Below are 288,358 nucleotides of genomic sequence, written 5' to 3' on the forward strand. Positions count from 1 at the left end.
TCCCCATTAGTAATTGTCAGCTTGTTATGACTGGGCATCAGGCTCAAGTTCAGGGTTAGGCAGGAATAATATTTCCACTTAGACACTTTTAAGGTAACAATAGTAGGGGCTTAGGGTTTCTGGTGAATGGCAGGTCATAAATATGTGGCCACTTTGCTTTCAATAGGTTCATGTAGGCGGTAGGCATGCCTTGGTCTTATTTGATCCATACTGATTCTTAACTTGCTCACATTGATTTGATCTGAGCAGCTCGGGTTTTCCAGTGACAGGGGAGGGACCAGGGAGAATTGTGGCATGTCTCAGGAAAGGGCACTTTCCCATGTTTGTCCAGAAGGGAACTGAACCACTACGGAAAGGTCAGCGGAGACTGCTCCAGGCACAGGGTAGAGCCCGGGTTAAGTGATCAGGGGCTGCAGCCTCTGGGTACCAAATTTTCTCTTGGAAGTTGTATGTCTCATTAACAGAAGAAAATGTAAAACCAGGGAGAAGCCTTTCTGGGTACAGACAGCTAATCCTTGAAGTTAAAGCCCAGAAAGATCAGTTAAGGCTGCCGACGCCAACATTTACCTTTTAATTGCACATTTAGCTTCCGGACTCCCTGCCACAATTTTACAGGGACCATTGTGAAACAGACATGGGCATGTACCGGAAAGGAGGGGCCCAGAGACAGTGACAGAAGTCACAGAAGCAGAGCCAGGCTGAGCATCCGAAACACTGATGCTTCTATCTGGAGCATCAAGCTTGTGGGTAAGAGGCAAGGTGGCTTTCGATGACTACTTGTTTGTCTCCGATGTGCCCTTTTGTCAAGGCGGCAATGAGCTGTGGAGAGAGGCCCTAACTGGGCATCTCTCTGGAAAATTGGCCACCAACCATCCAATTTATTAGCACCATTATATAATTGTAATTCATCAAGTAATTGCTGAGATCATTCACTATGGCCAATGAGGTGTGTCCCCCAAACAAGCCACTGCAAAAAACCAAACAACAAAACAAAACTGTTACCCTCCCAAGGATATACTTCTGTAGCAGAGCGCTGACTAGCATGTGCAAGGCCCTGGCCTCCCACCCAGGCACCACATACACCCTGTCTCAAAAAGCCCGGAGCCATGTGACTCATCCCTAGCACTGAAAGAAAACAAAAAGCTAAAGGATTGTAAAAGTTGTAAAATTTTAAAATTTATCACTTTGCTAGGTATTTGCCAAACACATATTGTATAAAAAATTGTATTGTGTCATAATAAACTATGTACTACTTGTGTGCAGACAGTATATATTTTTGTCTTACATAAATGAGAAAAATTTTTTATATATTTGCTGTAAATTTTTCTTTTATTTATTACTATGTTTTAGAGAGCTTTTCATATAGGACATATATATCTGCCACCATTTTCAACTGGGCAAAAGGTAACATATTTCATTTAATATTTCTCTTTTTTTAAAGTTTTTATTAGCATATATTAACTGTATTTAAAAATGGGCTTCATTGTGGCGTCTTTATATGTGAGTATAATTCAAATTGATAATATTCACTCCCATTACCCCTTCTTTTCCTACTCACACTCCTAATGATCCCCTTCCCAACTAGTCTTCTTCTGTTATCTTGGGGGGGGTGTGGGGTCACTAGTGAGTTTCAATATGGTTGTTTATAGGAACATGAGTGAAGGGTTATTTATAGGAACATGGGGGCCTTGTGCCACTAAAGAAATGTGTCTCTTTTGCCTAGAAACCGTCAGCTGCCTGTAGACTGTCAGGGAGGTGTGGGGTCTTGTAAGCTTCCTCCTTCCATGACAGGATGCTGATGGGCCCAATCTTGTGTATGTCTTCTACACGGAATTGCAGCTGCTGTGAGCTCCGGAATGTAATGGCCAAATCATGCTCAGACGTATCCCACGATATTCTGTTCCTTCTTTAGGCCCTTACATTCTTTGTGCCCCCCCCCCCTCCACGATGTTCTCTGAGACTTGGAGGGGAATCATCTAAGCATCCCATTTTGGGCTGAGTGCTTACCTATCACTTCTCAGAACCTTGACAAGTTATGAGTAACCCTTCTCTTACCCACCCATGCACATTTAACCTGTTGCCAATATGTTTTGACAAAAGCATAATTAAACATAATTTTAATTGCTGTAACAAATGTAAGTATATATAAATTACAAATATGAGACAATTTCGATTTAGAGATGTAGCTATGCTTTTAATTAGTAAAAATAAAATTCCATAAGTTCATTCCTCAGAATAGAGTTAGTCCAACATCATAAGAGGTCCACTTTTTACCAGGTGAATGAATAGCAGCCACATTAAAAAAATACTCAACTATTTTTCCTCTTTGTAAGCTGAATAGATTCAAACTCAGCAGAATCTCTATGACATCTGAGACAAAGCACATACTATGCATATTAATTTATCCTAATCCAATTAGAGGAAAGCAGATTGTTTAATGAACATTTTCCAGGTTTCATGCAGCTGTTAATTCTTGTGTGCATTAGACATTTGATTTTTTTTCAGTAAATCATTCATTTATTCCCTTTGTTCAATTTCAGTGGAATTGTTTTTCCTTTTCCTTTGAATACAAGCTATTAAATGTATACATACATTTAATTGTACCCATCCATCTATCCGTATATCATGTGTGCCCGTGTGTGTGCCGGTGTGTGTGTGTGTGTGTGTGTGTGTGTGTGTGTGTGTGTGTGTGTACACGGTCCGGTCTGAAAATAACAAGAGTGGTCCTCAGTGTTCCATCCAGCAACTGTAGCTTGTACTCGCTTCATCTAGATATCCTCTAATACACCATGCTAAAGTCTGTTCAGCTCTTTCCTAACATGATGACTATAGTCTAGACACCTGCTCTGGAGAAGCAGTTCCCGAATTTCACTGGCCATGAGAACTATCTGGATTCTGGTGATAACTGGGTCCTGTTCCCAAGGTTACCCATCCCGTAGGTGTGGAGTGAAACCCAGTATTCTGCATTGGTGGCAGGTGCCTGGGGGACAAGGACTCTGCTTTGCCGGCCATTGACCTAACATCCATAAACATCTCCCACTTAGGCCAGGCTGGCTCTTTCTTCCCCAGTGTCCGAGTGCCAGATGTTGCAAGGGCTGCTCAGTCCTGTGAAGCTGTCTCTGGCCTTATCATGAAGGAAATGTGAGGTAGAGAGCGCCTGTTAGTCTCTTCATTGTTAGCCAATGGAAAGTCCATTTGGGCCTTCTTAATATTCTGGAGAGATTATCAGCAGAAATGAGGCAAACACTAAGTGGCAAAATGGATCACCTTCCTACAGCCCTGCTACCACACTGACGACAGTTCAGCCACATGAAAGGACATTCTGCTATTATTCCCTCTCACTCTGTAAACTGAATATATTCAAAGTCAGCAGATCTGTAAGATATTCGAGACACAGCATCCCTAGCAAAGAGTTAAGATCTAAATGCAACAATTCAAAAGCCAGGAGAGAGACCGAGAAGCACATGATAGCTTTATTATTCTAAATTGCCCATTTTAGCCCAGATTCTAAAATTGGAATAGAGCAAATTCTGCCTCTGTCTGTATCAAAATGGTTCTCACTGCCCTCCAGCTCTCCAGCTCGGCAGATTGGAGGTAGAAATGAGCTAATGGGTCATTCTGTACATGTGCTCAGGTGAGCCTTTGTGTGTCCTTTCTTTCGGGAAAATGCCCTCAGCTGTCAGCCCTACAGCCGGGGGGTTTTGTAGGTTGAGCCTCCTCGGCAAAGAGCTCACTCTCAGTCCACGCTTGGTCAGCGATTCTTTCCATTGTCATAGTTAAGGATGGCAGCGAAAAGCCAGGAGCCATCCCATGACTCTTAGTGACTGGTTTGTCTTTCTTTCTTATTTCTTTTAAATGGTAGGATGAACATAGACAAATTCAGCTGTAGATTAATCTCTGGTGCCTGGTAAAAACTCGTATCAAGTTATTTCATAGTTAAATGCTCTGTTGCCGAGAACCTGGTAACAGTCAGAGCATCATCCTCGGTCCTAATTAGATTCTTAAAACTCCAAATTTGGGGAGGGAAGTCAGCCTCCTCAGATGACAATCTTTAAAAAAATAATGCGTTTGTCACTAGTGTGTTGAAATTCCTGGACATTTAAAGGCATTGCTCTTCCTGTAACTGCACTTTCCAGGAGTGTGAGGCTAAAGGGTTATTCTTCCTCTCCTAGTGATATCTCAGTCAGAAGCCACCACTTCCGGTCACCTTCAGTCTTTTGCAAAATGCCAGGCTCTTCTCCCCAATACACAGGAAGCCTTGGGGAGGGACATGGTTTGTGGGACGTGGGGCAGGGTGTTTTGATTTTTCGTTCTTTGTTTCACCCTAGTGTGCTGGGTTTGGTTAGAAGCACAGTCACTGCCCCAATTCATGGGTCCAGGACAGAGTGGGGGAAGGGACAGAGAAGCAGCTGCCCCACCCTGTGTAATACTGTTGCTCTGGTTTGGATGTACTTTGTCCTCTGAGGATTGTAGACTGAACCGAGATGGGTCCTTTAAGATGTGAGAGGCGGTTAGGTCTTTGGGAACACTGTCATCAGAAGGGATTAAGTAGTTACCACAGAGTCCTAATTAGGTCTCCTAAGGTTGTTATGAAAAATCTAAGATAGCCTCTCCCACTCTCCTGCTTCCCCCGCCCCTCTCTCTTTCTCTAAATCTAAAGGAAGATTTCTCTTTTCACACACTGTCCCACGGTGAAGCCATCCTCCATGACCTGGTGATTGTAAGGGGTCCTTGCCAATGCCATACTGCTTGGACTTTCAACCTTCCAAACTGTGAATTACATAGAACTCTTCTTTATGAGGTACCCAACCTTGGGCATTTTGTTAAAGCTATGGAAAGGGAACAAATCTAACTACCTATTGTTGGGATGGGTGGAACTGACCTTAGCTTTAGAGAATTAAGCATGAAACCCTCTGGCATGCCTTGGCTTGCTCTAGCACTGGTGACCTAGTCTGACATTTTAGACTTGACGTGGTAGACTGTACCTTTTCCTGCTGTCATTTAGCATTAGGCCAGTCTGTCAGCAGAGATGACTCCTAGACCAACAAGCCCACACTGCCGACTGTTTCTTGAAACAAACAGCACATCTCATTCGCTTGATGGCCTGTGGGTAACCTCAGAGCTCCTACCTTCCTCTCAGATCCACACTCCCTCACGTGGGCCCATGGAAATAATAAGATAGGCCTTTCTCCTCTCCGAAGAACACACAAAAGTTGGTTGGGGCAGAGGTGTATCTTTCTTACTCATGTTACTTACTTGCTCACTGTTCAAGACTCTCTTGATCAGAGGATTGCACTGGACCCTCCTTCTTCAGAATGCTCTAGACCAAAGAGAAGCAATGGCCTCCACATGCTTAGTACCCCTGACTCTAGAGAATTCAAATTAGTTGTTCTAGATGGTTCTCTCACCGCATTTTAGTCTGTCTGACTTGTTAAACTTCTAACAAAGACATCATACACATGCCTTTTGGCAGGCACGTCCAATCTCTATATCACAATTTTCTTTGAGAAAAGGGGGAAATAAAGTTTAAAATATATGAGATGCATGTGTAAAAACATAACAACAAAACCCGTCATTTTGTATGACGGAGTTAATCGATGAGCATGTAGATAAGGAAGGCGGAGTTTACTAAGTCCTTTCTGACACACCTTCCACCTGATTAAGAAGTCTTCAGGAAGTGAACCTGAATATTGTTTCATTTTTTTCTGGCACATGTTTCCTGCCTCAAACTTCACCTAGAAAATGGACCAAAAGGAAGGTTAGGTACTTATTTTCTTTTCAGTGGAGCTTTCAGAAAGATTAGTTCTCAGAAAGTTGACAGGAAGATGAGAAAGAACCGCCGTTCTGTGTGCCCTTCCAGACTTCCATTGGTCGTCATGTGAGCTCTGTGACTTTGTCTTCCGTTGTCTGGGAGCCACAGTACCTCTCAGCTTTACAAAAGAAAGCTCCTCAGACATCATGTGGTACAATACAGGAAGCTAACACCTCCTGGACCAAAGAGAAACTTCATCTGTCTTGACTTGTCAGGGCTTTATGTGTTAGGATTGATGGAGAATTCCTCAGGGGCAAGCTAATGAATATGCATGCATAATGGAGACACTTCATTAATGGCTTATGTAGGGGTGAATTGTTTTACTAATTTAGTTTGCTCAATGACACAGGTCTAGTGAGGAAGGAAACCACAGAACCTTTCCCTGAAGAGATGCCCTAACAAACTCCAGTCAATGCGGTATAATGCACTTGCGTCAACTATTGAATACAACATAGCATACCCAGCATGGTGGTGCATGCCTGTAATCCCAGCTACTTGGAAGGCTGAGGCAGGTGGAGCAGCCTGTGCAACAAAGACAGAGACACTCTGTCTTAAACGATTAAAATAAAATATATTGAAAATCCCTTGGTACTTACCCAGTACGAGTCAATAATTCTGCTGATGTCATTGATCCACTTCCATATTCTTACAGATGTGGACTTCTTATTCTTGAATATAAAAAGTGCTGAGGGCCAGGGAGATAGCTGGTAGAGAAGCATTCCCATAAGCCTGACAAAGAAGTTTGAGTCCGTGACCTACACAGTGGGAGGAGAGAACTAACTCTCGCCAGTGGTCTTTGAGCTCCATACATGAACTGTGGTGTGTATGTAAGCATCCACATATATGCATGCACAAGCAAATAAAACTTGTGAAAAAATACTGAAGACTAAACGTTAGCCATACTTTTAGTGAATGGAAGTACTAATCAGTATACTGCCATTTAGACAGTGATCAAACACTAATTCCTGTGGCATTTGTATGTGTGACTGCTTTTGGAAACAATTCTCCTCAGATATCCATCTGAAGGACCAAAATCCTTTGTTAATATTTAATGTGACAAACCTGCAAAAAAAAAAATGGATTGAAACTTAGATGTGACCACATTTCATATCTTTTTCTCTCTTGTTTTGGTGTGTTGCTGAGGAGACATGCCAGTCCCATGGACACAAGATGAGTGATGTGCTGCTGACTTACACCCCAGCCTTTTTTATTTGATAGTTAGATTGAATCTTCCTGTATAGCGCAGGCTGACCTTGAACTCACGAGTCTCCCCTCTCAGTTTCCTGAGCAGCTGACATTAAGTGGTATGCCACCATGCATAGCTTCTTGTTTTATTATCATACTAGATTAAAGTACAATGGTTGAATTCTGCCAAAACTACACCGAACTTGGCAGCAAGAAATTCTGATTCACAAGAAGCAGCTTCCAGCACACTTCTACCCAGACGTGAGCTTGTACAATAAACTGGACATTTTTAATGATGTGGGTTTTATCTAAATGACAATAAAAATAGTTTCCATGCTGCAATGGCTAATCTTGGTTGTCATCTTGGTTAGATCTGGGATCAACCAAGGGACTTGTCCAGGTGGATCTATCTATTTGGTGTTTCCAAAGGATTAACCAAAGGAAGAAGGTTTTCCCCAAAGTAGGCAGCATCTTCCAATGGCAGCTTAGATATAAAGAAGCATGGGGAAAAAGCAATGCTGCTTTTGCCTACCGGCCTTTACTCCTTACTTCTGACTGCATCCACCCTGATGCTGCTGCAGCCATCCTTCATTGACTTTGGAGTTCAGTTTCCAACGTGGACTGAAAGACCAGCACTAATAAATCCCCCTTTAATACATATTCATTCCACGGGTTCTGTTCTTCCAAAGAACCCTGACTAATATCCACACCTCTGGGATTTCATGAGGTTTTCCCTACTGCCTTTCTAATGCTCTTCCATGCCTTAAACTTAACTTTTCCAAGACCTTTTTCAAACTTCTCTTTCAAACCACAGCTAAAAGTTCAGAATTAGGCCAGGCGGTGGTGGTGCACGCCTTTAATCCCAGCACTTGGGAGGCAGAGGCAGGTGGATCTCTGTGAGTTCGAGGCCAGCCTGGTCTACAAAGCGAGTTCCAGGAAAGGCACAAAGCTACACAGAGAAACCCCATCTGGAAAAACCAAAACAAACAAAAAACAGACAAAAAGTTCAGAATTAGGAGCTATAATAATCACAGTTATGACAAAAAAATTATTCACAACTAAACAGTAACCTCAGAATAATATAGGTCAGAGGGTAGGGCTGAGGTGAAGACCTGAAGTGGACTGGATTTAAGGAACTCCACTCTGAGTGAAAACCAAGCAGTCTACTAAGTGAGAGTAAGTGCTCAGCACTGGAATGGCGACTGGCTTGGTCTTATACAGGTCTTGTGCAGGCAGCCACAGTTACTGCGGGTTCGTGAGTTCAGCAGTTCCCGTGAGTATGTGAGCAGCACAAGTTGGGTTTGGTTGGTTATTGAAAATAAAAACAAACAAACAAAAAAGAGGAGATGCAAGTGGGAAGGCTGGAGAGGTGAAGGGTAGATCTGGGAACAACTGGGTGGAGGAACGGGGTGAATATGATCAGAGTATATTGTACAAAATTCTCAAAGAATTAGTAAAAACATCATGTTATAAGCAAAGGATATAGGATATGGAGTCTATTGGACTATGAGATTTTGAACCCTTCCACAACTGGCTGTAGAATGCAAGACAAGTCATTTGTCTCTCTGACTGTCAAATTCCATCATGGAAAGAAGGGCACTATGTTTACTAATTTTCTGTCGCTACAATAGAAACCTGAAATATCCAGCTCATAAAGAGAAAAGATATTTAGGCTCACGGTTTCAAGGGTCCCAGTCTATGTGTTATTGGCCCTATGGGTTTTGGTATGTGGTAAGATAGCACATTATGACAAAAGCATCGGGCATAGCAAAACCATTGATTTCATGCTCAGCTTGCAAAAGAACCAAAGAAGAAGAGGCCATGGTCTCAGGACCTGTCCCCAATGACTAGGAGACCTCTCAGTAGGTTCTAGTTCTTAAAAGTTCTGCCACCCAGATGCAGAGATCCACGGCCAGGCACCAGGATGAGCTCTGGAAATCCAATCGATGAGAAAGAGGGGGGATTCTGCAGGTGGGGGATGTCGAGATCATGATGGGAGGACGTGCAGAGATGACCGGCCACACTAGTGGAAGGCCATGAACTGTGGACTAGTGGCTGTGGAGCCCCCATGGGACTGGGCTAGGCCCTCTGGATATGGAAGACAGTTGTTTGACTAGAACTGTTTGGGGGACACCCAGGTAGGGGGATCGGGATCCGTCCCTGATGCATGGGCAGGCTTTTGGGAGCCCGGTGCCTGTGGTGTGACACCTTGCATAGCTTTGGTGCAGTGGGGAGGGGCTTGGACCTGCCTAGGCTCAGTGTGCTGGGCTCTGCTGACTCCCCATGGGAGACCTTGATTTGGGGCATGTGGGGATGTGGGGTGGCTTGGGAGAGAGGGCTGGGGGGTGGGAGGAGGGAGGAGGTGGGATCTGAGGGTGGTATGTAGAGTAAGTAGAAAACTTCTTAATAAAGAAAATTGAAAAAAAAAAAAAAAGTTCTGCCACCTCCCAAAACACCGAACCAAGGATACAACTTTCAGCACATGGGCCTGTGGGAGATACTCCAGAATCCAATCTATTTGCAGACACTAATGTCTATTTTCAACTGAAGATAAATTTCAACCCCTGCTGCATGCTTAGGAGCTTAAATAAGATCTAGGATGTACAGGGGTCAGGAGAGGGCTCAGAATTCCAGGAATGTTGGATGCTTGGTCTTATTTATTGCTTTCTCGCACTGCTCCCCACCCCCTGCACTCTTCACTGTTTGCTTTGCTGCTCCATCTTTGAATGCTTCCCCCCAGCTTCACAGTGTATCCAGCTCTTTCGATGCCTCCCTCAAGCTCATTATTTGTATAAAACCATCTGATTTCCCCAACTTAGATTTTCTTCATGTGGCGTTACATTTTGACTACCTAAGTTTTTTAGACCCATCATGAAGACAGAAGTCATGTCATAGTCTTGCTTTATGATCTTTCAAAACTAATTTAATATTTATAAATGTAGTATTTATTATCTCAAGTCACTGAAGACTTAGAAGTTACAGTGTTGGGATTTACAGAAGGGAGACACATTCATGTTTTTTTTCTTTTTAAAAATTGTGAATATGATGATGGTGTATGTGTATGTGAGTGTGTGTGTGTGTGTGTGTGTGTGTGTGTGTGTGTGTGTGTGTGGTGTTGTTGTTGTTGTTGTTGTGGGAGGGCCATGCATGTCATGGTGCATGAGGGGAGATCAGAGAACCCTGTGGAATCCATTTCTCTGCCCTTACCTGAGCCTGAGCTCCAGGGATTGAACTCAGGTCATCAGGCTTGTGTGACAAGCACTGTACGTGCTCAGCCGCCTCACTAACAGAAAGGGTAAAGTTCTATAAAATTATAAATAATAAAGAATCAAGTAGCAAGTGTTGGTATTCGAGTGACGAATACTTATTTACAAATGCAAGAAAATAGGTGAGGCGCTGAGTTGCTAATTGCAGGATCCACAGGAACTCAGCCTGGAGAGAAATGGTGTGTGGGATTCAGCTTTTCAGTTTATGAGTCAGGCATCTAGAAGCCCAGGCAGATCTAGGTAAGGAAAAGAAGCTAAAATGTAATCAAGGCAGCCCGTCATGCCCTGCTTAGTCAGCTGTTGAGACCAACAGTGAACTGGATACTTTTAAGTAAAATGCACGCATCCATTATAACATAAAAGGAATATTTTTAATTAAAGCCAGCTTTTAAAGTAATATACTGCACATTAACAAATGGAATGTATAGATATAATTGAGACAAAATGGATATGACCCTTTTAGTCATCCCTAGTTCTCTTCTGCCCTCCTACAGTGCTCTGTGGCTCACAACGCTTTTTACACAGGGCCATCTCTTATCAAGCAGGGACACTAGAAGTGGGTCCTTTTTTTTCCCAATTATTACTTATCTATTTAGTATGTGTGACTTATTTATAACGATAGAACTTTATGCTTTCAATTAGGGCCAGTGAGATAGCTCAGCATCACACACGCGCGTACACACACACACACACACACACACACACACACACACACACGGTATGCCACAGAGCACATGCGGAGGTGGTTAACAGACATCTTTCAGGAGTCGGCCCTCTCCTCTTCCCTTGCAGACACAGGGTCTCTCTTGTTTCTGCGGCTGCTCCCTGCACTGCCTGTCAGGTGGCCTGTGAGCTTTCACGCTCCTGTCTGCCGCCCCTTTTACCTGTAGGAGTGCTGGGATTGCAGATTCATGTCGCTCTCTCTGGGGTCTATGTGAGTTCCTGAGATTGAACTTGGATCTTCAGGCTTGCACAATTAGTGTCTTCACCCAATGAGTCGTGTCTGCAGTTTGAGGCAGGTATCTTTTGCTTAGTGAAGCCTTATGAACACATACTGGGGGATGAGGGTGTGACTCTTGTGTACTGAGGCTGTAGGGGAACACAGGGACAGTATCAGCCTTTATAACCTTCACTTGACAATTTCAAATGAGGAGGTTGAATCTGATGGCTGTTGGAGTGTTTTCTTCTCTGCCTTGTACAGACTTGGAGGGGGAAAGTCCTGTCACCATGTCTGATCGGTTCTTGATTGGGATGTTATTACAGAGTCCTTAAAAGGTAGTCATTGCACACGCCTGTGGAATGATGGATTGACTGATGCCTGTCTTGGTGGGTGTAGGTATGGTTGAGAGTCGAGTTTCACTTTAATCACTCCTAAAGTTGCTTTTATAGACTGTAACCATCCTGCTATGCATTGGAGAACAGGATGGTCTGATTTAGAGAAGGCATCCAAAGAAAGCATCTCTGGGGAAGCCAGAGAGCTTAAGTAGGAATTTCTTGGTCTTGTCTGGGAAAGAGGCAGGCTTCCGAGAACACTTTTGAATGAAGTACTGGAGCAAAAGCACAGAGATGGAAGAAAGATAGGTGTGTTGTATGCCAACTGTGTTTAGTGGGGCTTTATGACCTAGATGGTAGCATGCTTCCTAGATGTAAATTCCTCTTTGCCTCTTCATGAGTTAAATGTTACTATCTGCAGAGCCACTGTGATATCAAAAACATTTCTGTGGTTACCAGAATTCTGATCTGCATGCAAGCAAGCACAGAGTCAGCCTAATAAGGAAGTTACAAAGATGAGCTAGATATCCAAGAGGCTGAGGCAGGACTAAAAGATGGAAAACACTTTCACTCTCACCTTAGAAAAGTGAATGAACAAATATAATTCAAGTCATAGAAAAGGGGGAATAGGCAAGGGAAAAAATGACTGAAAATTTGAAACTTGTAAAAACATTTCAACCCATAGATTCAGAAATTAGAACAAGTTTCAAGCAAGATAAATATTATAACAGCCATATCAGGGCACATCATGGTTAAAATGTTCAAAACCAAACATTAGTATGATGATTACTCTTGACTTCTCATAAAACACAGTACAAGCCAGAAATCAATGGAAGGATATGTTTAAAGTGCTACTGAGCAAGGGAAAAAGGAAGTGGACCTAGAATTCTCTAACTGGTAGAAATACCTGTCAAAAATGAAGGATAAAAATAGAGAAGATGGGGAACCCTCCTAGATGTCCAGCAGCAGATGAACAGATAAACAAAGCATGGTGATATATATGACTGAGTTTTCTTCAGCTGTAAAGAAGAGTGGAATGTTATCAGGGGAAGGGGGATCATCACATTAAGTGCAATAAGCCAGACAGGACACGTTTTCTCACATATGTAGAATCCGGACTTGAGCATGGGTACATGTGTTTCTTGTTGTTGATCATGCCTCCTTGCAGGTTTATTGACAGCTGGAAGCACAAATAAAACTGCATTTCAGGGTTGCCGTCCATGCTGAGGTAAGGCGTGCAGCACCATTAGCTCAAAGACAGGAATCTGCCCAGCCGAAGGGCCTCGCTGAGGATTTTCTGTGGGGAGAGGGTAACAGGGTGTGATCAGTTATGGATGTTGTGGCAATCACTAGGGCGACTGTTAAAAAAATGAAAATTTAAAAAGTCAATTGAGGGAGAAAACGGAATACTAAAGCCACCAAAATTTAATCCAAATTAAAAAACATAAATAAAAGAATGAGAAACGAAAACCAGATGGGACAAACGGAAGTGAAACAGAAAATAATCTCCTGAGCCAAGTGTCATGGTTCCTGAGGGGATTGGCTTCCTGCAGAAAAAGTCCTAACAAATACTGTTAAATCCACTAAATTACATTATTGCAGCTCCACACAGACTCAATCGTCATATATATGATAATGCATACAGATTAAATTAGTCTGAATGGGTTATTAATAATTTCCATCTACCATGTTGTACTCAAGAGGACATTTTTGGCGTTTTTTGCCCAGCAGTTTCAACAAGAGGCCTGGAGGTTCTGCCTCGCCACAGATAAAACACACCTTTAAGGCTAGGCATTCTTTCCCGAATCACTGAAGTGATTCCGATTCTGTGGGTGGAGTTTTACTTTGCTTGAGACGGGACGCTCCGGGTTTGTCACTTGTTTATACTCTCTTGTGCACGGCTTCTGACTATGGGTGCCCTTGTCTCCCGATGGGCAGTGGAAGAGCTTAAACACCAGACAGAGCTGCGGATCCTTTACTTGAACTCTGAGGTCATCCAAAAAAATCACAACTGAAAGTCAGGTGCAAATTCCTCAATGAGTGTGGGAGAGCAGTCTGAAGGGTGACAGGGTGACAGGCGGAAGGACTGAGAAACTGTCGTGGGTGCTGCAGACACAAGTAACCTCATCCTCAAAGCAGAGTTTTGTCTGGGATCGAATGGAATCCTGGGAGACACCCTAGGAGGAGTCCCACGGGAGGGAGCAACGGGGGAGTGGCGCCGGGTTAGACACTGGTGGAGGAGGGTTGATCCTGCTCACTTGGATTTTACGTTTGCATTTTCTCACAGTCTTTAGGAATTATCCATTCTCTCGGGCTGTGCTAAGTGGAACACACTAAGTGTGTTCTGGACAGCAGAACAAGACACTTGTCACCAGTTCCTCCGAAGAGAATGGCGTCAGCCCGTGGGGCAGATCGGAGAGCCGGTGTGGACACCTTCTCCAGTTCTGGGGTGTCAGTTTGAGAGCTGTTACCTGCAGAACACAGTTGGTGGGCTCAGAGGCTCCTTGTGTGGAGATGGAGACTTTCTTTAGAAATACCATCTCAAGTGTGTTTCTGTGGCGGGTGGTGTTACAAGAACACGGGCAACTCCGCCTCTCTGTGGTTGTTTTTCTCTATCTGTAAACCGCGGAACGTGGTATTTACAATATGCCCGGCTGATGGGGAGTCTCATAAAATAAAGTAATTACAAAGACTTTTATGTTATGTGTGTGATAAAATAAAATTGACTCCGTTTCTCCAGCCTTTAAAACAACGCACAATGACGTCAATGTGCCATTTTACAATGACAAACGAAACCTAATTTAAATACCAACTTTAATCACTTGTAAAATTGAAAAGAAAAAGAAAATATCCAGGACTTACCCTCTTTGACATAACTGAAAACAAATACATCCTGTTTTCTTGTCCTCTAATGACCTTTCGATAGGTCACAAAAGCCAAGATATACCTACATCAAAACTGTAAGTGTGTTGTAGTTCTCAGAGGTGATTTTTTAAAATCTCCCATGTTGATAATATTTCTGAAGAGACATTAAATTCAAAGGATAGACTCTCATCCATCTGTTCATAATATCAGTTTTCTTCTTTTCCAGTGGAATTCTGACCATAACCATCAGATGACAGAAAAAAAAAAACCTCTCAGTTCTGATTTTACCCCCCTGAGGTGTAAATGACAGTTTTGTGACTTGCTGAAGGCAGTGTCCACGTGGCGGGAGGGTCCCAATGTCCACTGTCCTCCCTTCCTGTTGGCTTCAGAGCAGAAGCCAATCAAGCCAGCGAAGGAGAAGTCAGTTATTTGATTATTTCCTGAGCCTAGCGTTGGAGAGCTATATCTTACTTTGAAATGTGGCCAGCTCCCAATGCCTCTGAGCAACATTAAAACAAACACACCCACTGATGCAGGTCAGCAGCAATCCTAGGGCTCCACTCACAAGCCACACAGAGCAATCAGACCGTAACTGACTACATGGCAGCGGCCCTCGTAGAAAGAGATGCACAAAGCGTTTGAGGTCAAGAAACCCAAGGCTATGGAATAATTTGCTCTTAGGTTTTCCACCACGGTTCTGATTTTTAAAGACATGGGGATTCCCCCTTGCCTGTAGCTCATTAATCACAGTAGCTTTTGATTATGAAAAGTGCAGTTCCAAAGACAGTACTCCAGGACTTGGCAGGGAGATTCTCTGCCTGTCCTTTGAATGTGCCAGAACCCCCTGAACCCTGCCAACTCTGATTGCACTTAGTATTAATTGAAGATGCCGAGGAATAGAAGCCTTTCTGAGTTTAGCCACCTGGAGCAGATTAAAACCTTTGTCCTGCTGGTAAAGTGGTCCAGGGATTGGGAATATGGGGCTGTTTTAATCTTTTCCAAGTCAGGCTGTTTAGAAATACCCATACATCAAATGTTCATGGGTCTCATACATTTTCCTTCTCAGGGGAGAATTCAATTACCAGTAACACGAAGTGGGATTAACTTGTCGTGGTGAGCCATCTGGAGTAGGAAGGCCCACTAGTCCTGTAAATATGTTCAGAGATTTGCACGATACTTGTGAAGTTGCTGAAGGCACTCCAAGCTGCAAATGATGTGTTTTCTCAAAGACATTTCAGTTAACCTGGTGAAAACAAAATGCTACTAGAGTGGATTCTAGCCTCCCTGTGTGCTGAAGTTCTCCTGGGCCACATGACGGGCTCAAAGACCACCTTGAAAGTTCTTTTAGAGACAAAGAACCACTGAGAGAGCCTGGAGCTGCACTATAAACATTAACGGAAAGGTTGGTGAGATTGTAAATAGGCAGAGACTAAAATGGACACTAGTGAGTTGGGATTCAGCTTTGTAGATCTATTCTGGAGTGCTGGCTTCTTTGAAGAATAAAGAAAAGAAGAAAACAAAACAAAACAAAACAAAACAAAAAACAAAAAACTAGAGCACTTCATAGGCTAAGGCAGGAGGATCCAAGCTCAAAGTCTGCCTGGGCTATAGCCCTACAACCCACCTAAAAGGAAAAAAAGAAAAGAAGGAAATTGAGATTAACTTCAGAAAAGAGAAGTCAAATGAATATCTTCATTGCTCCATGAAAGAAGACCAAGTCGTGAAGTTCAGCGGGGGAGATACGACGTGACCCCAGAGATCAACAGTCGAGCCGGGGTAACCTGGAAAGAGCCATGTCCTCCTAACATGTAGCCAGCCTTCAGAGCCATCAAGATGGCAGTCCTCTGGCGGCAAAGCTAACCTATACCAAAAAGCAAGTGCCACTTGACAATTCAGTTGGGAAAGTGCCATGATGAAGGGAAAGGACAAGTCAGGAGGATGAAGAACAGACAGAATGATTAGAAATGATGGTTTATTTAAAATTGGTTTTGTTAACTCTTCAATGTCGTTACAATCAAAATCACCAACAACCTGTACAAAAACCATCTTCTTTAATTTGCAAATAAATTGCAATACATTCAAACAAAACTTAGATTGCCAAATTATGAGACATAGCCACATTGATTTTAAACAATATGCATAAGGCTTCTAGGCACATTTGATGAGGCTAACATAAAATTGATGTGAAAACCAGGCAATGGCATTATGAGACAGGACAATTTCCAACTCAGCTCAGTTTTGAGCATAAATGTAAAACTCCTGCCCCCCAAAAGATATTAGCAAACTAAATCTAAAAATGTATAGAACCAATCCATACATAATGCCCCAAAAGTGTTCATCTCAAGATTGAATGGGAGTTTAACATTAGCAGAAAATCTAGATTTGACACAATCAAGAGTTATCTGAAAGGAGAGAACTTCAATGAAAAAATACCTCTATAAGTTCCAGTTGTAGGGCATTTTCTTAATTAGTGATTGATGGGGGAGGACCCAGCCCATTGTGGGTGGTGCCGTCCCTGACTGGTGGCCCTGGGTTCTACAACAAAGCAGGCTGAGCAAGCCACAGGGAGCAAGCCAGTAAGCAGCACTCCTCCATGGCCTCTGCATCAGCTCTTGTCTCCAGGTTCCTGCCTTGCTTGAGTTCCTCTCCCCACTGTTTTTGGTGATGAACTGTTATATGGAGCTGAGAGTGAAATAAACCATTTCCTCCCCAAGATGCTTTGAGTCATGGTGTTTCATCACAGCAAAAGTATCCCTAGTGAAGACAATACTCATTCAGGACAAAAGCCCAAAATTCTTCTCTACCAGTTTTTACAGTCAACCTGACACAAACCAGAGTGACCTGGGAAGAGGGAACCTTAGTTAAGGAATTGCCTGAGTCAGACTGGCCCACAGGCATGCCTGTGGGGAATTAGCTTTATTACTGCTTGGAACTATTCCTCAGGCAGGTGGTCCTGGGCTAACTGGGGACGAGGAGAAGCAAGACAGTAAGGAGCATTCCTTTGTGGTCTCTGCTTCAGTTCCTGTGAGCAAGTCCATGCCATGGCTTCCTTCCCTAGAGGGTAGATTGGAGTCTATAGGCCCAACAAAGCCTTTCCTCCCTTAAGTTGCTTGTGGTCATGGCGTTTATCACAGCAACAGAAAGCCAAGCAGGACACCTAGCAAGAAATTCTTAGCAAAACCATGTAGCTCAGTTGGTAGGCGCTTGTCATGAAAGCATGAGCACCAGAGTCCAACCCCAGAATCTCCATGAAGAGCCTGCTGCAGCCTGGGAGGTAGAGATAAGAGGGTCCCAGGATAGTCACCAAGTGTAATTTAATTTGCAAGCCTCAGGCCAGTGAAAGATCCTATCTCAAAAAGCAAGGTAGATGATACCTGAGGAATTAGGACACTTGAAGTTGATCCCCGGCCACGCTTGTGCATGTTTCTAATGTCACCATTTGGGATCAGAAGGTCTTAAGGACAAGGCCAGCTTATGGTACATAGTAAGAGTCTACAGTGGTGCACACCTTTAATCTCAGCACTTGAGAGGCAGAGACAGGCAGATCTCTGGGTTCGAGGCCAGTCTGGTCTACAGAGTGAGTTACAGGACAACCAGGGCTGCAAAGAGGAACCCTTTCTCAAAAAACCAAACCAAACTGAAAAAAAAAAAAACCAACTTACCAACCAACCAACCAACCAATCAACCAACCAACCAACACCAACCCTAAAGGCTAGGATTGGAGAGCTCAGTAGTTGCCTGGAATGGGCTTTATCTCTAATATTGAAAAAAGCAAGAAGAAAAAAAACCCTACAACCAATACACAAGCTAGGCAGTTGTTAAAAGCGTTCCCCTCCTGTCAGGTTCAGAAGCAAGGGAGCCTGCCATCACTCTTTCTAGTCACTTTTATTGCATGTCTATGTCAGTACAGTAAGAAGTTAAAGGCAGTGGCCAGGAAAGGAAATAAGGTAATGTGACGATAATATTATTTTTAGAGAAAATTGAAGAAATGCTTTAAGACAAACTGTTGCATGTAAGGAGAGGGATTGGTGAGGCTACTGGAGAAAATACCAATATGCCTAAGTTACATAGAAACAGCAGAGGGTAAACTGGAACACACGAATAAACTCACGCAACAGCAACACAACTTACAAGGCCAATCAACCTAACAGAAGAGTTCTGAATCCTTTCTGGCTGATAGCTGAAATATAGAGAACATATAAACGAATGTGAGACTACAGTACTCCATTCTGCACTAGTGTACCATTTTGATAATAAAAGTTGTTTAAAACAGCAATGCTCTATCCATTAATATCAAAATTCAGTGCAATTTCAGACAACATCTCGTTATTTCATGCTACTAAATTTTACATAGAAAACAACTCTATGCTTAATTGGGTGAATCAAGAACTAATACATTTTTGAAAAAGTGAGAATCATGTTTAGCAAATCCTAGAGCTTCAATGAAATTATAGGACTGAAACAGTGTGGCATCAAGGCAGTGACAGACGTTGGGCAATACAACGGAAGAGACATTTTCATGAACGGTTAATAGACGAATATGTAGTAAATAGTTCTAAAAACATGGTCTCCAGTTAGAAAAGGGCAAAATCATTTCCTATCTCACTCTACACATGCAAATCAATTTTTGTGTAGAATAAAAGTTTTAATCTCTGAATACAAAATAAGAGGAAAACCATTATTATATTAAAATAGATTTGAAAATCCATAAATACAATTTGTTTTTGTTTCTGTTTTTGTTTTCTTTGTTTTTCCAGACAGGGTTTCTCTGTATAGCATAAATACAAAATTTTTAAATAAAATGTTGAGTTAGGAAAGTAAGTTGGAGTCCAGTGGTGGTACACGTGTTTAATCCCAGCACTCCAGAGGCAGAGGCAGGCACATCTCTGTGAGTTCAAGGCCAGCCTGGTCTACAGAGTAAGTGCCAGGATAGCCAAGGCTATACAGAGAAACCCTGTCTTGAAAAAGCAGCTGTGGGGGACCCACTCCCACCTTTTCACAGGGTACTCTTGATGAGTGAGGGGTAAGAGATTTAGATAGAAGGACAGAGGGGAGAGAAACAGAAACACAGGATAGCCTGAGAGGGCCTGGATCCTTATCTACAGGACCCTTCTGGCTCTTTTAAAAGGTTTTTTAAAGGAATGACAAGGAGCAGAGCAAAAGACCTCCCCTTGCTAGATCAAAGCATACCACACATCTGAGTGCAGACCCTTCCAAACACCTGGTAACCACACATGTGGTCAAGGAATCCTCTAATGCAGCTCTGCTGGGTAAAGCAAGCTCAGATCTCACTAGGAAACCTCTGTGGCCTCCACAACCAACCAACCAACCAACCAACCAACCAAACAAACAAACAAACAAATAAAAAAGTAAGCTGGGGGTGGGAGAGATAGCTTACTGGATAAAACACTCACTGCACACCTGTGTGGACGTGAATTTGATGCTAGCAACCACGTTAAAATCTGGACATTGTGGCCTGTGCTCCTGATCCCAGCACTGAGGAGGTCTAGACAAGAGGACCTCCTGAGGGCTGGCTGGCCAGTCACCCTAGCCCAACGAGCAAGCTCCAGATCAGAGTGAGAGCCCTTGACCTGGTATCCCACTTTGGTGGTCAGTCCATCTTATTCCTTTGTGGATTTAATTATCATTTTGGTGGACACTCCGTCTTATTCTTTTAGGGACTTAATTAGCTTTAGTTTTTTTCCTTGTGGATATAGTTTGCAGAGCAGTGTGTGAGATATACGGAGAGCCGATGTTGTAGAGCTTAGCCTTTATTGGAAATTTCTCACAACCACACCCAGGTCGCCAGCAGAGTGCATGTATCGTCCTCACGAAAACACAATTACAGTTTAAACAAAACATGGATTTGTTTGCCTCTCATACAATGGGAAATTTTAGTACATACAACTCAGGGCTTGACTACTGCCTCCCCTGCTCATGAAACCCAGACTCCATGTGTCTCCTATTTAACATCAGGGTGTAAGTCTTAACTTTATACATACCAGAAAACTGTTACAACTAAGTAACTACTAACTAGCTAACTAACTAACTAACAACTAACAACCGTTACAACTAACTCCTGAGCAGAGAGCAAAGGAAAGGCAAAAATAGTGCAGAGTCAGCGCCTCCCAACCAGCTTTCCTAGCAGCTTCCAGTAGTGTTTGCTTCTATCTTTTCCCCAGAAACATGTCACGTGATTACCATGAGCAAAAAAGTGAGTACAGTGTGACTCTCAACAAAACTAAAAAATCTATTTAAAATAAAACAGGAAAAGCATGGCTGGTCAGGCATTTAAGAGTCTAGGCCATCTAGTACACAAAATCAAGGGTAAGTATTAAGTGAGTTTTGTTCAGGTTAAGACCGTATGGCTGGGAATATGAAATTAGCCCATGGTCTTTCTTGACGGTGAGTTGAACTTAGGCAAATGGTGGTGAGGAGGACAGAAAGGCCTGCTCAGAGGTGAGGTGACAGTTTTCAAAGCAGTGGAGAGAGGACACAGGGAGGGAAGGAGAGAGGGAACCTTCCCTCTGTGGTTTCTGGAGTGTGAAGAAAGCTAGCTGATTCCACTTCCGGAAATGCAGATGTTAAAGTATTGGTGTAAACACATTGACATGTTGATTAACAGGAAAGAACAGAAAGTCCAGAAACAGACCCTTACACTGATTAAAAAATAAAACAAAACAAAACCCACTGATTTTTCTCTCCAGTGGTTGTGTGGGAACCCGAGGCTTCACACAGGCTAGACAATTGTTCTACCACTGAGCTGCATCCCCAGCCAAACACTGATTTTGATAAGGATTCAAAGGCAGGCAGTGGAGATCAAAAAGTGTTGCCCTATTAAAACAAAGCAAAACCTAACTCAGATGGGTAATAGACCAAAATGTAAAACTCAAAACTACAAAATTAACAGAATAAAACACAAAAAAACATTTGTAGTCTTGGACTAGCAACCATTTCTTAAATATGATACCTCCAAGGCCCCACAGACTATAAAAAAATGACAAAATGAATTTCAACAAAATTAAAAGCTTCTCATCCCAAGGTACAATTAGGAAATAGAAAACAGGACTCCCAGATTGGAGAAGGGGAAATTTGTAAGGAAAATATTTGATAAAGGATTTCTGCCCAGAGAATATATAAAGAACCTTGAAAACGACATAACAAGTAATCTAACAATAAGTGGACAAAACAAAGTGTATAGATAATTTTCCAAGGAGAGTTTGTGGTCCGCTGTTTAAGTACACAAAAAATAATTGGGTAATGCTAACCATCAGACACTGAAAAATAACAGCACACAAGAAACACCTATTACTGTGAGTAGTTTAAGTCTAACTGTGTGGTGGTGCACTCCTATAAACTCAGTTCTGAGGCAGGAAGACCCTCAAAAACAAAAACAAACACAACAACAACCAAAGAAAAGGCCTGGGTAATCAACTGTCTGCAAGGGATGAGCGAACAGGATCTTATACTCAACTGGTGAAGCAGCTGCTGCCCTTGAGATCCGGCCATTCCCTTCCCAGGTGTCCACACAAGAGACAACACCTTCATCCGCCCAAAGACATGTACAGGAATGCTCCTGGCAGCTTTGATTTTGATGTGAAAAGTCTAGAAACAGCCTAAAGTAATGGGTAACTGGCTGAATACAGTTTAGTACAATGGAATACTACTCGGAACAAAAAAGAATTTGTGCGCAATTGGTAACACGAAAGGCCAAGCAGTCAAGTCCAAATAATTATGCTGAGTGAAGGAAGCCAGATAAAACCAACTGTCATTGGTACGACTGGGCTTTCACACACTCTGGAAAACGTAAACAAACTGAAACCCAACAGGTTTTAGGCCAGGAATGATCCCAATCGGAGGGAGGTCCCCCGCGGGAGGAGGCAAGAGTTGGAGGAGGCGGCGAGGGGTTGGAACCGGGTGTTCGGAGGCGGATCCGGAAACGCAGCGAAGGTCAAGGGCAAGTGGGTGCGAAGAAGTTAGGCAGTGGGGGTGGGGTGACGCACCAGCCAGAAGGGAGAGCCGGGAGCAGGAGAGGGAACCTGGGCGGAGGGGAGGGACCCGGCGGAGGGGAGGGAGGGGGTAGGGTGGGGTAGTGTGGGGAGGGAACCCGTTGGTGGCAGCGTCATGGCGCGCCTGCTGCGAGCATTGCGGGGCCTGCCCTTGCTGGAGGTGCCTGGGCGGCCCGCTCGGGCTTGTGCGGGGTCGGGACACGGGGACTCAGGTAGGTCTTCTGTCGCCGCCGCCGCCTCGTGGCTTTCGGTTTCACCGCCCTGGCTGACCCGGGGCCGCCTCCGGTGAGGCCATGAGAACCTGGTCCCCGTGGCCCCGCTGCCCCTTGCAGCCTGAGTGGTCGAGCACCGTGGTGGCTGAAGTTGGTGTGTTGGGGGAGCACTGATCCCGGAGAGAATCCTGGGAGGGTACGAATTCACTTCCCACGCTTGCACACAGTGCGTTTTTGATATGTTACGTTTTAGTTCGTGCACAAAATCGTCAGTGGCAGGAGCCATAGTCGGGGGACCCAGTGGCGGCCAACAGCTGTCCCTCGCGCGCCCTCCCCCGAGCAGGAGTTGGTCCTTTGCCCTGCACACCCCCTTTCCGAGGACTGCCAGCGGCCTCCTGTCCTGGGTGAGCGGCCCACTGGCCCACTGGCCCACTGAAGTCTCGTGGGTGCTTGCTGCCGTGCATGCTGCATCGGTCTGTGTGGATCTAGGACCTGAGACGTGTGCTAATCATTCTCGTGTTCCCACAGTCATTGTTAGTGGAGGAGAGACAGAACGGGGGTGGGGTGGGGTGGGGTGGTAAGTGCTTTTGATCCCCATTTGTGAGTTGAAGCAGTTTTCCATCTTACCGGGGAGGAAGGAGTAAGAGTCATCAATTTCGTGCCCCTGTGGTTTGGCACTGGGCAGCTGCTCTCTTTGACTTCCTTTCCCACCCCCTCCTTTCCAACCCAGTTTTATATCTTATGCTGCTGAAGGGTACCGATTCTTGTAGAAGTCTTTTTAGACCCTTGCTACTTTAAAAATTTAGTGTTCAATAAATATATGCCCTGAGATTGTGGACTGTTAACGGATCCAACACGACTTCCGGTTAGAGCTTTCCTCACTCCTTTGGTATCTCAGTGAGACCCTTTGCAAGCCTAGCCCGCTGGAGCTGTGCTAGTCCTCAGAGCTGAGTGACTTTAGCGGAAACTTCACGGAGCTGGCGCTGTCAAAAGCAGCCTGATGAATAGCCCTGGGAGCTGAGAGTCTTCAGCCACGTTAAAGTTGGCTAGACACCAGTACATAGCAGGAGCTGTGTAACTTACCAGACAGCCGCTCCAGGGAGTTTATTCTACGGAAATAATTCAAAAGAACAAAGCTGTACACGCAAAGACCTTCTTAACAGCATTACTCTCAGGAAGGGAAACTGGCCTCAACCCAAACAGTTAAGGGCTACTTAAGTAAAGCATGGAGGTCCAGGTCAACAAACTGCATCCATTAAGAATGAGAAGCATGGTTCTGTGGTTACAGGCTTGGTTGTTCCAGCCTCAGCTCTCTGCCCCTTACTGCCTTTGATGTGTGTGTGAGTGGGGGCATCCATAACAAATACTAAGTCAGGGGCATAAACAACATGTATTCCTTACAGTTTGGGAGGCTGAGAGGTCAAAGGTCAAGGAGACGGATTTGGTTGCCAGTGGGGCCCCACTGTCTGACTTGGAGATGTCCATCTGTCCTGTGTGTGTTCATATGGGCTTACTGTAGGGCCAGTGGAGACAGAAACTCACAGAGCGGAACCCCCTTTCCTTTCCTTCCCTTTTGTTTCCCTCTACACCTCTTCCAGTGTTGGAGATGAAGATATGACGGTCTTTAATGTGTATGAACTTCACAACAGAGCATCAGAACTGTGTCGTGAAAACAGGTGCAGGGAGACAAAAGACGAACCCGCCATCACGGCGGAGTGCACATTGCCGGTGGTGGTTATAAATGGAGGCGGCACAGCAGGCCTACCTGTGTGGAGGGGAATCAAAGTTTGGGAGTCTGCATCATGGGCTGGGATTTGGAGATGTTGAGGGCAACATGGAGGCAGAAAGGAAGCCTAGGGCAGGACCCCTCCTCCCCGCAGGCAGGTTTAGTAATCGTGTGAGTCTGTCTTTTCTTATTTGTATGCTAAAGTGCTGAACGAGGATAAACTTCTAGTGTTGAACAGTGAAAACGTTTATTGTCAGAATTAGGCTTTTGGTCCGGGTTGGGTTTTGTTTGTTTAGTTGTTGTTATTACTGTTAACTTGACCCAAGCTAGAGTTATTTGAGAAGAGGACCCTCAGTTGAAAAAATGCCATGAGAGACCACCTGTAGGCAAATCTGTCAGGGCATTTTCTTGGTTGATGATTGCTGTGGCAGGGCCCAGTCCTCCGTGGGCCATGCCATTTTGGGGCAGGTGGTTCTGGGGTGGATAAGAAAGCAAGCTGAGCAAGCTAGGAAGAGCAAGTCAGTAAGCAGCACTCCTCAGTCATCTCTGCTCCAGTCCTGCCTCCAGCTCCCGACTTCCCTCAGGGATGGAGGGGGACCTGAGTCGTGAGATGAAATAAGCCCTTCATTCCCTACTTGCTTTTGATCATGGTGTTTTATCACCGCAAGAGAAACCCTAACTAAGACAGCTTTATACCCACCTTAACTAAATGTAGTCTTGTCCTAGATGCTTTGTGTATGTGTGTCCATATAAATATAATAGGACAGAAGTAATAAGGAGCAGGAGAAAGAGGAACAAAGGATGGACAGAAATCATGAAGCACAGTAATAGACTGAGGTTGAGCAGAAGTATCTGGAGGTCAAGGCCAGTCTGGACTACATAGTGGGTGTGGCAGCCTGAACTGTCCAAGACCTTATCTTAGAACAGACGTAAGCAAACTGATAATAGACAGATTCACTTTGGGGATGATACAATATGGATCTCTATGCAAGAGAATTTTTAAAAATACAGACCCCTCTGGCAGACAAAATTAAAGATACCTTTACAAGTAGCTAGGGAAGGAGTTTAATAACTCTTCCCTCAAAGACCATCTCTATCCAATCCCTCACTGCTCTCAGCTGGGTCCTGATGGAAACCACTTTTCAGAACTAGCATGTGGCCCATCTGCACCACCCCTGGGCACATATCTAAAGGATTCGAAGTCCTACCTCAGGGATATTTGCATATTCATGTCTACTGCTGCACTATTCACAATAGCTAAGAAATGGAAGAGCCTAGATGTCCAGCAACTGAATGGATAAGGAAATTATGGTATTGTTGTGGAGTTCAAAGCCACCTGGAAAAGACCACCAAATTCAATTCAGATGGAAAAGACCACCAGACTCAATTCAAATAATAATTAGCCAAATTGATTAAAACTGCTAGCAGGGCCACAGTCTCTAAGTGCCATCTAGAGGTAAGTGAAGGAAACCTTTGGCTTTTAAAGATAGGTCCTTGAATATCTACAAAAGCGAGTTAGGGAGGCCAATGAGCTATACTACTCTGCCAAGATTAGGTTGTCAAGGTGACCTCAAAGTAGTCCTTGAATACCTGCATAAGCAAGTTACAAAAGCCAGAATCAGGAATTACTCATATCATTGCAAGCAGATGGTCACCGCTGTACGGTTTTGAGGGGTGGGCAAGAAATCCAGAGCTTTGAGGAACTTGAGTCAGAGACAGACAGCTATTAGATACCAAGGTGGATGCCTATCATAAATGGAGTTTCTTTAGCCATCACAGTACACACACACACACACACACACACACACACACACACACACACGAACTTTATTCAACTCTAAAGAAAATGAAATCATGGTATTTGCCAGAAAATCAATGGAACTTGAAATCATTATGTTAAGCAAAGCATCCCAGACCAGGAAAGACAACTGCCTCACACTTGCTTTCATATGTAGATCCTCTATTTTAATTATATATTTTAATATATTTGTGTGTGTGGGGTCAAGATACAGGTCATAAAGGTAGACAGAAGATGTGGAGTTGAGGAGAGGTCTTAGAAGGTTGTGTTGGGAAGGGTAACAGAATGTGTGTACAAGCAGAAGGAGGGTAGGGAACAGAGAGATGGGATGGGGAGGAGAATTCGAGGGGCAGTAACAAAGACAGCATATGTGTAGAAATGCCTTAAGGAAATCCATGACTCTGCGTGATAATTTCTTTAAGTAAAATTTTTAAATTGCAAAAATGAAATGGAGGCACGAAAGGCTTTTCAAAGTCATGTGACTAATCAGCAGATCCCAGAAGGGTCAGGAAGGGTCAGGACGGCCAGAAAGACTGATGTGCCGACTGCAAAGGGGTTATTATAGGCTCTCTAAGGAAAACTAAACCAAAAAAGACTTGAAATTGTTTAATGCAGAAAAGGGGGGTAGGGAGAATCCACTCCCACTGTGAGGTACCTTGGAGAATTTGTTTGGTAGTATTTCCTACCGGAGCCACTTCTTTGGGGTCTGTGCCCCAGGAGGAGCAGACAGGCACTGGCTCCCTGCTCATCACAGTTCTTGTTAATGAAATGGGTGAGGAGGCATCTTGGGCCTGAGCCGCAGCGGAGAGAGCAGCTCATTCCTCGGGGTGACAGAGCGAGCCAACATGGGGACGGACAGCGCTTTATTTCAATAAAAACAATTCCCTCCTTAACAATGCAGGGTCCCTTACAAAGTCCAAGCTCTCTCTCAGCAAGACTGACTGGCAGAGGAAACTGACCCCCGAGCAGTTCTATGTCACCAGAGAGAAGGGAACTGAAGCGGTAAGCGGGATGACGTGCAGTGTTCTGATAAGATGTTCTGGGGGCGAGGGGTTGGAGTAGAGGTGCCTACAACACTTCGTGTGCACTGTGAGGATCTGGTCAGCCTCCAGCAGCCTCTGTATTAGACCTACAGTTTCCACCCACCTGAAGAAACGAGAATCCTTCTCCACCCTTTAGTGCCACGCATGCGCTCCGCTGCCCGATCCTTGCTGGCCGGGCCAACATTCTCAATCCACCTCCTTCTTTCTCCTCCTTTCTTCTTCCTGCTTTCTCTCTCCCCTCCCAAAGGAGTCTTTTGAGAAGAAAGTGGACCATGCTACTTCTCAGCTCATAATCACTTGGAAGCTTACCATGGCTCTGAAAGTAAATACACAGTACTTAAATACTAACTGGGCCCTCCCAGCAGTGGTCCCTACCTGAACCCCTGCCTCGGATGCAGCCATGTTTCCTCTGGCTCCCTGAATTATGGCCACATTGTCCTCACAGCAAGCAAATGCTCTGCTTTCTTCTTTTCAAGGCCCCTGTGTCTTGGGTTTCTTTCCCTCAGCCATTTGTCCTGATAATTAATTCAGACCCTCCTTTTAAGATTTATTATTATATATGGAATATATATATATTCCATATATGTGTGTGTGTGTGTGTGTGTGTGTGTGTGTGTGTGTGTGTGTGTGTGTGTGTACCTGTGTGTGGCCTCAGGGTCCTGAAAAGGCATGGGAATCCCTGGAACTGGAGTTACAGACTATTGTAAGCTGCCACTGATGTGGGTTGTGGGAACCAAACTTGGGTCCTCTGGAAGAGCAAGCAAGTGCTCTTAAGAGCTGAGCGCTTCCCCACCCCCAGACCCAACTCAACCCAGATCACTTGCCCTTTTCTCAACCCCTGCCTAGGTTGCTTCTTCCGCGTTTTCTCTCACAGCAGTTGCCCCGTGTTTTGTTTCCTGGTACTTGCTCTGGTTCCTGGCTAGAGGAGGCATTCAAAACAGGGATGCTGGTGAATGTTGTGTGTCAGAGGTGGACACACCCACCTGCACTGGTTAGTCTCAGCCTCTGTTCATTTCCACAGGCCACAGCATTGTGCTGGCACTGTGGCTCACCACAGGTGATGCCAGGGATGAAGACAACCACTGGGGTTTTACTATTGAGCTGTTCCCGTGAGATGCTTTCACTTTTGAAGTAGATCCCATGGGGAGACCCCTGCGTAGCGGTTCTTCAGTGTTGTGTGACCAGCCTGTTGGTACCCATGCAAAGTACCGGCAGCTTTGGTCCTTTAAACATGACCACGGGCTCAGTTTCTCTGATGCCACAGACACCAGACAAGCTGGCAGGTCCTTACAGATTCTTGTGAAATATTTTTTTGAAGTTATATTTCTTCCTGTGGGTGGGAATGAGACTGTTTTTCTCACTGTTGTAAACAGCACAAGGGAAGCACACGCTATGCTATGAGAGGTTGGGGGTAACCCCAGCATGTCCTAAGACGAGCCTAATTCCCAGGTAACCAGCCAGGCGGGGTTTGGTGTGTACAGGGAGCCCGGAGACAGTCTGCCAGATGTTTAGGAGAATAAATCTGTGGGCTTCTGAAGCAGATGGTGCAATATCCTTCGCACTTGGCCCTTTTACAAAATGAGCATCATCCATTATTTTAACTAATGTTGTAAATCCCTTCCAGTTGCTCCATTTCCACATTTAACTTTAGTATTGTGCAGAGCTGGAAGCATCAGCCAGCTTCGTTAGTCCAAGGGAAGAGAGACTCCCAACGCCTCCTGATTGGTGACTCCTAATTAAAATTCAGTTGCATGTGTGTGTGTGTGTGTGTGTGTGTGTGTGTGTGTGTGTGTGTGTGTGTGTTAATCAGGCAGTGGTGGTGTGTTAGCGGTGCTTGCAACCAGTGAAAGAATTTGCACCCTGGCTGAGTGATAACCAAGAGTCAGGTATCAACAGGAGAGGAGTTAGTTTCTCAGGTCCTTCTCTGCCCTCTAGGTCTGGTCTCCCTGCTTTGAACCCCATGAGGAGGACCAGCTTTCTTGCCCTGTGGCTTCTGATTGACATGAGGCTCCAGGAGATGCCATGAGCCTCAGAGAGCAGGGTAGAGAAATCAGTCAGGACCCAGCATCCTCTCTATGAGGCAGCCCACATGTGCATTCCTGGCAGCCACAGCCTCACCAAAATCTGGTGATTGTCTCTTCCCTTGCCCTATAGGCCTACTGGGGATTGTGTCCTCACAGCCACCAATCCAGGGGCTCCTCACCTCTTTCATTGTTTTCCATTTGCTCTGACCCCTCCTCTTGAATAAGATTACCTTCATGCAGTCATCCTTTCCAACATGTCCTCTGCCTCTAGCATGGGAGAACAAACAGAATCAAAGGAGAGGGAGCTGTCACTGGTCCAGACATACTTGAAATTGCAGGGTGATGTTGACATTCATTCTCTTCCTGACCCTTCCCCTGTGCAGCCAGTCATTTCAACTCTGGCTTCTGAATCCTTCCTTCCTTCCTTCCTTCCTTCCTTCCTTCCTTCCTTCCTTCCTTCCTTCCTTCCTTCTTCCCTCCCTCCCTCCCTCCCTCCCTTCCTTCCTTCCTTCCTTCCTTCTTCCCTCCCTCCCTCCCTCCCTCCCTCCCTCCCTCCCTCCCCCCTCCCTCCTTCCTTTTTCAGTTTCCAACCAGAGTAACAGCACCACCCAGGCCTGGACTAATGATTGACACCCCTAACCTTCTCTTGCCTCGGATATCTCTTTACCCTTCCAGTCATTTTTGTTTTTGATTGTGTATGGTTGTTTTCCCTCCCTCCTCCACCCTTCCCTCCTTCTTTTCCTCCTCCTCTCTTTCCCTCAGTGCTAAGAGTGGGCACAACAGCTCTGACCATGAGCACAGCCAGTGAACAAGTTCAAAGTGTGCCCCTCCAACCCCTGTGTTCAGCAGGAGCAGGTCTCCATTCTTCATCACAGTCCACTCACAGCCCAGTGTGGTCTGGCTTCTCCTACCTTCCCACGTCATCGATATTTGCATGTCCTCCCTGTCTGAAACACTCCATTTCTCATCTGCTCCGTTCTTACTCATTCTTCAAAGCTCAACTCAGTAGTGCTTGGCATTTTTCTATAACCAGCATCTATCAGCTACACACATTAATAAGGAAAGGTTAAAAGAATAAAGATACCCGCCCTCCAGTCTCAGACACAATCTGCTCAGAAAGCTTCATGGACGCTGCTTCCAGGGGAGGGTCCTTTGTTAGTTCTCTCTTGTGGCTATCATCATAAAGTATGACTGTCTTCTCACAGGGTCTTGTCATCAGGGCAGTACAAGAAACTTTGGTTTTAATTTGGGGAAGGTAATTAACTTTTGAGTCAGTTTTTCCCATCTGCAACATTAGCACCCAATCCAGCACTGATTATGTTCAGATTATCAGTAAGTACTAGGACAAACAGATAAAATAGAAGCTGTTCTGTTCCTAATATATAAAAGGACTTCAAGGAGTTGATGAGGAGACATTAGGAGTCAGGCAGGGGGTAGCAGATAGGCATCATGGCAGGACATAGGTTAAGTAATAGTTCCTGTTCATTTGGATTATTCAGTTTATTTACTGTTACAACAACCCCCTGACTTTTTGTTGTTTGTTTTTTGTTTTTCGAGACAGGGTTTCTCTGTGTAGTTTTGGTGCCTATCCTGGGTCTCACTCTGTAGACCAGGCTGGCCTCAAACTCACAGAGATCCGCCTGGCTCTGCCTCCCGAGTGCTGGGATTAAAGGCGTGTGCCACCACCGCCCGGCCACCCCCTGACTCTTATATTAATGAAATTGTGTTTTTAATTTTGTAGGCTGCTTGGTTTCTGAGGACAGGGCTTTGCAGATCAGCTTCCATGGCAGGGATGTCCATAGTGCTCAAGTCAGGTGTCACTGTGAATGAACAACTCACTAGACTCATTCAGACTTTGGTGGCTAAATGTTCTGTCTCTTTCTTTCTTCTTTCTTTCTTTCTTTCTTTCTTTCTTTCTTTCTTTCTTTCTTTCTTTCTTTCTTTCTTAATTTCTTTCTTTCTTCCTTCCTTCTTTCCTCCTTCTCTTCCTTCCTTCCTTCCTTCCTTGCTTTTTAGACAGGGTTTGGTTATGTAGTTCAAGCTGGTCTTGAACTCATGATCCTACTGCCTCAGCATCACCAGTGCTATGATGGCAGCCGTGTGCCACCAAGCCAGACTTTTAGAGAGTAAGCGCATCCAAGTGTGTCTTATCTGGTAGACTCACCAAGTGGATTTGAACATCCCCCAGGAAGCTTTTTTAAACAATGCAGTTAGCTCTATGGGGAGTTTTTTAAGTTGGCGAGTCTAGAGAGACAGGAGGGCTGATTCCCTGGCGGCTCTGCCACTCAGCCAGCATGCCGTGCTTTGAATCCTGTCATCTGTGTGGTGGGGTAATGCTTGCCACCAGGACATGGCTTTAGCTTGTGCAAATCTCTTTGTAATTTTGTTGACTGAGGGGATGAAAAAGCGATTTGACAAAATTTTTTAAAGAGTATTTATTTTATTTGTGTGTGTGTGTGTGTGTGTGTGTGTGTGTGTGTGTGTATGTGTGTGAATTTATGTGTACCATGTGTGTGCAGGTGCCCAAGGAGGCCAGAAGAGGGCACCAGGTATGGCCTGCACTCATTCATTGCTCTAATTCCCCTCATACCCCCTTCAGCTGTTCAAAGCCTACACCTTCTTTGAATCCTGTGGATGTAGTGCTTTCATCTACATGATGACCAAGCACTGGGGCCCTGGCTCATCATTTAACCCCGACTGACTCTACACAGTGTTGACGCTGCATGATGTGTGTTAACGGCACAACCCTAAATTCACTGAACAGTGCTTTTGATGTATTTGTGTTTTCTCTTCCCTTCTCTCTCTCCCTCACCCTCTCCCTCCACCCCTCCTATCAGGGATCCATCTCTGGGTCTCTGCATACAAGTGAAGTACTCTACCACTGAGCCCTTTATATTCCATCTTTAATTAGAGAGTTCAAAGTGTCCTAGACGAGTGTTTAGACTCCTGTTGCTTTAGCCCTTTTGAGATGAGAGAGTGAAATCTTCCAGGATGGCAGAGGATGGGACTGGTGTTCATGCTTTTTCACGGACTTTGATGTTCTTGGATGAAAGGTGGTACATAAATACAAAGCATTATTAATGTCACAATTTGAATATTTGGCATGATAAAGGCCAGGCTGTGAAGAAGCTTGCAGGCTGCTTCCTTGGCTGACTGCGGTTTTCCTCTGCTGACACTTGCACGTTGTCAAATGAGTGCAATTCCTTGACTGGAGATTTATTGTTTGTTTCTTGGTTGATTTTTTTTTTTTCAGTGGTGGCAATTGAGCTTAAGGCCTCTCGAAAGCTGGGCAAACACTTTAGTACTGGGCCAGCACACCCTCAGTCTGCCTCTTGGGTTTGTCTGCTTTATTGCCCGAGTGTGATGATGTTCCTTGCTCCTTGACTTTCAGCCTTTCAGTGGGATGTACTTGAACAACAAGGAGACAGGGATGTACCATTGTGTGTGCTGTGATAGCCCACTCTTCAGGTAAGATGATGAATGTGAAGAGATCTTAAATAAATAATACTTAATAAATAATACTCCCAAGTTTCTTATTTTTTGGTGCTGAAGACTGAATCCAAGGACCCCCTGTGTGCTTCCAGCCCTCAGGATCCATTGATCGCCTTTGTCCTCTCTTATTACCGCTGGAAGGAATGCTGCTCATGCAGGATATCTGTCTGTCTTGATTTTTTTCTGATATCTCATGTAGCTGACAGGGCTTCCCAGCTCATGTTCTTCCTTTATGTATCTCTGAGAGAGAACAAAGTTCTGATGGGGACTTCATGATAAAGCCATTAGGATTTTTTAGAGGGGAAAGTATGTAAAGAAATCTAAACCCTAATAGTATTTGCGTGGCCATATGATTAAAACTATACCTCTCCCAGGGAAAATGGGTTTATAATTTAATTTAGCAAGCGCAGACTTTTATGAGGCTTGATTCCCCACAGTGCCCGACAGAAGCGAATACCGTGCCCTCGTCTACAGAGCTAAAAGTAAATTTAATTGTCCCTTGATTTCAAAGCCTCTTTTAAGTCAATCAGCATCTCAAATCTTTCAACAAAGGCTTTTTTTGTTTAGATATGCAGGAAATAGTCTTTAAAAAAAGTAGATTCAAGGAAGAAGAAAGGAAACATCTTTGAAGTCTTGTTTTTCAGAACTTCAAAGATGTTTTCCTTTCTTTTGCATCAACCTTAAATTGGTTTAGAATAAAATATAAATCAAGCCAGCCCTGTGAATCTTCCATTAGGCAGACCCTCCTTCTGTCCTCTGGGCTTTCAGCAGCCTGGCTTCTTGGCCAGCCGGCTGCTAATGCGCGCTGCATTAGGAAGGCAGACCCTTCCTGCAAGGACGGGCGTGATTAGGATCGATTTTCCCTCATGCTCAGGAGGCCAGGCCATGGCCCAGGCATACCGGTGCTGGTGAGGAGCTACCTGGAAGAGCCCACTACCAGTCACCAGCCCCCAGCTCAGGAGCACCAGGGAAGACCAGAATGAAGTAAGTTCTCACACCGTAGTGTTGGAAGAACACGTGATTTTACCTTGTCAGATCACAGCCGTCAACACAGGCTTCTGTGATCCCAAGAGGTCTTTTTTTTTTTTAATTCACTTTATTTTTAATTGTGTGTGTATGTGCATGCATGCGCACATGTGTGTGCATGTGTACACAGGTGCCCTCAGAAAACAGAAATGGCCCTGCATCTGGAGTTACAGTTGTTGTGGGCTGTCTGACGAGAGTGCCGCCAACCACACCTATCATCTACAAGCACATCACGTGCACGTGCTCTTAACCACCGAGCCACCCCTGTACCCCTGACATCAAAAATTGGGAGGCCTTTTGTCCTCCAGCAAACAGTCAGCTCTCCAGCAGATGCAGGCTGAGGGCATCCTTCAATTTAGTTCAGACCTGACCTTGTCGACTTGGAGACAGTGTCAGATCCCGGGGGCACAGTTCAGTCCCCATGTCCTGTGCTCTACTTGTGATGCCCAGCATACTCACCTGGTTGTGACCTGTGCTCCTGACCAACCAGCTCTCAGCCAGGCTTCCGGCACTCTCCCGTGTTCCCTGTTTCTCTTGAGTAGTACCCGGGACTCAGGAAAGCACTTACATTTACCACTGCATTGGAAAGGGTATCACCATTATGAAAGATACAGCTGAAGAGATAAGTAGAATGGGTGTCGGGGAAGGATACTGGGTTCCATGTCCTCTCTAGGAAAATTCTCTAGACGCTTCCATGAGTTCAGTTACCCAGAAACTCACCAGACCCTGTCCTTTTGGGTCTTATGGAGGCTTCATTCCAAAATCATGGTCATGAGTGATCAGTTCCCTTCCCTGCATGTTGGGGGTGGGGCTGAAAGGCCCAATACTCTAATCATGCCTTGGTGATGAGTCCCCATCCTGCATCCATCCATTAAGCTATTAGACTATAAAAAGATACTGTCACTTTGAGGATTATGAGAATTTTAGGAGTTTTATAATGCTAGAAAATGACAGAAAGAATCAAATATACAGTTCACAGAATGACAGCAGTAAAGCTCGAGGCTAAGGTTTCAGAAAAATTGCCTTTTCCTTCATCATCATTTCTGTCAAAAGGAGAAGTCAAAGGTTAGGATGACTAGCTTCCTTTCAGCTGGGGACCTTGTAAAAGTCTAAGACTACGTTCTTACTATTTAGCTGCTGGAGAGGTGTCCTGTTTCTCAATTTGGAAGATGAGAAGTCATCCTTGTAAGAATGCACTCTTACTGTCCAATCTCCAAGGTCCTGGTGACTCCGTTGGTGTCCTCGTTTCTGTTTATTTCCAGAGGAGGACTTCCTACTATCCAATGGCTCCTCTCCTCTCACCATCTGGGGTCAGTCACAGCATCGAAAAATAGGGGAGCAGAGAGAGAGCAGATGTGGGAGCCCTCAAAGATTCCAACTTGTGGTTTGACTCAAAGTCAGAGCGTCAGAGTTTACGTTGCTCTCCAAGGCTGTGTAATAGGGTGCAAAGGCATGGTTACCAGTGTCTTATACTTCAAGGCCTAATCACAAGATGCTTTGCCATGGGGCGTGGTTACAGGTGTTTTGAAGGGTCTACACTTGGTTGTATGTTGTATGCCCTCCCAAAGCTGTCCTGTGTCTCTATCTTTTTTCTTAATCTACTTCTATATTTCCTATCTAGCATTTCTCAAATTCCTCACTTCCCCCTTCAAGGGACTCTTCAATAGGTTGGGGCTGAACCCCAACGCTGAACCCCGACAAGCAGAGTGAAGGGCTCTGGCCAGCAGGGCTTGCTATGGTGAAGGACACACTCTGTGTCTGCACTACAGATCTGCTCTCTATAGAAGCCTCAGGTTCCATGTGGCTGTTGAGCATCCAAAGTATAGCCAGTGTGGCCGAGAAGCTGGGCTTGTTAGGATATTTAGCAAATTTAAGCTTAAGAGGCCACATGTAGCTGGTAGCTATGGTGTTAGCACAATGCTAGTTAAATTAAGAAAGTTATGTGGCCAACTCTGAGTCATAGTGAAACAGTCCACATCCAGAAGAAATCCAATCAATGCTCTGGAAGCCTGTTTACCAAGTAGCCAGTTCGCTGACCCGGCAGTTAGTTCACGAACCTCCATTGTTTCTTTTCAGTCATTTTGGTTTTAAAGGCAAAGTATCCCCTCCCTGCTTTTTAAAAGAACTTCTGAGGTTTTGTTTCATTTTCTTGCTGATACTGAAGCTAAAAATAAAGAAAATAAGAATATATCCATCTTGCTTCCTGTTACTAAAGTAAGAATATAGAGGTCTAGCTTCTTGTTACTATAAGAACATATCCATCTAGCTTCCTGTTATTATAAGAACATATCCGTCTAGTTTCTTGTTACTATAAGAACATATCCATCTAGCTTCCTGTTATTATAAGAACATATCCGTCTAGCTTCTTGTTACTATAAGAACATATCCATCTAGCTTCCTGTTATTATAAGAACATATCCATCTAGCTTCCTGTTATTATAAGAACATATCCATCTAGCTTCTTGTTATTATAAGAACATATCCATCTAGCTTCCTGTTACTATAATAAGCACAGGAGCTAACCAGCTTATAAATATTTTGGCTCACAGTCTTGGAGGTCTCATTTTTATGGCAGTAGTGTATGGTAAAGCAAAACCCCAGCTGCATGGACAGGAACAAAGGGGAGGAAGAGGAAAGAACTGGGCTTCCACAGTCCTCTTCAGGAACGTGCCCCCAGTGACCTAAAGAACTTGCACGAGGCTCCAGTAGCACCAAACCGTTAACATTTGGGCTTTAGGGGAGCGTTTGTTTGGGTGGGAGCTCCACCTCAGCCCCTGGCACCCTGGCATCTCTATACCCAAAGAGTCGGAATGTTTGGAGGGAGTCTGGTGGAAGACCCACCTCAACTCCCCTCCCCATCTCTTTCCCTAAACCTGCTCCTTCAAAGCCCGCCAAACACAGCTCCTCTCCCAGAGAGGCTCAAGACCACCCACACAGGGTATATAAGCAGCATCCCCAAAGACAGACATATGGTTCTTCCAGTCTGGCATCCCTGTCTCCTCTCTGTGGGCCGGGGAATCACCCGGGAGCACTTTACCCATTAAACTCGGGCTTTCCAATTCGGTCTGATTCGGTTTGCTGTATCAGCAGAGAGGCCTTCAGGAGGTCTAAAACTTACCAGCGTTTAGCACCAAAATCAAACAAATCATAATAATCAGTTCCATTCTAGACACACTCTTCTTAAAGAGCACCCATTAACAGGAGTATGGTAAAGACTGCCTAGGTGTCTGCATCAGTTCCCTTGTTGGGTAACTTTGGATAAATTTCTTAATGTATCTCTGCCTTGGTTTTCTCATTTACCTGTAAAATGAGAATAGTGCGTACCCAGTTCATAGGGTTGTTGGGAGGATTATGAGTTAATATATATAAACCTGGCAAAGCAAGGCGTAGTACATACTAAGCAATCCAGACATACTAACAATGGTGTATTATTAGAGATAAACCTTTCTCAGGGATCGACACTCAGTGTGTGTTTTATGATGAGGAATTCTGGAGACTATGTTCTAATCAGTGAAAAGATAAATGAAGACTATATTATTGAGCATTCCTTTGTTTAAAAAAATATATTTTTGAACACTTTATTTACTTACTTTTTTTTTATATGTATGGGTGTCTTGTGGGCATGTGTGTCTGTGCATGACACGTATCCAGTTCCCATGAAGACCTGGAGAGGGCATCAGATCCCCCAGGACTGGAATTCCAGATGGTTGTGAGCTGCATGTAGATGCTAGGGATTGAACCAAGGTCCTTTGGAAGAGCAGCCAGTCCTCTTACCTGATGAGCCAACTCTCCAGCCCCTCCTTGAGCATTCTTACCATTCAAGAGGATAGTGTTAGGAGTATATTGTTCTCTCTCTCCTATTAGCTCTTATTTCAAGTCTCGAGCTTCTTTCGTAGGAAGCAGGGTACACAAATGCCGTGCCTGCAAATGTTTGTGTAGAGTCATGTAGCTGAAAGATTTCCTGTGTCCCGGCCGACTGGCAGTCAGGACAAATCTCTCCCACTCGTGTCCCCCAAGTAAACACACAGAAGCTTATATTAATTAAAACTGTTCGGCCGTTAGCTCAGACCTACCACTGACCAGCTCTTGCATTTAAACTCAGCCCATTTCTGTTCATCTGTATGTTGCCACGTGTTCTGTGGCTTTACCTGTGTGTCATTGCATGCTGCTCCCTGGATGGTGGCCTGGCGTCTACTCCTCTGATTCAGCCTTCCTCTTCCCAGAATTCTCTTTGTCTCTTTATCCCACCTACACTTCCCGCCTGGCTATTGGCCAGTCAGCTTTTTATTTATCAACCAATCAGAGCAACACATTTACAGCATACAGAACATCCCACAGCTCCTCCCCTTTTCTGTCTAATCAAAAAGGAAGGGTTTAACTTTAACATAGTAAAATTGCATATAACAAACAGTTATCAAGCAAGAATTACAGTTACAATATCTAGTCTATTTGTATTTGGCAAAATTAAAGAAAATATTCTAGCTATCTTATATTTGTGAGTCTAAAGTTTTATATCTAATTTATCTTTTATCATAACCATGGAAAATTATAACTATCTAGTCTTCAACTACATCAAAGACCCCAGAAGGATATAATATTACCTAAGTAAACAGAAAGAGCATTGTAAGCAACTTCCAAAAATCTAGAATGTCAAAGACCCCAGAAGGATATAATATTACCTAAGTAAACAGAAAGAGCATTGTAAGCAACTTCCAAAAATCTAGAATGACAGAGACAACTGGCTACCTAGAAAGTCACCCAAAGTTCCTCTGCAACATTGGGGCATCCATTCTTCAGCCTACAGGCCTAAAGTCTCTCAGTCGCTTTTCTCTGTGTCTTGTAGAATATCTGGCAGTTTCTTCTGTGAAGCAGGAACCTGAAGGACAATTTTGTTGCAAAGTTCAGTGGTCACCTTCCCATGGGTCCTGCATGTCCAATTGATACAACATTTTGTCAAGCAGTCCAGGCAGTTTCTTGCCCAAATGGCTATTTTTGCCAAGAAGGAGATAAACTCCATATAGAGTGTCTTTGATGCCCATCTTTCTCTTTGAAGTAAATCAGTGCTGCCGGGAGCAGATGTGTCTCACTATCCAGAAAGTTAAGTTTTTAAAACATTTTAAATGCCATAGTCTGTAAGTCTTTGAAGTGTTTGAAGATTACCTATCTAACTGAAATATATTTATGTATACCAAGAAAATTTAACTAACATGACTGTAAGTTTGATTATCATAGATGACTAATTATTAATCTATTTCTTAATTATTCATTACAGTTTCAAATGAGCTGCACAAATGTAATACCTTAAATAAGAGTAGAAATATACATACAGTATAACAAAATTAACTTTAAATTTGTATCAATAAACTAAAATCTATACCAATGTAAAACATTTTAAACAAGTTGTTGCTGTTTAAAAGTAGGTTCAATAATCTACCCTTTCATCCTATCATATCTATACTATCCCCTTTTCTTCTTTAGAAAAAGATTGCATTTATAATCAATAACAATTTGTAACCAACAACCTAAAAAAAGACAAACATCTATAATCCATTTTTTGGGAATGTGGGTGTAGTTTTCTAGGTTACTTCCTGCTATAAAAGGCACTGTTCTTATGGGGATCCAATTAAGAATATGGCCTGGCTAGCTCAGTCAGTAGAGCATGAGACTTTTAATCTCAGGGTCATGGGTTCGAGCCCCACGTTGGGCACCAGAGTCAGAATGAAGGGAAAAGTTTGTCAACAAAAATTGAGTCAGAGAAATTAAGAGACAAATTCAGGAACCCTGGCTTCTTTCAAAAGTTGGTGGTCTTGCTGTATGTTCTTGGGATGTGCTCACGCTTACTCTGTACTGACTTAAGTTCCTTAGGGCCTGGGTTTCTCTATTAAGCCTTCTTGAGAACACACACTGCATTTGGCTTTTTTTTTTTTTCAACTCTTCTAAGTTCCTGTTACTGTGTCAGCACACAGTTCAGAGCTTAAGTGCTTCCAACTGGCCCAAACATTTTATTTAGCGAAGGAGATGAAGCTGATGGGCTGTTTGAGGCCCTTGGCCAGTTAATTTTATGTACATAATCATGGGTTGAATGTGTGTCCTGGTTAGTTTTGTTGTTGATTTAACACAACCAAGGGCCACGAGGGAAGAAGGCGTTTTAATTGCATTTGTGGAAGTTGTCTTGATTTGTGTTTGATGTGGGAGGGCCCAGCCCACTGTTGTCGGTACCAGCCTTGGGCAGGTGGTACTGGGTCGTGTTAGATTTTGAATCTGAGCACAGAGAGCACATGCAGTAAGCAACATATCTTCCTCCGTGGTTCTGGTCCTGACTTCCTTCAGTGATGGATTGTGGCCTGGGAGTTGTAAAATGAAATAAATCCTCTTACCCCTATGTTCCTTTTGGTCAGAGAGTTTTATCACAGCCTCAGAAAAGCCGGCCTGAGCACTGTGCCTCTGAGGAAGACATGCTGAAGCCTTTATCTCCAGAAGCTGTGAACATGACCTTATGTGGAAGTACAGTCACTGCAGATGAAATGTGCTGCTTTAATCCGGTGTGACTGGTGTCCTAATAAGAGGAGAGGAAACAGGACCAAAGAGGAGACTGCACATGAAATGGACACAAAGAAATGGAGCGATGCAGAGGATTGCCAGTCACTTCCAGATTCGAGGAGGAGGAACAGAGAGGGCTTCCTGGGGCCTTCTGGGGACATGGCCCTGCCGAGGTCTTGATTTCGGACTTTCAGCCTTCAGACCCATAAGCGCATCCCACCCATTTTGCTGTAGTTTGTTAACACCACCCAGGAAGCTACCGCGATGTGCTCCAAACAAGCTCCTTGGCTCATCCGTCCATAGCAGCTTCTCTGCTGCTGAGCAGCTCCAGCAATGCTGATGTCACCTGAAGACTTCAGTTATGAAGTCCCTGTGGATAAGTAACAGAAGTCATGTTTTTGAACTCTTACCTTTTTAGAAAATATCTTTATTTTTATATATTTTAAATTATCAGTATATGTATTTGTGTACACACCCGAGTACACAGAGGCCAGAAGAGTGTGTCTGAACCCCTGGAGTTCCTGCTGGTTATGAGACTCTCTGAGAAAGAAGTATGTGTTTTTAACTGCCAGCCATCTCTCCAGCTTCTTGGACACTTGTCCTAAGCATGGGGTTCAGTACAATGCAAGCTGTCACCTTTGATGAGGAGCCGCATGCGTCCATGTAATAGATGTTGTAACTGATGCTTCAAGTCTTTCAGAACTTGCTGAAGGCCCTTCTGCCAGTGTCCTTTGTGTTGCTGACACAGAACACCTGGTATTGGTTACTTTATTGAGCAGTTCATTTGGGGCCTGGGGAGACTGAGAAGTCTGAGAGGATGATGCCGTATCCCCTTGGGTTCAAAACAGAAGGCCGAGGGTTGAGCAAGCACACAGAGATAAAACACAAGAGTGGCCCTGTTTTACCAACTTGCTGTCTTGTGAACTGGCCCGAACCTGTGAGAACTTCAGTATTCCCTCTTAAGACCTAATCACCTGTCAACACTGCCACGGGGCAAGGAACTTTCAGCTTAAATTGAAGTCATGTTCAGACCCCAGGAGTCATACATCTGTTAAGTGCTGGCACTCAGCTCGTGTTCCACAGGAACTGGAAGTGTGTCCGCACCAAGGTCACCACCACCTGCCTCACAGTTTGCTGGGCACACCCTCACTTCAGCAGAGCCCTCAGCAGCTCTCGGTGGTGGTCTCTTCTCATGTGAGGAACTGAGTGAGGCCTGGCAAGGTTTAAACAGCTTACCCAGGATTCCACTGCTGCCAGCCTTCCGCTGGGCCTCACTTTATTACCCAGGTCTCTGTAAGCTGTTCAGACAATGCTTTGACTTGGTGTCTTCACCTTCTGGTGCCAGCCTTCCAAATCACAGCCACAGGTCCCTAGGGAGACACTACCAGACTCTCAAGGTACACCAGGTCAGGTTACCCCACAAGCTCGCTTTCCAGAGCCTGGTCCCCAGCCATGCCTGGCAGAGCTCCCATTATCCTTCTCAAGGGTCTGCCTTGTTGCAGTGAGTGGTGCCTATCCGTGGAGCTTTGTCTCTGCTAATCTGAGGGTTGAGCTGAGGGTTACCAAGCCGACGATACTTTGCAGCGTGTCACCGCTCTCTAGAGATCCAGAATCAGCTTGTTAACCGCAGACTCTGGTGGCACTGTTCTGTCCGCTGCCTCCTCTACCTCCCTTCTTTCCCCCATGAGCTGCTCCTGGAAGGGTTTGCTGCCAGGAGTGGTGGGGCATATCTGCAGTCCAAGTGGCCAGGAGGCTGAGGTAGGGGGATCTAAAGTTCAAGTTGCCAGACTGGGTTATACAGTGAGACCTTATCTAAAGAAAACCTATTTCAAGATTATGTATTTTATGGTTATAAATCTTCCTTAAATTAGGAGCATTTGAGGAGCCTGATACTAGTTTTCTTTATATATATATTTCACCCTGATGTCCTGCATGTCCCAAGTAGCATATATTATTGTTTAAAACTTCATGTATCCCTGCTCAGAAATGAATGGGAATGCTCCTATGGTTACATTTAGAATTATCATTGGTTACCCACTGCTTCTGCTGTTGCTTATGGGAGGAGCTAGCTATGGAATATCCAGAAACACAAAAAGCAAAGAGAGCAAACTCAAAAAGCAGATATAAAAAAAAAAGAAAGAAAGAAAAGAAAAAGAGAGAACTCTCTCAGAGTATCAGAGTATATGATCCAGAGGGGCTTCAGTTTGTGAGGAGTGAGCCATGTGACCTGCTAATCAATTAAATATGTATCGTGGACTTATTAGTTTGCCTTCATACTTACACTGTTGGTCTCTGATGATGTATCTTGGGCTTCTTATATTACTCGGTAAAAATCTCCAAGTTTCTGCCAATTCCATCAGTAAAGGTTTATTGTTTCCCATAAAGCCAGTTAATGGCTTTTTATTAGCCTTAGATTCATTTGTCGATTTTAAGAAGAGCTTTATTTCATTCATAATTCTCTATCAAAATCTCTTTAGTAGTTAGTAGTGCATATAACGCTGAGGACAGGAAGAGGCAAGAGGTGCTTAGAGTATTTTTTTTCCTAGGATGAAGTATTCAGGTGAATTTGTTCTCTCTCTTTGCCCCCTCTCTCTCCCTGTCTCTGTCTGTCTGTCTGTCTGTCTGTCTGTCTGTCTCTCTCCCTCTCTGTCTCTGTCTGTCTGTCTCCCTCCCCCATGCTAGGGATCAAACTCTACCTTGTGCACACTTGGCAGGTGTTCTAGCACTATCTATAGAAGTGATCTCAGGTGAATAATTTTACAGAGAAACCACCCCAAATGTGCAGCTGCTTCTATCTGGACTCAGGATTGCTCACATTCCATAAGCATCTGTTATTGGCAATAATAACAAAAGTTAAAATGAGTGACAGTGTGTACCATGTATCATATCAGGTCTTATTCTGAACATACTGTGTACCAAAACACCTCAGTAATTCTTCCTAGCAACCTTGTGAGACCATCATTTCACTGTTGCCCCGTGCTCCATGAGTTGGTAGCACCAGAGGATCAAATAACACTTTAAGGATACAGATGTCATGGAGTGTGGCTTCCCACCGAGACCTTTTGGAAATCAAGCTATTCCTTCAGAGATTCTCAAAAAGAAGCCCTGAGGCTTCCTGAGATATTTCTAGGGGAGCAATGAGGTGCTGAAACTTGAGGCTTGGACCTTGTATGTGCTAAGGATACCCTCTACCACTGAGCCACACCTCATTCCAGCCCCTCTTCATTCTGTGGTTTAGTTAGAACAATCTTGGGGTACAGTGAATGCAGAGTCACAGATACCGGTTTATTTAAATGTTTTTGAACCAGACAATAAAAATATTTGGAAAATTATGAAATAACACAATCATGAAGCTGTAGTTGGAAAGTTTTTCTGTGTCCCACCCAGTCCTGCAGCCGCTCAGACCCAAATAAACACAGAGGCTTATCAATTACGAATTGCATGGCCATGGCCTATGGCTCAATTTTCTTGCTAGCTAGCTAGCTCTTATAATTAGAATTAGCCCATTTCTATTAATCTATATGTCACCACATGTTCCGTGGCTTTACCTGCGTGCCATTACATGCTGCTCCCTAAATGGCCGGATGGCTTCTCCTTGTCTCTCCTTTCTCTTCCTGTCTATCTGCTTGGATTTCTACCTGTCTCTAAGCTGCCTTGCCATAGGCCAGTGCAGCTTTACTTATTAACCAATGGAACAACATATATTCACAGTGTACAGAAAGACATCCCATAGCACCTGGTTCATTCTAGAAAATATAATTGTCACAAAAATGTTCTGTTAATACATAAAGAACTTATTATGTATTAAAATGAAGTCAAGCATGGTGATATGTGCTTGTGGTCCCAGCCCTCAGGAAGCTGAGGCAAGATCATGAGTTCGAGGCCATCTTGGGCTACATAATGAAACTGTTTCAACAACAACAACAAAAAAGTCGTGTAATCCTATTTTTAATTCCAAATCATGTTTCTCACTTGCTAAATGTTGGTCAGGGACCCTTAATAATTTGGGGGCACAGAGGGGCCCTGAGACCAAATGTTTGCCTTCCTGTCATGTGGCCTTATTGCCCATGAGGCTGTGTCCAGCTGAGCTAGGCCTCAGACTCTTCATCACTCACTTGTCCAGTTTTAGGCAGGGCTTAACTTCAACTCATTTCTTTCTTAGGGAGAGATGATGGTCTCTGCTATCTGTAATTTTCTTTATGTTTCTGATGTGCTTTGCCGGCACTCTCCTGTGTGAGTTCTAAGAAAACGATAAGTCTTTTGTAATGCTGGGAGTCAAACCCAGGACCTTGTGTGCCCCAGGCAAATGCTCTGCCACTGAGCTGCAACCTGGTCCTGAGGGTGAAGTGTTCTGGGAGCAGGTCTCCCTCCACTCTTCAGCCCCTTGGCCCACTCCAGTGATTAGCATCCTTTGTCCTCAGGAGACCACCCCAAGCATCAGGCTTTGCCCAGTGATTAGTCAGAGTGCCAGGCTAATTGATTAATGACAATACTCATAATGAGAGCTCATGAGCACCTGCCACATGCCTCGTTTTCCACCTGGCGCCACCAAGGAGTCTCCTGAAATCCTCAAAGTGTCCTTGCAAGGCAGATATTACTGTCCCAGGTGAGGAACCCACGCCCACCCGAGATTGAGTAGCTGGCCTATCACACCTCTGAGAGGTGGCACGAGAGCTTTCGTTCTCCAGCACCGGCAGCACCGGCAGCACCGGCAGCACCGGCAGCATCGGCAGCACCGGCAGCACCGGCAGCCTGTGTTCTGGTAATAGAAATTTCCATTGTTACAAACGGCTGTCTCATTAGCTCTTATGCTGATGTGCCTCCGTCCTGCAGACCTGCAGACCTTCCCCACCACTGTTACTCCTTTTTCATCTCTTCCTTTCCTGCCTTTGGAACACATGGATTCGATCTGTGGTTCCTCACATGCAAACGAGCTCACACAGCCTCCGTGGTCTTAGTTCTTTTAGGTCAGATGTAGAGAAAGAAGGCAATCCCACCCAAGGAACAAGACATCCTTTCACTATACCTAGACAATGTCTTGAACAACAGAGGAGCAGCAGGAACAATTCCCTGGCACTGAGTGTTCATGAAGCCCAACTTGGGGTCTGGCAGAGGGAAGTGGGAGTCCTGTCCTGCTCAGAACAAAGGGATGAGGCCTAAGAATCTCCTGATATGCCAACAGCCATGTGTCTAATGGCTGTGTGTCTGCACTGTCCTGTGACCGCTGTGTGTCTGTCCTGTGACCGCTGTGTGTCTGTCCTGTGATCACTGTGTGTCTGTCCTGTGATCGCTGTGTGTCTGCACTGTGATCACTGTGTGTCTGTCCTGTGATCACTGTGTGTCTGTCCTGTGATTGCTTGTGTCTGTCCTGTGATCACTGTGTCTGCACTGTCCTGTGATCACTGTGTGTCTGTCCTGTGATCACTGTGTCTGCACTGTCCTGTGACCACTGTGTGTCTGTCCTGTCCTGTGATCACTGTGTGTCTGTCCTGTGATCACTATGTGTCTACACTGTCCTGTGACCACTGTGTATCTGCACTGTTCTGTGACCACTGTGTGTCTGCACTGTCCTGTGACCACTGTGTGTCTGTACTGTCTCCCACAGTTCCGAGAAGAAGTACTGCTCTGGCACTGGCTGGCCTTCGTTTTCTGAGGCTCACGGCACAACAGGCTCAGATGAAAGTCATTCAGGGATCCTGAGACGCCTGGACAGTTCCTTAGGATGTGCTCGCGTGGAGGTAGTCTGCAAGCAGGTGATGTGTTTTGCTTTCTCTGAAAGGAAAGGAGCTGTCCTTTTCTTGGTGCCTCTCTTGTTCTTCCATGGTGTACGTCGTCATCAAAATGCCCTAGACTTGTACCCCTCTCTCCCATCCCACCATGCACTGAAGATGAAGGTGGCATCTCTCCACCTCCCTCCTACTTAGCAGCATGCCACCAACAGGCGGATTCATTAGCCCCTTACTCCTTGGAGCCTGAGGAGGAGGAGCTTGGGTTCAGACAGAAAACTTGGCTAGAGTTTTATTATTGTTATAATTATTATTACTATTATTATTTGTTGTGTTTGCATTTGTGTGTGTGTGTGTGTGTGTGTGTGTGTGTGTGTGTGTGTATGTGTGTGCATGCGAGCGCAAGCTCCATGGCACATGTGAGAAGGTCAGAGGACAAATCTCAGGTGTCAGTTTCCTCCTCCTTCCCCCTGTGGGTTCTGTGGATTAAGTCAGGTTGTCAGGATCACACCTCAAGTGCTTTTATCACTGAGCCGTTTTGCCAGCCCAAGGAGACTCACTGTTATGTTCTTTAGTGCTCATGTTTTCTGTTGCATGGGTTTCATAAGACGGTAGTGGCCAGCAGATGAAAAGGACTAAGTTTTGCCTGCAGGAAGGAGAAGTGATTGTTGAGTGCTCACCCAGATTGTGTCAATCCTTACCCGACTTGTGCTGGGTTGTCTTCATAATGGCTCTGTTGTGTAGGTTATGGTTGTGATCCCCATCCGATAGATGAACAAGTCAAGACCTAAGTTAATCATTTGTCCCCATGCTCACTGGGTCAGTAGTGCTGCCTACTGCCAGAGCTCTCTGTGTATATCCATATATCCATTGTGAACCAAATTCTAACACAAAAGCCATGCTTCCCAGCTGCCAGGCTCTGGGGTGGGGTGGGCCATGTGGAGTTGTTTTCCTGAAGAGTGACAAAGGCGTCTCTCCCCTGCAGTGTGATGCTCACCTCGGTCATGTGTTTCCCGATGGACCCGAGCCCACTGGCCAAAGGTTTTGCATCAACAGTGTGGCCCTGAAGTTCAAACCAAGCAAGCACTGACCATCTCCAGGAGGCCCGTGCTTTGCCCTCCACCTTGCAGAACCTTGTTTCCGAATTCAGATGGACGCCTTGTTTCGTTCACAATACATTTAGGCTAAGGTTGTTACTGGCTGCACGGGAGCCACAGCTTCTTAGTCACCTGAACTCAACTCAACCCCAACTTCCTCTTGAGCTGTGGAATTTCACAACAACGAAAGGCAGTCCATTCTTCAACTGGCTTCCAAGGCTTCGGGTGGGACCTTTGCAGGATTTGAACAGGTTCGTGGGCTGACAAGAGTTGCCAGCACCTGAAGTGACCTGAATTGGTCGTCACAGTTAATTCCTTCTTGGACGTCTACAGGTGAGGGTTCATGGGGGAGAGAAAGGGAAGGATGGCATGGATGAGATCCCAGTGCTGAGAAGGATGACGGGAGTGGCCGAGCATGGGAATCAGGTGCAGTGGTGGGTGAGATTTGTGGTTTCCTGTCAAGAATCTCACCGACTCAAACATTCGACTTCCAACCTTCCAACCCACAAGTGGGATCCGTGTGAGTGGAGTCAACTTCAAGGAACAATGTTTTCCCTCAACTTTGTGCTACAACACTAACCTTCAAAATACTCAAATAAAATATTGAGATTGATGTTCACTTTTTGTCTCAGTCTGTTAATTTGCTCTTTTATAAACATGAATCTGAATCAAAATGACAAAAGAAAGAAATCCAGCAATTGGACACACCAGGACAGTAACCACACAGATAGTTTACAAATTGGGAATCTTGAATTATTTATAGGTAAAAAGTATTTAAATAATTCTTTTTGTGTTCTTGGAAACTTAGTTACCCTCTTTCCTTCTAATTTCCTACACATTATTTGACATTTCATTTACTATCTAACATGCAAATCATGACTTCATTTGGCTTCTAAAAGAACGCTAACTTAGATCACAGATTCTAAAAGAATGCTAACTAGAACACAGATTCCAAAACCAAATGCTGACCCAGAACACCAGTGCCATTACTTTGTGTCCTGTGGTCAAGTAACTTAATTTTCCATGTTGTGAAGGGCTAACCTCAGAGCCAAACAACCACCATCTTGGAGCACTCAGTTGTGCCCACTTGGAATAGATCATCCCAGCTGGGCCTGCTGACTATTTACATCCCTCACAGAGGCGTGGGGAGGGTCAGGAGACTCTCACCTGAGCATTCCTTCTTCCCTCCCTCCTGTGTGCCCTAACGGCATGTGACCTAGGGAGGGGCTAGAGTATATAGACCACAGAAGGAAAGGGGGTGCTCCATCTGCACTGGATAGAGACTTTGGTAAAGCCTTTTGGGGGAGAAATACACCCCTGTAAGTAACTCCTCACTTATGCTCTGTAAGGAAGCCCAATAAGCCCACTGGTTCCCCAGAGTGAATTTTGGAGGAATTGTGCCTCAGTTTGTCATTGGGACCTTGGGAGAAGGAGGAGGTATTGTTTTTGTCTCCCTCTGTGAAGGGATTTTAGCAACAACACATTTTTCTTAATTATAGTTATTTAGTGTTTGGTAAGGGTGTGGACACTCGTATGCCTTGGTGTATATACGGAGGTCAGGTGACAGCTTGCTGGAGTTGGTTCTCTCCTTCTACATGGTTCCAGGGGATCAAAATCGGGTCATCAGGCTTGACAGCAAATGACTTTGCCCATGGGGCCATCTTGTCCACCCTAATTTATCATATGTCTTAGCACTCCGTTGTTGTGAAGAGACATCATGACTTCCGCAATTCTTATAAAAGAAAGCATATAGCTTCAGAGGTTTAGTACATTCTCCTCATGGCAGAGAACATGGTGACGCACAGGCAGACATGGCAACTGCGAGTTCTATATCAGGATCTGAAGGCAGTAGGAAGAAAGAAGTCACTGAGAGTTTTACTACCTGAAGGCAGCAGGAAGAGGAAGATATTGGGCCTGGCTTGAGTATTTGAAACACCAAAGCCCACCCTAGTGACCCACTTCCTCCAACAAGGCCACACCCACTCCAACAAGGCCACACCCACTCCAACAAGGCCACACCTACTCCAACAAGGCCACACCTACTCTAACAAGGCCACACCTCCAAGGGCACACCTACTCCAACAAGGCCACACCTACTCCAACAAGGCCACACCTACTCCAACAAGGCCACACCTCCAAGGGCACACCTACTCCAACAAGGCCACACCTACTCCAACAAGGCCACACCTGCTCCAAGGGCACACCTACTCCAACAAGGCCACACCTACTCCAACAGGGTCATAAGTCCTAATCCTTTCAAATGGTCCCCCTCCTTATGAGCCTATGAGGTAGTTTTCATTCAAACAACCACATCACATGACACTGTAATTATTATTAGTGTGTAACATTATTTATATATACCTGCATATTTGCCCTGTTTATTGCTCTTTTGTTTTTTTAAATTGCGTGCTTTTTACTTTTCTTGTGTATGTATGGGGGGTATACATGCGTGTGATACACACACTCATATGTGTGCAGAAGCCAGAGGGACAGCTGGTGTCCTGCTCTATCACGTCCACCTCGTTCCTCTGAAACAATCTCCTGCTGAATGTAGAGCGAGGCTTACATTCAACAAGGCCCCCAGGTTACAGGTACACACCTGTAAAAAGCCACACACACACACACACACACACACACACAGCTCTTGATATGGCTGCTGAGATTTGTGCTCAGGTCCTCATGCCTTGTATCAAGGGCTCTTCCCACTGAGCCACGCCCCCAGCACCCAAAGTCCATGTTTCCCGGTGGGACTGGTTTTCAATTGCCCGAAGAACTTGGTTCTTCTTTCAGCTTGTGTTCCCTTAGTTTCTGTGAAGTGTATTACTCTCCTTTCTTTCTTTTACACCTTTTCACTCACCCTCCCTCCTTCTTGCCCAGCTCTTGGTTTTCAAATAAAGTTCAGCTGCTAAACTGTATGAAATATGTCATTTTCTTCTTGCTCTTTTCAGGGTTTGCTCACTCTCGCTGGGTCGTTTTCTTAATTCGCGTGTTCTGCTCTAACAAACGCCACTGGCTGAGTAATTTATAAAGAACTGCGATTTATTTTCCTACTGTCCTTGTAGAAGCGGAGAAATCCAAGCTGAAGGTCCCAGCAAGTTCCGAGTCTAGGGGATGCCTGTCCTGGATTCCAGGATGGTACCTGTGTCCTGCTGTGGCCTCTTCACAAGGTAGAAGGCAGAAGGAAGACAGAAGGGCAGAGCGGGGAATCTGGACAGCGACATGGAAGAGATTGAAGGGGACTAACCTCCATCCTTGAGTCCTTTCATGAGGGCTACCCTATCATCCCTGAGGGCTTTACTTCTTACTTAGTCACGTGTTAAAGTGTCGCCCCCTAACGTAAGCTTATTGGTAACTACTTTTCAACCTAAAAACTGGGGGCATTTGAGATGATAGCAACTTTTGGTAAGTGTGCCTTGATGTGGGTGCCTCTTTCTTCTTCTTCTTTTTTTTCTTTTTTAACTTTTTGAGGGAGGCAGATCTCAGTACAGATGGTTGTGGGCCGCCATGTGGTTGCTGGGAATTGAACTCAGGACCTCTGGAAGGACAGCCAGTGCTCTTAACCTCTGAGCCAGCTCTCCAGCCCCTTTCTTCTTTTCTTTTCTGCTTTGTATCTATAATTCTTCATCTTTTGTCCAATGTCAAAGCTTTCATTGTCTCTTGTCTTCTCTCCAGCACCCCATCTTTTCCTGACATTCTAGACACACGCCTTAGCCATTGCTGTTGTCTGTCAGCTCACCAACCTTCTGCTGCTTTATTTCACTTTTCTCAGCCCGTTTTTCCCCAACTCTCTTCTTCACCTTGGGGTGTTTCCATTAATTTACCCTCCAGTTCTCATATTCTTTCCTCTGCCATAGCTATCTGCTTTGAGGAATATCAAGTAAGTTTTATTTTAGATCCTGCATTTTCTTAGTTTTCAATTTACATTTTTGTTTTCTACACTGTTTCTATCTTTGTTGAGGCTCCCTGCTACGCTGCTGGTATTCGGAGTTATTGAAACAGGGCTTTTGTGTTATTTCGTTGAGGGCGTTAGATCAGCCAACTCAAAATCCTCATCTGTTAGGTCCAGCCCCTGGTTCATCTGGAGAGGAACCTGATTTTCTTTTCTGTTGACTATGCTTCCTGGTTATTGTTTTGTGTTGGAGTTTTTCCTTTGGGTATCATGTGATTTTTGTGTTGTTAGTTCTCTCCTTCTGTATTTTCATAGGTTCTGATGATCAAACTCAGGCCGTCAGAGTATGTCTGTCAGTGGTTCTCAACCTGTGGGTCACGACCCCTTTGGCAAACCCCTATTTTCAAATGTGTTTACATTACAATTCACAACAGTAGCAAAATTACAGTTATGAGGTAGCAACAAAAATAATTTTATGGTTGGGGTCACCACAGCATAAGGAAATGTATTGAAGAGCTGCAGCATTAGGAAGGCCGAGGACCACTGGAGCATGGCAAGTGTCTTTACCCGATCAGCCGCCTCTCCAGCCGCTCATGTAATTTTGGTTTGCTGGGTGTTACAGAGGTCAATTTGTGGAGACTGTGAATTCTTAGATTTCCCTTAAAGAATGTTGTTTCCTTTCTGTGAGCAGATAATATTCTTAGGTAGACTTGAATTGTGATAAAAAATTAAAACACCTTCAGTCTTAGTTAAAATTTTGTGGTTTTTTGCTTTTAGCTCAGCCACACTGAGCTGGCAACAAGAAGGTTAAATTTGAGGATTTTTACTTTGTCTTTTTTTCCTTGTAAGATTTCTTTTTCTCTTTGTCATGCTTCTAATTTCCTGGCTTTACTTCTCTAGTAGTCCTGATCAAACCGGTTACAGATGTTGTCACGTGTGGCCCCCATTGCCACTCTATGTATCACACAAACTTGATCAGCCTTGGTTATGGTCTGGACAGGTGAGAACAGACTGGCACTTCCCATTACCCATCCCTCAAGAGAGTGCAGACTCCTCTCTATTGCCACCTGCTCATGTTGCCCTGTGCACTGTGACAGATGACAGATGTTTTATTTCCTGTTCTGCAAAAGCACAGAAAGGCCTCAACTGCTGGTGTCAGAAGAGGAAATGGAGGACTTTCTTTTCCTGTGTGACATTCCTTCACTCACAGTGGGGTGTTTTGGTAAGCCCATCATACATTGAAGGTACCTGGGGTCAAAAAATGCCTTTAAAGACCTAACTAAATAGCTGGGCTTGATGGTCCACACCTTTAATCCCAGCACTGGAAGGCAGAGGCAGGCAGGCATATCTCTGAGGTCCAGTTTATCCTGCTCTACAAAGCAAGTTACAGGACAGCCAGGGTTATTACACAGAGAAGCCCTGTCTTGAAAAACCAAAATAAATAAATACATAAATAAATAAAAGACCTAACTGAACAAGCATCACAGCTTTCTACTCAAATGATGGCAGACACTATGAACTAAAGAAACATAGTGTAATAAAAACATGAAAGATCATGATTTCAGAGAAAACAATAAAGCCACCTAATGGTTTTAACAACAAAAATCATATAATAGAGTATAAGAATAGACGTGGAGAGTTTTAACTGTTGTTTTATGACAAAATGCCCAACGTAAGTGAATTAAGAGAAGGAAGTCTCATGGTCTCAGAGGTTTCAATCTATGGTGACAGTAGAGATGTGTGGTAGGGGCTATTGGACTCCTGGTACGCAGGAAGTAGAGAGAGCATAGGAAGGCACCACAGGAAATACAGGGACACGTTCTCAGTGTCCTACTTGCTCCAACTACATCCCACCTCCTCAAGTTCCTGCCTCCTCCAAAATAAATGTCACCAGCTGGGAACCCAGGCTTCAGCACATGATTCTGTGGGGAGCACTTTGTATTTGAAACATGCTATAATAGGGAATTTCAATTAGCATATACTCAATGGAGCTCAGTGCCAATGGTTGGAATATATGATGTTTGAAGAAAGTATTAAAATTTCTATAAAAAATATTGGGATATAACTGAGTGCTAGAGAATATGCCAAGCAAAACATGTGTGAAATCCTGGGGTCAACCCCCCAATCACACAAGGAATAATCACTGAATAGAATAGCATCCACAGAGAAACTCAAGATTTCTCGGAGTTACCTCCACCGATTGACTCCATACTGGAGACAATTTAGAATGTGTTGTTTCAAGTTTCTAGTAATCCCTTGGGGTGTGTGTATGTGTGTGCGTGTGCGTGTGCGTGTGTGTGTGTGTGTGTGTGTGTGATGTTACTGGAGTGGAGGAGGAAGAAACCAGAGTGTCTTTTCTTTTGTTTATTTTTCTTTTTTGAGATAGGATTTCACCATGTAGCTCAGGCTGGCCTTAAATGTTTGATCCTCCTGCCTCAGCCTCCCGGCCCAGTGGTGGGTGTGTTACAAAAGTAAGAGGGTTGGGTCCAAACTCCTCTAGTCAAAGAACTACCGCAGGAATTTGTGGATCACAGATGTACCCACAGGCTGACCTGGCCTAGATATCCTTCAGGCATGGCTTTTCTCTCTCCTGACTAGGCGGTGTCAAGTTAGTTAACGCTAACAAGGGCATGTGCACTTCCTCACTGGAAAGACCTCCCACAGATTCCCTGGGCAGTGGAGTTCAAGATGCTTTTGATAGGAAGGGTTAACTGGGAATTTCTAAAGCTGTGCCTCAAGGAACCGGAAGCAGTGCACCATCTCAGAGAGGATGGCAGAGATGAAGTAAATCTGTTTTTTAAAAAAGTTATTTATACTTTAAGGAAATGGAACAGTGACGCCCAGGATATACAAAGGGCCTTTCTTGTCACGTAATTCACTTTGGCTTGAAGACTGAGCTCAAAACATGGCCTGACAAGCACTCCTATGGTAAGGATGGTGGACCCTCAGTCTGCAGGACAGTCTGAGGACAGTGGCTCCTCGGGGTGTTCTTTCTGTAGGTCACAGGCATGTTGGAGGCCACCATCCATCTGAGTGATTTTAAGTAAGCCTGTCTTCTAGATGATCCCAGGGTAGCCTCACAGGTGGCCATGGCCTGACTCAGCTTTGGTGTGGGCCTTAGACAGTGTTATCATCTCCCCATGATGACCAATGATCTCAGGATTCTTAGTCTGTTCCAAGGTGACAGCCAAGCATCCCGTGAGACACCACAGAGGCTTCAGGACTCAGGAGAATGACATTTTTTAATAGCCTATATTATCTGTTCAAAGTAACAGGTTTCGTTTTGATGTTTTCATACATGCATGTATAAACTTTGGTCACATTTGTCGTATTTGTCCCCTCTTTTACCCTCTCTTGTCTTCCCTCATTTCTCTGCCAGTCCCCTCCCATGTCTCTAATAATCCTCCCAGAGACCATGTTTTAAGAGTTCGAAAGTGAGGAAATGTACAAAGAGCAAGTGGTCCGTCAGCTCATTTCCGGTCTGTCTGCTGCCATCTCATCACGCCTTAGAGGCTTCAGACCACATGAGTCCTGAGTTCTCCAGGCTCCATCCTAAGGAGCAGCAGGAGTGTGGCCTGGCCGAGGTGTTTGGTCCCAGCTGCCTCCCTGCTTCCTGGCCCTTGCTCCTCATCTCAATCTGGAGCGTCCCACCTCCTCCGGGGGGCTGTGTTGTGGTGATAGGTTTGTGTCTGTGAAGCTGTCCCAGACGGGGCCCTGGTGTCTCTGAGCGCTCGATGCCCTTCAGTCTAAACCTTCATCCTCTTCCCTCCGAGTCACGAACAAAAGAATAATTCACGTTGCATTTCGATGCTGATTGTGGGGTGTAAGAGAGGAGAGGAGAGAGGGTATTTCCAGTAATGGGAGTATTTGGCTGATTGGGAACTGTTTACAGACGTGTGTCTTTCTACGGTATACCCCTTGAAATCATTTTCTTTGTAAATGTTAAAAGCCACAAGAAAAAAACCAACAACCCTGATTGCTCTTCTTTGTGCTTCAATCAGCAGTGTGTTGCGGCTGAATGGACTCTAATTCCTTCACTGTGCCTGTCAAGGAGAACATTTAGGCCACGTTTTTTAAAAATATCTTGGTAGGGGTCTTGAGAACAATTAGCAATTAAAATAATCTATTTTCTACATTTTGCAATATAAACACGGCTGCGTGATTGATTTCACAGTCGCAGGCGCTGCTCTGCCCGGGAGCATCCTGTTCTCTCTCTGCCCAGCTCTCAGACTCATCGGTGGCGCCTTGAGTACGTATGGCAAGGCAGCTCTCAGCCATTCGTTAGGGCATCATTAACTTTAGAATACAACTTGATGCTTTCCCAGGGGAATGGGCTTCTGAACATGTCCAGTACACTCTCCACACGCCATTGCTCAGGGCTGGCATCTCAGGAAGAAGCCACCTGGCCAGAGGAAGTGGCCGATGATGATCTGGAGTGCCTGGGCATTCTTGTCACTTTTTTCATGGCTGTGGCAAATACCTGAGAGGGGCCATATTGAAGGTGGAAAGGTTTGCTTTGGCCCACGGTTTCAGAGGTCCCTGTCAATGGGAGGCAATTTCATGGATGCTGAGCCTGTGTTAAGGCAGAAGATCACGGAAGAAGGGCATGGTGGACAGATGCTCTCTGGGCAAACAGGAAATGGTGTCAGCCAGAATAGATTCTTCAAAAAAAAGGCACAGCCTCTTCACTGAGGCACAGGCCTAGTATACTCCTTTCTCCAAGAGGCCCCACCTCCCTACAGCACATTCAGTCTAAGTTCCTCAGTAGAGCAGCCCACCGATGCAGCTAGCACCTGTGTTATCTATTTTAATATGAGCACATTTCATACGTAAGTCATAACACCGGGCTGTCTCTCAGGCCCCCAATGACAATAGATGATATACTTTGCCTAATGATGTGATCCCATTTGGGCCAGAGGAACAAACTCAGAAACCACAATGTGATCCAGACAACAGGGGAGGAAGAGTCACCATGCTCAAATTCTGGACTTCAAAAGTAAGGAAACTGAATCCTAGAGAGCTCAGCCAGATGGTAACAGCCACAGCCCCAGGCTCTGGAATCCTCACACTAGCCTCTGCTCACACCATTTTTTATGGCTACAAGTTAGGAAGTTGATGTTTGGGGGAAGCAAGATGTTACATTTGCAAAAACAGTTCAGAAACGGGACGGTGTCATACAGAAGAATGGACCTGATAAGAAGAATGGTCCAAGACTCCCCGAGAGCTTCAGAAAATGAGATAATATTCCGCAGGCTACTGTCCTGCTTCACTTAATTCCCACCTACCTCCATGGAGTCCAAAGCCTGAGTATCCAGGCTGGAACCTTGTAGCAGGGTCAGGACAGGGATGAAGCAGAAAGGGCATCTTACTCTAAGATCCTTTCAGTTGGTAGCCTAGGCAACTCATTAATCTCATTCTTTTCTCTGCAGGGCTCCCAACAAACATAAGAGCGGGGAAATGAAAACGGTGAGCCTGAGGTGGCACTGGCCTGAGGAGAGTCACAAGATGGAGTGCGAAGGAGAAGATACCATCCCTGGCAAGCAGGAACGAAGCCAGCTACAACCAGATCCTGGGTCTGAGCTGTGAATAGAAAGGAAGCTCTCCGTATAGAACCACCAAAGTGGCCATTTCCATGTGGACCCAATAAGGCAGTGGTTCTCTGTCTATGGGTTGCAACCCCTTTGGGAGTTGAACAACCCTTTCATAGGGGTTGCCTAAGACCATTGGAAAACACAGATGTTTGTATTATAATTCATAACAGTAGCAAAATTACAGTTATGAAGTAGCAATGAAATAATTTTATGGTTGGGGGTCAGCACAACACGAGGAACTTAAAGGGCCACAGCATGAGGAAGGTTGAGAACCACTGACCTAAGGCATTTGCCAGTCCTGAATCTCATGTTAAAGTCAGGGGCCTCTGAGAATGCTAGCAATGGAAAATAACCCAAGGGGCTCTTGTTGCTAAGATAAACTGAGGCTATGAAATGTCTTCAGTGAGCTGGAAAAATTCAGAAGGGAACTAAGTTCAGCAACATAGAATGCTTGAGGTCACGGCACATGATTTTGCCCAGGAATCTCCATGGGTAGTTTGTATATAATGAAAGTGGTTCTGGGCTAAAGAGATGGATCATTGGGTAAAGCTTTTGTTATACCAGTGTAAAGATCTGAGTTTGAATCCTCAGCATCCATGTGGGTGTGGTAGCACACATCTGTAATCTTGGTGCTCCCATTGTGAGATGGGAGGCAGAGACAGGAAAATCCCCAGAAGACATGGGCCAGTAAAACAATAGACCCTGTCCCAAGCAAGGTTGAAGGCAAGGACTCACACCCAAGGTTGTCCTCTGACCTCAGAGCATGTGCCCTCTCCTGCCAGTGTGATGAATGAAAAGAAGGAGGTGGGGGAGGAGGAGGAGGGGGAGGAGGAGGAGGAAGAGGAAGAGGAGGAGGAGGAAGAGGAGATTCTGATTTACTCGAGAACAAACCAGTGGATGGTTTGTGACTCCAGATAACCAAATGTTGAAAAACACTGTAAAATATAAAGTTTCCAGAAACTTTTACATTTGTGTCTTTGAGCAATATTTTTAACCCACTGTAAAGTTTTTTTTTTTTTAAATATCAAGGGAAATAGTAAATTTGTATGTTACAGGGCTATTTCTAGACTTTATGTATTTCTTAGAATTTTTTTAGGCATATCTTTCCAAAATTAGTTAAAACCGTTCTGCTCTCCTTGTTTAACAGTGTTTTCCATGAATTTCATGTTTCCATCTGGTTCCTGAATAAATCTTTGAAAGAATATTTATCAAAAATGAATCTTCCAAGAGATCTGAGAGATGTCTTGGCAGGTAAAATTTTTGCCACGTAAACATGGGAACCCTAGTTCCAACTCCCAGTACCCAGGTAAAAGCCAGGTTTGGTGACACTGGCATATAATCCTAGCCCTGTGGGATGGGGACAGGAGGCTTCCTGGGCCTTGAGTAGGTCCCAGTGAGAGACTCCATCTCAAAAAATAAGGTAGCTCAGCGTGATTGAGGAAGACACCTGACGCGCATGTGCAGGCCTGTGTATTCCTGAAACAATGGGAATACCCATGCACGACACTTTAGGACACCTTCTAGTATGAGTACTCACACTCCTGTATCTGTCTGCTTCAAGGGTCCCTGTGGGGGCCAGTGCTCAGCAGCACAAGGCATGGCCTCGGCTCCCTCACTGGCCTCTCAGAAGAAACTCTTTCCACGAAATCTCTGTGAGATACCCATAAGTTGGAAAGCATAAACAGACAGAATGAGCTCTTCTGGAGACACCAAGGGGATAGACACATGCTTGGAAGGGGAGGGCAGGGGATGCGACAGCCTCGTTGAGCATACTAGCAAAGATGGTGGCTGGGATGCCGACTGTTGATGTTCTCACAGAAGTCTCTATCAGTGTGGTAGTGAGCCCCGTGGACCTATGTTAAAGATCCTGAACTGTGGGGAGTTAATGACATGGAGGAAAACATGGGTCCTGCCTCTGTGCTGACTGAAGTTGAGGGCATGTCTTTAGGGTCTTCTTCGGAGACTTCCCCAAGGAGTTATGAGACACAGGATAGATATGCCCTTCTAGGATAGTGTTCACTATAAGTAAGTCGTAGCCCTGATCCTGGATGTCTCCCTACATCCATAATGCTAAGCTAATGAGAATATCAGCTAAACAAAACTTTCCTTACCGCTTTCTTGTAGTCTCTGTGGTCAGAAAATTATTTGAATCGAGTTAGAACTTGATAGGGGTATTACTTCTTACCCACGAAACTGGCAGACGACTAAAAGAAAGACAATGGAGAAACAGATACTGGCAGGCATTGCCAGCCATGACATGAGACCGCCTGGCACAACCCCAGTGCAGAGTGATTTCACTTCTAGAAGCTGGTAAAACAGACACATTGTGAAAATAAGAAAAAGCAAGTTGAAGGCTATTTATTGCAGCCTTGACCGTAAATTCAAAAGCCTCGGGGCCATCCATGCAGTCCTGAGTAGGTGAGCCACACCACGTAGCACTGACCAATTATGGAAAGAAAAGGAGCCTAGGTCTGTGGGTCATTGTGGCATGAGTCTTCTGAGTGAAAGAAAATGGGATGGGAAGGAAAGTGTGAAGAAGAAACTGCTCTCCTCCGAGGAGGGAGCCATTCAACGGACCTCATAGATTTGTCCCTAACCATGGGACTAGTTTATGAGATTCCACAACGAAGTTAACATTTACAAAGCAATTCTCAAACTACTGGGAGGGAAGTGAAACAAGTTAACCTAACTCTATTGTTTTAGTGGAGTTACCACACTAAGGGGACTAGTTGTAAGTAGTGCTAAATCCTAGTGCTTTCCAGTAGACACACAGGTCGGGGAAATCTCAGACGGTCCCTCCCTTATATAAAGAGCAACAAGCAACCAATGGGAGCTAAGAGAGGGAGAATCAGTCGTCTCTGGAGATGAGGCCCCCAGTATGTTATTTAATTCAAGTGGTCAGCCCTAAACACACGCACATAAGAGAAACACTAAATGAACTCAGTAGGGTTGTGTGTGTGTGTGTGTGTGTGTGTGTGTGTGTGTGTGTGTGTGTGTGACAATGATAATTACAGAAGAGAAGTCCATGGCCTTGAGGTGGAGTGGAAGGGGGTGAGAGTAGTTGGGAGAGTAGAAATGATAAAAATACAGTACTCGAGTATGAAATCCTCAAAAAAAGGTGGGTCATACCTGCTCTCTGTAATCCCAGTACTCTTTAGCCTGAAGCAAGAGGGCCTTGAATTCAGGGCAAGCCTGGGCTACACAAGGAGACTCTCTGAAAAAGCAAAAAGAGGGGAAAAGAAAAACACAGTACAAATTGGCTCAAAAATATAAATACTTGGAAATGATTTTAATTTCTTCATTCAATAGCAACCTGTTTAGTGGGAAGAAGAGCTGGGATTACCAGCTGCCATCCAAACAAGCTGCCATCTAAAGCAGACCATTCTAGAGGAAAGAACAGGACAGCTGACACAGGTCGTCTGAGTCACGTGGCGAAGGTCATGCCAGCTGTGGGCATGGGGAGCATTTATTCCGCACATAAGCAGACTGCTGACTGTGGTCCACTCAGTCGGTCACCGAGTGCTGACCACCTCCTCTGGGCCAGGCGTTTGCATATCTGGGAAGTCAGCCAGCAACCAAACAGACCCGCCTGTCGGGTGACTGAGCTGCCACTACCACCAAGGGGACCAGCTCTGCCTTCATAGACCCTTAGGTGGTAATGCCTTCTTCTTCCTCTTCCTCTTCCTCCTTCTCCTCCTCCTCCTCCTTCATTTCTTTGGAATGCCTGCTAGGCAAGTGCTCTCCTATTAAACGATATCCTCAGTCCTTGTATTTCACCTTTTATTTTGAGACAGGGTCTCTTTCTGTAGCCTAGGTTGGATTTGCACTCATCATCCTCCATAGTAGCTAGGATCAGGGGCCCATGCCACAGAGGTGAGCGACATCTTGGCTACACACATAAGACCTGCCATTTATATCTGCCATTGAATCGTCCATGACCATGGAGGCCCTGAAGGATGGAGCTGAGCTGAGAGCCAAGGGGTAACAAGAGTGAGCATGGCAGAGGGAGGGAAGGACCATGCAGAGACCCTGCTGGGTTTGAGCAGGAGTCATGAGCACTCACATGTGGAAGAGCCCTTGGAGCTAGAGAATAAAGATGAGAAGAAGCCAATAAACTAGGTTTGTTCCTCTGCCGTCCTGTGTCTTTTCCCAAAGGAAACATCATATCCTGTTCATGCCGAACACATTTCACTTAGCACATCATACACAGCACCAAAGTTTTTCTAAAGGTTTTTAAGAAAAATAGTTTTGTTACATTTTGCTTCAGGGTTAGAGAAGGGCATGGCGGCCAGGAGCATACCTGGCGAGTTCTTCCCTGAGAGGGTGACAGAGAAAAAAACTTCCACTTTCGCTGGGAAACACCAGAGCGCTCTTGAGCTGTGTTTTGCGGGTCCCCTCAGGCTGAGTCCTCTCAGCTGGCAGCTGTGGTCCATCAAGGGTCCCCTGGTGCATTTTTTTTTTTTTTTTGGTTTTTCGAGACAGGGTTTCTCTGTGTAGCTTTGCGCCTTTCCTGGGACTCACTTGGTAGCCCAGGCTGGCCTCGAACTCACAGAGATCCGCCTGGCTCTGCCTCCCGAGTGCTGGGATTAAAGGCGTGCGCCACCACCGCCCGGCCCCCTGGTGCATTTTTATGAGCTTGTTAGTTTTGATATCGCCAGCTCCCTCTTGCTGCTCCTGGGTCAGGCTTAGAAATCCTGTACAGTGGGAGTGGAAATGCAGGAATTGAGTAGGGGTAGCGGCTTGATGGGACCCAGCTTGTGGAGTGGACCAGAGGGACAGAGGCACATTTGGAGCTGAGGTAAACAAGCATCTTAGCCAGGCATGGTGGTTCAGACCTGGAATATCAGCACTCAGTAGGCTGAGGCATGATTCATGACATGCATACATACACACGTGTAGCACACATACATACATGTAACCTACATTTGCACACAATGTAGAACACATATATACATGTAGCATGCATACACACATGTATACATACAAGAGCAATAGGAGTACATAAGTAATGGCTTAAACAATTTTGACACAGAAATGTGTAGCTTAAACTAACCTGTTCTAGTTACCAATAGAATTAGTAAAGAAGAAGGTACTAATATTCTCTCTCTCTCTCTCTCTCTCTCTCTCTCTAAGTTAAATTCTGCCCCTTTATTCCTCTCTGATGTTCTAATCCCTTTCTTCTTCCTCATAAGCAACCAGCACAGAACCGTGGCTGCCTTTATATTATTTACATAAACAGTAATTACTGTGCATATAGGTCTACAACTTCCTACATCCACACTGCATTTTTCATGTCTCTGCATGTTGATACATGCAGTGTAAGGCTGGAGAGGTAGCTCAGCAGTTAAGATCCAAGTTCAATTCCCAGCACCCACGTGGCATCTCACAACTATCTATAACTCCACTTCAGGGCCTCTTCTGGCCTCTGGGGGCACTGCACACATGTGATACCCAGACATGCATACAGAAATACACATTAAATTAAAAATTTTAAAGGTGTATGTGGCATTAACAGATTTGCTTAACTGGCTGGGTGGTATCTGCCAGGCCAGTATATCACATTCTATTTATTCCTCCATTGTCAAAATTCAGATCGTCTCTAATGTTTTATTGTTATAGCGAATGTAGTACAGAGACTCCTTTCTTGAGTTTCTTTGTGTGCGTCTCTCTAATCCTGGGGAATAAACCCAGGGCTTCCTGTATATAAGAGCATGCTCTACCAATGAGGCATCATCGGGGTTGCTCAAGACGTGTATTTACTGGGCTGAGGGGCACACACATTTCAAAGCTGCCAGGTTCATTTCCTCTGTACATTCCTTCCAACAGTAGATACAGCTTCCAGCCCAGCCCAGCCCAGCACACTGACATTATTAGATTATTTACACTCTTATGCTCAGCCTCAAAGGCTCCAAGTTCTGTTCACTCTTCTGCCTCATTATCAATCTCCATAGAGAGGTAAGTCTGTGGAAATGTTCGATGTTTTGAAGAGGCTTTCCACATTCACTATATCTTGAATACCTTCCACATCAGGCCTCTACCTTGTGCTCTTCGGGCACGTCACTCCGTATGGCTGTGCCATGCCAGGCTAACCAGTATTTCTTCATTAGTCACGTCCACTTCTGCTTCCAAGAGTGTGCCATTACAAACTGCACTGGAGGCTACTCCAGTACAGAGTAAGAAGATAGATTTTTTAGAGACAAACCCTGGCTTTCTCTTAAAGCCCCTACCCGCCCCTCTGCAACCCTAAACAAGTCTCTCAGAGGAAAACACAACTCTCATCCCCACACCAGGGTCTCATAGCTCCGCAGTGTGGCTGAAAATTGAACCTCTGAAGCTGCTACTGTGTGAGTCCTGCTTCACACTGAATAGCTGTGCGATCTCAGGGAGTTTTGAAAAAACTGCTCTGTACCTCAGCTTCCCAGTATGTAAAATCATGGATGCCGAAAACCAAGACTTACCTTAACGTTGCTGAATGACCGCGGTAAAATAGATGGTCCTCGCACAGTGCCTGTTACGGAATAGTAAGTCAGAGTTGCTATTTGCATGCTATTGGAGTGTAGTTGAAATAAAATTGAATTTGGGTACCAAACAGGATCTTTATAATTAATTCCAACTTGCCCAGATGGGGAAAACAAAACCCACAGGAGCTGGGATTTGGCCTGTGGTTCCCACAGCTGGTTTCTGTCAGTTTAAGGAGTAGAAATGAACCGTGGACAGCTGGTCCATAAGGGCCAGTATGTGAGTCATAAGGACCAAATAAATCGGCAGGAATGCATACCCAGAAGTACCATCCATCCGCAGGCCTCCTTCACACCCCCAGTGTGTTCCCAGCGGGACCTGGCATCATCTGTGAGCCAACAAACACTAAGCTGGATGCCGATGTGCTCAGGGCACAAGATAGGTGCTACGCCCGGTGCCCGGACTCCGCCGCCAAGCCTGGGAGCCAGTGCTGAGACGCACTGTGTTATCCTTCTGCTCCTGGTAGAAAACTGGATCCTGCTGCCAGGCCAGCCTGTCTTCAATTCCCTTTAGAGACCGTAGCCACTAATAAATCAACAGCTCTAATTGTCTGTCAGCAACTTCTCAGGGGGCGGTGGAGGGCTGATGCTCAGAAGCAGGCAACACTTTCCGACTCAGACGCCCTGTACCTAATCCTAGATATTCCTCTCACCTAGGGCAAGCCGAGGCACACCTCACCTCTAAGCCTTCGCCAGGCCCAACAGCCAGTGTCGGCAGTAAGAGGGCTCTCTGTCAGGGCCCGTCAAGAGTCCAGAAGCTTTCTCCTGATCTATTTTGGACCAGTATTTTCCAAAATATAATGAATACAGTTTTTTTTTGGGGGGGGGGTGCAAATCACCTTCATTTCCAGAAAAAACAGCCATGTTTAGTGTTCTGGTTAGTTTTATGTCAACTTACCTGAGAAGAGGTGTAGCTAGAGTTTTCCTGCCTGGCCCACAGTCAGGACAAATCTCTCTCACCTGCCAGTCCCACAACCGCTCAGACTCGACCAAGTAAACACAGAGACTTATATTGGTTTCAAACTGTATGGCCGTGGCAGGCTTCTTGCTAACTGTTCTTACAGCTTAAATTAATCCATTTCTATTAATCTATACCTTGCCACGTGACTTGTGGCTTACTGGTACTTTACATCTTCCTTGTCCTGATGGCGGGGGGCAGTGTCTCTCCTACCCAGCTTCCTGTTCTCTCAATTCTCCTCTCTCTTAATCCCGCCTATACTTCCTGCCTGGCCACTGACCAATCAGTGATTTATTCATTGACCAATCAGCAACACATTTGACATACAGACCATCCCACAGCACTTCCCCTTTTCTTTTCTTAAAAAGGAAGGTTTTAACCTTTACACATCTTCAAAGTCAGCTTGGTATATTTGGGAATTTGGGCGTAGCTTTTCTTACTACTTCCTGCTGGAGGGGGGCGCTGTATCTTATGGGGACACAAAGAATATTTTAGGGTTATGGAGTAGTCCATGAGGGTGTATCGTCTGAGCCAGTTGCCTTGAAACGGTTCTGGATGTTGGATCATCTGGGCCATGGTGTCATCAGAGACCTTTCAGGTGGTCTTGGCTGGTCAAACCTGATGTATCTTAATCTGGAACAAATCTATAGCCTCTGGCTTTCTGTGGAAACAAAAGCAGACCCTCCTTTCCAAAGCAACATATCCTTACATCCAAATTTTAAAGTCAAGGTACCTTTAAAATATACATTTTGGCATAACTCTACAGCTTTTGTAATCAAATGTTTCTCTTCAGTTATGAATATCAAAGAGAACATAATCCAGATTCTCTGTGTGGTAGCCATCTTTACGTGGCTTATTTTTTTATATTAGCTTGAGCCTATTGCTTTAAACTGTAGCCTAAGCCTGAAACGGCGCTGGCACTGTTGGCTCCGCCCACTTTAGCTTCTCAACATGGCGGTGATACATTTTCCGCCAGCTCTGGGAGCCATCAACTCTCAGAAATAGTGGGTCTATGCTTCTATCAAAGTAGCGTGTAGCCCAGAAACCTCTTTTTTTTTTTTTGTTTTGTACTAGCAAAGGCTAAATCCACCACACAGCTTAATGTGCCACTTGTAGAGGCCTCATTCCCACCATACTGTAGGTCGAGCATGCACGCACGCTAGGAACCCGCCAGTAGCTCAAACCGGCAGGCTGCCGCTAACTTGAAAGAGACAACTAGGAACTGTTTTTAGCTCCGTTTTAGAATCTTTTTTCTCAGGTTTTTAGGTGGAAACTCTTGCCACCACGTTGGACGCCATTTGTAGCTGCAGTTTTCCTGCCTGGTCCACAGTCAGGATAAATCTCTGACACCCGCCAGTCCCACAACCCAACCGCTCAGACCTGACCAAGTAAACACAGAGACTTATATTGGTTTCAAACTGTATGGCCATGGCAGGCTTCTTGCTAACTGTTCTTACAGCTTAAATTAATCCATTTCTATTAATCTATACCTTGCCACGTGGCTTGTGGCTTACTGGTACTTTACATCTTCCTTGTCCTGATGGCGGCTGGCAGTGTCTCTCCCACCCAGCTTCCTGTTCTCTCAATTCTCCTCTCTCTTAGTCCCGCCTATACTTCCTGTCTGACCACTGACCAATCAGTGATTTATTCATTGACCAATCAGCAACACATTTGACATACAGACCATCCCACAGCAAAGAGGGAACCTCAATTGAAAAAAAAATGCCTCCCTAAGATCAGGCTGCAAGCAAGCCTGTAGGGCATTTTCTTCATTTGTGATTGGTGGGGGAGGGCCCAGCACATTGTGGGAGATGCTATTCCTGGGCTGGGGGTACTGGGTTCTATAGCAAAGCAGGCTGAGCCAGCCAAGGGGAACAAGCCAGTAAGCGGCAACCCTCCATGGCCTCTGCATCAGCTCCTGCCTCCAGGTTCCTGCCCTGTTTGAGTTCCTGTCCTGACTTCCTCAATGATGGACTATGGTGTGGAAGTGTAAGTCGAATAAACCATTTCACCCCCAACTTGCTTTTGGTCATGGTGTTTTGTCACAGCAATGGTAACCCTAACTAGGACATTTAGGAATAATGGCCAATAACTGAGATCCCAGGAGCATCTTCCCAACTCTCCGCAGCGATCTGGACAATCTAGGAGAGCGTTCTAGAAAGCTATAATTATGACACATAAACCTGCCTGCACCGTCCTTTATGACATGATAGTAATAGGTCTTAGAACCCATGATGTCATACATTAAAACCTCCACAGTCTGCAGACAGCTCAGCAGGTAGAGCACTCACCGAGAATACCTGATAACCTGAGCTGACCCCAGGATCACAGGGTAGGAAGACAGCACAGACTCTCCTGTGATGTCCACATGCGTGCTCCCCCACTGTGTGTGTGTGTGTGTGTGTGTGTGTGTGTGTCAGTCTCTTTCTTGTACACACACATGTATACAACTACCCCATATAAGAATAATAATAATAATTTCTAAAGTCTCCCTTCCGAACTTTTGGTGAGATATGGATATGGATTATATGTATTATTTACTCCTTCTCACCTCCTTTTCTCCTCTCAGATCCTTCTCCCTCTCTATTGAGATCCATTTTTACAATTCAAAGTCAATCACTAAAAATACAGGAAATGAGTAAAATGCTTAATGTGTCCAATTAATTTCTTAGTTTTTTTTTTTTTTTTAAAAAAACCAACAGTTGGACTTGTATTTGTAGGGCTAGAGTGATCGCTCAGTGGTTAGAGCACTCGCTGCTCTTGTGGAGGACTGGAGTTTGGTTCCCGGCATCTATTTCAGGGCTCACAACCTCCTGTAACTCCAGCTCTAGATCTAATGCCCTCTCCCATTGGCACCTGTACACTTCACACACACACACACACACACACACACACACACACACACACACACACAAGCATACTAACTCTTTGAAAGAGAGCTGCATCTGATAAAGGGGAGAGACTGGGACTTAGGGAAGATGGGGTGTGTTTCTGGGTCTGCATGTGAGAGGCCAGAACAACGAAGGGCAGACAATGGACAGGAAACTAGCCTGGAGGGAAGAGAGACTCGGACTCACCTGAATGAAGAGAGAGGAGTAGACTGAGGTGAAGAAAGGGGAGGAGGTGAGCAGGGCAACTTGTCATCTAGTGTTTTACCCTGAGGAGACTGGGACAGACTTGTGGGGGACAGGGAGTTGTAGGAGACATGAAACTGTGGGGACATGGAACTGTGGGGACATGGAACTGTGGGGGACATGGAACTGTGGGGGACATGGAACTGTGGGGGACATGGAACTGTGGGGGACAGGGAACTGTGGGGGACAGGGAATTGTGGGGAACGGGAAGCAGGCTTGCAGCTGCTCTGTAACAAGTACAGAAAAGGAGGAAGGTGACTTGTGGACTCCTGCAAGCAGGCTTTGCCCATCAGAACACAAGTCTGGAAGAGTAACCTCACCACACAGCCCTATAATCAGCTGGGAGGGTGGATACATTAGACATGATGGTAGATTACAGCGGCCACAATTCCATTCAGAATTAGAGAGCTCAGTTCTCCTTCTAGAACCTAGGTAAGCCCAAGGGACTAGCAGAACATGGTAGAAGCCACATTCCATGGCTTGTGATGGTGCTGCGCCTGTTCTCTGGGGGAGGCCAGCTGCATGTGAAACAAGTACTACCCTGAGATGGCGAGGCTGGACTGCCATATAGGGCAATATGCTCAGCCCCTGCTCAGAGCAGCCTTATACTGCCTTGCTGAGGCACCAGATACGTGAGTGATGCTGTCTGGAGCTCTTCACCCCATGTGCCAGTTACCACTACAGTGACTGGATCCTTGCTCTGTATGGGGCTGTGGTCCTGTAATCTCAGTTTCCCCCAAGGTAAAGCAAGAGGATCACAAGTTCAGGGCCAACCCTGCCAGGAAGCAAGATTTGGTTTCAAAACAAACAAGCAAACACCATCAAAACAACAACCAAAGAGCAGTAGTCTTGGGGCTGGAGAAATGACTCACAACTAAGAAATCTGATTAGTTTTCCCGAGGATCCAGGTTCAGTTTCCAGCACCCACATGGCAGCTAACAACCACCAGTAACTCCCATTCCATAGTATCTGATGCCCTCTTCTGGCCTCTCTGGGTACTGCATGCATGTGGTGCATAGCCATAAACCCATCCATACACATGAAATCAAAGGAAGTAAAATCTCAAAAAGTATTTTTTTTTTTAAAGCAGCAGTCTTGTATCACATGGTGAGAACACCTCTGGTGAATTTGTCTGGATTGAGGCCAACGAAATAGAAATAACCAAAAGGGGGTTGCTTTAAACCACTAAATTTTGGGCTGCTTTTCTAAGTGGCAGTCCATTACTAGATCATGTCACGTCCCTGGAGCTGAAAATCCATCCCGTGTCCCGTCATTGTCACACTGAATAAATATCTCATGAAAATGTGTCTTTATGTGCCTCAGAAGACGCACGCAGAGAAGGCCAGAGGAGTGCTGCTTGAGTAAGAAGACCCATGAGAAACAAACCCAAGGCAGACAAGAGGAAGACTTCCTGCCTGCGAGACCCCACTGGGGAGAATCAGAAAGGCTGTTTATGATCTAATCATGGCAGTGCATGAACGAGGATGTCACCCACTGTCACAGACTAGTACCCACTAGAAAGAGGAGGCATCCACGGCCCACCTCCCTCCTTCCACCTCCCTGCGCCCGTGGTCGCCAGCCCTGCTCCTCACCTCACTCACGCATATTTTTACAACTATCACAGGCCTGCATTATGTTGGCACTGTGTTGGATGAAAGACAAGAGAGAAAACGGGAAGAAGGAGAGAGAATAAGAGGCACAGAGGAAGGAAGGGGCATCCTGGCTAGTCCCTGTCAGCTTGCCACAGCTGAGCAGAGGAACCTCAACCAGGTTGTCCTGTGGGCAAGTCTGGGAGGCATTTTGTTGGTGAAATGATTGGTGTGGGTTCTCAGACCACCTTGGGTAATGCCATCCCTGGGTTGGTGGTTCTGGGTTGTACAAGAAAGCCGTCTGAGCAAGCCACAAGGAGCAAGCCAGTATGCAGCACTCCTCTAAGGTCTCTGCTTCAGTTCCTGCCTCCAGATTCCTGCCTTGAGTTCCTCCCTTGGCTTCCCTCAGTGAAGGACTGAGATCCATGAGATGAAATAAACCCTTCCTCCCCAAGGTGTTTTTACTCATCCTGGTGGTTTGAATGAGAAGAGCCCCATTGACTCATATATGTGAATGCTTGGTCCTCAGTTAGTGGAACTGTTTGGGGAGGATTAGGAGGTGTGGCCTTGTTGGAAGTGTGTTGCTGGGTGTGGACTTTGAGGTTTCAGAAGCCTGTGCTAGGCCCAGACTGGCTCTCTTTGCCAGCAACTTGCAGAATCAGATGTGTGTGTGTGAGGAGAGTTCCAGCACCATGCCTGCCCACCACCACGCTCCCCACCATGACGGTCATGAACTAACCCTCTGAAACTGTCATCAAACCTCCAACTAAACACTTTCTTCTCTAAGTTGCCTTGGTCATTGTGTCTCTTCACAGCAATCGATCAGCGACGAAGACGCACATGGTGTGATCACAGCGACAGACAGCAAGCAACACAGGACAGGAGGGCACCTAGGCAACAGATCCGAGAAACAGGTAACTGCTTTACAACCTGGTGAGTCCCGTCTCCAGCGCACGCTGCTTTTGTGCAGGTCACAAAGGTTGCCTTTCTCTGGCCTCCTACCTTTTCTACACCATGGTAGAGAAAAGCCCTTGTTGACAGAGTGTTCAGGATCCAGCAAAAGATGCCTGATACATAAAGACATAAACAAAAAGGTGATTTTTTTAAAAAAAAAAGCAGTATGAGCCAAGATTTTCTTTAAACAATATAGCTAAGAAACAGGAATGAGGTCTGTGGAGCATGGACCTGGTTTTTCTGTAACTCTTTATTTTCATTTCAATACAATTTTAAGAAATAGCAAGAGGTTGAATCAAGCCAAAGAGACAAACCCCCAGAGAGGTCATTTCTGAAGCCACCTTTGAGGTGACTTTGAGCAGATGTGTATCTCCCACCTGCCTGCCTGTCGTCGGGTTGGAACCGGCCTCTTGGGTGCTGAGATGCATGAACGTGTTGAGATGTGCTGGGAGAGTGCGAGAAACCATCTGTAAAGCCGGGCTTAGTGGCACACATCTTTAATCCCGGGACTCCAGAGGCAGAGGCAGGAGGATCTCTGTGAGTTCGAGGACAGCCTGGTTAAAAGAAAGAATGAAAGGAAAGAAGGAAGGAAGGGGGAGGAAAGGGAGGGAGGGAGGGAAGGATAGAGGGAGGGGAGAAGGAGAGAGGGAAGAAAAAGAAAGCAGCTCTGATGCCTTCCCCATGGAGCGCCCCCAACCCCCCCAGGCAACCGAAGCCTGAAGTCTGAGGCAGCAAAACGTACCCTCAGATTAATGTCCCTTCCCCTGCGACCTGTGACTGCCATTACAGCGAGGAGTGAGCTCAAGGCACCATATAGCCCCATTTAATAATTAATGGTGCAGAATCATGAAAAGAAAGGCCGGAGGTGAAGAAGAATCACCAGGGCACTGGGAGCCAGCCAGCCTGTGCAGGTGAAGGGAAAAGAAACCCGCGTGGAACAATTCTGCAGTACCGGCTCTGACCTCCAGGCGGCGGGCTCCTTGGACCCCAGAGGGAAGGAGGAAGGGTTAAAATAAGCGTCAACTTAACTGTGGTTATTAATAAACCCGTTATAGATGTGTAACTAGTAACTCGTGGAGGGAGGAAGGTTTCCAACTCGAAAAGGCTGAGAAACAGCCCCTGCGTGGGCATGGCTTCCGAACAAAGGGAAGATTCACTTGTGGGACTTTATCGAAACCGATGGAGGGCGTACCTCACCTTCACAAGTCTCTTAACGCCGTGTGGGAGAGGGGATAGGGTTCCTGAAAGTTTTACTGTGTGAGGATTTTGTTTAATGCTAAGGCATAGGGAGATAGGAAGTGATAACTATCAAAGCTAGCTGGAATATTGCCAAAATGTCACATCCTTTTAGCAAAGAGCTTAGTCATTTTAATCACTTAAATTAGGTCTAACGAGGTTTATTTAAAGTCCTTAGCCATGTCTTGCATCCTTATCATACAGCAAAGGGTTCCGACTGACTAAGATTACTTTTCTGTTTTCCAAACAAAGTGAGTTCCGTGCTACCTGATTCTGGGTAATTCTGAATGAGTAATTCCGGACTACCCCACCAGAGGGAGCCAAAAGACTGCTTTAGAACGTTTCACCGGCTTTCTTAAGACCCGCCTCAAATCCATTCAGCTGCCCTCCTTCCAGCCCCATCTCCTCCCCTCCCACCCAAGACATTTGAAAATCCAGTTGGAGAAACAGCTCTAGAAATGCAAATTCCGTATTTTCTTACTTTGACCACAGACATTAACAAATAGTACTGCAATATTTAAGCGTGAATGCTGTCTTCTTAGTAGGAAATAATTAAAAAGCTCTTGCCTTTGGAACAATGTGAAATTGTAGACAAATCGTGAGGACTAAATCCAGTCAAGAAATTAGCCTGTGGTGGCTGATGTCTTTAATCCCAGCACTCAGGAGGCAGAGGCAGGCGGATCTCTGAGTTCAAGGCCCGCCTGTTCTTACAGAGAGAGTTCCAGGACAGCCAGGGCTACACAGAGAAACCCTGTCTCAAAACAAAACAAGGAAGGAAGGAAGGAAGGAAGGAAGGGAGGGAGGGAGGGAGGGAGGGAGGGAGGGAGGGAGGGAGGGAGGGAGGGAGGGAGGGAGGGAGGAAGGAAGGAAGGAAGGAAGGAAACTATCCCGAGGATGTTTCCTCACATTGTTCCTGAACAACATTCTAAATGCCAGTGTAATTTAGGGGACACTTGACTGTGGGCTTCTCTTCTTGCCATGGGATAGGACTAGCTGTGCATTTGAAGCTGTCCAAACACATCTCTCCCTTCTCATCTTACTTCAAGCACACAAGGCTGTCTGTCCTATGTCCCTGGGCACATGCTGGGGGACATTCTATGCCCAGAATCAGTTGGGGAAGTGGCATGTGAATGCAGCCGAATTCCCCAAATGTCCCCCTTGTTTATCTAACCTCAACCTGGGCAATGGAACCTTCTTGAAGACCCTTCACTCTAAGCTACTGTAGCTCCAGCTCCACTACATGACTGTTCTAACTCTGCCTTCCTTCCAAGAATTCTCACTGTTTTGTGAAAAGAATTTTGCTTTAGAACTCAAAGGGGGGGGGGGAACCACCAAAACATTAAGTAACCCAATTACTGAGATGAGTAGGTTTCTCAAATGAACAAATGGACCCTATACTCATCTGTGCTAGTCAAACTTTTACTCAGCATTTTGATGGGACACAAGTCATTTAACCATCTTATTAGAGAAACACACACTGTAGAGTAGACATGAAAATGTCTTAGAGGATCAAGGACACTTTTATTTCTTAACTCAAAATTCTAGGCAATGGTTTCTCAGAAAGGATTCCACATATATAAGCAACAAGAGAAAAACCAGGCAAAACTCAGCCACACTCAAACTGTGTGTGTTCCCAAAAAGTAAAAAAGCAAGCCGGGAGGTGGTGGCGCATGCCTTTGATCCCAGCACGTGGGAGGCAGAGGCAGGCGGATCTCTGTGAGACCAGCCTGGGCTACAGAGTGAGATCCAGGAAAGGCACCAAAGATACACAGAGAAACCTTGTCTTGAAAAACCAAAAGAAAGCAAAAAGTAAAAAAGCAAGCTGCATAAGGTGAGGGGATCTTTATATGTAAGATCAGTGGCTCACTAATACACAGCTTAATTTTCAAGTGGGTAGACTGTCCGCAACAGCTATTTCTCCCTTGCTGTGAGCAAATGCCTGCCAAGAAGCGGATTAAGGGGAGGAGGATTTACAAGAGACAACAGTCCTTCATGGCAGAGAAAACATGGTGGAGAAGGGAGTATGTGGCTGGGATGTCTCGCATCTCCTTGGGCCAGAAGACAGAGAAGGGGAATACCTGTGATGAGCGTCTCCTTTCTCCCTTTTTATTCTTTCAGAGATCCCAGCCTGGTGATGGTGCCACCCACAGTCAAGGCAGGTCTGATCCATTTGGTTAATCTGTAAAAGCCTTTGAAGGCACACCCAAAGACGTGCCCCATTCACAGCCTAGGAGTGTCCAATCAGGACGGCTATCTAAACTAATCCCTATGCTGTCTGAATAGATCTCTAAAGTTCATATTCAAATGGCCAATCGATCCAGAAGATGCTCACCATCATGAGCCATGCAGAAATGCAGATGGCCCGTTATGAGTGAACCCTTCACACCATCACAATAGGGTGGGGCCTATTAAGGAAAGAGTTAACAGGATACTGGGCTGGATAAACTCAGCGGGAGAAACACCAGCTGCACAAGTGAATTGTGATACACACCTGTGACCTCAGGACAGAGACCTGTAGATTCCTGAGGCTCACTGGCCAGCTAGTCTAGCCAATCAGAGAACTCCTGGCTCAAGGAGAGACCCTGATTCAAAAACTAAAGCAGAGAATGATAGAGGAAGGAATGTACTCAGAGTCAACCTTTGACCTGAATACAAAAGCATGCGCACGCGCGCGCGCGCAAGCACGCGCGCGCGCGCACACACACACACACACACACACACACACACACACACACACACACGATGAATAGGTGAAAAAAATAAAAAAGATTTAAACCAGGCATATTAGTGCACAGCTGTGATTCAAGTACTCTGCAGGCTCAAGGATTAGTTCAAGGCCAACCTGGACTACTCAGGAAAGCCTTGTCTCAGAAGAAGAGGAGAGAAGAGGGCAGAGGGAGAGGAGGTGGTTAGATCATAAGAAGTGCTGGATATAGAAAAACTGAAACCCCACACACTGGCGGTGAGATTCAAATGGTACTGGTCCTTAGAAAAAGTTTAACAGAGATTTATCAAGTTATATTCTTTGATTTATGCCCCCACAGAAATACATTGTGCTGGCTAGTCTTATGTCAATTTGGGGGGCAGTATGTTGTATACCCGGTGTGAGTGTAGGTTCTCAGGGATCCATGGAACCAAGAGACAGAGACAGAGATGGAGAAGGAGAGAGAGGATGAATCTTTAGCCTTTCCCTATGGATTGGTCCACTGTAGCTTAGCAAAGGGCCCTTTTTATTGTTCTCCAATTTACACCTTTTAGCAAGCTAATCTTCATCCCTCATCTAAGCTTCCCAAAGGAAAAAAGTCAAATGAAAATTGACAGCTGAAGAATACCTGTGTTGTACTGGTTCTCCTTCGGCCAAATTTGCATAGGCTTTGCATCTCCAGAGACTTCAGAGCAGGCACCAAGAGAAACAAAAGGTGGGTTAAGGCTGGGTGCTAACACTGGAGCCAGACCAGGTGGAGCTCTGGGGGAATTCTTTCCACAGATGCACAAGCTAGAGTCATCTGAAAGGAGGTACCTTAACTGAGAAAATGCCTCCATAAGATTCGGCTGCAGCAGGGCAACAGGATAGCCAAGAGGAACTCCAGAGAGAGCCCATTACTGGTGGTGTAGCAGAAGCCGATGACTTACGGTCATGAACACTTGCAAGTAAAGACGGACTAAAGGGTAAGCTGTGTGACTCAACGGGCCACACCACAGCTTCCAAGCAAGACCCTTCTCCTTTTTTGTTTTATTTGGTTTGGTTTGGTTTTTGCTCTGCATTTTGTTTTGTTGGGGGCAGAAGGTGGGGCATACAAGGGCAAAGGGCAGATATGAGGGGATGGGGAGATAGTGGGATCAGAATTCATGATGTGAAACCCACAAAGAATCAATACAAGTTAAAAAAAATTTAGGCTGTAAGGCAATTTCTTAATTAGTTAGGGGAGGACTCAGCCCATTTTGGGCGGTGCCATCCTTGGGCTGGTGGTCCTGGCTTCTATATGAAAGCAGGTTGAGCAAGTCATAGAGAGCAAGCCAGTAAGCTACACCCCTCCATGGCCTCTGCATCAGCTCCTGCCTCCAGATTCCTGCCCTGTTTGAGTTCCTGTTCTGGCTTCCTTCAATGATGAACAGTACTGTGGATGTGTAAGCCAATTAAACCTTTTCGTCTCCAACTTGCTTTCTGGTCATGGTGTTTTGTCACAGCAAAAGAAACCCTAACTAGGAGCTGGAGAGATGGCTCAGAGGTCATGAGCACTGGCTGTTCTTCCAGAGGTGGTGAGTTCAATTTCCAGCAACCACATGGTGGCTCACAGCCATCTATAAAGAGATTTGGTGCCCTCTTCTGGCATGCAGGTATACTTGGAGGCAGAATATTGTATACATAATAAATAAATAAATCTAAAAATAAAAGAAACCAACCCTAAGTTATACATGTTCACATAAAAACATATACAAACGTTTTATAGTATTATTATTTCTGTCAAAATGTAGAAACAAACTCAAATGTCCGTCAGCTTCTTGTGATATATTCATATAAAGAGATAACTTGGCAAAGAAAAAGGAATCATGTATCGATACTTGTGTGGCCGGATGAGACTAAGTGGAAGGATCCAGTCACATGGAGAGACATACCACATGGGTCGGTTGACATGAACTCCCCAGCATATATGCAGAGCAGGCAGAACCATGTTAGCCTGGAAATAGGAGTGATGGCCTCCGGGAACCGCAATCAAGAATTGCAGGGTTTTACTGGGGGTGATGAGATAGTGTAAAAAGAAAGATTGTGGATGGCTATAGTATGTAGTGAGCGTACTAAATACACCAAATGCCCTCGCCTTGCACACTTAGATGGGTCAATTATCTGGTTGGCCTCAGTCCTGTGATGTGGATGCCAGGGTATCAGGCCTGGGTGACTCCTATTCTTGGGACACCCCACATCTGTCACTAATGCCAGGTAGAGAGCTGTTGGCTGTGAAGGGGATTTGCTTTAGCAGTTAACAGCAGCTGTGTGGGCACGATACCAAGAGAGGAAGTGAGGTGGAGGCAGCCAGGGAGAAAGTGAGTTTGAGAAGCAGAGAATCCGAAAGTGCAGATACGGTGGTTCTGAGAAGCTGGTCACGGTGGTTCTCTGTCAGTCAGTCCTGCCACACCTACAAATCCCACTTTCTTTTGTCTTTTTCCTTTACAAAAATAACCTGAGGGCAGCATGAAAATCAGGGCCATGAGAGAGACTGGCTGCCTGTGCTCTTTCTCCTTGGAAGAAAGACTACAGAATGATTTAAGCAAGCATTTTATTGTTCTTTACTTCATTGCAATTAGTTAAAAGAATAGTTCAAGTTCAAAAAGGCATGAAGGATTGACTCACAGAACAGCTGAGGAATTTTCTGATATGAAGTTTTTTGCTTTAATGATAAATCGGGGAGGAAGTCAGTCCTCAACAAAGGAGGCAACGTTTTCTGCATGTATTTACAAACACTGCTCCTGTATTTCTGATCTTTGGGCAGTTTCTATCAGAGGCCCATATACATTAGAAGTCAGTTTAAATTACCTAATTTCTGATATCTCGATGACAACGACAACAACCACAGGAGTAAGCTGGCAACAGTGTATCTTCTTGCGGGGCTCATGAGATGGCATCTGAAATAAAGGAGCTGGGTGTCCGGTTTTTGGAAACTAGCTGGGAAGCAACACACGTGAAATAATTTAAGCGTGTTCAACAAACGTCAGTGTTGATGAGGAAGGCACACTTAGGGTTTCATTTTACCTTCACTGCATGAGAGTCCCAGAAGGAGAGAACCACAACTGGAAATAAAGAGTCAGAGTGACGGCCCAGAGACGACCCTTCTCAAGAATTCAGCCCAGCCTGCTTCATAAAGAGGGCACAGAGTGTACACCACCCAAGCAAGGCTGGTACGGTGCCAATGAGGCCAGAGGCAGAAGCAGCCAGGAAACTGGCCTCATTACAGGACAGCCATCCCCCACAACAGATGCAGCCCCACCCAAACAAGAGAGTTTGGGGACAAAGGAGAGCTAAATCCCTCAGCCACTCCCAACCCCCTACCCTTCCCCAGCATGGCTGGGGCCTCAAAGGGGCCAGGTGGCACCTAGGACAGTGATGCCATTGGGGTCTGGGAACGGGCATCTTCAATCTGCTCAGTCAGGAATGTGAGGACTTCTTGTTTCCTTTTGCCAGGCTTCCTTTTGGTGGGGAGAAGATGCAGACAGAACATATGCTCTGTGAGGCTTAACACAGCTGAAAGGAATGATGATCTCTGACTGGGAGACCTCCAGACCTCTGAGGTGCCTAGATCTTCTTGGCTCCCTCGTAGGTCAGCCCCGAAGGTCCATCCCATGCATCTATTCCCTTCAACTCTAAATGAGCTTAATAATAAACAGCATGGACTTTTGCTGAGTGGGTAGATGTGTGTCCAGAGCTTATTCTTGGTGTCTGGATATGGACCTGTGTTAGTAGTGATGACAATGGCCTTGCTAGTAGTGTTTCAATCCCTCCCCCTGGACTTTCTAGTCTTCCGCTCCTTGAAGCAACATCTAGGCATCTCTCTTTATGGTTTGGACCTTAGATGTCTCCCTAAGGCATGTGTGATAAAGATTTGGTCCCCAAGGAAGTACTATTGGAGACGGTGGACCCACTAAGAAATGAGGTCTAGTGAAAGGAAGTTTGGTCATTAGGGATCACTTGAACCCAGCTCCTTCTTTGGGTTTCAGCTTTCTAGCTTTCATAATTCGTAGCCACTTCCTAGCTACATGACCGTGCATGCACTGTCCCAGCAGTCAGGCAAAATAATATAGTCACCCCAGGGCCTTACATCCTGTGTAATTTGTGCACTACATGGTCAGGGTGGTCACGTAATCCATGCCATGTGCATGCGTAAACCCACATGCGCATGTGAGTGCAGGAGGGTGGGCTGGGAGAGACCTATAAAAGCAGATTCCACCCATTCAGAGCTATTCATTTTCAGTAGGCCTATTGCATGTTCCTCCTTTCCCTCCCCCAATAACACTCTTGTAGTGGGTTTCGTTGTACCTCGTATTCTCTCCTGCCCAGGAAATAGTGCTGCAAATAAATAACACTAGCCGCAGCCAGTTGAGAAGCCTCCTCTGTTGCTAATCAGCTCAACATAATATGGGGTAATGTGATTAAATTGTTAGCAATCCATGGAATCAGCTTAATGATCAAAGGAATTTATTTGGGAGTAAACTCACAACCACGGGGTATTTATCGTAGGGTCCGGGAAAGCTGAGCTATGTCCCACACTGAATGGATTGGTCCAAGATCTCAGCATTAAAATCATGAGGTAGCCAAGAGAGGAACAGCTTAAGTGCATTCTAGGTCTTAAGGTTTCTGGTGGCCACGCCCCAGGGGCAGGTACCTCAAGGTCATAGGCAGATAGATGTAACAGCTACACTGCCTCACTAGGGGTGGGGCTTCAGGGCATGGCTCAAACACCCACCCACCACAATGGTGTGTTCCTGGTTGCACTGTGCAGGGAGAGGTCTTAGAACAAGAGTAGGGAGACAGAGGAGATGTGATTGGGAAAGGTAGTCAGAGGATGTGCTGTCACTAGCTTTGGTGACAGAAGAGGGTCTATCTTAATCTCTTCCTGCCGCTGTAACAACATGCCTCAAACTGAGTAACTTATAAGAAAAAAAAAAAACCCCAATTTGTTTTTCACAATTCTGGAGGTGGAAAATTGAAGATCAAGTCACTAGCAGACTTGGATGGTCATTGGGTTTCTGAGACAATGTCATCCTGCTGTACCTTTACACAGTTGAAGAGCAGGTTCAAATGCTGCTGTCCTCATTTCCTGTCTTCCAGCCAGCGTAGCCTCTGACCCAGGAAGTGATGGCAGGGTTCACTGTGAGCTTTAGGAAGTCTAGACTTCAGTACAGAGGTTTCCTTTAGTCTTTCTTGCGGAAGGAAATGACTAAGCACAAGTGTCTTAGAAGCTCTTTCAGGGGCCTTGTGTTTCTGCTCCAAACAGAGCCCAGGCTTCCTGCTCAGGGGGAGAGTAAACCCTGGGAAATGCTGTGGGAGACACGTTGGTATTGCAACTGCTCATGTTGTAACTCAGAATTCACACTCCGAGGTCCACACTGGAAAATCTCTGCACATGCACACCCATCGACACGGACAAGAACACTCGCAGCGCCTATATCTACAGCAGTCTGAACAGGAAACATCCGTTTCCTTTCTGAGATGCCATCAGCTCCATCTGGGTCCGAAGACAGTGAAGCCCCTGACTATCACCAGGAAGTAGACCTGGGTGGACAGTTCTTGTCCTTGATAGATTGTGTCCCTCACCCAAACTTTCTCACAGTGCTGCTTACATTGAATATCAAAGAAATCTAGAAAGAATTCAAGTACTATTAAGATACTGTAAGACCGTCCTTTAGAAGCTTCCCCCACACTGCACACACACACGGTGGGGGGCGGGGAGGCGGATGGAATAGAACAAGCACGAACCCCGGGCAGGAAGGATGAGAAGGCAAAATCCCCTTGCTTTATAAAGCAGGTGGCCAACGGTTTAGAAGGACTCGGGTCCAGGAGACTTTATCTTCAGCACCAAGGCCAGCGCACCTGGCTTCCACTTTCCCCTCCTCACGCCTAGGACCTTCTACAAAGCCACGGCTTTTTGCCAAAGAAACTCATTTTCCTAGCTTACGAATCTGGCTTCATTAATTAATCTTCCCAACGTGGTCGTCGGTGCCGTGTCCTCTACGAAAGATGAAATGATCAATTTATTGGCGAGTCCCCTTGCGTGTGTGCATTCGAACACACCAAATGGGCTGTGTTGGCTGAGTTCTGCTGAGGTCACTCCTTTGGGCCAGCCCCTCTTTGCATAATGAGGCAGTTAAGAGCACTTCTTGCTTCTAGTCCTGTTAAGGAGTGATTTCCGTGTAAGAGCGAGGAAAGGAGGAACCAAAGTGTTCAGGGCTCTGATTTTCTGAGGTTTCTTTTTCCAAAGAGCTTCTCCTGAAGGTTTACATATAACTCTTGATTCTAGCAAACGGTTACGCTCTACCAAAGATGGACATTCCTAAAGAAGATAGAAAAGGTCCCATGAGGTGACAGATCAGGCATTAGTTTTCTCTTCGTAGATTCAGAAACTGGGCCCCCCAAAATTCCTGTTTGCCCCGATAATACGAGTCACTGACCATGGTAAACAGAACAGCCAGATTTCCACAGAATACCCTTCCCCCGCCCCCGCCCCCCCCCCCCCCCCCCCCCGCGCCACAATAAAACTGGTCCTTTTTCGGCAAAGTACATAGATGCACTACTGTCTCCGGGGGTCACAGTTCTTCACCCCTTGTTCCAGTCCAATTGTTGGAAAAGAGAGTTAGAAAATGGAAAATGGGATGGATATCAGCAGGGAGGTGAGGCTATGGATTGCTGCGGCGTTTGGACTTCCAGTTTTAGAAGTCGAAAGCCCACTCTGCGATCGCTGGATGACACCCCTAGCCCGCGGCACAGCTCCTGGCCTCGACGGGGGTCCATGCAATCTCAGGGCGTGCAGCTGCCCCCTTTCGTTCGAGGATCGCCAGCCGGAGAGAGCTCAGGGCCAAACTGAGAAGAACCAGGGTGGTCGCGGTGGCGGCAGCAGCACCCGCCAGAGATGCCCTGAGCGCACTGCCCAGAAAGAGGCCACTTCACTCCGGTGGGCTGCTGCTGCCAGTCCCGGCGGGGAAGCGTGGGCAGCCAGGGAGCCCTGGGGCCAGGCTCCAAGTCCAGAGCCTGGACAGTAAGTAGTACAGGGAGAGGGCCAGGGCTCCCTAACCCCTCCCGAAGCGCATCAGGGCGCGCGTCCATCTGATGAGAATGTTTCTTCCTCTGGTTAGAATGACAATAGCTTTCGAGTTATTCACTATGAGAAAAAAATTTTAGTCGTCAAAGAAAAAAAAAAGCGAGAGTCGCACTGTAATTGTGAGTGGTAACAAATGCAGACTTCGGGTGCCTTCCTCTCCAGCATGTAAGAAAGTAAAAAATGTGTCTGGTCTAAGCGAACCTCCTCCCCAAGCCCATTGTGAAGTCAATCGCTAACAAAGGGGATTTGTGAATATTCAACACCGAGGCTTTCAGTTGTATTTTTCCGGAATCGTTGACTTGACTTTTTTTTTTTTTTATTTAATGGGCAACTACCTGTTTTAAGTTTTTAAAGAACATGGCCATCGTCCGCGAGCGACCATATAATTTGATTTGCCAGGCAATCTGCAGAGCGATCGCACATCATTTATAATGTTCATTGAGCATTTTGCCTAATTGTGTCTGTCTCTGAAAGGGCAGCGCACCCCCTCCCGACCACGAGCGGCACAAGTGGCGACATTCCCATGGAGCGGCCGCGCTGCAGCTTGCCATATTCAGCCTGGGCTGCCGGGACGTGTGCTGCTGGCCCCGGCGACCGAGAGCCTGACACTAATAGCTCGCGGCTCAGGTACGTGCGGGCGCCACATTCAATTCACAACCGGCCACGCTTGCAGGTGTCGCCTTTTGAAACTGCCTTTCAGGCGGCCGCTGTTCACTTCTGGCTGCACCGCGGGTTTTGTGGCAGCACAAGAATGGGGCTGATTATTCCCGTGCCCACATGCAGTCCCCCCCCACGTCCACACCCCCGGCAGACTTCGGCCTTCCCTGAGCCAAAAAGCCATTTAATTAGTTCTGGGACAGCGGAGAGCCCGTGTGGGCGACAAAGCCCCGCTCCCCAGGTATCCCCGGTTTCCCGCGGGCCCAGGAGGGGGCGCACGACGCTAGAGCACTGGCCTGGGCCGCTCTCTCAATTCCTCCTCGCCACGGTGCCTTTGCCCTCTAGACAACTCGCTCCAGCCCATGACTCGCCCCGCCGAGCTTGGTGGTTTTAGCCTACGTCTGCCAAAAGCCCCAAAGCTGCCAGATCTCGGACGCAGTGCCTCCTTCCCACCTGCCTCTGAAGCCCGAACAGCCTGGGAGAGACAGGCTCTCGATGTTATACTTGTGACTCCTCCGTATCACATTGCCTAGAGACACTGGGACACTTTCCACTCCTCCACCTCTGCGTTTCAGCCTGTGCCTCCTCTACTATGTCCGGGGAGGCTGCTGGGCCCAATGGGTGGCCTAAGACCGACTCTCAGCCGCTTGTAACCATACCCACTTGGCAACTGTGGCTCCAGCGCCAGTGCCTGCTCAAAACACACTCATTAATTAATAGGCCGGATTAGGCAACCAGAGCCACAGGTACCGCGGATGCTTGTGCTCAGGATCCGGGCTGCCCAGAGTGGGGATCGCACCCCACCATTTGGCTGCACTGGGGTCCAGCACACCCAGGAGCTAGGGGAACAGTGGAGATGCGGCAATACTGGGCCGGATGCAGGCGATGTACCTTTCGGGGGAGGAGTGGGCGTTGGCCACCGGGCCGGGGTGAGGGTCCCGCACCGCCCGATCGCCTGATTTCCGCGAGCTTCTGAACACCGCGGCACCCCATTCGTTCCACTCGCTGCGCTCTGTGAACCGACGTCGGGCGGGCAGGAGGCCCGGCTGGGGGAGGGCCGGGTGGTCCCCACTCCCCGCCCCCGCCCCGCCGGCCTCACCCCAGCACATGTGTTGCGATTCCCACGGACTGGCGTGCTCTGCGGCTGGAGGCCCGGGTGCCCGGGGCCCCGGAGACGTGGAGGACACAGAGGGGTTTGTACACACGGTGACCTCCGCGCTCTGACTCTGAAAGGGTCTGAAAGGAGCCGTTTATGGTGCATTACCAGTCAAGGGCTCAGGTACCAGCGCCTTGTGTCGGGAAGCCCAGGCGGCCGCCTGTGCTGCAGGTGTCCGCTGTACAGTACGCTCGCCCAGGGGGTGGGGGGAGGGCTGCCCGCCTCGCCGGCCACTCGCGCTCAGGCTTCAGCATCTCCGAGGCCTGGGCTGCAGGCGGAGGCTGGGCCTAGGAGAAAAAGCACCGAGCAGTGGCAGCGGCAGCGGCCAGAAAGCAGTGGGAGGGGATTTGAGCTTCTGTCTAGCTGGGATGACAGAAGAGGGAGACCACAGGCTGGAATCTCAGGAAGGGAGTTAGTGCTGTGTTTGGGAAAGAGACACTTTTGACCTTGCTTAGACTTCCGGCTGCCTGCCTGGACTAAACTTGAACTCTTGTTCATCTTTCTCGCTGTGCTATGATGGGCCTCCGCCCCGGCGCGGCGCATTTGACAGCTGTACTTAGAGCAGTCAGGAGTCCTTCCTACGGTGTCTTTCACCATCCAGAACAAACTAAAGGAGGTTCATTAGCTATAGCAAAGGTTGTAGTGACCCATAGTGGGTCGCTCCTGTGCCCCTTGGTGACTTCAACGACCTCAGAAGCCAGGAACCCATCCCTTGGATTTGACTTCTAAAGCAAACTTCAAAAGGCTTTCTTCTCATAGCAAGGGGATTATAGATGGTGTTTATTTCCTAGGTTACAAAGCCCCCCACTCCGCCCCAAGCTTTTACGTGGTTCCACTTTTTTTTAAAATTTACACACAAAAATACTGCTGTGGCAATAAGATACCTTAATAAAAAATTGAAGTGTTTAACCACTTCTAGGGCTAGTGTGAAAAGAGGAAAAGATAAAGTAAATTTGAGGTGCCTGAAGAAAACCAACAAAGATTCTAGAAGGTTCCATACTGTGTTTGGTTTTATCTGGAGATGTCCTTTTCCTTATTGAGGTCACCACCGTCGTCCCTTTCATGTGTTTTAGGGTTGTATTCTGACTGAGTAGAACTGAGCAATTTTCTTAACACTGATGATTGTGTGTGTGGAAGGGCTGTTTGAGAGGGGAATAAAGGGATAGAGTAGAATCTCTACAGGGTGAAAGGCAGTCTTTAAAAGGGGAAGAGCAGCTACCCCTGCCTCATCACTTCCCAGCTGCTTGTCTCAAACACATTCCGGGAAGCAGCTGTTCCTCTTTGTGTCTCGCTTGGGTCCTCAGCACTACCCTGTGGCCCACAACCTCGCATTGAAACTTCGGCTAACCCCTTTCATGAGCGACTTCCTTGTCCCCAAATTCAAGCACAACTCACAAACTGTATCCTTCCTGAAATTACAGAAGCAGGTCTGCTATTCATCCCCACACGGAAGGCAGATTCTTCATTCCCATCTTCCTTATGTCTCTCATCTCCTAGTCTCACACTCAGTAAGTCACAAACTCAACTCTCCCTGCAGGAATATGGCTTCAACCTACCTGGGCACACAATCGCCCTCAGAAACACAGTCATAGTTTCTTGGCTTCTTTGATTCAGTCTCCTGATTGGCCTCCATGGTGACATCATCTTACTTCTCTTGACTCTCCACATTGCAGCCTAAGGATGCTTCCTTAATGGCAAGCTCGACCACACTGCTCTCCTCTTCGATGCTTTCTTTCCCCTGACCATTCTCTTTGGTTCGGCCACAACACTGAAGTTGGTACCCAGGGCCTCCCCCATAGTAGGCAAGCACTGTACCACTGAGTTACATCCTCAACCCGATTCCCTGGTGACTTCTACATTATGAACATGTGCTCCTTAGTGCTACTGTGCTAATGAATTACATATATCATGAAGAATGCATGAGGCATGCACATTTTAAAAGAATTGGATAAAAATATGGATGATAGATCTCATAATTTCTTCCAACTGGTGTTTATCTGCTCCAGAAATGGCTAGCTGATGTGATGTGAACCTTCATACTGCAACTCCTAAGGATTTCCTTGCCCTAGACTAAAGGTGTTCCTCCTTGCTCTCCATTTCTTAATCAAGTTCTGTCTGCCTTCAGTTGTCATGATAATCATTGCCTGTCTGTTCCAGGTTTACCTCTCCCACTGCTCTCTGTAAACTCTATGGCAAAAAGCTGCTTAGTCTATTCCTCTGTTATGGATACTCATCACAGCTGCCAACACGGAATGGTCACTCCATACACGTGTGCTGTGCTTCTCCAAGACAGCCGTGCTTCCTGTAAAAAGTAGAGAGAACTGGCTCATAGGAAAGAAACAGAATTAAAGATGTGTGAGGCAATGAGAAGCGGTATAGGTGAAGAGGAGAGTGTGGAGGCATTCTTTCAGATCATGGAATGCTAACTGGGACAGCCATGTGACTATTATATGAAACAGCTTTCTAGAAATCAAGATAGCACTGTATGTCTTAGAAAGGCTGAAAAAAACTAGATAGGGACCAGAGACTTGGAAGTTGAATGATCCTGGACACACTAGGTCCTTTTGTATAATAGTGCTCATCTGTCTTCCAGAGATGACTTCCAATAGTTGGTTCACAATGAGTGCTCCAACTCCTTCCCTTGCCTTAGCACCAACAGTGAAAACTGAGAAATAGACAACACAAGGTCAGTCCTTCTTCTTCAAAGGCTGACCCAAATGTGAACTCATATCTGCTCACAACCTCTGAGTTTTTTGGGTCCACTCTAGACTATAAGTGTGGTTTAGTAAGTGTGGTTTTTATTATGGGTGACTATGTGCTAAACTGAAACTCCAGGCTTCTATTACTGAAGGAAGGAGAGGGTGGAGACCAGGGGAGGATGTTCATTTCTGCCAAACTTGCTACCTTTTCTTTCCCAAGGCCTCCATATTCTCTACTCTGATTCTAATAGATCTGTGTCTCATGTCATAGTCTCTTTGAATATTTAAGAACTTCACATTGGTAGCCACTAGAAGAATTCAAAATAGTACACACAGGTACAGTATGTTACACAGTGACGCAGGGTAGAGAACTCCATTTGCAACACACAGGCATGCCTGGTCAGGAGATTCTGTAGTGGCTGTCCCCAAATCTCAGTGGCTTAACACAACCACAGTTGCCATATAGTCCAGGCTACCTGTTCTGTGAAATGTTGAGGGAGACCTCTGACCATCACAGTCATCTGGGGTCCCCAAACTTACAGAAATGGTTTCCACAACCATTTCAGAAGAGGGACTCAGAGGAGGCCAGCTGTGTACTGGTCCTTGAGGCTTCCTTCCTCCCAAAGGGACATGCCACTGCCCTTCATTTTAAAAATGAGTCTGAGTGGCTCATACGACTGCATCTCATCTTAAAGGAGTCAACAGAGGACATAGTCTCTTCTGGAAGAAGTTAACTCTGCCACACTGTCTTCCACAATCATGTGAAAGCAGAAGAGCTTTGGGTTAACATCTAGTCAACTTCCAGTAACTTTTCAAAGCATCCACAAAGTACTCCAAGCCTGTTCGGCTCCAGAGGGAAAGTGCTATCTACATACTGGAGATACCAAAAGCCAATGACGACATCAATCCCTCACATCTTTTTAGACTGTGGAAGGAAATCTACAGCAGATAAAGCATGTGTAAGCTTGGGCTCCATTTAGAGGGTCTTGTATCCCACTCTTTGTAGGTGTTTCTTATTCCTTCTTTGATTTTTACAGTGCGTTTGTATTCAGGTATGGGCGATGCCAGACTTCTGAAGGAAAAAAAAAATCCCAAGGATTAAGAGCATGTAAGAATACAAAAAGACCCACTTCTCTGTTATTTTTTTTCCCTTGTCTTGCAGTGTTGCCCAGTCTAGCTTCAAACTCATGATCCTCCTGCCTCAGTCTCCCAAGATCTGGGATTACTGGCATGTGTCTCAGAAATATCTTTTCCTGTGAGGTAATTCTAAGGAAATAGGCTTCTACGTCTGATGAAGGATGTCTAAGACTGAGATTCAGGGTTCGCAAGAGATAATCCACCTAACAGTCACCTCCAAACACTTTCATATAAACTCAGTGAATTTTAAAATGCTATATTTTAAGATTGGATTTCCTGATTTACAGCATTACTTTGCATGCAAATTCAGGGCTGGGGCCAGGCCACTGGGCTGCTGTGCACTGCTGATACCTTATGGTGCAGCTGTTTCCTCTGCTGCCTCTTGCTGAGATCAATGGCCCCGAAGTAATTGGCCTTTGAAGAGGGCAAAAAGGACAATTTTGAGCACCGGGCCTTCTTTGAGGACACGGGTCTTGGTGGGTAATCCATGTGGTCATCACCAGGCCACTTTGCTCTTGGGAGGAGGTGGAGGGTAAAAAGACTTATTGCAAAGCACTGAGCTTTGCTTGGAGTGGAGGTTTCATTATCTTGTGGGATTTGCTGGCACTTTCTCCTAAACTGGGTGGACGGGGTGGGAATCTGTGAACTATTTCAAACCACTGTGTTTGACATACACTTTTACTTTCTTAAGGACACATTTCTGCCCCTCTCCTCCATGGTCAGGCTTGTTTGTATGCATGAGCTGGAGAGTGAACTCAGGGCCCACACATGCTACTGAACCACACACCCAGGTCAACATCACTCACTGGAGGCAGCCTCCCACACCCTCATTTTTGTACAGACAGAGCCCCTGTTTCTCACCAGTATCCCTTATTGCACTACACCCTAATTAATTGACCCTTTCCCTGAGTCCCTAAGAATGCATTAAGAAATGCATCTTAGTGAAGGAGACTGCATCTTCTCCCCGTTTCCTGCCATTTAACACAGTGTCTTGAGTAGAATTGATGCTCAAAATGTGTTTCTTAATAAAATAACTTGTTAAGTTTCAAAACAGTGTGTATGTGTGTGTACATAGATGCATACACACATAGACTGTGGAAGCTCGACAACCTTGGAGCCTTAGGAGATGTCCATCTTGTTTCCGGAGACAGTATTTTTCAGTGGAGCTTACTGATTAGGCTGGGATGGCTGGCCAGAAGGGCCCTGGGATCTACCTGACTCTGCCTCCCCAGTATTTCGATTGCATGCATGTCTCTCTATGCTGTTTTTCCGTAGGTGCTGGGGATCAAACTTGGGTCCCCATACTTGTGTGGCAAGCACCTTACCACTTGAGACATTCCCCAACCCTCAAACATGGTATTTTTTAAACACATGTTCATTACATTTGTATGGCCTGTAGTTTCATATATAATGATGAAACAAGATAATTTTTTGATTGGCTTTATAAAGAATAAGCCCCAAGGTGAACAAAAGTTGTTCTATTGGGGTACAGAAAAAAGATAGAATTTCTATCATTTTATTACTCATTTTCTTAAAATTTCCTTATGTGCATGTTTAAAATCTACCCAAATGAGAGGCTAAAGAGACCCAGGTTCAATTCCCAGAAACTACATGGCGGCTCATAGCCATCTGTGACTCCAGTTCTAGGGGCTCCAGTGCCCTTTTATGGTCTTGGTGGGCACCAGACACACACATGTTGCATAGATATATATGCAGGTAAAACACAGTATACATAAAATAAAATAAAAACAAATAAATAAAACATGTCATTAATGTATACTTCCGTGTTTATAAATGCCTGATTTTAAAAGGGAAAAATATATCCATTAATTAGCAGTTACATACACACTATTTAAACACAGGTTTACAAGACTACATTTGTAAAAATGGCAATGATACAAGGTATGTCAGGTACAGCTAGTTTCCATACATTTTTTTCCCTCTCTTTTGATCGTATCCAACGGTTTAAGCAGGAATATGGCAACCCAAACTTAAAACTCTGTCGGCTTCCCTTGCAACTTGATGTTAGCTCAGACACATTGTGGCCACTGCTTGTCACCTGAATTCGACTCACGTGCATTACCTTCACATCACTCTAAACTAATAGCACAGTGCAACCCTCGGCAGGCACCTGTGTTTTAATCAGTCTTAACTTGAGATATCTGCTACTTTATCCAAAAATAATGAAAGAATTGGGAGACAACTAACCAATTTTTAGACATAATTTTGCTATGTAGCAGAGTCTAGCTTCAGTCTCTCGGTCCTCTTGCCTCAGCATCCCAAGCGCTGAGATTACAGGCATGCACATCCATGCATGGTTGAGAACAGCAGACTCTGAAGGTGATCCCCTTGTGTAGACATGGCTCAAGGTGAAACAGATCAGTGGGAAAGAACACCAGTTCTTTGACTACTTGTAGGTTCACCTCTTACCCCTCTTTTTCTTCTGTGTCAGACAAATATTTAGTAGACACTTACTGATTATCCACTGAGTAAGGGAATCAGGGTGGGTTACTGCAGTGAGTGAGTGCTCCTGGGTACTGGACATGTCACCTCTACAAGTCTACTCAGCACTCCTCAAAGCAGGGGTTAATTTTTCTTCTGTTGTTCTAGTCAGTAAGGTGTAAGGTCAGCAAGACTCGCTTTTCCAGAATAAACCACAAAAGCTAGAGCAAATACTGAGCATGAATTTGTGTGTGTGAGTCATGTGTTTTTGTTTTTCCTTCTGCTTTTTTTGTGTATACGTTTCTTAGTTTCTAACCTTTCCTCTTGGCTCTTCTCTCCTTATTTACTTTAGTGTTTGGTCCTCATTTTTCCTCTCTAACCCTGAAAATAAGCATGTGTTCCTGGAATTGTATTTCTTTAAAAATATTTATTTATTATTTTATGTGTATATATTTGTATGCAGTGTGCACACGTGAGTGAAGGTACCCACAAAGGTTAGAAGAGGGTATCAGATCCTCTGGAGGTGGAACCACAGGCAGTTGTGAGCTGCCCGATGTGGGAACCAAACTCTAGTCCTCTGCAAGAGCAATATGCACTCAGAGGTGTTGAGGTATGGCATACACTGTATGCCCAATATGTTTATGTACTGTATTAGGTACATGTATGTATATGTAGGTACACATAATATCTATATGTACATTTATGTGAAATAGTCATCTTTTTATAGAAAAGCAAAACAATCACCAATGAGAAACCTTTATGAAGCTGGGAATGCAGCTCAGTGGTAGGGAACTTGCACAGCATGCCCAAAGTCTCAGGTTTAACCCTTAGTCTTGGAAAACAAAATTTATAAGCTTTCAGTATGCTGCTAAAATATTAATAATCAAATTACTTAAATAATTGCAAATACAAAGTTAGGATCCCTTCTTTACTTATTTATTTGTTTGGTTGTTTGTTTTTGTGTGTGTGCACATGTGCGTGCACATGTATGTGTATGGGGACCCATGTCAGAAGACAGAAGACAACTTTTGAGAATAAATTTTCTCCTCCCACCAAGTGGGTCCCAGGGATCAAACTCGGGTCGTCAGTCTCGATAACTGTCTTCTTTCTCCACTGAGCTATCCCACTGGCCCCTGGAAGAGATTCTTCATATGTATTGTTCTTAGGTAACTGAAAAACAAAATACTTTTCAATATGAAATTCTGAAAATCCATAAAATTCAAAGTAACCTATTTAATATGATAGATAATATAATATCCTTATAATGTCCCTTTGCTTATAAAGCTGACATGGTGTTGGTGGTCTCTGTCCTCCATCCACAGTGTGCCATGTGAAGACCAAATTTTCCACTCAGGTCCCTTAGACGTCATGATAGCTTTGCCTCCTGTGTGTTGAGTGAGTTAGTCTTTTGTTGACATAAGTACATCACTGACTTTTCTGCAGCCTGAAGTGACTGCAATAGTTTGGACTGCACCACTGCCACCTTAAACACGAGCCTACTCAAGACTCAGGCCCCGAGCTCAATGTTGGGACCAGGTTATAAGGTGCCATCTGGTTGATTTTGAAGATGACCATCTTTAAATTATACTATAAAATCGAAAAGCTGTCCTGAAGCTGTGGGAAGAAAAGCAGAGGTGCACAGAACTGACACATCCAAAGACCATGTCTTGTCGGGAAATTAATCTCCGTTGCCAGAACTTAAAGACGGAGAAACTGCTGTGTACACAGTTGCTGAGTGCTGCGGAAGGAATGGGCTGTGAGGCCTATGGTCCACCTGGCTTCTCTTCCCTTCTCGGTGAGAAACACACACTGAACATCTCTGAGGCTGGTGGGAAGGGCTGTGTGACAGGGAAAATGACAGCTTCCAATCAGCCTGCACAGGAGGCTGTAGTCTGCCCAGGAGAGGGACACTGTGGAGGAGTGGGGAAGGATGCTCTATCTGGGTACCTGGTGAGGGCTGTGACCTTGCTCTGTCCCTATGCAACTTTCTTGTGAAGGGCTACAGTGAGGGCAACTTTTCTAGCTCCCACTTTGGAGGCATGAGCAGTAGCAAAAAGCCGTAAGTGAACAGAATCCTGACTGTTTTGAATCGTGAGAATGGCTTAAAAGTGCTGTGTTCGATTCCACTACCCTGTCCAGTTCTCTTCCCATCACACTTATATTTTAGTTAATATCTATTTAAAGTGTTGTGGACCAACTTTATATTTTCTCTTCTTCTTTCTTTATTGATTTATAGATTGATTGATATATTTACAGTCTACTGGTATATTTTCTTTGCCTCTTTCTATTTTCATGCTAGTTTTCAACTAAATTTGCCTTTATTACTCTCCCTCCTATTTATCTCCTAATATCACTTGGTACTTTTATTATGCCCACTTTCCTCTCATTTTCACCCTTAGCAACACATTTCTTTACATACACACAGCACTATCCCTTTATTTCCCCAAAAATAACTAGAATTTAAGGGATTGTTACTTTTGTTTAATTAAAACAGTATTTTCATAGTGCACTTAACTTAGTGCACTATAGTGCCCCTGGTTGTTTCTACAGTAAGTATTCTACTTTTGGAACAGTTGAGGAGATCAAGCCTCATACTCTGTGTGAATCAGTGTTTGATTGAACCTCACTCCATATCCAGAGGGGAATATACCAACCTGACTAAAAACTAGTATACCTTGAACATTGCAAGTACTTTAACTGAAATAATTGGGATGATTCCAGCCAATGACAGAATCATAGATGTGCAATAAAAAATTTAAAAAAAAAAAGTGCTGTGTTCAGCATCAGTGGTGACTTAGGTTGAGTGTTGCTGATGTATCTGTTCATCTCTGTCCACTACAAACCTAGGAAGTGGGCTGTAGCTAGAGTTTTCTCTCTGGGTCCCACCAAGCTCCGGCAGTCTGACAGCCCACTTATAATAAACACACAGACTCTTATATTATTTAAACTGTTTGGCCTAATGGCTCAGGTTTCTAGCTATCTAGTTCTTACATCTTAAATTAACCCATTTCTATAAATCTATACCTTGCCCTGTGGCTCGTGGCTTACCGGCATCTTCACATGCTGCTTGTCATGGCGGCAGCTGGCAGTGTCTCCCTCCTCCTTTCTGTTCTCTCAATTCTCCTCTCTGTTAGTCCCGCCTATACTTCCTGCCTGGCCACTGGCCAATCAGTGTTTTATTTATTGACCAATCAGAGCACATACAGATGATCCCACAGCAGTGGGCTGGTGGCCGATGTCAAGAGGAATGACTCCTGTCTGATCACTTCCTGCCTGTGATGCACACTCATCCATTTCACTGTTCACTGACCACCTACCACTACTGAATAACCAGCAACTCCTGTTATGTGCCTGGCACTAACTCTATGGTTTGTTGCTGTTAACTAAGTCTGTGAAGTAACCGAACAAAATATCACAGATCTTAAGATCCACAGGAGTAGAATCACAGAACTAAAAAACCCTGAGTTATGACAAGGGACATGCAAGGGGCTTATTTGTTAGAAAGCTCAAGTGTGGGGTCAGGGAGCTGGTAAGGGCACTTTCTGCCAAGCCTGATGGTCTGAGTTCAATACCCACAATCCACATCGTAGATTTGAGGACCTGTTTTTGAAAGTTGTACTCTGACCTCTACTCACCATGGCATATACATGCACATGCACACGTATGCAAACACATGTGCAAATAAATAAATGGTTATAAGACTAATAGGTTTTTGTTTTGTGTACGTGTGTTTTGCCTGCATTTATGTCTATATACCACATGTGTGCCTGATACCTGCAAAGGCCAGAAGTGACATCAGATACTCTGGAACTAGAGTTAGAGATGACTGTGAGCCATCAGGTGGATTCTGGGAATCAGGCCCAGGTATATCCATGCTTGAGCCAGACATGGTATGCTAGATGATTTGGGGGAGGGGGGATGAGGGTCACAGAATCTTAGGTGTCTTAGGCTGGCCTTGAACTTCTGGTCATCCTGAGTCCTGCCATAACTGGGGTGTACCACCGTGCCTAGTAGATGCTGGGAATGAATCCTGAGCTTCATGCATGCTAGGCAAGAACTTTAACACCTGAGCTATACACCCAGCCCCATTATACGTTTCTTAAAGCACAGGTGAGGCCTGCTGAGACACAGGGTTTTGGCTCCAGGCAGAGTTTAAGGGAGCCTTAGTAATAATGCCACTGCAAACCCCAAATATCCTTAGGATCTCTGATTGGATCCAAAGATATTATGGATATAAAGTAGGAAAAAGGTCTGAGGAATAAGATTCACGATCTCCTAGGCAAGACACAAAATCAGACTATGAGTGGAACACAAGGACAGAAAGTGTCAAGTGAACTGAGTTCCCACATGGAGCGAGTGGCGACGAACCCTCCAATCACTACTGAATGAAGCCCTGTCAGTAGTACTTGGGAAAAGTAGGATGACATGCTGCCACATGACAGTTATGAGATGCAGGACACATACAGGAGAGAAATACACCAAAAGCTCAGTGGTCTCCCTGGCAGGCTATGGAGCTGTAGAAAATAGATGATTTTCGTGAGCATTCATAATCTGAATATTATTCTAAATTTAAAATATTAATTTTGTGAGCATGCACACATTGTTATGGAGCACTTGTGGAGGAGGTCAGAGGACAGCCTATGGGAGAAAATTCTCTCTTTCTCCCACGTGGGTTCTGGGAATGGAACTCAGGTTGTAAGGTTTAGTGGTAGGTGCCTTCACCCACTGAGTTAGCTCACTGGCCCAATTTGAATGTTCTTTTAAATTATCAAATCCCTCTAAAGTTTGTCCAATATTAGTTTCATAGAGAAAATAGCATTTCTTCCAATGCCATCCCAGTTTTGTTGTACAACATGAGAGACCTGGTCCCTGAAGGGATTCAAGGCTTCCCCTGAGAACCTTGGATGGTCCTCTCAAAGGCTGCTTGCCCATTTTTAAAGATGGAACAAACTTATATACAGATCCTCTAGGGTTTAGACAAAGAGATCATAAATTCTATTTTTTTTCTTTAAAAATACCAACTAAATTAAACAATTCTCTGTGTACATATTCCCTTATTGCAACATTTAAAAGGCACAGTAGAGTTTACAATAAGAAAGTCTATGCCCTTGTTTCCTAATTTCTTTCCTGATACAATTGATGTCATTAATATCCTCCATATCCATCCAGAGCTATTTGATTCCTGCACAAATGTACTGATATATTCAGTATTCAGTATCCCCCTCCCCACCACTTCTTTTGTCTTGAAGTGCTGAGGGGTGTGTAGTGGTAAGTTTCTCCAGTTCCACCCGGCCCCATGGTCCCGCCTAGCCCTGCGGTCCTGTAGCCGCTTATACAATAATCACTCAGAAGCTTAATATTATTTACAAACTGTGTGGCCTATGACAGGCTTCTTGCTAGCCAGCTCTTTCATCTTAAATTAATCCATTTCTATGAATCTGTAATTTGCCACATAGCCGTGGTGTTACCGGTCTGCTGGCATCTTGCTGCTCCTTGGGTTGCGGATAGGCATCTCTTCATACTCTTCTTTCTGGTCTCCTATCTCTGCTTGGATTTCCCACCTGACTCTGAGCTGCCTTTCCATAGGCCAAAACAGCTTTATTTATTAGCCAGTGGAAGCTAATAAATTCACAGGGTACAGAAAGACATCCCCTAGCAGGGTTGAACCTAGCAGGGTGAATAAATAGGCAAGAACTGTACCAATAAGCCCCACACCAGATCTGTTGCCCTCTTTAAATGCGAGTTGCTCTTAGAAATTGTTTCAGTAACCTGTGTCCCATTCCTGCTGGACATCCCACCACACAGATGTATCATAAATAGAGCCTCATCAACAAGCCCACAATGAGCAAGCATATATGGCTTTGAGAAGAAGCAGAAAAAGAAAGCATGCTCTTGTTTCTATGCAATTCCTTCCTCCACTTCCCGAGGCTCAGGAGAGAGGCCAAGACAGAAATGTCTGGCATTAATGACTAGCCAGTGTTTGCATTAGTAAAGTTCAAACGCCTCCCAGGAAAACGAGCCTGAAGGACAGAGCTCGGAAGCTTTGCAGTTTTTCAAACAGACCTTGGCATGACAGAAAACGTTTATTTGGATAATTATATCAGCATTTAGATATTTCCTCCTTTAAAGATTAATGTTTAACCATAAGAAATGCAAGGCAAGAAAGATGATTCTGTATCGTGTGACAGCCTTGCATCTCCTGCCCCAATCCCAACAGGACAAGGTCTGGCTTCACTTATGTTTTTTAAAAATATTTGTTTGTATTCTTTGAAAATTTCATACTTGTTATACAATGTATTTTAATTATATCTACTCCCAACCCCTCACCCCTTCCTACCAACTCGTGTGTGTGTGTGTGTGTGTGTGTGTGTGTGTGTGTGTGTGTGTGTGTGTGTGTGTGACCCAGTCAGCCTGATTAGTGCTGTCCGTGACGGCATGGGTGTGGGGCTATCCCCTAGAGCATAGGCAGCCTACCAGTAACCACATTCCTGAGGAAGATGACTCTTCCTCTCCTGGATGAGCATCCTCAGAGTAGGAAGTGTCTCCCAGGAGACCCTCCCCATGGTGCTGAGACCTCCACCCCACGGTGTTGGAAATCTGTTCAGTTCTTCTCATGGACCCAAAATGTCAGCCGTGTGACTTGGATCCAGTTAGCCACAGAGGATCTTTTTTATTTGGAGATGATGTTCTACAGTTTAAAGTGGGGTGCGTGTGGCGGCAGCTCAGTGGATGAAGCACTGTGTGCAAACATGAGGCCCAGAGTTCCGATCTCCAGCTCCCATGTCAATGCCAGGTGGGCGTGGCAGGTCTGCTTGTGGTCCCACCAGAAGCAGAGAAGAGTGAATCACCAGAGCCAGGTGGCCAGCTAGATGGGCCTTATTGGTGAGCTCTGGGTTCAAGTGAGAGGAACTACCTCAGTCTAAGACGGTGAGTGATTAAGGAAGTCGACCAACATTGCTCTCTGGCCTCCATGGGCATACACATGTGTGTGTATGCTCATTGCACACACATGTGCGACTACACATAAGAAGACGTGCAATGCACATGTACCCATGTATATCACATATACATACACGTGCAAAAAGCAAAGTAAAGAGCTACATTAGGAGCAGATGAGCCGGTCGATGTGAAACTAGCTGCCATAGGACAGAAACGAAGAAAGGGCAGGACAATATATGGAACACTCATGTGATATGGAGTGAGCCAAACTTGTTGTTGGACTCTGATTCCTCTTACTGGACTCATAACCTTGGACAGAAGGCCCACTCTCATGTGGTCATCTGAAGAATAAAAATGGAGCTCCCTTTAGCTTGAAGAGTTATGAAGATGAATGAGAAATATATTTGAAAAATCCTCTAAAATAAGGTCTTTAAGTCAAGCAAGGACATCACAGCTATTAGAAGAGTCATGGGGTTCTCAGAGACCAACGCACAATATCATGACATCTGGAGGCTTAGCCAATCAGAAGATGACCCAGGGTGGAGAGCAGAGTGAGGCAGGAAAAAGTCTTAATGTTGTGAGAAGGATGAAGTTGGAAGGCTGCATACATATGTAGCACAAGGCCCCGGGTTCCATCCCAAACACCAACATAAGTGGTTCAGCATCCCTGAGGGCTCTCATGGGAAGAGATGCTACATCAAACAGGGTGAGTCTTCTAGATGGAAATTCCCCCAATCTACGGAATATGACACCGGTGGCCAGAGACTTGCTGGTTCTCCAGTAGGTTTTTACATCCTTAAGCTGGGTGTGGCACTATTGAGTGATTTCTTCTTCAGATGTCATTTATAGGCTCAGCAGTGATCCAGATAGTGACTACAGGGTAGGGCTCAGTGAGTACTGAAACTTGAGCTACTTTCGAAGAAGCCTGAACTGACAGCGTTGACCATGAGTACAAACATCTTTGACGGAGCCAAGCCAGGAGGGCTGGTGCTCATTGTCATCAACCTTAGGGAAGTCACCGACCCTCACTGGACCTTAGGAGCCTTTCAGCATCAACTCTGTTTCTATTTTCAAATCCTAGTTTAGGGGTATAAGGGTTTATTAAAAAGTGGGCTGGTGAGTTTACTGGATACTCCAGCAAAGAGAAGAATGTTATCCCAGATTAGGGATGTAGGTGTGGTAAAGAGAAGGAAAGGGACACAGGAGAGGATGACCACACACCTGCTTTTACCCTGATGTGAGGTCAGCAAGGGGACAGTTTAAACTACAAGGAACTAATTGGGACACATTTAGAGGCTGGAGGTGCACCAAGCCCTGAGCCCCACCTGCAGGCACTTGCTTGCAGGCACTAGGGAGGCATGTAGGATGCTGTGAGCAAGAAGGCTGGATCTGGCTTTCTGTATTTTCAGGTACCAGAAGGGTACCTGCTGGCATCCTGTGCAGCACCAAGAACGTTCAGTGAGAAAGTAGGCAGTCTGAGGTCCCATCCGCACTAACATCTCTTACCCAGTTCATTCTGGGGAGAGTCAGAGACCTGATTTCTAACCCTCCTGTCCCTGCTCTGAGACACTGAGAAATGACTGGACATGTCTGATAGGAAAGTTCAGATCCAAGACTCTGGGAGGAAATGAGAAGTGAAGGGCAGAGGGGGGCAGAGGGGGCAGAGGAGGAGAGCCAGGCTCAAGTTCAATGGCCTTTGGCCAGTGCTTCTGGAACTGAAAACCCAGGAGATGGGCTGAGGCCTGTGAGAAGCCCCGGGAGGTTAGGAGACTCTGTTGAAATATACGAAATAGTCCAGAGACTTCACCAGGACTTGGCAGTAAGGTAGCTAAGGCTCATTCTGCTGTCTTCCATGGGAGCATAGGATGCCATTTTCTAGTGAGATGGAGGTCCCTTGTAGGGTTGAGGAACATTTTTTATGAAGACAGAGTGGAGAGAGAAAGGCAAGTTCGAGTTCATCAGAGAATTGTGTGACCAACTTTCTGTGTGAACTGCTTATGTATTTTGACAGGAGGTGTGTGCATATCCACTCAGCCCTCAGAGGATTCTGGATTATGGAGAAAAAGGATTGGAATAAGAATAGGGGCATCTCATCTGCCAGGACAAGGTTCAGTTTCAGCCTTCTCATCCAGCTTGTGGCTTTGAATGGCAGAGAGCAGCCATCCACACGGCTGTGACCTCTAATGACCCAGAGAAAATTCTCTTTATTCCAGGAAAAGTCTTTTTTCTTTTTATAAGAGAAAGCAACAATCATGTCTTACTTAAGGATGGTGTGTGTGTGTGTGTGTGTGTGTGTGTGTGTGTGTGTGTGTGAGAGAGAGAGAGAGAGAGAGAGAGAGAGAGAGAGAGAGAGCGCCTTGTCTCTGCTTCCTGACAAGACCACCCTGCAGCCAGCCAGGAATTCCTTAAAGGGAAAAAAAAGACAGAGCAGGTTACACAGAAACAAGTGAATACTTTCTCTACTAATCCTACTCTCCACGCTTGCTCTGCTGGCCTCCTCGACAGTAAGGCCTCAACCAGGAGCTTGGCTTACTTGCTTCAGCCAGCTTACTTGGCTGCCAAAGGTGCATTTCTGAAACTTTCCACAAACTCACCAAACATTAATTAGGATGGTTTCCCCGTTAGAAAGCAGATTTATTAACAATCTCAGTGAATACAAAGATACTCATATACACTTACTCTCAAATCTTTCAGCACCCCACTAACGTATGAAGGAGTCAAATACAATTTCTCAAGCAGAGGGGACCTTCTGGCTTCTCCAAGAAGGTATTTGTAGGTTCAGCTCCAGTATTCTCTGCTCTGGTTGGTCATCAGTATTTTGGATAAAGTTTTGAAATCTGGTTATTTATTCTCCTTCCAAGTCCTCAGGTTGATCCACTTAGATTTATTCTAAATAAGTAAGGTACGAAGAACTTTTTATTTCCTCACTCGCCCTTGTTTTAGACAAGATCAGCTTTGAACTCACAATCCTCCTCCCTCAGCCTCTGGAGTCCAGGGATAATAGGCATGTACCACCATGCCCAGGCATTGGGTTTTTTCAATGTAAGAAAGTTGGGTGCATGCCAACGGCTGAAACCTACAGCTTTCCTCCCTGTGGGAGCACAGAAACATCTTAGTAAAAAATATTCCAAGGCATCCTCCCTCGGTCGCAGGGAACCTGTCCACCTTGGCACCCTTTTATGGACAATCACCTCGGTATGAAGGAGGCACAGGCTGAAAACCTAACACACAAAAGAACCTACCACCTTTGCACCCTTTTATGGACAATCACCTCGGTATGAAGGAGGCACAGGCTGAAAACCTAACACACGAAAGAACCTACTGTGAAACAAATGGTGGTCTTTGGGTTAAAATGTCTGGAGGTTTCGACAAGTCAAGGACGCTCAGTTTCTGATCTATCTAGTATATATTGTTTGGCCCTAATGCCTAGACCTTGGAATTCTGTTTGACTACAGTGAAATGCCCGAAGTGAAGCGTGTTCAAGGCACTTTCTTAACTCGTGGACACGAAGGGAGTCTTAATAAGGCAGGACGCCTCTGTAGGACAACTGTCTGTAAAGAGAAGTGGGAGACCCCGAAAATGACACCTCCAGTCCTCTGTTGAAAGACTGCTAGACTGGTCCTGGTAGCGGTCGCTCTCACAGGGTGGAATTGCCCCGACCTTGAACAAGTGTTCCTTTGTTGCACTTCAGTCTGTGAGAAAGTGTGTCTTCAGGCTGGTTGCGTTCGTTTAATGGTGTCTGAAAATAGGAAGTAAGGTCGAAAGGGCGAGGGAGGGGGGAGAAATCACTCAAAGATGGTCGGGTGGCCAGTCAGAAAGGTGAAACCCGGGCTTTGAAAATCATTTACACTGCCCTTTAACTACAATGGCACCTCCCAACCCCCACTCCTGACTGCTCGGTACTGGACAATTCAATTGACTCCTTTTGTAGCCGGTTTATTGCTCAGAACCCCTAGGGTCTGGATTTGCTTGTGGAAGAAACACACGCCATGGCGCTGCTCTGGAGCCTGCCCCTCCTGTCTGGTCTCCTTTCTTGGGGCTGGAGAGGAGAGTGGGAGGCAGATCAACTCCGTGTGGCGCCCTAGGACATGCTCCTACTGCGTGCGCTGTGTCTGGAAGTCTTAGGAAGCAGGACTAGGTCACTAGCAACCCTCTACGCATCCTTTGCAAACTCGCAAAAGTCCTTGAAGGGGTTGATGATGGCATGGAAGCCCCAAACCTTATGCAGGCTGGAGCACCCGTTGTATGCCCCGGGTATGAAGAGAAACGTTTCCGACCGGTCTCTGAGCAAGACCGCAGCGCTGCCGGCTGGAGGCTGGTTGGTTGTGACTCCAGTCCCTCACGCCTTGGGGACCTTGGGTAGATGTTCCAGCCCAGCGGAGGAAACCCAGAGCTGCGCTGAGCCGCTCTGAGGACCAGAGGAGAGCGTCACGGGCTATAGGTAGCCCTGGGAGCTGAGCGCTGGGCAGGTACCAAAGAAAGCGGGAGCCGGAGGAATTGCACCTCGCTCAGCCGCCAGAGCTGGGAACTGAGGACAGCGCCCCTGCGACTGTCTGTCCTGCCGGTCCCCTCCCCGCCCGCTCCCCGCGCTCTGATTGGCTGGCGCGCGGGGTCCCTGGCACGCGCCTGTGGATGTAGTTATAAGAATCCTCGCGTGCCGGCCCTCAGCTCCAAAAAGCGGGTCCCAGCCCTCCCCAGTGCAGCCCCAGCGCCAGCCAGAGCCAGCGGCAGCGCGCACTCCAGGGAGGCCCTAGGGCGGGGACCCGCGGCCGCCTGGCCTTCCCCAGCGCCAGCCCCACGAGGGAGGGGCTGCGGGACCTGCCCGAACTGCCACGGATCATTCACTAAGCGTCACCTCAAGCAGCCCAGCAGTCCCTCTGGGCCTCGGCGGCGGCCGTCATGGACGCCGTGCTGCTGGAGCACTTCCCCGGGGGCCTGGACACATTCCCGTCTGCTTACTTCGATGAGGAAGACTTCTTCACCGATCAGTCCTCTCGGGACCCTCTGGAGGATGGAGACGAGCTGCTGGGGGACGAGCAGGCGGAGGTGGAGTTTCTCAGCCATCAGCTGCACGAATACTGCTACCGCGACGGGGCGTGCCTGCTGCTGCAGCCCGCGCCCTCGGCCGCCCCGCACGCGCTCGCCTCGCAGCCTTTGGGGGACCCCAGCGAGCCCGAGGACAGTGGCGGCTACTGCTGCGAGGCAGGGGCGCCCCTAGGCGGCTTCCCCTACTCTCCCGGCTCGCCGCCCTCGTGCCTTGCCTACCCTTGTACCGCGGTGCTGTCCCCCGGGGCGCGGCTCCGTGGTCTGAACCGGGCGGCCGCAGCCGCAGCGGCAGCGGCACGGCGACGGCGACGCGTGCGCTCCGAGGCGGAGCTGCAGCAGCTGCGACAAGCGGCCAATGTGCGGGAGCGGCGCCGCATGCAGTCCATCAACGACGCCTTCGAGGGGCTGCGTTCGCACATCCCCACGCTGCCCTACGAAAAGCGCCTCTCCAAGGTAGATACGTTGCGCTTGGCCATCGGCTACATCAACTTCCTCAGCGAGCTGGTGCAGGCGGACCTGCCGCTGCGCGGTGGTGGCACAGGTGGCTGCGGGGGCCCAGGTGGCAGCCGGCACCTGGGCGGGGACAGCCCGGGTAACCAGGCCCAGAAAGTCATCATCTGCCATCGAGGCACCCGTAAGTGCGTCTGTGTCTTAGTACCACCTGAGGGGGACAGGGACAGAGACAGGATGTTAGGAAGTCTGGCGCACGGGGTGATTGATGAGGATGGACCATGGGTGGGCACTAGGAACCTTAAGGACAACCTTTCGGTTCTGTTTTCTGATGCTTGATCCAAACTTGGAGGACGGTTCTGTTTTCTGATGCTTGATCCAAACTTGGAGGACATGCCAGACATGCATCTCCTTTGGTTCCAGGGAGAGGCCGCTGAGAGTTTGAGGGGTGGAGTAGAGAAGTGTCTCAGTTGCTTCAGAGGGGACCCTAAAGGACCATGGGTGACTTCTGGGAAGGGTAGTTGGGTGTTCACAATCTGTTTTCTCCTTTCTCCTTCCCAGGCTCCCCCTCCCCCAGTGACCCTGATTATGGCCTCCCTCCTCTTGCTGGGCACTCTCTCTCATGGACTGATGAAAAACAGCTCAAAGAACAAAATATTATCCGTACAGCTAAAGTGTGGACCCCAGAGGACCCCAGAAAACTCAACAGTAAATCTTTCGACAACATAGAGAACCAACCACCCTTTGAGTTTATGTCCTGAGAAGTCTCGGTGCATATTGTACGGTGTAAATACCTATAGTGTAAATGTAATTTAAAGATCGCATTTTCTAATGGCAATCAACTGTTTGTTATTTATCTATTTATTATTCTGTTGAGTTAATGAAATAGATTGTCTCTTTTTAAATATATAATTTATATAATTTATCATAATATTCTATAATATGCAACAGAGGGTGATTTTCCCCGGCACCTTTGGCGGAACTCTGAGTTGTTGGAAGAACTCTGGCCACAAGTTTTCATGCTTATTTAATACCAGATTCGGTTTATTTCTAAGCGTTGTTAATAAATGCTATTCGCTGGTGGTGTTTCTATAAGCTATTTGTTTGTAGATCATAGGAGTAACTGCATTCAAAAGAATTGACTTCCTTAAAAGTGACTGAAGCAGAGGCTCAAATCCTAAGGTCTAGGAGTAAACTACATTTCATTTAGATTTGGTCTGAAGGGGAGTGGGTGTGGATGGGAGAATAAATCCAAGATCTCTGACAGCAGCCAATCTGTCCTGCTGGCTCTCAATAGTACAGCTTGCCTCTGTTTGTGCCCTAACTATGGAACACCTCATGGGACAGCTAGGTCAGGGGTAGTTTATTATTCCCATTTTCTAGAGTGGGAAAGCTGAGGTTTAGGGACAATGTTTGGCATGCCCAAGTGACTGCCACCGTGCCTAATCAGAGAGGCCAGGCAGGGCAGAGGGCTTTTCTGCTTGCACTGCTCTAGAGCTGGGCCCTGAAGCCTTCCTTTCCTCACTTAAGCATCAGGTTCCTGAAATTCAGACTCTCCCCTGAAAGGAACTGGAGTAGTTGACCTTGCTGAAGTCAGGAGACCCCTCACAACTTTCAGGGGTTTGGGGCAAGGCCAAGAGAAACTCTCCACCCCACCCCCACCGGGCCACCTCTACACTTGGGTTATTTTTGAAACAGTTCTTAGTCCTCCTCTGCCCACAACAGGAGGAAGGCCAGTTTGAGGCAGAGGTAACAGGGTCGCCCTCTAGCGAACCGAAAGAGAAGCGATGGAGAAGTCTGGACCCTGAGCCAGAAAGTCGAAGAAGCCTGGGCTGGACTGGTCTCCCCCTGGCCACTGCGGGCTTTCGCCCCCCCCCCCCCGGCCCCCACCCTGGCCAGTGCTGTCTGGGCTCTTGGTGGCTAGTGGAGGGGTCGGCGCGTGGGGGCAGGGCAGGAGACTCTCGCTTTGGCATGGAACCTTGGACTCTGGAGCCACCGCAGGCCGGGTCAAGGTGAGCTGCTTCTCAGCGCAAACCTGGGGAGTCAAAGTGCGACCGCGCGTCTTCCTATTGCCCTCGCCCCCCCCCTTCCCCCCAACCACCACGGGCGCGCGCGCCTGGCTGGAGGACCGCGTACAGACAGCATGCTAATCGCTTTAACCTAGTTTCAGACCCACCGAGGGGTTCCCCCGCGCGCGCCGCGGGTGCCATGGACTTCATCCAAGAGTAATTAAAGCGAGGCTAGAAGCTGGACCGACCCTGCAGAGCAGCCTGGCCAGACACGCTAAGATTCTGGGTCGCGACGCTCCCCAGCAGGCCTTGAGCCATGAACCCCCTTCACCTCCTCCAGCCTTTTCCTCTTCTCCCACCTCCTCTCCCCCTAAAAGCTGGTTTTACTCTGGAGATGTTTGAGAAGGAGAAAAAAAAATAATTTGATTTTTGCCTTGTATTACGGCCTCATTAAACACGAAAGTTGCTTTTGTACAAATGCTCCCATCAGGCATGTAATCTCATTACACTCATTAGAAAGTCAAATGTTAGACTTCAACTTCCTTATAAGTTATGAAAGTGTATCTTTTTTTTCTCCTTCTGTGTAGACCTGCCTTTCGATTGGATGGGGCAGTGTGGCACTTCGCAGTTCAAACACTACAATCATTGTGGTGTGGCACCTTTTATTTCGAATGCCAATTTTTTTTTTTTTGTGATTCAATGCATCAACACATCCTTTAGTGCTGTGCAGATGAAGCGGAAGAGCCCAGCTAAGCGTGCAAAGCACCAAGGTCTCTATCTTGTCACTCTTGTGCCCTGACTTGGCAAGTCCCTTTAAGCACAATCTTCAAAGAGACTGACAGTTTCTCTTTATTTACTCATAATCTATTCATTCCAGTGTAGCAATTCTTTTTCTTAAAATATACAGCAGTAAAAGCAGAACAAACGTATCATTTCAGAGCCTCCTTTGGCATCAGTGAGGCCTGAGCTGTGCTGGGCGCAGGGGAGCCAGGCTGGAGAGTCTCTGGCCTGAGCCATCTCTGGCTCATAAATACAGCCTGGCACTGGGAAGACCATGTGGGGGACAACTTGAGTGATGGGCATTCAGAAGTCCTAAGTCAATGCTCCCCCATCCCCACCACACTCCAAATTAGAAAACAAAATTGCTTATGAAAATAATGGAGGCAGCCAGATTGCTGGGTGGCTATGGAGAGGCTTTGCCAGGCCTTCCTTTCTGACCCATCAGCCCTTGCGCTGAACCCTGGCCTGCCACCATTAAGGGAAAGACTTTAAATTTCACCCTGGTGGCCCTCACCATTTAGCATAATAAAGAAGCTGTGACGCCAGCCAGGGGTGTATTTTATGATCTTTACTGCAGAGCTATCGAAATCATTGCTCAGTGGTCCAGATTCCACTGCTGGCCACGGGGGTGGGGTGCGGGGAGCTGCCAAAGATGCAACACTTTGTTGAAAGTGGGGTGTGCTGTGGCATGCATGCCCTTCTCTCCTCAACTCCATACCCTCTCCTGCCAAAACCACCTCAACTCCAGTCTACCCTGCTTTCTCCTTTCCAGATTACCAAACTGATCTGGGTTCCAGTTTGAACATCAAGGACAATATTTAGTAAAAGCTCCTTCCCCCCCCACCCCTCTCATTCCCTTACACTTCAGGTGGGCAAGCCATCAGGGTTTTATTGTCATGATGTTAAGAGAGAGATGTCACCCCACTTCCAAGGAAAAGGTGGCTTCCTGTTGCCAGAGCCTGGAAAGCACAGGCACCATGCCCTTTCTTTTCATTCTCTTGGTGGAACTTCCAGTTTTGAGATGAACTTGGGGTGGGGGAAGGCCTAGAGAAGTCCAAAGAGGACAGGGGAACCACTTCTGCAAACTAGAATAAGCAGCTTCGGGAATGGAGCCCCCTGGTGGACCCTCTTCCGGTCCATGGAGGACACACTGCAGCTTAGCTAAAAACTGTTGGAAGGAGCTGGATACTGTGGGTCTCACCAGGCAGAAAAAGTAGGTGGGAAAGAGTGAGTCTTCCACCCCGGGCTGGGAGCAGAGGGCATAAAAGGCCTTGTTGGAGCTCCTGTGAAACCGGCTGCCAGCCATTCCCAGGACTGCTCATCTGCCAGTACCAGGATTAACGCCCCTCCATGGAGAGGGTGTGAAGCCTTTTAAACCCACAAACTCATCCTATTTCCATTAATGGGCCTTTGCGGTGGCACCGAGTACCAGCTGCGAGGTGGAACAAACACCAGTTGAGTATTCCCTGGCGAATCTCTCTGGGAAGAGCCCTTTCCCCTCCCTCTCTCCCTCACCCTCCCCTCCCACAGCCTTTCCAAAGCCTTCTGCAGCCTGTGGGAATGGTCCTAAATAATTCCACAACCAATTGCGTTTTTTGAGATCTGGAACCACTGGTAGGAAAGGATTCCCACGACAGGATGTGAGGTCTGGCCAACAGGTGTTCGGATTTGGCCCAGGGAAATGGAGAGGACCCAGGGAGAGAGACAGGCCTGCCAGAAAGCAGACTGCTCAGGGCCTCACAGCTTTACAGGCCGTGGAAGCCGCAGACAATCGAAATGATATCTTTATTGCTAGGTTCATGTCCTGGGCTATAACATATCAATCCCTGTCGTGGTTCTCTGGGATGCACCTGGTATTTCAAACTTGTTCTTTTTGTGCTTCTGGGTCCTGGACTGCAGCTGCCTAAAACAAGCAAAGAGAGAGGCCCTTACAATGTCTCCAAGACGTGTTGGCATGGCCTGCCTGTCTTTAATGTACCATTAACCATTGTCTTTACACAATATGGGAACTGTAAAGCATGACATGTGTTATAATAAAACACATTTTCAATGATACACTTGGACTTGAGGCTGGGGTATAGCAAACAAACAGGCCCAAATCCTGTTTTGTCTCCTTGCTAAGCCCACTGGCAATTAAACTTGAGACCCACTGTTTCCCCCACTCCTCACCAGCCAATTAAGTTTTATGTCTCCTAATTTTTCACATAGAAAAAAGTCTCAGTGCTGGCCCCTAAAGACATTGATTTTCTTGCTATCACCTGGCGCTCAGACCTTAGTTCCATTTATCAAGAAGAGAACGTCAGGCGTTACATAAAGTGACTCTGTTACCATAAGGCTCTCACCATCCTGGCCCATTGTTTTCCCTTGTTAATAACTCATTACCAGGATTTAACAAATCAACCATTACATATGTTTTGTGTCTCCATATTTTGATCCGTACGATTAAGCAGATGTTACGATTGAAAATTGAAAAGTCCAAGGCTACTCCAGTCTGAAAGAAAGAGGGCAGCCTCAAACAACGAGCTAACAATGAGATTCAGAAGATCTTCAGAAAAACATTTACCACCAATAAACAGACTCCAACCTGCTCCATTTCAACCATTGTGTGCTTTGGGGGAATAATTAAGTTTAATAGGAATAGGTCTGGAGGGTTTTCAATGCCAAGACCACAGGTGCGGGGTGGCATGATGAATGATTTGCCTGATTTTTGCCAAGCTCAAGGGCTCTTCTCTTGGACTTTCAAGCAGATAGAAAATATTGTCATTTCTTTTAATTCACAGCATTACTTTCAAACCGAACAAAGGCTGAGGCCGGGGGGAGGCGGGGGAACGGCTCGGGCTGTAATGAAGCGCTTTGGAGGCGGAGGTGCAGCGGAGGAGGTTGAGGCGGCGGCTGAGCGCGCTGCTGCGTTTGTGCGCAAGTGACACTCCCGTGCCACACACAAAAGGCCTTCTTCTCCCTACCTTCTGCTGCTTTTCAGCCCTCGGTCCCCTGCCAAACCGGCTCCTGGGACGCCGGGGGGCTCCTGGCCTCCTATCCAGGGCAACCCAGCCTTTGGGACAACGGTCGCTGCCAAGGCAAACCTCGCCAAACTTTCCCCAAACTCGGCCGGCTGGGGAGGGACCCTGGCCGTGGGCGCGCATGCGCCCCGTCTGCTCCTGCCTGTTCCCAGGGTTCCCGAGAGCCCCGAGGGAGTCGGAGGTGTAGCCCGGGAGGCCCGCCTAGCCCCGGCTACCCGAAAAGTCGGGGTTCAGGTGCTGTCTGTCCTCCCCGGAGGCTGGAAGCTGCTGCTTGGCTCCAGCTCTCCGCCGTTCTGCTATCTTTGCGCATGGAAGTCTCCAAGAGGGGATCCCGGAAGCGGCGAGTTGAACTGGGGGCCATCGGCCGGGAGGAGGCCCGTTTTTCCGGCCCTAGGCTTCCTCTAAGGAGGCCGGGGGTCACTGCCGCCCCCTGGCTCCGCGGGGAGCCTCGGGTACTCCGGGTGCCGAGAGCCGGGTGGCCAGGAGCGCAGATTGTTGGCTTGCTGTTTTTGCTTGGTGGCCCTAGCGCCTGGTCTAGCGGCAACAGTGGCCGGGGCACAAGCTTCTTGCTGACCCCACTTTCGGACTCTTGGGGGTCTACTGTTGCTTCCCGGAGAGGCTTGGCCTCTGGATGATCCCCGCAGATCAATGCCAGCAGATTTCCTGGCGTGTCCGCATTAGTTCCAAACAACCTGTTGCGCTGGCATTGCTTTGGAGAGGCGCGGGCACTTTGCTTGAGGGAGTCAAGCTGTGTGGCGGTCCCCCGGCTTCCAGGACAGGTTTTCGGGTTCTCCCCTAATGAGAGGCACCCCTCTCCTCCTCCCGTGATACCCAGAATACTTCACCCCTGCCTGTGTCCCAGCAATCCAAGGCGTCCTGGGCACCCGTACCTTGCTTCGTCTAGGGTCTCCTCATGTAATTCTTTATACTTTGGGTAGCAAGATTAGACAAAGATCCGGATTAGGAGACACCAGCTAATCCACTCCCTCACTTCCCCAGCTCGCATCCCTCAACCCTCCACAGCCAGATAGAAATCTTTGTTGTGTTAGCACCGAGAAAAGAAAGCCAGCGTTGTGTTCGCGCTTCTGTCTTAGAAGGACAGATCCGTGGGGGAAATTCTCTCTCCTAAAGATATTTTAAAATTGTTCATATTTTGCGGTTTCTCTCCAGCGACTGCATAGGTTCCCCTTTGATTTCTTTCATGATTGAATACCAGGTCGTCCCCCCAAGATCTAGTCACCTATAGCTGGAATATAAGAAAGACATTGGAAACCTACTGGGCTGATGAGTCTACCTAGGAGATGTCTTTAGAAGTTTTATTATGAAATCCAGTTGAACAAGCTTTGACATTAAAAAACAAAACAAAACTAGGCATTCACTTGCTCTGGATGAATTCAGAAGAAATTCATATCCAAATAACTGATCTGAAATAAGAAGAGAATTTCTTTAAACGAGCCACTTCCAAATGAAGGACGCTTGGCCACAACCCAGCAAAGAGCCCAAGCGCATACGACTAAATATTGGGGCTCAACAATTAGCGTTTGTGGCAATAGCCAATGTGTGACTCCTCACAGCAATTATTTGGAAGTTTTTCCATACTTCTGAAAACATACTTGACGCCTCATTTCTTTGATGACTGCCCAATAGACACCCTGAAGCAGGAGCGGAGCTGCCCCTCCCCAAGCCCCGCTAGCTTGCAGGGCTTTCATCCAGGGCTTGAATTGTGTTGTCAAAGTTTAGTAGACAGAGGGGGGGGGGCATGAGAATGGGAGGGTGTCTTGAAAAGTCTTGGAAATCGGTATATTTTGCAGGTGTAGAATGTGCCTAATAGCCATGGCTAGTGCGTGCTCCCCAATGGTGAGGGTGTGACAAGGACAGCTGCCTGGTTTTCAGTGTGAAAACACCCCCTCGGTGGACCAAACACAGCCACACTGACCTTTCTGCGGGGGGACCCAGAGATGTGCCTTTGACTGAAGGAGCCACAAAGACGTCTTGCTATGACTTTTGTTCACCACGAAAGCAAAGAAATATTGCGTTTAATATGAAAAGTACTGTTCACAGCTTTTCCGTGCCCCTGAAGAAGTATTACATTGCTGATTTACTGGCCCCCTTCTCCAGAGCTGGTTGGTCACAAGGCAGGCTGGGGGTGGAGGGGTGGGGATGGGGCAGTGGGGATGGAGCAGGAGGAGGCGGAGTTGGTGAGTTAAATGGCCTGTTGCTGCTGTTTCCAAGTTCTCTCTGTGCAGCAGCAAATTTATCAATCTTTCCATCTGACAATACTTTGAAATATATCATTGTCATCCCAAGTTGTTTGATACATTATCTGTAGGCACACAGCCTTTTCCAAGGTCAAGTTGAAGATTCTTGTTTGCTGTTTAACTGGGTTGTTTAAAACCTCAGAACAATGCCTGCCTGTTAAATTTTCACTTGTTCTCATGGGACATTGGAAAGCAAGCTCTCCTATTGACTGGGTCTCCGGATACTTCATCGTTTGGAGTTAAATTCAGCAAACAGGGCTTTGGCAATGAGATTAACAGCGGGAAATATGAGATTTAACCCTACCCCTTGCAGATATATAGGAGATTAAGCCGTCTCTTATCTCTCATCACAGTGTGCACTCATTTTTAATGAGTGTTAGGGGCTTCTCACAGCCACACACATCATCACGTTCAACTTTCTAATTTTATTCCAGTGGGAAGCTACAAATACACTCTTCTAAAGCAGAAAGGCACAGAAATTGTGGCCACTCCTGTGGGGTTTGTTGTTGTTTGTTTGACAGAGCGTACATAACCTGTTGCTTTAAAGCTGCTCTGAAAATTGAAGCCAATTCAAAACCACCATGCTTCTGGACATACTTATTTCTGTTTTTAGTCTCAGGATCGGCTGCGTAGTTTCCTCTATATCTGCAATGATTGATTTTTTTCATTCAACTAACTTTTATTTACCTTGCAATAATGTTCTGGACCAATGTGATAAATTACAGATATGCAAATTTCTTTGAATGGTGTTGTAAGTGTGTCTAGCTGGAGCTGAATGACTGCTTGCAAGTCAGTCTGTGCGCGCTCAGGACCCCAGGGAGCTGATCAAAGCACCCATTCTCTTTCATCCCCAGTATTCTCCTCCAAACTATTTCGATACAATATGTTTCCATGATGCACTTAATGTGCCAGGGACATAGAACTCATTACAACCTAGCTAGTTCTGCCGACCTCTTTGTTCCTCGGCAGAAAGTCAAAGAAAAAAGGAAAAGCCCTGCCAGTTGCCAGCTTTCTGAAATGCTAAAGCATGCGTCATTTTTCACCAGGTCTGGTCTTGATATCCTCAAAAGACAAACTATGAAACCGGCCTCAGCCCTTTCTGGCATTAATTACATTGCTGTCCAGCCGATCTGTTTTTCCTATTATATGCATTTCTCAGCAGGGATTTTTTTTTTTGCAAGACTAATGCAGCTGCGAGCTAAACTATGAATGCATTTTTTATCACTATGGAAAAAATGAGTGAAAAGGCTACAAAGCATACAGCACAAACTTTTGAAAGCACTCTGGTGGGTAACAGATTTAGGACTGGCCTTGGGAGGGGGCTGCAAGGTCTCCAAATCCGAAGTTGACCAGAATCTCTGACATTTCCAATTCACTCAGTATCTGTGGTGACACTTATTGTGCCATTTGAAATTCCACTTTGATAGCCAGATAACTCTTAAAGGTTAAGGCTGTCCAGTAAAATTCTGAAATGGAAGGTCTTACTACATCCAAACAGGAGACACTTCCATGGAATTTTGGGCCAGGATAATGACACAGAGAATCTAAATTTTATGGGGTCTCCTTCGTTTCTTGTAGGGTTGATTGGTTGGTGGGAATGGCTGGCAGCCAGTTCTGGGAAAGATTCCAGACCTGACTCCGATTAACCCTCTCTGGTGAAACTCTGCTGGAAACCAACTCACCAGCAATTGCCATTAATCTACTTACTAATTAAGCCAATTCATTTCTAAAGGAGAAAAATTCCTTTCTTTAGCCAAACTGATGGGAGGAAATTTGAAAGAAGCGCCAAACTGTGTAACTGTAATTCAGCCAAGGACTGCTAAAACAAGGTGTTGATATATAGCAGCAGATTTAAAACAAGTTTCTAGGGCAACACTTCTTTGGAGGCGGTGGTATATAGTGTATAGGAGATGAGGCTCGAATAATGCTCCACGGCGCCATGCCATCCCATGCACTAGCTTTCAAAAAACAGGTCTCTCTCCAATTAAATCTTGTTCCTTTTACGCACGAATAAATCGCCTCTCCAGCTTTCTTTTGGACCAGCCTATGCCAGCTTTATGTGACAGCTACTCCAAATATATCGCTTGCGACTTAATAAGGAGCCTTAGAGATTTGTTGCCCAGAGCCTAGGATCAGGTACAAGGCAGACAGCCTTGAAGTTCAGGCAATGGAAAGTACAAAGCTGAACGTTACGCATGGAGAGAAGGAGCCTGGCTCTGCAGTAAGTGGCACCTGGCTTGCAGACAGAGCGATTCGACGTTCATCTTGGTTTTCATCCTTATCAAGAAGCAAAACTCCAAAGAGTTTCCTCACTAAAGAATCATGCCTTGCCTTTAGGACACAGAGCCCTGTGCGGAAATGAGAGGAAAAGTGCACCTCCCCACAGGAAATGCAAAACGCTCTTGCCTCTTCAGGGTTCACATACACCAGGCATTAGACCCCAGGGGGAAGCAGGTTGATTTGGCTTTGCATAAGAGACTGGATGTATGGGGGGTGGGGCGGGAGGGAAGGATGAGTTAAACAAGTTTAAGGCCTCAAATTTTATTTTTTATTATTATTATTGATATCCATTCTTTCTCACCCTTAGGCACTGGGGCAGGTCTCTGAATCCCAGAAAGGAAGCCCCAGAGTTTCACCCTGGAGGGTTTCGGCAGGGCTTGAGAAAGTGCGCAAAGGCGCAGGCACAGGTCCCGAGCTCGCTTCCTGTACGTGATGAGGAGAAGCTGAATGGCCAGTTTAAAAACGTCTTGGAGACAGTACCACTTGTCAAGGGTGGGCAAGCCTTACGCCAGCCAAGACGAAAAGGAGCATCTTCATCTGAGGCCAGCTCTGCGGAGCCCAGATTGCTATGCCTTTAATCATATGGGTCTCCTGGGCATGTGCTGGGGCACGAAATCTTTCTCCAAATAATCTTGCGGAGATGCCCACGACTTTGCTAGAAATGAGGAAAAGATGAACAGACTTGAACTTTCCTTTTACTAGCTGCTCTCCACCCTACCTGACCCCCACTCTCCCTGTAATTCACAGTATTTTAAAATGGCCCTTGCCCAGCTGGGGGCTTCTTAAGTCACCAGGATGGTTAAGTTGTGGGGTAGGTAGGCCAGGGGGTCAGATCATCCTTGGGCTTCAAAATAGGCTGTGCCAGCCAAATTTTCCTCAGTGACAGCTTTCCTGCAGCCACAGGCTGTAGAGATAGATAGTCTTAGGTGTCTGTGACCGAGGCCAGTTCTTCTGCTTAGAATTATGAGGCATTATAAAAGAATGGAAAAACGGGGTGGGGGAGGTGGGACAGTTCTCTGGATCTAGAGATTCAGCACTGAAATTTACCTAAAGTAATTAGACATTTGTGCTCCAATCCCCCTCTGTGTGAGATAGAAAGTTAGGAACGGTGAGGAAAGAAAACTAAGGAAAGGCCACTGAGGCAGGGAAACTGGGAGATGCCACTCCCTCCCCTAGGCTAGATTCTACCTTGTTCACCTGGTGTGTAAATTGTGAGCCAAGCTCTGGGGGTCTGAAACAGGAAAGCCACAACACGAGATGTGATGTTCCAGCCTTTGAAGGGGAACAAAGGTCTGGAACTGAACTCAGTGAAAGCCAAGAGTGTGGAGGAGGCAACAAAGACTTTCAGCCTATGATCACCGGTAGGTGTCAATGTGGACACTTCCAGACTGGGCAGCAGGAGAGGGTAAGAGAGAGCAGGGCTGTCACTCCAAGGCTCAACGTGAACAAAGGTAAAAACGTGACAACCTCTATTTTCAATAGCGGTGAGGTTCAAAGTGGAGTGCTTCGGAGTCTGTGTGGGTCAAGTCTTTTCTGGAAAAAAGGGGGGAGGGCTTTCTTTTTCTAGTCACCTACTAAGGAGGGGAGTCCTAAGGCCCTTTCCCAAGGTAACTTTTCTGTCTCAAAGATTTCTTCAAAGGAATCGCACACTCGAAGATACAAAGATGGAACTCTCTAGATTTGTGAGGACAATATCAAAAGGACCAGGGTCTGCACCCAGAAGCCTCAGGAAGCTGCAATAGTGTTTATGAACTTGAACAGCCTATCTAACTTTTCGTTAGCATATTCTGTCACACCCAGTACATTTTGTCAAACTATGAGTGGAAGAAGAGGATGAATCTACACATCCACATCCATGGGTACCACCTCATAGAGAAGACTTAAAATGTTGACAGAATGATGGAAACTGGGAGAGCCAAGCAAACCAGAGATTTCAGCCTCTCTGTTAGAAATCAGCAGTCAAGGCATTTACCCACAATGAATCTCTCCTACTTTCTAGGAAAGATAATTGGGGATTTTTCTCATTAGCAAAGCTTATGTCCTCGGATTAGTAAATGGGCCTGATAAGAAGTCCTGTTTACCCTAAGAACTCCAACACAGATGCATTCCCCCTCCCCTTAAATTCTACTAGTAAGACAAAAATGTAAGTTAAGAAAACCCACAACATTCTGAAATTCTGATTTTCTTTAATCAATGCAGGTCTCTCAAATAATAAAAAAAAGGGATGTAAATATCCTTAAAAGACTAATGACATTTCACAGGTAATGCAATTTAGAAAGAAACACTTCCATGTTTTCTTTTCCAACAATGTGCATTTTTGTAAACTGCTATAAATTGCAATTCAAAAGCAGTGATCTCACCATCCCCAATCATTTTTTATACTGATCAAATGAATGCAGATACTCCCATTTGGGAGGGGCGACATGACATTTCACTTGGCAGTTCTAAACAGGTCACAGACCTTTCACAGACCCTAAGGCAGTGGGAGGGAGCTCTTTACTAAACCGTGTAACCAAATCAAACCAATGGTTACCCCTTTTCAAAACCATTGGAATGGTTTGCACAATGCTATTCACATAGCAGCACAGAAACTGAAAGGATAGTCATCCAATGGAGATTTCTTTCCTTTTGTTTAAACTTGCAGAGCTCAAAAAGTAATACTCGAAGGCAGACAATTACATTTGCCATGATAAAAAAATCATATACAGTCCACATGCATTTTTGTTGGCACTGCACAGCATAGCTGGAACTGTCCATATGTATGTATATATATGCACACGTATGTATATGTATGTCTATTTATTGGAGATGTTGCTTTGTTTGAAACCATAGACACAAAGACACAACATGGCTGCCCTGGAGATGACCTATTGCTTTCAAGTTGCTTGAACACATCAGAATTTCCATTGTTAAGGTTGATTAATTGAAACTGATAAGTTACCATGGATAAAGATTGTTTTTCTGTTTAATGTGGTGGGCCTGATTTGGTAAATGCCTCATTCATGTAGCTTTGCAGTGGAGCATATGGGCAAGAGTCATTCAGTATCACAAACATATACAATTTATTATGCTTGTATGGACACAACTAAAAGGCCTTTCTGTTTTAATGACAAAGTTTCAATACGAAATTTCATTTAAAGAGTCACTAGTAATATGAAACATGATTTTATAATTTATTCTTAGAGTTTCTGTAGGTGATTTAAAAGATAATATTTAAACACCACACACACACACACACACACACACACACACACACACACACACACACACTACCTTAGCATTAGTTATTGGGGATAAAGCATCTCCTATCTTAAATGTGGCTAGACACATAAGGAGAGAAAATGTTGCCATATCATGGTACCTTGCCTACATAGTGTTGTTAGGGTTGCCAAGGATATGCCCCCAGTGAGAGTTCACGTTGCCCAGTTATCAGAAGGAAGGGAAATGGTTTGGTGAATAATAAGTCCATGTCAGGAAGCCTGTTTTTCTTATTAAAAAAACAGAAGACATTTTAAAATTCATCCAGAGAGTGGCACATTCAACAGTGAATGTATCCATATTTTTATAAGCTAATTCCTTCTTGTACTTGAAAACACTTTTTAAAAGAGTTAACTACATAAAAATGTGAATATTTACCACAAAATACAAGGTTGCTATTATTTTTGAACTATTGTACATAAACTTTTTTTTGTCTTTGCCTTTTCATTTAGGTTGCTATGTAATTACCAGAAAAGAGTAATAACCAAAATGATGAAAGATATGTTAATGAACGAAAGAACTGATTATACCAAACCATCAAAGAGACAGTTACCATATTTAGCCTTTAATGTTTCATCGAATAAATTCTCTGGTCATTCATGTCCAAGAAGCAGTTCAAGTTCACTCCACATTCCTCATTTACATTAGATGGGTAGCCACAGTGCAGTTCGGAGAGTAATAAACCACATTTGTCACAGTTGACCACCGCTAGTATGCTTTTTTAGAAAGGGCTGGATGTCCATTGCAAAGCTAATCCACAAACCATCACTTGTAAAATTCCCTCCTGCATTTTGAAGTGATAATCTGTATCTAATTTTTAAAGAAAAATTTACTTTCCTTTCACTTTTTGAAGCCCGGTTTCTTTGCAGGACCTGAATAGAGATCATGGGGGAAGCAGTGCCAAACAGCTCTGGTGTGTGGATAACAAAAACCCACCTCTTTGTAGAACATAACAAATTATGCAGTGTTCACAGATGCGCTTCACATTGCGCCTTTTGTGAGAAAATGAAGCCCCACTCTGTACCCCCTCCCCCCAAGAGAGGCCAGGCTCCTAATGTGATCTGTCCTCATTGAAGAGAACAAGGAATCTCCTTAATATGGAAACTTTCCAGGAGTTCTTTTGAGAAGGTTTTCATTGGACTTTTGGTCTATGTAATTTTTGCAAGTATGAATTCAAAGTCACAAGCAGCTATTTCTATAAACAAGTGAACAGTTTGGGGGCTTCGGCATTATGTTGTTGCCATTCCTATGGCGGGGGGGGGGGACCTCAGGATTACATTATTGCCATTCCCACCTGGCTCCTACCTTTGACTTTGAGATATTTAGTGGAAATGCTGTCATTACATAATTATATGTTTGAACTATATATGAGCAAACAAACATGATGTTTTCTCCTAGTTAAAATGTTAAAAATATATTCTTAAAAACTTTCACTTTTTCCTTCTGTATTTCAGTTCTGGGTTGCTCTTATGGGGAAGAAGCTATTGATAGGCAATCCTAGGTATCCAGGGATGTTGATAAGCAATCCTGAGTAACCAGAAAGCAATTTCTGTGGAAATGATGCTGAATGCAGAGAATGCTACCCTACCTCCTGGGACCTTTGTAATCCTGACTTCTACTGAATGTGCTGGTCTTGATGACTGTCACAGAATATAAATTCCATGCCCTGGAAAATTCTCTGTGTCCTTAGTGCCTAGCCACCAGCTTTGATTACAGTAGATGTTCCTAAAGTCTGTGGGATAAAGGAATGAATGAATGAATGGACAAGGAGAAGGTGAAAGCTAGAAGGTAATGTGGCCCCTTAGAACCCACAGCATTTGTGGCTCTCTCCCACATTAACCTTAGTCTTGGCCACATAATCTTATTTGACTGATCTGACAAGAGAGCAAAGGGTGAGGCCAATAGAAATTTGAACAAACCTTTCACACGGAGTTGACTCTCGCCTGTTCTTGAGAACCCCAAGTCCATCCTGAACAAGCCTGAATTAGCCTACTTGATGATAAGTAGCTCATTAGCTCTGCAGACTGCCTGAGTGAGGCTGCTCATAGTCAACTGAATACTAATGAATTCAGCAGCCATGCAGAAGACCAGCCACTTGGGTAAAGACATCTACAAAAGCTGAGAAGCCCAGCATTGCCCCAAATAGCAGAAAACTGCACATTATTTGCTGGGACCAGCTGGATATAGCTCATGCAGGGGGAGAGGCAGGGGCTGCGAATAGCTCTTCCTGCTTAACTAGAACTTGACTTCAGCCTGAAAGCCATAGAGATCTATTAAAGGTCCAAAGAAGAAATAACAAAGTATGAGAGTGGGGAAGCCAAAGAGTGAAATCCTTGGTGACTCTGACATTTGATGCTCAACTCAAAGCAAGGGCCATTCAGAGAGTAATAGGCAGTCCAGAGTCTGTATGCATGTACATGCTGAAGAGACGGGAGACAGCAGGTATTTCTCCCAGGTTGGTTTCCAGAGAAAGGAAATGAGCAGTAGCTTGATGCAAGAGAAGGAGACAAGGGTGCCTGGTCACATTTTCAGGAAGAATCCACCATGGATGCTCTCTTTAGTGAGACGACAGTTAGGGATACTAAGAGAGCATAACCTTGCTGTGTCAAATAGAACCTCAAGACTCAATTTTCTTGTGTATGTGTGTGTCCTTGTGTGTGGGTACACAGGCAAACAAGTATATACATGTGTTGTTTTTAGTAATGCCACCCACCTACTTTGAGAGGAGTCTGTTATGGAGCTCCCCAAGTAGGGTAAGCTGTTTGGCCAGTGAGTCTGGAGATCCTCCCATCTCCATTTCCCCAGCTCTGGGTTGACAAGTGAAAGTCATAATGCCTAACACTTTTTCATGGGTTATGGGATTAAATTGAGGTGCTCATTCTTGCCAGGCAAGCACTACTAACTGAGCCAACTCCCCAGGCACTGCAGTCCAGTTTTGTCAAGCATTTGTTAATGTATTAACTACCAGGGATGCAGCAAATACATTCACGTTGGAGTCTTAGTCCCTTTGAATTCTAATTGCTTATGCAAATGGTGGGACTCCTTACTATCTCTTTGTGAGGCAAAATGGAAATATTAGATCCTTCACCTTGGTTGGTAGAGTATAATCTATCTAACACGGATGTCTTACATTGTTGTAGAGTTATCCTGGGTTTGTTTCATGTATCTCTTACTTTTCTGTTGTTGTAATATATTCTGACAAATGTGACTGAAGGAAGAAAAAGTTCATTTTTGCTTAGGGTTCCAGAGGGATAGAGTCCATCTTGGTGGGGAAGGCATGACATTTTCATTCACACACAGGAAGCAGAAAGAGAGAGGAGACAGGGAGAGGGAGAGAGAGAGGGGAAGAGAGAGAGAGAGAAGTGAGGAGAGGCTGCAAGCTTCAGCCCCCCCCACCCAGTTATTTAACTCCTCCAGCAAGATTCTACCTAAGGTTTCTGTAACCTCTCCAATAAACCCCTCCATTGGGGGACCAAGTCAGTAGGGGATGTTTCTCATTCGAACCACCATATTCCACCCCAGGTCCCCATAGGCTCATAGTCATTGTCGTATCATCATATCATACTGCAAAATACATTTTATCTAACTTCAAAAGTTCCCATAGTTTTGAACAGTCTCAATACTATTCAAAAGTTCAAAGTCTCTTCTAAGACTGAAGGTAATTTCCTAACTATGACCCTCCCAGTTAAACAGGACAATTTACATACTCCCAGCATACAATGACATATTAGATACATTAACATTCAAAAAAAAGAGGCCGGGCGGTGGTGGCGCACGCCTTTAATCCCAGCACTCGGGAGGCAGAGCCAGGAGGATCTCTGTGAGTTCGAGGCCAGTCTGGACTACCAAGTGAGTTCCAGGAGAGGCGCAAAGCTACACAGAGAAACCCTGTCTCGAAAAACCAAAAAAAAAAAAAAAAAAAAAAAAGAGGAAAGGAAGCACAGTGAGGAAAGAGCAGAGCACAGGATGGCAGGCAGACCCTGAATCCTGCAGTTCCATGGTCAGCATCTGTGGCTTTGATTTCTAAGGGCTTAGGTGGTTCTGTCCCCCAAGTTTTGCTGCCTGAGATGTAAACATCTGCCTTGGACTGCTCCCACTCCCTGTATGCAACTCTCCTTGGTAGAGGATGCCTCATGATTCTGGCATCTCCAAAATTTTGAGGTCTCTACCACAAGTATAACAGCTTTGTTCAATGGCTTCTCGGGGTATCTTTGAAAGAACTGTGACCCTGTCACGTTTCTTGGCTCTGGCAGCTTCCCGAAACTACAGAGGAAGGATCCAGAACTCCCTCAATCGTACATTTTTCTTGTCTCCAAAACTAGTACCTCATGGATAACACTGCTAAGTTTGGTTGCCAGCATGGGCTGTACCTGGGCCTTGTAGACCACAGTTGCACCAACAATGGGATACTGAAGCAACTGCTTTCTAAGAATAAGCCACCCCCACCTCTCTTTCATAAGATGGAGGCTTAGCCAAGTGTGGGCTTTCCTGGAAGGTACTTTCCTATCTTCCCAATGAAGAGCAGAAGGCTTCCCTTTAATTGTGCTAGTCTCCTTAAGAACCACAGCCTCTCTTTAAACACAACTGTAGTTGGAATTTTCTTTGGGCCACCAACCAGCTCCCAAATAAAGACATGGAGACTTATTATTAATTATGAATGCTCAACTTTAGCCTAAGTTTGTCCCACCAGCTCTTTTAACTTAATTTAACTGGTTTCTATTCATCTACATTTTGCCTTGGGGCTTTTTACCTTTCTTTCCTTCTGTATGTCCTACTTTCCTGTTTCCTCTGTGTCTGTCTGTTTGACCCCTGGCATCTCCCTGGTGGTGTCTCTTCTCTCTCTCTCTCTCTCTCTCTCTCTCTCTCTCTCTCTCTCTCTCCTCTCTTTCCTCCTCCTACTTACTCTCCCTGCCCAGAAGTCTGGCCTATACCTCCTCCCTTGTTATTGGCCATTCAGTTTTTATTGGCCATTCAGTTTTTTATTAGATCAATCGGGTGCCATAGGCAGGCAAGGTAAAAGAGCAACATATCTTTACACAATTAAACAAATGCAACACATGTTTACATAGTTAAACAAATGCAACGTATCTTTACATAAACAAATCAACACATCTTTGTATATTTAAACAAATATTCCATAACACACAACTGTGATTGCAATGCTTCCTAATGCTCTTTTCTTCTCTACACTGCAGTTCTCATTTATTTTTGCCCTGCTTATTGCTCTTTTTCATTGTATGTCTGCGTAAGGTAATCAGTAATAACCACATCACAGACTCAATGCTATGCAGTTGTAAAATTTCTTCCACAAAATAAATTAGTTCATTGTTTTTAAATTTATCTTCAGGTAACTTTTCAGGCCATGGGCAGGAAATAGCCAGATTCTTTGCCAAAATGTCACATGAATGGCCTCTATCCCAGTTGCCAATAGAGTTCTTCTGCCCTTCTGAAACCTCATTATCTGAGATTCCTGTAAGTAAATTTGTTGCATCTCTGTGCTTTTGGTCCCAGATTTCCGCACCAATATGTGAGTTTTGCAACTCTGGGCAAAGGTGTCCTGACTACCTGGGAAGTCAGGTAACACCTCGAGCTGCTTAGGACAGCTCTGATGGCTGAACTGCAAGGAGACAGTTCAGCCCTGGAGGGCGAGGTCTCCCGGATACCTCTAGCTGCTCAGAACAACAGCTCTGCCCTGAAGGTGTCCTGGACACCTGGAGCTGTTTAGCACAGCTCTGATGGCTGAAACTGCAAAGAAGCAGCCCAACCCTGGAAGGGAAATTTTTCTGACTTCTTGGGAAAGTCAGGCCTGGAATTGCTTCAGTAAGGAAGGTTATCCTGACTGTTCAGGAAAGTCAGGGTATACCTGGTGTCATGGGGGATGGTCTCCCTGCAGGATATAGCAATCCTGCTCCTTTCATGGAGAGCCACTACAGCTGAGCTTTGCTCAGCCTCCACTTAAGGGGGCTTCCTAGCAGAGCTCTGCTTCTCCAGCCTAAGACGTTGCTTCTTTTGCTTCACTCTGCAAAAGGGAAAACCCCTGCAGAAATGTAGCAATCTCCTCAGGCTCCGGAGAAAAGTGTTACTTTTTTTCAGGTCTCTCTTGCTCTGTCCACTGAGAGTCGTCTCAGCAAAGATCTTCTGTTCAGCTCCTCCTTGCTCTGCTCGTTCAGCTCTCCCTTGTTTTGTTTACTGAGGGATGTCTCAGCAAGGATCTTCTCTATGCCAGTGAATGAAGGTCTTCACACCCAAAACTCTTTTGAGAAAGAGATTTATTTGGGAAGGAGGAGTCCAGGAGAGTAGCTGCCTCTACCAGGGTGGAGAGAACAGCCTTTTTAAAAACTGAACTGGCAGGACAGTTTACATAGGATGTCTTGGGGGTGGAGGCAACCAGGGGTTGACTTGGGGCCCAGGGTTTTACTGTCCTTCTCTGTGATTGGTTGGTTTCACAAGTCAGTTGGCCAGGGGCAGAGATGGTTCTGATATGACTGAGCCAAACTGTTTTTTTCTGCCCTGATATGAGCCATCTTTCCCTAGTTCTGGGCTCCAGGGTCAGGGTGGGTTTCTTTAGGCAGCCCCTTTTCCCTACAATTCCACTGTTCACATAGCTCTTAGCATTACAGTCTTCCAGGCTCCTACTAGAATGACCAGGAAAGCTCAGCTCACAACATTCAATGGTTTTCTAGTCCAACATTATAAAGTCTTCTTTGTTTCTAAAGTCTTCCTCACTCCTCTTAAAACTTACATGTCAGATTCTGCACAGTAACTTTTCTTTCCTGGTTCCAATTTCTGTCTTAGTCACCTTTCTGTTGCAATAAAATATTCTAAGAAGAGCAACTTAAGGAAGAGTTTATTTTGTTTCATGAGTCCAGAGGAATGGAGTCCATCATGGTGGGAAGGGGTGAACAGACAGCTGGCTGATCAAAGTTTTATCCGCACACAGGAAGGAGAGGGAGGGATGGAACACAGGCTGTAAGTCTAAAACCCAAGCATCTGAAGTCAGAAAGCCATGCTTCCTTTGAGACTGGGTGCATGTCCTCTTTGCCTCTCTACTACTGCTGATGATGGCTACCAACCATGCATTTCTTACTTGCAGTTGAATCATGCCAATCTCCCTCTTCTGATTTTCTTTTCTCTCTCTGCCCCTTCCTTTCTTCCCTCTCCACTCTCTCTTTTCTTTCTCTCTTCTCCCTCAGCCCAATTTGTCATAATTCAGTGCTTTTTCTGGGAGTGCTGAGTGTTTATATAGTGTTTTTCTCTAATGCTGACACCAGATATACTGATTTGGTATAACCAGAGATTTTAGGGTAAAAGCCAGAGTCTGGAAGCATCAACAAGCTGGATTCTATCAGCTGTCTCCCATATACCAATTGAAGAGACAGGTAATTGGGAAAAACAGAGGAAGGAGATTTATTCAATATGGCCACACTGGGAAGAACAAGTAAAGGGGTCTTCAGGTTATAGACACAACCTTTATGTTTAAATGGAGGAAAGTGTGTGCCAAGGGGCAAGAAGTATACATGATTAAGCAGTCTCGATAAAGGTGCAGTCTCCTTGAATGCTGTCTTAGTTCTAGTACTTCAATGTGGTCCAAAGAAGTCATTATTGCTTGAAGGGATAAGGCAGAGGTTCTTAGATGATTACTTCTGCTCCAAGATGCAGCCTTGCCCTCACTGATAATCATTGCCATTGGTTTCAGGGCTCTTTCTGTACCGTGAAACGTCGCTGTACCTAGATCCAAAGGTCACTCAAGAGGGAAAGTTAAGGGCAGTGACTTAACTCTGTGCCTTCAACTAAAGTAAGACAGACACAAATAAAGGAAGATGTGTTATGCTTTCAATCTGTTTTAGTTGCCTATGGACCCAAATGAGAGGTCAGCAGCTTTTAGAAAAAGCAGAAAAGTACCTATTTCATTGCTGCCCAGCTAATAACTTCATCTCAATTTGAGTATACCTGGAAGACCCTATTATCGCTAAGAAGATATAATTCACAAGAAACAAGTTTGGAGTTTCATTGGGTTTTGTTGTTGTTTTGTATTGGTGGAGGGGTAGGATTGGACATAATTCAACCCATACACATGCTTTTTCTGAAATAGGAATCATGTTTCAGACAGAATGGGAACAAAGTCCTTTAAAACTGCAATAGACTTATTGTGAACAGGCACGGTGTGTGTGTGTATGTGTTTGTCTGTGAGTGTGTTTGTGTGTGTGTTTTTGTGTGTATATTGTGTGTGTGTATTCTCTCTCTCTCTCTCTCTCTCTCTCTCTCTCTCTCTCTCTGTATATGTGTGTGTGTGTCTTTGTGGTACTGAGTACTGAACACACACAAGGTGAATGATCTTATACTAACCTGTGCTCCCAGCCTGGAAGTGTTCATTAAAAAAATCTTTTTAAAACATATATTCAAGGTATAATTTTGATGCAGAAGGCAATAATGACTATGACTATCAACATCCTTAGGACAGACTGTATAAATAAAGCTTAAATCAAATGACGTGTCCTTGGTCTACAATGTAAGGAAAACTGATTTGAATATATAGAATTGTTTTGGGGTGAAGGAGGGCGCTTAATGCTGTAGTGAAACCCCTTGTGTTTGTAAGCTTTTTCTTACAACACTGTATGTTACTTACTACACAATACCGGAGGAAGCTCACCAAGGAGGAAGGTAAACTTATTCTGTAATATGGTTTCAGAGTCACCCCACCATCCATTGACCCTACTCTTTGATGATGTGGCAGTGTCAGGAAAAGGGATGTCTAGTGGAGCAAAGCGGCCCTCCTTCTAGTCAGAGTAGATTAAGAATGCTGGAGGCCAGTGGTCCACAATGTCCTCTAAGGACATGTCACCAATAAAGCTAAACCTCCCACTAAGTCTAGTCTCACTTCTCAATACACAATAGGCCTTTAACACGTGGACTTTGGGGGACTTTCAAAATCTAAATTATAGCACCCCAGTGCCTCCATGTGACCCTATTGGAGATAGAATCATTGTAGATGATCAAGTTAAAAGGAGGTTACTATGGAGAGAGAGGAAGATAGAGAAAGCAGAAGGGAGGCTAGAGAGGGATAGGTGGAGAGAGACATTTATAACTACAAACCAAATTTTCAAAATAAACACTGGTTTATAATACAAAACAAACAAACAAATAGTAAGATAATAGTTGTCAGAACTATATTCACTGCAGATAAATTCAAGGTAATGAAATAGCCTGAAAATGACTTAAAATGTGTATTTATGTTCAATGAGATAATTGATATTGTCCATTAAAAACAAAAACAAAATTATGTCCAAAATATGACAAGACAGCATATGAAAGAATAGATACAACAAAAAGCCAATTGAAAAATCAAATGTCTTGGAAATATGAAAGTAAAGTTAGGGACTGAAACATGGTTTAAATTGGTACAGCTGAAGAGAGAATTAGAAAACTGGAAAACGGTATTGAAGCATACACCTATGTTTACAATAGTGAAACATAAAAATCATGTGGATTTAGAGACTGGAGAATAGATTGAGAGATGTTTCAGGGTAAAATAACTTAGCGTTAGTTGCATGTTGAAAAAGCAATATTTGAAAAACAGCTGAGAATTTTCTATAAGTGAACAAACACATACATCATCTCATCTCAACCCAATTCTCTATACTGACAGCAACTAATACAGAGCTGAATAGATTGTAGAGGTAATAAACACCGAGAATAAGGAGTAAACCATAAAGAAGTGGAGAAAGCCCACAAACTATTGACAAATTGCTACCTAACTTCCCAGAACCTGTGCAGTGGCTCAAAGGTACTGATAAAATGGCAAAGTATGGAGGGAAAATAGCTGCCTGTGATGGCTAATATTGCTTGTCAACACGAAAGGATCTAGAGTTGCATAGGAGATACGCCTCCAAGCACACCTGAGACCGACTGGAGATTCAGTGAACTGAGGTGTGTCACCCCTCCTCCCCCTTACCCACAGTGATACCATCACATGGACTGAGTCAAGCGGAAGTGAGCCGAACACTGTTAGCACTCCTCTCTCCTTCAGCTCCCTTCAGCCCCAGCTTCCCTGACTTCCTTGCTGTGGTGAACTGTATGCTCAAACTGTGAGCCAAATAAACCCTTTGTCCCTTAAGTTTGCATCTTTTTTTTGGGGGGGGGGTATTTTGTCACAGCAACAAGACGAAACAAATACATTGCCAACCTAGGATTCCACATCTTGTTAAACTCTCACCAATAATGAGTTAAAAAATGAACATAGAATCTGCCATCACTAGGCTCCCACTAAACCAGGTTTTGAAGCAATGGCACTTTCAGCAGGCGCATATATTAAAATATACACATATGCCAATGTATATATTTAAAGAAAATAAAGAGTGCCTCAAGTTTTCAAAAGCAGAAGTGGGTTAAAGAATACAGAAAATGTTGTCAATTCAAAGTAAATAGTGAAAAGCACACTAGGAAGTAATATAAATTTCAGGAAATATAAAAGTAAGATGATAGAAGTATGCACGTGTCTGCTGTGGGATGTCTTTCTGTATGCTGTGAATACGGGTTGCTCCCATTGGCTAATAAATAAAGCTGTTTTGGCCTATGGCAAGAAAGCTTACAGCCAGGTGGGAAATCCCAGAGAGACAGAGAGAGAAGAAAGGCAGAGTGAGAGGGAGACGCGATCCAGCCACCCAAGAAGCAAGATGTGAAAGCACCGCTAAGCCACGAAGCCACATGGCAAGACACAGACTAATAGGAATGGGTTGAATTAAGTTGAAAGAGCTAGTTAATATAAGCCAGAGCCATAGGCCACATAGTTTGTAGTTAATATAAGCCTCTGTGTAATCATTTTATAAGCAGCTGTAGGACCGCAGGTGGGAGAGATCTGTCCCGACTGTGGGGCCTGGCGGGACCGAGAAACTTCCGTCTACACGCGTCTATAAAAAAAATCGCACTTCTAAACATAACATTCACCTACTGGAAAGTAGTTCTGAGGGCTGGGAAGACAGCTCGTTGGTGGAGTACTTGCCTTATGAGCCTGAGGACAAGAGTTAATGCAAACAACTCATGTGAGACACTGGGCACGGTGGTGCGTTCTTGTAATGTCAGCGCTGAGGAAGCAGGGACAAGGAGATCTGAGCTCCCTGTCCAGTCCGCCTAGCCTACTTGCGGACTTCTAAGCTATTTAAAGACACTGAGGAAATCGCCTGAGACTGTCTTCTGGAATCCACATACACATGCACAGCCACAAATGTGCATATGCACCTACATATGAATACATGCACATACATACATACAATAAGTGTTAGAGATAAGAAGAGAAAAATTCAAATGTAAGTTGGTTAAATTAGAAAATATAATACAATAAATTGTAAAAATATTGAAAAAAAGACACAGTGAAAATGTATTTTTGTATGTGCATATGTTGTTATAGTTCATGCAGGCACACATGTGTGTGTGTGTGTGTGTGTGTGTGTGTGTGTGTGTGTGTGTGTGTGTGTATGTGTGTGTGTGTGTGTGTGTGTGTGCATGTGTGCCAATTCATGGAGGCCAGCGGGTGATGGTATTTGTCCTATTCCATCACTCTCCACCTTGAGACAGAATCTCTCACTGAATCTGGAGCTCGACTGGTAGCTGGTCAACCCCAGCAATCCTCCTGTCTTTTTCCTCTAGGCTTATAAGTGCATGTGACCATGCACAGCTTTTTAAATTTGGGTTCTAAGGATTCGAAAACATGTCTTCATGCTCATGTGGTAAGCACTCTTACCTGATTATACATTTCAGCTCCTGCAATGCATTTATTAGCTACATGAGACAATATCATTTAAAACATCAAAGAACTGCAAGAGTCATAGAGCGACAGTGCACACAATGATTCTCCAATAAAAATAATTAATTTGGCAAATTTGATAGATTCTTAAATAAGACAAAAATGTACAGAACTACCTAGAAAAACAGACAAGACCTCAGGCATGATGAGATATTTTTAGATTCCTCTTTTAGAAAAGCAAGGTATTAAGTGCACAGTAGAGTAGAAATCAGAGTATATATATATATGTATATGTATATATATATACATATACATATATATATAACTAAATTAACAAGATGACCTAATAGGATGCTACAGATACAGAATTCTGCCTCCGACAAACCGAATGTACAGATTATTTTTGAATTCACATGGAATACTTACAAAGTTCTTCATGAAAGAGTTATGTATAAATTTCTGAGGATCAAAGCTTTACCACATTTCTGACTTAAAGACAGTGAAACCAGATGTCATCAATTCAAGATAAAGCAATTCTGAGAAAGTGCTTAGAAAAAGCTACATGTTAAAGAGGAAACCAAGCTAATACCAAATACTTAGATCCAAGTATTAAGTGTTGTATGTCAAAATGTATGGGATATAGCTAAAGCATGTTTTAAAGTCACACATACATTTATTAAAATGTAGTAAAAATGCAATGAGTAAGCTGGAGAAACAACACAAATGGAAATAATATAGAAAGTGCATAAATGATCTAAGCAACAGCAGTCAACCAATAAACCAAAATGAGCACTTCAGAGTCAGACCAGAAATTAGCTTTAGTAGAATTGAGAGGAAAAGGGTAAAATGAAAATATAAATCAGCATGTAGAACAGAGGAAGGACCTAGTCAGAGGCTGTAAAACCACTGGAGAATATAATATAGTTTATCACAATGTATTTGGAAGCCTAGACAAACTATCAATCTAGGAAAACTATTACCATGATCGCCTTTTCAAGACACTACTAAAAACTAGTGGTCCAGTTTGACTGACAAATTTGATATAACATCAATCAACAGGTAATAATCTTTTCCCCCCCTCAAAAGTCTAAAGAAGAGGCATGTGCTGGGCATGGAGGTGCCCGCTTTGCAGTCCCAGCACTTGACTGACTGAGGTGATCTTGAGGTCGGTATGGGGACAGTACTACATACTGGCTTTAAATATGAATACAAATAAATTAATTTTTAAAAGGAATAAAAAGCAATTCTTTCTATGAGCCCAGTCTAACCTTTATATCCAAACTAGGTTAAGGGTAGTTTCAGGGAAAATTGTGGAGTATAAACTCAGAAGAAAAAAATCTTATAAATGCATATTGTAAAATGCAAGTTACACATGTATATGAAAGTCAAGAAATACAAATACATTTCCATATGAGAAAATTTAACAAGTCCCAACATTAACAGGTCAGAGGGAAGAAAGAACTTCAGCAAGCTCAATAGACAGAGAACACAAGTTCCTAAATGAAAATAAGTCATCAGTTTATTTTTTAAAATCTCTGTGTTTGCATCAAGAAGATGGCCTTATGGACTTCATAAAGAATATCTATCATAAGTTTGCCATGAATATCGCATTGAAAGATAACACCAGAAACTCTTCTACTAGAGAAAAAAATATAACAAGACAGGCGTGGTATCTGAGTTCTATTATAATACAGGAAATCTTAGCCAGGAGAGTAAGAAGGAAATAGACTGTACATAGACAAGAGAAGTCTTTCAAATTACAAATGATTATAGGCTTCATAAAAGATGATATCTTTTCAGACATGCGATTAGGATGATTATACTTCAACTGGTTCATGAACATAAAATCAAAATGCAACAATCTCACTCTCCCAGCTCACAGGCAGATCTCTGTGAGTTCGAGGCCAGTCTGGTCTACATGGCAAGTTCTAGAGCCCCTAAGGCTACACAGTAAGTAACCCTGTCTCAAAAAAATAAAATAAAAAATCAAAATGCAAAATACAAAGTAGTAGTAATAGATGTTTAGTATACATCATAAGAAACTGTTCAAATAGCAATAAAGAGTAAGTTGTTTACATATCTAAAATTACTTAGGAATAAATTTAACAAAAGATGTGTAAATTCTTTCTAAAAATATTATACAACTTTATTTAAGATGATAGAGAGGCTTCCAAATCAACCAAAATTATGTTCACAGCCAGGAGGACTCAATGCTCTAAAAATGTGAAATTTCCCCAGATCCGTCTTTAAGACCAAGAGTATTTTTTAATGGAACTTGAAATGGCTGAACCTAAAATTCACATGACAATGCAGGGAACTAAGACTAGCTTAGGGCAAATTTGCCAAACATGGTGGGAAGACTTATTTTAACCTAGTGTCCAGCTTTATTTTAAAATGAAAGCTACTTAAGCTCTGGTATCAGGGGAGGGAAAAATAAGGTCAGTTGCATAGAATGGATAGCTCAGAAGAAGCCCATGTGCACTTGGGGATGTGGTGTGTGTCAGAGGTTACACATGGGGAGGAGCGGGGTTGGGAGGGTAAATGGTAACAGAGTAACCAGCTAGTCTATAGGAACAAAATGTAGCCTCCAAAGTCACACCACTTTACTCCATGACAATCAATTCTAGTGTTTGAAAAGCTTAAAGGATGAAAATAAAATTGATAATGTTTTTAGAGGATACATGGAATGGCTTTAGTAGATTTCGGAGAATAGACTATTTTTTTTATTGAATAGTATTAAGAGAACACGTTCCAAATTACAAGTTTGAAAAGTATGAGTGTGTGGAAATTAAAAACAACTTTAGTATCACAAAAGGCATCAGAAGCACCATTAAATGGTATTTGAAATTCAGAGGTTTTGTTTCTAGTTATGCGTGGCAGGGACCTCTTATACACCACACTGTGGGAAATATTGAGTATTAATTCCAGCTACACTTTGGGCTCCAATAACCTGTAAATTTTCTAAATTTCTACTAACAGGAGAATGAATGTGTGTACAGGTTGGTTATAGCCATCACCCAAAATTCTTTGGACCAGCAATTGTTTGTAATCATTTAATTTTTTTAATGTGCCATGTACATTGTGTGTACATAATGAAACATCTTGGGGACAGGACTCAAGTCTAAAGACAAAATTTGTTTGTGTTTCCAGCTGTGGAGTATGCTTGTTTAGTGTTTTCAAGGACCTGAATTTGACTCAGCATTACAAAGGAATAAGAAAATCCATTTATGTTTAGTGTCTACCTTATACAGACAGCCTGAATGAAGGTTATTTCATGTAACGTGTTAATTTTTTATGTCTACCCCAATTTCATGGTATAGAATTCTCTAATTGTGGTGTCATGTTTTTGCTTTTGAAGCATTTCAAATTCAGATTTTTAAGTTAAGGATGATTAACTTGTATGTTCATAGATAAACTGTACAGCAGGTAAAATAAACTCAAGGCATATGGAGCAAAATACTGTAATTAAATTTGAAAAAGTAACATTTATAGTGAAAAGCCAAGGACATGTACACCCCACTGCTATTTAGGAAATTTAAGAAATATGGTTAGTTTAATAGAAGCAGACAAAATACTCCTTTCTATGTCATCCTTTTAAAAAAGACAATTTTTGTGTGTATTGGTGTTTTGCCTGCATGTGTATGCGTGTGTACCTTGTGTGTACTATGCCCATGGAGGTCAGAAGAGGGTGTTGGAATCTCTAGAACTGGAGTTACAGACACTTGTTAGCAGCCATGTATGTGGGCCCTGGGAGCAGAACCCAGGTCCTCTGCAAGAGTAACAATTGCTCTTAACCACAGAGCTGCCTCCCCATCCCTTTGTGTTTGATGTCCATGTTTCTTCTGCTATGAGGACCTCCATTCCTGGTTCACAATGGAACCCAGGGCCTTGCACATGCTAAGCAAGCACTCTACTATTGAACTGTATTCCCAGACCCTTTCTTATTTGTTTGTTTTATGTGTGCATGGTCTATGCATGTGTTTGCGTGGGTGTATGCATGTGTACATGTATGCATTATGAAGGTTAGAGGTTGACAAGAGGTGGTCTTTCTCAGTTGTTCTTTCTTTTATATTTTGAGACAGCATGTCTATCTGAACCTGGAGCTAATGTGGGCACAGAGCAGTATGCCTCTGCCCAGAGAATATCCTGCTGCAAAATTGTCCCAGGGCCTCCAGTTAATATGGATTAAGGGAAAAAGGCATACCCTGGCCTTATGCTATGCCAACCAGGAGGAAGACAACACATAAAATTCCTTCAACCCAGGACAGTTTTTTTTTGGCACCTGAGATACCAAGAAACTAAGAAATTATCAAATAAAGTTTTTATTATTTAAAGTACAGGGGTTTGAACCTAGGGCCTCAGATCATGCTAGGTGGGCACCGTATCACTGAGCTACATTCACAGTTTACGTTTCGCTCTTTTATTAATTTTTGCAGTGTTGTGAACTGAACTGCATACATGCCAGGCAAGTGATCTACGAATGAGCTGTTTTTCAGCTTTTACTTTTGAGATAGTAAAATAGAGGCTCACACTCAGGCTCAGTCTGTGGCATAGGCAAGCCTTGAACTTGCAACGCTCCTGCCTCAGCCTCCAAAACAGTTGGAGGATTACAGGCCTCACTTAATCAGTGTTTTCACGGACTCTGTCCTAAAGCTCATGTAGGCTCAGCAATCCTTACACAGAGCAGAAGCAGCAATGACCTATGATAAAAACTAAAGCAAAAGTGAGGGCTGCCCTCTAGACTCTGAGAGTCCGGGAGAGAGAAAGCATTTATTTGTGACCAAAGAAGCCTCTAGATTTGAAATATTCTGCAATTACTCCAAAGGCAAATGACATTGGGAACAGTTCAACCTAGGTGCTGCAGGTAGAAATGAGACCAACCATGCTGGATGACAATAAAAATCAATGGCAATAGGGTCATTCAGAGGCCCCAGGTCCAGACTGCATGGCCTAGGATATCTCTTCATATCAGCTTTGCACTCCATGCTTGTGACACCAGAGGTACTGAGTGGACTCTGTACTTCGCTGTTGCCCCAAATGGTAGTTAATATTTAATTTTTTGCATGTAATTATTTTTAATTGAGAACAATTAATGATTGCAATAAACAAAACCAATATTTCCAAGATAAACAAATAAAACAAACTCAACCAATGAGCACCAGAAAAGCCCTCTTAATGCTGGGTATGCACATGATAAGAACTGTGCTCGATGGCATTTATCAAACAAAATATATATATCTCTACAAATATGAGCAAAATTAATTAAAATAGTCGATCCAATTTATGAAGTACAGTTTTAATTAGTTTTCAACTTTTTAGATTAAAGTTTTAAAATAGTAGCACTGCATTTTCCTTATTTTTTAAAGAAAGATTTATTTATTTTTTATTCATGTGTTTGTGCCTGCATTAACTTATGTATGCCACATGTGTGCTATTGAGCCCAGAGGGCCCTGGATCTCCTAGAATTGGAGTTATTGGCAGTTGTGAAGCACTTGCTGTGGGTGCTGGGAACTGAACCCAGGTCCTCTGGAAGACAGGAAGTGCTCTGCACCCCTGAGCCATCTTTTCAAGCACTGCATTAAAAGAAAAGTTACTTCTCCTTTTCATTTGTCTCTTTCTTTCTTGTAGTCACAGGGCTTGAACTAAGGACCTAGTTAAGAGCAGGTGAGCACTTGGCCATCAGCTGCACCTCCACCCACACTGTCTTTGATCTGTGGATAACTCTTTGGAAAGCCTTTTAATTCTGTCATAGCTTCTTTAATACAACTGCTCCTTGACGTTTTTCTATGCAATCCAGCATTTAGGGCATTTGCAAGGATAAACTACAAAACAGACTACTGACGGTTCAGGCTTCAGTTCACTGTCTAGCACTCTAAAGTTTATGGTCTCAAGCAGAAAAGATCTCTCAGAATAAATGCATGAAAAACAAGGAAAATTCTCAAAGAAAGAGAATCCGCTTAAATCTCTAAGACAAAGATGACATGTAATTTACTACTTTAGTGTTTCAATAATCGAGAACTGGAGACAGCAAAGGAAACAGTATAAACGTTGGTAGCATCGACATTGTCAACATTTATAGCCTCTTCGTACTCTAGACCTAGAAAAGCAGGTTAGTACTGGTGTTAATTATAATTCACTGGCTAATTCCATCTAAATCTGTTGTTGCTTGAGACAGGGTCTCACTTTGTAGCCAAGGCTGGACCTCAAACTCACAGTGATTCTCCCATCTCACCTCCCAAGTGCTGGGATTGTAGGTGTGTGCCCATGCCCATCCTCTATAAACACGGTGTTTATAGCCGTTAGTTAGAAACTGAAAGATGTTCTGTATCAGTTTTACATGCAGTTATATTTTAAAATACAAATTTGAGTGTGAATTTGACTAATCTTTAAAATTCTATTAACTATAGTTGAGAGTCTAGAAATGATATGTAAACTAACACCAACTTGCTGGATTTTAATTTTACATAAGCTTAAAATTGCTTATCTTTTATCTAAGTTCCATTTTTTTTAAGCACATGTCTGATTTATTTTTATTTTATGTGCATTAGTGTTTTGCCTGCATGTGTGTCTGTGTGAGGGTGTTGAATCTCCTGGAACTGGAGTTACAGACACTTGTGAGCTGTTATGTGGGTGCTGGGAATTAAACGCAGGTCCTCTGTAAGAGCATAAGTGCTTTTAACTGCTGAGGCATCTCTCCAGCTCTCTGTGTGATTTAAATAACAAACAAACCATTTTTGTATTTAAAACAGATTCAGGTGCAACTAAACTAAACTTTTAATTGACATTTAGTCTTGCCAAGTGGTGGGAAAAAGACTTTGAATAAACTGTTCTCAATTTTTAAAGGGTGAAAAGATTCTAATTTTTTTAATCAAATATATTATGGTTATTCTACTATTCTTCAAAAGCTTTCAAGAAACCTATTGGGTATTTCTTTCCCAGAAATCCCAGAAAATCAACTCTACAAGGTAATCTAGACTCCAGTATGGGTCTCCCCTGACACAGATACTGATGTTTGAGCCTTCTCTTCCTGACAAGGTGCATACACAGCCAGTTACTTTGAGGTTTTATCTATGGGATTCGTGTCTTTTGGGCTCATTAAGAACATTTCCAGAGATTACAATGTCAATAACACCTAATTACTGGGCTGTGAGAAAGGTCTGCTTGAGTACATAAGACCGGAGGCTGTGTGGGGCACACAATGGGAGGCCCACATCCCACATTTTATCACAGGGAAGTAGCAAACAAATTAATAATCTTACTTGTGCTCTCTTGGGATAATTACCACCATGTAAAAAACTGCTTTGAGATTTTGCAGATAGTGTGGTGTCCTGTTTTTTATTCCCTTCTACTAGTCAGATTTTTTTTTTTTTTTTTTTTTTGTCTCTTAAAACTAGCTATTGCATGACTGAAGCCCTGTGGCTCTCTTTAGAACTCTCAGGACTTCATCACAAAGAAGTCACATGCAGCCTGCTTAGGCAGGTCTTCCTTGATCTAACATTGGTTTGATTATATGTTATTATTTTAATTCCCTTTCTCAAAGCCTTGTATGCACTAGCCTCGGTTTTACTTCAGTTTACTTCAGTAAAACTTCAGTTTTACCCATGCCTGATGGAAAACTAGTTATTAAAAAAACAAAGGTGAAATCATTTTAATGTATGCACCTACTGCTTAGAGCCTTGCTGCTTTCACACGGTAAGTTAAAATATAGATCTGCCAGACTTTAGTCTCGGGTCGTACTAGAAATGACTTGTGAAGAGAAGCCGATGGGCGAATCAGCTCCATATGTCTTCTAGGGGATTATTCTATTTAATCCTCTCAGTGAGTGCACCAGGTAGGGTTGTCTCTGCTCCTACACAGCTGAGGAAAGTCAGAGGAAGCTGCCCAGGGATTAAGGAGCAGAGCTGAGACTGGAGCCTGAGTCTGTCGGCCTCCAAAGCACTGGCTCTTCCTGATGCATCACAAAATGTCTCCTGTACCTTGTCAAAACAAGACGGTGCCTGGTCCTGTATGCATTTTTGGGTCAGATAACCCAGCCCAGGGGTGCCTGGCACAGACTTTTGGGTCACTTGATGGAATCCCCCAGTCCCACTGTCGGTATAACCATAACAGTTTGCCAGCCCTTGATGTACTCCCGTGAGCCACCTGTTAAGTGAAGGAAATTGATAAGGGAAATCCTACCTCTGGGGTGCTAGTGAGAATTAAGAGTTAACACCTGAAAAAGCACTTAGAATATTACCTCTTCCTACTATATGTCAGCTGTACATACTTTTAAAGAGTATCCTGTGGTGTGAAAGTACAGCCTAGGAACTTAAATCTTTGATGTGGTATAGAACGCTGTAACGGAGACGGTTATTGTTTTCATGTTCAATGGGGCACTTTAGATCTTAATATTGATTTGAATATTTTGAACAATAACAAAAAAATACAAACCAGTGACTTCAAAGAGTCTAATTTCCAGAGGCTGCAAACTTGAGTGACTGGTTAAGAGCCCTTGCTCAGCACACACAAGGACCTGAGTTCAGATCCCAAGCACCAGGCAAAAAGCTAGTCATGGCTGCATGTGCCTGTAATGCCAGAATTAGAGTAGAGACAGGTGGATCCTGAGAATTTACCAAGGATCCAGCATAGCCCCAAAGACAAGCCTCCAGTCCCACGAGAGACCCTGTCTCACTGCAATAAATCAGAGTGAGAGGGGAAGACATTTGATGCCCTGTTCTGGCCTCTGAGTGTCCATACATATACTATACACCCACGTGCATGCAACACACACACACACACACACACACACACACACACAGAGAGAGAGAGAGAGAGAGAGAGAGAGAGAGAGAGAGAGAGGCAGACAGAGAGACAGAGACAGATAGAGAGAGACACAGAGATACAGAGAAAGTTCCATTTATGGTCCATTGCCAGATACATTACTGTGAACACCTCTCTTCATGGTATAGAAAGTGATAAAAATTTGCTTATAGTTTAGAAACATATTAACTGTATATCTAACACCACATTAATATTTGTGAATTAGTGCTTGAAAATACTAGTAATGCCGGGCGGTGGTGGCACACGCCTTTAATCCCAGCACTCGGGAGGCAGAGCCAGGCGGATCGCTGTGAGTTCGAGGCCAGCCTGGGCTACCAAGTGAGTTCCAGGAAAGGCGCAAAGCTACACAGAGAAACCCTGTCTCGAAAACAAAACAAAACAAAAAAAAAAAAACAAAAAAAAAAAAAAGAAAATACTAGTAACATATTAAATTATTTTCTAGGAGCCACAAAGGTTATTTCCTTAACCCTACAAAGTAGCTGGGGAGCTTGGAATGATTTGCTTGGTGGTGACAATGTGGTCCTTTGACATGTTGTCAAGGATACTATCCATCCACAAGCCTACTGCCTCTAAAATCTGCATTCTATTGAGGAGACTTATCCACTTCTCGAATTATTAAATTAGTCATTTAGCTTTCTTCCTTACATTCATTTGTTTGTCTTCATTCAGTAAAAGCGGGAATGTTGGTTAACTGAATTATTTCCCAGCATTATCTTCAGAGAGAGGAAGAGCATAACGTGTGAAGGCTTTGTCAGAGATCTGCTTCTTTTTCTTTTGTACAGCGGCATTATGGTGCAAACATTTTTCATGGTGTAAATTAATAGCTAGAATCATCAGCTTTATGGTTATCTGAAAACTCATAGTCATATAACGCATTTATATTTAGTCTGATTTGTATGACAAAAAAGTGAACTATGACTCTAGAGGACTTGTAGCAGACTCGGTGGAGATAATTCTGCATTTTGCATTTCCAAGGATGAGGAAGGCATGAGTGTTTGTTTCAGCTGCTTTACCATGTCCAGTCATTTGTGCTATTAATACTTTAAGTGGGCCCTTGAAAAATAATTTTTTTGCCTCTGGAAAGTCAATTAAGATTACAAAGAGGTGTGTGTGTGTGTGTGTGTGTGTGTGTGTGTGTGTGTGTGTGTGTGAAATCTAGCACTTTGAGAATGCAAGGCAGAGGCTCTCTAGTGTGTGTGTGTGTGTGTGTGTGTGTGTGTGTGTGTGTGTGTGTGTGTATGTGTGTGTGTGTGTGAAATCTAGCACCTTGAGAATGCAAGGCAGAGGCTCTCTACTGAGCTGTAGCTCCAGACCTGGAAAGTCACCTGTGGATGCACTGTCCTCAACTGGATTATTTGGGAATGCACTGCTGAGCCTACAGTTTCCTAATTCAAACTTCAGGTCAACAACAAACTCTGAATTTACCAATCCATATTTTTTTTTGATAAGCCACAAGCACATTTGGCTATTTTAGAAATAACTTACCATATAAGGTGGGATTTGCGATTTAACAGATCTAATTCATTATTTAAATACTGAAATCTTTAACCATTGCTGGTAAAGCAATGGTAAAAGCATCTATGGAGTCCAATCTGAGCATGGATGTAATCTACTGTCAGTCCTGAGGAGGTGTCCATCACTGTGATTGCTCAAGGATTCCTTTGTTCCTAGGAAGACAACCACTAACCCGATATCAGAGGTGGAAACAACCACAGGAAGCCCCCCACTGCACAGATGCCCAGGAAAAGAGACCCTTCACACTTTCTGCAGAGGCCAGGACTTAAGCTCTTACCACATGCATCCCCCTTGCAGAAAGTTTCATTGAAGTTTTATAGCCTACTTTTAAACATGTCCAGATATGCCAAATGAATCACTCATTCAATGATTAGTCATAATCAGTGCTCATAATTCAAAAATAACAATGCTGTATTTTGTTAATTCTACTTGCTTACTATGCTCCATAAATTTATAAGCTTTAAATAATGAATTCTCTTTTCCCAATCCTGGAGATTGAGCCTGGGGTCTCATATTCACTAAGGAAGCACTGTACCACTGAGATCCACCGTCAGCCCCCAAGCTTCTCTGGGTATACATATCTGCCCTCACCCTGAACACTCTTATGTAGATTTATTTTGGTTTCCAAGGTCAGAGAAAAGTTTTACAGATGCATATAGACAAAATAAGTTTTAGTGTAAAAAACACATCTAATTTAGTGTAAAAAAAACCCCACATCTTTAGGGATTGATCAAAGAGAAATTTGCAAAAAAAGTCTTATTTTTCTGCTAATTACTAGATTGGATAAATAGACATTTAACTAGAGATTCAGGGTTTGGTGTTTAGATTTTTTTCCATTCTTTTTTTGCAGTCTAGTTAAAAGAAGTGAAATTTTAACTGAGATAGTTTCTGAGTTTGAAGAAAGACAAAATTCATTTTCAACTAGCAGCAGTCAGAATACAGAAATGCATAAAGTTTATAAATTGGCTGAAAAGTCCCACTTTCATCCATAATACCAAATACCTTAAGCTAAACAAGAAAAGCAAAATGGAGGGAGGACTTCTGTGAGGTTTTAGGCCAACCTGGACTACAGATTGAGGCTTAGAAGAGGAGGAGGGAAGAGGGGGAGACACGAAGGTTAATTCCTTTTGTGTACTCACTCTCTGTTCGAACATCTTTTCCTTAATAAGGAGTCTTACCTTGCTTTCCTTTGGTGCTGTGATAGATGCTGGGGCCTCAGATATACTAGGTTGGCATTATGAGAAACACCCCTACTCCCACTCCCTAGATTCTTACCTTTTGGCAAGTGTGCAAAGGACACCTCGTCATTGGATACGTCCATATACTTGTGCTCCATCTGCATGTTAATCAAAAGGTTTCATTACTGAGCTTCAATAATATTAACTGATTAAATATTTAATGGAGGAAAAACAATTGACCTACCATGGATGAGTGATAAACACTTGTAGGAGATGGTGTCTCTGACAAATTCATTGCAGAGTGTACATACAAAGGCTTGACTCTCTGAAAGACACAAGCAGCAGGTATTGTGGGTCAAGAGGAAATCATAGTCAAAGCAAAAGGGTGTGGATGCTCTTTGTATTAGTCAGGTTTCTCTAGAGAAGCAGAACAGATATAGTGAATCTAAGTATATAAAATTTATTTAGTTCTTTTTTAGAGTGGCTTACAGATTATGTAGTCTGACTATTCCAACAATGGCTTTCTCCCTATGGAAAGTTCAAGAATCCAGTAGTTTTTCAGTCCAAGAGGCTGGATGTCTCAGCTGGTTTTTGGTACATGCTACAATCCAAAAGAAGAAGGCTGTAATGCCAGTGAAGGAATGAACTTGCTAGCAAGATTGAGAGCAAGCAAGTAAAGAGCAAGCATCCTCTTCTTCCATGTCCTTTATATAGACTGCCATCAGATGGTGTGGTCCAGATTTAAAGTGGATCCTCCCACCTCAGAAGATCCTGATTTAAGGTGGATCTTCCCACTTCAGAAGATCCAGATTTAGGGTGGCTCTTCCCACTTCAATGATTCAATCAGGAATCTCTCACAGGTGTAACCCGCTGCTTGACTTTTCGTTAATTCCAGATGTAGTCAACTTGACAGCCAAGAACAGCCACCACATTCTTTAACTCCTCAACTATGACATGAAAACCCTGCTTCTAATTTCTTATTTGTTCAAATACAGATGGAGAAGTCCTTTCCTTTAAACCAATGGTGGTGTACACCTGGAGTCCCAGATACTCAAGGGGCTAAAGCAGGATTGTTTAAACCCTGAGACTAGGCTGGGTAATAAAGAGATGCCCCAACTCAACAACATCAGCATCATCATCACCAACAAGTAGGAGCAAAGATTCACTGCTTTACTGAGGCTGTTTTGAAAGACAATTCAAGAAAGATATTCTCCTCAGTGTCTCTTCTGACTCTACTTTCTCTTAATTATCCCTTCAACCTGGGATTTTCTACAAGTTGGCCCTCCATGGGCATAGCTCTGTTTGCAGTTTCAAGTTGCAGTGGAGAAAAAAACACTAAAAAAAACCCCTCTAAATTATTTCTGTAATGAACATGTATAGACATCATTTTCCATGTCATTATTCCCTAAGCAATACAATATGGCAACCATCTACATAATACTAATTATGTAAATTATTCAATGCATAATATATTGCATTAGGTAGTACAAGTAATCTAGAGAGATTTAAAGTCTATGGAGGATTGTAAAACATCGCACTCAAGCACTAAGTCTTTCCAAAAATAATACAGATATTGAGCATCCAAGGACCTTGGTACCTCTGTGTGATCCTAGAACTAATGCCCTTCAGATATGGAAGGGCATCACACAGTAACAGGTCAGAAGTCACAAGGTGACTTCCAATCTCAAATAGTTGCTGTAAGCTCCAGAAGTGTGCCCAGATCACTAAGAATGGACTGGCAAAAAGGCAAGAGAAAAAACAAGTGAGAGGCTTTCTTCCAGAATTTCTGAAGCAGAAGCACATCTGCATCACTGTGACCCGCTTGTGAATAAATCATGATGAGAGGGAGGTGTGGGTGACACAGTGCAAGTCGCCTCATGCATGCTCACCAGAAACAGTTTGAGGTCCACGTGCACTGCTTAGAATTTAGGTTTTTTTCCCTCTTATTTCCTTATTCACTCTTTGTGAGTTGAGTATCTTTATTTTTATATTCGTGCACATGTATGTATTTACATGCATTTTTTTCTATCCCCATAGCCTAATCTCATAAAGGGGGGTGGGATCAAATGTTTAATGGGGGAAAACCAATTGACCTACTATAGGTGAGTGAAAAACACTTGTTAGGAAACTCTTCCAGGTTTACTGTAGAGTGTACCATAATGGGGTGTGAGACTAGGGGGATAGAAAATGCATGTACAAGAATATGTGGCCTCAGGAGATGAAGGCAGAAGACACTGGAAATGAATAGACTGTGAAGAGATCCAAGAGAATCATGAATATGGTATGGAAAAATTACAACTAGTAAAACATGAGAGAAAATTAAAACCCAAATAAACCCATCTCTTATATTCCTCAAAGTTGTCATACCAGTGGAAAATATAATCAAGGAGCTGGTAAGATGGCTCAGTGGATAAGAGCACTCTCTGCTCTTTCAGAGAACTGAGTTCGGTTCCCAGCACCCACGTGGCAGCTTACAGTCACCTGTGTCTCTAGTTCCAGGTAACTCCACAGCCTTCTTGGGCAGTAGGCACACATATGGTTCGTCTACACACATGCAGACAAGACACTCATACACATAAAATTTAAAAATTAAAATATAATCAAGAATGCTATCAGATGTAAGTCTAAGAAAAGATAGATACCATGTCTCCCATCCTGAAGATCCCTTTTGCTTTGGGGACATTTGCCAAACTTAACTAATACATGTAAGAGTGGTCAAAGGCTCCTTTAACCCAGAGGTAGAGAACAAAACTCAGAATCCACTTAAAATGTGTGATTTAACAAGACCCCTTGCTTCCTGATGACTCCGGAGTCTGTGTAATGCAAAGTGGATGTATGTATAGGGCTGAGGGGAGAAGATGGCACCATAGGTATAATGCATATAAAGCAAAGCTGTAGCTAGCCTGAAGTTTTTCCAGGCATCTATATCTGCTAGCTTTCCACAGGACATAGCACTAAAAGTTAAAGGTGACTTTTAGTATTGATTTATTTGCAGCAGATGTGATAAACCACTGCTAAGGTGACTTAAGAAATACGATTTAACAAATAAAAGTTCCAGCAGTACATTTTTAAGGAATAGATACATTGATGCTAAGCGCCCTCAGAAAACATTAAACATGTCTGATGGAATGACACAGCCTTCTTGTGGGACTTTCTGTTCTGTTGGTCCAGCTGGTTAAACACCAAGGATGAGGCTGATGCCAAGTGAATTTGCAAACTTCAGTAAGAAGAAGGAGAAAGATACTGTGCATCTTCTCTGTGTGGACTAGTTTGGGAATATTTCAGGAGACAAATCATTTTCTTTTCTTTCTTTCTTCTTTCTTCTTTCTTTCTTTCTTTCTTCTTCCTTTCTTTTTCTTTCTTTATCTCTTTTTTTTTGAGACAGAGTTTCTCTGTGTAACAGCCCTGGATGTCCTGGAACTTGCTTTGTAGATCAGGCTGGCCTCGAACTCGCAGAGATCTGCCTGCCTCTGCCTCCTGAGTGCTGGGATTAAAGACTTGCACTGCCACTGCCCTGCTTAGGAGACAATTCTTAAAACCCTCAGGTTTCTAAGTAGGTTTAGTTAAAAATACTATCTTGACAGGATACTTCAGAATGCTTTGTCACAACTTAGACCTAGAAAGTGGTCTTAAAGTGAAAAATGTTGAGAGGAATTGGAAAGAAATTTATTTTAGACTATAAGTCTCCTAAAGCAACACCCTACGGCCTGTTTCTTACACCCTGTTCTAAAAACAAAACAAAAAAAGCTTGACTTATCCAAATAAAACAGCATGGCATCAGCAGTTTAAAGGGGTACCATGCTGACTGACTGGCTAGTTGAAATGGACCAGATCTGTTTCTGCACTGGCCATCTTTCCTTTCATCAGCAGGACTCTCTCACTGAAACAGGATAAGTAGAAGTCTATTTTAGAGTTGGACTTGATCTACAGGTCTGCTATGCTATGGTCTGAATATGGTATATTGGGCCACCAAGGTTCACATCCCTAACATTCCACTAACACATGATGAGGTGGTGCCTCGTGGGAGGTCTTTATGTCACTCTGGGGTGTGCGCTCAGGTTGTTGTTCTTGTGCAACCGTTGGGTTTTCACTAGATGGTGGTTGCATGGAGTAAGCCTGGATTTCTCTCTGCTTCCTGGGTCAGGATGTGACCACTCGACTCTCCTGCCATTGCTGTTTGTCATGAAATGGTGCCGTCCTTGCCACCAGCCTATACAATGTTATCTGGACTTTGAGGCTCCAACTGTGAGCTAAGTGAATTGCTTTGCTTCAAAGGTCTTAGTTATTTTGTCCTAGTGATGTAAATCTGGTAAGTACAGTTTTGAGTCTGAAAATGAATGAGTTGGTGCTTACCTTCTTCCCTTTAGAAGTGACTGGGGACTTGAACTTGAGCTTTGATATTCCCCAACATAGTACTTGTGGTCAAAGATGAACAAATGGGCAGATCCTTCTGCCCAGGAAGAGTATCCCATTCTCTGGGATCTGCACTGACTTCTATCACAGCTCAACCACCATGTTGCATTGCAACAGCCTTATTTACACACATCTAGCATCTATTTCATACTAACTGAGCTCTTTGGGGCCCTTCACTTTGTTCTATGCCCTCAGTAGCTAGTAGGGTGACTGTTGTGTGTTATTGCTAGAGCCTATAATGTGATAGGAATTCAATAAATATGTGTCTTTCATAGACACAGACACATGTATTCAAAGTACTTACAATGTAATTGAAGGAGGTGTCAGCAATCATTGCAAATTGCCGGAAAAGTGTGTGTCTAGTAAACATTTCATCCTTTAGAATATGGAAGCTGCAACAAAAGAAGCAATGTAATAAGATGTATGAACATCATAGGATAAGACCAATACTTATCATGTGGGTAGGGACCACATTAGAAATATTTTAAATGTTGCCAAGTAAAATATTAATTTTAGCTTATTTCTTCTTCCTTAAAAACAAAAACAAAAACAAAAACAAAACCCTGCATTTCCTAGCTCTGAAAAGTATAGCAGTAACAGCAATGACTACCCCTCCAGACTGTAGTTTCTCATGGAAATGAATGAGGGTATTTTTGAGAAATGGCTGTTTCTGGCTCTAAGGCAACAAATACACAAGGAGATTGTGAGATATGTAATTCTACTAGAAATCAAGGAAATCATCAAAGATTAGATCAAAACAGTGCATTCTTCATCTTTGGAAGGCTCTCACCAACTTAAGATTGGAGAAATAAGCATCAGAAATAATAAGAATCACAACTTCTCACTTAGGAAATATTTAGCTTATTTTAATTGTGGATAGTGCAATGAGGAGACTCATTGTTAGTGATACATGAGTTGGGAGTGTGGCTGGGAATGCTTTTTCTAGTGATTGTAAGTGAATAAAAATATCGGGGCAGTATCTCGGTGATAGAACACTTGCCTAGCATGGGCAAGGCCCTTGGTTCCACCCCCAGCATCAGGGGAAAAAAAACAAAAAACAACAACAAAAACAAAACAGCTAATGACCTTTGAAATTTCTTCCTCTGTCCTCCCTTTTTGAACACGAAGGTTTATTAGTATTATTGACAGCTGTGTCAATACAATGCCCATCCCACTTTGCATTTGGGAGCAAACGGTCTTGTCCACAGTTTCAGGAGTACATAAGAATGAATTTATAGCCAGAACCTCACTGATCCTGAATTTAGACAATGAGAATTGAGACTTTGAGATATGAGTCTTAGAAAGTGTTTAGACTTGAGCTGACTCTGTGATGAGTAGGGTGAGGGGAGGAAGAGTTAAAGTGCCCTGGGATAGCACTTTGCATGCAGGACAGGCATGAACATCTGGGGGACAAAAGAGTGAGCGTGGTGGACTGAATATTCCTCAATACCAAATGCCCATTCCTTCCCCATTCCCTCTTTGTAATGTGTGTAGGTGTGCATGCCCCTGTGCAGGTGTGCATGCCCCTGTGCAGGTGTGCATGCCCATATGCAGGTGTATATGCCCATGTGTAGGTGTGCATGCCCCTGTGCAGGTGTGCATGCCCCTGTGCAGGTGTGCATGCCCATATGCAGGTGTATATGCCCATGTGTAGGTGTGCATGCCCATGTGCAGGTGTGCGTGCCCATGTGTAGGTGTGCATGCCCATGTGCAGGTGTACATGCCCATGTGTAGGTGTGCATGCCCATGTGTAGGTGTGCATACCCATGTGCAGGTGTGCTCTGCTTCCCCTGCTCACACCTGGTAGCTATGTACTGCTCACTCCATTTTCCCATATATTTCAACTGCAGTACCATTTCTTGTTTTTTTTTTGCTCTCTCTGTGTGTGTGTGTGTGGACATGCACATGCCACATTGTGTGGAAGTCAGAAGACAACTATGGAAGTCATTTCTCTTCTTCCACCGCATGGGACTGAAGTCATTTTCTTTTTTCACCAGGAGGCCTGCTGTGAGTTCAAGACCTGCCTGGACTTTAGAGTAACACCTTGTATCAGACAGCCAAAAATAAAAAGGATACACATTTCACAGAGGGCAGGAGTCACCAGCAGATACATGGAACCGAACAGGAGCACAAAGAAGAATTTTCACCTGAGAAGGAGACTTGGGCTCACCATCTGGAATTGTTTCTGGTATTACGTGAGATCTTGGTTGCTAGCCAGTCCTAACTATTTCAGCGTCAGGTGTAGGATTTTTATACATGATGTATATCATGTGCTTATGACATGTAGGGTAAATGCAGTGTTTTATTGCCTTGCAGAGCAAATTGCAATGTATTCATGTCATACATGAGCTTTAAGCTTAGCATATACTGACCCACATCAGTCCATCACTGCCCTTCACTATTAAGTTTCTTGAATGTCATTATGTGATATAATATAATTATGTGACATCTAAGAAAATGTGGGTGGAAATTAAGTGAGGAAACAAGTGGACAGGAAATGCATTTTTAAATGTTCAGATGATAGGACAAAGGAGAGAAGAAGCATTTACTCTGCATAGCATTTATATTCAATGCAAAAATTAGATACTGTTATTCAGGATTTTAGTTTCTTCTTTCATTCCCTCCTCACTCTCTCCTCCTGGCCTTTCCTTCCATCCTTTCTTGTTCATGTTTTCTTAGACAGTGTTTCATTTATAGAGTCCAGGCTGTCTCTGAACTCCCTATGTAGCCAAGGTTAGCCTCATACTCTTAGCAATCCTCCTGCTCCATTCTTCCAAGTACTGGGGTTACAGGTATGTGTTACAATATCTGGTCCAGAATTTCACAGTTCCACTTTCGCCATTAAAAAAAAAAGCAAACATAATTCTGGGAGAAGAAATTAAATGATTATATGAGTAAAGTGTGGGTGAGAGATTAAGGAATTGTGGGTAAAGAACCTAGTATATGAAGCAATTTGTGAAGATGACGCAAACCACTTTTCATGATTATGTGCAAACTGCTGCTGAAGAAGATTCCTGGATAGGTCGGACTACATTCAGGATGGAAACAAAGAACTAGAGAGTGGGAGTGTTGAATTCCTCTTTCTTTCTTTCTTTCTTCTTTCTTTCTTTCTTTCTTTTTTTCTTTCTTTCTTTCTTTTTTTAAAGATTTATTTATTTATTATGTATACAGCATGTATGTCTGCAGGCCAGAAGAGGGCACCAGATCTCATTACAGATGGTTGTGAGCCACCATGTGGTTGCTGGGAATTGAACTTAGGACCCCTGGAAGAGCAGTCAGTGCTCTTAACCTCTGAGCCATCTCTCCAGCCCCAAATTCCTCTTTCTTTTAAGTGACTATGAATACTTTTCTATTTTAAACCATGTTGCAGTTCTTACTGAAAGTATGTGAGGTCATTTAACATTAATTAATATAGAAAAAAAACCCACAAGAGTTCCAGTTGTCCCGAAAGATGAGTGGCTGTATTTCTATAAATGGAATTTGTCTATATACCTATATCAACACTGTGTACACTATACCTGTTCCTGAGGATGATAAATTTCCTCTCCCAGTTTTTGTTGATCCGATCAGCATCCTTTCTAAACCTGGAACACATTTGCATGTGGTTAGGTAGTGTCTTGGCTGCAGACAGACACCATGTGTATCAATAAGCCCAGTACCTCTCCATCTTCTTCTTTTCATTCTCTAATTCAGTTTTTAATTTCTGTATCTGATCCTGTAAAGCTTTTTTGTCTTCATCCTTTTAACAGAAAACACAAAAACCCAGCACAAGCTTAAAGATATTCATGGTACCACTCTTTCCTCCTAAGTGAGAAAAGGCTATTTCTGCTAAGTAGTAGGGGAATTCTGATTACCACCAACAGAAAGAAATGTTGAGATTCCCTTGAGAGGATAATGAGATTGTTTTGAAAATTCTCAAAAGTCAGAAGGCTTTATGACCATACACTTCTATTTCCTGTAATGATTGACTTTGTTACTTCCTAGGAATAGCCAGAATCCATAAGCAATAATGAGGTTAATAATGGAGTTCTCAGTGGTCATTTTCATACCTTAAGCGCCTGTAATTTTAGCAATACTTCTTCAGGCACCAGGTGAGGTATTAGAAATGTAACCTGTGAAGAGAATAAATCATAGTAAAGACAAAATATCAGATTAATGCATGAAGATAGTTTTCCTTTCTGTCTTGTCTATCTTAGTTTGAAAAAAGGAAATAGAGACTTGAAATTTTCCAAATGTAGCCCAGAGGTCTTCACTGCCTCATTTAATGCCTAAAATCCAGTGTACAGAACACATGCGAAGTTGGTCAATGGCAGCTATAGTAACAGGCCAGACTTTATCATTACACTTTTAAAAACTTTTAAAAGATTATTATTTTATGTATATGTCTGTTTTGCTTGTATGTGTACCACTTGTGTGCATGGTGCTCACGGAAGTCAAAAGAAGGCATCAGATCCCCTGGAGCTGGAGTTACAGATCATTGTGAGCCACCATGTAGATGGTGGGAATTGAACCCAGGTCCTCTGGAAGAGCAGTCAGTGCTCTTAACCACTTGAACCATCTCTTCAGCCCCATTCACCATTATACTTTTTAAAACCATGAAGGAGGAGCAGGAAGTTATTTTCCTACAAAGCCATAAGCTTTTTTTTTTTTAAAAGTACTTGAAAATGCTAAGTTTCCATTGCTAGACTTTTCTGTAGAAGGGGCAGCAGGTTATTTGGAAGTGAGACTATATTGGGTATAGGATCTTGGGAGGTAGTTGGTAAAGTGCTTGCCTTGCAAGCCCCAGGACCAGAGTTCCATTCCCAGAATCCATTTTAAAAATACAGGGCTTTGTGGCATCAGCTTGTAATCTCTGTGCTGGGGAGGGGGAGACAGGTGAATCTTCGGGGCTTACTGTCCAGGCTAGTGAGAGACCCTGTCTGAAGGAGGAGGAGGAAGAGGAGAGGGAAGAACAGAAATGAAAAATTGAGAGGGCGTGTGTCACATGGTTCCAGAGGAGTAATGGTTTAATGAATTCTTATGGGCATGTGCTCATAACCACCTGAATTCATCAATATAAAGAATACACTATGTTAAAACTCTTGGCTGGGCTAGAAATATAGCTCAATGGCAGAATACTTAGCTACTTCACACGAGGTTCCAGTAACATTCCCAGAACCACACACAGACAGACACACACACACACACACACACACACACACACACACACACACACACACACACATCTTGGTTAATTAACATTAAATTTCTATGCAGTGGACAGAAACGTTCCTGCTTAACACTACCACGTCGTTTTGCAAATAGGTTCTGATTTCTCCATAGCCCCATGGTCCATTGCCCTTCTTGGTAGAGGTGACTGCATTAAAGCAGGGGTTAGAAAGAGCTGAGCAGTTCTGCATCCTAAAGAAAAATGAGCTTTCCCTGGCAACCAAAAGTAAAGCCTGAGGTGAAGATGGGGCAAACCCAGGAAGGGGGAGGTACCAGTGTTTGGTGGGCAGCTAATGACCAATACCCAGACTGATAAGTTTGGAATAACAAATTTGGAATAGCATCTTGATGATACAAACTCAGTCCCTTACGTATGTAAGCCTTCTCAAACTCACCTACATCAAGATGTAATATGTGCAGGATGTATATGGAAGTGTGCAGAGAAATTACAGCATCAGATTGCACTCAGCCCTGGATTTTCCTGGTTAATTTATATTTTAATTATTTTGTTGCATGTTATCTAGCTTATTTTTTTTGTGTGTGTGTGGAAACAAACATGGGTTCTGGGCATATGTGGTGATCAGAGAACAATTTGGGGTGAGTCGGTTCTCTTCTTCTGCCATGTGATCCCAGGGATTGGACCCAGGTGGTCTGGCTTGGCAGAAAGCCCTTGACCCACTTCATGGCTTAATCTTGTCATTTTGACTGGATTTAGAAGTGCATATGAGATTATTATTTGTTTGGTATGTGCGTGCGTGTGTGCGTGCGTGCGTGCGTGTGTGTGCGTGCATGCGTGCGTGTGTGTGTGTGTGTGTGTGTGTGTGCGTGTGTAGAGGTTAGAGGTTGATGCTGGGTGTCTCCCTCTATCACTCTCCACCTTGTATTTTTAAGATAGGGTCTCTCACTGAACCTGGAACTCACTGATAGGCTAGATCATCCGGCCAGTAAGCCCCAAGGATCCTCCTGTCTCTACCTCCCAGTGCTGGGATTACAGGCACACATTACCATGTCCAGCTTTTTACATGGGTGCCAAGGATCTAAACTCAGGTTCTCGTGTGTGCACAGCAAAGAACTACCCACTGAGTAATCTACCTAGTCCTGCCTACGGGATTGTTAAACACAGTTCTGTGTATATCTGAGAGGGCATTTCCAGAGAGGAATAACTAAGCTGTAAGGCCCATCTTGAATGTGTGTGGCACCATTCTATAGACTGGGGGCAAGGACAGCTGTGGAATAAAAGGAGAAAGTGGGGAAACCAGCTAATGTAGGCATTCTCTCTCTGCTTCCAGTCAACCATGATCTGAGTGGCTTTGATCCAATCTATCCTCCCTGATAAGATGGACAGAAATGTCTGAAGTCATGGGCAAAACAATTTTTTCCCCTTAAGTTGTTTTCTTGGTAATAGTCATGAAAAGTGTAACAACTACATTGATTAAGCAAAAAATGCAAACTAGTGTAGTAAAGCAGTCAGAATGTGATGAGATTCAGAAGTTGACTTAATTCAAGGCTAGGGTATAGCTCCATTGGTGGAGTGCTGATCTAGTATGCGTAAAACTCTGAATCCAGACTCCAGCACACATAAACCTGGCATGGTGATGAGTCAGGCAGGCATAGGGAATAGTTTACTGACCTAGGACTCTACTTGGTGTGAGCCCTGCGCATATCCCTCTTCTAACAATGCACTTGGCATTCTGAGACTTTTATTTGCATATACTATGGAAACAGCTCTTGCACCTAGCAACCTGAGGACCCCAATCTGTATGGAGGTATACACCCATTCCCTCTTAATAATGGAGTAAGTTTCTCCTTTCTTTAACAAGCATCAAACTAACAAAGACCTTGTTCATCATTATTTCCGTTGTGTCCAGTTACAGTAAGTGGGAAGCCCCTCTGTCTTGAGTTAGTGTTGGGTATATTCACAATAAGACAAACTATACCCTGAAGTGGCCTTTTAGGAAGAACCCTCTGTTTATCTTCTTATTCCTATGCACAATGGAGCATGCGTATGATTAAAATTAGATGCATTATGGAAAGGGACATGAACAGTAGAGAAAACATTTGTATAACAGTCAGTCAAAATAGGGAACTGCGGGGGACCTGCCCCCACCTTTACTCCAGGGTAAGCTTGGGGAGTGAGGGATAAGAGATTTAGATAGAAGGATAGAGGGGAGATAAAAAGACAGAAACACAGGATAGCCTCAAGAGGGTCTGGATCCTTATCCACTGGCCCCTTCTGTCTCTTCTAAAGGGCTTTTTAAAGGAATGCCAAGGGGTGGAGCAAAAGACCTCCCCCTAGCACAGCCAAGTGCAGACCCTTCTGAACACCTGGTAACCATGCATGTGGTCAATCCATCCCCGTATGCAGCCCTGCTGGGTAAAGCAAGCTCAGATCTCACTAGAAAACCTTTGTGGGCTCCCACAGAGAACCATCCAAACTGCACTCTTTACAAACCAAACTTACTTTAAACTCCATAAAAGTAAGTTCCAAAAAGTAACTGAGGCTGTTGAGACCTTTGTCCACATGGCCTGCTGTCAATATTGACAGTATATTTCATTCTAATATCTACTACTGCTTTGATTTGAAGAAAGTTGCCTTGCTCCCTTTTAAGATCTATGTGGGCTTTTATCTCAATTCTTTGAATAAACCAAGAACACGAAACACCTGATCAAACCCTGACCACCAGGAACAGTGGTGCCCAGCACTCAGGATATGGAGGTGAAGGATTAGAAGTTCAAGGTACTTGTTGGGAGTGGGTTTGAGGTCAGCCTGAGATACATGGAGGCTCTGTCTCCGAAAATGAACAGACAAGTAAGACAACAATTAATCAAAATTACAGGTTCCCCATGCCTGGGGGCAGCCTTTTATCCCTGACTTTTAACGCATTTAGATCCTGTGTAACCATTGGAAAAGCTAGGGAAGGATTAAGAAAATGAAAAAGTCACTGAAGTGACCCAAGGCAGACACATTTAAGGATCACTTCATCTATTTGTTCTCAACAGGGACAGTCTACTTGAATGGTCTCTCCACCAAGGTATGGGGTACAGGGTGAAGTCAGTGCCCTTTGGTCAGCTGTAGGCCATGGAGGTCACTGAACAAAAGATCCAAGCACTCCAAGGCTCTTACTACTATGCTAAAGAAAAGGTATCCAAGTTATTTTATTTTATTTTTTTGCTTTTCGAGACAGGGTTTCTTTGTGTAGTTTTGGTGCCTGACCTGGATCTCGCTCTGTAGACCTCAGGCTGGCCTCGAACTCACAGAGATCCTCCTGGCTCTGCCTCCCAAGTGCTGGGATTAAAAGCATGTACCACCATCACCCGGCCAGGTACCCAAGTTTTAAAAACTCAGACAATTAGGAAAACAAGGTGCCATATTGGAAGGCAATGATGTCTTACTTCATACCATCCAAATTCATGTCAGTGATTAGCGATTTATTTTAACATTCTGCTTTTGAATATGTAGTGAAATTCGTTATTGATTTCTAAGGTTCTATTTTTCTCAAGATGATCAGCCATGGAGCTAGAGATAAGACTGCTGCAGCATATCTTCTATAATGCAAATAATTATTCAGTCTTACTGGAAGATAGCTGAGTTGTGATAATGGAGATAGCATTTCTTTTCGTCAGAAGCAAAACAAAGCAAAGCACCTCATATTGACTACGGTATTTGTTCCTTGTCCCAAGTCAAATTTTTCACCTTGCTCCAGCACATTATTGAATCCCAGCTCTGTCCACATGAAAATGTCATTTTGTTTTGCCAGCTGCTGACATTCCACTTTCTCTGGAACACACATGCTGGCCTTTCTGTGGTCACTTCATTGACAGGTGCAAACACTGGACGACCAAACAATGGATGGAAATGAAAATGAATGGTCGTGTTAACAGGACAGCACCTAGCTTCCTGAGTGGGGAAATACAAATTCAATGACTGTACTTGTACTGCCAAACTGTGATTATGAATACTTTTTACAAGTATGCTTCTTTTTTGAACTTATAACTAAAATTTCCTGACTCAGAATATTTATTTTAGGGACTGGAGAGATGGCTCAGAGTTAAGACCACTGGCTGCTCTTGGAGAGACCCCAAGTTCCATTTGCAGCATCTACATGGTGGCTCACAACCATCTGTAATTCCAGTTCCAGGGAATCCAACACCCTCTTCTGGCCTCTGTGAAAACCAGGCACACAAGTGGTTCACAGACATACATACATGCAAGCAAAACACCCATACATATAAAATAGAATTTAAAAAATAATGAAATAATTTTTGTTTTATAATAGAACTCATGCTTCTTAAATTTCTTAACATTTATGTAAAATAATTTCTTAAATTTGGAATCCCTTAAAGTCTGCCCAATACCCCAGACTATATTCTCTTTCCTGAGCTCCATACTGGGGCCCACAGCACTGGCAAACTTACAGGAGGCCAGGCTGGTCCTAGGAACCCCAGATAAGACACTGCCCACCACCCACAAAACCTCTTTAAGCCTGCCCAACAACTCCAGACTGCACACCCCATCCCCCCCACACCTGGCTCTATAGTCTGTTTTAGAACTTCAGAAGAAGACTCCCATGTTACCAGAGGCCAGGCTGGATCTAGAGAGCCCTGGCCTACAACTTCAGAGGCAGACTTTAGCTTTCCTGGTGCACAGGCCAGATCTAGGGGTCCCAGTCCTGGCAGCTGTTGTACTGGAGGCCAGGCTGGTGCTTGGACCCCAGAGGCCAGACTAGATCTAGGGACCCCAGACTGCAGCCCCTTTCCCATGGGCTCCATATCCTGGTCTACATCTTCAGAAGGATATTTTGGCTCTACCAGAGCCCAGGCCCAATCTAGGGACCCCTGGCCCAAAAAACCCTAGAGAGGACACTGCACTGGACCTGAAAACCTGCTAGTCACCAGAACACTTGGCCATTTAGGCCAGAAGACCAGAAAGGAAAGACAAACTAAGGAACAAAACTCCCATCCAACAGAGACAAATGCAGGAATCAACACCTAGACCTATAATCACCCCAAATCCAGATGCCTGAACATCAGTGTAAGAACACAATCAATAACAGAAAGGGCAATGTAGTATCACCAGAGCCCAGCTATTCTACAACAGCAAGATCTGAACAATCCAACATAGCTGAAGCACTTGAAAACAACTTTATGAAGATAATAGATGTCCTTAAAGAAGATATAAAAAATCCATTAGAGAAATTGAGGAAAAGACCAACAAAAAATGGAAGATATCAATAAATCCTTAAAAGAAAGGCAAGAAAAACAAATAGATGAAGGAAAGTCCCCTCACCATATAATAAGCAAAGCATTAAACATGCAGAACAAAGAAAGAATATTAAAAATGGCAAGGGGAAAAGGCCAAGTAATATATAAAGGCAGACCCATTAGAATAACACCCAACTTCTCAACAGACCCTAAAATCCAAAGGGTCTGGACTGATGTCTTGCAGAAGCTAAGAGACCATGGATGCCAACCCAGACTACTATACTCAGCAAAACTGTCAATCACCATAGATGGAGAAAACAAGATATTTCATGACAAAGTCAAATTTAAACAATATCTATACATAAATCTGGCCCTACAAAAGGTACTAAAAGGAAAACTCTAACTGCAGGATGCTGTGGGATGTTCTGTATGGCAAATGTGTTGCTGATTGGTCAATAAATAAAACACTGATTGGCCATTGGCTAGGCAGGAAGTATAGGCGGGACAAGGAGGAGAATAAAGCTGGGAAGTGGAAGGCTGAGTCAGAGAGACACTGCCAGCCGCCACGATGAGAAACAGCATGTGAAGATGCCAGTAAGCCACGAGCCATGTGGCAAGGTATAGATTAATGGAAATGGATTAATTTAAGCTGTAAGAACAGTTAGCAAGAAACCTGCCACGGCCATACAGTTTGTAACCAATATAAGTCTCTGTGTTTACTTGGTTGGGTCTGACGGCTGTGGGACTGGCAGGTGAGAGAGATTTGTCTTGACTGTGGGCCAGGCAGGAAAACTCTAGCTACAGCAGGAAGCTAACTGCACCCGCAAAAACACAGGCAAAGGCCGGGCGGTGGTGGTGCACGCCTTTAATCCCAGCACTCGGGAGGCAGAGCCAGGCGGATCTCTGTGAGTTCGAGGCCAGCCTGGGCTACCAAGTGAGTCCCAGGAAAGGCGCAAAGCTACACAGAGAAACCCTGTCTCGAAAAACCAAAAAAAAAAAAAAACACAGGCAATAGATAATCTCACAGCAAAACCCCAAAAAGAGAAATCACACACACACACACACACACACACACACAAATCACCACCACCACCAAAATAACAGGAATTAACAACCATTGGTCATTAATATCCCTCAATATCAATGGACTCAATTTGCCAATAAAAAGACACAGGCTAATGGAATGGATGCAAAGACAGGATCCATCATTCTGCTACATACAAGAAACACAGCCGGGCGGTGGTGGTGCATGCCTTTAATCCCAGCACTCGGGAGGCAGAGGCAGGCGGATCTTTGTGAGTTCAAGACCAGCCTGGTCTACAGAGCAAGATCCAGGAAAGGTGCAAAGCTATACAGAGAAACCCTGTCTCGAAAAACCAAAAAAAAAAAAAAAAAAAAAAAAAAAAGAAACACACCTCAACACCAAAGGTAGACATTACCTCAGAGTAAACAAAGATTTTCCAATCAAATGGACCTAAGAAGCAAGCTGGTATGCTATCCCCATTACCTAAAAAAAATTGACTTCCAACCAAAATTAATCAAAAGAGATGGAGAAGGGCATTTCATATTCATCAAAGGAAAAATTCACCAAGATGATGTCTCAATTCTGAATATCTATGCCCAAAATCTAAGGGCACCCACATTCCTGAAAAAGAATTTCTAAAGCTTGAATTATACATTGAACCCCACACATTAATAGTGGGAGACTTCAACACCACATTCTCATCAATGGACAGGTCATCTAGATAGAAACTGAACAAAGAAATAACGGAACTAACAGATGCTATGACTCAAATGGATCTAACAGATACCTACAGAATATTTCACCCAAACACAAAGGGATATACCTTCTTCTTAGCACCACATGGAACCTTCTCCAAAATTGACCATATACTCAGCCACAAAGCAAGTCTCAACAGATACAAAAAAAATTGAAATAACCCCCTGTATCTTATTAGACCACCAAGAATTAAAGCTGGATTTCAACAACAACAGAAACAATAGAAAGTCTACAAATTTATGGAAACTGAACAGCTCTCTACTGAGTCACCAGTGCGCCAAGGAAGAAATAAAGAAGTTAAAGAATTCCTAGAATTTAATGAAAATGAATGCACAACATACCCAAAGTTATGGGACACAATGAAAATGGTGCTAAGAGGAAAGTTTATAACGCTAAGTGCCTTGGAGATATCTCATACTAGTGACTTAACAGCACTCCTGAAAGCTCTAGAACAAAAAGAAGCAGATACACCTAAGAGGAGAAGATGGCAGGAAGTAATCAAACTGAGGGCTGAAATCGATAAAATAGAAACAAATAGGACAATACAAAGAAGCAACGAAGAGCTAGTTCTTTGAGAAAATCAACAAAATAGATTAAATCCTTATCCAAACTAGCTAAAAGGCAGAGAGAGAATATCCAAATCAACAAAATCAGAAATGAAAAGGGGGACAATAACAACAGACTGCGAGGAAATCCAGAGAATCGTTAGGTCATAATTCAAAAACCTGTACTCCACAACATTGGAAAATCTGAAAGAAATGAACAAATTTCTTGATAGATACCACTTACCAAAGTTAAATCAAGATCAGATAAACAATTTAAATAGACTGATAACCCCTAAGGAAATAGAAGCAGTAATTAAAAGTTTGGCAACCAAAAAAAAGCCCAGGGCTAGATAGTTTTTAAAACAGAATTGTACCAGACTTTCAAAGAACAGCTAATAAAAATATTCCTCAAATTATTCCACAAAATAGAAACAGAAGGAACAGTGCTAAATTCTTTCTATGAGGCCACAGTCACTCTGATACACAAACCACACAAAGACTCAACAAACAAAAAGAATTATAGACCAATTTCACTCATGAACATTGATGTAAAAATACTCAATAAAATAATGACAAACAAAATCCAGAACAAATCAAAAAGATCATCCACCATGACCAAGTAGGCTTCATCCCAGAGATGCAGGGATGGTTCAACATACAAAAATCTGTCAATGTAATCCACCATATAAACAAACTGAAAAAAAACCCCACATGATCATCTCATTAGATGTTGAAAAAGCCATTGACAAAATACAACATCCCTTCATGATAAAAGTCTTGGAGAGATCAGGGATACAAGGGACAAAACTAAAAATAATAAAAGCAATATACAACAAGCCTATTGTCCACATCAAATTAAATGGAGAGAAACTCAAAATATCCCACTAAAATCAGGAGTAAGACAAGGTTGTCCACTCTCTCCGTACCTATTCAATATAGTACTTGAAGTTATAGCTAGAGCAATAAGACAACTGAAGGAGATCTAGGGGATACAAATTGGAAAGGAAGAAGCCAAAGTATCATTATTTGTAGATGACATGATAGTATACATAACTGACCCACCAAACTGTTGTGGAATATTTATTTAACTATGAAAAGATGTGTTGCATTTGCTTAACTGAGTAAAGATGTGTTGTATATGTTTAATTATGTAAAGATGTGTTGCTCTTTTACCTTTTCTGCCTAAGGCACCTGATTGATCTAATAAAAAGCTAAATGGCCAATAGTGGGAGGAGGGATAGATGGGACTTCTGGGCAGAGAGAGTAAGTAGGAGGAAGAATTTAGGCTTGGGAAGGGGAAACAGGTTAAATTAAGATAAAAGAGCTAGTGGGACAAGCCTAAACTAAGGCTGGCATTCCTAATTAATAATAAGTCTCTGTGTTTTTATTTGGGAGCTGGTAGGTGGTCCAAAGAAAATTCCAACTACAAAAAGGCCTACCAGGGAATTCCTACAGCTGATAAACACCTTTAGTCAAGTGGCTGGACACAAAATTAACTAAAAAACAATCAGTAGCCCCCCTACATACAAATGATAAATGGGCTGAAAAGAAATCAGAGAATCAACTCCCTTTACCTAAGGCTCAAATGACATAAAATATAATGGTGTAACTCTAATCAAGCAAGTGAAAGATCTGTATGATAAGAACTTCAAATCTCCAATGAGAGAAACTGAGGAAGATATGAGAAGATGGAAAGACTTCCCAAGCTCATGGCTCAGTAGGATTAACATAGTAAAAATGGCCATCTTACCAAAATCAATCTACAGATTCAATGCAATCCCCATTAAAATCCCAAAACAATTCATTACAGACCTTGGAAGAACAATACTCAACTTCATATGGAAAAACAAAAAACCCAGGATAGCTAAACCAATCCTGTACAATAAAAGAACCTCAGGAGGTATCACTATCCCTTATTTCAAGCTCTACTACAGGGCTATAGTAATAAAACTCCCATGGTATTGATATAAAAACAGACAGGTGTGTCAATGGAATCGAATTGAAGACCCAGATGTTAATCCACACACCTATGGGAACCTGATTTTTGACAATGAAGCCAAAACTTTACAATGGAAAAAGGAAAGCATCTTCAACAAAGGGTGCTGGTCCAACTGGATGTTGGCATGTAGAAAAATGCAAATAGATCCACATTTATCACCCTGCACAAAACTCAAGTCTAAGTAGATCAAAGACTTCAGTATAAATCCAGATAACGGAACCTGATAGAAGAGAAAGTGGAAAATAATCTTGAATGCATTGGCACAAGAGACAACTTCCTGAATAGAACACCAGTAACACAAACACTGAGATCAACAATTAATAAATGGGACCTCATGAAATTGAAAAGTTTCTGTAAGGCAAATGATACTGTCAATAGAACAAAACAGCAGCCTACAGAATGAGAAAAGATATTCACCAACTCTACATCTGAGAGAGGGCTGATTTCCAAAATATATAAGAATTCTATAAACTAGATATCAACAAACCAAATAATAAAATTAAAAAAGGGGATACAGATATAAACAGAGAAGTCTCAACAGAAAAATCTCAGATGGCTGAGAAACACTTAAGAAGATATTCAACATCCTTAGCCACCAGGGAAATACAAATCAAAACAACTCTGAGATGCCAACTCACACCTGTCAGAATGGCTAAGATTAAAAACACGAGTGACAGCTCATGCTGGTGAGGATGTGGAGCAAGGGGAACACTCCTCCATTGCTGGTGGGAGTGAAAACTTGTATGGCCACTATGGAAATCAGTGTGATGGTTTCTCAGAAAATTGGGAGTCAATCTATCACAAGATCCAGCTATACCACTCTTGGGCATATACCCAAAGGATGCTCAATCATACCACAAGGACACTTGCTCAACTATGTTTATAGTAGCTTCATTTGTAATAGCCAGAACCTGGAAACAATCTACATGTCTCTCAACTGAGGAATGGATAAAGAAAATGGGGTACATTTACACAATGGAGTATTACCCAGCTGTTAAAAACAAGGACACCAGGAAATTTGCAGGCAAATGGATGGAACTAGAAAAATCATCCTAAGTGAGGTAATCCAGAGCGAGAAAGACAAACATGGTATGTACTCACTCATAAGTGGATATTAGCTGTAAGATAAAGGATAACTCTGCTATAATCCAGAGAGAGACTAGGTAACAAGGAGGGTTCATGGAGGATGCTGGCTTTCCCTCCGAGAGGGAAATAGAAGAGGTTTCAAGAGTAGACTGAGGGCGGGTGAGGATGAGAACATGAGCAATCAGGTTGGGGTGGTGGAGGGGGAGAGTGTTGAAAGAGACTACTGAAAAGGGGGTGTATTTCGGGGTCTCCTAAAAGCCTGGTACAAGGGCATCTCCCAGAAATCACAAGGATGACTCTAGCTAAGACTCCTAGTAATAGCGGACACATAGCCAGAACTGACTATCTCCTGTGACCAGATTGGTGCCTAGCCCAATTGTTATCAGAGAGGTTTCATCCAGCAACTGAGGGAAACAGATGCAGACCCACAGCCAAACATTAGGAGGAGTTCAGGGAATCCTGCAGAAGAAAGGGAGAAAGGATTGCAGGAGCCAGTGGGGTTAGGGACATCACAAGAAAACTCACAGAATCAACTAACTTGGGCTCATCAGGGCTCACAGAGACTGAACTGACGACCAGGGAGCCTGCATGGGACTGACCTAGGCACTCTACATATGTGTTACAGTTGTATAGCTTGGTTCTCTTGTGGGACTCCTAACAGTGGGAACAGGGGCTGTCTCTGACTCTTTTAATGGCTTTTGGGGTCCTACTCCTCATACTGGGTCTCCTTGCCCACCCAGCCTTAATACATGGGAAGGTGCTTAGTTTTACTGCAACTTGATATGCCATGTTTTGCTGATACTCACGGGAAACCTGCCCTTTCCTACACAGAAATGGAGGAGGAGTGGACTGAGGCATGGGAATGGGGAGCAGGGCTGGAAGAAGAGGAGGGGGGGAAACTGTGGCTGGATTGTAAAATAAATAAATAAATAAATTTTATTAAAAAAATTTGGAGCCAATAAGGTTTGTAACAGAAGAAACATTATTATACTTATTAACTGCCATAAAATTTACCGTATTCCTTACAATATTCACATATTCCAATTTTTTTTTCTTGTCAAAAGTTCTTTTTTGATAGAAAGTGGTGGTGCACACCTTTAATCACAGTAGCCGAGAGGCAGAGGAAGGCAGATCTCAGTGAGTTTAAGACGAGCCTGATCTACAGAACTAGTTTCAGAACAGAATAGCCAGGGCTACAGAGAGAAACCCTGCATCAAAAAAACCAAATATATATATATATGTGTGTATATATATGTATATATATATGTGTATATATATTATATATATATATATATCTTTGGCTACTCTTACTGGACTTAGGTAAAGGCATTTCTCCCTTATTGCTTTCCTTCAAACACTTAAATATATCACTGCCAAAATCATCTTCTAACTCACTGTGATGGTTATTCTCAATTATCAACTTGAAAAGTCATAGAACTACTGAGAAAACAAGCTTCCACACACACCTTTGAGGGATGATTTGCCCTCTGGGCAAGTCTGTGAAGGATCATCTTGGTGAGGTAAATTGAGACAGGAAGGTCTACCTTGACAGTGAGTGGTATCATTATGTACTTTTGGGTCTTGGACTACATGAGGAGGAGGAGGCTAGCTGAGTACCAGTGTTCACTAGTCTCCACTTCCCGGCAGTGCATGTAAAGTGACCGGCTGCCTCAAGCTCCTGATGCTCACATTCCAGGATGGACAGGAACCAGGAACTGTGAACCAGAAGAAGCCCTTCTGACCCCAAGTTGCTTTTGTCAGGACATTTTATCACAGCAACAGGAAAGGAAACCAGTGTTTCAGAAGAAATGAATCATTTTCTATCTAAACCTTTACTAAAGGATTAATTGACTTTTATATCAATATTATTTATATCTTCCTAACAAGCAACTACCTCCAGACACCAGTAATGCACCAGGGAGGAAGGCATGGGTCAGGCAAAGGAAGAGGGTTAGGAGCACATGGAAAAGTTCAGTATTCATGGGCAGAGAATACTAGGGATCCAGAGCAGTTCAGATGGTCAAACGGACCTGGACTTAGGTGCTGCTTAACAGTTTTGTTAACGGTGGGCTGCATCTAACAAACATCAAGTCATAAATCTAAGAAACTGTATAAAGGTAAATATAAATAAATATAGAAATGAAGAGACTGCATGAGGGTCGGACAACAAACACCAAAAGGCACGTAACCTCTCCGCTGAAATGCAAAATAAAAGGGAAACTTTTAGGGGTTCAGGATGCTGGGCATGGAACCAAGGGCCTTGCACATAGATGGTAACCATTATACTCTGACCTGCACTGCAGTCCAAGGAATTTCTAGTAGGTTTCTCATCAGAAGCTGTAGGCCAAAGACAATGGACTCATATCTTCAGAACAATAAAAGAGAATAAAACTGTCAACCTGGCATTCCAGACTCAGAAAAGAAGGTAAAAATCAAGATTTCTTCTCAACACAAACACAAACTGAGACTTCATTATCAACTGACCAAAAGAGAAAATATGATCATGGACCAAAACTTAGATCTACACAAGAAACTGAAAGCTCCAACAATGGTGTAAATGTTGGCATCATGTGGAAATCTCATTAAGAACAATTATATAAAATTCTACATGAAAATATTTATATTAAAATATAAGGGCCAGAGAGCTCAGCAGGTAAGGGTGCTTGCTACCAAGGCTCCTGGACAGACTGATCTCCAGAACCCACAGGATGGAAGGAGAGAGTTGACTCCTGAAAGTTGTCCTCTGATGGCCATACACATGCTGTGGAGTATGCCATCCCCCCTGACACACACACACACACACACACACACACACACACACACACACACACACACACAATGTAAGAAAAGAAAAGAAAACAGCAACATTGTTGTCTTTTTGTAGTCTATCATATTAAGATCTCTAGAAAAATTAGGCCTTTGGTGGAAAACTGGAAATGAACACCCAAAGGCATTTAGAGTACGGCACCCGGACCACGGCACCTGGACAGACAGGTTCTTGGTAGCTTCCTGGACTATTATTGGCAGCACTGGCTCTAAGCTGAAGACTAAGCTATTTAATGAGAGAGCTCCTGACATTTCTACCAGAGTGGCTTTTCATTAGAATCTGGGTTCCTCTGAAATCTTTTTGTTGCTTTCTTCATTTTCCAACCTTTTCAATGATTATGTAGGTCCTAAATGAATTGAAATCTAATTCTAACATTAAAAGTATTGAAATATACTTTTAATTTTTAACAATTATCTTTAAATATGCATCTAATCTATTCAATGTAACCAGATATAGAAATGTTATATAATTTAATCAGGACTTACATAGTCTCACTTAGAGAAAGAGATCACCAGAATTACACCCAGGTTCTGGTTCCTGCTCAATGATTCTAAAAATGTTTAGTGTGGGTTCAGTCATTGGAGTTATTGGAGTTTATAATATTCATAGTAGTTGCTGCTGTGACTGAGTTATTGATTGAGGTATGCACATACACACATATGTACACATAATATATAATTTTAGCTATATATTATAGCTATATATTATACATATTATGTGCATATATAATTTATATTAACTATTGTTATATAGTTAATTATTATAATATAGTATAATAGCTGTTATAGTATAGTATAAAATATAGTTATAACATAACTATATCAATTGTATACTATACATTAAATAATATATGTATGAATATGTATATATATGTGTATATGTGTGTTTATATGCATACACACACACACACACACACACACACATATATATATATACACACATACATATGCACATAAACACATGGCTCCAGTTCATTCAATGACTGGAAAGATATATGTATTTATGTATGGATGAATACATATTATCAACAGAGAAATGATTCCTTTATAAGATTAGTAAAGTGGGGTTGCAAGTACTTGTAAAAATTTTTTAAAGATATTTACCCCCACCCTGTGGTGTGTGTGTGTGTGTGTGTGTGTGTGTGTGTGTGTGTGTGTGTGTGCAAGTTCTCCTGGAGCTGCAGTTACAGACAGTTGTGATCCGCCTAATGTGGGTGCTGGGAACATAACTCAGATCTAACTCAGACCCTCTGCAGGAGTAGCAAGCACTCTTTTAACTGCTGACCTATCCTCCAGCCCTCATTTTAAAAAGATTTTTTTAAGCTTAAACAAAATGCTTCTTTTTGCTAGGCACAGTGGTACACATCTGCAATCTAGCACCCAGGAGACTAAGGCAGGAGGATTGTGAGGTCAATACTAGCCTCAGCTACATGGTGAGACCCTGTTTCAACAACAGCGAATCAGTCTCTGGTCCCTATTTAAGCTGCATAGGCTAAAAAAGCTAATAAAGACAACGGATTTGCCTAGCATCAAATCAATTTAGTGGAATATTACTGGCTACCTGAAGTTGTTTGGGAATGAAAGTTGGAAGTAAAATGCAATAATGGAAGAATAAACAACTTCCCCTTTATAATTTCAGTTTTCTTTCTCCTTTAAAAGCTGTTTTGTTTAGAGATGGTATTGTCTAGTATAAACTGGCCTCACAACTTGTGACCCTCTTGCCTCAGCCTCTAAGTGCTGGAACTACACTGTGCATTCGCCTGATGAATAAGCAGATTACATTAAGGAGAAGAAAACAAAAGGCATTAATCTTAAAGAAACAAAGCTACAAAATTAAAGTCAGAGAGATGGCTAGGTAAATATACCTTCTGCACAAGCCTGAAAGCCTGAGTTCAATCCCCAGAACCAGATGTGGAGGTGCACAACTGTACCCTCGGCACTGCTAAAACAAGAGGGAGGTGGAGACAGGGGAACCTCTTGGAAGCTCCTGAGTCAACTTGCCTGGGGTAGCTCAAAAAGGCCTTACCTCACAAGGTGGAAGGTAAGAACCGGTTCCCCTAAGTTATCCTTTGATCTCCACATGAGCATTGCAGCATACACACACACACACACACACACACACACACACACACCACATACATACACAGCACACACGCACACACATACGTAAAAATATACAGCACACATGCACACACATACACACATGCATAAACACACAGTACACACACACACATACAGCACACATACACACACAGAGCACACATGCACACACATAAAAATATACAGCACACATGCACACACACATACACACATGCATAAACACACAGCACACACACATGCATGTACTCACTCACACCATAATAAATCAGTATCAGTGAAATTCTTTTCCATCAACATAATTATCAAAATAGAGTCAATATCCTTTGACAGCCTGCAAGGACCACACATGTCACATCCAGGATCTCCCTCTCTGTATAACCCAGTTCCCTGGCATTCCCAGATCAACAACCAGCGAAGTTCTGGCTTCCCTCTGCTCTCTGATTTACCAGGCTCAGCCAAGGCAGAAACAAATGAAATACTGCACAATGAACAGGTATATCTCTTTCTTCCCCTGTACAGTTTGTTTTAAACTTCATGCATAATTTTGCCAAACAAAAAAGTTTAATGGTGGAGATAGCATAATTTGGTAGACAACAATAATTTGGTAACATACAATCATATTTTAAAAATTACTAGCTTGCAAAAAAACAAAAAAAAAAAAAACAAAAAAAAAAAAACAAAAAAAAAAACAAACAAAAAAGCCGGGCGGTGGTGGCGCACGCCTTTAATCCCAGCACTCGGGAGGCAGAGCCAGGCGGATCTCTGTGAGTTCGAGGCCAGCCTGGGCTACCAAGTGAGTTCCAGGAAAGGCGCAAAGCTACACAGAGAAACCCTGCCTCGAAAAACCAAAAAAAAAAAAAAATTACTAGCTTGCAGGATGATTATAGTCCTAACCGCAAACTATTGCAAAACTATTTTACTAGTCATTAGTAAATGTTAAATATAGTATAGTTTTTGTTCCTTTGTTTTTTGGGAGATTTTTTTTTTTTGCCTATAGAAATTGCTTTGCATTGTGAGGAGAACAAGAACAAGATTGGCCTTGTCCCTTGTCCTATTTCCCACACAGAAGGGCCCTGAGCAGACCAAAGCGCATGCCATATGGCTTGTCAGCATAGACCAGGCTACCCCAAAGGAGGCTCAGAAGTCTTCCAGAGAAGCATTGACTGGGTGTGACCTTAATTAACTAATTACTTGGGGTGGGATGAGGGGGACGGGAAACCTGGGAATCCAGTTTAACCTTGATACATAAAACCTGAGTATTTAAACTGTTTTACAGCTATCAAAAAAATAAACTTTACATAAGTACCCTGTGCAAATACAAATGTTATGTTATGAAATCGTTTCTAAACTGATATCTGAAGGCAATGCGTGTGTCATGGTTTTTCAGACTGGCTAAACACTGCCCTTATCGCTGTGTGCCTCCCCCAGGCAGCATGTGCACCGTTCCCACCAAATGACACACATTTCAAAAATAAGTATGATTAATTAGGAAGTGAAATGACTGCTGTAAAAGTTCCAGCAGCCAGCTTTCCATGCGGTCATTTGCACGTCGTGGATATTAGAAAGCCTTTTAAAGGTCATTTAAGGAAGTCTAGCGACCCTCTGAGTTAAACATTTAAAGGTAGTCCTAAGCAGAGTGGCTCTGATGGAGTTAATATGCACTGCAAAAGGAATCCCACAGGAGGATGACCACGGGATTATGACGACTAACATAGGGGACGGCAATAACTGCAAAGCAGAAAATGTATTTAAAAATTGAATCAATTACTGTGACAGTGAGGACCAGCTTAGGTCGCCATGCCCCTCTCTTGTCCACTTTGTGCTTATTGTTAAACATTAACTTGAGCATCTCACCACTTGACAAAATGTTCCCTGAAGCTCTGGAAACCTCTAGATAACAGTCATTCCGATCAGAAGAGAGTGTGATACCAGGAGAAAAGCCAACTGAAATTGTACTTGTCAGAGACCCTAAGTGGCCTTTCCTCTCTCTTTTTGTGTCTTCTCAGTGGGAAAGTGCTGGGGGTAGGGGTCTTTGCCTCTCAATGTTGAAAGCTCAGCATGTATCTATATTGAGGGCACAGGAGATTCTGAGCCCGATATCTAGGATTCAGTTCCAGCCTTGGGGTCATGAAGGGGGGCAGGGAGGCGGCTAGTGCAGCTGCCCCCTGCTGCTGGGACCTCAGGATGGGAGCTCAGCTGCTGGGCCTGGCTGTTGATGCTGCTCTGCTGCCCTATCTAGGCAGAATCTAGGACCTCAGACCCCAGACACTTCCGAAAAGGCATCCCCTTCACTGTCCACTGACACCTTCTGGAACAAGTTGCCCAGCACCAGCTCACCGAGGAAGCCAAAGACTTGTGTGAGGGCCCCATTGAATTCTGCTAAATGGCCATAAACCCTTTAAGCAACAATTTGCTTAAGTTTATTCTATGAAAAAACCTCCAGAATCTACCTAAAGATGGTTCAAAACCTACTTTTCAGGGATGGAAATTCACAAAGTGAAGTTTACAAGTCAGTGGCCTTCTGAGGCCACAAGATCGTCCCTCCTTGCCATGTTAAAAACTCCAACAGATACAAGCAGGGAGGCATAATGGCAGCCAGAACCTACCCCTCAAAACCCTAACACCTCCTCCCTCCATGGTCCAATAGAGCAGTCTCTCCTCTCTTCCCACAACACTAGAGGAGGAGACAGATCTGTACTCCTAAAAGTCTGTCTCTTTGATGTGAGCCTTCAGGGAAAAAACTTTTGGGAGTGCTGGGGGTGAAATCTGTGGGTCTGCGCATGGTAGGCAAGTACTCTACCACTGAGCTACATCTCCAGATGTTCCTAAAAATCTTGTTTTAGAAAAACTAGGCGGCATAGCATTGTCCCCATGATCCTTGGGCAAGAAGCCTTTGCTCTTCTATCACGGTCACCCAGGTTGGCTGGTTGGTCTCTCTTCTCCTGTCACAGGTGGGTGGCACTAACCACTCAGACCAGTCTTTAGTTTTTGATTGTCAGCATGTGTGTGTGTGTGTGTGTGTGTGTGTGTGTGTGTGTGTGTGAGAGAGAGAGAGAGAGAGAGAGAGAGAGAGAGAGAGAGAGAGAGAGAGAGAGAGAGAGAGAGATGAGCCCAAGCAGTCAGAGCCCAGAGGAGGGCCTCAGTTGTCTTACTCTACTCCACCTTATTCCTTTGAAACAGGGTCCCTTATGGAGCAAGACACCTTGTTTGACTAGGCTGACTGGCTGGCCTGTCTCACCTGGGAATGGCGAGGGGTATGGGCATAAGCAGCCACACTTGGCTTTTTACATGAGTTCTGGGCACTCCAACTCAGATCCTCATGCTTGTACTACAAGCATTCTTAATCATTTATCCATCTTCCCAGCCCTTTGATCAGTTTTTGTTTGGTGGAAACTTAAAAACACCCTTCTCAATATCTGGATTATAAAATAGTCACTTTAGAACCGAGCCACTGGTCAGTCATGTACAAAGTCTCTTCCTTGGAGGTTCATATAGCCTTCCACCTGACTCTACCTCCTAATTTTTACAGTGGAAACGTATATATTTCCTTCCTTCCTTCTTTTTCTGTCTCTCTCCACCCCCCATCTCTTTTGCTCTTGGCTTTCCTCTTTTTAAGGCAAGACTTGCAATGTAGTCCTTACTGGCCTCAGACTTACTGCTGTAGTGCGTAGAAGAATATTATTTCAAGGTGTGCTACTTTTGTTTAACTCTGTGAAGCTGATACTTTGACTGTCTAACACACCTGATGGTCCAATAGCTAGGCAGGAGAAAGGATAGGTGGGGCTGGCAGGCAGAGAGAATATATAGAAGGAGAAATCTGGGAGGAGGGATCAAAGAGGGAGCCAGAGAAGGAGGAGGACTCCAGGGGCCAGCCACCCAGCTACACAGCAAGCCATGGAGTAGGAGTAAGATTTACAGAAGTAAGAGAACAGGAAAAGCCCAGAGGCAAAAGACAGATGTGTTAAGGAAAGCTGGCTAGCAACAAACCAAGCTAAGGCTGGACATTCATCAATGAGAATAAGTCTCTGTGTGATCTATTAGGGAGCTGGATGGCAGGCTCCCCAAAGAACAAAAGAGAAAAAATACCAACAATAGTAATGATCCTCCTGCCTCTGCCTCCTGAGTGCTGGGATCACACAGGCAAGCAACACTATACCAGTTGAGAATGATTTTTCTCACCTCGGTGCTTCCTTCCCTAGCAGACTGACTCCCTGCTAGAGCAACACCCAGTCTCCCTCTTTCTCTCTCCTTCACTTGAGAAGGGAGTGATCTGTGTCTCTGATTAAATGGCTTAAGAGGCCTGTGTTCTTTCCCATCCCCTTTTCAAAAGCAAGATGCACACGACTGTATAATTCTGCTCTGTTCTTATGTGTCCTGTGGATAGATAGGCAGATTCTGCCACCTGGAGGGGAGGAAGAACATGGGGCCCTGGCAGAACAAGACTTGGAACCCAAGAGATCTAAACATCCAAGTGGACACGCTAATGTGAACGGCTCTCCATTGGCCCACTGAGTCACTAGTTGGATCTAAGCTCTTTGAAAGTCAGCCCAGAAAATAATCTTGTCTGGTTACACACAATGTGTGGTGCCTGTAGACCATGTGCACCAACAACCATCAATATCCCCACAGCAAAGCACAAAGAAAATTCTCCCCGGGACCATCACAAAGGGCAGTCTTGGAGAATACACTACCCAGTAATAAGCCATGCCCATCTGCTACTTGTTGCTGTTGTTCAATAACCTTACAAGAGAAACTTGGGGGAGAGAGGGCTTCTTGTTTTGGCTCTTAGTTCCAGGGTATGGCCCATCATGAAGTCAAAGCAACAAGAGGTCTCCTCATACTGTATCTACAGTCAGGAAGCAGAAGAGGAGGAATGATTGTACTCAGCCAGCTTTCTCCTTTGTATGCGGTCTAGAACCCATGCCTAGGGAATGGTGCCGCCATAGCTGTCATAAGCCACCAATCAGCTGAGCACCAGAGGACTTGATAACAGGCTAAGAAGAGCAACAGTTTACAGCTGGTGTATATCTGTTCCCAATAGTGTTATTTAATCTAGCTGTGAGGTGTAGACTCTTGTGTGTCCAAGGGGACCAGATCCTTCCATGTACTTCAGGGAGACATCCGTAATATAATACTATACAGAAAGGAGTTAAAGATATGTGCCCTAACAAGCACTTAGAATCTAGCTTCTCAGTAGAGATTTACTATGGCTTACTAACTAACCTACACAATGCAGCCAGCTGTGCGTAACAGAAATATCATTCTGAGAAAACTAAGACCCCCTGGTTAACTGCCAGAACCCTTATCCCTATATGAGAGTCAGGTGTGTTAGACAGTGGGCCTGGATGATGCTGGCAGGAAGTGGGAGGCGTGAGGCTGCAGCTGGAAAAGGCTAACAAGTCAGGAACCCTGTGCACATGAAGTTCGTGAAGTGCAGCAGAGAGAGGTGATGCACATGGTTCTTACATGCTTTTCCTTATCGGCCTTTCCAACGAAATCGGTAACAACAGAACCAACAGGCGTGGTGAGAAGAGCGACAGGAACAGTAGCTGCACCAGGAGCTGCACCAGGAGCTGCACCAGGAGCTGGAGCAGGAGCAGCACCTGCCTCAGGAGCAGCAGCTGCTTCAGGAGCAGCAGAGCTAGGAACGACGGCGGCACCAACATATTTCTTTGAAAACTTCCTTTTTAGCTTCGGTGATACACTGAGGGAAGCAGAAGGTGGCCTTATAACATGTCCATCTTCAGATAACGTCACGCTCTTGGATTGACGACTTGAAGGCCGTAAGTAAAAAGCAGAATCTCTTCCCTTGGTTGTTTTCTGCCCAAAAGAGTCAAGAATTATTCTTATTTCATCACTTAGAATTGTAGCTCTCCCCCACTACTTACCCTCCCCCAAGCAAGAATCCCAGAGTGAGCAGGTTCATTCTCAGTGGATGTGAATCTGCCCTTGTTCCACAGCCCACCCTTGCCTGCCTTGATTAGCAGCTGGGATTGAATGTCCCTCTAACCCATTGTTCTAGGAAAAAACATAGAAACAGGTGGACACTCCCTGGCAGCACCTGTAGAGATACAGGCCTTTTGAAGCTGGTGAGGTGGCAGGCTGAGCTTTGTGTCGAGGTGGGAAAAGGGCAAGGAAGCAGAAACGGGGAAGAAAGAAGGAGGAACTTGGGCCTAGGGTTTGGAGCAGCCTCTCTGAGGGATGGCTTGCTGGTTCCACGGTTCAGCTTCTTCTTCCCCTCCCTACTTTCTTCATTTTCTATCTTCCACATACCCATCTTGTTTAACTTGCAGATGAGTCTTTTTTTAGAGAATTATTTAAGTGTGTGTGTGTGTGTGTGTGTGTGTGTGTGTGTGTGTGTGTGTGTATGGTGTCCTCAGAGTTCAGAAGAAGATGCTGGATCCTCTGGAGCTGGAGTTTGACATCATTGTGTGCTAGGGACCAGGTTCTTCTGCAACAGTATTGCCTACTCTTGATATCCAGCATTCTTTTAAACTCATGTATGAGAAAGCAGTGGCGTGCACAGCGTCTTGAATGCAGAGAGACAGCACAACAGTAGAGATAGATAGATGATGATAGAGTCCATACAACCTTGGTGCTGATGCTGGCATACTTCCTTCTTATTTCCATGTCTTCTTTCTGCTTATTGATCTGTAAAAAACAAGGGCCATACCATCTGTTATCATTTGCAAAGATTAAAACAGAGAAATCATTACAAAACATCTTAAACAGATTATGTGCTGAATGCTAATTAGAAAACAAACTTGTACCTAGAAAAAAGGCCCTTAAAATAAGAACAGAAATACATATAAGTGTGGCTATTTCAATTAGCATATATTTACTGCTTTTTTTTTGTTGTTGTTGTTTTTTTTTTTTTTTTTTTTTCCTCGAGACAGGGTTTCTCTGTGTAGCTTTGCACCTCTCCTGGAACTCACTTGGTAGCCCAGGCTGGCCTCGAACTCACAGAGATCCGCCTGGCTCTGCCTCCCAAGTGCTGGGATTAAAGGTGTGCGCCACCACCGCCTGGCTTATTGGGCTGGAGAGATGGCTCAGCCATTAAAGGCTAGGATCACAACCAAAAATATTTACTGCTTTTATGTATAATAGATTATATAGATTCATGTGTTGTTTGCTTATGAAGTGATATTTTTATACATCATTATAAGCCTTGTAATTAAAAAAACAAGATAATTTAACAGCTAAATATTAACAATATAAAGGACAAAATTTTACTTTAAAAGTTAATACTGATTTCCAGGTATAAAAATAATTGTATCAAAATATTATATTGGCCGGGCGGTGGTGGCGCACGCCTTTAATCCCAGCACTCGGGAGGCAGAGCCAGGCGGATCTCTGTGAGTTCGAGGCCAGCCTGGACTACCAAGTGAGTTCCAGGAAAGGCGCAAAGCTACACAGAGAAACCCTGTCTCGAAAAACCAAAAAAAAAAAAAAAAAAAAAAAAAAAAAAAAAAAATATTATATTAATGCATGCATAAAACTATGATTTGTTTAATATGAATTTTAAGTAATGCCAATGATTCTAATTATGACTAAACTTATTTGAAATTAAAAGGTGATGGGAAATACATGTGACCATTCATCTCATTATATATGAAGCCTTCTCACTTTAAGCAGTCATCAGAACTCGCTAGAAATGTGTCTTATAACATCTTGCTATCTGAGAGGACAGTCACTAATGCCTGTGAAGGTATATATCAAGTAGTAGCTGTGGCTGTGAAGTTAAACCTAATATTATAGTTAAGCCCTATTGCAACAGTGTAAAAATTGTTTTCTCCATAATCTTCAACATAACCATTGTCAAATTCAATCCAGTTTTCAAGGAATTAAAAAATTCCCTAGCATTCTGAAATAGCATTCATTCTGCTATACACAATGTGATCACGTCACAGTGACTGCAACAGTCATTCATGATAAAGAAAATAGCTCTCAGGAAACTAGTAATAAAAAAACGCTCCTAAATTTGACAAATGTTTGCCTAAGAAAACAGACAAGCTATATACTTATTGATAAACTAATGGCCTATTCTTCCATAAATCTAGGAACAAGACATAATTGCTATTGAATGTCATACTGGCAGTCTTAGCTATTGTAATAAGACATTATAAGGAAAATAAAAAAGCACAAAGATAAGTACTTATAAACTTTATTAACATACCAAAATCCAAAAGAATCTACAAAACTATGACTGTGACTAATAAATTAATCCATCAAGACTTCAAGATACAACATTAATATAAAAGTAAACTGAGCTTTTATTTTTATTTTATTTTTGTTTTGTTTTGTTTTTTTTTGAGATAGGATTTCTGTGTTTAGCCCGGGCTGTTCTGGAACTTGCTCTTGTAGACCAGGCTGGCCTTGAACTGATAGAGATCCACCTGCCTCTGCCTCCCAACTGCTGGGATTAAAGATATGCAACCCCACAGCCCAAACAATTGTGCTTTTTTATATTAATATTAAGAATTAACAATTAAAAATCTAAAAACATTCCATCTACAACAGTTTCAAAACTACAAAATAATTAGAAATAAATTTGACACAGTAGGTAAAAATCTCAATACTGAAAATGACATATTGTTGGTGAGCATTAAAAGACCTAAATGAATAGCTACATATCCCCATGTATGAATTGGATGATCTAAAGTAGGGTCTACTAAAACACCAATCTTTTCAACATAAACATTGTTTCTAAAACCCCGTATGACCATGGAGCATCTGCAGATTTTCTGGTGAGTTTTGCAGGAGGACAAAGCCAGGGGAGGTGCTGTACACTCTCTGAAGCCTTGCAAAGCTCTTGTAACTGGGAGCATAGCACTGGGGGGAGGGGACTGACATGCCGTTCCACGACAGAATAAGGAAATCCAAAACACTCATTTGATTTCTTTAAAGGCTCCACCGTGAGAAATCCAATGAAAGAAAACACACACACACATGAATGCTGGTATCCTCAGAGTTCAGAAGAAGATGCTGGATCCTCTGGAGCTGGAGTTTGACATCATTGTGTGCTAGGGACCAGGTTCTTCTGCAGCAACAGTATTGCCTACTCTTGATATTCACCATTCTTTTAAACTCATGTATGAGAAAGCAGTAGCATGCATAGTGTCTTGAATGCAGAGAGACAGCACAACAGTAGAGATAGATAGATGATGATAGAGTGCATACAACCTTGGTGCTGATGCTGGCATACTTTCTTCTTATTTCCATGTCTTCTTTCATCTGGGGGCTGGAGAGAAGGCTCAGTGTTTAAGAGCGCTAACTGCTCTTCCAGTGGACCCAGGTTCAATTCCCAGCACCCACATGGCAGCTCACAACTGTCTGTAACTCCAGTTCCAGGGGACCCAACACTCTTACACAGCAAAACACTACTAATGCAAATTAAAAAGAAAGTTTAATCACCAAACACATTATTGGTTCCCCAGTACCCATATTAGTTAGTGGCTCACAACTGCCTGTAACTGCAGCTCCAGAAAATTTCAGCGCCCTCTTCTGGCCTCTTTGGGCACCTGCACTCATATGTACTCCCCCATACACATTATTAAAATTTTAAAAGATATTTTTTAATGAATGAAAAAGTACAACTGAGTAGAAAATATCTAGAACTCTATATTAGAAAGGTTGCCATTTAGGAAACAGTTTATTAGTTGTGTTGTAGTTGCATGTTTGGCTTTTTATCAACTACCAGATTTTGTATGGTTATTCAGTTTGCCAGCATTTCCTCACCAATGGTCAGCTCAGTGCTTTAAAATGGACAGTCGTTTTGAAATAAATTTGAAAAAAAATTAGAGATTCATATTCAATGTAATAAATAAGTGTGAGATCTTCTGATATGTTTTACCTAATTTCCCCAATAGAAACATTTTGCAAAGTATAGATAGTATAATATCTCTATCAGAAATTTGATGTGAACACAGTGGATGTAGGCATCACTGTCCCTTCTCTGACCTGCAGATAGGGCAAATGCTTGAGATTCCTGATTCTTAGACCATCTGTTTCCTAATTCTCAAGTGAATGTCAACAAGGCATGAATCCACACTAGCCAAGTGGCCCACACTCCTCTGACCTTATTTAGATGTTTTGTGTGTGTGTGTGTGTGTGTGTGTGTGTGTGTGTGTGTGTGTGTGTGTGTGTGTGTTTAATTCTATGAAATTTGATCCCATGCATAGGTTTGGATATCCTCTACTAGAGTCAACGGTACAAAACAATCCCATGACCCTGGGTTACCTTTTTAGAGCCATCCCCACCTCTACCACACCCAGCCTCTCTCTCCCCCTCATCTCTAACCCTGGCAAACACTGTTGTAATTTGCACCCAATTTCTAAACTGTATCTTTTCAAAATGTTACAAAAAATGGAATAGTGCAAAGGGTGTGTGTGTGTTACCCTAGTGGCCCTGCCTTTCCATCTAGCAGGATCCTCTTGAGGTTAATCCAAGTTGTTGCCTGTGTCACAAGTTTATTTCTGTTCTTTGTGCAATTGTCCCGTGTGATGTAGAGAGCTCACAGTTCAATCATTCAACTCCCGAAGGGTGTAAGGGCTGCTTCCAGCCCTTAACTACTACGAGTAAAGTTAATGAATATTTTTGTGCATGAACGTAGGTGTTCATTTTCCTCTGTGGAAAATTCACGGGTATGATTTCTTGGATGGTGTAATTACATGTTTAGTTCTTAAGAAATGGCCAAACTTTCCCTTATGTTATAGAGTTTTCCTTTATTCTTGTCAACTTATTTACAGTTATTGCTATTTTCCTTTCTTTTTAAAAACAAACTATTTAATAGGATTGTAGTAGTGTCTTCCTGTGTCTTTAGCACGGCTTTCCCTCCTGGTTAATGAGATTGGCCATCCTTTCAAGGGAATATCTGATTATGTCTTTTGACTACCTTCTAATTGGATTTACTACTGTGTTTTGAGAAATCTTTATGTATTCTAGATCCTACACTTTTGGTGGATATATGGTTTGAGAATATTTTCTCTTTCAAGAGTACAGTTTTTCTTTCCATCTGCTTCATGTGTTCTTTCACAGAGCAAAAGCTGCTAATTGTACTGACTTGGACTTGAGTGTTATGTATTCCTAGAAAGCTGTGTTTTGATGCAATACCAATATGGTATTGCACAAAGTGGAGACTTTAAGAGGTTACACACACACACACACACACACACACACACACACACACACACACACACTACATATTCTAAGAGGATTTATTAGAATGGCTTATGGGCTATCCTCCAGCTAGTCCAACAATGGCTGTCTACCAATGGAGAGTCCAAAAATCCAGTAGTTGTTCACACCAGACTGGATGTCTCAGCTGGTCTTCAGAATATGCCAGAATCCTGAAGAAGTAGGCTTTAATGCCAATGAAGAAATGGACTTGCCACTGAGAGCTAGAGGAAAGAGGCCAAGAGAGTAAGCTTCCTTCTTCCATGGCCTTTATATAGGCTGCCAGCAGAGGGTGTGGCCCAGATAAAAGTGGATTTTCCCTCCTCAAAAGATCCAGATGAAAAAGGGATCTTCCCAATTCCAAAGATTTAATTAAGAAAAAAAATACCTCAGGTGTACTCAGACACTTGGGTTTTAGTTAATTCCAGATGTAGTTAAATTGACAACCAAGAATAGCCACCATAATTGTTTTGTAAAAGTTGAACTATCTTACACACTAAAAATAAACCTTATTTAACCACAACTCATAAATCCTCTTATATGCAACAAATTTCCATTTACCAGTATTTGTTACTGTCTCAATTTAGATTTGTTATGGTGGGGAAACTAACCTCATAAACTCATTGGGAAGTGCTATTTCCTTTTCTAGAACACACCGTGAGAAGCTACAAACGTTTGATAGAAATTTCTGGTGAAAACATTGAAACCTGGAGTTTTCACAGGAATTGCTTCAGGTTTTGTGGGTGGTGACTTGTTTGTTGTTGATGTTGGTTTTCTTTTCTTTTGTTGTTTTGAAACAGTGTTTCACTGTGTAACCCTGGTCTGGCTCATTGGTCTAGAACTTCCTGTGTAGATCAAAATGGACTCAAGTTCACAGAAAACTGCCTGCCTTGGTCTCTCTATTGCTTCAGTTCTTAACATTGAGAAATCTATGAACATAAAATTGTTTGTTGTTGTTTTTCCTGATTGTCTTAAAAAAAAACTTAGTTCTTCAAGAATTTCCTACAGTGTATTTTGATCATATTCACCCTTCTCCCCTTTTCTACCCACCCAATTTTGTGTCCCCCTTTTTTCTCCACCTATCAAGTCCAGTTTGTGCTTGTCATATTTTCTTAAAGGTGTGGCCTTCCATTGGAGCATGGTTGACTTACCAGGGGCCATATTCTTAAACGTAACTGACTCTTCCTCTGCTAATACTTCAGCTCCTCACTTCCGGATAGGACTTCATGTCTACCTGCCCTTTCCATGCTGAGATCTGTACTGGCTTCAGTTTGCACTGGACTTGTGTATGCTATCACAATTACTGAGTTCACTCGGACAGTGGCCCTTTGTTGCCTAGTCTGGAAGACACTGCTTCCTTTTACTCATCCACTGCCTCTGTCTCTTTCACTGTCTGCCTCCTCTTTTGCAGTGACTCCTGAGCCTTGGGAGGAGGGGATGTGATACAGATGTCCTGTTTTCTTGAAGGCTGCACTTATCTTGATATCTCATTTCATCCTCATTTTGGAGTTTCACCCATCTCTTTATACATGTGTTAGTCTTGGTACAGATTTATCAATTGTATTGATTTCATTGAAAGACTCATCTCTTTGTTGATTGACTTCTGTTATTTTTCCATTTTCAATTTTAATGATCTCTGCTATGATCTTCGTTATTTGCTTTTTTTGTGTTGATTTGAGTCTATTTTGTTCTTTTTCGAATTTCTTGGGGTAGGCAGATGATTGCTTTCTGACTTCTTTTGTCTCAGTGCTATATTCCTTTCAGTACTACTCTATCTATATGTTACATATTTGGTATGTCTTACATTTAATTCTGTTTTAAAACATTTACATCAAGTCATGTTTGGAGATGTGTTGTTTAATGGCTAAGTCTTTGGAGATTTTCCTCTTTTCATTGGGTTGGTAGATTAGACTCATTATGACTACAGAACATGTTGTTTTGAACACATTCTGGTTTATATTATGACTCTGGATGCCACAGACTCTTGAGAAAATATGTATTCTACTGTAGCTATACACTGTCTTCTATAGAGCAATTAAACCTTTGATAGCTTGTATTTTACATGTCTCAGTTTAGCTATATTCATGATGATTTCATCTATTAGTTTAATCATTTGCTGAGAGTTTTAAAATTTTCCCAGTCATAGTGTGGATTTATCTATTTGCTTGCTTAGCTCTTCAGCTCCACAAATACCTGCTCCTTATGCTGTCTTATACCCCATATGCTTTTGGGATCATGGTGTCCTCTTGGCAGACTGATATTTTTTTAAATCACTTTCCTTTACAGTAATTATTTTTTTCTCCCCTAGTCTACTTTGTCTGAAATTGTTGAGGTCAATCTTGTTTTGTTTTTAAATTGTTTACAGACTATTTTTCTATTTCCTTTCAACTTACTTGAGTTAGTGAATTTCTTGTATACAATATACTATTGGATTGTAATTTCTTATCCTATTCTCTGTTTTTTTTTTTTTTAACTTGATGTCCTTGGCTCTTTACGTTTACAGAAATTATAAATATAGAACTCCTTCTACCATTTTATTTTTTTCCCTTTTGGTTTCCATCCTGTTTCTTTTCTCTTACTCTCTATGGGCTACTGAGACAATTTTAAAGATTTTACTTATTTTTTTAAAACTTATTTCTTGTTTTTATTTATTTCTAGTTTTTTTTTAATTGTAGTACTTTGTACAGTTTTCTTGGTGTTACAACAGGTATCCAAATCTACATATAGAATTTATAACAACATTGAGAGAAGTGTGAATTTTTTTCTTTTTTCTTTTTTTAGGAGGATGATCAACCAGCCAGTCTGCTGCTCAGGCATCACACTTGCCCCTTTAAAGTAGATTTGTTTTCAACATTTCTTCTGCATAGATGGAGGATAGGACATTAGATGGTATTACAACATCTTAACAACCATGAAAGCTGATTTCAACAACTTACAGATCAGTCTGCAGTCATGCTCACCCACCCTTTTGCTCTCACACACTCTCTTAATGTTCTCCTCTTTCTGTCATCATTATTTCTGGGTGATAACTTCCTTTAAATGAGAAATGTTATTGAATCTGTGCTCTATTATAATAAAATTCATTCAAAGTCCTATCACTTTCCTCTGGCTAAGATTCTTTTCCTCTGGCCTCTTGTCTGGAATTTAATTATAATGTGACCCACAGTGGATTTTTTAATATATATTCTACTTTGAGTTTTCTTGGTTTCTTAAACCAGTTTATGACTCTCATCAAAGTTAGAATGGGATCAGCCACTATGTGGCAGGATACAAAATTAACATAATAGAAATCAATAGCCATCCTATATGTCAATGGCAAACATCCTGAGAAAGAAATCAAAGAAACAATCCCATTCACAATGGCACCATCTCCCCCAATACCTTGGAATAAAATGAACCAAGAAGTGAGAGACTTCTACAATGAAAACTTTGAAATGAAATTGGGGAAGACAATAGGAAATAGAGAGGCTTCCTGTTATCCCAGATTGGTAGGGTTAACATTGTGAAAATGGCCATCCTACCAAGAGCAAGCTACAGAATTATTGTAATATACATCAAAATTCTAGCTCTATTCTTCACAAAAATAGACAAAAAAAACCCCAATATTAAAATTCATATGGAAGCCGGGCAGTGGTGGCACACACCTTTAGTCCTAGCACTCAGGAGGCAGAGGCAAGCAGATCTCTGAGTTCGAGGCCAGCCTGGTCTACAGAGTGAGTTCCAGAATAGCCAGGACTGTTACATTGGGAAACCTTGCCTCAAAAAACAAAACAAAAACCAAAAGCCAAATTAAAAAATTCACATGGAAGCACAAATGTCTGTAGATAGTAAAAAACAATTCTGAGTAAAAGAATAATGCTAGAGATAACACCATATCTGATTTCAAGTTATACTAGAAAGCTATTGTGAGACAAATAGCATGGTACTGGCATAAAGTGGACATATAAACCAATGGAGTAGAAGAGAGGATTGAAGTCCATGAAACTACAGCTCCACAGTTTTTGACAAAGATGCCAAAGTACACATTGAAGAAGACATAGCGTCTTCAACAAATAGTACTGAGGAAACTGGGTACTCACAGGAAGAATAGTGAACCTTGACCATAGGGGACAACAACAAAACCCAACTTCCTCAAAGTAATCTTACACTGTTCAATAGACACTAACAGGAAGGGGTGAAAAGAGGGCGTTCAGGTATGAGATGTAGCATGAGGCATTTGATTTCACCAACAGTCAATGAAACAGGTTAAAATCATAAACTTAAATATTATACATACCAGACTGGTTAAAAAGAAAATCTTCAAAAAAATTCAAAATTACTAATTTTTTGCAAAATTTGGAGGCCATGGAACTTTCCTATGGTGATCTCAGTACTATATGTCAGTAGAGTTAATTTTGAAAATTATTTAGCAAACAAGGAATTAACATTATATTACAATGCGGAGACTCATACAAGGGACATGGTACCAGGATACAAGCACAAAAAGGCTCAGGGTAGCAAGGGCCATCAGGTGGAAACCGTCAGGATGCCTCTTCACTCTAGGAAAAATGGCATCCATTGTTGTGGGAATCGTTATGGAATAGGCCTCCTGGTGACACCAATGAGAGCAGAAGAGATGTCACCAGTAGGGTGCAGGCCTTCATGCTTGCACAAGTGCTTTTACCTGCTGAGCCTTCTCTCTAGCCCCATGTGTGGAACTTCCTGCCTGAGCCTAACATTAATAGCACAGTCCATTGAGATATAGTAATGTAGCTGGGCATGGTGGAACACTGTGGTCCTTTGACTTGGGAGACTGAGACAGGAGGATCACAAGTTTTAGACCTGACTGAGCTAGATGGCAGGATCCTGCCTCAAAAACATAATAAAGAATAATGAAAAGGAGAGAGAGAGAGAGAGAGAGAGAGAGAGAGAGAGAGAGAGAGAGAGAGAGAGAGAGATGTACTAATGTAACATTCTAACAACAGTGTGCCGAGGAAAAGTTATTAGTGAAAGGTTACTAGTTATTAATTAATTGGGAAAAGAAGAGGATCAAAAGCATAAAAGAGCAGACATTTCCTTTACAACTGGCTAGGCATATTTTCAACTTATTATTAAATAGTATAGCAGATATCAAAGTATGGTCCAAGGATCCTCGGAGTCCCTGAAGCCATTTGGAATTCTGTAAATCATAAATTATTTTCGTGACAATACAGTGCTAATTACCTTAAATCTCTCATAGCACTCCTGAGTGTACAGTGCAGATTTTTAGAGGGTAGGTGAACACCAATTGATGGAGGGAGTTCTTCCTGTCATCGGCTTTGTTTTCTGCCCTTTTGACTGTATAATTAGAAGGTACAGGGGGAGCAGGACTTTCAGCCGTCTAGGATTGCAGGGGACACACGGGATTGACAAGTGGGCAGTGAGAACGTGAGAGCAGAACTCCTTTGGCAGCCCGGCATACAGTGACCAGTCACTCACCACCCCTGCTCATGGGGTGCTAGTCTTCCCAGAATTTTGGGATCACTGAGGTTTTTGCTCAGATCACAGGAAACATCCATTTCCCATCTCGTTGGCCAAACACTGCCATATCACACACAATAGGACTGGGGTGACTCGAAGCATGCATGAAAAGCAATTTGGACACCTGGAGCCCAGTTCCAGAAGCAAGCGGACCTCAGGAGTCTGCTGGTGCTGTGCCCCCAGAATAGTACTAGAGCACAAGCTTTACTTCCCATCTGTCGTGACTCTAGGCAGCACCGAGAAAGCAGAGAGAGATGAAGCATGTGGATAGCAGGTCAGGGAAGGAGCTCAATCAAGTTCTTTTCTGATGGGGAACCCTCTCCTTTGTGCACTTTAAGACAAATGAAAAGCATTCACTTAGGAGCTGCAGGAAGGTGCAGAACTATTTCTTGAGTTTTTCCCAAGCCTCTTCTAGGGATACAATTTCTCCATATGTTACTGCAGGGATATGAAACTGCTCCCCCCCCCCTCCAAAAAACTTGTGTGTTAAAGGCTAGGTCTGTAGAAAATGGACCCAATCATGGAGAAGCTATTGGGTCATGAGTACTCTGACCTAATCAATGGATTTGTATACTAAGGGATTAATAAGTAACCAGCATTATTAGGAGGTAGTTGAAACTTCAAGGTGACACTTTAGCTAGAGAAAATATGAAGCATGCCCTCAGGGACTCTATCTTGTCCTGGGTCCCCCTGTTGGCCTCTTCCTGACATCTTAAGCACCACCATTTCTGCCCCCAGATGTTCTACCTCATCACAGGTTTAGAAACAATGAACCTAGAGGGCCATAGTCTGGAACCTTGGAAACTGTGGGCCAAAATGAGTCTTTTCTCCTTCGAGTTCGAGTTCTCAAATATTGGTCTCATGACAATTCTAACATATCACATGTGATTGCCTGCCTGTGCTTATTGTGGTGGTGTTTTTTTTTTTTTTTTTTAAATACTCATTGACTTTTCACATGAGACTTTTAATAGGCCAGAAAAATATTTTGGGAAACAGTCACAGAAAACCAAAGAACAGAAGACCTTCTGTGAGAAATTCAATGTTTATAAAATAACGGCCAGTTCCTCTTTCCTCCACTCCTTTTCAACACACTCTTACACTCTGTATGGACTAACAAAATAGCATGAAACAACAGTGCCCAAGAACCCCAAAGTCACCTCCCTCTAATGCAGCATCAGTGCCTAGCGGAGATGGAGGGAAGCAAGTCCAACATGGCAACCTTGGTCCGGAGGACAGACTTCAGCTCACGCCCCTACTGAAAACTGGAACCCCCCAAACTAGTTCTAAGCATACTAAAAACTCTAGTATTGTCCTTTTTTTTTCTAGGCAGGCTCTTGCTGCTTGGCAACAAGCTTGGGGCTCAACAAACTCCTAAATAACAAAATAAAATGGGATTGGTTCCCCTGTGGGTGATACAATAGCACCCGTTGAACACTTACAGTTTTTAAAAAGGAAAGGGGCATGGGGTCTACTCCCAATACAGGCACAAATTCACTGCTGGAGGGCTGCGGTTCTTCTCCACTGTGGCTGACAAACTAACAATGTCACAGTTACTTCCCACCCAATAAAAACACTCCCCTTTAGTCACTATGTGTATATTTAACTTTTGGAGACAGAGACTGGACTTCGCTAGAAGAGCAGAGAAGACAGGCTGTGGGAATACCAGAAATCTACCAAGTGGACTCCAAGGAGGGAGGCTTTTTATATGCAGGTATTTAAAATTAAAGGACCAAGCAACACATTTGCTAACACGTGGTGTTTGTGAAAAGTGGGTCTTAATTTTTCCCCCCTCGCCTGCATTCCCAAGTTGGTTTCATAGAAGGCTTCATTGTAATCCAGGACCATTGTTTTGCATTAATTTCTATGACAAGGAACCCAAAACACAGGGTGCCCGGGAGTAACAAAACAGAGTTGGGAGACAGTCACAACTTGGCACAAGTGTGACAAGCTTTGAAAAAGCAAATGTTTCACTATCTGAAGTGGTGTGGCTTTCCTGGAGCAACCTTTTCTCCTGCAGACAGAGTCATATTCTTTCCAAGCACATTGGAGACCCAAGTCAAGCTGTGTTTTATGTTTTATTATAATAAACACAGTTTACTGTAACAAAGACATGCTAGTGGCGATCAGCTGACAGCCAGTACTTCACCAGGGGCTGGTGGCGAGGGCCTGGGGGTGGGGAGTCAACTGATAAAAGACCAGCCGTCTGGAAAGTTCCCTTTAAAGAACTTGAAAAGGCAGTGTTGTCTTATGAGACCACCGCAGAATGCCAAACTATCGAGCTGGGCTCCTTTCTGGTTGTCACTTAGTGCAATTTGTAACTAAAAATAGCAAATCCTTCAAAATCCTGGGCTCTCAGACTTCATTTTGCTTTCAGATTTCCAGAATAAAATGAAAATACTTTATACACTGTTTTAAGTGGTCATACTGTTTCTTACCCAGAGTTTACTTCCAGCTTAACATACCATCATTCAAATTTTTCCTTCAAACGCCTACTTAAAAGTCTCTACAGTTATCTGTACACTTAGGATTTTGATGAAGGAGAAACAAATTGTTCACAGCAAAGTTGCAAGTGAAGCACCTAACACATTCAGGTTATTAAAGTCTCAAATTCAGATTCCTTAGGGGGGATATAAATCATCTTACCAAATCTTGCATGGCAAGTTTTTCGCAATCCAGCTCATATCTCAATCTGTCTCTACTGTCCATTAACTGTAATAGAGAGAAATGAGGCATTTTGATTAAAGATAAGAACACAACACCTAAAATGTTTTCCTCAATAGAATGTGCTAAAAACACATTTTAATATGGGAGAAAAATGGATTCCAATGTGATCAAAGGAAAAATTAATTTCCTTCAGATTATTATGTTCTGATAATATTATTATATAGCCAAGCTAATATACAAAAACAATGCTAATGTACTTACAACTTTCCTGGTTACCCTCAGATATGACATCATCATATAATGCAGTGAATCAATCTATCCCCCATAACAACTTTGCTAAACTTTTTGTATGGCACATTCTCTTGCTTCATATTTTTGTGTTATATTTATTTGCATATCTAACTATATTCATATTGGCTGAAAATACTTCTTAAAATCACACATTTTACCTCTGTCCTCATGTAGCTTTTGTTTTCTGGTTTTTTGGGGGGGGTGGTGGTGGTTTCAAACAATCTCTGTTTATATAGGTAAAATTCAAACCTTAATTTAGACCTTTGTTAAACTCAATCAATTAATTATGTTTACTAATCTGATAGCTGTCTCTAGAGTCACTCTTCAAGACTCTATCTTGTCTTCTGTTTATCCAAGTATTGACTTGTCACCTTGGCTCAGATCCCCTCTCCCCGCTCCCTATTCATCTTGATGAAACACAAGTCTGAGACTAGCACACTGTCCATTTCTCCAGGGACTCAGAAGGCATCCAACCCCTTGGCATGAGTGACCCTTTCCTGTGTGCCTGACCTTTACCACCCTTCCTCTTGTGTACAGCCCAAGTGAAACCACACAACTTAACCCTTAAGAAATGGCTTCTGATCGTCCTTAGGAGTCCCTTCTGGACTCTCATTTTTCCTGTCTGGCTTCCGGGAGGCAGCTCAATGCCTTGCCTTCAGCCAGCTTTGATCTCCTACCACCTAAGCTCGGCACGCTTGCTTCCACTTCCCCAGCTTGCTGGGCATCACGTTCGGACTGTCGCCTCTGCCCCCTGGTGTGCCGCCTACTAGAATTAAGTTTCAAGCAGGGACTGTGAGGTGGCATCGGATGGAGAACAGGCTTCGAGACTCTGTTGTTGGATCACTTGAATTAAAACACAGAGGCTACTGAATTCCATACTATAGGGCGCTTATCCTGGGCAGAAGATGAAGTCGGCGTACCCAAACTCAGACCCATTTTCAACTTTTTTTCAATTGCATCTACCAATTAAAGAAGGGAACTTGTGCCTTAGCTGAAGCATTTCAGATTGCTTTTTCCACTGGTTCTTGTTCTGTCTGCCTCTTCCCCATGCTCTAGGTTCCTCTTTGTGCTGCACAGTGGATTCTCACTTTGGTATCTCAACGGGTCCCTGTTCCATAAGCCAGCCTTGTTACATTTCAGAAAGTCCTGGAATACACTGCACACCACTCAGCAACACACCTGGCCGCCAGCTTCTGTGCCCTCTTGTCCTCTGGGAAATAACAGCTCAGGCAGCCCTCCCAAGAGGACCCCAAGAGAAAGAGCATGGGAATGTCTGTGAAGGTTTTCTAGAACCCTCCAGATGGAGATAGCTTCTCCTCTCCATGGATCACCCACACATTTAAAATTTTTCTAGCAGTAGTGGAGTGTGTGACATTCAAAAATACCCAATAAACACCATTGAATTAATTTACTGAAAGGTATTGGGAACAAACTTCAAAGAGCTGTTCTTTCTTGTTCAACAAGGTCTGACCTGCTTCCAGCTGACAAATCACTTCCACCTCCATTCTTTTTTTTTTTTTTTTTTTTTTTTTTTTGGTTTTTCGAGACAGGGTTTCTCTGTGTAGCTTTGCGCCTGTCCTGGAACTCACTTGGTAGCCCAGGCTGGCCTCGAACTCACAGAGATCCGCCTGGCTCTGCCTCCCGAGTGCTGGGATTAAAGGCGTGCGCCACCACCGCCCGGCCCACCTCCATTCTTATCTCTCGTACATACATAGTAAGCCTGGGAGAAGGAAGAAGTCGGGGGACAGGAACTAGCTCACAGAGACAAGTCAGAAACCAAACAGGAACCCAGGGATCTGGATTCTTTCTTCTCAATAAGCGAGTCTACGTTTTGTGTCTGTATTAAGTTCCAGTGATTGGAAGGAAAAGCAAAAGAGAAACACAGGACTGCCAGAGGATGACTGAGCTGAAAGAGATCTACTGTACTATAGCAGATCATATTGAAAGGCCAAATGACCCTTTCATAGGGGGCTGTGGATCAGAGATCCTGCACATCAAATGTTTACATTGTAATTCATAACAGTCCAAGATTACAGTTATGAAGTAGCAATAAAAGTAATTTTATGGTTAGGGGTCACCACAATATGAGGAACTGTATGAAAGGGTTGCAGCATTAGGAAGGTTGAGAACCACTGTCCTATAGCTATCCAAAATAGAGCTGGCAAACAAAAATACATAAATTCAAAATTTTATAGTAGCTTTGTTAAAAAGTAAACCATGATATTAAAACTATATTTTTATTTATCCTTACATATACAATCCAAATACTAATAAATATTAGAATTCTAAGGGAACTATCTCTTATTTTATATAATTAAAAAATACATGTATATATATCTTTTTCAATTATAGTATAAATTGGAGAGCTAAATTCTTATCTATATAGATTTCAGAAAACTTTCAAATAAGAAGGCAGATTCATTATCTAAATTATTGAAAACATGAAGGTTTTTTCCATTCATTGAAACAAGCATTGGGTTTTTTCCATTTAAATTTAAAACTGTTCAGAAAGAAATGTCCAGTGGTCTCATGTGGCCAGGAGGTAGCCCTAGGCAGCGCAAATCGAGACTCTGAGGCAGCCTGTGACTGAGTGATTTCAGCTCGCACAGGGCATAGTGTGCATCCTTGAGGACTGCAGGGACACTTTTGGCTCTAACCACATATTGTATCCCATATAGACTAGGAAGCCTCTGTAACTCATTCTCACCAGAGGTAGTGAGGACGAGTGGCCTGGGGGCTTTTTAAATGAATAGTGTGCTTCCCTTGTAGGCAAAGTGAAACCAGAGTACAGATACTTCATTTTTACTCCAATGAAGCCCATCCTGAGAAACTTGGACTGTCGTCCACAGATGCCATTGCTACTTTGTAATAGTGGGGTTTACAGGCTGCTGTAGGAGACCAGGTGAAGGCCAAGAAAATGAAATCATTGCATGGAAATCTACCCAGCAGAGGAAAACATGGCCCGACTCTGACCTATCAGTGTTAACTACAGATCTCGAAACTAGTTTTTATCTAAACTCCGTGAATATCCTGTGCTGCAAAGTCAGACCTGGTTGAAATCTGACCCTAAATTACTTGGGTCTATGTGACCACCATGCTTTGAAATGTGACTTGTGTATTTGAAGAAGGAAGTTGTGTGTGTGTGTGTGTGTGTGTGTGTGTGTGTGTGTGTGTGTGTGTACATAGATATGTGTGTATGTGTGTGTATAAATATATATATATTTATATTCTCTCTTTTTTAATATTTATTTTTATATGTATGGTTGTGTTGCTTGCATGTATGTCTGTATACCAAGTGCATGCCCTGTACGTAGAGGCCATCAGATCCTCTGCAACTGAAGTTATAGCTGGTTGGGTGGGTCCTGGGAACAGAACCCAGGTCTCTGGAAGTGCAGCCAGTGCCCTTAACCACTGAGCCTTCTCTCCAACTCCAAGATCCATGCTTTTAATTTTGCTTAATTTAACTTAAAAATTCATAGTTGGTCGAGTTACTGGAAAATACATACATTTCTTGGACTAGTTTAGGGATGTGGGTCTGTCTTTTCATCTGTAAATTTTATAAACTCTAAATGCATCTTTATTCTATGCATCCCTACAGGGAGGGGTGTATTTCAGGGTTCCAGGCATGGTCGTCTGCACAGATGAGATAGTGTGCTGTCTGCACTGAGGATCACAGTCCAGGGGAGACTGACTGACTGCACATGGGAGGAGTATTACTCAGAAGACTTGAAGCAGGTGGCTCACCAGCAGGGCTGTGGGCGGGGATACTGTTTTGTCCCATGCATCGGATGCACCTGGGATTCTTGATTTTCATGATACTGAAACTTTTCTTGCTTTAAATAAAGACTGACCTAGCATAATAAGCCAATTCATTCTCAGTCAGAAAAAAGGGTGTCAACCAACGTCCAGCCTGCAAACAGCATGTGGCAGTGTGGTCTCATTCTTAGTAACAGATGCTTACAAGCAAAGGTTGGAAACTCTCAACGATATATAACTTGTCAGTTCCTTACAACTGACAAGATATATATGCTGATAGATCTCCGTTAAATAAGTGATTATCAATAATCCAGTGGGTTTTTCGGTCAGAATTCTTGTTTATTACTAGCTACTTTTTTCCAGATAAGAAGGAAATCTGTTGCTAAAATGACATAATGAGTAAATGTATAAGCCAACTTTCTCCATATTTGAAGACACCCTGGACATGATGCCATTTCCCCAATGGTGCTGATATTTCAATTTAAAAAGAGTCATTTAGCAATGTAAAAGATGTTCGTACCTTTTGAATATTTCGCTGATCCTGGTCTGCCATCTCTTTCAGATACATAATTTCATCCTCTGTAAACAAAAGGAGAAAGAGGCCGACCATGAAATTACACACGTATGCCCCTGTATTCAAACTGCGTGCTTTGGGGCAGGCTGTAGAGGCAGAGGCAGGCATGGTGTTCACAAGTCCTAGCAGGATTGTGACCTTCACAAATGCCCTTGACATTCACAGCCTTCTTCCTGCTGTTAGGTTGGCCGGTTGGATAGGGAGTAAGAAGTAAGTTCAAGATCCCAGTGTGGATGAGGGCTAGATGCTTTTCATCAATAGTAGCAGTAGGCATTTTTTTGCTGTTAGTTACAGCCAATACAAAGTGCTTTAGCAGGTGGCACTTTATGATTTGCCAAGAAAGACCCCAACCTGGGAAAGCATTGTCATGCCGCATCAGAAGAGAAATGGAGTCACAGCGGCATGGCGTCATCCTGTAGTAAAAGGACACTACACTACAACTCATTTCACCAATGCTCACACCCACATTCTTAATCTTTGCTCTGCTTTCATACTGTAGATTACCGGAGTGTCATACTAAACACACCAATACAGCAGCAACAGTTAACATTTAAAGGCGCTTGAAAGCAGTGTGCTTCTGGTGATAAACGCAATTTTTATCAACGTTTATGGTCCGAACAAAATGGGACCTAAAGTGTCAAAAGGAAAATTTGCATTTAAAATTTGGATCAAAATTGAGTGCGAGTGAGTCTCAGCATTTTGTTCTGAAAGGCTACGCCTGCTTTTCCACAAGCATATCCCGTCATGTTCCCGTATGTCTGTTATAGTTTAAGAAAATCAGCACATGTGTCTGTCGACAGCACTTCTAAGTGAAGTAGAATCAACTGATTAGCCCCCCCTTTTTTTGCTAAGACTAAAGTGTATTTTTGTTTGTTTTGTTTTGTTTTTTTTAGAAACAAACACTCTGAGTTCACCTGGCATAGCTCGGTAGCACAAATACAGATAAATCCTATGTTCTAAGCAAGAAAAGCTATCTTAAAAGAAACACAAAGACACCTATCAAACTGATTTCTTTTAGGTGTAAATAACTAAACACATACAGGAGGAAAAGCCAAAGAGTACTGGATTTTAGGACACGTCCCACTCTTCACAAGGAAGGAGTTAGGAGCATTAGCTAAGATCACGTTTTCTTTTATGTTCACAAGGAAAGGGTTAGCAGCGTTACCTAACATTGAATTTTCTTTCAGGTTCATTTGTGCTTCCTCTTCCAAGACTGCGATCACTTGCTGCAGCCTCTCATTCTCCATCTTGTATTCCATCATTTCCTTTTCTGAGAATGTCTTCGGAGAGCCGGTCTCCCCGGCAAAAGTTTCCTGCGAAGACAGGGAATTCCACATGCAACTCCAGGACAATGCAGATACAGAGGCGCTATCATATAATTTTCTGAATTCTATTACACACTTATAATATGAATAGCAAAAAGGAAGGGGACTAAATAGGACTGGCTGGAAGAAAGGCCTCAGTACATTCTGTACAAAGACCCCAGCACATGGGGACATTTTATTGACAGGAATAATGCATATCATACTGTTTGTGTGCCCTCCTCATTCAGGTCAATTCATTATGGAGGCTGTGTCCAGGGAGGCAGCTGGGGCCCCTCCACCCACACTTCTGAGTATCTGAAACGCTATCCCCTGTAACTAGGCAGGCTGGGGAGACCATGGATGGGCAGCGCCAGGGGGTGGCAAAGTGCAAGGCTAAGGAGGGGGCTTGTTGCCTTTGTGGCATTTCCCAGTGTCGGCGCTGCCAGTGTCGTGAGGAGCCCATCACATGTCAAAGGGGTGACGTGTGCAGGCTGGGAGCCGCATGGAGCCCATCAGGCGCGCAGATATCCACACAGTTGGTCTTCTGCTGGGTGGAGGAGCCACCCAGAGGCAATTCATATTCTGAACATTAACGTGGCTTTGCATGCCTGTCACGGGGGCTGTGCAGGCAGTCAACGCTATTGAAGGCTAGGGTTTAAATCTCTATGCAAAGTGATTACCTTGTAAGAAGGTTTCAGGATAACTTACAACAAAAGACTTTAAAGTTATAGTTTTAGTAAAGCAAACTCATTTACATTTTTATTATGTGTGTCTTTTGTTTAAATCTTGCCATGTCCATTATGAGGGAGGCTTTTTCCTATGCCATAGAAGTTTATTTGGGAAGGCTACTCTTTTTTTTTCTTCTTCCTCTTGTCTGTTTCAAAGCTATTGAAAACATCTGAATATACTCGCCTATGGTTGTCTACATTTTATGGACACACTTAAAAAAATTAAGATGTCATGGACCAGGGAGGCTGGTGCAGAATTTTATACTCCATCACAGATCATGCAATTTCAAAATAAGGGTTGTATTATTATGCTAAAATAGGAAAACAATCCTACATGTCTTGCTTTGAAATTCCCATGGACTTGAAAATAACTTTTGAACTTCAAAGTAATCTTAGCTGAATTATGAGTTGTTCCTTTTACAGTAATTCCATGATTGCAAATAAATAAGAATAAACAGACACTCAAAAACAAAGTGATCTTTCCAATACACCGATTTCCTTCTGAACTGTACCCTGACTTAGCTTTTGAGAGACCAGAGAGTAAATTATTAAAATGTTTCTCTCTGTGATCATAATGTTTTAAAAGAAAAACAAGTATTGAATTTTTTGTAGTATATTAATAAAACCCTTTAAAATTAGTGGCTTACGGATGGGATTATAATCATATATATTGGATTTAATATCATTTGAATATGTTGTTGAGTTTTATACTAAGCTTGGGTACAAATCTTGGGCTTTTGGCTCTTCATTCTACTTAAGTTATCCCAGCATAATTAATTTCTAATTTTATTTCTTGTCATTGAGACAGGCTAACATTATATAGCCCAGCCTCGCTATCCCTGTGAGATTCACTCACTCACTTACGTGTATGAGTATTTTGCCTGCACATATGTGTGCACCACGTGTACGTACCCCTGGTGCTATTGGAAGTCAGAAGAGGATGTGAGACCCCTGGAACTGGAGTTACAGATGGTTGTGAGCTGCCATGTGTGTGCAGGGACTTGAACCTGGGTCCTCTGGAACAGTAACCCGTGCTGTGAAGCACTGAGGCACCTCTCAAGCCCTTGGTCTTGAACTCTTCACCCTCCTAACCAGGCAACCATAGTGCTCGGACTTTAACAAGCAGAACTAAAGGAGCACTAACTGGTCTGATGAGCAGTTAAGAAACAGCATGGTTTTCTCGGTAAACTAAAGGGAGACTCGGTATTTCTTTGTCTCCCATCGTTGAAGTTGAGACTATTACAGAATGTATTTATGGTCTAAGAGGACTTTTTAAATATATATATATAAAAACACATCACAGACTTGAGTCTGTTTATGCTTGTATCTGACACCTGGCAGTTCACGGCCATCCATAGAGGATTACACGGGTACCTGTTATCATTCGTCATCTGAGAACTATTTGAACAATCAGGTGGAGATGAAAGCTAATATGTTTTCTGAGGCTCTGTGAGGGCAAGCAGGAACCCAGGAAAAGAGGTTCTGAGGCGCTTTTCCTCCCTTCATCCGCAGCCCCGATATCCAGAGGTTAGCCTTTAGCGCGGTCCCCACCATCTGTCAGCTGCAGGAACTGCAAGTAATTAACTATTCAGACACCCAGGGCAATGAGGACACTTCATTAGCAAAGGGAACAAAGCCTCCATCCTGGCTGCTGCCGTCCTCTCTCCCACTCAAGTGGCAAGTTTTGTGGTGATGTTCCTTCGGCCATCTGCCCCACATTGCTAGCTCCAGCTTGCTTAAACCACGAATCTCCTTAAAAATAAGCTGCATTCCTAAAACAAGGTTAAGGAAAGTGGAGATCATTCGAGGAAAGTTAGCCGGGTACTTGAAGGCACAGTATAAGCCAAGAGCGTGTCGTCCACAATCATCCTGGGATTTAAAATTCATAAAGGTACTTCCCCCGCTCTTGTGTTGCTATCATTTTATGAAAATGAGGCCTTTAATCGGTGGGATAAATGCAGTTTCCCTTGTGAATATGCATAAGGCTCACAATATATCTGATTGCAGGTCTCAGAACTCCAAGCGGAATCTGGAAAGAAGTGCTTCCCAAAGCAGGACCATGCGGAACCTTCCTTCTCTCAATGTGCTCTTGACCAAGTGCCTAGGCATCAGTTGGGAACTTGTTGGAGAGGTGGCCTCTCAGGCCCCAGCCCAGACTGCCCATGTCAGTCTCTCTCTCTCGACAAGTGACACACATGAACCAGGGTCTGAGACGTTCCTGCCTCAGAGCTCTGTGTGCCTTCTCAGCAGTTCTCTGCTGTGACGTTAGCGTCTCAATTCTGCAGACTCCGTGGATGGCACTCAGACATCTCAATTTGTGGATGGCAGGGGGCAGGAGGGGGACAAGCAGGATTCTGATGCATGCCCTTGCCTCGTGACAGCCACATAGAAGAGCAGGTGCTTCCCCAATGAGTGACAACCAGGAAAGTGGCACCCTAGGACAGCGCAGCCCCGCAGAGTAGTCCTTCTTGAATGACAGCTCTGTCGCAGTGTTGTTAGCAACAAGCAGATCTGTTCATTAGTGGAGGGTGGGTAGATGATGGTTGCGCAGCTTGGCCATATTGGGGTAAGAAGGAAACATGAAAAGCCAGCAGAAATTAAAGTCGAGGTATGGTGTGCACAGGCAGGCGTGAGTGTGCACATACACATGAATGGTATACACACAGGCACACAAACATACTCTAATGGGGTAGCTTTCTTTACAGTTCTCCGAGAGAGTGCTCAACAGACAGCATGGCAAACCAGAACCCACACAAGTCTGTAGCTAAGTCACACTGATTTCTCACAGAATGAAAATTGGAATGAAGTTGTTCTCAGGAAAACTGACATCAAGATTGTCATTGGAAGCTCAGGTTTCTGTAACTTGAAAACCTCCCTTTCTGCCACACATGTAATTGAGGCTACTCGTTTAGTGAACTTGTCCCTTTCTAGCCAATCTCATGAGATTTCTCTCAGAACCAAGCCAGGAGAGATAGCATGACTATTAGCATAAATAAGTTACTGATGCAATTTGATTATCAGAAGAATCAATCAAGTCTTGTACAGACTAAGCAAAGCTGGTTTATTTCACATGTTTTCAAAAATATTCCTCTCGAGATTTCCGCTAAATATTTACTCATTAGTAATGTGTGTATGAGCATATGGTGAGTGTGGGGCCAGAGCGCCACTGCATGCGTGGGGAGAGCAGAGAACTTGATGGAGTCAGTTTGCTCTTTAAGCTCTGACTTTGGAACTGCAGTCATCAGATTTGTGGGACAAGCACTCTTAGCTGCTGAGGCATTTGCTGGTCCTCCCCTTAACAGCTTCCCTACGTTCTGTGCTCCAAATCCAGTTGTAGGTTAGCATTGTGTGACATCTCAGGGGGATTTTTGAGCCACTAGAGGGGGCAGCTGTCTATGATGAAACTTCATGTAGAAAGCTCCAGTTGAGAACTTATACAGCAGGAGTTTTTCGGGAAGTTTGTTCCTAGAGAATTTTTGTAAAATGTTTTTCACAGGCTGACTGAAATGCAACTACTCTGAAATTCAAAATAAAAATCTGAAATCTGAAACCTTTCCAGTTGTAGGTATTTTTTGGACAAGGGAGACTCAACCTGGATTGGTGGTCAGTGCGTGCGTGCGTGCGTGCGTGCGTGCGTGCGTGCGCCTTTAGCTTCACCTATTCATCCTCAGTACTGCAACTCCAATTCAGTCATCTCTTGCTCTTAGAGGGTCATGATAAAATCCTGTCCTGCTCTGGACTGTCCGTGGGGGATGAGAAGGAACCTGTCTTTCTCGCACATTCTTCCCAGACAGAACTTCAAGCTCTTCTCTCTGCTGTCCATTCTTCCCACTTGTGTTCCCACTGGTCTGGGCCTAAGTAGGAAGGCGGTGACTGGTTCTTCTTGCCTGAAAATCTGAGATTTTCCTTCTAAACATCTTGATTTAAAAGTCATTCTGTCAGCTGTGATGGGGCAAAGACACAGTTGCACAGCACTGTGGGTCACATCCTGGAGACTTCCCTTATCCTTCAGAGCTTCCACTATGTAAAGCCATATCCTTGACTAGGACATAGGAAAGATTTCCAGAATGATCTAATTTGCAGCAGAGCTGGAGTTCATTCAGAGAAAAAAGTTAACCTGCATTTAAGCATGGGTTTTTTTGCTTTTTTGCTTTTTTTTTTTTTTTAAATAGAAGGAAGCATTCAGGGAAAGAGTAAGAAACACCCAAGTGTCATAGTTCATTCACATGTAGTTGTTGAAAATATGGCTTTATGGGTTCTTTATCTTCATCTTCAAATGGTTGCTAAGGAATGTGAATGAGACCACAGGGTGATTCTTGAAATGTATTGAACAGGATTACAACTGATAACTTAAAACTCCAGAAGTTAGGATATCTTGTTTGTGAGATTCCCAGAGAAGAGTAAGATCACAAAGGTCAGATACTCACAGGCCTGATGCCTGGCTTATTGATATTTTAACATTCTTTCTTGAAAATACAATCTCTTTTCTTTAAAGAGATAGGGGGAGGGAGGGAGAGGAGCAGAGAGAGAGAGAGAGAGAGAGAGAGAGAGAGAGAGAGAGAGAGAGAGAGAAAAGAAGAAGAAGAAGAAGAAGAAGAAGAAGAAGAAGAAGAAGAAGAAGAAGAAGAAGAAGAAGAAGAAGAAGTCAGAGGCATCTGGTCCCCTGATGCTGGAATAAAAACTGGTTGTGAATAGCCCAACATGGGTCCTAGGCACAGAACACAGGTCCTCTGGAAGAGCAACCAGCACTCAACTTCTGAGCTATCCCTCCAGGCCCCCAAAGTGTGTCTATCAAAGAGATATTCTTGGTAACTTTTATAACAAATATTGCTAACTTGTGTTAGAACTCTTGATTCTTAGCTAGCAAGAAGCTTCTGCGCAATGCCAGAGATAAAGGCTCCTTGTCCTTCCCACATCCCCATCATTTCCCATCTTTCTATCCTGCCTCAATTCTATTCAATCCCAGTTGGCTTGTTGGAAGCCTCTGACTTGGGGAGATTGGCTTTGTCTCTTTTTCAGGTATCTTGACTACAAAGAGAATGGAAGTCTTAGAAATTACAACAAAAACTCATGGTGTTATTCTCTAGAATGGGATTTTTCTTGGCACTGGCAAATGGGTTATTTCATTTCCATTATAAATTAAAATTTGAGGACAGTTATAGTGCTCTTCTTTATAATTACTATGGATTTTCTAGAATGTGTCAGAATAGCAAAGTGATGGACTGGTTCATATTGTGGAGAGATTACCAAGACACACCCAATCAACTCTTTCATTCTTTCTTTGTGAGTGGGTATGTGTGTGTACATGTGTTTACATCTTTATGGGGGTGTGTGGGTTTGTGTGCCTGTGCACACTTGTTGTGGAAACCAAAGCCAGGGGCTAACATCAGGGGTCTTCCTCATTTACTCTCTACCTTATTTTTGGGACAGAATCTCTCACTGAGCCTAGGGGCCACTGATTTGTCTAGACAGTTTGGCCAGTAAGTCCTAGGGATTCCCTTGTCTCAGCTCCTGCTCACAATGCCATGGTTATAGGTACATGCCACCATGCCCAGCTTTTATGTGGGTCCTGGGTCCTGAACTCACGTCCTCATGCTTACACTTTGGTCATCTCCTCAGCCCAGTTCTTATTCATTTTTAACCCAGGATTATTGCTCTCTACAATCCTATTTACATGATTTAATATTAACTATAATTAACTTATTATAAAAGTGAATGAAACTTACACTCTTGCTAAGTCCAATCTCTTCATATTGTTCTAGTTCATCCCTCAAACCCTTAAGAATTTCTTCTTTCTCCTTCAGTTTTCTTGCTAAAACATTCATTTTGATGTTTGTTGCATCCTGTAGTGCAGCTTTTTCTGCTTCTATTTCGAAGAATTTCTGGAAGGCAGAGAGAACATTACAAGTCTGATCAGAAATTGCTTTATTTTAATTTGATTTTTTGTCTTGTAAACCTGTTTTATTTTTGTAATTTTCCTACATTTCTCTGTAAATAACTCTAAATGAAAATACACAATAAAGAAATGCAGTACCACATTATCTGATAAAACACAAAGCGTGGTGCATTGTTCTAATTTTATCTGCCATACAAATAAGAGTGAAGAAGAGGGAGATGACTGATTAGGAGGTTTCCCACAGAATTTAGGTTTCCCACAGGCATCCCTCCCACAGTCACAAGAATTTGTTAGCCATTTGTCAAGATAAGTGTTTACCCAGCTAGAAGGGTAACCCCAAAGAGAACTTTTTTGGGAGGTCTGTACCAAGTGGCAGGTTCAACAGTAACAGTTTGACAACAGAGTCATAAAATAGACTCATTGTACTGTGGACTTAGTTATGAACTTTTGGTTTTGGACCCACCACCGACACCAGCTGCTAAGAAATCCAAGAGGAAGCATGCCCACTCATGTTTCTGGTAGGTAACAGGACCACTGGCCTGTGAGGGTTGCAGACCCTGAACTGGTCTTGAAATCCATCTAATGCCCATCTCAGCTGTGATTTGAGAGCAGTTTCACTTCCCAGGAACTGAGTAGGAATCATACTAGTCTATGCCCTTGAATCATTGTTTTTAGCCACATAGCAAATCCTGAAATTCCCTGGAACAACCCTGGCTGTCATCTAACTGTGGCAGCCTACCCAGGGATCTTCAGGGAAGTATGTGTCCTCATGCCTTCAGAGGACGCTCTACTGATTCACATCTCACTGCATGAGTAGCCCTGCAAGCCATTTCCATCTCATCCCAGCCCCAGTGCAGAAGCAGCCCTTCCCATCCAGAGACCCATCAGGAGACATGCTCACACAGGCCTCCTAAAGTAAGCCTACAGGCATCAGTGCAGTTTCCTATTCCAGGGAAGCACAGTAACCCAGCTTCAGCCCCACAAAAGCCATGATCCAGGGGTACCTCTGAATCTCCAGTGTCTAGCAGAACACAGCTTCATCTGTGTTCCTGGTACATGCCTGTCGTGTTCAGACAAAACTACGAAAAGTAACTATAGCTACAGTAAGTAGGCGATGAAACAATTTTAAAAGATAGAAAGTGTGACATCAACAGTATAAAATATTGGATGAATGAAAATATTGAAGAGTGCAGGGTTGTATGTCATTGAAATTAAGTTACTATTAGTTTAAAATTGTCCCTCCCTCCCCTCCCCCCCAGGCTCCCCAGTCCCTTAGCTTTTTGAAACAGAAGTTTCCAGGTAGCATAGGTTGGCCTAGAACTTAAGATCTCCCTACCTCAGCCTCTTGAGTCCTGGGATGCTGGCATGGCCACCATGCCCGGAAACAGGCTCTTTTAACTATGAGGTATCTTACATATGCTTCTTGTTAAGCACAGATGAAAGTTTCAACAGTCCTCTAGTAGGTAGACAAAGATAAAGAGAAAACCAAACCAAACATGGACTACAAAGGAAGTGACGGAGCACAGGACACTAAGAAAGGAAAGGGGGAGTGGAAGAATCACAGAGCAGGACAAGCCACAGAATGGCAGCAGTAAGTCCATACCCTGCAGCAGTCACTGTAAAGTGTAAATGAATGAAAGTGTCTAGCCAAGGGTAGGACAGTGAATGAACGCAAGAGACACAAGATCCAACAATGCACTGCCTGTAGAAGACTCACGTGGCCTGAAGGACACACATGGGCTGAAAGCTTAAGATAATACAAGATTTCCCCTGTACTTAGAAACCCAAAGAGAACAGGACAGCCACACTAATATCAGACAAAACAAATGTGGATTCAATTGTTTCCGCAAGAGACAAAGGTCACCGCATCGTAATAAAAGAATCAATTTACGTAAAGGATGTAACAGTCCGTAAACAAAGAAGCACTCAGCACTGGAAAACTGAAGTATATAAAGTAGATATTAACAACTTAAGAAAGAAATAGCAATATTGTAATTATAAGGGGATTTGATAACCCATTAATTTTTTTTTATCAACCCTTGGGGTTGAACCTAGGTCTCTACACATGCTGAGTAAACACTCTACCACTGAGCTGCACTCCCAGCCCAATATTCCACTTTTAATAATAGATCAAACATAAAAGTTCAGTAAGAAAACTGTAGACTTGAATACATGAGAACTAGAAAAGAGGACTAAGGTGTGAAAATTCCAGGGAGGTGGCGATTAACTTGAGGTGTGCAGAGGAAGGCAAATGACTGCAAATAGCTTGGTATTGCTAGATACCAAGTTTTGGATAAGATATTAATGACGCAAGTGTGGAGCGGTGGTGACCCGTCTCATGCCAGGGAGCTTAGAGCATCCTACATGTATGAAACACTGCTTAGACGATGGGATTAGTTAGACAATTTGGGATAAGAAGGAAAGAAGAAGAAGAAGAAGAAGAAGAAGAAGAAGAAGAAGAAGAAGAAGAAGAAGAAGAAGAAGAAGAAGAAGAAAAACAAACAACCCAAAGCAAATGCCTCAGCAAACCAGGAGCTCATCCCCACTGAGCCTCCTTGGGAAGACACATGCTCTTCCCCTTGACAAGGCAAGGGGACAGCGGAAAGTGGAACTAATGGACTCAAGGTGTAGTGAAGTCTTCTAAAGTTCGATTGTGGTGCTGGCTGCACACCACCCTTAAGTCATACATTCTTGGTGGGTACACCTTATGCTATGTAAGGCACATTTAACAAACTGTTAAGTGATTTCAGTGTACCAATGTTTTCAACAGACACCAGGAGTAAGCCATAAAAATGTGACTGAAAAGGATGACACTTTCTTTTTTTTTTTTGGTTTTTCGAGACAGGGTTTCTCTGTGTAGCTTTGCGCCTTTCCTGGAACTCGCTTTGGAGACCAGGCTGGCCTCGAACTCACAGAGATCCGCCTGGCTCTGCCTCCCAAGTGCTGGGATTAAAGGCGTGCGCCACCACCGCCCGGCTAGGATGACACTTTCTAAAGAAATAAACCATTACACTTGGGAATAACTTGCCGGTATAAAACATCTACAACGTATATAAATAAAATTATAAAACTCTTTTGAAATATAGAAGACAGAAATGAATCAATAATCCAAGATAACATTCTTGGATGGGGAAATTGAATGCTATAAATGATAAAACATCCTCCACAATTCATGAGAAAATGTCTTACCTTGAACCAGGCTTCAAAACAAGTGCAAACGGGGAAGTTTTGTTGAAGATTAAATAACCCTCCAAATTATTTTAGTTTGTTTGAAAGAATTTTTTTTTAAAGAAAGTTAAGAAAATCACAAAGAAGAGATAGAAAAAATAAAACAAACTTGCTATACATTGGTAGAACACTTGCCTAGCCATAGGCCCTAGATTCCACCCCCAGCAACACACACACACACACACACACACACACACACACACACACACACACGCAATGCATACGCACAGAAAGAGAGAGAGAGAGAGAGAGAGAGAGAGAGAGAGAGAGAGAGAGAGAATTAATTCAAAGAGCAGCACAATAGATTGTTTCATTTGTTAGTTTGAGATAGTGTCTCATTAGGTAGTCCTGTCTAACCTAGAACTAGCTACGCAAACCTGGCTGACTTCAAACTCACGGAGATTGCTTGCCTCCCAAATCTGGGATCGAAGGCTTATACCACCACACCAGACTAGCTATATGTACACATATATATGTATATATGTATATATATATATGTTGTCATAAAATATCTAGACAGACTTGAAGTGAGTCTAAAGCTATCAATAAAGAAAAGATCAAAAACCAAGGGGAAAGGAAGCTATCCAGCAAATGGTATTATAAAGTGATGCTTATCAGTTTGAAGGCTGTTAATGGCACTCTGTTATCTCTCTGTTCTATAGGTTTTATAAACACCTAAGTCCTTGTATTAAAATCCCATTTGAAATACTGAGAGTGGTTTTGTTTTTTTTAATCAGAAGTATAGATAAACAATACCTTTCTGAAAATGAAAACTATAAGGATGATATTACTTTTTAACGTTTTCTCTTTTTTTTTTTTTTTTTTTTTTTTTTTTTTTTTTTGCAAGTAAAACAGTATAATATCTCACACAAATTACTTAAAAGTTAAATAAGTTTAGAGCCACACTCCAGAGCTGGGAGAAGTAACTACATCCTTAACTGGCCTCTAGGGGGCAGCAGAGAGCCAGTTACGCTTGTCTGCTGCCAAGAAACACAGACCTGCAGCGGGTGTATTTTCAATTCGGACTAATCCTGAGCTGAGCGAAGTGGGTGGCCAGGATTAGCAAGGCTTGGAAGGTCATAAGTCAAATCAAAGAGAACAAGCCCAAGTGAAGATTCAAATGATGACTTTAATTTAACCTAATAGAAACAAAGTTTTTAATCTAACAAAGCAACTAACCACAACTAATATGAGCTTGGTTAAACATGTTGTGCTAGCACATGTTTATCAAAACTTGGTAACAGGCAGAATTTTGCCATTTCTGCTTTCTACTCCCAGAAATAGAAACTGTACATATGAAAAGCGACACTCATTGAACATTTGATGTATATTAAAAAGAGTATTCCAGGAATTATTGAAAACATGAATGATGATTAAAACCTGTTCTAATAAACCATAGATTTTTAATTTACTCTCTTACTGTAAATAAAAATTCTGGAGAATTCTGTGTGTGTGTGTGTGTGTGTGTGTGTGTGTGTAGATGCCAAAGAAGGACATCCTATGGTCTACTCTATCATTCTGCTTTGTTGCGTTGAGACAGTCTCTCACTGAACCTGGTGGCCCACAAGCCTCAGCAATCCTCCTGCCTCCACTCCCAACTGCTGGGGTTACAGGTGGACACAGCCACTTTTTTGTTTGTTTGTTTGGTTTTTCAAGACAGGGTTTCTCTGTGTAACAGTCCTGGCTGTCCTGGAACTGGCTTTGTAGACCAGGCTGGCCTCGAACTCACTGAGATCTGTCTGTCTCCCAAGTGCTGGGATTATAGGCTTGCGCCACCACCGTCCGGCCTGCACACAGCTACTCTTTTTACAGATTTACTGGCATCTCCACTCAGGTTCCCGGACGTGTATTCTTACCCATTTCATTATTTGTCAAGCCCTGGAGATGAATTCTATTGAGTCGGTTTCCAGCTCTCTACAGGCCACAGAGAAAATACAAGTAGGTCTTTGTCAGAGTATCCTCTAAGAGGTGGGACAACACAGGGGCCAGGCAAGCCTTCCACTGTAGGAAATACCCCATCTTGAACTCTGCACCCAATCCCACTACACTGTGCTAAAGTTAGAGCCTGCCTGGAAACTGACTGTAAGAATAGGGTGGGCAAAGAATGGGGGCAGGGGAAACCCCCTGAGAAATTTTCTCCCCATGTTCACACATCTGGGTAGTCTAAAACATTTCAGCTGAGAATTGCGTTACAGGCACCACAGACCCATAGTGTCTCACAGAAGCAATTACAAACGTTCTTTGAAGAAACCTCCCTCTATCTTGGGGCTCAAAGAACTCAGAACATCAGTTTGTGGCTAAAAATTGTAAAACTCAAAAGCAAATGTCATCTCATGAGTGAGGGCTAGTACTTGTGAGAGACAATTGCCAGAACCTCAAAAATGGAAGACATGTAAATTATGAAGCACAAACTCTACGTGTATGTAAATGTGCTAATACATATTAAAAGGTAGTCTGAGCCCTGGAAAGAAAACTCTGGAAGAGCTGCACAAGCATGAGGACCTGAGTTCAGATCCCCAGCACCCATGTAAAAGCCGGACCCAGTTGCATGCATGCCCCAGGACTGAGGCACAGACAGGCACATTTCTAGAACAACTGACCAGCCCACAGAGCTGGAAAAAAAGGGCAAATTCCAGGTTCAGTGAGAGATCTGGCAGAGACTGATAAAAGTTGGACTCTTAACATCCTTCTCCGGCCTCTGCATGGGCACACACACTCGTGTTCACACATCCATACAAAGTAAGTAGATAAAAATTAGAAAGTGTTTATTTGACTTCCAAGAGTGCCTATTTGTTTTCTGGTGGAAAGTTTTATACATCAACCAAAATAGTAAGAATAATAGCTTGCTGTTCACTTATCTACTTGTGTGTTTGAGTATTCCTGAGGGAATCCTACCCAGCATTAGTGAGCTTGAAAGACTTCAGATTGCCTGTGTAAGAGTTAGGGATGTTTCTTTACACAGTCACAATGCCACCATCATACCTTTCAATCAATGAATAGTTCATTAATATTTAACACCTAATCCACCATTCCCTCCCCCTTCTCTCCCCATCCCCATCCCCATCCCTGACTATTTAATTGAGAACATAACCAGCTGTATGAACTGTATCTGAGGAATGTCTGTAATTCTTTTCATTTAAAGTAGAACTTTTCTCCCTCCTATTTACCACTCCAATCACCACTTAAGCCGCTACAGATCCTGTACATCTTGCCTTTATTCTTTTCTGGTCCTCTTTCTCCGTATTTTTCCAATATTTTCCTCCATCAAATACTCACTAAAAAATTATATTGTGCTGAGCCATGTACTAGGTCCTAAGGGACTTTTGTGAACAAAAGCTTGGGGTGTCCCCCTTTGGAGGTTGCACCTGCCTCCTTTTGTCTAGTATCATGTTGGAAATAATTACGGAAGTGACCATCTTAAAAGATAAGGCACCCTCTCCTCCTCCTGCTTAGGAAACCCTATGGTCTAGAGAATGATTGTAGAGACATAATAAAAATTGATTCCCAGCTCCAACACTATCCACTCCTACGACCGTGAGCATTTTCCTTAACAGACTTTGTGTCTCATATGCTTCAGCTACAAAATGAGGATGCTAATGATGCCTTTTGAACACTTACATTCCACGAGGTGAAAATGGCTAGAAGATACTTCATCCCAACATTTAAGGTAAGCCAACCAGGACAGGTGCGGCTCTAGATGCTTAGACATGACTGAGTTTAGCATCTAGCCAACAAGGACACTAACTTAGCATGTAAGGTTGTGAGGTAAATCCCTTCTATTCTTAATACCACCACTTTGAGAGACATAGCAGGAGTTAAAGAGATATAAGTAACAGACTGAATTATTCATTTCAATCTCAGAAGCTATAGGTGACCAGCAGCTACCATCTGGGCCAAGGCCACATTGAGTGACAGTGACCGTGGACAGGTCTCTGATCAGGTCCCGCCTTCTCTTTCACATGCCATTGTGTGGGGAGCCATTTTGCTCAACCACTTTCACTTAACCAGCACCCCTTCTTCTGGGTTGGCCTTTCCTTTACATTATGTCCTGGGTTGCGTATGGTTCTGGACCGGCTTGAGGAAGAGGTTAGTACTAAGTAAGTTAGATTTCTATCACTTGCCAACAAAAAAAATTCCAATATATGCTAATATAACAGTCTGCCTAGACTCCCGCTAGATTTTTTGCCCACCTGCTCTGAGCATTTCATACCAGCACAAGTATTACCTCTTCAGTGATGTCTTCACAAAGTTCACTAGCAGAAATAACTGTTCATTACTGCATTCCCATAAATACTACCATATATGCTTATCTCTGCATAGTCCTGCTTATATTTTGTGATTTATTTATGATCTCTCTCTCTCTCTGCTTACCCCTACCCCATCTCCATAATGTCAGTATCCAGCATATCATACCATAGAGCATTCTTTTGAAGATATTGTATGCCAAGCTTTTTTTTTTGGTTAAAGATACATTTCTCATGTTATTTATTGCTTTGCTTTAGATTTATTAAAATAACTATAATTATTTAAGCTAGGTACCATGTAAAAGAGTTTCTTGACTTTTTAACTCCCAAAGTGGAATCTCATATGATTCAACATAACAAACATGAATAGTAGTTACTGAGGCTTTAAGGACATTTTATTTATTCTCAGTCAGTAGGCAGAAGACCGTGAGCCTCTATGCTATCATAGGATCATGAGAAACAGAAAAGCACAGCAACACTAAGACAGGAGGCCCATGAGTATGTACAGCTATCGATTTAACACTTAGAGTTTACCTGCTGTGATCTAGGTACCATTCTAAATGCTTTGTAAAGACAAATCTGTCTTACTCTTGGAGCACATCTGTCTGTATGGTATGGACTATTATTATCCTCATGTCACAGCAGAGAAAACCAAAGCAGAGAGATTACATATTTTACCTTAAGTCACATAGTAATGAAGTGGCAAAGACAAGATTTGAACCTAGGCTGTTTGTCTTTGTAGCACTTGCTCTAAAACATACATTATGCTGACTTTTAACTAATCCATGCAAGTAAAAAACCATCAGAAAAAGCAATCTTTCTGAAAAATATAATCAAGAAATTGCATGTTGCCGTGAGCAGGATCCTATCCTATTTTCCAGCTAATGCATAACACACCTTCCCAAAGGTAGCAACATAAAACACAAGCTGTTTATCATTCTGGATGCTGGTTGACATTCTGGAGTAGGGAATTGGGGCAGCAATGGCAGAGTTGTTTTGTCGCAGGGGCCACACAGATCCATAACCTCACACGGAAGAATTCTAACTGCTGGTAGCTGATATCATCCGGAAGCTTCTCTAACCACACATGTGATGCTGGAGTTCAGATGACTAAAAAGCTGGCTCCGATGACCCAGTACCCACAGCCAGACTCTCTACGAGGGTTGGGCTTCTTTCACCATGCCAGCTGAGCTCAGGAGGAACAGTGCAGAGAGCCCACCTTCTGAGAGTCTGAAGGTAACTTTCTCTTCCGGCCTTGCCTCAGAAGTCCTGCACTTTCTCTTCCTCTCGTATATCAAGGCACTAAGGCCACCTCTGACTACAGGGAGGGGAACCAGGCCCTGCCTCTGGTCAGGAGGGAAGCAAGGTCATGTTGCAGAAGAGCAGGTGAGTGGGATATAGCAGCATGACCTCATCTAGAAACACCACTTGGCACAGAGGCACAAAGACTGTTTACAGAGTAGGTGGTCTCGTGATGTTTTTACCTGCAAGTAACTGAACAGCCAACTAGCAGTGGCTTAAAGACTGAGGGTGATTATCTCAAGCAAAAGGGCAAGTTACATCAATTGCTCAGTAGCATCACTGGGGAACTTCTGTCTTTCTGCCTTACCCCTTCAGCACTTATAATAAATCTCAGTCCTCTGGTTGCTGTAACCATTCTACCCATCAGAAAGTGACATAGTAATATTAAACAAAAAAAAAAAAAGGAGGACATGGGCCAGGGAAGATGGATTAAGGACTACAGAAGCATGGAGACCTGTGTTTGGACCCTCAGCATGCTCAGGAAAGCTGCGTATGACTGCATGTCTGTAATACCCCCAGCCCTTGGGAGAGTGGAGACCTGCAGATCCTAGGAGCTCACTGCCGATCCAGTCTAGATGAGACAGTGAGGTCCAGGATTAGGAGAGGCCCTGCCTCAAAATTAAGATGGAGAGGCTGGCAACATGGCTCTGCAGGTAAAGGTTCTTGCCCCCGAATTTGGATGCCCTGATTTTGATTTTTAGAACTCACATGAAGGCGGAAGGAGAGAACCATCTCCAAAAAGTTGCCCTATGACTGCCACACATAAACAGCAGACAGACAAACAGATGAATGTTAAAAAGAACAGGGTGACAGGATTCTGTGCAGATGTTTTCCAACTTAACACAAGCTAGAGTCATCTGGGAAGAGGCTATCTCAACTGAAAAGAAAATGCTTCCATCAGACTGACCTAATTGATGATTGATATGAGAGAGACAAGACCTGTAGGGTATGAGAGTCCTGCTCCCAGCCCCTACCCAGAGTTCCATAAGAGAAATGTTTCTCAGGACTGGGGGAAATGAAAGATTTTTATAATAACTTCACACCCACAGGCAAATGCTCTTCATTCTATGTGCTCTTTATTCATCTTATTTTCTTCTGATTTCTTTCACCTGTTACAAATTCCCAAGCATATAAATCCATTAATTAGCAACTTGTTAGTAATTAAAAAAAACACAAGGCAAACTCTCAGGGTTAAGCATTCTTTGTAGATACAATAAGAGTCATGCTTGGCAAAAGCTTGATCAGCTTAATTGATGTCTGGTCATGGCTGCAGTTGTAAAAAGTTCTGGCTTATCTCTTAAAGGGATAGCTACAAGGGTTACAAGGGAAAAACCAAACCAATGAGAGATCTAAGGAAGAGGCAAAGAATACGTGCACTATGTAACATTTCTTAAGTGTGATTAATAATATCCAGACATGGTTAATCAGTTAATAGCCTTTTTCTGTTAATCACCTGAATCTCGGGACCTAAACATAGTCTACTGAGCCTAAATCTTGCATTAAAAATTGGTGTAGAAATAAATACAAAGTGTTAACTGCTTTTTGAATCAGAGCAGGGAGGTATTAATGAGGCAGGGCCGGTGAAGGAAGCTTAGGGCAATGTAGGTGCTATGGATCTCTTGAAGGACTATGATATAACAAGGCCAGACACCTGCAATATCACTCTAGTTTGCCATAAATCTTTTGAAAGGCTTTGATCCAATAAGGCCAAACATCTGCAATTTTGTGCATGAATAAAACATGTCAAAGTTCTGCCTGTAATCTATCCCAAGGACACTTTCTTTGGCCATTTTGCCCCGTCACTAAGCCAAGGATGGAGAACAAGACCTCTAAGTGTCTACAGTCCACATGGAACAATAGATCTAGTTATGAAGCATATTTTAGTATGTTTCTATTCATCAAAATTATACAGTTAAATGAGAAGTCATCTCCCTGACCGTCCACAAATATGTGTGTCCATAAGACTGAGATGTAATCTTGAGATTACATGCACACATTACATGAAAATGCATGGTAAATGGGGAGATATCACAGCTGTTATTGCACAAGAGAAATTACAGATGAGGGCAACAGTTTTCAGAGTCAGTGATCCATAAGCCTTGCTGACCGGAGGTCCCATTCCTCTGGTGGGTTGACATCTGAATCATCAATTGCTACGAGCTGTACTTGCCTCATGGCCCACAATAGCTCATGACAATTGCTCCCGACAAAGACCACTGAGTGTTACTGGATTGTATAAGAAAGCAAGCTGAGCACACCATGGAGAGCAAAATAGTAATCAGCATTCTTCTATGATCTCTGCTTCAGCTCCTGCCTCCAGCCTCCTGCCTTGAGTTCCTGTCCTGACCTCCTTGATGATGGACTGTAAGCTGTAAGACTGAATAAACCCTTTCCTCCCAGGTTGCTTTGATTCTGGTGTTTATCACCACAACAGAAAGCAAACTAAGGCATGCTTCTTCAATCAGCACCAATCCTTTCTCCTAGGCCTTACAGCACCTCCCATTGGCCAGGCCTGACTTCCAGTGCACAGGCCTGGAAAAAGGAAAGTCTATAAAGTTGGAAACACTGATGAGAATGGGTGAGAAGCAAGCAACACCAACATCCACAACAGGCTCTGGGAAGTATCCACTCACAATTACTAACTGATGGTCAATGATGAGTCATGCATAGAGCTAAGAGAAGGGCCACACCAATGAGAAAGGCACTATCCTTATCTTTTAGCACAGAACATGCAGTTACATAGTTAAATACAGACATGCCAAATGCCATGCAGTAATCATTTTGCCAATCAGACATAAATATAAATAATTATTTATTGAAGTATATGGAGATAAAAGATGAGATTGTAGCTGTAAATACAAAGGGAGGCATAAGCTGCTTACTAAGTCTAAAAATCATCTTCGAAAGTATGCATTTTCCCACTGTGTGAGAGAATGAAGTACCATATTGAGCACACAGCAACATCCTCGCATTAGGGAGATTACTGTGTATTTATGACGTGTCTTTTGAACTCTAGTGTTAGGACTGTCTGACTTTTTTCTATCCAGCTGCATCTTCACCACAGAACTTTGGATGATTTGGTACTTGCTGAGGAAATGAGTGTCACTTTCCAGTTTCTAGATAGTATTGTCTGTCATCATATAGTATTATTTTGGTACACTTAATGTGAGTGTGAATAGTCTAAACCTCAATTCTCTGAGATGACTTGAAATTTGAGGAAACATACCTTCAAAACTAAAAGTGCAGACTGGGAACTCAAAGTGAGCTCCACTCCTTGTCCATGCAAGCATCAAAGCTTGTCCTTGATGGCACCCAGAACCCACCTTGTACATTCCTTTGACAACAGCTATGGCATCACTCAGCTGCTGTTGATAGCTTTTTCTCAGGACATCTTCAGCCTGCAAACCAAAAATAAATGTAGTAAGCACCACTGCACGTCTGAATACAGTTCGTACCTCCTCGGGGAGAGGGCATAGCAGTGATGCCTTGTCTCAAGGCAGTCACCATCTTGAGAATTTCAATGGATCATCATTTCTTCTCTACCAAAGCTATTGTAGCATGTTTAATTTTTATTTGTGATTACCCAAGAGCAATACAAAAATGCTGTGGATAAAATACATATAACTTGACAATGTTTCATTGTACACATCAACTAAAGTCTTAGAGACTATTCCTAGAACTGCTTAGAAAAAGAGTAAGATCTATTTATATTCACATGTTCTTATAGTCTGTACACTTCTTTTGTTCTTTAATTTTAACTGTGTGTGTGTGTGTATGTGTGTGTGTGTGTGTGTGTGTGTGTGTGTGTGTATGTGTGTGTGTGTGTATGTGTGTGTGTATGTGTGTGTGTGTATGGGTGTTTTTCCTGCATCTATATCTGTATACCACTTGTGTGCCTGGAGCCCAGGGAAACTAGAAGAGGGAGTCAGATCCTATTACAGATGGTTGTGAACTGCCATGTGGGTTCTGGGACTCAAATCCTAGTCCTCTTAAAAGAACACTCAAGTACTCTCAACCACTGACCCATCTTTCCATACCTTAGTCTTTCTGCTTTTTGATGGGATAGGCTCATAAAAAGGTTAGCTTTGTTGATCTATAGGCCATAATACTTTTGTTATTTAAATAAATTTGATTATATCTGCTTAGGGTAAAAATGAACACTATTTTTAAAAATACTCTTGGTTCTCATATTCATTCTGATTCTAGCATGGTGTACAAACAACAAATAGGTATAAGAGTCAGAAAGGACTGAATTTAAATACTGTGCCCCACTATGGTTTGAGCTGATATAAGGTATTAAACTTGGCAAGCTTAGTTTCTGAAATCTGTATATCAAGACCAACAGGATTTCCATTTGGAGATTTGGAGAGACTTGGAGATTACATAAATGCATTCAAAACGCTTAGCAAAGCATTTACTATGACGTGGTCACTAAAATATGAGTCTTCTTTTATATCACAGAAGTAATACCCATCTTTTATATTTTATTTTAGGTGGAGTCTCACTGTGTAGATCAGGCTGGCCTAAAACACCCAGAGGCCCTAGAAAAAGTCAGCAGATGGAGATAAATCATAAATATCAAGGCAGACATTAATGACACAAACAACAGCAAATCCAAAACAAAGAATCCATGAAACAAAGAGTTGGTTCTTTGAAAAGAAAACTGCCATCAACAAACCCTTAGCCAAACTAATCAAAGAGGGCAGGCAAGATGGCTCACTGGATAAAGGGACCCTCTACCAAACCTGATGACCCGAGTTTGATTCCCTGAACCCACACAGTGGAAGGAGAGGACCTCTGACCCCCACATGGGTATCAAGGTGCTTGCATGTCTATCCCACTACATACACACAAACTAGCCAAAAGAAAGAGAGAGAAAACCCAATTTAACAAAATTGGAGGTTAAAATGGAGCCATTGCAACAGATAACAATGAAATTCAGAAAATCATTAATTATTATCTTAAAAACTTGTATTTCAATAAATTTGAAAATCTAACAGCAATGGATGGATTTCTAGGTGAAGGTAACCAAAATTAAACCAAGATGAGCCAAACAACTTAAACAGATCTACTTAATATAATCAAAATATTTTAAATGGTGAAAAACTCAAAGCGTTTTCAGTGAAATCAGGAACAAGACCAGGGTGCCTATTTTCCCCATTCTTATTTAATTAGTACTAGAAGTCTATCTATAGCAATAAGACAAGAGAAGCAATTAAAAGAGATAGAAGGGCTGGAGATACGACTTAGTGGTTAAGAGCACTTGTTGCTCAGTTATGAGCATCAAAGTTCAGATTGCAGCACCCATATCAGGGGCTTTGCTGTAACTCCAGTTCTAAGGACTATAACACCATTTTCTGGCTTCTGTAGGTACCCACCCTCACATGTGCACATACATTCACACAGATGTATATACACATATAGTAATAATAATAATAATAATAATAATAATAATAAATTTGTAGAAAGGGTACAAACAGAAAAGAAAAGTAAGTTGAAATATCCTTATTTGCAGATGATATGGTTCTATACCTAAGGGACACTAAAGATTTCACCAGAAAACTCCTAGAATCATCATACAAAAATGAGTAGCCTTCCTATATTCTAATGAGAAAAATACTGAGAAGAAATCAGAGAAGTAATTCCAGTCACAGCCTCAAAACAAAGAAAAAGAAAGAAAGAAAGGAAGGAAGGGAGAGAGAGAGAGAAAAGAAAAAGAAAGAAAGAAAGAAAGAAAGAAAGAAAGAAAGAAAGAAAGAAAGAAAGAAGGAAAGAAAGAAAGAAGAAAAGAAAGAAAGGACCCATCTTGGAATAACCCTAACTTAGGAAGTTGCTTCTACATTGAAAACTTACAAGCCCTGAAGAGGGAAATTGAGGAAGACAGAAGATGAAAATGCTCTCATGCTCGTGGGTCAGAAGAATCAACAAGACAAAAATGGCTGTCTGACATTTGTTGAGCTTGAACTGTTTAGGGAGCCCCCAGGCAGTGGGATTGGGACCCATCCCTGGTGCATGAGCTGGCTTTTTGGAGCCCAGGCCTATCGTGGGACACTTTGTGCAGCCTTGGTGCAGGAAGGAGGGGCTTGGACCTGCCTTTACTGAATATACCAGGCTCTACTGACTCCCCATGGGAGGCCTTGCCTTGGAGGAGGTGGAAATGGGGGGTGGGCTAGGGGGGAGGCTGGGGGGGGGTGGGAGGAGGGAAGAGAGGGGAATCTGTGGTTGGTATGTAAAATGAATAGAAAATCTCGTAATAATAAAAAAGTGCATTAAAAAAATGGCTGTCCAAAGGAAAGCACATTCAATCACTGCAATCCCAACCAAAGTTCCAGTGTTGTTCTTCACAGTCATACAAAAAACCATCTTAATATTCATATGGAAGCAGAAAAACCCCTGGGTAACCAAAGCAATCCTGAACAGAAAGAGTACAATTGGAGGTATTACTCTGTCTGGTTTCAATTTACTCTACAGAGGCACAGTAATTCAAACAGCATAGTAATGGACAAAAACAGATTTGTGTATCAGTAGACTGGATAGAAAACTGAGATATAACTTTATGCAATTATAGCTGCCTGGCTTTTGATGAAAGCACTAAAAATACACATTGGAGAAAGGGCAGGATCTTCAACAAATGCTTTTGGGAACACTGGACATCAACACATGGGAGATTGAAGCTAGACCCTCCATTGTCTCTCACCCTGCATAAAAATCAGCTCCAAATGCATCAAGGACCTCAACAGAAGACTGGGCACTCTGAAAGTGCCAGAGGAAAGAGTAGCATGCATGCCAAGATACAGGCACAGGTAAGGACTTTCTGAGTGGACAGAACTTCAGTCTTGGAAAAAATATGACCAATAATTGACAAATGGGATTGCATAAAACCAAAAACTTGCGGAGAGCAAAGAAAACTGTCAATTGAGCGAAGAGGCAGCCTACAGAGCAGAAGAAAATCTTTGCTGGCTGTACATCCAACCCACAATTGGGATCTAGAATTTGCAAAACAAACAAACAAAAAACCCTTAGGAACCCTTAACTACTGATAGTGGGAGTATAAATTGGTACAGACACTTTGTAAGGTAGTGTGGAGGTTTCTCACAAAGCTAAAAATAGAACTGCCATGTAACCGAGCTATACCACTCCTGGGTACATACCCACAGGGCTCCATATCCTCTCACAGTGATCCTTGTTCATCTGTGTTCATCCTTGTTCTACTAACAATAGTTAAGAAATGGAATCAGCCTAAATGTCTCTCAACTGATGAATGATAATGAAAATATGCTACACCTACACAATGGAATTTTATTCAGCTGTGAAAAAAAATGAAATTTACAGGAAAGTGGATGAAACTGGAAAATATACTAAGTGAAGTCACTCAGGCCCCCCCCAAAATAAATAACAAGTTCTCTCTCATATGTAGATCTTAGCTCAGCTTAGAATATTTTTTTTGTGTGTGTCTTCAACTTGTAGTGTCTGTAGTAGTTAAGAACCTAGAGAAGACCCATGGTAGGGAAGAAGGGAAGAGAACTTAAGTTGGGGAGAGAATGCAGAACACATGTGACATAAATATAGGACAGGTTCACCAACATGACTGCCCAAATGTAAGCTGGACAAGGTTGATACCAATGGACATGCAAAATTGGATGGAGGAAAAGCCTATGAGACCTCAACCCTACACAAGACTATAGGCAGCCCAGGAAAGCTGATTGTGGGAGAAGGTGGTCCTTCCCAGGGAAGGGCACACCAACTGGCTGTCCTGTGTCAAATGGTCAGTCCTGAAAAATACATACAAGTAACATTATATGAACTAAGCAGGTTATTTTTAGGAATACATACATACATACATACATACATAAACACACACTCATATGCACGCAATGACAATTAATGAAAAAAGAGGCTATGAATTTGAAGTAGAGTAGGGAGGGGTATATGTGAGGGTTTGAAAGATTATATTATAAAAATAGGGTATAATATAAATAGGTATATATAAAAAAGTAGAGTAGGGAATTCTGGGGGTTAAAGGCTTGAGCAGGGGAATGGAGGTGGGGATGGTCAGGCAGGAATATTGGGAAGTAGCTTAACCAAACATAAAGATGTATGAAGAAACCTTATGAAAATCCATTTCTCTCTCTCTTTTGTCTTCCCCTCTCCCGCCCAGTGTGTGTGTGTGTGTGTGTGTGTGTGTGTGTGTGTGTGTGTGTGTGCTGTGTGTGCTTAATGGAGAAGTTTGAATGAAGGTACCCTGCATCAGCAGACAATTATTAAGTGAAAATCTCAATGCCAGATGTGGGACACCATCCTCTCACCTATTGGTCAGTGAGGCTCCAGAGGCCTCCAGAACAATAAATGCTACTGCCATTACTCCAACTTGCCCATTTTAACTGGATGATAGGACCTCATTCCTGGAAACACAAAGCATTTTGATTTAGTGCATAGAGAAATAGAAAGCTGGAACCGACTTGGAATCTTGTTCCCTGCAGGTTACCTTTCATACTGTGCAGGCCACTGGGGGACCCAAGTCATCAGTGGACTTACCCAGTGGTAGACCCTGCAGGTGTAACACTGACCTTCCAGGCAAGATGTGACCCTGGCTGTAATCACAACACGACTGCTATGTGGGTAATCAATTGTTTTCTTATTGCATTTGAAGCCTGTTCCACAGGAGAGAATTCATGCCAGGTACCATAATCCTGATCAAAAGCCAACGGCTTGTGGCTGAAGAGATGGCTCAGTGCTTAAGGGTACTGGTTGCTTTTCCAGAGGATCAAGGTTTGATTCCCCAAACCCACAAAGATGCTCACAATATCTCTGTAACTCCAGTTCCAGTGGATCCAACACCCTCTCCTGTATAGACATCAGACGCTACACTCAGGGAGCAGACATACCCATAGGTAAACACCCATATACACAAAATAATAAAATAAATTTTGAGTATAAAAAAACCACATGGTTCAGGAGGTCATAGGCCCTAGAAGTGGGTAACCTACTACTACTGTTAGACATTTTTAAAAAGCCCCAATGGCCTAACAAATAAGGCCTTCTAAATATTTATTTGTATAGCCCAAATTAGTAATGCTCTCAGCCTTGGTCAGAGGTTTCTTTTCTTAGTGGCAGCAGTCAGTGCGGAGACTCACAAGTGGTTGAAGTGATGATAATGAGTAAATGTTCAGCCCTAAATAAGATATCCATATTACCCCCTCCCTAGAAAGCTCAGAGAACCTGCAGAAGAGGGAGCTGAAAGAGTGTAAGCACTGGAGAATGAAGAAGGGCTGCTGTGAGATGCTTTCTTCTGGTTGAGACGTGGCCACCATGTCATGGATCTGTGGTAGCCATGGTTACCTAAACAAGACCCGTGTTATTTCAAGCCAGTCAAAAATTCCAATGTGGAATGGGAGGGGTTCATGAGGTTTCACCCCTAGCTAAGGAGCTATTGATAATTGGTGGGTGCTGGGGGAAGGAAGCCATTTTTCTTTGGCTCTATGGCCTCTGATATGCTGCACATGTTCATGCAGGTTGCACTAGGTGAACTGAGTGGCTTATTAAAAAAAGACATGAAAGTAGGGTGGCTGGGTATGTGTTGGGAGAAGGTCTGGGGGAGTTGGATGAAGGAGTTGGGATAGATATGATTAAATACATTGTATATATGCATGAAATGATTGAAAACTAAACAAAGTACTGTTTTAAAAAAATGTTCAAGAGCAAGCATCTGGCAGAGAATCTAAAGTTCTGCTGCCTGACTGGTCATTGTGAGCAAATTAACCTGTTTCCCTATAACTAATAATCATACCAACTGTAGAAGGTAAGTGTGAGGATTACTGAGGTCACACATGAAGTGTTCACCCAAGTTCCTGACAGTCTTAGCCCCTGAGGCATGTCTTACAAAACTGCAGTTGCCCTGATAAGTGACTGTATTCAAACCCATTCACATCCGACACAGGATCAGTTCACACGGCAGAGCAAACGAGAGGGCACCCACCTGTCGATAATATTTTTTCATTTCTAAAATCCTGTCATTAAGCACACTGACGATTTTCCAAGACTCCTCTTTAAGTCGGTCCTCGAACTTCAGCTGAACCAAATCTTTGAGGAATCCAAAATCCACCTGAAGTGATGTAATCATCTACAAAATAAAAATTGTTCATCACTGTAGAGAATAGGGTCCGGGGTACCAATATTCCAGCACATTCCTTGGTGCAGGGCATTTGACCTGGCGTTTGGCTTACCTTTGAAGATTATCTCTCAGATATGGTTTATTAGAGAAGTCCAATAATTCTTTCTCACTGTGTCCAGGTTTTCAAAATGATGTCTGATTTCAAAACTAAGATATGTGAGTGGAGTGGTATGGTTTGAGTATGGCCTGTTCCTTCCCAAACTTATGTTGGAATTTAATCTCCATCATGAAACATTAAGAAAATGAAACGCTAGTGTGACTATGCTCTTTACAGGTGAGAACTTGGGGATGTGATTAGGATTAGATAAAATCCTGGGGCAGAAGACAGGAAGGGGTGTGGGAAGGAGGAAGTAGAAAAGGAGGCAAGAGGAGGCAAGCCGGTGCTTGCGAACTGTGTCTCAAAGAAGGTTCCCAAAGCTCCCACACCACTGCCATCTAAATCCTCCTGACTAAAACTCAGTTTGGGCACACCTAGCTACTGAGGAAGAACGTTATAAAGATACTGCCGGAAAATGTCATTCTAAAAGAAGACAATAAATTGACAAGCATGTGGCAAGGCGACATCTTCAAAAGCTCTTAGCAATGTAAATTGGTACAGGCTTTCAGCAGGGCAACTTGGCAATGCCCTTCAAAGTGACTCATGTACATACCCTCTGACTCACAAATTCCCTTTTAAGAATTTACGCCACAGATTTACTGGCACTTGAGTCCATGCAGGATTATTCATCACAGAGAAAGATTAAAAACTACCAAAATGTCTATCAATACAGGAATAGCAAATATATGATGTACATCTTGTGCCATAGCTGTGGAATAAAGCAGACACTGGGTATTGAACCCAGGACCTTGCATAACCTGGACAAGCACTCTATGTCACTACACTTCCTCCCCAGTTGATTTTGGTTTTGTTTTTTATTCCCTTCTTTTAAAAAAAAATTTGAATTTGATTTTTGACATAGTGTTTCATGAATTTGCCCAGGCTGGCCTCAAACAAGCAATCCTCCTGTCTCAGCTTCCTGATTAGCTTGGATTCCAGTCATTTATTACTATATTCAACTATGTGGAAGATTTTTATGTATAGATATTGGAATGATTTTCAAATAGGTGAAAAATAAAAATGAGGCACCTGAGACAATATGTAGTAGTATTTCAATTCATGTAGTAGTCTTAATAACTCAGTATCTTATTTATGAAATACTCTATTCTTTTTCAATCTCAAAAGATCCAAAGGAAATGATATGATTTGACTGAGCTATACCATTAGAAAGTTATTTAGTATCTCATCGTCTTCATGTATCTATATGTAAAATACTTTCTACTTTTCTTAATGTATCATAAGCAGAAAAATATTCACAGATGTAAAAAGAATAGAAATTATAAAGTACAGCTGGGGGCTGGGGCATAGGCTCGGTGGTTAAGAACACCTATTGCTCTTGCAGAGGACTGGGTTCAGGTCTCAGCACCCACATGGTAACTTACAACCATCTGTAACTGCAGTTCCAGAGCATTTGATCCCTTCTTCTGACCTCTGGGAGCACCAGGCACACATGTGGTACACAGACAAAACACACATGTACACAAAATTACAATTCAATCTTTAAGAACTAAAAAGAAATCAGTGGTCACTCTGCTCAGTTTCCCAAAGACCTTAATATTTTGAGAAAAATCTCAATTGAGAAAATCTCAATCACTTAAGTTTTGCCAATAAAAGACGTATAAAACCACATGTGTAGGAATGTTGTTCAGCGGTGTTTTTTTTTTTTACATTTATGAAACACTGAGTTTGATCTCTAGTACACTAACCCCTCCCCAAACAAAAAAATTACCCTATAAAGACAAACAACACACAAAATTATTTTAAAAGTTACACCCAGATTTACCTGTATTAACTTTTCTGTTGATTGAGTCAAATCTTTCAATGGCAAAATTTCACTGCAATCTGTCTGAGTAGCATGATCTGAGGTGAAAAAGCCAACCTTTAAATCTTCTGAAATAGTAAATCTGGAAAGAGAATAGAGATATTAAATTTCCTTAGTAAAAATATTTGGAGGTAAATTCAATTATGTTTACAATACTTCAAGAGACTACTCAATAAAGAAACTTCTGCAATATCTGGTCATACATGAATTGGATTTGGCCTGGTTGTCAGACTCCCTACACTGTGGCACCCTAATCTCTGTGTGTTTTTCCACTTTTCTGATAGACTTAAGTCTATTATCTTAGTATCTTATCCTGTGTTATTGCTAGAGACGTTTATAATTTATGCATGGGCATATCTAACAGAAGCACATCAAGGTGGAGATTCTCCTGGTGTGATCTGAGAACCCTTGGGGCTCCAGAACACTCTGTGGGGTAATCTACAGGAGGAAACTTAGTTTTTCATAGTAATAGTAGGAATTTTTCATTTTCCCTAGGATTCTCTCACAAAAGTTCACTGGCGTGTTCCATGGCTGTGTGACTGCTGGAACACAGAAGTGACTGCGATGAATCCGCTGCCTGCCTTCAAACCAGGCATAAAAAAGATTTGCAAAAAGAGTGACACCTTCCACCTTAAAATTGGGGTCTGAAAAATATGGTTACATTTTCTTTAAAGTTTGTTATTTATAGTGACACATGATTTTTTTTATCACTATGCTAAAGGAGTTATTATACATATGCATTTAATTTCTACTTTTTAATTTTGACTACAACTATCAATAGATACAATGTATGCAAACCAAAACTCTTTGAGATTGTCAACACTTTGAAGAAACTCTAACAGGCTCTAAAGCCAGAAAGCTTGAGCCCTACTTTAGATAATCACCGTCCTGTAACTGACTGTCAGACTCTAGCCCTGAAGCACCTGGGGCCAGGGGCCAGCCTTCGCATACTCCTTCCACAGCTCTATAATGACTAGCATCTTCAAAAGCTAGAAGTAAGCTCATTTTCTGCATGGACCCATCAATTTGATCAAACTTATCACAACCTTTTGTTTCCAAAATGTCAGCTGAGGGGTGGGGGGAGGAAGGAAGGAAAGAAGGATGGATGCAAGCATGCAAACAAGCCAAGGAAGTCCAATAGAAGCAGAGGCTCTGATGTAGACATTTCTCTCACTCTTCTGCTGAGCAGCAGGGGCAGACCTGCTAGGGGCAGAGTGGCCTTGCCTCTCTTCTTGTGCTGTAGATGCCTCTGCCAGAGAACTAGCTAGTTCTGAAACCTGCCACACCTCTCCTCTTTCTGGATCATCACATAATACATGTCTCCGGTTGGCAGTTTCTGCCAACCCTAGTGGAATCATCCTAATGGGCACTGTAACCATGTGACTTCAGGGAGATTAGTTAACTTTTCCTTGCCTCAATTTCCTCGTGTATTTTTTTTAATGTTATGTGTACGGGTGTTTTGCCTTCATGTGTATTTGTGTACTGTGTTCCTACTTAGTTCTGAAAGAAACTGGAAAAAGATGTCTGGTCCCTTGGAACTGGAGTTACAGTTGTGAGCCTATTCATGGATACTAGCAATCAAACCCAGTCCTCTGGAAGAGCAGCCAGTTCCTCTTAATCTCTGCAGCATGCCCCAGTTTCTTCTTATGGGTAACAACAGTGCAGTGTCTGTAGGATCATTGATAGACGAGTGTACTCATCGGAGAATCACTTTGGTGTGGTGCTTTGATGCACACACAATAAGCTCTCAAGGAACAGTTGGTATTTGTGCGGAGGGGGAGTTGTGATGATAACGTCATGTTTCTTCCCTTCTTTTGTTCTCTCCTCTCTCTCTCTCTCTCTCTCTCTCTCTCTCTCTCTCTCTCTCTCTCTCAGAAAACCTCTTTCTATTATGTAGTTCTGGCTGTTCTAGAACTTACTATGTAGACTGGGGTGACCTCTGTCTCAAAAAGATCCACCCGTTTCTGGCCCCCACGTGCGGGGATTAAAGGCATGCACCACCATGCATGGCCGACTGTCAGGTTTTCAAATATCACAATTTGTTCATCATATTTGAAGAAAACTATGAATGCATGGCAGTATTCAAATATGAAAAGCTAATTTGAAATTTAAAACTTAATACTCAAAATAACGATTTTTAATGAATTTCACCAAATTTGCAATTGTGCGTCCACGCACATCAATATTATGATGACAAACTTTATCTCAGCAGTAGCTAGGTAGATAGAAGCATCTGATGCTAATTAAGATTTCTGATTTTTTTTTTCCCCAGAAGAAACTGTGTTTTAGATTTAGTTTAGTTCAGTTTAGGAGCTTGTGTGTTTTTTTTCTCACTGACACGGTGTTCTGGAAACCTGCACAGGTCTTCCTCATCCCTGCACACTCTTTTAGGAGATGCCAAAAAGGAGAAGTCTTTCTGCAGGCCCCTTCTAAGTTATGTTTTCAGAGAGCAACCTTGAAGAATGAGGTAACATCTTGCCCCTAGTAGGAAGCAATGGTGGCCAGGCTGGAGAGACGCTTGATAGATAAAAATGCTGGATGGTCTTGCTGAGGACCCTGGTTTGGTTCCCAGGACCCATGTGGCTACTAAAACCCATTAGTAACTTTAGCTCCAGGGGAGTTGGTTGTATCTGCTGACCTCCCTAGGCACAAGGTACACACACAGTACACTTACATACGTGAAGGTAAAACACTCCTATACACACATACACAAAATTAATAAATTAATCTTTAAAAAAATAGTGGCTCACAATCCCTGGGAACCTCTCCTTGAGTGTAACTCCCTGCATGTAGATATTTACCATGGGTCTTTCACATCACCTCTGTGGGAATTGGAGGTGAGATGGGGCACTCAATACAAACGAAAATGAGGTGCAGGGTGCTGCCTTGATGGAGTCACTTGTTTCTGGCCCTGGTACCGTATGTTGTCCACCAAGGAGCATGAGCAGTGACGGGGGAAAACCTGTTAGTGACTGAGCAGGTTAATGTTTCAAACAGTCCCTGACAAGCGCTTGACCCAGAAAAGACCCGTAAGTGTGGTGGCACTGACCTGTAATCCCAGCACTGGGGACTGAAATACAACAACAGCACATTTGAGACCAGCCAGTTTTGAATGTTCTCCTTAAGAGCAACTTATGGAGATCAGTGAAATAATAATATTTAAGGCTCTGCCCCTATGAAATCTATAGCCAACTCTGAAAAAGAATTCATGAAAAACACCAATAAAGTATCCTGACGATGTAAGATTAACTATGGAATTACGCCTGCACTGTAGAAAATGAATAAGGCAGACAATCAAAATTAAACATATTTTTAAATGCTTTACAAAAATGTAGGAGAAAAGCAACTCTTAGAAATGATGACAGAATTTCAGGAAAATATTCTTTGTACTTCAAAGATGGCAACTATTGATAATGAATTGTTTTTCTGAGAAAAATGTATTTTAGAAACTTACAAGTTCTCTCACAACATATGAGACAATTTTATGACACAAAACAAAAAGTCATGACATTTTTAAATGCGTACCTTCAAATTTAGATAACCATGTAGAGTTTTCCTAATATCATCATAAATCTCTAAACCTTTCAATTTTAATAATTTTAAATTTATATTTATTTACCTATTTATACACATGTATATGTACTTGCCATCACCTACATGTCAAGGTCAGAGGACAATCTGTAGGTGTGGGTTTTCTCCTTCTACCATGGAGGTCCTAGTGATTGAGTCAGGTCTTCAGGCCTGCTGGTAAGTGCCTTAACTTGCTAAGCTAGCTCTCTAGCCCTAAACTCTTATTTTTGAATCTATCATTTTCATTGTCTCCTGAGGTATCTTGCTAAAACCTATACTGTGTCCCTATCTTTCCATGAAGGACTTGGATATCCCTCCTCATCAAAAAAGAATTAAATTCAGTCTTCATTTTCTAACCTCAAAAATCTGGGTCCAAACTAATGATTTGAGCATCATGTGTTTTGTACTCTGTATACGAGTGCCAGGTGCTCGAGTTGGCACCAAGAATAGTCACAGTGGCAAGGAGAGGCCCTTGCTCTTGTGGCATCTATACTCTAGTGGACCACATACACAGCGAACAAAAATGCAGTATATATTCGGAAGCCGTAGGCCTCATCTCTCAGAAACCCCATGTGCTCTTCTCGTCTGTCAACTGAGAAGTCTGAGACTCTTCTCCACTCCAGCTACATGCTCAGCCTGGGCTTAAGTCTGCCCACAGCTCTAGCCACTAAATTGTCAGTACTCACCTTCCTTCCCCCTTAGCTTTCCTTCTAGTCTCTCTTAACTTCTCATTGTGGAGGAGTCAAAAAGGTAGACAAGCCGGGCGGTGGTGGCGCACGCCTTTAATCCCAGCACTCGGGAGGCAGAGCCAGGCGGATCTCTGTGAGTTCGAGGCCAGCCTGGACTACCAAGTGAGTTCCAGGAAAGGCGCAAAGCTACACAGAGAAACCCTGTCTCGAAAAACCAAAAAAGCAAAACAAAACAAAAAGGTAGACAATGACACGGGGATGATTAAAAAAAATATTGAGAGAAGGTCAGTGGGCCCAGTAGCTAAGGATGTGGATCTGACGAGGAGGAGTGAGAAGAGGTCGGGAGACAATCATGATGACTACAAGATTGGGAATACTGAGTGAACACAGAAGTGTATTTAAGATGATAGAGTGAAGGTTTTCAGTCTCTGAAAAAAAATATTTATAAGTGTAGAAAAGGAATAGGCTGGAATGTACCTCGAGACAGGGGAAGGAAATTAGAAAAACTGGCACAAGCTCATGGTTTTGCAAATACATGCATGCATAAATACATATATACACTTAGGTCTACAAATAGTTACAGGTGAATGGATGTGCATATGTTGTGTGAACATATATTATTTAGGTCCATATACATTTGGTTCTATTTATACCTGACTATGGGACCTACAAAAGTAGACTGGTACAGCAGTAGCAATGAGCATCCCCTAAGTCCAGGGACTACTTAAATGCCATCCTCCCCTGAAAGTAACCATGTCCCTTTGGAAAGAGAGCGATTTGAGAGGGGTATAAAAGTATAAAATTATGCACAAACAGAAGTGTAAAATGAACCCATAACATTTTCATATGATGGAAAATGAACAAATACTTAATAAATGATGACGACAGTTATAGGAGAGAATGAAGAAGAATCTGGATTGAAAAGGGTCCCACTGGCCATATTGAGGACACTATGAGCATCAAAATAAAAAAAAAAAAATGGAAGTTCTAACTTATAATGCACTGAATAAATACAGCCCACTGAAGGTATCCAATTATAGCAACTGAATAGTTAAGGAGCTTTGTATTGATGTGATGAAGAAAAACTGAGTGGAGTGTATAGGAGACCCTTACAAGTACACAAACAGGGTGAAAACAGAACCAGGACTTCCCAACCTCCGCAAGGGTGAGCAATTGAGATGGAAGTCGTCCATGGCGGCGGAGGCCAGTCAGGATAAGTTCGTTTAGGTAAAGGAAGTCTTTTTTTTTTTTTTTTTTTTTTGGTTTTTTCGAGACAGGGTTTCTCTGTGTAGCTTTGCGCCTTTCCTGGAACTCGCTTTGGAGACCAGGCTGGCCTCGAACTCACAGAGATCCGCCTGGCTCTGCCTCCCGAGTGCTGGGATTAAAGGCGTGCGCCACCACCGCCCGGCCGGTAAAGGAAGTCTTAAACCCACTAGCAAGACAAAACTCAGCACAACAGGAAGAACGGCACATTTAAGTTAGAGAGCCTTGGAAGACACTAACCCAGCAAGATCAGTGTTTTTTGTTTGTTTGTTTGTTTTTCCAGACAGGGTTTCTCCTGGAACTCACCATGTAGACCAGGCTGGCCTTGAACTCACAGAGATCTGCCTGCCTCTGCCTCCCAAGTGCTGAGATTAAATGCCTGTGCCGCCATGCTCAGCTCAAGGTCATTGTTATTAATGGTGGCTAATTTTACAGCTTTGCCAACTTTGAATCCCTGAAGCGATTACAGCTCCTCCTGGTGGCATTTCTGCTGTACAAACATGACCTGAGTCTAACTGTAACAACATATGAGCCGGAGTCACAGAGGGTTACTCAATAGGATGTGAACTTCATACTTTGTGATAGTGTCACACACACACAAAGCTGGGAAAGGCTGAGGAACTCTTTTAGACTAAATGTATCCTATGTCCTTGTGGGACATTATGTCTAGTTGACCGAAGAAGAAAAACTCAAGCCTAATTAACAGATGGACCTGTCACCACACGGTAGGCTCAGAGAGTTTCATAAACCCACCAGGAAGTGACCACGAATAAGCACCAAGAAGGAAGACCCTCTCATTGTTAACACTTGGAGCAATGCTTTGTCTGTCCACTTCTTTTTAGGTGAAGGGCCTGGAGTAGATATCTAGATTAATTCATGAGCCATCACTAAAAAGCTACATGCATGGCCAGGAAGGCAAAAGATTGGTGGCGAGAGCATCTAGGGAAGAGTTTTATGGATAAACTTGGAAGAATAGAGACGGGCTATAAACACCCCTGTAAGAAACGGTGACTACATTGAGAGCCACGAAACCTGGCTGTTCTGTGACCCTTAGGCCACGGAGCCAAAGGCATAAGAAAAGGATCACTCTACTGCATGATGTGATTGGAATCTGATTATCAAGGGACGCTTGGGCAATTGCCAGAGTGGAGAGACAAGGAGGACTCCCTCTGTGCAACCCATGGGTTCTGCGAAATGTTTCTTAGTATTCTCGTGCCCAGTGGTAAAGATCAACTGAAAAACACAGCAGCCAAAACAACAAAAGGATCTCCTGGCTCAGTGAGGAGCTTTGCCTGACTGTACCTTTTAGCATTCCTTAGCCAGTGGGCAAGCTATCCCTGCAGACCAGTGCTGCCTGCAACCTCTGCCAAGACTCTCTGCCACTAGTAGCCTGGACCTTTTAGTGTCTCCCATGCTGTCTCCAAATAGGTATTTATTGCAGTCTTCAGCATTTGGGGGCATTCTAAATCGTCTAAACCTTGGGTGCTATGCCAGCATAACAGATAGAACCCATCACCTTAACGTACCCTGTTTTCTCTGTAGTCTGCACACTGTATGTTTAGACCTCTGTTTATTCCTCCAGTCCAGAGCTGTAATTCTTTACCCTCCCCCAGTGCTAAGTGGCTCTTTTTCCCTCTATTCAACTTCATTTTCCATTAGGCTTGAACATTTATGTTCTTTTATTCCTTCCTATTATAGGCAAACAAACAAACAAACAAACAAACAAACAAAAAACCCACAACACTTTATTTGAGCAGTAGGTTTATAGAATGTGGACAATTTTGTGTGTGGATATATTTTTTCAGGTTATTATTTAGAAACATCATAGTATGTTTGGTTATTCCTTCTGTTACTGTATCAGGACAATGATAAAACACATAATTTTACAAATAAATCCTCTGAAATGTTTAAAAGCAATACACCTATTTATAGAGTAACTTGCCACAGAGGCTTTGTTAAGATGTATGCTTCAATCTACAATTTTTCTTCTTCCAGTCATTTTCCAACATCTTGTTTCAAAGATGTGGAAACTGAAGTTCAACAAAGGTAAATAACTCATTTAAAATTGCAACCAGGGGTGGGGGGGGGGATAGAGCTGGGATTGTAAGGTTTCCCCACCCCAGTCTTAACTTCCTGTATGGTTGATTTAGAAAGATCTGGCTCACCCAGAATCTAAATAAAATATGAAGGTTCATTCTTCAGCTTCTCTTCAAGTTTGAAGTAGCTCTAATTTTAGATGTTAAGTGCTCTGCCTAGAACGGAAGCCCACATCCCAAGATCTTAGCGAAGTGGTTCCTACACAGTCCTTATTTATAGTCTGTGCAATCCTCCCAAATAATAGGTTGCTCGTTATGCATAAAGCATGGTCTCGGGAGATAACAATTATGTTTAATAAATTAGACACAAAATTAATATGCTAACTTATACAAAGCAGATCCATGAATATTTATTAATAGACTGCAGCAACACATCCCACTGAGCCCTAGAATAGTCCATCCTAACAAATGCTGGCTAATGAATTACTCAATGAAGATGACATTAGAGGTGCTAAATTTTCACTGTGGTGAATGGCTCAATGTTATTTAAGGAAAATATCCTTTTATTTTCTATTTCAAAGTTATATATATATATATATACACACACACACACACACACACACTTCCTGGTTGATCTCATGAAGTCTCATAGTTTACTTAACACAGCATCCTTTTACAAATTATTTCCAAATTGATATACCAAGCTGGACCCCTCTTCCCACCTTCAGACCTTACTACTGCTTAAATAGATGTTTAACAGTCACTGCTGACATTGTTTCCCAAGATGAGCTTATCACATTACCCCCATCCTGTTCCCCACATGCCCTTTCCCAACAAAGTTAATGGCAACCTCATTTTTCCAACTCCTCAGGTCAGAAACACCTGTCCTATGTGTGGGCAGTCCATCAGTAAACTCGACCAATCCCTTTTTTTTAATGAGTAGGAAGAATCTGATCACATCTTCAGCTTCTCCAAGGACTGCCTCCTGTTCCCCCATAACCATCTTCCTCCAAGACCACCACTTCCACGAGCAGTGTTATCTGCTTGTGTGTGAGCACGGGAATGAGAGCACCTGTGCACTTGTCTGCAAGTGTGTGCATGTGGAAGCCAGAAGTCAGCGTTGAGTGTCTGTCTTCCTCCTTATTTTGGGGGGATGGAACCACTTGTTGAATTCACACTTCTAGCTGTATCAGCTAGACTGGCTGGCAGTGAGCACCTGGGACTCACCTGCCCCCGTCCCCCTGTGCTGGCCTTACAGATTTGCTTACATGGCTGGAGAGTCAAAATCAGGCCCTCATAGCAAGCGCTTTACCCAGTCCCCATGGCCATCCTCCTTGATAGATATTCTAAAAGTCCCCTAACTGGGTTACCCACTTGTGTCCTTGTCCCTGTTAGAGTCCAGTATCAAAACAGCAGAATAATCCAGTAGATATGTGAGTCAGAGAGTATCAGTACTCTGTGTCAATACCCTCTTGGCTTCCCCTCTCTTTTGAAATAAAAGCTGAAGTCTTTGTGGTGATCTAAGACCCCTGAAATGTGGCCATCTCTCTTGTGCCTCACCCCATTTCTCTATGTTAAGAGTCCCACTGGCCTCCTTGCTATTCTAGATCCAGACTCCCTGCTTTGCATTTCTTGTACTTCCAGTCAGGGTTTTGTCTCCCGGTATGTCAGCCTGGCTTCTCCTGCAGTTTTCTTCTTAGTGTCCTCACAGTGAAGCCTTTCCGGACAGTCATATCTAAAATTACAATTCCCCCTTTCCACTTGGTGACTTGGGGGGGGGGGGGCGTGTAACATGCACACACAATTTCCTCCGCTAGCCTTCGCTTCTCTTTCTTCTTTCACGTGTAAATGCTGTCTGACTTATTATGTGGTTACTGATTAACTAGTTTGGCATTGGTTCCTAACTAGAATGTCTACTTCCCCAAGGCTGAGCTGTCTTTATGTGAACTACTGGCTTCCTGGGGCCTAACCCGGCTGTGCTCAGATCCCTGGGTGTCAGACACTGTTCAGCCTCTCCCTCCCACTCATTTCAGAGCTCCAACCCAATTCCCTGAACCTTTGGGTAAAGACAAATGGTTACGGGCATTAGCAGTTCCTTGGTTCAATCAATGCATGTTAGTACTGTGTTTGGCAGAGGTCAGTCAGTCCCTTGAATCTGGCTGGAATGTTTTGTTGGGGACTTATTCCACTGTGGAATGTCAAGGAATCCTGAAGAGAAAGGGACTCTTAGGAACAGATTAGACACAGCATTCCACGGGTGTCTGCCAAGAGCTGCCTGTGATATGTGCTTTTGGCAGCTTCATCGGGGTCTGTGTGTACCCTGACTCGGTTTGACCAACATGCCTATTATTGAATACAGTTGCACCATGGAGGCTGAGTCCAACAGGACTGTGTCACTGGGTCAGGCCCACTATTGGGCTGGTCCAGCTCTAGTCAATCCTCTCCCACTGCCCCCACCACAACCTGGAGCAACCTGGGTGTTGGCCTTGCCTGGAACCAATTGCCTGTCTCCCTGAGGCCTCTGCATGGAATTGCATCTTGTAGCAGTTAACCCAGGGCTATGTGCTTACTACTTTGAAAAAGTGTTTAAAAACAACAACAACAACTTTCCCCCAGAAATGTCAACTTTACATTATCCAAATAGCAACAGTAGGGCTGAGGTCAAAGGATCCCAAGAGGAAGGAATGAAACCCAAGGACCCTGAAATAATGACTCCATTAGCAAAGGCATATGGCTCGTTGTCTCCGTGTTTTGGGGGGTGCTCCGGTTCTAAGAAAACCCATGTCAATGTCCTACTTTCTAAAGTGATAGCTTCCAGAGGCAGGGTCAAGAGAGAGGATGGGTCATGATGTGGGAACCTCGGTAATAGGACTGTATCTTTATTAAAAGCCAGGGTTGTGGGAAGTGGGGAGACAGACCCCTGCTGGTCCCACCACCAGATACCAAATCAATGCTTAGTTCTTGGACTTCCAGCTTCCAGAATCCCCAAAGAAATCTGTGTTTAAAAGCTGGAGTCTCTGGTATTTTCTGAAAGCAGCCTCGTAACATTTCTGTATGGCTCTCTTCTAGACTGTACCTAGGTGAACACATTTAACACGCCCTATTGTCTGTGACGAGTAGGCACAACTGGCCACTGTCCTGTTCCCCAGCTCAGGTATAATAGAGGCTTAGAGAAGTAAACCGGCTAAGTCAGGGCCTGGTGAGAAGCTGAGCAGGACTGGAATCCAGACCTGAGTCTGAGCTTTTAGCCTATGATTTACTTAGGAAATCGAAGGCCACGAGGCTGTGGGCCTGCTCCGGGGGACGTGCGCGCAGTGGGCAGGTCACCTGGGGTTGTATTGGAATTGTTCAATAGCCGCCTCGAGGGTCTCGAGAATCTTCCGGCATCCTTGGGTCTTCAACCTTGGGTCCTCGGTTTCCTCAGGCTCAGCCTCGGCCATGCCCGCTGGGCTGTGCCTGCGGCCACCACCTAACTACTGGCTCCAAGCTCTGAGAATCTTGAGTTCCAAAGCCAGCGTCCGTTGCCATGGCGACTCCCAGAGAAACCAGAGAAGGGTGGGTGGGGACGGGGGCGGGGCGGAGAACGGAAGGGGATGGGGTGGGTGAGGTGCAGAGCCGGCTCGGCTCTGGAGGTGGCCCTCTGTCCTGCCAGGCCACCTGCCCCACCAAACATACACCTTGCGACAATGCGCCTTCTTCCCCGGACGCCCACAACCCAACCCGCTCCTAAAATGTCTCCAAGCAAAGCGGCAGCCTGTAAATAATTGCTACGGCCCACACGCCTCCAGACCTCCCTGCTTCCTTCACCTTCAAGGCTCTGAGCTCTGGCTCCTTCACATTTCCTACGTCAACGCCCCTCCCACGTGCCTGTCAGACCTGAAGCTTGCCTGGCTCTCTTTTGCTTGGCCTGCTGGTGACCCTAGCTATTGGCTACGCTCCTGACATGCAGAGGCCTGGCTGTCAGCGGTATCACAATAGAGCAGGTGGTCTGATAAAATGCTGACACCTTCACCTGACCACACACCCTAGGAGTGTTGCTGAGTAAAGATTTTCTTTGCGGAGATTAAATGGGCCTGCATCCTTCTTTAGTAGAAAGGTCCGAAAGTAAAAGACATGGCCTTTTACACTATAGCGTGTAGTGTGGAATTCAATTCACCATCTACCGTGATTAAGAGAAACTATTTTTAGTGGTGACACTCTCAGTAACGACAGCTGACAAGGGACACCTAAGCTCAGGGTGTCATCGCTTTGGTTTAGAACTAAATGTTCTTCGTCTTCATTTTACTATGTCCACAGAAGACACTGGGGTTTTCCCCCTTCTCTCTCTTCTAAATAGCTTGCTGTTAAGAGTATAAAACAGAGAAAGAAATTCACTGGAGCATTACCACTATCTTTAAATTTTTACAAATGTGGTGTGTGTGTGTGTGTGTGTGTGTGTGTGTGTGTGTGTGTGTGTGTGTATCTGCTGACAGTGTCCTGGGAGACCAGAAGAGGGCGATGGATCCCCCGGAGCTGGAGTTTCAGACCATTGTGATTTGCGTTTTGGCTACTGGGGACCAAACCCCTGGCTCTCTGCAAAAGCAACAAGTGCTCTTAACAAGCCCAGCCATCTCTCCAGCCCCATTACTATTTTATGTTTACACACAAAGACAGTAGTGTGTGGTGGCCCAGGATCATGATCCCAACATTCTGGATACAGGCAGAAGGCAAGAAGATACAAAGTTCAGAGTCCTGTTAAACTATATCTTAGTCCCTGTCTCAAAAAGACAAGGGAAAAGGTCAAGAAAAGAGAAGAGGGAGGGAAGGACATAAAATTGTAACAATAACAAATAATCTTCAAGGGTGTGTTTTCCTTGGGGGACAGGGTTACTTTTACTCTATGGAGATTTTTTTTTTTTTATTTTCACACTAACTTCTAGGGCTGGGCATGTAGTTCAGTGGCAGAGTGCTTAGCATACACAGGTTCATGAGTTCAAGCGCTGACACCACATAAACTGGGTATTGTGGTACATGCCCATAATTCCAGCACTCTAGAGGCAAGAGGATCAGAAGTTCAAGGGCATCCTTCCTACATAGGGGGTTTGAGGTCAGCCTGGCTAGAGAGCCTATGTTTAAAAAAAAAAATCTAACTTCAAAACACTTCAACATTAACTTAGGAAACTTTTATTATATGAAAGTATTTTTAATGTAGATACCTACAATACATTGTCTTTTTCTTCACCATACACATTCATTTTCTTAAAAAAAACTTAAGATAAAATTAGAACAGAGCCAAGATAGTATAATGAGTTGTGATAAGCCCTTGACTGTTTGGCTCAGGTAATTATAAATGATATTTTGAAACTGACGCAAGATCTCACAGTTGAGCCCATGAGTCATCGGTCAGGGCTGTGTGGCATTTGTTGGTCAGGCTGCATAGTTACGCCATCCCCCAGAAACACGGACCAAACAAAACATCTTTATTGGAACTTCGCAGCACCCTGTCAAGGAGATTCCGTTTTCAGCATCCAGGGCCCTAAGGAACCAGGGTGAAGCACAATGTTTCTTGTCAGCCACCTGAGTCTGACTTGAGTGTCCTGGCTTCTACGGCTGTCCGTTTCACGTCACAGTCTCACCTACAGTAAGAGGCCTGACATAGTCAGAGTCTGTCATATTGAGGCCAGTCTTCTTTCGTCAGATGTGGAATTCATTGGTGGTTTTTCATGGAGAAAGTTCGTGGACTCCAGGGTAAACATTAGAAATACAGGCTCTAAAACTCACTTTTGAATACTGGGCTCATTTAACTAACATTCCCAAGCTTCTGGTGTTTTATAAGCAAAATCTGGATAACAAACCTTTCTCAACAGATATAATCTATAAAGTGGGAAGAACTCGCGGCCCATTTAGCACACTCCAAAACAGACCCCAGCCAGGCGACTGAAAGAGTGTCCCCCTCTCCCCAAATCACTCCCGAGGAATACGACTGGAGCAGCCAAAGTTTTCAGCTTTCTAAAAGTTGAACATTTCAAAAGCTAGAATGATTCTTCACTTCTTCAGTCAACAGGACAGAGGGCACTGCTTAAACACATACGTGTATAAATATACTGTGACTGCCTATGAAAATGTCACCTGCCAATTATCAAGAATGATTGCCCCTTAGATTAAGTAGCAGAAGGGTTTGATTAAGAGTCAAGTGGTGGCTCTGAACATGGTAATTTACATATCCCAGTTGGACATTATCAGTTCTGTAACTCCAGTAAAAGCCAAGAGGTTTCAGCTTAGGTTTGTAATTTAAATTCTTTTGAGAGAGTCATGCTATGTGAAGTGCTTATTTTTTCTTTATCACCAACCATAATATGTGATTATGTGGTACGGGCACTGTTATGTAAACTTGTTTTATGTAATGCTTTATCCCTCACTGAAGATCTGAAGGAAAGGGTTGGGAAAGGAAACAGTGAAGCCCCAGCTGGGACAATTTTATGTCCTAAATCCTTTAGAGGTAAAACTAAAGGGACTAGATATGTCTCAAACTGTGTTGCCGCAAGTTGCCATCTCCACTGTAAGTCTCCATTAACGGCTGTTTGGTACCTGGTTGAAGTGAGAGGTGCAATGATAAGCAGAGTTTGGGCGGTTGGGGGTTGCATTAAAATTGGGATGTTGGCTGTCAGATGTCCTTGAGCGCTCAGTAGGCTGTCTCCTCTGGTTGGAGCTGACTTTACGTCAGGGCCCTTGAGAAAGGAACAGGAGCCAAGTGAGAGAATAATGGTGGAGCTTTCGGAAGGAAGCTCCCCTGAGAGGCACGTGAGCTCACTGCCAAGAGTAAGTTAGAGTGGATCCTCCATCCTGGCTATGACCTCACACCACTGTCATGTGCTGCCATTGCAGTACAGAGGGAGGTGAGTGGGACAAGTTGAAACCTGGATGGAGAATAATATAGGGACAATCATCATATTTAATGTCATGGAAGACTTAATCCTTTGTAAGATGCATCTTTATTTTACTAGATGCTAAGGAAAAAAATACCACTACAATACTGCCTTAATGTTGATTAGCAAAAGAAGAACCTCGAAGATCCTTCCTGGGAACTCTGTTTCATCAGACCCAGAGGGGTTCTCCTCTCCTGAGAAGCAGGGCAACCTGGGTTTTTCCATAGCTTGAATAAATCATCCCATGGGACCACCATGCTGCCTGCTCTTTCCCACCGTCACAACGCAGCAGGCCAATGACCAATTCATGTTATCTGGTATAGACATTTAGTAAAGACTTAACTGGGCAGCAAACGTGATTTTGGACAGAGTAAGTACTGAAGACGATTTATCTGTGATTTTTACTTTCTGTGGTTTAAGTTAGCCATTCTCTCCAAAGATAGCACCAACCTCAAATATAGTACAGAGCAGGGTATTCTGAGCTACTACACTCACAGAACTTGCATTATAGTAAAATGTTATAACTGCTCTGTTTTAGCAGGATGTGGTGGTGCACACTTTTTATCCCAGCACTGGGGAGGCAGAGGCAGGCGGATCTCTGAGTTTAATGCCAGCCTGGTCTACAGAGTGAGTTCCAGGACAGCTCAGGAAGGAGGCTGACAAGACCCAGGAAATTGACTCAAGGCTGATGAGCTGCCCGAGTTTCACTCAGTTTCCTTCAAATAACCTGATTTCATTGTGGGTTTTTTTTTTCATGGTTCTCTGAGACTTGTATTTATTGTTACCTGAGTTCAAAGTTACAATATAAATTAGTAACTTATAAATGGAAGATTGCTTTCCCAATGTTCTTTTCCCCAAACTACTAATCAGGCTTCAAACTGTAACAGGAGAACTCATGCCAAGACCTTGCAGCACTCACAAAGTACTCAGGTCACAAAGGAACATGCTTCTTTGGGACTCTTTGTTTCCCCATTACCTGGGGAAACAGTTAATCTTTACCTTCATCAAAGTTCTTCAGAAGACAAAACATCCATCCCAAGAAATCTGAGTTTCTGATGACCAAATTAGGTGAGTTTTCTGAGAAGCCACAAGAGATAATAAAAACTTTCTCAATGGAACTGATTTTGCTGTATAGTACAGGGTGCATCCGTCTTGTTCATCCTTCTGTTCTCAGGGATCTGCCTCCCATGTGGTGAGTGTGCAGTAAACACTGGTTAAATGAATAAGTAACTCAGTAAGTCTTTCAAAGAGAATCCAGGCTGGAGACATAGCTCAGCGCAGAGTGCTTACCTACAAAGATCTTCAGTCTGATGTCAGTGCCTCATAAACTAGGCCTGGCACATGTTTACAATCCAGAACTCAGGAGGTAGAGGCAAGAACAGCACAAGTTTAGAGTCATTCTTGGCTGTATAGTAAGTTCAAGGCCAAGCTTCAATACACGAGCCAGTCTCAAATAAGTAAGACTGAACAAACCACCAAGAGCAATTTCCACAGTCCAAATTCCCAATTGTCGATGTCAGAAAACCAGGCAGGGGAACTCTGGAGATTGCTTTCAAGTTAATTAATTAGGAAGACAAAACTAATTCATGTAAAATGACAGATTCACCCAAAACAATCTGTAATAACATGCTGCTATATCAAGAAAACTCCAAATAATGATGGGAAGTGGAAGGAATTACGTCTTAAGAAAGGAGATTCCCTCCAACTGACAGCCACTTGCAAATGAAAGTTGTTCCCTCCAAGGGAGTCTTATTGGGGAAACTAAGGACTCTTAAGGGCAGGCTGTGTGCCCAGCAGCAGAAGAACAACAGAAAATGGACTCAAGGGCGTCTTTGGAGGTTCCTTGGCCCATAATGTCCTCTCAGGACTTTTCTTTTTTAAAATTTTATCTTATATTTTTTATTCCCTATTTTTTATATATATATATATGCAAACGAATGGGTCTCTGTTTCTTGTGCCTTTTCTTGGGCTCTTTTCTTTCTGTTTGTTTTGTCCAGGTCTGATGTCTTAGTTTTTGTTTTATTTTATTATAATTTATTATTACCCCACAGAAGCCTGTTCGTTTTTTCTAAAGAGAAACAGAAAGGGTGTGGATCCAGATGGGAGGGAAGGGGAGGAGAAGCTGGGAGGAGTAGAGGGAGGAGAAACCGTAAACAGAATGTATTATGTGACAGAAAAAAACCTATTTTCAATAAAGGGGGAAAAATGAAAGAAAGGAAGGAAAGGAAGGGAGAGAGAGAGAGAGAGAGAGAGAGAGAGAGAGAGAGAGAGAGAGAGAGAGAGAGAGATTCCTTCATGGGAAACATCTAAGGAATCTTCTGTAAAAAGTTGATACAGAGTCAAGGCACAGACTGCACATGGTCTGGACAGGTAGAATCCTCGAGACATGCATTGTTCTTTGTTACAGCTGTACTGGAAATGGGCAAATGGGCAGAGACAAGAAACTGGAGAACAGTATCTCCACTACCAACACACACACACACACACACACACACACACACACACACACACACACACACACACTTTAATCACACACAGAGAAATACTAGGACACAGACACAAACTGCTAGATTACTGGTGTCTTGAGGAAAGGACTTTGGTTTTCTGCATGTAAATGGAGAGGCAGTGCATTTACACCATACAAGATGTTTAAAGTTGTTTAATTGATGCGGCTTACCATTTTGCTTAAGATCATTAAAGAGGAATTCCCATGGACACCTCAAACTTTTCATGAACCTGTTTATTAGTAACTCGTAAATGGAAGATTACCTTCCTAATTTCTTTCCCCTAAATTACTAATCAGGCTTCGGATTATAACAGGGGAACTCATACCAAGGTCTTTTAACACTCACAAAGTACTCAGGTAACAAAGGAACATGCTTCTTTGGGACTCTTTGTTACCCTGTTCCCTGGGGAGAAAATGTGAACTATGCCCAAACTGTTACCAAGCCCAGAGAGGATTCCCTCATTCAGCTCCTTTCACCTTGAGTCATTCATTGGCACGGTCCCTTTTTGCCAGCAACAAGCCCAAACTGCAGCTTCTTAGTGTGTCTTAATGAATTGTACCCCTCCCTATCTCTGCGTCCACAGTGCCTCCTTCGCTACTATGTCTTAAAACTTGTTGGTACTAATTCTTCAGACTCCAACGCTTGATACAGTCTGTGGTTTTAGATTTTGTTTTCATTGTTATCCCAGACAGCTTAGCTGAAGCCAAATTAGTATATTCAAGGCCATGGGCTTGGTCTCTGATGTAATCGTACTTCCTCTTCCAAGGGCTGCCTTTCTGATCCCGCCCCCAGCAACTCCATCTCTCAAATGTCCTTATATAATCATGATCTGATTTGGGGGTGGGGTGGTAAACTACAGTGACACTCTACTCCACTGACCTGCCTTCCTGATAAAGGGCCATTAGTCCTTAACTGCTGATTAAGACAACAATCAGGCTCTCCTTTACAAAAAGAAGATGGGAGTTATACGGATAAATATGAAAATCATGCACCACCTTGTAAAACAAGACACAAAATTACTTGAACCCTATGAGTAAAACCTTAAAACCTCACGGAAAGTTATAATGGGCAAAGAATTTTTTAAAAAGCACAGGACATAAAAACAAAAGAAAATGGATATCACAGAGGTGATGTTATTAATGGGTTTATTCTTTCCTCTACATTTTCTCACAGTGCTGTTTTATATTAGTAGACAAGAGTCTCAAAAATCCTTCTCTCTGGTTCTGCTTTTCCCTTCATGTCTAAATAAATAAAATCGATTAATATCAATCAGAGTAGTCAATTCCTTTGATTAAAAACTATTTCAACAGGGCAAGGGGTTTAGCTCAGTGCCAGAGCACTGGGCTTAACATGTACAAAGACCTGGATTCCATCCTTACCACAACAAAATAAATGCAACAAAACGAAATGGAATTCCTAGCATACACACAGGGATGGAGACTTGATTCCCCTTTGCCACTGTCAGCAAGCTTTTCCGTGAGCATGGAAGAGCCTTTTCCATCCAACATCACCTTGAACTGAGCCGACCAACTCCACGATCTTGAAGACCATCTGGGAGACAAAGCGGCTACGAGAACACCATAAAAACGAGGGAATTTTCAGCTAGATGTCCAACAGCATCAGCCTTCCACTTCCGGTCCTCTCTGCTCCAGGGATTCCTCACTGGCCCTTTCCTCTCCCCTGCTCTCAAGCTGTCCCCATCCACACTCTCTCCTGGGGATTATTAGGCACTTGCCCTGGAGAAGGCATCGCCAGAGCTGAGGTTCAGAGACTGTGTTAAGAGTTAGCCTGGTGAGCAATTATGGAAAACCATTCAAGGCCCTGGAAGACTGACCTAAGGACAAGGCGTGGGGTTGAGGGGGACCACAGGACAGGGACACATGGAGAGAGGAAGTGCATCCATTCAGGGAACTGCAGAGGTTACCATTGCCAGCTAGTAAGTACATTTGCAAAGGAAGGGCCAGACACTTCCTTCCAGCACTTTCACTCTGGAGTGTTCTATCTGCAGCAGAGAGAACAGGCTGAACTGTGGTGAGTTTGGAATGACAGCGACTTCAAGTGCTGCCTTTAGTCCAGATAGGAAACAAGAGGGAGAGACCTGGGGGAGGGCTAGCAGAAACAGAAAGGTGGCAGGGTCCGTCTCCCAACTGCACTGAAGCCAGGGTAGAGGGTGTGAAAAAGACACAAACATACTAAGCTTAGGGGAACAGGGAGGAGTCAGTATCGGTCAGATACTGAAAACTGGGAAACAGGAGGATGGGGGACAGGATCGGTGGAAACCTACTCAGCAGACAGGACAGAAACTACGTAGCTTGTCCAGAACAAGATGGAAAGCGTTTTTCAGAGGAAGAGAGGTACCACATTCCTCACTCAGGTCCATGTTGATCAGATGCTCAAATTTCCATACTTTGGCAGAAACCAGGGGTTTATTCTTGGTGAGGATTAGATAGGGGTCTGGACTGGGGGACCCAAGACATGGTGGAGATGATGCCTGTATTTCCAAAAGGGCAGTCTCCATCATGACTGGTGAGATTTCTAGTATGGTCCCTGGCAGAGCTCTGAGAACACTGGAAGACCTAAGAACACAGGTTGTGCTGGCCAGTTTTATGTCAACTTGACACAAACTAGAGTCATCAGAGAGGAGGGGGCCTCAATTGAGAAAATGCCTTCCTAAGATGGGGCTGTAGGCTGCAGGCAAGCCTGTAAGGCATTTTCTTAACTAGTGGTTGGTGTGGGAAGGCCCAGCCCACTGTGGGTGCCACCCCTGGCTGGTGGTCCTGGGTTCTTCTATAAGAAAGCAGGCTGAGCTCTGAATTTTCCCCAATACAATGAATGGCCTCATGGGTCTTTGTCCAGAAGGCTTCCATATACCTCTTCTCTCTTCAGCATAAGAACACACACTGTGTAAGATGAATTGCTAAACAGTCTTATTTGTAAAAACAAAAAACAAAAAACAAAAAAAACCCAAAAAAACAAAAACAAAAAAAACACAAAACAAAACAAAAAAACAACAAAAAATAAAAAACAAAAAACCAAAACAACAACAAAAAAAAAACAGAGCCAGATATTGGGGTAAATTCTGAAAGATCAGAGAGACAGAACAAGCCACAGCTAACCTCACCTTGCCAACTTTTCAGCCGATTCTGTCCTCACCCGAATTGAGTCCTCACTCGAGTTGATCTCAGCTGAACTGCTGCTAAAAGCTTAAAAGTCCCTAGTTCCTGGTCCTCAAGCTTTATATACCTTTCTGCTTCTTACCATCACTTCCTGGAATTAAATTCGTGTGTCTTCCCCAAGCAAGGCATGAGATCTCAAGTGCTGGGATTAAAGGTGTGTGCCACCATGCCTGGCTCTGTTCACAGTGTGGCCTTGAACTCACAGAGATCTGAATGGATCGCTGCCTCCGGAATGCTCCGGATTAAGGGTTTGTGTACCACCACTGTCTGGCCTCTGTGTCTAATCTAGTGGCTGTTCTGTTCTCTGACCCCAGATAAGTTTTATTAAGATACACCATATATTGGGGGATACAATATATCCCCACAACACTGTGACATATAAACCAGTTGCTGAGAATCAACAAAATATTTAGGGAAAGTTAAACAGAAAATAGAAACAAACCAACACAAAGTAAAAAGAAAAACAATTTGGAAGAAAAAAGACTATTCACAAATGAAAACTTGAAAAATATCCATCATTAGTGACCCCCGATACTCTGAACAGGATGAGAAGTCATGCCCTTAGCCAATGCCATGGGAAATGGAGCTGAGAGCCGGCATCTGCTACTGCAGACCACCAGCTAGAGGTACAGGATGAAGTCTGAGATCCCCATGTTCATTAATTTAACCAACCTTTATGGAAAGCTGCTCAGTGCCTGCCCCTGTGCTGTTCACAGGGGACCCAGCAGTGACAAGGCAGACAGAGAGCTCATTGTCTAGACCACCACTCACTCTGAATTTCCACAGCACAGTTCATTCCCCACACCCTCACGACTGCTACAACTTCATTCTGCATCTTGGAAATTGACACTGTATGTTTCATACAGGAGCTCTGAGAAGTCATGGATAAAAAATTTTGAATATGTGCAATTTTTAGTGCTGCCTTTAGAGAAGCAGAGAATTGTCCTTTGCCCTACATGATGCCCATTAGCACCTATAGAACTGAATCAGACCAAAGGTATAACACTGCAAAAATACCAGAGTAAGCCCCATGTACACTCTGATGGTCGTATTAGGCTAGTTCTAGCCATTTGGAACAGCCAATCCTTTCCTACCTCTGTACTGGAACTAACATTTTATGACTAATAGATAAAATTCCTTTTAGAATCTGTTAACTTAGCAGACAACCAGCTTTCACCAACCATAAAGCTAAGAATGCCATCATATAACATCTTAGACCTATAGAAAAACTTCCATCTTGTACCCACCAATGTATTTTAAACTTGCCTTGATTTATGACTTTTTTTAAAAAAAATTCTATAAAACTACAAAACTTCATGAAACTGCTTCAGTGTTGGAACATAGAATTTAAAGTAACCTAAATCTGTATTCATAGACCATGGTCACTCAAAAGGGCTCCAGAATAAACTATCACTTATGTCCTTTAACATGAAAGCCAGGGTTTTTGTGTCAGTACAGGAGAAACCTAAGGGCCAGATAAGATGACAGGGTCTGCAGGGAGAACGGATGCCATGTCCAGAACAACCAATCATAAAAGCTTCGGTGGTATAAAGGGTGGACAATCGGTGTATCCACCTTCAGGAACACATACTGAACAAATGCTACAGTTAGTACTTTCAAATAAAGACTGCGTTTTTTGCATGCAAGTCCCTTTTAAAGTCCCCTTTTTCTTCTGTTACCATCCAGAATTGAGGTCTGGCCCTGGCATTTTAAGCTCTGTGTACTTATCAAGCTGCCTCTTTGCTCCAAGAACACGGTATATGAAAAAATACTTCTCAAGCAATGGTGTGTGGTGTACATATGAATTCTTGGTATCACAAGGGGACTGGCCTGAAATTCCATCCAACTCTTCATCCCATGTTCACATGGGATGATAGCGTACAGTCTTCTGTGTAGGCAGTTCTCAGGCCCATGCCTGGCAAGTAGAGTCCCTGGGAAAAGAGGAATTCCATCTATGTTTTCTTCTCTGTAGTTTCTGCCTTACAGCCTGGCTGCACTCCAGGCCGAGGCACCTGTTAAGTCCTCTACAACCTGAGACCTGCCAAGAATGAACAACTGTCCCTACTTTCACCTCTCTCCTCCGGGCGCCATTTATTCATCTCTTGGACCCTTCCTCTCTCCAGTTCCTCCCCCTTTTGTTTGTTTGAAGTGCTGGGATGGAACTGAGGCCCCTGAGTACGCCAGGCAAATACTCTGCTGAGCCACGTCCCCTGCTGGTGGCCACGTCAGAGGAGCAGCAGGTGGCACCTGAGCTTCAGGAGTCTGGCCCACCAGAATGCAAGGCACTGATGGATAAATCTCAGATAGGCAAGGCCTCCGAGGGCTTCGGCTCCAGAATGTCTCTTGCTACTGCTGCGCCTTTACAGGTTTGCCACGGCATTTTTCTCCAGTATCTGGCATGGTGTGAATGGGTGGGGGTGGGGGGGATCCCCACTGCCTTTAATGTAGTGTGATTATCTCATGGAAATACCCTGTTCCACTGGGCATTTTCCCCTGTGGATTATTATTAAGATGATTTCCTCTTAAGCTGTATTGTTTAATGGAAGTAATGATTTTATACAATAATAGTGTTAGTTTAAATAGAATTTTGATGATAAATGATTTTTAACAAATAGAGTAGGGGATTACAATAGAGGTTAGTTTAGGGGGAAAATTAACATAGGTAAAGGAAGGATATAGTATAGCCCCCATCCCTGATAAAAACAGAGGCTGCAGAGAATAGAAAATATGAACAAGGCAGTGAGTGTCACACAGTCAGGATTTAATGAGTGTCTCTTGAAGCCATATAGACTTTTGATTAATGATTAAGGAAAACAATTGAGTCCCAGGAGTTAGTTCAAGTTCTTTTTGATAATGGGAAATGTGTTGACAGGTTTCAGTGTGCATCACAGCTAAAACAAAGCTTTAAACAATTGGGTTCATGTAACTAGGAAACAAAGAATTAGACAGTTAGTTAAGATAATTAGACTGGCTTCTAAAATATAAAAAGTAAAACTAGTAACCTGTTTTTCTGGCAATTATAAAAACTATTGCCTATATAAACAGTTACAGCAGAAAGGTTCCTGATCTGTGAGAAGTCTAAAAGATAAATGTTTAATTGTATGTGGGTTCTTGGGGATAATTTTTTTTCTTGTAATACATAAAATGTTTAATCATGTAAAGGAAATGGGAAACATTTTTTTTTACTTGTGCATTGTAATCATTCACTTAAAAAATAGAATGTAACCACTTTGTAATCTTTATATTGCTTGAAAGATTTTGCTGGGGTATGTAAACTGTAAGGAAAAAAATTGAAAAAGGAAAAGGAAGTCATCAGGAAAGAGAAAGAAGGGAAACATCAGGGTAGAAGAACAGAACAGAAAAAGAACAGAGTAGAACAAGCAACAGAAAGAAGAATAAAGGAAAGAGAAGCTTTTATCTCTCAGAAAAGAAGGCTTTGTGTTTCCCTCGCCAACTCTACATCTCGTTCCAAGTCTCTCTGACCTCCAGAAGGCTGGAGCCTGTGCAGTCCACAGCCCTGTCCTCCAGCCATTCCAAAAATTCTGAATCCAGTATCCTACACATCACTTCCAGATGACCCTGTCCCTGTCTCCATGAATCTTGCTGGTGTCTAGCTGAGTGCTCTTAAGCTTGTATCTAATGGCCTCCTAGGATAAAGCCTTAGTAGTCCCGTGCACAGAACATGGCACATTTGAGATGCTGGCTGAGAGAGTCCTGCTACCAAGGTTGACCCTTGGCTAGCTCTGCCAGTGTGGATTTAGGAAGGTCCCCATAATTTCTGAATTGGTAAGATTTCTCAGTATGCTTAAACTGTGTAAATAGTGTAGTTTATGCTGAATGCCTTTTCTTCCTGGAGTCTAGGATTTGTACACTGTTAAGGAAAAGATGACTATGGAAAAATCCTTCTGTAAAAGCCTTCAGCATTGACTGTGCACTTCTAAGTGACATGTTACTGTGCTGTTATCATTCGCTTCAGGGGGAATTAAACACAACCTATAACTTCTAAGAAGCCCTAGAAGCTTGTCTTGTTTCTTATAGATCTCTCTCCCTGTATTTATCCCTTGCCTGATTTTCTCCTGCATCCTTTTGCTCATAGCCTGAGTTTTATGAGTCCATCCAGTAAATCATTCATTGATTCTAGAGTTGGTCTTGGGTGTCCTTGCTGTACCTTTCCATGTTTTCTTTATTCCTGTCCACGGACTCTAGTTATAATCCAGTTCACTCCAAACACTCCTTGGGCATGCCTGGTCCCATAGCCTTACTCAGCCTCCCCACCTGAACTACCTCCAGCTCTGCCAGGCTTAAAGGCTCCCTCCTTCAAGGGCTGTGCCAAGCCTGCCCTCCTCCACCAATTCCCAAAGGATAGGGTAGCCTTCGAGAATGCTTCTTTCTCTGAACATCATTTGGCATTTTGCACACAGTCTTGATCATTGTAAATTAAATGTTACATATTTCTGATCTGCCTTCTCAAGTCAGGTATTAAGTCCTCCAGGGAAGGAAATGTGTTTTGTCTAACTTTCCCAGGCCAAGTCTCCTATTCATTATAACTCTTTGGGGGATATTTAGAAGCCCTCAGATGCTGTCTGACCTGTTCTGGGTTCACTGATTTAAGTGTCTCACTCTTTTACATGCCAAGTGTTAGCTGGCAGGTCCTTCCTGCCCCTCCACCTTTCACAGTAGAGCCTCCAGTAAAGCAACCCTTCTACCATCTCCAGACCTTTGTCTTATCCTTTCTTCCTCCATTAATATTGAAATTTTCTGGGTTATTATTTCAATACTGATAATTTAGTCACGGACTTGACTCTTCATGGTGTATACAGTTAGCTGACTTCTAATTCATTCATTGTTTCCACGCAGGCATAACACAGTTGTGGGAGTCACAGCCTGAGGCTTGTTGATTTCACCATGGACTGTGGTCAGCAACCTCAGGGCTTGCCCCAGCCAGGGGCTATTGTGCCAGACCAAACAAAGTAGTCCAGTTCCTTGGTAGTTGTTGACAATTTTAAATGGCTAAGAGTCTCTACTCAAATGACAAAGACAGTTCCTGAGTTAGTCAGTTTATTACAACAGACACAAAAGCAGAATAAGCAAAATTAATAAAATATGTACTACATTAAATTTAACAACATATTAAAATACATACAAAAATAAGTAAAAGAATCTGGTGGTTTCATATCTGAAATCCTGGGAGGCTGACCCAAGAAAATCACAAGTTCAAGGCCAGCATGAACTGCATAGCAAGATCCTGTCTCGAAATGAAACAAAAAAAATCCACCTCCCCCACCATGTATAACGCAAGGTAGAGTTTAGGATACAGATCAGTGCTAGAACGTTTGCCAAGCTAACCATCTGCTAGGCCCTGGGTTCAACAACCAGGGCTGCAATAAGAAAGGCATCCAAGCGCTGAACACCCGCAATGAGCCAAACAATTTGTGACTCTGTGGAAGAAGTTGTCCAAATGTGAGATGTGTCTTAAATGGCAGTCTGAGGTTCCCTGGTATTCTGCTGTTAAGGAGGCGTATTATCTTAACTTCCAGATGTTGACCTTGGACAAAAAAGTCCAAGACACTGGCTCTCCTGTTTGTGCATCAGTTCATGTCTCTTGAGGTGACTCTTAGACCGCCCTTGGCTCTGTTACAGCGTGGGTTATATGGAAAAGCTTAAAATGGAATTAGTGCTATCACATCATAGTTACATTCATCATGATTAAAATGCCAATATACTTAGAGTCACAAAAGTCCTAACATAGCAAAACATACATCCCAAACAGGGCCCAACAGGAAGCAGATGAGTCACTTCAAAGGAGCTAAGGAGGGCTGATGAAGAGAAGACTTAGCAAGGTGTGGTCCTGGTTATGGAAATCCAACCAGAGTGCATCCCTTCACCCACAGGAACATCAGAGGCATGCCAGAACCCAGCCGTGGCTGGAGCTGCAGAATTCAGAAGGGTAGTGCCAGTCACAGCCTCTGGCTTACCAGATGAGGTGTAGCTGGAGGAGAAGGGACTCTGACTGAAAAAATCAGCTCTTGCAGCCAGACCTGGGTAGAGGAGAGTGGAGAGTGGTCTGGAGACCAGAGACTATCCAGGCCTGAGAGACAAACCAGATATACTGCTTTACTTATTTGCACTGCCATTTTAAGCTTCCTTCTAGCCACCAAACCCACGAGCTCAGTGAAATAAGTTTGTCTCTGAGGAATAATCATCCAAACAAGGGTATCTAAGACCCAATGGAGGTCTATTGGCCTTTTGTGTAGAAGTTGGCAATCGTGGGTAGTGAGGTGGCTCTGCTCCACCAAACCCAGCTTCCTTCTGTGCCTTGGCTCATGGGATGCGGTCACTTTATTTCTCAAAGGGTTTCAGTCCTGGCCATTACATCTGTATAATAGCCAGAGGCAAAGAGGAAGAAATGAGAATGTGCCAAGAGGCAGAGAAATTGCCTTTGCAGGAGCCCCCAGATGCCAGTAGTACCTCCATTGGATTTTATTAGCAGAGTGCAGGCTCATGGCCCCTACCAATTAAACAGTGGCTGTAGTTCCTTCTGATTGGCTAGGTGACTACTTTAAAATCAATAGGCCCGAGTATTACAGAAATGAAGCAAATCGGATGGGGAAGTAGGTAGCTAACTTTCCTTGGCATACCCACCTGTACAGGTATGCACCCTACTATTTGCCTTGTTTGCTCTACCTTGCAGGGAAGGCATGAAGATGATCACATCAAGCTTTCAACACAAAAGAGGGACATTTAAGATCCAAACTTTAGGGGCTGGAGATGGCCCAGCAGTTAAGACCACTTGCTGCTCTTTGCAGAGGACCTGGGTTCAGTATTCAGCACCCAAACAGTGGCTCACAACTGTCTGTAACTCCAGTTCCACAATATCTAATGCCTTCTTTTGGCCTCTGCAGGCACTACACAGATGTGATGCACAGATATACATGCCAGCAAAACATCTGCAGACATAATTAAGTTAAATTAAAAACAGGATGCAAACTTGTTTTAGCAACTATGACCACAGAAGGCTTTTCTAGAACAATGATTTACCATAGTTGAGGATGAAGTCTAACAGGAGATAATATAGGTGATGGGAGACACAGCTTCCCATTCATTTAAGACTCAATTAAAAGGACAAAATCAGACTGTGAGGGAGGCGAAAGGGATTCTGGCAGGTCACTTAACCCAACACAGCAACGGCCATACAGCTCAGGGTAACTGGGGTCAGCTGATCCCAAAGCACCCATCCTGCCTGAAGTTGCTACTGTGTCTCTGGCTGACTGGCAGCAGTGGCCCTAGTACACAGTCCTGACAAAGCTTCTGACCTCTCTAAGGTGAATGTCACTTAGTAAATGTCACAGGAAGCAGTGACAAGAGAAAGAGCCCCTCTGCCTTATTCATAAACAAGTGAACTTGTAAATACATCTGTGCCTCCCCAAGAGCTGTGAGCTTGCTAGTCACACACTCTGCAAGAAACATGAACTTTGGTGGGGTTCTGGGTCAGATCCACCAAGGGACACTGCCTGGCGAGTTCACACATTTTCCTAGGTTTTCCCACAGATCCCTGGTAAGCTGCTCCGTAAGCCCCAGAACCATCAGCACAATGCTGTTTAAAAGGAAAGTCTTGAGAACATGATACCTAGGCCTGGTTACTAAATCTTTGTGAGAAATGGGCTGGGAAAGACCCACAGAATAGTTTTGGTGAGAAGGATCAGGCGTATTGATTCTGCAAGCGAAAGAGTTCTCTTTTAAGAAAAACAAAATCGAGTAGGTGTTGAGTGGCCCTCCGATCCCCAGGCTTTCCAAATGCGGGTGAAATTCAGCCGTGCTGCACTGGATCACTTCACTGCAATCCCTCTGTCCACACCCGGCCTGCTTTTGCTCTTTCTTTCTTTTTTCCCTTTAGAATTCATTCAGTGTCTGTACACAGACCCGCCAAGCCACATTCAGGACAGCTGGTTAACTGATATACTTTGAGGTTTCTGAAAACAGAATAGTGGAACGGCTTGTTTGAGCCAAAGGAGAGGAAGTGGAGGTTGGCCAGTACTCTGTGCCTCATTCAGAAACGTACTTAGTCAGAATGATTTCCTGACTGGGAAGGTCAGTTTTCTATTCGGTCTTTGCCCTATTGATCTGCCCAAAGACCATTCAAATAGAGATTCAATCCAAAAATGGATGCAGAGATAGACATTTATTAAACTAATGTTCAATTAATAATGCAGTGGCAACTTCTACAAACGGCTTCTTCTAGGAGGTCATCTACATCTCTGCTCCCTTCGTGCAAAGATGATACAAATCACAACTCTGTTTAGGTTTGGATGAAGTTCTATTCTAGAGGCTCTTGGCATCATTCAAGATTAGTCCTTGAACTCTGTGATTCTGTTTGACTGGAAGGAAAGGGTCAAAATGTCTTCTTCCGCAGGCTATCTTTGGCGCCTGATTTATTTAAGATTCTTTTAGCAAAAGGGCATTGAACACGACGATTAATCAATATGTAAGTATATTGACTCATGAACCCGAGGAGAGTCCAGAGACGAGCTGGAAAGTTCTTCTGGAGAGTGGCTCAATGCAGCGCTCAAAGCTCTAGCCCCTTGCATCCTCCTGGCCCATTTTCAGGCTGTCTGCCTCCATTCCAGGCCTTAGTCACCATCACTGTCCAAAGGAGGAAGGGAGTTACTTCCAAATGTGCTCTCGAAAGAGTACAGAGGAGGAGAAATGCCCTCTCATACAACAAACACCATCGTTCTTCCTGAGTCTTGGACTCTTTATTTTTCAGAGCTTCCCACATCATGTAAAACTTTGTTAAATAAATTTGCCAAATGTTCCATTTTTTTAAGGAAAGGGTTTATTGTATATTTTAATTATGTACGTACACACACACACACACACACACACACAGAGGTCTGCACCTGAGTGTAGGTCTCTGAGGAGATCAGAAGAGGGCATCAGATCCCCCGGACCTAGAGTAACAGGCGGTAGAGGCCCACCCAGCATGGGCCTCTGACGCTTAGTGCAAGCTGTTGATCACACAGCTCTCTCCAGCCCCTGTAAAAAGTTGCTTTTATTCATCTGTCATTTGGGGTGAGGATGCAGCCATGACTCTTGCAAAGGGTAAGAAAATGGTATTACTTTTTCTCCTCTACATCCTTTTGATACCACTTTTGGAATTGACCCCCTAACTTTTTCTGAATAAACCCTGTATATATGACACTAACTGAAAGAATCCAGATTGAAAATAAAATCTGTATTTTATGATTCCATGTGCATGAACTCTCAGAACAGGCAAATTCACAAAAGGACAAAGAGGAGGAGGAAAGAAGAAGGAGGGGAGGAGGTGGAGGAGGAGGAGGAGGAGGAGGGGAGGAGGAGGGGAGGAGGAGGATGTGGTGGTGATGATGATGGTGAATAATGGTTTCCTGGGGCGGGGGTAGAGGAAGCAGGGTTATCTAGGGAAGCTTCCTTTAAGAATGGTGAGAGTGTACTGGAATTTAACAGGGGTGATGGTCACACTTGGTGAATATGCTAAAATTACTAGAATGCTGTCATGGTTTGCCTTCTGGGACCATGATAGGAACCATGGCCTAAAGCAACTTGGGGAGAGATTTCATCTTACACCTCCAAGTCATACTGCATCACTGAGGGAAGTCAGGGAAGGAACTCAGGCAAGAACCATGAAGAAATGCTGCTTACTTTTTTGCTCCCTGGCTTGTCCCACGACTCATGTGCAGCTAGCTTTGTTATACAGTCCAGACCTTCCTGCCTAGGGATGGTATCACCCACAGTGGACTGTGCCCTTGGACAGCAACTAGAAATCAAGACAATGACCCACAGACATGCCCATAGGCCAATATGATCTGGGCAATTCCTCAACTGAGGGTCCCTCTTCACTCTGGTTCATGTCAGGTTGATTTAAAAATCAACCACTGAAGATGTATGCTGTGGATATAGCTCTGTATAAATAAAATGCTGATTGGCCAGTAGCCAGGCAGGAAGTATAGGTAGGACAAGCAGAGAAGAGAATTCTGGGAACAGGAAGGCTGAGTCAGGAGACGATGCCAGCTGCCGTCATGAGTACCAACATGTAAGATACTGGTAAGCCATGAGCCATGTGGCAAGGTATAGATTTATAGAAAATGGGTTAATTTAAGATAGAAGAACTAGATAATAAGAAGCCTGCTACGGCCATATAGTTTGTAAGCAATATAAGTCTCTGTGTGTTTACTTGGGTCTGAGCGAGCTGCGGGACTGGCAGGAGAGAGAGATTTGTGTTGACCATGGGCCAGGAAAACTCTAGCTACAGATGTATACTTTGAAAGGCTAAATATTATGGTGTGTGAAGTGTGTGTGTGTGTGTGTGTGTGTGTGTGTGTGTGTGTGTATGTGACTTTTTCTTTGGGGGGCAAACATTTCACCATGGAACTGCTTCCTCAGCCCTGAATTATGTTTGAGTTTCTAAGAACTGAGAACATGAGTACTGGGGATTCTCAAAAGAACTGAAAATGGGAACAGGCGAGATGGCTTAGTGTTAAGGGCACTGATGTCAAGCCTGATGATCTGAGTTGGATTCCCCAGAACCCACATACTGGAAAGAGAACAAACTGCCACAAAGAGGTCCTCTGATCTCTATACACCCACACAATAACTAGGTAAATCAAAACCAAACAAAACAACAGCAACAAAACCTTGAATATAGGGCTACCCTAAGACCCATCTGTGCCACTCTTGGATCTATACATGAAGAAATCCCAAGCCAGCACAGCACAGAGACATTTGCATTGTTTGTAATGGCCAAGGAATATAAGCAGCCTAGATGTCCACTCACAGATGACAGATAAAGAAAATGTAATACAGAGCGGGATTTTCAGTATCCACAAAGAAACCTGAAATCCTACATTTGTAATTGGAAATCATTACATTAGGCAAAATAAGCCAGACGCAGGAAGACAAATACTGCATGTTGTCTTTCCAATGCTAGATTTTATGTGTTTGCGTCTCTATGTGTACTTGTAGGTTCTGCAACTAGAAAGGAGATCACAGAAATGGAGGAAAGAGGTCTTACGGGAGGTGGGAAATGAAGACGTTAATTGAATACAAGCAATGGGAAGGCAGAAGTGGGACTGAGGGAAGAGAAGGAACCAGCTGGAGGAAAGGGCTTGACAAAGTATGGGGGAATGATGAAGAACAGTATAATGACACATATATGTGGAGATGCTCTAATGAAACCCATTACTTTGTATATTAACCTAAGATAAATAATAAAATAATAAAAAAAAAAATAGCATGGACAGAAGTCCTCAGAACACCTCTGTTCACCTGACCATGGCCTGAACTGAGACACGGGGAGCAAGAGTCAGCAGCCAGAGGGAGACGCAGTGCCTGTCTCTAGACATGAGATTAACCCTACCACCTTAGGATTGCTTCCCAGAAAAGGGAAGACAAAGAATCCTAATTTCCTGACTCACATTCTTTTTCCAATGTTGTGGGATGTTTTGTATGCTGTGAATATGTGATTGGTTGATAAATAAAACGCTGATTGGCCAGTGGCCAGGTAGGAAGTACAGGTGGGACAAGGAGATGAGGAGAAATCTGGGAGAGGAAGGCTGAGTCAGAGAGATGCCAGCCCACTGACCAGGGAGCAACATGTGATGGCACACAGGAAAAGCCATGGAACATGTGGTGACATATAGATTAACAGAAATGGGTTGAGTTTAAGTGTAAGAGCTAGTCAGTAGTTAGCTTGACCCATGGCCATGCAGTTATAATTAATATAAGCCTCTGTGTGTTCATTTGGGTCTGAGCAGCTGTGGGACTGCAGGACTGCGGGAACCGGGTGAGATCAGGAAAACTTCAGCTACATTCCAACACCTGTATCACAAGCATATGGTCATTCCCACTCTCACTCTATCAGAATGTACTACAGTTACTTATCTTTTTGCTATTAAATCACAGTTTCCTTGCTAATGGCCAGTATAATGTCTTACCATATAGGGTCATCAATAAATGCTTGTGAAATAGATGACTAAGATGAAATTCATACAAAGCCCATTCTGGTGGATAGTCAACATTCCTGCTATCAGCAACTTATTGTTTGTATGAAGTCATGCCTTCTGCTACAACCTCCCCAACAGAGATACTGGGTTACTCACAGCTTTATGTGAATTTGTTTGCTTAGCTCCTCCAGACCCAAGAATAAGAAGCATAAGAACTAGCCTGTGCTTCCCAGAGATAGAAATACCAAAGAGGAATTCCATCCTTTATTTTGGGGATGTTAACCAGACCCAAGTCCATTTGCTTATAGCTTAAAAACCAGTGCTTGGGGCATGAGACCTGATGGAAAGTAGGTCAGGTTTACTGGAGGGCTGGCAACCTAAGAAAGTGGGGAGGGAGATGTTGTCTCACTCAAAAGACCATCTTAGGGGACTTCAGTGTGGGGAAGTGCTTTTATAGGGGACAAAAGGGGAGAGGATGATAAGCAGGTAGTGAGTGGATGATGATGGAGGTGGAGGCTTCATCATCCAGGGCCTGTCTCCTGTTCTCCATTTTTCCTCTTTCCTCTGACTAGAACATATTGACCTTGACCTCAAGGCATGAGTTCTTGTAGTTCTTTAATTAAACAGCACAGTAACTGATACACTTTGCATTGATGGATAGATTTATAAAACAAGGAGAGGCCTTATACATTCTGGCATTATCTAAAGGTCATCTTAGATTCTGTTAGGTTAGCAGTAAAGAAAAAGTAAAAAAATACTACTCAGCAGTTAACATCTTAATCATTCAAGCTGTCTCTTAGAATTTAGGGTGCTTATAGGTGGGGGTTAGAGTATAGTTCAGTGGTAAAGCACTTCCTTAGTACCCCTAAGAACCTGGATTCACTCACACAGACAAGAATGAATGAGTACCTAGCCTATGGAGGGAATCAAAAGAACTCTCAAAATGGTGGCCCCTGTTTAGGGGTAGTATGCATGATGAGCTCATGGCATAATCTTCTGGCAAATATTTTTTAAACAGGAATTTCTAATTGTTTAAGAAATAACAACACTATATTAAGTCAAAGGCACACTACACATACTACACCCCTCACAAGCCACTCATACAAACACAACTACTTCCTCAGAGGTGACTCTACTCTTTCTGACAGGGGCAAGAGGCATTTGACTTCTGGAAGGGAAGATGCAGGGGAGATCTGATCTTACTAATAAAAGCAGTCACTGGGGTAAGTAAGTGTGGACAACAACTAGAGATAATTATCTATTGTTTGACTCCCTGCGTGCCTGGGGAGCTCTAGATAAGATCTATAAAGATCTTCAGTTGTAAGCCTTCTTTTAGGATTTCTTCACAGAACACTTTGTTTTATAGAAGGCTTAACGAGGGCCACAGAAAATAATGTGCAGTTATTCTTAAACTAACTGATTTGAAAGAGCAAGCACACAGTGAAGTCCAAAGATGCTGCATGTAGAAGCTCACTAAATAGAGCATTAAAAATATGCAGGATTGCTTGGCTCGGCCTGGGAGGAGGGGACTGGACCTACCTAGACTGAATCTACCAGGTTGATCTCAGTCTGTGGGGAAGGCTTTGCCCTGGAGGAGATGGGAATGGGGGGGGGAGGGCTGGGGGGAAGGTGAGGGGGACGGGAGGGGGGAGAACAAGGGAATCCGTGGCTGATATGTAGAACTGAATTGTATTGCAAAATAAAAAAAAAACAAAAACAAAAACAAACCAATAATGAGAACCGATTTCCAGAGCACACTGTGGTCAGAAAAGGTACACAGGAGTTACATTAAGGGAAAATATCAAATAAATGCAACCAAAATAAAGCAACCCAAGGTAGGCCTATTGTTAGGGCTCAACCCAAGGCAAGTCTCACTCAGCACTTTTCACCCTGCTGCCTACTCTCCTGAATTTCTCACTCCAAGGGACTGGGCTTCAACTGCCCTCCCCCAGCCTGATCTCTGTGGAACTCATTTTGGTCTCTTGGCCAGGCTGCCTCTCTTGGTCAGTGGCTCCTCTCTTGCTCTCCTGGTTTAGACTGCTGGCCATGTTCAGCCTGGACTCACCCCTCTGCCTGCTTTCTCTCTTATGTCTACAATAAAAATCTCCATACTTTAGGAGTAGTCCTGTCCTCCTCCTTTTATTTCATTTTTTTATTCACTAATGAATTGACACTTTCTGAGATATCAAATATAAGAGAAAGACTAACCATTATCATCGTCATTAAATTCATGATGACACCAGAGTTACAAAACCCCAACAAAGTTCCAATGATGTTCTTCACAGAACAAGAAAAAAGCAGCCCTAAAATTCATCTGGAAGCACAAATAGGCAGGAAGAGCAGTTCTGGAGGTATCACAACAAATTACATTCTAGAGTTACAAAGCCAGCATGTCTTAAGAACAGACACATAGACCAGCAGACTAGAACAGAGGACTTAATCACCTAATTTTAGAGAAAGATTCCAAAAACGTACATTAGGAAAAAAGCACTTCTTCAATCAATGGTGGTGGGAAAACCGGATGACCATGTGTAGTAGAAACTAGATCCCTCTTTCACTTTGTACAAAATAAAGCAGGTCAAAACAAATGAAAGATTTTGATGGAAGCCCTGACACTCGGGAGCTGCTAGAGGAAAACACAGGCAAACCACCGCAAGGTGCGGATCCTGGCAAGACTTCCTGAAAATGACCCCAGTAGGTCAGGAAATAATTCCAAGAGTAGACAAATGGGATTGTGTGAAATTAAAGTTTCTGAACAGGAAAGGAAACCAGCAGTGGTGTGAAGAGATGGTCTGCAGGATGGACATAAAGCCTATGTCAACTGTACATGTCATGAGGGGTTAATATCTAGAAGGTATCGCAAAAATTAAACATTTAACAATCAACTCACACAATCGAGGGGCAGATGAACCAAGTAGATGGTTCTCAAAAGAGAAATGCAAATGGCTAATAAATATATGAAAACATATTCAACATTGTTAACTATCAAGAGAACAAAAATTAAATTACATCAAGGTTCCTTTTCAGCCCAGTCAGGAGTATTATCAAGAAACCAAGCAACAACAAATGCTAGCTAGGAGGCAATGGGGAAAAGGAACCTGTATGCATTGCTGGTGGGAATGTAAACTAGTGTAGCCATTATAGAAATCGATATAGGACAGTGATTCTCAACCTGGGGGTCAAACGACCCTTGCTCAGGGGTCGCCTAAGACCATCAGAAAACAGATATTTACATTACGATTCATAACAATAGCAAAATTAGTTATGAAGTAGCAACAAAAATAATTTTATGGTTGGGGGTCATCACAATAAGAGGAATTGTATTAAAGGCCACAGCATTAGGAAGGTTGGGAATCACTGATATAGACGTTCCTTATAAAGCTAAAAACAGACCTACCATATGATCCAGCTAAGCCATTCCTGGCTAAGTGGAAGGATTATGTCAGCAAACTACATAGATACTTGTAAATCTGTATTTATTGCTGTATTATTCACAACAGCCAAGATACAGACTAAATACTCATTAACAAATGAATAGATAAAGCAAATGTGGTTTATATACACCGTGGAGTTTGATTAAATTGTAAAGAAGGAAATAATGACATTGGCAGGAACTGGAAATCATGTTAAGCAAAATAAAACAAATTTAGAAAGACAAATATCTCATGTCTTCTCTCATGTGCAGACTCTAAACAGCATTCTAAGAAAAATGAAGGATGCAGAAACACGACTATCTTCTTTCTTATTCTTATCCTCTGTATTAGTCAACCACTCGCAGCAAAAAATGATATATATGCAGGAAAGGAAGGACAGGCAATGCCTAGCTCCTTTCTAGTCTTTAATCACCAGTAAGCTGAAGGTAGAGTATTGGCAGAGCCTGTAAATGCTGAGACAAGACACACAGATGATCAACTTAGATGTAAGAACAAATGCTGAGACAAGACATATGGATGATCAACTTAGATGTAAGAACAAATGCACAAGCACAGGTGGGGGTGCTATGTTGACTGCAGTTTCAGGGTCTCCACATTGCGAGCTCATGTTCTGGTATTTTTCTTTAAACTTGGCAATGCATTACAGCACATGAATCTGATCTCATTATATCACAAGTTAAAAAAAAAAAGTATCCACAACCAAAAGCAAGTGAAGGTGGGGAGTTGCTTTCCTATTGTTTTATTTTTCATTGAAAAAAAAAATGACTGACTAGGAATATTCCTCTGTGGTAGAGTACTTGGCAAGCGTGTGCAAATTTCAGTTTCACCTCTTATCACTACAAAAATCCATTAATTCATTCACTAATTGATTCAAATTTATTTTTATTTAAAAAATAAGACTAGAAGCAATTGCTCTCTGTAGAAAATTTGGAAAACTAGATAACTATTAAATGGGAGCTTTACAAAGCGTTATCCTTCTGGCATCAACATTCCCCGCTGAAAGAAGGCAGGCTGCCGTGGCAAAACACGGACTGTAAACGATGTGCTAGTGTACTTTTAAATATCTCATTTTATTTTAGGTGAATGGGTGTTTCGCTTGCACGTATGTCTGAATGCCTTATGTACGTGGTGTCTGCAGGAGTTGTCTGATGCCCTGGGACTGGAGTTACAGATGGTGTAACCACCAGGGGGATCGCGGGAATAGAACCCAGGCCCTCTGGAAGAGCAGCCAGTGCTCTTAACTGTTGAACCATGTCTCTAGCCCCTGCTAATAATATAAGGTTTTTTTTTTTTAAAGTTAGTATGATAATGAATAGCAAGTAAAACATATCACAAGAAGCTGAGAAAAAGGGTGGAAATGAAAGGAAAACATTTGGTATTAGTTCTTTCATTTGGCTGTTGCCAGGGAGCAAACTGAGGGTCTTGGGTGTGTCAGGAAAGCACCGCATGATGGAGCCACAGCCTAGACCCTATTTAGTTGACTTTTTACCCTGCTGTTTGAATAAGACGCCACTTTCATTTTGCACTGGGCCTAACATGTGGCTGGCCGGCCCGCCATCTTTGCTTCTTCCTTAATACTGGCTTCATTCTTACCTTTCTGGGGATATTTTCTTTCTTCTCAAATAAATTGGAGCTCCCTCACAGTTGCCACACTTGGCAGAGACTAACATTCTCGAGCTGGTTTCTACACCCCCAAGAGAAAGAATCTGATTGGCTCCATTTGTGACACGTGATCCAGGTCAACCTCAAAATGCGCAAGCATGGCTTCAGCCCCAGACCGTGTAGTTAGAAGGCTTGGTGGGCAGATCCCTCAAGGCTTGTTTGAGCCCTTCAAAGTAATCCAGAATGGTTGGGGTGGGGTGGGTGGGGGGTCTAGTTCTTGGTGGACCACGCCATTGAAAGTTCTGGGATGCTGGAGAGAACTGTGCCTCTTTTTCCAGCCCCCAAGTGCTAGCTCACTTAAGCAGAAATTATCATCATCAATAACAGCCCCAAGAACTGGTGGAATGAGTGTGAGTCATGAATCACGTTTGGGACCTAGACAGGGCACCATAGCATCTACTCTAGTTTGCGTTTAAAAATGATTTTTAAAGTGGGGTTCTCTGCACAGGGACTGAAGGGTCCCAGGAATAAGGTGGAAGACACACTGTTCCGGTAGTTACGAGGGGGCGTTCTGGGGACCCGATGCCTTTGAACCTGAAATCTTGGCCCATGGCTTCCTGAAATCATTGCAAGTGATGGGTGTTATTAAACGCCAATAAAAAGTTTAAAACAGGTTCTGCTGCTCCAGGGTCCCTAGAGCTCCCTGTGATGACGCTGGGGCACTCACAAGGGACTCAGAACTGCATAGCCACACGGGGAGGACAGATACAGGACAGAATCTCCCTAGGCCTTTGCATCTTCCTAGTGGGCTAGGACAGGTATGAGGAAGGCATCGGGATCAGGGTGCTGATGTGGTCTCAGTTCCTTCAGCAGGCTTTTTCTGAGAAATCCAGCCCAGACTTCGTCAACACCTTTGACAGAATGAACCGACTTAGAAAAATGGACAAAAATATTTCCGCCAAAGACTCCTGAGTCCACTTGGATTATAGGTCCAGTCACTTCTGTCCATTTCTTTTTTTAAAAAAAATGTGTATGTATATATATATTTGGGCGGCTTCTGCAGTGGTACATTTCCATATGGCTTTTTCAAATGTCTTTAGTGTTAGTTAATCCTCCCCATACTCTCTTCCCTATCCTGCCCCCCCATATCCCACCCTATTTAACCCTTCCTGTTCCACTATTCCCTTTTCCCTCTTCATACCACCTTCCTTCTAACATCTCCCCCCTTGAAACTACCCCCTCAACATGGCCCGGTACTAGTTGCCTGATTTCTATGGCTATTCCAATTTAAAACATTTGCGTAAATATTCAAAGCTGGCTTCCGTATATGAGAGAGAACATGCAGAGTTTGATTTGCTGGATCTAGGTTACCTCACGCAGAATGACTGTTTCCACATCTCCCATTCACCTGTGAATTTCTTTTCTTTTCTTTTTTTTTGCGTCTAGATAATATTCCATTGTGCATATATGCCAGTTTTTCATCATCCCTTCATCAGGTGATGAACATCTGGACTGTTTCCATTTTATGACATTGTGAATATAGCAGCAGTGAACATGGATTAACAAGTATATCTGTGGTAGAATGTAGAGTCCTTTGGGAATCTGTGCAGGAGTGGTATAACTGGATCATGTGGTACATCTGTTTGTAGTTTTGGGGAGGAACCTGTACAAGGATTTCCATAGTGACTGAACCACTCTGAACTTCCACCAGCACTGAATAAATGTTCCCCTTTCTCCACACCCATTCTAGCATGTTGTGGGATATTTGTACACTGTGTGAAGGTGTAATAAAAAGCTGAACAACCAATAGCTGGGAAGGAGGTATAGGCTGGACTTCCAGGCAGAGAGAGAAAGGAAGAGGAGGAAGACTCTAGGGAGAGAGATGTGAGGTGACACAGAGGAAGCGGAATGGGCAATATGTGACAGAACGCAGATTAATAGAAATAAATAGGTTAATTTAAGTTAAAAGAGCTAGTTAAAAACAAGCCTAAGCTAAGGCCAAACTTTCATAATTAATAAGTCTTTGTGTCATTATTTGTGAGCTGGTGGCCCAAAGAAAAATCTGTCTACACCAGCATTTTTTTTAAAAAAAAGTCTTAGTTACTCTAGCTGAGGTATGATGAAATCTCAAAGTCATTTTAATGTGCATTTCCATGATCACTTCTGCCCATTTTTTGAAGCTTCAGAAGTTCAGGAGCTAATGGCTTCTGTAGACTTTTGAAGCTCAAAGGTGAGAGGAGCAAGAAAGGATAAGGTCAAAGGGCACAGAATGATCAAAAGGCACCAAAGGACTGTTTTTACTTGTTTATAAATTATATGACTAGAAGTAAAGCAATTATCTGCTCCAGCTTTTCCTGGTTGTCCAGAAGTACATCATGCTTAGAAATTAATCACGCTTTACTCTCTCATAACTTTCTCTACTTTGTCCATTAGTAATCCTATAAACATCTGTAGAGGCATTTCTGTCTAAAAGGTAACATATAAGAAGATAATTTTAAATAAAACATTGTCTCTAGTTGGATGTGATTGTGTATGTTTAATTCTAGTACTCAGGCTGGGAGATTTTAAGGTCAAGGCTAGCTAGAACCCATTGTGAGAAAACATTATCCCTGATCTAAATGGACCTAGGCTCTGAATGGAAACTAACACATACCTATAGTCAACTTCTCTTTGGGCCACCAGCTCACAAAAAATGACACAGAGACTTAATGTTAATTATGAAAACTCAGCCTTAGCTTAAGCTTGTTCCGAACTAGTTCTTATAACTTAAATTAACCCATTTTTTAATCTCCGTTCTTTTACGTGACTTGTTACCTCACCTCTGTATTACCCATTCTGCTGCTTCTGTGTCTAGTTCATGATTCCATGTTTCTTCTTCCCAGAGTTCTCTCTCTGCTGGGAAGTCCTGTCTATATTCTCCTGCCTAGCCATTGGCCATTCAGCTTTTTATTACACCAATTACAGCAGCACATCTTCACACAGTGTACAAATATCCCACAACATTTCCCCCTTTTTGTCTAAATAAAAAGGGAAAGTTTTAGCTCTAACGTAGTAAAACTATATACAATAAGAACAATTATCAGGTAAGAATTATATTCACAATGTCCAGTCCATTTGTATTGGGCATATTCAGAGAAAATACTCTATTATCTGTACTATCTTAATGAATCTAAAGTTGTATACCTCAACTGCTTTCTATCATAACTTGTATTACCATCCTAAAAATATCTTTTTAGACCTCAAAACATTTTCTTAGATAAACAACTTAAGGTTTTATGTCTTTCAACCTTATACACTTCTTTTTGAGTTTTTTTTCTCTGAATTTGGTAACAAGGAAAACTGTAATTATAACTATCTAGTCTTCAACCCCATCAAAGACCCAAGAAGGATATAATATTACCTGAGTAAACAGGAAGTGCAGATCAAACAAATTCTGAAACTATAGAAATGACAGAGATATCTGGCTGTCTGGACAGTCACTCCAAGGTTCTTGTGCAATGTTCGGGCATCCATCTTTGACCTACAGGCCTGGAATATCTGACAGACTTTTTTGTGAAGCAGGAATTTTGAAGGACTGGCCTACCTTGTCTTAGCAAAGTTTGGCAATCAGCTTCCTTTATGTCCTGCTTTTTCAATTTGAACAGTATACTGTCAGCAGTTGAGACAAAGGCAATTTCTTGCCCAGTAGCTAACTTTGCCACAATAAAAGCAAACTCCGTATGGAGGTTTTTTGATGCTCATCATCCATTTTTGAAGTCAGTTGGTGCTGCAAGGAGCAGAAATATCTCACTGTCATGAAAAGCCTTAGGTTATTAAAACATCTTAAATGCTGTATTCTCCAGGTCTCTGAAGTGTTTGAAGATCACCTATCTATCTAAAATATATCTGTTTAACCTTGAAAACATATCTAACATGGCCACAAATTTGAATGTTATAAATGACTAGCTACTAACCTGTACTTCTTAATTATCCTAAATAGTTTGTGATAATAACTATCAAGGACTAGAAATTTATATTACATTGTTAAATAAGATGCATCAGTACAATACCTTAAACAAGAGTAGAAACATATATACAGTGTAACAAAAATATCCTTAAATTTGTATTAATATACAAAATCTATACCAATGTAAAATATTTAAGACTATTAGCTGCTTTTTAGTTTAAAAGTAGATTCAATAAGACTATTAGCTGCTTTTTAGTTTAAAAGTAGATTCAATAATTTACCCTTTTCCTATCATTTCTATACTATATCCCCCCTTTCCCTTCAGAAAGAGATCTCTGAATCAAATCTCCTTTGCTCAGCCTTTCTCCCTGACCATGACCAACAACAACTTTCAACCAACCCCCTAAATGATGAAAAACATCCACAAGCTATTAAATGACCAAAAACTACCCATCCCACCTCTTGGGAATGTGGGCGTCATGTTCTCTAGACTGCTTCTTGTTGACTTGTAGTGATGGCATCTCTAGGGTACCCTGAGAAAATTGAGATAATGGTCAAGTCCTGAGAGAGCTAGCTGTATAATTTGTTGTCCAGTCTCTGTGTAATGGGAAAGTCCAGGGCTTATCTGAAGTCCTGGCTGGAGTAGTGTGTGAGGCTGGACCATATCAGCTACCAGTTTTGAAGCTGGTAGCTTCATGTTCTGGATGCAGAATTTTGAGGAAACCACAAAGAGGCATTTTGAGGCTAGATTACCTGGGATACTTGTCTTCATTAGTGTCTGGTCCTTTTTTTCTGAAAACACACAAGACTTTTTTTTTTTAATTTTAATTTATTTTGCAATACAATTCAGTTCTACATATCAGCCACGGATTCCCTTGTTCTCCCCCCTCCCGTCCCCCTCACCTTCCCCCAACCCCCCCCATTCCCATCTCCTCCAGGGCAAAGCCTTCCCCACAGACTGAGGTCAACCTGGTAGACTCATTCCAGGTAGGTCTAGTCCCCTCCTCCCAGGCCGAGCCAAACAATCCTGCATAGGCCCCAGGTTTCAAACAGCCAACTCATGCAATGAGCACAAGATCTGGTCCCACTGCCTGGATGCCTCCCAAACAGATCAAGCCAATCAACTGTCTCACCCATTCGGAGGGCCTGATCCAGTTGGGGACCCCTCAGCCATTGGTTCATAGTTCATGTGTTTCCATTCATTTGGCTATTTGTCCCTGTGCTTTATCCAACCTTGGTCTCAGCAATTCTCGCTCATATAAACCCTCCTCATTCTCGCTAATTGGACTCCCAGAGATTCACCCAGGGCCTAGTCATGGATCTCTGCATCCAGATCCCTCAGTAGTTGGATGAGGTTTCTAGCACAACAATTAGGGTGTTTGGCCATCCCATCATCAGAGTAGGTCAGTTCGGGCTGTCTCTCGACCATTGCCGGCAGTCTGTTGTGTGGGTATCTTTCTGAAAACACACAAGACTTTTAAAGGTAATATATATCTGCATTAACACAGTATGGATTGTGCAGTATGCACAAGTTAGCTAAAGATGTTTTTTTTTTTAATATTTGAACATGTGAAAGATATCTGTTAACTTTATAAGTCTGTTTGGACTATATAACCAAACCTCTGTCCATGTCATATGAAAGGATAGCTTGTGATAATAAGTCATGAGGACTCTGTAGCCAACAAGATTTATTGTGTCTTATCCAGTCTCAGAGCTGTTCTCTTGTCAAGGGATCAGCTTATATGTCACCTGTTCAGTAGTTTTCTTGTTTTTTTTTTTTTTTTTTTTTGTCTTCATGTCTATAGCCAAGATTTTCAGAAGGTCTTCTCTGATCAAATCTAGTCTTCACCAATTTTGAAGAAATCCATAGCTTTTTGTTTCCTGTGGAAACAAAAGCAAAACCTCTTCCCTCAATAGAATGTATTTTCTGACTTTCATTCTGAAGTTAAAGCATTCTTAAAATATATAGGTTGGTTTAATTCAGCAGTTCCCATACTCCAACGTCTCTCAGTAGCTATTGTTTTTTATTCATTAACATTTAAACAATTTAACATCAGCAAAGCACCATACAGGATCCAGACAGATGCCCTGTGTATTTCCCATCTTTGCATGATTTAATTTTTTTATATTACTTTACTCTCTCTTTAAAGATTTTATTATTTTTAGACTATTTTTCTATGACTGTATATCCATTTTCTTTTCTTTCTTCAGCATATAAGCACATTTTAAAGTATGCTATATCTGTTCAGAGGTTTTCTTCATCTGGTCCTGACTTTCTAAGCACCTGCAGCCATGCGCTTGCAGAATTCTCTGACCTCCTGAACTAAACCTTAAACTGTTAAACTGGCTGGGCCCTCCTGTTGCATGGCTTCACTTAGCACATGGTCTGGCGACTGGCTCCCCCACCTTTTGGTTGATGAGAGCACAGCCTCATGCCCGTGGGTCCTGATCTGGAGCTGGTCTATGCCACCAAGTAGTGCACTGTCTGCTACTCATAAACCCCATTCAAGTGCTCGGTAGCAGGGCCTCTTAAAAGAGCTGTGCCTCTGTACAGCTGCAAGCACTAAGCCTACTTGAAACTTTTTTTTCAGCCTTTTCAGGCCCTATGTGGATTGGAATGCCAGATGTTGGGTGCCACATACCTTTTAATGAAAACTGCACAATTCCGTGGCAACATAGAGCAAAGAGCACAGAAGTAGAAATGGGGAGTGAAAATCCCATTTAGGAGAGTATGTTCACTGTGATTCACTCTTAGTTGGTCTCAATCCATTAAAGTCAAATGACCCATGAGTGAAAGTGATGAGTATCCTCTTGGAACTCTTCAACAATGCAGGGCTTGGAAAGCTCATGTACACAGAAGAGAATCTTCCTGGATGTATCTCTATATCAAACTTTTATACTCTGGTTTGCTCTATCTCACATTACATGAGATAGATACTTTGCTTCAAATGTATCCATGGCACAAGGCTTCATGCTTCTTCTCCCCAGAAGCAAAGACGTCTTAATGACTAAGTCTCTCTTGTTTCTCAGAGAACCTTTGAACTCTCCTTCATAAAACACTCTGGTGGCACTGCTTCTTACTGCAAGAATGCATTGCATGTTCCCAGAAAAATCTTAAAGATCCCATCTCTCCCCAGATTGTTCACCTCCTTATGTGACAGAGCAAAGCCAAGGATTTGGAATACTGTTTCAGTAGGGAGTGTTTCCAAAGAAATCTTGGGATGTGGATATAATAATGAGGGGGGAAAAGCCATAAATGCGTTGAATTTGATTTGAAGTTGACATGCCCCACAGAGCTGCTGCAATAGCTCAAGCCTGTTCTTTTCAGCAGGCTCTCAAGACCCAACAAGTCATCTGGTGACTCAGGCAATTCCTAAGCAGAGACAAAATGCCTTGTTCAGCTTGTGTTTCTGAAGCATTTGCTGGGTGGAGCCCTTTGTGAGCCAGCTGGATTATTTTTGCAAAACATCTAACAAAGAACTTAATCAGCAAAGCAAAACAAGCTTGTAGCATTCCAGAAGGATTCTCTAATCTAAATATGAAATATGCAAGTTGCAACCCGTAAGGCAAATCACCAATGGACGAGGTGGGACTGTGATAGGCCAATTAAAAAAATAAGAGGACTGGCAAAATGAAATAGAATTTCATCAATTATTTACACTTGATAAGATGAGAACATCAAAATATTTTAGAATTGTGGTAGTTTGTATTAATGGAATGTGTTCCATGGGCAATCTGCTTAAATAAACTCTATGCACTATTAAAATAATTAAGCAAATGATAGCCTAAGGCTTATGACCTGATGCATTAAAGATTGAACCCAAGGTATTCTGAAAAAACTTTATTTATTTAATGAGTTAGTTAGTGTGTGTGTGTGTGTGTGTGTGTGTGTGTGTGTGTGTGTGTGTGTGTGTATGTGTGTGTGTGTGTATGTATGTGTGTGTGTGTGTGTGTGTGTATGTGTGTTGGAAACGGTCTGGTAAAACTACAACTTGTGTTTTTACACTGAAAAGTCACAGCCTGTACCCCAGGAATTCAGCTTCAGTCACTCCTCCTCAATAAGCCAATTAAAGGAGCCAAACTAACATTGAAAAGCAGAAAAAGGAGATATGTTCAATGTGGCCATACTGGGAAGGGGACAATGAGCTCTAGTGACTCCCCTGCGTTTGTCTTTGGGGGTTCTGACATGAAACCAAGAAAGCAAGAGACATGTCTAACGAAACAACATTGTCTCAGCTCCAAGTCTCTTCTGCAAGGTCATTCTCATCTTCAGGTACCTCACATGTTCTTTCTCCTCTGGCTGCGGCCAGGGCTTAGGCCAGCTCTTCTCCAGCAGGAGATTCAGGGGACATCCTAATGTCCTTTCTTCCAGTGGGCAGATAGTCAGGCATTTGAAGCTTCTCTTTACAATGTGTTCAGTTTCTCCTTCCATCACGTGGATCCCCAGGATTGAACTCAGTTGTTACATTTGACCATAGACACTTTTACCCACTGAGCCATCTTACCAGTGCTCATGGCCTTTTTAATTATGCCCCTAATTATTACTCACTTTTCACTGATAGATATGCTCATACTGGCAAACACAGATGGGATTTCTGAAAACGAAGGATTGAAAAAAAATCATGAGTGGTGACAATGGTTGTCTATTTGAAACCCACAAGGCTTGAGAAGAGGTGTTTGGGAATTTTAGTTTTCCAGTTTGGGAAATTTGCATAGATAGAGATCCTTGAGAGATGGGACTCAAGTCTAAACATGAAATTCATGTTTGTTTCGTCTCCACCTTAGGCACATACCCTGAAGGTAATTTTGTACGGTATTTTCAGTGAGCCTGTGTTTTGACTGTGAGCCACTGGACTAGGTCAGGTATGGAATTTTCCATTTGTGGGATCTGGTTGCTAAAATAGTGTCAAATTTTTGGAGCCTTTCAGATTTCAGGTTTGGGGTTTAAGAATGTTCAACCTGCACATAATCCTTTGTGCTCAATTCCTTTGGTGATTAATCTGGTGCTGGAATCTTGTGTATTAAAGTGAATTCTTGAACAGCAGCTATTATTGCACTGAAAAAAAAAGCAGGGGGCTGAGAGAAAATGATCCCATCAAAGGAAATTGTTCTTGTAAATTCTAGTACTGTGTGGATTCTTAATGATGGATCAGAGTTTGATGATTGTTTTGAAATCATTTTGTTATAGTTGGTTTTGTAACTCTTTGCTCTTTTACTCTTTAGGGGCCCTCTACCCAGCTCCCAAATAAACACAGGGAGGCTTAATCTTTCTTATAAATGCCTGGCCATAGCTTGGCTTGTTTCTAGCCAGCTTTTCTTAAACTATCCTGTCTACCTTTTGCTTCTGGGCTTTTATCTTTTTCTATTCTATAGCCCTTTCTTTACTTCTTACTCAGTGGCTTGCTGTGTAGCTGGGTGGCTGGGTGGCTGGGTGGCTGGGTGGCTGTGTAGCTGGGTGGCTGGATGGCTGGGTGGCTGAGTGGCTGGGTGGCTGGGTGGCTGGGTGGCTAGCCCCTGGAATCCTCTCTCCTCCTTTTGTCATACCTTGATCTTTCTTCCCAGATTTCTCCTCCTATTTATTGTTTTTGCCTGCCAGCTCCCCCTATCCTTTCTCCAGCCTAGCTATTGGCCATTTAGCTCTTAATTAGACCAATCAGGTGTTTTAGACAGGCACAGTGACACAGCTTCACAGAGTTAAACAAATGTAACATAAAATAATGTAGCACATCTTTGCATCATTAAACAAATATTTGTTCCACAAGATAAACAAATGCAACACATTTTCAACTAATATTCCACGATATTGCATGGCCATTTTTATTTTGAAAATTTAAACAATTACAGAAAAATTAAAGAATAGCAAATAAACACACATTTTCACTTAAATTCAAAGTCTTTAATATTCTGTTATATTTGCTTAATCTGCCTATGCACATATTCAGGCATGCATACATATATATATATATATATATATATATATATATAGTATATATCTATATCTGGAAATTGTGTTTGTCTTTGACTATTCACACATATGTACAAATAGAGAGAGAGAAGACAGATCATCTAAAACCAAGGCTATCCATTTTACATTCACAATACTGTCACTACACTTAAGAAAATTGACATTATTCATATAATATTGACTTATGAATAATATATATTAGATTTTCTCAATTGTTCTAAAAAATGGCTTATACACACATTTTATTTTTCCTAATCTTAGTTTCAATCCATGTTTGTTTCTTGTTTTATTATTTCTCTTTAAATCTTAATTCAGATAATAGCCAACCTTAAAAATATTTGTATGAAGGCCAGGTGGTAGTGGCATACACATTTGCTCCAAGCACTGGGGAGGCAGAGGCAGAGGGATCTCTGTGAGTTCCAGGCCAGGCCATCCTGGGCTATGTAGAGAGACCACACCTCAAAAGCAAAACAAAAATTATGGTTGTGATGGTACACACCTGTAATCTGTAACTCTGTGAGTTTGAGGTCAGCCTAGTTTACATAGAAAGTTCCAGGACAGAGAAACAGACAGACAGACAGACAGACAGACAGACAGACACACACACACACAAACCAAAATTTCTCTGATAGTGACTTTTTCCACGAGTCTTGAACAATTAATTGTCTCCTATTCTAGATGTTTATATTAAATTTAGATTAATTGAATTTAGCAAATATACTTGTATTACTGTTACATTAATATTGAAAATTAAATCTTGAATTTTCTTTGATATTTTTAGCATTCCTGGCAATGTAGTATATAGAGAGTTTGAGTTAAAAAATTCAATCTAATGAACAGTTTGGATCTGCTAGCAAATACATTTATCTCTTTAGGAGATTTTGCTTTCCTGAGGACAGGGCATTTTCAGCCTTCTTCATCCCATACAAATGCTCAGGGTTCATAGTTCCTCCCTTTTATAACAGTAAACACTTGCAGGCATGTTTATACAGCTTATCATCTGCACCCTACTGAGCCTCCAAAGTCATTTGAGAATCCACAGGGTCAAAATAAATACCAAATAAAGGACGCTACAAATACAGGAACACACCAGTCACAGCACTGTAATTTTAAGTAAAATTTCTTAATTATTAAAATTGTTATCACAGTTTTTGAGTTACAGGTGTTCATAATTGTCTTGGTCTGTCTGGGCTGCTACAACAAAATACTCTAGACTGGACAGCTTATAAACAACACAAAATTACTGTCACAGTATTGCAAGCTAGGAAGTCTTGTGCCTTCATCCATGTCTGAGGAGGAAGACCAGTTTCTTGGTTCATAGTAACTATCCACTCATTCTGTCCTCGTGTGATCAAAGAGACAAAGAAAGACATTTTTAAAAGGTTGCAATAAAAAAAAATGAACTGCGTTTTCTCTCTTCCCACGCTCAACAAGGAATATTTCTGTAACCAGAAGTGTGTGAAGTTTTTCTCACAACCAACAGTGCCCCACAATTCAGCTGAATTTTGATATTACTTGGAGATGTCAGGCCCACAGGCTGAGGGCTGAGTCCCACAGATCTTGCCCACTTTAGATGACAACAGTGTAGGCCTCTGGCCTAATGGACAAAGGACAGGCTTTAAATTGTTCTCAGCGCCCTCCCCTGGCCCCCCAATCTGGTTTGATTAATTTGCTACGGTGGCTCACAGGATTCAGGAAATACTGCTTACGTTTCCTAGTTTATTTAAAGGATAAAGAGGAACAGTCAAATGTAGAGATGCCCCAAGGATCTTATGCCTCCCCCCCCCCCCCCCCCCGCCTCTAGCCCCTCTATGTGTTCAGCAACCTGGAAGCCCCTCAAAAATCAGTCTGTGTTTATATAACAATTATTTTCTACTGGCCTCCAATCCCCAGGTTTTGACCTTTACCCTTATTCCACTTGGCCTTTCCAGGGATCAGCCTCCTTTCTAAGACTATGGAGGAACACCCCCCACCCCAAGTCATGTTTTTGGATAAGCTCAGGTATTTGTCAAAGGGGCTCACTCTGAGGAGAAAAGTCACTCCTATTTCTGAGTAATTTGTTACTTTCCCATTGCTGTGAGAAAACACCTGCCAGAAACAACTAAAGTTGGGGGGGAGGTTCTAAAGGTTTTAGTCCATCACAGCAGGAACCCCATGGAATTCATGGCAGTTGGACCATGACTTTGAGGCTCTGGGCAGCACAGTGGATCAGGAGTCAGAGAAGGAAGGCTCCAGAACCAGTGATGGGACCCTGCCAAAGGCTCATCTCCACTGACCGATTTCTGTCAGCGAAGCTCCACTGCCTCAGCTGAGCTCATACATCCTGAAACAATGCCACCAGTTAGGGACAGGGTTTCAAAATATAAGCTGTAGGGATCATTCTAGATTGAAACCATAACACCCAGCAACAACTTAGGGATTTAAAGACTGCAATGGGAACCAGCAAGAAATATCAAATACACCTCATACCATAGTCACTGATTCCATTCATGAGGCTCCGTTCTCATGACCTAATCACCTGGCATCATCCCTTAATACTCTCTCACTGTGGGGCTTAGCATTTCAGCACACGGATATGGAGGAGGGAAATATAAGCATTCAGTTAGAATTAAACCTGTATAGCTATCATACTTCCCAATGACTTCTCTTAAGGTTCTCTCTCTCTCTCTCTCTCTCTCTCTCTCTCTCTCTCTCTCTCTCTCTCTCTCTCTCTCTCTCTCTCTGTGTGTGTGTGTGTGTGTGTGTGTGTGTGTCTTTCCCTGGTCACTCCCTCTTTAATTTTTGAGACAGGGTCTCTCACCAGGCCTGAAGCTCAACAATTCAGCTAGGCTGGCCAGTCAAGACTTCAGGAATCCGCCTGACTCCATCCCTCCCTTACCTTTCCAAGGCTGGGGTTCTAGGCACGTGCCTGATGCGTGTCTTTTTCTGGGGTTCTGGGGGTTGGAGTTCAGGTCCTTGTGATTGCACCAACGGCCCTTTGCTGACTGCGCCATTTCCTCAGACCAGCCTCTAAGTTCTATAGAGTTACCAGTGAAGCTGGGTTACAGCTGGAGAGATTATCATCCCCAGTAACTAATTAGTTGATCTAAACATCAATAGAAATGGGTTCTCGACTACAACACTGTCATCTTCTCAAGCCGTATTTACTGAATCGCTACCAATGCTGCTCCCTGTCTATCCTCACTGTGTGACTGACCTTAAACTCCCAACTAAGGTTGGGGATCTCGCCATTTGCCGCATAAGATCAATCAATGATTTCTATAAGTGGACATGGTTGTGAGACTAAAAGAAATCTCAAGAGGACTATTGATTACATTCTCGTTGAATCAGGTAGGCCAAAGCTCTTTCCTACCTGAAAATTAAAAATCGTTTTCTTTTTCTTCCCTCCTCCTCTCCCTCACTCCCTTCTTTCCCCCCTCTCTCAGTTGACATAGCTATAGCTATATGTGGTGTGTGTGTGTGTGTGTGTGTGTGTGTGTGTGTGTGTGTGTGTGTATGTGTGTAGTTATTTAGATAGACATAAATTGTATCCGTTATATCCTGCAGGGACCAAATGCAACTTCCCCACTTCTCCCATTCTCCCACCACACACTCAGGCCCTTCCCAATCTCTAGACTACTTTCAGGTTACTTGTTTGCTAGTTTGTTTGTTTAGCTCCCACTGTGTGAGAGAGTATACAATATTTACCTTTCTCTGTGTGTTCACTCCAAAAAGCATTCTCCAGGTCGTTTTGCTGCAAATGACTGAATGATACTCCATTGTATTTATAGCCATTGTGCGTGGTGTTTATGCTTGATGCATATACGTGAGTGTGGAAACGGGTGTCCACCCAGAGGCTAGAGGAGGATTTGGGAAGTCTTCCTCTGTTGTTCTCTGCTTTATTCCCTTGAGACAGGATCTCTTGCTGTGCATATATTCTTTATCCATTCTGTCTGTTGATGGGCACCTATGCTGCTTCTGTTCTCTACTGTGAATGAACATGGGTGGTGTGCAGGAATCTCTTCAGTAGGTTTCTTTGAGTTGCTATGGATATATATGCAGGCGTAGGATAGCTGGATCATATGGTAGGTCTATTTTTAAAAATCTACCCTACTTTTCATTGTTCTTTGCAAAGGACTTTTCTATGGTCTGTGAACAAAAGTTTCCAGAAAGGGAGCTGCACTTTCCACTGAAACTTCTGGAAGGCGCTGATGGGAGCTTGAATGGAGAGTTTGGAATGTTGCACATCCAGAGACTAATTACCCTGGGCCATCTTGGGCGCCTTCATATTCATAGTGCCCTCTTCTGTCCCGACCTAATGTCTCCACGACCACTAGGTGAATCTTCTGGAGTCTACAACAAAACACTAATTTCCAAGCAACCGAAAGCTAAGAATGTCATCAGATAGCATCTGAGGCCTACGACAGAGCCTCACCGCTTTGCTTTTTGTCTGCCTGACTAATGTTTCCACCAATATAGTTGAAAAGCGTTTTGATTTGTGACCTGCTCTGTGCAACAGCTTCCACACTGGAATGTGGAATTTGGGGTGACCTAACCTGCATTGCCAGACCAACCTCACTCATGTCTGGCTCCAGAATCAACAACTATCCCCTTTGAGATGAGAGCTGGGGGTTTGCGTGCATAGTTCTTTGGGGCAAATCATTCCATGGTCAGGACGTTTGCTATTTAACTGAAATCCTCTCTGTAGCGCAGCAAGGTCAGTAGCCACCCTGCAGCTGAAAGCTTGAGTCCGTCCAGCTCCAGTTCTCGACAGCAGAAGGATTCACAAAACCTCTTGAAGCTCTTCATGGGACGGGTTTCTCAAACCTTTAATCGTACTTAAAGCTTTCCTTTCAACTCTTTCCAAGCTTCCTGTCTTCTTTTAGATGCAAAGCCCAGAATTAAATATAATATGTGAGAGGCTATGACACTAAATTTAGGGGACAATTGCTACATATTTCTTTCTTCCTGTGCTCTAAGCTCTGTTGATAGTTTTTAGAACTTAACAGACTTCCCAAACAACAATGAAGAAACAAAGTCATGGTCAAAGTTTCTTGCTGATGGTCCACTTGAGTGGACCAAAAGGCCTCCAAGCTCTTTGCAAGTGGAGCATCATTTGAAGCTGAGAAGCCCTTCAAAATGTCAGAAAAAGAACCAGGAAGTGAAGGATGATTCATATGCGAGTTGCCTGGCATTCATGTCCTAAGACCTAGTTACTGCAAAATTACAGCTCCAAATAGCTTATCCTGCCTACTCCAGAATTAACCATGCAGTCCTCGGCACCAACACTGTCCTACTACAGCACTTTACGGCTAAAAAACGCTGAGAAGTGTTGCTCTGGCTTCATTTCACAGGAAGCAGATGTCTCCTTTTTAGCAATATTTCAGAAGAAATCTGCAACCAACCCATGAATTTGCCTTTAAAACACAAGGTGGAATCTTGAAAAGAAGGCAGACATACTCTACTTTATGGAATTAATACCTTCTTAAAATTGCACCTGCAAATCATACTCTCCTTGACCAATCCTTATTTTTTTCATATCATTTAAAATGAAATTCCAGAGCTGTCTCCTAGGAAGAAACATAGAGCTCAGTATGAGAGTATCCCCACTTACTAAGCTATCAGCCTTCAAACAAATACAACTGGAGAAAAATAATATTTTTATTTAAAACATCAGCATTTGTATAAGCTAAGTGCCAACGGAAGCAGTGTGGTAGTTACTTTTACTTTTTAAAAACACATTCAAAATTCAAAGGAAAACTACCTCCCATTTCAATTTAAGACACATTGGGGGTGGGGCTGTAGCTCAGTGGTAAGACACTTGCCTGGCAGGTATGCCCAGGGCCATGGGTTCAATCCTCACCCCACCCCTCCAATATTGCCAGAGAAAAAGGAAACTTTGAGTTGAAGGCAAATTGAAGTTGTCATAAATACCTTCCCTTGATGTAGCCTGTGATATATGCTTGGGATGCCCACATGGTACATTCTGAAGTGTTAGAGGAACATATGCTCTTTAGACAAACATACTGGACAAGAAATCAAATTAATCAGTAAAAACATTCATTTCACACATATAAAAATATTTTTTAAATGATTTCCCTGTATTTTACTTCTATAAATCAGATTTTTAGTGTACACTTACACCAAAGGGAAAAAATATATTTGATGTATTTTGAGGCTATCCAAGCCATATTTTCAGATTTCTTCTTAGATTCCATCCAAAGAAGCTGTTCTTTCTGTTCATATCACTCCTCCACCGCATCCAACCGCCTAGTCAACGTCTAAGTTTTAACACTCTCTCCCCATCCCTGTCGCTACGCGTCTTCTCTCCTTTGGTTAAAAATATCTGTAAGGTAAAGTTGGGGGATGAAAAGAGCCCGAGCTGGAAGAGGAAGAAGATGTCTAAAAAAAACCGGAATTTTCCTTAAGAAAGGTAAGCCTCACGTAACGGAAAGCTAAAGAAATGGGATGTAGGAGGGCAGAGAAGGAGGGGAGGAAAGTTGAGAGAGTGGAACTGAGCGTTGAGCGCTGAGAAATAGCCTTTAACTGGGCAGGTATGACTGTAGGTCTTTGGAGCCATTGAGTGGTATAAAAATGGAAAAAAGAAAAATGGCGGTGATGGTTAAGCTCCAACTTGATGGGATTTAGAATCAGCCACAGACAAAGGTCTTGACTCGTTTGTAAAGCATTCCTCATGAGGCTTTTACTGACTTGGGAAACTTATGCTTCGTTGGGGTGGCACTACTTCATGGACTCGGGTCTGGACGGACTAGCGGGGAGGAAGTGGGTAGAGTGCCAGCATTTGTGTGTCTATGACTGCTTCCTGCCTATGTCTACAACTCAGCCACATGCCTCACACTCCTACTGCCCTGATTTCTCCACCGTGAAATAAAATATATATTTTTTTCCTTAAGATATTTGCATCAGATATTTTGGTACAGCAATGAGAAAAGCAACGGATGTAACGATTGAAAAATATTACTGGGATTTAAACACTAAAAATCATTTCATGTTGGAGAGCCTAGGCAGCTAAAAATAACGGAATCCACTTTAAAAAATAACATTGACTGTCTGAAGGAGCTGTCTTTACATTTGGCTTTGGACCATGAGCAGTTCCTGCTGCTGATAGGCCCAGCAGGAGGGGCCCTATACCCAGGAGGACCTAGTTCTGATGTTTCTCTGGCTGTAGCCTCTGGGGTGATGGGACTATAGAATGTGTCCATATAACATCTACACCTCCCTGTTCTGCAGCATGATCCTAAGTTCCCTAGTTCCCCAAACAACCTTGAGTTAAGAGCTACAAACTGCTTTGCAGAGATTGTTCTAGCTTTTTTTTGGGGGGGAGGGGTTGGAGGGGGAGTATGTGTCTTCCCAAGGAGCATTGTCCTGGGTGGTGAGGCACGGCATAGAATTCTCATCAACATGAAGGGTAGGTAGGTAGCAAGAGCTCCTTTAAGGCATGGGAGGAGGAGGGTAAGTGTGGGCGCGTGCAGTCATCCCATGGTTTGTAATGACAAGGAGTGAGAGAGCTAAAAAAATGAAATTTAGCCATCCAGAGTATTTTAAAGATCAGTTCATCTTGATAGAAAGAGCAGCATCATTTATGTAGGACCTTGTTCATACTGAAATATTCAGTCATGTGGCATTTGCACTTTTATTTATATTTATGCCTGGAACTCATAAGTGATGGGAAACCTCATGCTTGATTGTAGAGAACCATGTGCCTCCAAGATTTACTGTAATTACATTCAGAAAACAGGCATAAAAATTAGTGCTATGATTATGCTTTGGACGTCCTACCCAAATCCATCTTGTCACATGGTGATTTGGGGAGGCAATCAGGATAAGCAGCACTGGTAAGGGGAGGGGCTTCTGGGGAATTTGTGCCTTAAGAAGGAGGAAGAAGAGAAAGAGGAGGAAGAGGAGGAAGAGGAACACACATTTACTCTTAGCACTCAAGAGGCTAATGTAGGAAAATCATGAATTCAAGGCCAGTGTGGCTTATAAAGAAAGGTCTCATCTAGAAACAAAAAGGAAATAAATAAAGATAACAAAAGAAAGGGAGGGGGAAAAGAAGAGGAAAGAGGAGGAAGAAAGACCCAAAGAGGCATGCTTACTTTGTCTCCCTTATGATGCTCTGTGCTGCCTCAGGCTCTGCAGAATCCCTGTCAGCAAGGACCTTACTGCAGAGTCCCCACCAGTGGAAAGGACTTTATTTACCCTATGCAGGCCTTTAACTTTAGATTGCCTAGCCTCTACAATTTTAAAAGCAAACCTTTATTCTTTTTTTATCAATTATTCAGTCTTTGCTACTCAGTCCAAGAAACAGAGTTTTGTTTGCTTCACTTGCATGGGAATCCATTTGGGAAAGCCATCACATGGGATCAAATGCCAAACCTGGGTTCAAGCCCCACCTCCATTTCTTTGATCTGCTTGAACCCTTCCAAACCTCACCAGGCTTCCTTGGGAAGCTAGTTGCTGCTGGGTTCATGGAGACAGTCCTGAGGTACCTTTGTTCACGAAGCAGGGAGTCTGGATACCCCGTAACTTTCGCCTTTGACTTGTTCTCACATAACCACTCCCTCTTTAAACCAGATGTTGCAGGGTAACCGCATTGACAGCCTGTGTGGTCATTTGCTGAACCTGCTCTGTGAGAGTCCAACAGACCTAGGTTGTTTCCTTTTATCTCCCACCAGACATGTACCTGAGCTCTGTTCCTCAGTCCTTAGTTACTAGATCACAATGGCCGTTATGTCCTCAGAATAACAAAACAAGAAAAGAATGCAAAAGCGCTTGTCACACAGACACTTGAGAATCTTAAGCTTTCTGCTTCAGGCTTCCATTGAACTTTAGTCCCCCTTAGACAATTTCTCTCATTCATGGGGATCTTGAATGTTGATGAAGTCTGCCAAGATTGAAAGTCAAATTTGTAATTATTTGGTACATGTAGGACTATTACTCCTTTAAAATGTTTTTTTGTGTGTTCAGGGAAAAACAAGTTGTTTTTTTTCTTTTCTACTCAGACACTCAGTGCAACACAGAGAGCTTTTGTGATCTGGTGTGTGGGAGTTTCCACACCCTAAGCAATTCTCCTGGAGTCACCAACTGAGCGTTCTATAATTCTGACATTAGCTACCTAGAGACAGAACCCCACAGGTTGAAGGCCCCCTCCCACAATGTTTGTCCTCTTCAGATGCCAGCTGTCATGTGGGTCATCCATGCCCCTGACCCATGGGGCTCTCAGGTTTGACTAATCTGCTAGAATGTCTCTTGGAGCTGAGGGGGAAACATTTACCAGTTTTGAATTTGTTACTTTTGTCCATCTGGAACCAATATACCTGACAGAAACAGTCTCAGGGAAGGAAGTCTTATCTCGCTTGTGGATTTCAGAGGGTTCAGTCCATGGACACATGGCCTTATGCACTCAGTCAGAACACCAGAGGGATGGCAGCTTGCAGAGGAGGCTGCTGTTTGCCTCCCCGTGGAGAGGAAGCAGAAAGAACAAGAGACTAGGGACCAGGTACAACTTCAAAAGCATGCCAACAGTCACCTACTTCATCTAGGTAGGCCCTACCTCCTTCAGTTTTCGCCACCTCCCTAGATGGTGCTAACCAGCTGAGGACCAAACACTCAATGCATGAGCTGTCAGAGAGATTTCATATTCAAACTATAACCGTTTATTGGAAAACATATTGCAAAAACAGATACAGATGAGTACCCAGAGCCAAAGACAGGTAGAACTTGGTCTATAGGGCTGGCACCTCCATGATCTTCTCTGGGCCCACCACCCTGCTAGCACCTTGATTTGTCCAACCGGAAGCTCCTTGCATGTTACTACGGAGGTCAGTTTCCAGTGCGTCAGCCCTCTTTCCTCAAGGTTGGTGTATGACACTGAAGTGACTCTCTAATGTCACGATCATGTGGTCTTTCTGGACACTTGACCTCATTCTAATGCTGTCTATAGACCCTACCTACCCAAATTCACTCCACTAGCACCTATTCCAATGTGATCCAAAGGACTTTGCGTTAGTCAGAGTTCTCTAGAGGAACAGAACCAATAGGATGACTATATATATATATTTGTTAATCAGCTTACATTAAAATAGTAACAGTGGTTATCCCACACCACGAGGCTGAGAACTGGGTGGGGCCGTGGTGACGCAAGCCTTTAATCCCAGCACTCGGGAGGCAGAGCCAGGGGAGCTCTGTGTGTTTGAGGCCAGCCTGGTCTACGGAGATCCAGGAAAGGCACCAAAACTACACGGAGAAACTGGAGAAACTATCTCAAAACAAAACAAAACAAAACAAGGCTGAGAACTCCGTAGTTCCTTAGTCCGTAAGGCTGGATCCTTCTGAAGTCCCAATTTGGCACTGAAAACCTGGGAGGTTCCTGGAGTGCCACTGGTCCTCAGTCAGTGATGGGAGCCTGGAAATGCTGGTTCTAGTATCAGTAAGGAATCAGCAGCAGCAGCAGCAGCAACACCAAGGAAAATCACCGTGGCAGGGAGGTGAAAGGCTATGCAGGCAAGAGAGAAGGCCAAGTGAACGAAGTGTGCTCACACTTGGCGTGGGGACTTGCCACATCGATGAACACAACCAGGACTAATCTCCGGGTGAGGCTCCTACTCAGGTGGTTCTAATTTGTGACAAGCTGACACTGAAGCCAACCATCACAGGCTTGAAATAAAGATGTTGTTGCCACTTGGGGGAATCCCTGGGGTTTTAGCAAATTGGTTCAAGAACCAGCCATTACAACAATAGGTGCTTTGGATACCCTTGTCACAAGGGGAGTTACGAGAAAGTTCTGTGTTGGGAACTGAGGCAAGGACTGATCCTGTTTCAAGTTGTACCACAGTTGGTTTGTTTACGTGGTTGATTTTGTTTTCATGGGTCTGTTTTTGGGGGAGGCTGTTTTGATTCCACGTATACTTCGGGCAGATGTTTATCTTGGTTTGAGTCTTTGTATGTAAGATGCTAACAATTACCCTAAACCAAACTATGTCGCACTGTGGCACTAATGGAATAAGCAGTCACATCTGAGGTCAAAGAAAATGTGATAAAAAAAAATGGAGTTGTGGAAAAGTACGCATGCTCACTGAAGGTTCTGGAACTTTGCTTGTGGCTGTATGCATTTCTTTCTTTCCTCCTCATGGAGCACTCTGAACTGCACTGAGTTGAGTCACTCATAGATGCCCAGACACCTGCTGCTTGTGTCTTCCCAAGCACCTGTCAGATACATGGAGTTCAAGCAGTGTGAACACAGACTGACGCTGACACCAGATTTGGACTCTGATGGTACAGTTGGGAGAGATAAAGTGCCTGTGACTTCTACTCTTCCTTTTCTCTTTCCTCATCCAAGGGATTATTTAGTAATCTGTTTACACATTTAGCACATACTTGGCTCTAATAATAGCCCTGGACCTGAATCATCTTCCTCACGGGCTGTTACACGGAGTCCTCAGCTGTTTCCATGACTTGTGTGCCTGGCTTTTGGTGCCATCTGGAAACCTCAGAGAATGTGCAGAGTGACCAGGGATGTTAATTTTAGCTAGCCATGACGTGAGCAACCTTCTATTTGTCTGCATTGATCTGCTTTTAAAATATGCAGTGTAATGATAGAGGAAATGTCACTACATACAAATGTGGTTTAAATGCACTCATATAAGACATACATTCTGTCTGAGAGTATAGCACAGTGGTAGAGTCTGTATATAATAAATGTGTAGGACCTTGGTTCAATCCTCATTAATAATAAAAATAACAATAACAGCAATAATGTATGTTGATACTAATATCAACGATCAATTTGACATCATTGAGATGAACATCTGTATAAATAAAAATGTACCTAGTGGACTTCTGGGAGGTAGTGATAGTGTTCACTTTCTTGGTCTGAGATTTGTTATATAAGCACATTGAGTCTGTGAACATTCCTTGAACCAAAGATTTAAAATATGTGTTCTTCTCTGTATTTTATTGTGCTTTCAAAACTGGTCTTAAATGTTATTATTTCATCTTAGGTTTTGTTTTGTTTCTGTGTGGTGCTGGAGATGAAGAGCCTTATGCATGCTGAGTATTTACTGTACTGCTGAGGCATACCCCTACCCACTAATGTTTTTTTTAAGAAGAAGAAAAGTAGAATAATACACACTGAGGCATATTTAAGCTGAACTGAACATTGAATAGTGTTCAGAAATTTTACAGAGAAAAAAAAAACCCAACAGACACGATTATTTAATGAGAGCCCCTATTTTATGATTTTCAACTTTCTCCCACAACAAAACATTTTTCTCTACACAAAATTATAGGGATATATTAAATCAGGTTTTAAAATAACTGCTCTCTTTGATCTTATTTATTTTTGTTGAAAGGTAAATCTTTACCCCCGCCCCTTTGTTTTTTTGGAAAGTGTGGGAGAAATGGGTCCTTATCATTCAGTATAGATGGGAGTAAAGCTCAGGATGAACTCTTTGCAGGTCAAACCTGGGAGCAGCTATAAAAATAGGTAATGTTCTTGTGAATTTGTTGAAGCAATTGTGCTTTAAGAATTATCCCAGAAATGCCCTGAGAACTCTGAGGTACTTTCCTTCTTCAGTCATCTGGTTAATCTTGATTGCCAGCTTTACTGGATGAAACAGACCTCCTGGTGTGTCTGGGAGACTATTTCAGAGGATTAACTAAGGGGGAAGACCTTTCCTGTGTGGGGGTGGTGCCATCCCACAGTCTGGGACCTGGATGGAATAAAGGGTACAAAAGAGGCTAGAGAGTCAAGCGGTCTCTCTCTGCTCCCCAGCCTCTGCCAGGTGAAGCCTCTCCAGCAACACACCCCTGCCACCATGATGTTGTACCCAAGCAGGTGGGCCAACCATGAGCTAAACCTCTGAAAACAAACTTCCTTCTTAAGTAACCCCAGTATATTTTACCATAGTGGTGATAAAGTAACCAACACACTCACTCACACAACTAATTTGCTGAGTGCAGGAGGTTCAGCGCCTGGACCTGGGTGGAGCATGAAACAAGACAAGTACAGTCATGGCTCTCAACAGAGTTCATCAGCAAATGGCAAAGCATCCAACTTACGGCTTTGTTGCCTGCTTAATGTAAAAAGACAAATGAGGGTGTTGGGCACTGCGATGCATGCACCCAGCACTCAGGAGGCAGAGGCAGGTGGACCTCTGAGTTCAAGGCCAGCCTGGTCTTCATAGTGAGTTCCAGGACAGCCAGGGCTACATGGAGGGATCCTGTCTCAGCCAAGACAAGTGATTAAGTCCCCAAAATAGAGTAACTCTTGGAGCAGTATGCAGGTCTGGACCCATGGACTGTGGACATGCCTCCTTCACTCCCTCTTCTCCTTTATCTCCACCTGTAACCCAGACTTGATTGCGACCTACCTGTATCCATGCAGACAATAATGATACCCTGGGCAAGTTGGAGGTCAGATTGATGACTTAGAAGGAACATGTATCTGACCATAAGAAGTGTAATTCTCATAATGAACTAGACTTGTTCCCTTGACCTTTAAAACAGAGACTGCTTTCGTGGGCAGTTTTAGTTTTAGAGAGAAATTTAGAGAGGTTTTAGACTCCCAGGCCCCGTCTTGTTTCTTCTCTTACTAACGTCTTGGAATTATGTGATACATTTGCCATAGTTACGAACCAATATTGGTACAAATATTATTGATGTTCATTCTTTACATTTTTCTAACTTACATATAAGTAGAGTCATTTGTGTGTTTTGTCCTTAGTTACACACCACATGTCAATCAGTTATACCATCACTACTAACAAACCCCAACTAACTATGTGGGTTTTGCAAATGAATGATGACATGTACCCATTATTACAGTGTTGGAATATAATCCCACTGTTTTAAAATGATTGCTTCATTGGTGTGCCCTGGCCCCTTACCCAGCATTCTTTCTCCACTGTTTCTTCTTGTGAGATAATCGTTTTGTACACTGTGAAGATGTATCTCTGTCAAGACACCTTCAGATTGGTTTAATAAAGAGCTGACTGGCCAATTGCTAGCCAGGAGAGGATAGACGGGACTTCCGGGAAGAGATAGGAACTCTAGGAAGAAAAGAGGAAATTTGCCAGCCAGACATAGAGGAAGTGGGATGCACACTATTGAGCAGAAGCAACGAGCCACATGGCAGATGGTAGATTAATATAAATGGATTGATTTAAATTATAAGAGCTAGTTGGGAACAAACCTAGCTAAGGTCAAGCTTTCATAATTAATAAGTCTCCATGTTATTATTTGGGAGCTGGCAGTGCAAAGAAAGTCTGACTATAGCCCCTCTTACCCAGTGTTCTTCCTCCTCTGTCCCCTTACCCAGTGTTCTTCCTTCTCTGTCCCCTTATCCAGTGTTCTTCCTCCACTGTCTCTTACCCAGTGTTCTTCCTCCACTGTCCTCTTACCCAGTGTTCTTCCCCCACTGTCTCTTACCCAGTGTTCTTCCTCCACCGTCTCTTACCCAGTGTTCTTCCTCCACTGTCTCTTACCCAGTGTTCTTCCTTCTCTGTCCCCTTACCCAGTGTTCTTCCTCCACTGTCCTCTTACCCAGTGTTCTTCCTCCACTGTCCTCTTACCCAGTGTTCTTCCCCCACTGTCTCTTACCCAGTGTTCTTCCTCCACCGTCTCTTACCCAGTGTTCTTCCTCCTCTGTCTCTTACCCAGTGTTCTTCCTCCACTGTCTCTTACCCAGTGTTCTTCCTCCACTGTCCCCTTACCCAGCATTCTTCCTCCACTGTCTCTTACCCAGTGTTCTTCCTCCACTCTCCCCTTACCCAGTGTTCTTCCTCCACTGTCCCCTTACCCAGTGTCTTCCTCCACTCTCCCCTTACCCAGTGTTCTTCCTCCACTCTCCCCTTACCCAGTGTTCTTCCTCCACTGTCCCCTTACCCAGTGTTCTTCCTCCACTGTCCCCTTACCCAGTGTCTTCCTCCACTCTCCCCTTACCCAGTGTTCTTCCTCCACTCTCCCCTTACCCAGTGTTCTTCCTCCACTGTCCCCTTACCCAGTGTTCTTCCTCCACTGTCTCTTACCCAGCGTTCTTCCTCCACTGTCCCCTTACCCAGCGTTCTTCCTCCACTGTCCCCTTACCCAGCGTTCTTCCTCCACTGTCCCCTTACCCAGCGTTCTTCCTCCACTGTCCCCTTACCCAGTGTTCTTCCTCCACTGTCCCCTTACCCAGTGTTCTTCCTCCACTGTCCCCTTACCCAGCGTTCTTCCTCCACTGTCCCCTTACCCAGCGTTCTTCCTCCACTGTCCCCTTACCCAGTGTTCTTCCTCCACTGTCCCCTTACCCAATGTTCTTCCTCCACTGCACCCCTGCCAGACACTTGTTCTTCTATTCTCACTAGAGTTTTCCCTTTTCAGAATGCCAGATACTATGATTTATACAGTGTCTAAATTTTCCCAGCTTAGAATTTCTATTAGTTTCTTTTCTATTGCTGTGGAAAAACCCCTTCACTAAGGTAACTTATAGAAAGGAAGGTTTATTTGGAGCTTAAGGTTCCAGAGGGACAGGAGAGTCTATCACCATCATAGTGGAGAGCATGGCAACAGGCAGGCAGGCATGGCGTTGGAGCAGCAGCTGAAAAGTCAGGTCTTAGTCCAGAAAAAAGGGAACTACAGAGCTCACTGGGATTTCAGGAGACTTCTGAAACCTTAAGCTCACCTCAGTGACGCACCTTCTCCATCAAGGCCAAACAGCTACAAAGTAGAGACTACCAAATGCTCAAGGGACTTATGTGGGACATCTGATTCAAACCACCACAGAGAAAAACAAATTTATTGACAGAGAAAAATGAATCTGTGCTTTTGACCCTCCATGTTTATCCTAATCAAATGACTATAAGTGCAGAACAAATTTAGAGGTAAAACTAACGCAAGAGGGACTTTGTTTCTGGATGATATTGTGAAGGGTCCTTCATTATGGGAGATTTATTTTTGTAATATTGGTATTTTAATTATAACTTATATTGTAGCTGAGTAAGTAATAAGTATACAGTATTTTTAAAGCTAAGTTCTTGAATTAAATCCAAAGAATCCAGAGGCATCTGAAGTAATCATGGAGTTAATGGGTCTCTTGGTATATTACACACACACACACACACACACACACACACACACACACACACACACACACATATATATATATATATATATATAAAACTGATTACCAGGCAGTACGTGACTAAGGAGAAAATACATGTGACTCTACATATATGTAACTTAGGACAGGAAAGCAAGGCTAACTCTGGTTCTAGGAAAACTAAATAATAACATTAAAATATAGTGTGGAAAGCTGGAGAACTAGGGTACAGTCCTTCGTTGGCCTTCGGCAGAAGAGCTGTAATGGCTTGTGTCTGGGATTCAGTCATTTAGTATGTTTTTTACAGTGGTTACAGCTCAATTCTCGGATGTCTCCTAGAGGTCCACATATTGAAAGCTTCTGCTCAGCTTACAACACTATTGGGAGGCAGTGAAGCCTTGAAAGGATAGAACCTACTGGAAGTTAGGTCACTGGGAGCATGTACCTGAGGATATTAGGCTGCGCGCCCCTCCTCTCTTTTTCTCTCTCTGCTTCCTGGCTGATAGGAAGTAATCAGACCCCCTATCATGATGATTATATTTTCTGTGATAGCATAAAGCTAAGAAAGATGGCTCTACAGAAACTCTCTGAGCCTGGACCCCAGGCCTGATTAATCCCAGCGGGGCAGGTTAATGGAATGGACTGTTAGCTGTGATCAATGAGAGGTTACAGGTGCTGAGATCGTTGAAGAAATAGGCGTTATGCCCCAATGTGCGAACATTAACATATCTCAGATTCTCTTACTTTATTATGAAGAGGCTTTTGTTAGTCTGATTATTTTTTTAGCTCTACAAGTCTGGCTAGTCATGTGTTACATTAACAGTTCCCTAAGGGGGATATCTGTTAAGGCTGGCATCGGTATTTGCTAAAATTTATTAATTGCTTTCAATGGGGCAAACACCGTACTAAGTAAGTTTTATTACGCTGTCTCATATGACTTAGCTACTTTTCTATTGCTGTGATGAGACACCATGATCAGGGCAACTTATAGAAGAAACTGTTTGGGGCTTGTAGTTTCAGAGGGTTAGAATCTATGCCCATCATGATGGGGGAGGGGAGTAGCAGGCTGGCTGGCATGACGCTAGAATACTAGCTGACAGCTTACATCCTGAGTAACAACCACTCACAGCGAACTGGGAACAGCATGGGCTTTGGGGACCTCAAAGCTTCCCCAGCGATACGCCTTCTCCAACAAAGCCGCACCTAATCCCCCTTAGACATTTCCACCAACTGAGAACCAAATATTAAAATATATGGGCCTGTGGGGGGCCATTCTCATTCAAACCACCACAATCACATAACTAATATAACATATGAGGTAAATACTAAGTTAAGCTCCTGTGGATCCTCCCAACAACCCCATGAGCTGGTTACTATTATAAGGTCCATTTCTCAAATGAGGAAGCCTTCCAAGGACACATAGCAAGTGTGTGGGCAGAGCCAGGGTTTATTTAAAACTTGGTTTGTTTTCATTCCAAGCATGAACTCTTGACCACACTGCTCTGTCTAGGAGGAAATGCTGGAGGAGCCTCTTGAACATAGGCTTATGAAGGTAAAGCCTCAACCACAGAAACATAAGGCTTCAAGGACTTCTCTCAATACAATTCATCATCATTCAGCTTAGGGAAACTGAGTCCTGCAGTCTTTGGTGTCATGCTTCATAGCAGAGTCAGGAAACCAGGGCTGAACACTGTTATTTCACAGTCTGTTTGTTGTCTCGCGGACCTCTATACTTGTGTGGTGGCATTGTGTGCTGTGTCTATCTATCAGCTACAGAATGTCTTGTAAGTCACCCATTGTTGAGAGAAAGGAGGCTTTCTTCAGAAGCATAGGTGATCCCTGTATCCCATCTTTCTCTCATGCAAATTTGAATGTATGAGTCTCTGGATAAGACTCCCATGCCTGTAGTGATGGCTGAAACATATCCATCATTTTAGACATGCAAAAAGTTGCTAAATGTATAATCTTGACACAAACTGCTTGATGAAAAGCAAGCCGTTGCCATGACATCCCAGACAGCATCTACAGCATGCAAACATCTCCCTAATATAGTTTTTTTCTAGTAAAAATAGAAAGCTGAGAGATCGGTGAATTTAGGTAGGGTGGGGGACTTGAAAAATGAAGGTATTTCATTATGTTTATGATTCTTTTCAAAACCACTATTTTAATTCTTGCCAATGTACCAGCAATCATCCTCAGTACTCACACCACTGACATCTGCCTGTTTGTTTGAGGCCTGCATTACTGATAGCTATTGATAGATGATGATTAGAACTACTTTGCAGTCAGTTTTATGGGACTGATGCCCTCTCTGTCACTAATCATGTATGTGCTGTCTTGTCAGAATCAGATACTAGACGAATAAGACGAATCTAAATCACTCAGACCATGTTATTCAGTAACCACACACACGCACACGCACACACCCTTTTCTACATAGAATGACAAGGAATCTACCCAGTTGCATCTTTAACTGCTATGTCTTTTGGTGTCTTTTCCAAGATTCCAAAGATAAAATGCTGGGAGAGATAAGAAAATATTTAATTACCCCTAAGGAATATACATTTCTTTCCCACCACTTGCCACCATGGTTCCTTATTGGTTTCCTCTGGGAGTCAGGATGGGAAAGAGGAAGCACTGGCATGCAAGGATAGAAACAACGTTACTGACTCTCAAACTCGGACAAGTTTCCTCTAGTAAAAACCAAGAAATGGGCATCTAGCTAGCTGGAGTAACCTTATTTAACTATGAATTTAGTCATCTTTAAAATATCAGGGGGTAGCGTTGCTGGGGAGGTGACTCAGCAGGCAAAGGTGCTTCTTATTTGCACATGCCTGATGACCTGAGTTCAATCCTGGAACGCACTTCAAGGTCGAATAAGAGAACCAGATCCACAGAGTTGTCATGACCTCTGTGAGTGTGCCCCCTGTGATGCACACACATACAATAACAATGATATAAATGTTAAAAGAACTCTGAACTCTTTTTTAGACTCCTGTGGAAGCCAGTCTTTATGTCACAGTCTCAACCCTACAAACAGTGTGACATCAGGTTCCTGGAAGTCAGAACCTCTGGCTCCAGATAAGTGATGGGTTAGCTGGAGTTCTTGGATGTATAAAGCCTTTAGTTTATTAGTTCTACAATAAGAAACAGACTATTTGAAATCTGTGAAACACATCTGAATCAAATGTTGTTGCTTCAATACCTTGGGGGTGGAAACCCAAGCAAAATCTACAGCTGCCCAAGGCCTTGTGATTTCTCTGCCAACAGTCTGCAGTGTAAACTATTTAACATGGAGACATTCCTCTGTTTTGGACAGGGTCTGTCTGTGTAGCACAGGCTGGCCTTGAACTCACATTCTCCTGTCTATACCTCCTGAATGCTGGAATTAAATGCAGATGCCACTAAGGACCAGGTTGGAACCATTCTTAAAACCAACACTTGACGATCTTTATGTATTAAGATCTCATTTTCTATACCTTGCGAACTCATGGTTTTAGTCACTTAAGTGTCTGTCTCAACTGGATAAATAAAATGTTTAGACAGTAATTCACAATTCCTTCAGGAGTGCAAGGGTTCCAGATGAGCCCTCAGAATTTCACTCAGAAAAGGCACACCAAAAATCATCTGAACCAATACTAATTCTACCCATCTGTATCACAACAATCTAGCCATTAGACCATCCCCTGGAAGCACTTTGTACGTAGAACATCCAGCAGGGCAGTCATAAAAAGAATGTCCCTTGCAAAGGACAAGGTTTAAACCTTGACCTGCCACTTACTGCTTATTCTGTGACTCAGTTTCCTCTTGTATAGCTTGCTGGTGATATTCTTACTTTCCTATGAAGTGGAGGTGGGGTTGAATTGAAGGAAGATATGAGAAGTTTCTAAAACATTGCCCACAACAAAAAGCTCAATCAGTGTTCCTCATATGCAGTCTTAGCCAAGAGGAGTCTGTTAAAACAACATTTGTTATGAGATGACAGCAAGCAGGCAGTTTGCTGTGTGATGGCCTAAGATGATATGGGCTTTCTCTCCAAGCTGATAAACATGCTTGTGTGCTCAATAAAGGCCACTTGGTCTTGCTTTGTTATTGAATAAAAAGAGACCCAACTGAGAGTATGTTTTTTCCTGAGAAGATTTGTCAGAAACGGTTTTAATGTGATTAAAAAAAAACAAAACAAAAACCTTGTTTCCTGAACCCATTATTTTTTCAGGTATCAGATAATGCCCGATAGACTGTATTGACACAGGAAGATGGTCTGCTTTTGTCTTCATTCTCATGGTCACAAAAATCTAATAAAGTAATCAATAAATACTTGCAGCTGCCCAGCTGAAAGGATCCAATATTCCGAAGGCTGAAATGAAGGGACCACAGTTTTAGCAACATGAATTGACTCATCGTTTATGTCTGAGTCACTCATAACCGCCCAAACTCTTCCCAAAGTAATGCCCTTCTGAGAAATGTCCCAGTCAATGACACATGTGGTATTTCAGAGTCTCTGACCTCACAGCCCGAGATAGAGAACACCCTCTCTCTGTAAAAGGAGAAATGGGAAAAGAAAAGAAAAAAAAGAAAGAGATCAAAAACCCAAGCCATACAGGAAAAGAGAAGTTGCTATTTCTACTCACTATTTTGAGACCATTTATTTCCCCATCTTCCTGTTAATTTTTTTTGTAAGCTTAGCTCTGGAGGAATGAGAGACTTGAAATGAGGGGGTGGGTGGTGGCATTCAGGTGGGGGGGGGGAAACGACAAAAAAACCTGGTTTTCTAGAATGATTTTAATGGGTGGTAAATCCTCATTCTAAGAGGTAGAAACTTTAGAGTTCAAGTGAAGCCAGCGCACTGTAGGCTAGGACACCTGAGCAAATGTAACACAGGAAAGCATGACTGTTCTCAGAGCATTGCCTCAGAGTCCTATCACCCCAAAACCTGCCTCAATTGCACCCTGAATCTGGGAGTCATAAGCCCTAACTTCCAGAGGAAAAAGCAACAAGCAGATTTAGTTATTTTTTTTTTAATGAGAAAGGTTCATCTTAATTCACTCAGCTACATGCAACGTTCATTAATTTGATTTAAGATCTCTGCCCAGTTAAAGGACTGAGACACGCGTTGAGGAGGGAGGTAAGAATAAAAGATGCTTGCGGAAGATGGAGAGAGCAGTGAGTCATGAAGACAGAAGCCAACAGAGAAAACGGACTCTCTAGGAGGAAAAGGGAAAGTGTGAAAGGGTGGCGAGGCTGGGTGACAGAAACTGTCCCCTGAGTCCCCTCAACTACAGGTTGACCCTGGACCACAGACTCTTTCTATTAAACAGCCTTTGGGGGGTGTAGCTCACATACCATCAAGTTCCACAGTCCAACTGGCACATTCAACATCTTCTTATGTGTTTACAGAGTCACAAAGCTCCCGCCACCGTCTAAGTTTAGAACCATCCCACTGAGAAACCTTCTAGCCATTAGTAATCACTCCCTACTTCCCCATTCTCCTTCCAGACTTAGGCAACCACTGATTTACTTCCTATCTCTAAGGACTTGCCTGTTCTGAGCAGTACTTGAATGGGATCCTGCAGATGTTGTGACTTCTTTCCTTTAGCATTATTTTTCCAAGATTCATCTATGTGACACTGACTTATTTCAGCCTGTTTTCTTTTAGGACACCACCCAGCTCCCAAATCATGACATGGAAACTTCTTGTTAGTTATAAATGCTCGATGTAGCTTAGGCACATTTCTCGATAGCTCTTTTAACTTAAATTAACCTGTTTCTCTTTATCTAGCTTTTGCCTCAGGGCTTTTTACTTTTCTTACTTTGTGTATATCTCACTTTCACTGCTTTTCCTGTCTGTCTGTCTGTCTGGCTTCTTGCTCGGGGTGTGTCCCTCTCTTTCTCATTGTTCTCTCCTTTCTCCTTCTTGAGTACTTTTTCTATTTATTCTCTCTGCCTGGCAGCCCTGCCTATCCCTCTACTGTCTATTGGCCCTTCAGCTTTTTATTAGACCAGATGCCTTAGGAAGGCAAGGTGAAACAAATGTAACACATCTTTACATAATTAAACAAATGCAGCATAAACAAAAGCAACACACCTTTACACAGTTAAAGTAATATTCTGCAGCATGAACAAATGTATTACATCTTTGCCTAGTTAAAGTAATATTCCACAACACTGACTAATGTTCCATTGTGCTCTTAGCTCACATTTTATTACTTATCTGTCCCTTGGCTGCTGGATTTTTGAGTTGACACAAACAATGACTGTGTGGACACTGGTGTCTGAGCTTTTGTATGCATATATGCTTTCATATCTTCTGTGTGTAAACCTAGGAGACTTTCTGGATCATGTAAGTCTACATTTGCCACTTTAAATAGCTGCCCAATTTTCTTTCACAGGAGCTGCAACATTTCCCATCCTCACCCTAGTGGAACAATTTCTAAGTTCTTTACACACTGATCAGCACTTGTTACTGTTCTTTTCATTTTATTGAGACATGATTTAAACACAATACAGCTCGCCTATGAAAGTGTACCCTCCAGTGGTCTTTAGTATATTCAAAGCTGTCAACACAATGTTTACATAGTCTCACAGTCACAGAAAGAAACAAGTAAGTACTCATTAGCTGTCACTTACCATTTGTTTCCCTAGCTTCTCGCTCCCACAGCAGCGGGTGGCAACTAACCTACTTTTTGCCTCTATATTTCTGCTTTTGTTTTGTTTTATTACAGATTGTTCAGTGACTAAAAGCTGGATGTAGTTGTGGTGTTGATCTCATTTTCTTAAAGAATAATGAAGGCTCTTTCTCAGCGTTCACTCCGCAGGCCCACGTTTCCCTCAGTCTATTAAAGGTCCTGGCCCACTCTTCAACCTTGAGTTGTCTTCTTGGTGAGCCGTGAGAGTTCTTCACACCTGTCTGGACAAGCTCCTTATCAAACATGCAAATTGACAGAATTCTCTCCCATTCTGTGAATTTTTTTTCCACTTGGTGAATTCACTTTTTTTGATCATTCTTTATTCCTGGTAAAACATCTCTTCAATCCAGAGTGTGAGCACACCCATAGATCTGACTTTCTGCTTTCTCCCCAAAGGCACTCAAAGCCTTGAAATCCTTTTTTATTTCGTTTTAGATACAGACCGCCTCAGTCCATGTTTACCCCCTCCCCCACCCTGTGTGACTAAGCAGTGTTAATAAATAGATCCTGCTGTGAACAATCCAGGTACCTTCAGGGAAATGTAAGCTCACATGTGGCAAAGACACCCAGAATGTGAAGGCAGGATGCCTCCTTTCCCTGTAATTGACGATTTTCTTTGATTTCTGCCTGGACAAGGGCTCCCAATGATTGCTCTGGTAATGTTTTCCTAAGGCTCAAGCCCCTCTTTCCTTCCAGATATATATTTATATATATATAGCCTCGCTGTGTCACCTGGAACTTGAAATCCTCCTACTTAGCCTCCAGTTTTGGGGGACCAAAGGGGTGTTCCTCCCATGCCCAACACATTAGACTTTAGTTGTGAATGAGATCATCATCTGGATGCTTGCAACATGCTTTGTTCATTAAGAAACTTCGTTTTATATGTAACTAGAAGGGGAAATCCCAAGTCACAAGATAACTCTCCCTTTGAAGAACTGCCAAATAGGGGCTGGGAGGGGGGCCCAGTGACTTGGAATATGTGTTGCTCTTGCAGAGAACTTGAATTAGGTTCCCAATATCTATACTGAGCATTTCCCAACTGCCCGTAACTCCAGCTGTGAACTCACTCTTTGGACATCTGTGCTCCCAATTCACATACGACCCCCCAACACACACACACACACACACACACACACACACACACACACACACACACACACACAATTAAAAATAAGATAAATCTTTAAAAATTGAAAGAGAGCCAGGCAGTGGTGATGGCACATGCCTTTAATCCCAGCACTCATGAGGCAGAGGCAGGTGGATCTATGTGAGTTTGAGGCTAGCTGGTCTACAAAGTGAGTTCCAGGACAGCCAGGGCTACACAGAAAAACTGTCTAATAAAAAATAAAAAAAAAGAAAAGAAAGAAAGAAAAGAAAAAAAGACACCCCCCCAAAAAAAAACCAAAAAATTTTTAAAAGAAGAAAAAGAAGTATCAAATAGTTTTCTTCAGTTTTGACCACTGCATATTAGAAGTGTAACAGGTATATCTGGTGTACAAAAGTTTACTTGGGGGAGGATTCTAATTTGAATGTCATTAATTAATTAACTAGTTATTGGTCTATATTTTAAGATGTTAAGCTCCACTTGCTCCCTTTAATTCTGAGTACACATGTCCTCTCTGGAAAGAGAGAATTGATGAAAGCTTACCTACATTTTTTTTTTTAAAGTCCAAAAAGGGCTGGAGAGACGGCTCAGAGGTTAAGAGCACTGGCTATTCTTCAAGACCCAGGTTTGATTCCCACTACCACATGGAGGCTCACAACTGTCTGTAACTCCACTTCCAGGGGATCCTGTGCCCTCTTCTGTCCTCTTCCGGCACCAGATATGCACATAGTACACAGATGTACATGCAGGCAAAACACAGACACACAGACATACACACATACACAATTTTTTTAAAAAAAACTTTTTTCATTCTTTAAAAATATACAGAAACACTAATTAGGGTTACTAGATTGTGGTGTTTAGAAAAGAGGTAAATTAACCACAGATCATCTTTTTAAAAATAATATAATTCATCTTCTTAGCATTCTTGTATCTCAAGTCATTTGTTGAAGACATTATTAGTAGAGGAAGATATCAAATTTGTACACAACTACTTGTCTATTAATCTGCTACTAAGAATGAATGAGACTTCAATCCTAGTGCTCAGGAGGCAGAGGCAGGTGGTTCTTTATGAACTCAACACCAGCCTGCTCTAAATAGTGAGTTCTAGGAGAGTCATAGCTACATAAGAGACCCTATCTCAAAAAACAAGCAAACAAAAAGAATGAATGATAACAATATAACATTTAGAATCATTTCTATGAATATGCTTTCTTTCCCCATTTTATAAGCCGTAGAACCAAAGCATACAGTTCAGCCTAAGAGAAGAGGTCCATTCATATATTAACATATAAAAACTAGGTATAAACTCATGTTTCTGCTTTTGTTTCAGTCTTATTACATAGGATCTGA

At 43.2% G+C, this 288,358-nt stretch overlaps 3 protein-coding genes and 1 non-coding gene across 4 annotated transcripts; 3 read left to right on the forward strand and 1 right to left on the reverse strand.

The window, feature by feature from the left end:
* The first annotated feature begins 22,489 nt into the window (after positions 1–22,489).
* Positions 22,490–47,712, forward strand: Msrb2 (methionine sulfoxide reductase B2). Its single transcript, XM_052727066.1, has 5 exons — positions 22,490–22,621; positions 27,047–27,147; positions 32,604–32,680; positions 45,876–46,023; positions 46,982–47,712. The coding sequence occupies exons 1-5, from the start codon at positions 22,525–22,527 to the stop codon at positions 47,084–47,086; spliced, it is 528 nt and encodes a 175-aa protein (XP_052583026.1). The 5' UTR covers positions 22,490–22,524; the 3' UTR covers positions 47,087–47,712.
* Trnak-uuu (transfer RNA lysine (anticodon UUU)) lies at positions 39,365–39,437 on the forward strand. Its single transcript has one exon. It is a non-coding gene; the product is annotated as a tRNA-Lys (tRNA).
* Positions 47,713–100,238: 52,526 nt separating the features above from the next.
* Ptf1a (pancreas associated transcription factor 1a) lies at positions 100,239–102,059 on the forward strand. The gene is made up of 2 exons (XM_052729816.1): positions 100,239–101,481; positions 101,859–102,059. Exons 1-2 carry the CDS (start codon positions 100,701–100,703, stop codon positions 102,056–102,058), a joined length of 981 nt encoding a protein of 326 aa, XP_052585776.1. The 5' UTR covers positions 100,239–100,700; the 3' UTR covers position 102,059.
* Positions 102,060–107,317: 5,258 nt separating this feature from the next.
* CUNH10orf67 (chromosome unknown C10orf67 homolog) lies at positions 107,318–227,063 on the reverse strand. Its single transcript, XM_052729493.1, has 17 exons — positions 226,951–227,063; positions 216,027–216,147; positions 213,952–214,095; positions 207,299–207,373; positions 195,032–195,187; positions 188,439–188,586; positions 187,220–187,278; positions 182,632–182,697; positions 169,906–169,965; positions 168,781–169,134; positions 146,618–146,680; positions 146,228–146,307; positions 146,087–146,152; positions 142,873–142,960; positions 138,400–138,480; positions 138,253–138,313; positions 107,318–107,901 (listed from the first exon to the last, which is right to left on the reverse strand). Exons 1-17 carry the CDS (start codon positions 227,061–227,063, stop codon positions 107,318–107,320), a joined length of 2,319 nt encoding a protein of 772 aa, XP_052585453.1.
* Positions 227,064–288,358: the final 61,295 nt, after the last annotated feature.

This window comes from Peromyscus californicus, unplaced genomic scaffold (genome assembly GCF_007827085.1).
Source record: "Peromyscus californicus insignis strain IS unplaced genomic scaffold, ASM782708v3 Scaffold_8__1_contigs__length_139910024, whole genome shotgun sequence".
In the NCBI taxonomy this organism is placed as follows: Eukaryota; Metazoa; Chordata; class Mammalia; order Rodentia; family Cricetidae; genus Peromyscus; species Peromyscus californicus.

Coding starts and splice junctions, on each gene's coding strand:
- Msrb2 (XM_052727066.1), top strand. CDS start 22,525: ATGGCGCGCCTGCTGCGAGCATTGCGGGGCCTGCCCTTGCTGGAGGTG. Junction 22,622..27,046: donor GTCGGGACACGGGGACTCAG/GTAGGTCTTCTG, acceptor TTAACAATGCAG/GGTCCCTTACAAAGTCCAAG. Junction 46,024..46,981: donor TGGAGGTAGTCTGCAAGCAG/GTGATGTGTTTT, acceptor TCTCCCCTGCAG/TGTGATGCTCACCTCGGTCA.
- Ptf1a (XM_052729816.1), top strand. CDS start 100,701: ATGGACGCCGTGCTGCTGGAGCACTTCCCCGGGGGCCTGGACACATTC. Junction 101,482..101,858: donor CATCTGCCATCGAGGCACCC/GTAAGTGCGTCT, acceptor TCTCCTTCCCAG/GCTCCCCCTCCCCCAGTGAC.
- CUNH10orf67 (XM_052729493.1), bottom strand. CDS start 227,063: ATGGCCGAGGCTGAGCCTGAGGAAACCGAGGACCCAAGGTTGAAGACC. Junction 146,681..168,780: donor AGGCCGATAAGGAAAAGCAT/GTAAGAACCATG, acceptor TTCTCTTCACAG/GTTACATTTCTAATACCTCA. Junction 146,153..146,227: donor GAAAAGAAGAAGATGGAGAG/GTACTGGGCTTA, acceptor AATGTGTTCCAG/GTTTAGAAAGGATGCTGATC.